Source organism: Scyliorhinus torazame, chromosome 12 (genome assembly GCF_047496885.1).
Source record: "Scyliorhinus torazame isolate Kashiwa2021f chromosome 12, sScyTor2.1, whole genome shotgun sequence".
Lineage (NCBI taxonomy): Eukaryota > Metazoa > Chordata > Chondrichthyes > Carcharhiniformes > Scyliorhinidae > Scyliorhinus > Scyliorhinus torazame.
In genome coordinates this window covers 90566325-90852504 of record NC_092718.1, presented here as the reverse complement: position 1 = coordinate 90852504, position 286180 = coordinate 90566325, and the positions used below count along the sequence as shown (strand labels likewise).

Sequence of the window (286180 nt, the reverse complement as noted above, 5' to 3'; positions counted from 1 at the left end):
AGGGTCAGTACTGAGGGAGTGCTGCACTGTCAGGGTCAGTACTCAGGGAGTGCTGCACTGTCAGAGGGTCAGTACGGAGGGAGTGCCACATTGTCAGAGGGTCAGTAATGAGGGGGTGCTGCATTGACAGAGGGTGAGTCCTGAGAGTTTGCTGCACTGTCAGAGGGTCAGTACTGAGGAAGTGCTGCACTGTCAGAAGGTTAGTACAGACGGAGCGCTGCATTGTTGGAGGGTCAAAACTGAGAAAGTGCTGCACTATCAGAGGGTCAGTACCGAGGGAGTACTTCACTGTCGGAGGGTCAGTACTGAGGAACCCTGCATCGTCTGAGGGTCAGTATTTAAGCAAGTGCTTTGCTGTTGGAGAGTCAATGCTGCGGGAACGCCGCACTGTTGGGGGTTAGTACTGAGGGAGTGCTGCACTACCAGAGGGTCAGTACTGAGGGGGTGCTGCACTGTCAGAGGGTCAGTACTGAGGGAGTGCTGCACTGCCAGAGGGTCAGGACTGAGGGAGTGCTGCACTCTCAGACTTCAATACTGTGGGAGTGCTGCACTGTCAGAGGGTCAGTACTGAGGGAGTGCTGCACTGTCAGAGGGTCAGTACTGAGGGAGTGCTGCACAGTCAGAGGGTCAGTACTGAGTGAGTGCTGCACTGTCAGAGGGTCAGTACTGAGGAAGTGCTGCACTGTCAGAGGGTCAGAACTGAGGGAGTGCCGCACTGTCAGAGGTTCAGTACTGAGGGGGTGCTGCAGTGACAGAGGGTCAGTACTGAGGAAGTGCTACACTGTCAGAGGGTCAGTACTGGGATAGTGCTGCACTGTCAGAGGCTCAGTATTGCTGCACTGTTGGAGGATTAGCACTGAGGCAGCATTGCACTGGCGGAGAGTCTGTTCTGTGGGAGTGCTGCACTGTCGGAGGGTCAGTACTGAGGGAGTGCTGCACTGTCAGAGGGTCGGTTCTGAGGGAGTGCTGCACTGTCAGAGGGTCGGTTCTGAGGGAGTGCTGCACTGTCAGAGGATCAGTACTGAGGGAGTGCTGCACTGTCAGGGTCAGTACTGAGGGAGTGCTGCACTGTCAGAGGGTCAGCACTGAGGGAGTGCTGCACTGTCAGAGGGTCAGTACTGAGGGAGTACTGCACTGTCAGAGGGTCAGCACTGAGGGAGTGCTGCACTGTCAGGGTCAGTACTGAGGGAGTGCTGCACTGTCAGAGGGTCAATACTGAGGGAGTGCTGTACTGTCAGAGTGTCAGTACTGAGGGAGTGCTGCACTGTCAGAGGGTCAGTACTGAGGGAGTGCTGCACTGTCAGGGTCAGTACTGAGGGAGTGCTGCACTGTCAGAGGGTCAATACTGAGGGAGTGCTGTACTGTCAGAGTGTCGGTACTGAGGGAGTGCTGCACTGTCAGAGGGTCAGTACTGAGAGTTTGCTGCACTGTCAGAAGGTTAGTACAGACGGAGCGCTGCATTGTTGGAGGGTCAAAACTGAGAAAGTGCTGCACCGTCAGAGGGTCAGTACCGAGGGAGTACTTCACTGTCGGAGGGTCAGTACTGAGGAACCCTGCATCGTCTGAGGGTCAGTATTTAAGCAAGTGCTTTGCTGTTGGAGAGTCAGTGCTGCGGGAGCGCCGCACTGTTGGAGGTTAGTACTGAGGGAGTGCTGCACTGTCAGAGGGTCAGTACTGAGGGAGTGCTGCACTGTCGGAGAGTCAGTACTGAGGGAGTGCTGCACTGTCAGAGGGTCAGTACTGAGGGAGTGCTGCACTGCCAGAGGGTCAGTACTGAGGGAGTACTGCACTCTCAGACTTCAATACTGTGGGAGTGCTGCTCTGTCAGAGGGTCAGTACTGAGGGAGTGCTGCACTGTCAGAGGGTCAGTACTGAGGGAGTGCTGCACTTTCAGAAGGTTAGTACAGACGGAGCGCTGCATTGTTGTAGGGTCAAAACTGAGAAAGTGCTGCACTATCAGAGGGTCAGTACCGAGGGAGTACTTCACTGTCGGAGGGTCAGTACTGAGGAACCCTGCATCGTCTGAGGGTCAGTATTTAAGCAAGTGCTTTGCTGTTGGACAGTCAGTGCTGCGGGAACGCCGCACTGTTGGAGGTTAGTACTGAGGGAGTGCTGCACTGTCAGAGGGTCAGTACTGAGGGAGTGCTGCACTGCCAGAGGGTCAGTACTGAGGGAGTGCTGCACTGTCAGAGGGTCAGTACTGAGGGAGTGCTGCACTGTCAGAGGGTCAGTACTGAGGAAGTGCTGCACTGTCAGAGCGTCAGTCCTGAGGGATTGTTGCACCGTCAGAGGGTCAGTACTGAGGGAGTGCTACACCGTCAGAGGTTCAGTACTGAGGAAGTGCTGCACTGTCAGGGTCAGTGCTGAGGGAGTGCTGCACTGTCTGAGGATCAGTACTGAGGGAATGCCGCACAGTCAGAGGGTCAGAACTGAGGGAGTGCTGCACTGTCAGAGTTTCAGTACTGAGGGGGTGCTGCAGTGACAGAGGGTCAGTACTGAGGGAGTGCTGCACTGTCAGAGGGTCAGGACTGAGGGAGTGCTGCACTGTCAGAGGGGCAGTACGGGGATAGTGCTGCATTGTCAGAGGCTCAGTATTGCTGCACCGTTGGAGGATTAGCACTGAGGCAGCATTGCACTGGCGGAGGGTCTGTTCTGTGGGAGTGCTGCACTGTCGGAGGGTCAGTACTGAGGGGGTGTTGCACTGTCAGGGGGTTAATAGTGATGGAGTGCTGCACTGTCAGTGGGTCGGTACTGAGGGAGTGCTGCACTGTCGGGGTCAATACTGAGGGAGTGCTGCACTGTCAGAGGGTTAGTAGTGAGGGAGTGTTGCACTGTCAGAGGATCAGTACTGAGGGAGTGCTGCACTGTCAGAGGGTCAGTACTGAGGGAGTGCCGCTCTGTCAGAGGGTCAGTACTAAGTGAGTGTTCCACTGTCAGAGGGTCAGTACTGAGGGAGAGCTGCACTGTCAGAGGGTCAGCACTGAGGGAGTGCAGCTCTGTCAGACAGTCAGCACTGAGGGAGTGCTGCACTGTCAGAGGGTCAGCACTGAGGGTGTGCTGCACTGTCAGAGGGTCAGTACTGAGGGAGTGCTGCACTGTCGAGGGTCAGTTCTGAAGGAGTGCAGCTCTGTCAGAGGGTCAGTACTGAGGGAGTGCAGCTCTGTCAGAGGGTCAGCACTGAGGGAGTGCTGCACTGTCAGAGGGTCAGTTCTGAAGGAGTGCAGCTCTGTCAGAGGGTCAGTACTGAGGGAGTGCAGCTCTGTCAGAGGGTCAGCACTGAGGGAGTGCTGCACTGTCAGAGGGTCAGCACTGAGGGTGTGCTGCACTGTCAGAGGGTCAGTACTGAGGGAGTGCTGCACTGTCGAGGGTCAGTACTGAGGGAATGCTACATTGTCGGAGGGGCAGTTCTGAAGGAGTGCCGCACTGTCGGAGGTTAGTACTTCGGGTTTACTGCTGTCAGAGGGTCAATTCTGAGGCAGTGCTGCATTGTCGGAGGATCTGTGAATAAGTATGGCACTGTTAGGGGGTCAGAACTGAGGTAGTGCTACACTCTGAGAGGGTCAGCACTGAGGGATGATGCATTGCCAGAGCGTCAATACTAAGGGAGAGCCAAGCTGTCTGAGGATCAGTACAGAGGGAGTGCTGCACTCTGCGAGGGTGACTTCAGAGGGAGCACTGCACTGTCAGAGGCTCAACATTGAGGGACATACATAGAACATAGAAAAATACAGCACAGAACAGGCCCTACGGCCCACGAGGTTGTGCCGAACCTTTGTCCTAGATTAATCATAGATTATCATTGAATTTACAGTGCAGAAGGAGGCCATTCGGCCCTTTGAGTCTGCACCGGCTCTTGGAAAGAGCACCCTACCCAAATTCAACACTTCCACCCAACACCAAGGGCAATTTGGACATTAAGGGCAATTTATCATTGGCCAATTCACCTAACCCGCACATCTTTGGACTGTGGGAGGAAACCGGAGCACCCGGAGGAAACCCACGCAGCCACGGGGAGGACGTGCAGACTCCGCACAGACAGTGACCCAAGCCGGAATCGAACCTGGGACCTGGAGCTGTGAAGCAATTGTGCTATCCACAATGCTACCGTGCTGCCCTTGAGAACAAATAAATCTACACTATCATTTTACTGTAATCCATGTACCTATCCAATAGCTGCTTGAAGGTCCCTAATGTTTCCGACTCAACTACTTCCACAGGCAGTGCATTCCATGCCCCCACTATTCTCTGGGTAAAGAACCTACCTCTGATATCCCTCCTATATCTTCCACCTTTCACCTTAAATTTATGTCCCCTTGTAATGGTTTGTTCCACCCGGGGAAAAAGTCTCTGACTGTCTACTCTATCTATTCCCCTGATCATCTTATAAACCTCTATCAAGTCGCCCCTCATCCTTCTCCGTTCTAATGAGAAAAGGCCTAGCACCCTCAACCTTTCCTCGTAAGACCTACTCTCCATTCCAGGCAACATCCTGGTAAATCTTCTTTGCACCTTTTCCAAAGCTTCCACATCCTTCCTAAAATGAGGCGACCAGAACTGTACACAGTACTCCAAATGTGGCCTTACCAAAGTTTTGTACAGCTGCATCATCACCTCACGGCTCTTAAATTCAATCCCTCTGTTAATGAACGCGAGCACACCATAGTGAAGCAATTGTGCTATCCACAATGCTACCGTGCTGCCCTTGAGAACAAATAAATCTACACTATCATTTTACTGTAATCCATGTACCTATCCAATAGCTGCTTGAAGGTCCCTAATGTTTCCGACTCAACTACTTCCACAGGCAGTGCATTCCATGCCCCCACTTCTTCACAGCTCTATCCACTTGAGTGGCAACTTTCAAAGATGTATGAACATAGACCCCAAGATCTCTCTGCTCCTCCACATTGCCAAGAACTCTACCGTTAACCCTGTATTCCGCATTCATATTTGTCCTTCCAAAATGGACAACCTCACACTTTTCAGGGTTAAACTCCATCTGCCACTTCTCAGCCCAGCTCTGCATCCTATCTATGTCTCTTTGCAGCCGACAACAGCCCTCCTTACTATCCACAACTCCACCAATCTTCGTATCGTCTGCAAATTTACTGACCCACCCTTCAACTCCCTCATCCAAGTCATTAATGAAAATCACAAACAGCAGAGGACCCAGAACTGATCCCTGCGGTACGCCACTGGGAACTGGGATCCAGGCTGAATATTTGCCATCCACCACCACTCTCTGACTTCTATCGGTTAGCCAGTTCGTTATCCAACTGGCCAAATTTCCCACTATCCCATGCCTCCTTACTTTCTGCATAAGCCTACCATGGGGAACTTTATCAAATGCCTTACTAAAATCCATGTACACTACATCCACTGCTTTACCTTCATCCACATGCTTGGTCACCTCCTCAAAGAATTCAATAAGATTTGTAAGGCAAGACCTACCCCTCACAAATCCGTGCTGACTATCCCTAATCAAGCAGTGTCTTTCCAGATGCTCAGAAATCCTATCCTTCAGTACCCTTTCCATTACTTTGCCTACCACCGAAGTAAGACTAACTGGCCTGTAATTCCCAGGGTTATCCCGAGTCCCTTTTTTGAACAGGGGCACGACATTCGCCACTCTCCAATCCCCTGGTACCACCCCTGTTGACAGTGAGGACGAAAAGATCATTGCCAACGGCTCTGCAATTTCATCTCTTGCTTCCCATAGAATCCTTGGATATATCCCGTCAGGCCCGGGGGACTTGTCTATCCTCAAGTTTTTCAAAATGCCCAACACATCTTCCTTCCTAACAAGTATTTCCTCGAGCTTACCAATCTGTTTCACACTGTCCTCTCCAACAATATCGCCCCTCTCATTTGTAAATACAGAAGAAAAGTACTCGTTCAAGACGTCTCCTATCTCTTCAGACTCAACACACAATCTCCCGCTACTGTCCTTGATCGGACCTACCCTCGCTCTAGTCATTCTCATATTTCTCACATATGTGTAAAAGGCCTTGGGGTTTTCCTTGATCCTACCCGCCAAAGATTATTCATGCCCTCTCTTAGCTCTCCTAATCCCTTTCTTCAGTTCCCTCCTGGCTATCTTGTATCCCTCCAATGCCCTGTCTGAACCTTGTTTCCTCAGCCTTACATAAGTCACCTTTTTCCTCTTAACAAGACATTCAACCTCTCTTGTCAACCATGGTTCCCTCACTCGACCATCTCTTCCCTGCCTGACAGGGACATACATATCAAGGACACGTAGCACCTGTTCCTTGAACAAGTTCCACATTTCACTTGTGTCCTTCCCTGCCAGCCTATGATCCCAACTTATGCACTTCAATTCTTGTCTGACAACATCGTATTTACCCTTCCCCCAATTGTAAACCTTGCCCTGTTGCACGTACCTAACCCCCTCCATTACTAAAGTGAAAGTCACAGAATTGTGGTCACTATCTCCAAAATGCTCCCCCACTAACAAATCTATCACTTGCCCTGGCTCATTACCCAGTACTAAATCCAATATTGCCCCTCCTCTGGTCGGACAATCTACATACTGTGTTAGAAAAGCTTCCTGGACACACTGCACAAACACCACCCCATCCAAACTATTTGATCTAAAGAGTTTCCACTCAATATTTGGGAAGTTAAAGTCGCCCATGGCTACTACCCTATGATTTCTGCACCTTTCCAAAATCTGTTTCCCAATCTGTTCCTCCACATCTCTGCTACTATTGGGGGGCCTATAGAAAACTCCTAACAAGGTGACTGCTCCTTTCCTATTTCTGACTTCAACCCATACTACCTCAATAGGGTGATACTCCTCGAACTGCCGTTCTGCAGCTGTTATACTATCTCTAATTAATAATGCCACCCCCCCACCTCTTTTACCACCCTCCCTAATCTTATTGAAACATCTATAACCAGGGACCTCCAACACCCATTTCTGCCCCTCTTCTATCCAAGTTTCCGTGATGGCCACCACATCGTAGTCCCAAGTACCGATCCATGCCTTAAGTTCACCCACCTTATTCCTGATGCTTCTTGCGTTGAAGTATACACACTTCAACCCATCTCCGTGCCTGCAAGTACTCTCCTTTGTCAGTGTTCCCTTCCCCACTGCCTCATTACACGCTTTGGCGTCCTGAATATCGCCTACCTTAGTTGCTGGACTACAAATCCGGTTCCCATTCCCCTGCCAAACTAGTTTAAACCCTCCCGAAGAGTACTAGAAAACCTCCCTCCCAGGATATTGGTGCCCCTCTGGTTCAGATGCAACCCGTCCTGCTTGTACAGGTCCCACCTTCCCCAGAATGCGCTCCAATTATCCAAATACCTGAAGCCCTCCCTCCTACACAATTCCTGCAGCCACGTGTTCAACTGCACTCTCTCCCTATTCCTAGCCTCGCGATCACATGGCACCGGCAACAAACCAGAGATGACAACTCTGTCTTTCCTGGCTTTTAACTTCCAGCCTAACTCCCTAAACTTGTTTATTACCTCCACACCCCTTTTCCTACCTATGTCGTTGGTACCAATGTGCACCATGACTTCTGGCTGCTCACCCTCCCGCTTAAGGATCCTGAAGACACGATCCGAGACATTCCTGGCTCTGGCACCCGGGAGGCAACATACCTTCCGGGAGTCTCGCTCGCGACCACAGAATCTCCTATCTATTCCCCTAACCATTGAATCTCCTACAACTATTGCTTTTCTATTCTCCCCCCTTCCCTTCTGAGCCCCAGAGCCAGACTCAGTGCCAGAGACCTGGCCGCTAGGGCCTTCCCCCGGTAGGTCATCACCCCCACCAGCATCCAAAACGGTATACTTGTTTTGAAGGGAGTACTGTACAGTCTGAATGTCAGTACTGAGGGATTGCTGCACTGTCAGGGGTCAGAACTGAGGGAATGCTGCACTGTCAGAGGGTCAGTACGGAGGGAGTGCTGCACTGTCAGAGGGTCAGTACGGAGGGAGTGCCACATTGTCAGAGGGTCAGTAATGAGGGGGTGCTGCATTGACAGAGGGTGAGTCCTGAGAGTTTGCTGCACTGTCAGAGGGTCAGTACTGAGGAAGTGCTGCACTGTCAGAAGGTTAGTACAGACGGAGCGCTGCATTGTTGGAGGGTCAAAACTGAGAAAGTGCTGCACTATCAGAGGGTCAGTACCGAGGGAGTACTTCACTGTCGGAGGGTCAGTACTGAGGAACCCTGCATCGTCTGAGGGTCAGTATTTAAGCAAGCGCTTTGCTGTTGGAGAGTCAATGCTGCGGGAACGCCGCACTGTTGGGGGTTAGTACTGAGGGAGTGCTGCACTACCAGAGGGTCAGTACTGAGGGGGTGCTGCACTCTCAGACTTCAATACTGTGGGAGTGCTGCACTGTTAGAGGTTAGTACTGAGGGAGTGCTGCACTGTCAGAGGGTCAGTACTGAGGGAGTGCTGCACTGCCAGAGGGTCAGGACTGAGGGAGTGCTGCACTCTCAGACTTCAATACTGTGGGAGTGTTGCACTGTCAGAGGGACAGTATTGAGGGTGTGCTGCACTGTCAGAGGGTCAGTACTGAGGAAGTGCTGCACTGTCAGAGGGTCAGTACTGAGGGAGTGCTGCACTGTCAGAGGGTCAGTACTGAGGGATTGTTGCACCGTCAGAGTGTCAGTACTGAGGGAGTGCTACACCGTCAGAGGATCAGTACTGAGGGAGTGCTGCACTGTCAGGGTCAGTACTGAGGGAGTGCTGCACTGTCAGAGGGTCAGTACTGAGGGAGTGCCGCACAGTCAGAGGGTCAGAACTGAGGGAGTGCTGCACTGACAGAGGTTCAGTACTGAGGGAGTGCTGCACTGTCAGAGGGTCAGTACGGAGGGAGTGCCATATTGTCAGAGGGTCAGTAATGAGGGGGTGCTGCATTGACAGAGGGTGAGTCCTGAGAGTTTGCTGCACTGTCAGAGGGTCAGTACTGAGGAAGTGCTGCACTGTCAGAAGGTTAGTACAGACGGAGCGCTGCATTGTCAGAGGTTCAGTACTGCGGGGGTGCTGCAGTGACAGAGGGTCAGTACTGAGGGAGTGCTGCACTCTCAGAGAGTCAGGACTGAGGGAGTGCTGCACTGTCAGAGGGTCAGTACGGGGATAGTGCTGCACTGTCAGAGGCTCAGTATTGCTGCACTGTTGGAGGATTAGCACTGAGGCAGCATTGCACTGGCGGAGGGTCTGTTCTGTGGGAGTGCTGCACTGTCGGAGGGTCAGTACTGAGGGGGTGTTGCACTGTCAAGGGGTTAATACTGAGGGAGTGCTGCACTGTCAGAGGGTCGGTACTGAGGGAGTGCTGCACTGTCAGAGGGTCAGTACTGAGGGAGTGTTGCACTGTCAGAGGGTCAGTACTGAGGGAGTGCTGCACTGTCAGAGGTTCAGTACTGAGGAAGTGCTGCACTGTCAGAGGGTCAGTACTGAGGGAGTGTTGCACTGTCAGAGGGTCAGTACTGAGGGAGTGCTGCACTGTCAGAGGTTCAGTACTGAGGAAGTGCTGCACTGTCAGAGGGTCAGTACTGAGGGAGTGTTGCACTGTCAGAGGGTCAGTACTGAGGGAGTGCTGCACTGTCAGAGGTTCAGTACTGAGGAAGTGCTGCACTGTCAGAGGGTCAGTACTGAGGGAGTGCTGCACTGTCAGAGGGTCAGAACTGAGGGAGTGCTGCACTGTCAGAGGTTCAGTACTGAGGGGGTGCTGCACTGTCAGAGGGTCAGTACTGAGGGGGTGCTGCAGTGACAGAGGGTCAGTACTGAGGGAGTGCTGCACTGTCAGAGGGTCAGTACGGGGATAGTGCTGCATCGTGAGAAGCTCAGTATTGCTGCACTGTTGGAGGATTAGCACTGAGGCAGCATTGCACTGGCGGAGGGTCTGTTCTGTGGGAGTGCTGCACTGTCGGAGGGTCAGTACTGAGGGGGTGTTGCACTGTCAACGGGTTAATACTGAGGGAGTGCTGCACTGTCAGAGGGTCGGTACTGAGGGAGTGCTGCACTGTCAGGGTCAATACTGAGGTAGTGCTGCACTGTCAGAGGTTCAGTACTGATGGAGTGCTGCTTGTCAGAGGGTCAGTATTGAGGGAGTGCTGCACTGTCAGAGGTTCAGTACTGAGGCAGTGTTGCACTGTCAGAGGGTCAATACTGAGGGAGTGCTGCACTGTCAGAGAGTCGGTACTATTGGAGTACTGCACTGTCAGAGGGTCAGTACTGAGGGAGTGCTGCACTGCCAGAGGGTCAGTACTGAGGGAGTGCTGCACTGTCAGAGGGTCAGTACTGAGGGAGTGCTGCACTGCCAGAGGGTCAGTACTGAGGGAGTGCTACACTGTCAGAGGGTCAGTACTGAGGGAGTGCTGCACTGTCAGAGGGTCAGTACTGAGAGAGCGCCGCACTGTCAGAGGGTCAGTACTGAGGGAGTGCGGCACTGTCAGAGGGTCAGTACTGAGGGAGCGCCGCACTGTCAGAGGGTCAGTACTAAGTGAGTGATCCACTGTCAGAGGGTCAGTACTGAGGGAGTGCTGCACTGTCAGAGGGTCAGTACTGAGGGAATGCTACATTGTCGGAGGGTCAGTTCTGAAGGAGTGCCGCACTGTCGGAGGTTAGTACTTCGGGTTTACTGCTGTCAGAGGGTCAATTCTGAGGCAGTGCTGCATGGTCGGAGGATCTGTGAATAAGTATGGCACTGTTAGTGGGTCAGAACTGAGGTAGTGCTACACTCTGAGAGGGTCAGCACTGAGGGATAATGCATTGCCAGAGCGTCAATACTAAGGGAGAGCCAAGCTGTCTGAGGATCAGTACAGAGGGAGTGCTGCACTCTGCGAGGGTGACTTCAGAGGGAGCACTGCACTGTCAGAGGGTCAACATTGAGGGAGTACTGTACCGTCTGAATGTCAGTACTGAGGGATTGCTGCACTGTCAGGGGTCAGAGCTGAGGGAATGCTGCACTGTCAGAGGGTCAGTACTGAGGGAGTGTTGCACTGTCAGGGGTCAGAGCTGAGGGAATGCTACACTGTCGGAAGCTCAGTTTTGAGGGCGCACTGCACTGTCATTGGGACAGTTCTGAGGGAGTGCTGCACTGTCATTGGGACAGTTCTGAGGGAGTGCTGCACTGTCAGACAGCCACTACTGAGGGAACGCAGCACTCTGGGAGGGTCAGTTTTGAGGGAGCCCTGCACGATTGGAGGGTCAGTATTGAGGAAGTGCTGCACTGTCGGATGGTCTGTACTGAGGTCGCACTTCAATGTCAGATGGTCTGTACTGAGAGCTTGCTGCACTGTCAGAGAGTCAGTACTGAGAGCTTGCTGCACTGTCAGAAGGTTAGTACAGAGGGAGCGCTGCATTGTTGGAGGGTCAGAACTGAGAAAGTGCTGCACTATAAGAGGGTCAGTACCGTGGGAGTACTTCACTGTCGGAGGGTCAGTATTTAAGCAAGTGCTTTGCTGTTGGAGAGTCAGTGCTGCGGGAACGCCGCACTGTTGGAGGTTAGTACTGAGGGAGTGCTGCACTGTCAGAGGGTCAGTACTGAGGGAGTGCTGCACTGTCAGAGGGTCAGTACTGAGGGAGTGCTGCACCATCGGAGGGTCAGTACTGAGGGAACGCTGCACTGTCAGAGGGTCAGTCCTGATGGTGCGCTGCACTGTCAGAGGGTCAGTACTGAGGGAGTGCTGCACCATCGGAGGGTCAGTACTGAGGGAGTGCTGCACTGTCAGAGGGTCAGTACTGAGGGAGTGCTGCACTGTCAGAGGGTCAGTACTGAGGGAGCGCTGTACTGTCAGAGGGTCAGTACTGAAGGAGTGCTGCACTGTCAGAGGGTCAATACTGAGGGAGGACTGCACTGTCAGAGGGCCAGTACTGAGAGAGTGCTGAATTGACATGGGGTCAGTACTGAGAGAGTGCTGCACTGTCAGAGGGCCAGTACTGAGAGAGTGCTGAACTGACATGGGATCAGTACTGAGGGAGTGCTGCACTGTCAGAAGGTCAGTACTGAAGGAGTGCTGCACTGTCAGATGGTCTGTACTGAGGGGGTGTTGCACTGTCAGAGAGTCAGTATAGAGGGAGTGCTGCACTGTCAGACGGTCAGTACTGAGGGAGTGCTGCACTGTCAGATGGTCTGTACTGAGGGGGTGCTGCACTGTCAGAGAGTCAGTACTGAGGGAGTCCTGCACTGTCAAAAGGTTAGTACAGAGGGAGCGCTGCACTGTTGGAGGGTCAGAACTGAGAAAGTGCTGCAGTGTCAGAGGGTCAGTACCGAGGGAGTACTTCACTGTCGGCGGGTCAGTACTGAGGAACCCTGCATCGTCGGTGGGTCAGTATTTAAGCAAGTGCTTTGCTGTTGGAAAGTCAGTGCTGCGGGAAAGCCGCACTGTTGGAGGTTAGTACTGAGGGAGTGCTGCACTGACAGAGGGTCAGTACTGAGGGAGTGCTGCACTGTCAGAGGGTCAGTACTGAGGGAGTGCTGTACTGTCAGAGGGTCAGTGCTGAGGGAGTGCTGCACTGTCAGAGGGACAGTACTGAGGGTGGGCTGCACTGTCAGAGGGTCAGTACTGAGGAAGTGCTGCACTGTCAGAAGGTCAGTACTGAGGGAGTGCTGCACAGTCAGAGGGTCAGTACTGAGGAAGTGCTGCACTGTCAGAGGGTCAGTACTGAGAGATTGCTGCACTGTCAGAGGGTCAGTACTGATGGAGTGCTGCACTGCCAGAGGGTCAGTACTGAGGGAGTGCTGCACTGTCAGAGGGTCAGTACTGAGGGAGTGCTGCACTGTCAGAGAGTCAGTACTGAGGGAGTGCTGCACTGTCGGAGGGACAGTACTGAGGGAGTGCGGCACTGTCAGAGGGTCAGTACTGAGGAAGTGCTGCACTGTCAGAGGGTCAGTACTGAGGGAGTGCTGCACTGTCAGAGGGTCAGTGTTGAGGGAGTGCTGCTCTGTCAGTGGGTCAGTACTGAGGGAGTGCTGCACTGTCAGAGGGTCAGCACTGAGGGAATGCTGCACTTTCAGAGGGTCAGTACTGAGGAAGTGCTGCACTGTCAGAGGGTCAGTACTGAGGGAGTGCTGCACTGTCAAGGTCAGTGCTGAGGGAGTGCTGCACTGTCAGAGGGACATTACTGAGGGTGTGCTGCACTGTCAGAGGGTCAGTACTGAGGATGTGCTGCACTGTCAGAGGGTCAGTACTGAGGGAGTGCTGCACTGTCAGAGGGTCAGTACTGAGGAAGTGCTGCACTGTCAGAGGGTCAGTACTGAAGGATTGCTGCACTGTCAGAGGGTCAGTACTGAGGGAGTGCTGCACTGTCTGAGGGTCAGTACTGAGTGAGTGCTGCACTGTCAGAGGGTCAGTACTGAGGGAGTGCTGCACTGTCAGAGGGACAGTACTGAGGGAGTGCTGCACTGTCAGAGGGTCAGTACTGAGGAAGTGCTGCACTGTCAGAGGGTCAGTACTGAGGGAATGCTGCACTGTCAGAGGGTCAGCACTGAGGGAATGCTGCACTGTCAGAGGGTCAGTACTGAGGAAGTGCTGCACTGTCAGAGGGTCAGTACTGAGTGATTGCTGCACTGTCAGAGGGTCAGTACTGAGGGAGTGCTGCACTGTCAGAGGGCCAGTACTGAGGAAGTGCTGCACTGTCAGAAGGTCAGTACTGAGGGATTGCTGCACTGTCGAGGGTCAGTACTGAGGGAATGCTACATTGTCGGAGGGTCAGTTCTGAAGGAGTTCCGCACTGTCAGGGTCAGTACTGAGGGAGTGCTGCAGTGTCAGAGGGTCAGAACTGAGGGAGTGCTGCACTGTCAGAGGTTCAGTACTGAGGGGGTGCTGCAGTGACAGAGGGTCAGTACTGAGGGAGCGCCGCACTGTCAGAGGGTCAGCACTGAGGGTGTGCTGCACTGTCAGAGGGTCAGTACTGAGGGAGTGCTGCACTGTCGAGGGTCAGTACTGAGGGAATGCTACATTGTCGGAGGGTCAGTTCTGAAGGAGTTCCGCACTGTCAGGGTCAGTACTGAGGGAGTGCTGCACTGTCAGAGGGTCAGAACTGAGGGAGTGCTGCACTGTCAGAGGTTCAGTACTCAGGGGGTGCTGCAGTGACAGAGGGTCAGTACTGAGGGAGTGCTGCACTGTCAGAGCGTCAGTACGGGGAGAGTGCTGCATTCTGAGAGGCTCAGTATTGCTGCACTGTTGGAGGATTAGCACTGAGGCAGCATTGCACTGGCGGAGTGTCTGTTCTGTGGGAGTGCTGCACTGTCGGAGGGTCAGTACTGAGGGGGTGTTGCACTGTCAAGGGGTTAATACTGAGGGAGTGCTGCACTGTCAGAGGGTCGGTACTGAGGGAGTGCTGCACTGTCAGGGTCAATACTGAGGGAGTGCTGCACTGTCAGAGGGTCAGTACTGAGGGAGTGTTGCACTGTCAGAGGGTCAATACTGAGGGAGTGCTGCACTGTCAGAGAGTCGGTACTATTGGAGTACTGCACTGTCAGAGGGTCAGTACTGAGGGAGTGCTGCACTGCCAGAGTGTCAGTAATGAGGGAGTGCTGCACTGTCAGAGGGTCAGTACTGAGGGAGTGCTGCACTGTCAGAGGGTCAGTACTGAGAGAGCGCCGCACTGTCAGATGGTCAGTACTGAGGGAGTGCTGCACTGTCAGAGGGTCAGTACTGAGGGAGCGCCGCACTGTCAGAGGGTCAGTACTAAGTGAGTGTTCCACTGTCAGAGGGTCAGTACTGAAGGAGTGCTGCACTGTCAGAGGGTCAATACTGAGGGAGTACTGCACTGTCAGAGGGCCAGAACTGAGAGAGTGCTGAATTGACATGGGGTCAGTACTGAGAGAGTGCTGCACTGTCAGAGGGCCAGTACTGAGAGAGTGCTGAACTGACATGGGATCAGTACTGAGGGAGTGCTGCACTGTCAGAAGGTCAGTACTGAGGGAGTGCTGCACTGTCAGATGGTCTGTACTGAGGGGGTGTTGCACTGTCAGAGAGTCAGTATAGAGGGAGTGCTGCACTGTCAGACGGTCAGTACTGAGGGAGTGCTGCACTGTCAGATGGTCTGTACTGAGGGGGTGCTGCACTGTCAGAGAGTCAGTACTGAGGGAGTCCTGCACTGTCAAAAGGTTAGTACAGAGGGAGCGCTGCACTGTTGGAGGGTCAGAACTGAGAAAGTGCTGCAGTGTCAGAGGGTCAGTACCGAGGGAGTACTTCACTGTCGGCGGGTCAGTACTGAGGAACCCTGCATCGTCGGTGGGTCAGTATTTAAGCAAGTGCTTTGCTGTTGGAAAGTCAGTGCTGCGGGAAAGCCGCACTGTTGGAGGTTAGTACTGAGGGAGTGCTGCACTGACAGAGGGTCAGTACTGAGGGAGTGCTGCACTGTCAGAGGGTCAGTACTGAGGGAGTGCTGTACTGTCAGAGGGTCAGTGCTGAGGGAGTGCTGCACTGTCAGAGGGACAGTACTGAGGGTGGGCTGCACTGTCAGAGGGTCAGTACTGAGGAAGTGCTGCACTGTCAGAAGGTCAGTACTGAGGGAGTGCTGCACAGTCAGAGGGTCAGTACTGAGGAAGTGCTGCACTGTCAGAGGGTCAGTACTGAGAGATTGCTGCACTGTCAGAGGGTCAGTACTGATGGAGTGCTGCACTGCCAGAGGGTCAGTACTGAGGGAGTGCTGCACTGTCAGAGGGTCAGTACTGAGGGAGTGCTGCACTGTCAGAGAGTCAGTACTGAGGGAGTGCTGCACTGTCGGAGGGACAGTACTGAGGGAGTGCGGCACTGTCAGAGGGTCAGTACTGAGGAAGTGCTGCACTGTCAGAGGGTCAGTACTGAGGGAGTGCTGCACTGTCAGAGGGTCAGTGTTGAGGGAGTGCTGCTCTGTCAGTGGGTCAGTACTGAGGGAGTGCTGCACTGTCAGAGGGTCAGCACTGAGGGAATGCTGCACTTTCAGAGGGTCAGTACTGAGGAAGTGCTGCACTGTCAGAGGGTCAGTACTGAGGGAGTGCTGCACTGTCAAGGTCAGTGCTGAGGGAGTGCTGCACTGTCAGAGGGACATTACTGAGGGTGTGCTGCACTGTCAGAGGGTCAGTACTGAGGATGTGCTGCACTGTCAGAGGGTCAGTACTGAGGGAGTGCTGCACTGTCAGAGGGTCAGTACTGAGGAAGTGCTGCACTGTCAGAGGGTCAGTACTGAAGGATTGCTGCACTGTCAGAGGGTCAGTACTGAGGGAGTGCTGCACTGTCTGAGGGTCAGTACTGAGTGAGTGCTGCACTGTCAGAGGGTCAGTACTGAGGGAGTGCTGCACTGTCAGAGGGACAGTACTGAGGGAGTGCTGCACTGTCAGAGGGTCAGTACTGAGGAAGTGCTGCACTGTCAGAGGGTCAGTACTGAGGGAATGCTGCACTGTCAGAGGGTCAGCACTGAGGGAATGCTGCACTGTCAGAGGGTCAGTACTGAGGAAGTGCTGCACTGTCAGAGGGTCAGTACTGAGTGATTGCTGCACTGTCAGAGGGTCAGTACTGAGGGAGTGCTGCACTGTCAGAGGGCCAGTACTGAGGAAGTGCTGCACTGTCAGAAGGTCAGTACTGAGGGATTGCTGCACTGTCGAGGGTCAGTACTGAGGGAATGCTACATTGTCGGAGGGTCAGTTCTGAAGGAGTTCCGCACTGTCAGGGTCAGTACTGAGGGAGTGCTGCAGTGTCAGAGGGTCAGAACTGAGGGAGTGCTGCACTGTCAGAGGTTCAGTACTGAGGGGGTGCTGCAGTGACAGAGGGTCAGTACTGAGGGAGCGCCGCACTGTCAGAGGGTCAGCACTGAGGGTGTGCTGCACTGTCAGAGGGTCAGTACTGAGGGAGTGCTGCACTGTCGAGGGTCAGTACTGAGGGAATGCTACATTGTCGGAGGGTCAGTTCTGAAGGAGTTCCGCACTGTCAGGGTCAGTACTGAGGGAGTGCTGCACTGTCAGAGGGTCAGAACTGAGGGAGTGCTGCACTGTCAGAGGTTCAGTACTCAGGGGGTGCTGCAGTGACAGAGGGTCAGTACTGAGGGAGTGCTGCACTGTCAGAGCGTCAGTACGGGGAGAGTGCTGCATTCTGAGAGGCTCAGTATTGCTGCACTGTTGGAGGATTAGCACTGAGGCAGCATTGCACTGGCGGAGTGTCTGTTCTGTGGGAGTGCTGCACTGTCGGAGGGTCAGTACTGAGGGGGTGTTGCACTGTCAAGGGGTTAATACTGAGGGAGTGCTGCACTGTCAGAGGGTCGGTACTGAGGGAGTGCTGCACTGTCAGGGTCAATACTGAGGGAGTGCTGCACTGTCAGAGGGTCAGTACTGAGGGAGTGTTGCACTGTCAGAGGGTCAATACTGAGGGAGTGCTGCACTGTCAGAGAGTCGGTACTATTGGAGTACTGCACTGTCAGAGGGTCAGTACTGAGGGAGTGCTGCACTGCCAGAGTGTCAGTAATGAGGGAGTGCTGCACTGTCAGAGGGTCAGTACTGAGGGAGTGCTGCACTGTCAGAGGGTCAGTACTGAGAGAGCGCCGCACTGTCAGATGGTCAGTACTGAGGGAGTGCTGCACTGTCAGAGGGTCAGTACTGAGGGAGCGCCGCACTGTCAGAGGGTCAGTACTAAGTGAGTGTTCCACTGTCAGAGGGTCAGTACTGAAGGAGTGCTGCACTGTCAGAGGGTCAATACTGAGGGAGTACTGCACTGTCAGAGGGCCAGAACTGAGAGAGTGCTGAATTGACATGGGGTCAGTACTGAGAGAGTGCTGCACTGTCAGAGGGCCAGTACTGAGAGAGTGCTGAACTGACATGGGATCAGTACTGAGGGAGTGCTGCACTGTCAGAAGGTCAGTACTGAGGGAGTGCTGCACTGTCAGATGGTCTGTACTGAGGGGGTGTTGCACTGTCAGAGAGTCAGTATAGAGGGAGTGCTGCACTGTCAGACGGTCAGTACTGAGGGAGTGCTGCACTGTCAGATGGTCTGTACTGAGGGGGTGCTGCACTGTCAGAGAGTCAGTACTGAGGGAGTCCTGCACTGTCAAAAGGTTAGTACAGAGGGAGCGCTGCACTGTTGGAGGGTCAGAACTGAGAAAGTGCTGCAGTGTCAGAGGGTCAGTACCGAGGGAGTACTTCACTGTCGGCGGGTCAGTACTGAGGAACCCTGCATCGTCGGTGGGTCAGTATTTAAGCAAGTGCTTTGCTGTTGGAAAGTCAGTGCTGCGGGAAAGCCGCACTGTTGGAGGTTAGTACTGAGGGAGTGCTGCACTGACAGAGGGTCAGTACTGAGGGAGTGCTGCACTGTCAGAGGGTCAGTACTGAGGGAGTGCTGTACTGTCAGAGGGTCAGTGCTGAGGGAGTGCTGCACTGTCAGAGGGACAGTACTGAGGGTGGGCTGCACTGTCAGAGGGTCAGTACTGAGGAAGTGCTGCACTGTCAGAGGGTCAGTACTGAGGGAGTGCTGCACAGTCAGAGGGTCAGTACTGAGGAAGTGCTGCACTGTCAGAGGGTCAGTACTGAGAGATTGCTGCACTGTCAGAGGGTCAGTACTGAGGGAGTGCTGCACTGCCAGAGGGTCAGTACTGAGGGAGTGCTGCACTGCCAGAGGGTCAGTACTGAGGGAGTGCTGCACTGTCAGAGAGTCAGTACTGAGGGAGTGCTGCACTGTCGGAGGGACAGTACTGAGGGAGTGCGGCACTGTCAGAGGGTCAGTACTGAGGAAGTGCTGCACTGTCAGAGGGTCAGTACTGAGGGAGTGCTGCACTGTCAGAGGGTCAGTGTTGAGGGAGTGCTGCTCTGTCAGTGGGTCAGTACTGAGGGAGTGCTGCACTGTCAGAGGGTCAGCACTGAGGGAATGCTGCACTTTCAGAGGGTCAGTACTGAGGAAGTGCTGCACTGTCAGAGGGTCAGTACTGAGGGAGTGCTGCACTGTCAGGGTCAGTGCTGAGGGAGTGCTGCACTGTCAGAGGGACAGTACTGAGGGTGTGCTGCACTGTCAGAGGGTCAGTACTGAGGATGTGCTGCACTGTCAGAGGGTCAGTACTGAGGGAGTGCTGCACTGTCAGAGGGTCAGTACTGAGGAAGTGCTGCACTGTCAGAGGGTCAGTACTGAAGGATTGCTGCACTGTCAGAGGGTCAGTACTGAGGGAGTGCTGCACTGTCTGAGGGTCAGTACTGAGTGAGTGCTGCACTGTCAGAGGGTCAGTACTGAGGGAGTGCTGCACTGTCAGAGGGTCAGTACGGGGATAGTGCTGCATCGTGAGAAGCTCAGTATTGCTGCACTGTTGGAGGATTAGCACTGAGGCAGCATTGCACTGGCGGAGGGTCTGTTCTATGGGAGTGCTGCACTGTCGGAGGGTCAGTACTGAGGGGGTGTTGCACTGTCAAGGGGTTAATACTGAGGGAGTGCTGCACTGTCAGAGGGTCGGTACTGAGGGAGTGCTGCACTGTCAGGGTCAATACTGAGGTAGTGCTGCACTGTCAGAGGTTCAGTACTGATGGAGTGCTGCTTGTCAGAGGGTCAGTATTGAGGGAGTGCTGCACTGTCAGAGGTTCAGTACTGAGGGAGTGTTGCACTGTCAGAGGGTCAATACTGAGGGAGTGCTGCACTGTCAGAGAGTCGGTACTATTGGAGTACTGCACTGTCAGAGGGTCAGTACTGAGGGAGTGCTGCACTGCCAGAGGGTCAGTACTGAGGGAGTGCTGCACTGTCAGAGGGTCAGTACTGAAGGATTGCTGCACTGTCAGAGGGTCAGTACTGAGGGAGTGCTGCACTGTCTGAGGGTCAGTACTGAGTGAGTGCTGCACTGTCAGAGGGTCAGTACTGAGGATGTGCTGCACTGTCAGAGGGTCAGTACTGAGGGAGTGCTGCACTGTCAGAGGGTCAGTACTGAGGAAGTGCTGCACTGTCAGAGGGTCAGTACTGAAGGATTGCTGCACTGTCAGAGGGTCAGTACTGAGGGAGTGCTGCACTGTCTGAGGGTCAGTACTGAGTGAGTGCTGCACTGTCAGAGGGTCAGTACTGAGGGAGTGCTGCACTGTCAGAGGGTCAGTACGGGGATAGTGCTGCATCGTGAGAAGCTCAGTATTGCTGCACTGTTGGAGGATTAGCACTGAGGCAGCATTGCACTGGCGGAGGGTCTGTTCTATGGGAGTGCTGCACTGTCGGAGGGTCAGTACTGAGGGGGTGTTGCACTGTCAAGGGGTTAATACTGAGGGAGTGCTGCACTGTCAGAGGGTCGGTACTGAGGGAGTGCTGCACTGTCAGGGTCAATACTGAGGTAGTGCTGCACTGTCAGAGGTTCAGTACTGATGGAGTGCTGCTTGTCAGAGGGTCAGTATTGAGGGAGTGCTGCACTGTCAGAGGTTCAGTACTGAGGGAGTGTTGCACTGTCAGAGGGTCAATACTGAGGGAGTGCTGCACTGTCAGAGAGTCGGTACTATTGGAGTACTGCACTGTCAGAGGGTCAGTACTGAGGGAGTGCTGCACTGCCAGAGGGTCAGTACTGAGGGAGTGCTGCACTGTCAGAGGGTCAGTACTGAGGGAGTGCTGCACTGTCAGTGGGTCAGTACTGAGAGAGCGCCGCACTGTCAGAGGGTCAGTACTGAGGGAGTGCTGCACTGTCAGAGGGTCAGTACTGAGGGAGCGCCGCACTGTCGGAGGGTCAGTACTAAGTGAGTGATCCACTGTCAGAGGGTCAGTACTGAGGGAGTGCTGCACTGTCAGACGGTCAGTACTGAGGGAATGCTACATTGTCGGAGGGTCAGTTCTGAAGGAGTGCCGCACTGTCGGAGGTTAGTACTTCGGGTTTACTGCTGTCAGAGGGTCAATTCTGAGGCAGTGCTGCATGGTCGGAGGATCTGTGAATAAGTATGGCACTGTTAGGGGGTCAGAACTGAGGTAGTGCTACACTCTGAGAGGGTCAGCACTGAGGGATGATGCATTGCCAGAGCGTCAATACTAAGGGAGAGCCAAGCTGTCTGAGGATCAGTACAGAGGGAGTGCTGCACTCTGCGAGGGTGACTTCAGAGGGAGCACTGCACTGTCAGAGGGTCAACATTGAGGGAGTACTGTACCGTCTGAATGTCAGTACTGAGGGATTGCTGCACTGTCAGGGGTCAGAGCTGTGGGAATGCTGCACTGTCAGAGGGTCAGTACTGAGGGAGTGTTGCACTGTCAGGGGTCAGAGCTGAGGGAATGCTACGCTGTCGGAAGGTCAGTTCTGAGGGCGCACTGCACTGTCATTGGGACAGTTCTGAGGGAGTGCTGCACTGTCATTGGGACAGTTCTGAGGGAGTGCTGCACTGTCAGACAGCCACTACTGAGGGAACGCAGCACTCTGGGAGGGTCAGTTTTGAGGGAGCCCTGCACGATTGGAGGGTCAGTATTGAGGAAGTGCTGCACTGTCGGATGGTCTGTACTGAGGTCGCACTTCAATGTCAGATGGTCTGTACTGAGAGCTTGCTGCACTGTCAGAGAGTCAGTACTGAGAGCTTGCTGCACTGTCAGAAGGTTAGTACAGAGGGAGCGCTGCATTGTTGGAGGGTCAGAACTGAGAAAGTGCTGCACTATAAGAGGGTCAGTACCGTGGGAGTACTTCACTGTCGGAGGGTCAGTATTTAAGCAAGTGCTTTGCTGTTGGAGAGTCAGTGCTGCGGGAACGCCGCACTGTTGGAGGTTAGTACTGAGGGAGTGCTGCACTGTCAGAGTGTCAGTAGTGAGGGAGTGCTGCACTGTCAGAGGGTCAGTACTGAGGGAGTGCTGCACCATCGGAGGGTCAGTACTGAGGGAGCGCTGCACTGTCAGAGGGTCAGTCCTGATGGTGCGCTGCACTGTCAGAGGGTCAGTACTGAGGGAGTGCTGCACCATCGGAGGGTCAGTACTGAGGGAGTGCTGCACTGTCAGAGGGTCAGTACTGAGGGAGTGCTGCACTGTCAGAGGGTCAGTACTGAGGGAGCGCTGTACTGTCAGAGGGTCAGTACTGAAGGAGTGCTGCACTGTCAGAGGGTCAATACTGAGGGAGTACTGCACTGTCAGAGGGCCAGTACTGAGAGAGTGCTGAATTGACATGGGGTCAGTACTGAGAGAGTGCTGCACTGTCAGAGGGCCAGTACTGAGAGAGTGCTGAACTGACATGGGATCAGTACTGAGGGAGTGCTGCACTGTCAGATGGTCTGTACTGAGGGGGTGTTGCACTGTCAGAGAGTCAGTATAGAGGGAGTGCTGCACTGTCAGACGGTCAGTACTGAGGGAGTGCTGCACTGTCAGATGGTCTGTACTGAGGGGGTGCTGCACTGTCAGAGAGTCAGTACTGAGGGAGTCCTGCACTGTCAAAAGGTTAGTACAGAGGGAGCGCTGCACTGTTGGAGGGTCAGAACTGAGAAAGTGCTGCAGTGTCAGAGGGTCAGTACCGAGGGAGTACTTCACTGTCGGCGGGTCAGTACTGAGGAACCCTGCATCGTCGGTGGGTCAGTATTTAAGCAAGTGCTTTGCTGTTGGAAAGTCAGTGCTGCGGGAAAGCCGCACTGTTGGAGGTTAGTACTGAGGGAGTGCTGCACTGACAGAGGGTCAGTACTGAGGGAGTGCTGCACTGTCAGAGGGTCAGTACTGAGGGAGTGCTGTACTGTCAGAGGGTCAGTGCTGAGGGAGTGCTGCACTGTCAGAGGGACAGTACTGAGGGTGGGCTGCACTGTCAGAGGGTCAGTACTGAGGAAGTGCTGCACTGTCAGAGGGTCAGTACTGAGGGAGTGCTGCACAGTCAGAGGGTCAGTACTGAGGAAGTGCTGCACTGTCAGAGGGTCAGTACTGAGAGATTGCTGCACTGTCAGAGGGTCAGTACTGATGGAGTGCTGCACTGCCAGAGGGTCAGTACTGAGGGAGTGCTGCACTGTCAGAGGGTCAGTACTGAGGGAGTGCTGCACTGTCAGAGAGTCAGTACTGAGGGAGTGCTGCACTGTCGGAGGGACAGTACTGAGGGAGTGCGGCACTGTCAGAGGGTCAGTACTGAGGAAGTGCTGCACTGTCAGAGGGTCAGTACTGAGGGAGTGCTGCACTGTCAGAGGGTCAGTGTTGAGGGAGTGCTGCTCTGTCAGTGGATCAGTACTGAGGGAGTGCTGCACTGTCAGAGGGTCAGCACTGAGGGAATGCTGCACTTTCAGAGGGTCAGTACTGAGGAAGTGCTGCACTGTCAGAGGGTCAGTACTGAGGGTGTGCTGCACTGTCAGAGGGTCAGTACTGAGGATGTGCTGCACTGTCGGAGGGTCAGTACTGAGGGAGTGCTGCACTGTCAGAGGGTCAGTACTGAGGAAGTGCTGCACTGTCAGAGGGTCAGTACTGAAGGATTGCTGCACTGTCAGAGGGTCAGTACTGAGGGAGTGCTGCACTGTCTGAGGGTCAGTACTGAGTGAGTGCTGCACTGTCAGAGGGTCAGTACTGAGGGAGTGCTGCACTGTCAGAGGGACAGTACTGAGGGAGTGCTGCACTGTCAGAGGGTCAGTACTGAGGAAGTGCTGCACTGTCAGAGGGTCAGTACTGAGGGAGTGCTGCACTGTCAGAGGGTCAGCACTGAGGGAATGCTGCACTGTCAGAGGGTCAGTACTGAGGAAGTGCTGCACTGTCAGAGGGTCAGTACTGAGTGATTGCTGCACTGTCAGAGGGTCAGTACTGAGGGAGTGCTGCACTGTCAGAGGGTCAGTACTGTGGGTGTGCTGCACTGTCAGAGGGCCAGTACTGAGGAAGTGCTGCACTGTCAGAAGGTCAGTACTGAGGGATTGCTGCACTGTCGAGGGTCAGTACTGAGGGAATGCTACATTGTCGGAGGGTCAGTTCTGAAGGAGTTCCGCACTGTCAGGGTCAGTACTGAGGGAGTGCTGCAGTGTCAGAGGGTCAGAACTGAGGGAGTGCTGCACTGTCAGACGTTCAGTACTGAGGGGGTGCTGCAGTGACAGAGGGTCAGTACTGAGGGAGCGCCGCACTGTCAGAGGGTCAGCACTGAGGGTGTGCTGCACTGTCAGAGGGTCAGTACTGAGGGAGTGCTGCACTGTCGAGGGTCAGTACTGAGGGAATGCTACATTGTCGGAGGGTCAGTTCTGAAGGAGTTCCGCACTGTCAGGGTCAGAACTGAGGGAGTACTGCACTGTCAGAGGGTCAGAACTGAGGGAGTGCTGCACTGTCAGAGGTTCAGTACTGAGGGGGTGCTGCAGTGACAGAGGGTCAGTACTGAGGGAGTGCTGCACTGTCAGAGCGTCAGTACGGGGATAGTGCTGCATTGTGAGAGGCTCAGTATTGCTGCACTGTTGGAGTATTAGCACTGAGGCAGCATTGCACTGGCGGAGTGTCTGTTCTGTGGGAGTGCTGCACTGTCGGAGGGTCAGTACTGAGGGGGTGTTGCACTGTCAAGGGGTTAATACTGAGGGAGTGCTGCACTGTCAGAGGGTCGGTACTGAGGGAGTGCTGCACTGTCAGGGTCAATACTGAGGGAGTGCTGCACTGTCAGAGGGTCAGTACTGAGGGAGTGTTGCACTGTCAGAGGGTCAATACTGAGGGAGTGCTGCACTGTCAGAGAGTCGGTACTATTGGAGTACTGCACTGTCAGAGGGTCAGTACTGAGGGAGTGCTGCACTGCCAGAGGGTCAGTACTGAGGGAGTGCTGCACTGTCAGAGGGTCAGTACTGAGGGATTGCTGCACTGTCAGAGGGTCAGTACTGAGAGAGCGCCGCACTGTCAGATGGTCAGTACTGAGGGAGCGCCGCACTGTCAGAGGGTCAATACTAAGTGAGTGTTCCACTGTCAGAGGGTCAGTACTGAGGGAGTGCTGCACACTCAGAGGGTCAGTACTGAGGGAATGCTACATTGTCGGAGGGTCAGTTCTGAAGGAGTGCCGCACTGTCGGAGGTTAGTACTTCGGGTTTACTGCTGTCAGAGGGTCAATTCTGAGGCAGTGCTGCATGGTCGGAGGATCTGTGAATAAGTATGGCACTGTTCGGGGGTCAGAACTGAGGTAGTGCTACACTCTGAGAGGGTCAGCACTGAGGGATGATGCATTGCCAGAGCGTCAATACTAAGGGAGAGCCAAGCTGTCTGAGGATCAGTACAGAGGGCGTGCTGCACTCTGCGAGGGTGACTTCAGAGGGAGCACTGCACTGTCAGAGGGTCAACATTGAGGGAGTACTGTACCGTCTGAATGTCAGTACTGAGGGATTGCTGCACTATCAGGGGTCAGAGCTGAGGGAATGCTGCACTGTCAGAGGGTCAGTACTGAGGGAGTGTTGCACTGTCAGGGGTCAGAGCTGAGGGAATGCTACACTGTCGGAAGGTCAGTTCTGAGGGCGCACTGCACTGTCATTGGGACAGTTCTGAGGGAGTGCTGCACTGTCATTGGGACAGTTCTGAGGGAGTGCTGCACTGTCAGACAGCCACTACTGAGGGAACGCAGCACTCTGGGAGGGTCAGTTTTGAGGGAGCCCTGCACGATTGCAGGGTCAGTATTGAGGAAGTGCTGCACTGTCGGATGGTCTGTACTGAGGTCGCACTTCAATGTCAGATGGTCTGTACTGAGAGCTTGCTGCACTGTCAGAGAGTCAGTACTGAGAGCTTGCTGCACTGTCAGAAGGTTAGTACAGAGGGAGCGCTGCATTGTTGGAGGGTCAGAACTGAGAAAGTGCTGCACTATAAGAGGGTCAGTACCGTGGGAGTACTTCACTGTCGGAGGGTCAGTATTTAAGCAAGAGCTTTGCTGTTGGAGAGTCAGTGCTGCGGGAACGCCGCACTGTTGGAGGTTAGTACTGAGGGAGTGCTGCACTGTCAGAGGGTCAGTACTGAGGGAGTGCTGCACTGTCAGAGGGTCAGTACTGAGGGAGTGCTGCACCATCGGAGGGTCAGTACTGAGGGAGCGCTGCACTGTCAGAGGGTCAGTCCTGATGGTGCGCTGCACTGTCAGAGGGTCAGTACTGAGGGAGTGCTGCACCATCGGAGGGTCAGTACTGAGGGAGTGCTGCACTGTCAGAGGGTCAGTACTGAGGGAGTGCTGCACTGTCAGAGGGTCAGTACTGAGGGAGCGCTGTACTGTCAGAGGGTCAGTACTGAAGGAGTGCTGCACTGTCAGAGGGTCAATACTGAGGGAGTACTGCACTGTCAGAGGGCCAGTACTGAGAGAGTGCTGAATTGACATGGGGTCAGTACTGAGAGAGTGCTGCACTGTCAGAGGGCCAGTACTGAGAGAGTGCTGAACTGACATGGGATCAGTACTGAGGGAGTGCTGCACTGTCAGAAGGTCAGTACTGAGGGAGTGCTGCACTGTCAGATGGTCTGTACTGAGGGGGTGTTGCACTGTCAGAGAGTCAGTACAGAGGGAGTGCTGCACTGTCAGATGGTCTGTACTGAGGGGGTGCTGCACTGTCAGAGAGTCAGTACTGAGGGAGTCCTGCACTGTCAAAAGGTTAGTACAGAGGGAGCGCTGCACTGTTGGAGGGTCAGAACTGAGAAAGTGCTGCAGTGTCAGAGGGTCAGTACCGAGGGAGTACTTCACTGTCGGCGGGTCAGTACTGAGGAACCCTGCATCGTCGGTGGGTCAGTATTTAAGCAAGTGCTTTGCTGTTGGAAAGTCAGTGCTGCGGGAAAGCCGCACTGTTGGAGGTTAGTACTGAGGGAGTGCTGCACTGACAGAGGATCAGTACTGAGGGAGTGCTGCACTGTCAGAGGGTCAGTACTGAGGGAGTGCTGCACTGTCAGAGGGACAGTACTGAGGGTGGGCTGCACTGTCAGAGGGTCAGTACTGAGGAAGTGCTGCACTGTCAGAGGGTCAGTACTGAGGGAGTGCTGCACAGTCAGAGGGTCAGTACTGAGGAAGTGCTGCACTGTCAGAGGGTCAGTACTGAGAGATTGCTGCACTGTCAGAGGGTCAGTACTGAGGGAGTGCTGCACTGTCAGAGGGTCAGTACTGAGGGAGTGCTGTACTGTCAGAGGGTCAGTGCTGAGGGAGTGCTGCACTGTCAGAGGGACAGTACTGAGGGTGGGCTGCACTGTCAGAGGGTCAGTACTGAGGAAGTGCTGCACTGTCAGAGGGTCAGTACTGAGGGAGTGCTGCACAGTCAGAGGGTCAGGACTGAGGAAGTGCTGCACTGTCAGAGGGTCAGTACTGAGAGATTGCTGCACTGTCAGAGGGTCAGTACTGATGGAGTGCTGCACTGCCAGAGGGTCAGTACTGAGGGAGTGCTGCACTGTCAGAGGGTCAGTACTGAGGGAGTGCTGCACTGTCAGAGAGTCAGTACTGAGGGAGTGCTGCACTGTCGGAGGGACAGTACTGAGGGAGTGCAGCACTGTCAGAGGGTCAGTACTGAGGAAGTGCTGCACTGTCAGAGGGTCAGTACTGAGGGAGTGCTGCACTGTCAGAGGGTCAGTGTTGAGGGAGTGCTGCTCTGTCAGTGGGTCAGTACTGAGGGAGTGCTGCACTGTCAGAGGGTCAGCACTGAGGGAATGCTGCACTTTCAGAGGGTCAGTACTGAGGAAGTGCTGCACTGTCAGAGGGTCAGTACTGAGGGAGTGCTGCACTGTCAGGGTCAGTGCTGAGGGAGTGCTGCACTGTCAGAGGGACAGTACTGAGGGTGTGCTGCACTGTCAGAGGGTCAGTACTGAGGGAGTGCTGCACTGTCAGAGGGTCAGTACTGAGGAAGTGCTGCACTGTCAGAGGGTCAGTACTGAAGGATTGCTGCACTGTCAGAGGGTCAGTACTGAGGGAGTGCTGCACTGTCTGAGGGTCAGTACTGAGTGAGTGCTGCACTGTCAGAGGGTCAGTACTGAGGGAGTGCTGCACTGTCAGAGGGTCAGTACTGAGGAAGTGCTGCACTGTCAGAGGGTCAGTACTGAGGGAGTGCTGCACTGTCAGAGGGTCAGCACTGAGGGAATGCTGCACTGTCAGAGGGTCAGTACTGAGGAAGTGCTGCACTGTCAGAGGGTCAGTACTGAGTGATTGCTGCACTGTCAGAGGGTCAGTACTGAGGGAGTGCTGCACTGTCAGAGGGTCAGTACTGTGGGAGTGCTGCACTGTCAGAGGGCCAGTACTGAGGAAGTGCTGCACTGTCAGAAGGTCAGTACTGAGGGATTGCTGCACTGTCGAGGGTCAGTACTGAGGGAATGCTACATTGTCGGAGGGTCAGTTCTGAAGGAGTTCCGCACTGTCAGGGTCAGTACTGAGGGAGTGCTGCAGTGTCAGAGGGTCAGAACTGAGGGAGTGCTGCACTGTCAGAGGTTCAGTACTGAGGGGGTGCTGCAGTGACAGAGGGTCAGTACTGAGGGAGCGCCGCACTGTCAGAGGGTCAGCACTGAGGGTGTGCTGCACTGTCAGAGGGTCAGTACTGAGGGAGTGCTGCACTGTCGAGGGTCAGTACTGAGGGAATGCTACATTGTCGGAGGGTCAGTTCTGAAGGAGTTCCGCACTGTCAGGGTCAGTACTGAGGGAGTGCTGCACTGTCAGAGGGTCAGAACTGAGGGAGTGCTGCACTGTCAGAGGTTCAGTACTGAGGGGGTGCTGCAGTGACAGAGGGTCAGTACTGAGGGAGTGCTGCACTGTCAGAGCGTCAGTACGGGGATAGTGCTGCATTGTGAGAGGCTCAGTATTGCTGCACTGTTGGAGGATTAGCACTGAGGCAGCATTGCACTGGCGGAGTGTCTGTTCTGTGGGAGTGCTGCACTCTCGGAGGGTCAGTACTGAGGGGGTGTTGCACTGTCAAGGGGTTAATACTGAGGGAGTGCTGCACTGTCAGAGGGTCGGTACTATTGGAGTACTGCACTGTCAGAGGGTCAGTACTGAGGGAGTGCTGCACTGCCAGAGGGTCAGTACTGAGGGAGTGCTGCACTGTCAGAGGGTCATATCTGAGGGAGTGCTGCACTGTCAGAGGGTCAGTACTGAGAGAGCGCCGCCCTGTCAGATGGTCAGTACTGAGGGAGTGCTGCACTGTCAGAGGGTCAGTACTGAGGGAGCGCCGCACTGTCAGAGGGTCAGTACTAAGTGAGTGTTCCACTGTCAGAGGGTCAGTACTGAGGGAGTGCTGCACACTCAGAGGGTCAGTACTGAGGGAATGCTACATTGTCGGAGGGTCAGTTCTGAAGGAGTGCCGCACTGTCGGAGGTTAGTACTTCGGGTTTACTGCTGTCAGAGGGTCAATTCTGAGGCAGTGCTGCATGGTCGGAGGATCTGTGAATAAGTATGGCACTGTTAGGGGGTCAGAACTGAGGTAGTGCTACACTCTGAGAGGGTCAGCACTGAGGGATGATGCATTGCCAGAGCGTCAATACTAAGGGAGAGCCAAGCTGTCTGAGGATCAGTACAGAGGGAGTGCTGCACTCTGCGAGGGTGACTTCAGAGGGAGCACTGCACTGTCAGAGGGTCAACATTGAGGGAGTACTGTACCGTCTGAATGTCAGTACTGAGGGATTGCTGCACTGTCAGGGGTCAGAGCTGAGGGAATGCTGCACTGTCAGAGGGTCAGTACTGAGGGAGTGTTGCACTGTCAGGGGTCAGAGCTGAGGGAATGCTACACTGTCGGAAGGTCAGTTCTGAGGGCGCACTGCACTGTCATTGGGACAGTTCTGAGGGAGTGCTGCACTGTCATTGGGACAGTTCTGAGGGAGTGCTGCACTGTCAGACAGCCACTACTGAGGGAACGCAGCACTCTGGGAGGGTCAGTTTTGAGGGAGCCCTGCACGATTGGAGGGTCAGTATTGAGGAAGTGCTGCACTGTCGGATGGTCTGTACTGAGGTCGCTCTTCAATGTCAGATGGTCTGTACTGAGAGCTTACTGCACTGTCAGAGAGTCAGTACTGAGAGCTTGCTGCACTGTCAGAAGGTTAGTACAGAGGGAGCGCTGCATTGTTGGAGGGTCAGAACTGAGAAAGTGCTGCACTATAAGAGGGTCAGTACTGAGGAACCCTGCATCGTCGGAGGGTCAGTATTTAAGCAAGTGCTTTGCTGTTGGAGAGTCAGTGCTGCGGGAACGCCGCACTGTTGGAGGTTAGTACTGAGGGAGTGCTGCACTGTCAGAGGGTCAGTACTGAGGGAGTGCTGCACTGTCAGAGGGTCAGTACTGAGGGAGTGCTGCACCATCGGAGGGTCAGTACTGAGGGAGTGCTGCACTGTCAGAGGATCAGTCCTGATGGTGCGCTGCACTGTCAGAGGGTCAGTACTGAGGGAGTGCTGCACCATCGGAGGGTCAGTACTGAGGGAGTGCTGCACTGTCAGAGGGTCAGTACTGAGGGAGTGCTGCACTGTCAGAGGGTCAGTACTGAGGGAGCGTTGTACTGTCAGAGGGTCAGTACTGAAGGAGTGCTGCACTGTCAGAGGGTCAATACTGAGGGAGTACTGCACTGTCAGAGGGCCAGTACTGAGAAAGTGCTGAATTGACATGGGGTCAGTACTGAGAGAGTGCTGCACTGTCAGAGGGCCAGTACTGAGAGAGTGCTGAACTGACATGGGATCAGTACTGAGGGAGTGCTGCACTGTCAGAGGGTCAGTACTGAGGGAGTGCTGCACTGTCAGATGGTCTGTACTGAGGGGGTGTTGCACTGTCAGAGAGTCAGTATAGAGGGAGTGCTGCACTGTCAGACGGTCAGTACTGAGGGAGTGCTGCACTGTCAGATGGTCTGTACTGAGGGGGTGCTGCACTGTCAGAGAGTCAGTACTGAGGGAGTCCTGCACTGTCAAAAGGTTAGTACAGAGGGAGCGCTGCACTGTTGGAGGGTCAGAACTGAGAAAGTGCTGCAGTGTCAGAGGGTCAGTACCGAGGGAGTACTTCACTGTCGGCGGGTCGGTACTGAGGAACCCTGCATCGTCGGTGGGTCAGTATTTAAGCAAGTGCTTTGCTGTTGGAAAGTCAGTGCTGCGGGAACGCCGCACTGTTGGAGGTTAGTACTGAGGGAGTGCTGCACTGACAGAGGGTCAGTACTGAGGGAGTGCTGCACTGTCAGAGGGTCAGTACTGAGGGAGTGCTGTACTGTCAGAGGGTCAGTGCTGAGGGAGTGCTGCACTGTCAGAGGGACAGTACTGAGGGTGTGCTGCACTGTCAGAGGGTCAGTACTGAGGAAGTGCTGCACTGTCAGAGGATCAGTACTGAGGGAGTGCTGCACAGTCAGAGGGTCAGTACTGAGGAAGTGCTGCACTGTCAGAGGGTCAGTACTGAGGGATTGCTGCACTGTCAGAGGGTCAGTACTGAGGGAGTGCTGCACTGCCAGAGGGTCAGTACTGAGGGAGTGCTGCACTGTCAGAGGGTCAGTACTGAGTGAGTGCTGCACTGTCAGAGAGTCAGTACTGAGGGAGTGCTGCACTGTCGGAGGGACAGTACTGAGGGAGTGCTGCACTGTCAGAGGGTCAGTACTGAGGAAGTGCTGCACTGTCAGAGGGTCAGTACTGAGGGAGTGCTGCACTGTCAGAGGGTCAGTGTTGAGGGAGTGCTGCTCTGTCAGTGGGTCAGTACTGAGGGAGTGCTGCACTGTCAGAGGGTCAGCACTGAGGGAATACTGCACTGTCAGAGGGTCAGTACCGAGGAAGTGCTGCACTGTCAGAGGGTCAGTACTGAGGGAGTGCTGCACTGTCAGGGTCAGTGCTGAGGGAGTGCTGCACTGTCAGAGGGACAGTACTGAGGGTGTGCTGCACTGTCAGAGGGTCAGTACTGAGGAAGTGCTGCACTGTCAGAGGGTCAGTACTGAAGGATTGCTGCACTGTCAGAGGGTCAGTACTGAGGGAGTGCTGCACTGTCTGAGGGTCAGTACTGAGTGAGTGCTGCACTGTCAGAGGGTCAGTACAGAGGGAGTGCTGCACTGTCAGAGGGACAGTACTGAGGGAGTGCTGCACTGTCAGAGGGTCAGTACTGAGGAAGTGCTGCACTCTCAGAGGGTCAGTACTGAGGGAGTGCTGCACTGTCAGAGGGTCAGCACTGAGGGAATGCTGCACTGTCAGAGGGTCAGTACTGAGGAAGTGCTGCACTGTCAGAGGGTCAGTACTGAGTGATTGCTGCACTGTCAGAGGGTCAGTACTGAGGGAGTGCTGCACTGTCAGAGGGTCAGTACTGTGGGAGTGCTGCACTGTCAGAGGGCCAGTACTGAGGAAGTGCTGCACTGTCAGAGGGTCAGTACTGAGGGATTGCTGCACTGTCAGGGGGTCAGTACTGAGGGAGTGCTGCACTGTCAGAGGGTCAGTACTGAGGGAGTGCTGCACTGTCAGAGGGTCAGTGTTGAGGGAGTGCTGCACTGTCAGTGGGTCAGTACTGAGGGAGTGCTGCACTGTCAGAGGGTCAGCACTGAGGGAATGCTGCACTGTCAGAGGGTCAGTACTGAGGAAGTGCTGCACTGTCAGAGGGTCAGTACTGAGGGAGTGCTGCACTGTCAGGGTCAGTACTGAGGGAGTGCTGCACTGTCGGAGGGTCAGTACTGAGGAAGTGCTGCACTGTCAGAGGATCAGTACTGAGTGAGTGCTGCACTGTCGGAGGGTCAGTACTGAGGGAGTGCTGCACTGCCAGAGGGTCAGTACTGAGGGAGTGCTGCACTGTCGGAGGGTCAGTACTGAGGGAGTGCTGCACTGTCAGAGGGTCAGTGCTGTTGGAGTGCTGCACTGTCAGAGGATCAGTACTGAGCGAGTCCTGCACTGTCCGAGAGTCAGTACTGAGCGAGTGCTGCACTGTCTGTGGGTCAATACTGAGCGAGTAATAATAATGATCGTCATTAGTATCACAAGTAGGCTTACATTAACACTACTATGAAGTTATTGTGAAAATCCCCTAGTCGCCACACTCCGGTTGCTGTTTGGATACACAGCGGGAGAATTCAGACTGTCCAATTCATCGAACAAGCGCGTCTTTCGGGACTTGTGTGAGGACTCCGGGGCATCTGGTGGAGACCCACGCATACATGGGGAGAACATGCAGACTCCGCTCAGACAGTGACACATGCCGGGAATCGAATCCGGTAATACTGAGGGAGACTGGCATTGTATTCCAGGTGTATCCATTTCATTGAAATTCCAATTTCAACCCATGTCCCCAAAGTATTAGACGGGGCATCTGAATTACAAATACACTGTCATCACCACTCTGCTTATCATCTTCCCCCAACTCCCAGGTCCCCTCCCAAAAGGAAAAAGCAGTGAAACGGGAAAAGTAGAATACTGGTCTGAACGATTCTTTTCTCCTGGGCTCCTCTTTCCCTTCTCCGAGTCCTGATAGGTGGTGGCCAGGAATATTAAATATCTACCCTTTCCCTCTGTCGTCTTTCCCATTACAACCCCATCAATGCAAGTCTTTCTGGGCTGCTGTGAATTTGGTAATCACAATTCTGTGGGGAGTTTTGAAAACTCACCAAGTTATTGGGATATTGTAACACCCCCTGCCTGAGCTGTTGGGAGTTTCGTAAGTCGCAACACCATTGGGGATTTGTCAGTACTTCCCAATAAATAAACCTGCAGCATTGTGTTGGGACACTGTACATCTGCAGGATTGTCAGTGTGTGTAACACACCACAAGACCCACAAGACAATGAGAGGGTGCATCTTCCTGTTGCTGCTCTGTGCTGGAGCCTCTTGGGGTGAGTTTGACACCTTCAACGCAGAGTTGTGTTAATGTTCAGGGACTGCAATGTGAAACTAAACCGAGTGTTCAGGGTCAGACATCCCCTGAACTGCTGCTTATTTTCACTGTACCCATTGGAACGGTAGCATTGTGGAAAGAACAACTGCTTCACAGATCCAGGGTCCCAGGTTCGATTCCGGCTTGGGTCACTGTCTGTGCGGAGTCTGCACATCCTCCCCGTGTGTGCGCGGGTTTCCTCCGGGTGCTCCGGTTTCCTCCCACAGTCCAAAGATGTGCAGGGTAGGTGCATTGGCCATGATAAATTGCCCCTTAGTGTCCAAAATTGCCCTTAGTGTTGGGTGGGGTTACTGGGTTATGGGGATAGAATGGAGGTGTTGACCTTGGATCGGGTGCTCTTTGCAAGAGCCAGTGCAGACTTGATGGGCCGAATGGCCTCCTTCTGCACTGTAAATTCTATGAAATCTATGAAAGCTTTCATCACAGGTCCTCTCACTCAGGATCATTAATTTTGTGCCTCGGGTTTGCTGTCTGTCAACCCTGCTCGCTCACGTTGTTTTTTGTTTTCTCTCAGTCCTTAACTTACTGGTGCTCTCATTCACTCTCTCTCTCTCTCCCTCCACCACTCACTCTGTCTCATTCACTCCCTCTGACTCTCACACCCTCATTCACTCCGTCGCACACACTCTCTCTCTCACACCCTCAATCACTCTGTCTCACACACTCTCCCTCAACTCTCTAACCCCCACTCACTGTGTCTCACACATTCACCCGCTCTCACTCTCTCGCCCACTCTGTGTCTCACACATTCACCCGCTCTCACTCTCTCGCCCACTCTGTGTCTCACACACTCACTCACTCTCTCCCTCTCCCACTCTGTGTCTCACACTCACCCGCTCTCACTCTCTCGCCCACTCTGTGTCTCACACACTCACTCACTCTCTCCCTCTCCCACTCTGTGTCTCACACTCACCCACTCTCACTCTCTTACCCACTCTGTGTCTCACTCACTCACTCACTCTCTCCCACTCTGTGTCTCACACACTCACCCGCTCCTACTCTCTTACCCACTCTGTGTCTCACACACTCACTCACTCTCTCCCTCTCCCACTCTGTGTCTCACACACTCACTCACTCTCTCCCTCTCCCACTCTGTGTCTCACACTCACCCGCTCTCACTCTCTTACCCACTCTGTGTCTCACTCACTCACTCACTCTCTCCCTCTCCCACTCTGTGTCTCACACACTCACCCGCTCCCACTCTCTTACCCACTCTGTGTCTCACACTCACTCACTCTCTCCCTCTCCCACTCTGTGTCTCACACACTCACTCACTCTCTCCCTCTCCCACTCTGTGTCTCACACTCACCCGCTCCCACTCTCTTACCCACTCTGTGTCTCACACACTCACTCACTCTCTCCCTCTCCCACTCTGTGTCTCACACACTCACTCACTCTCTCCCTCTCCCACTCTGTCTCTCACACACTCACCCGCTCTCACTCTCTTACCCACTCTGTGTCTCACTCACTCACTCTCTCCCTCTCCCACTCTGTCTCACACACTCACTCACTCTCTCCCTCTCCCACTCTGTGTCTCACACTCACCCGCTCCCACTCTCTCACCCACTCTGTGTCTCACACACTCACTCACTCTCTCCCTCTCCCACTCTGTGTCTCACACACTCACCCGCTCCCACTCTCTTACCCACTCTCTGTCTCACACTCACTCACTCACTCACTCTCTCCCACTCTGTGTCTCACACTCACCCTCTCTCACTCTCTCGCCCACTCTGTGTCTCACACACTCACTCACTCTCTCCCTCTCCCACTCTGTGCCTCACACTCACCCGCTCCCACTCTCTTACCCACTCTGTGTCTCACTCACTCACTCACTCTCTCCCGCTCTGTGTCTCACACTCACCCTCTCTCACTCTCTCGCCCACTCTGTGACTCACACACTCACACTCACTCGATCTCTCTCTCTGTCTCACACACTCACTCACTCTCTCCCTCTCCCACTCTGTGTCTCACACACTCACCCGCTCTCACTCTCTCGCCCACTCTGTGTCTCACACACTCACTCTCTCTCCCTCTCCCATTTGTGTCTCACACTCACCCGCTCTCACTCTCTCGCCCACTCTGTCTCTCACACACTCACTCACTCTCTCCCTCTCCCACTCACTGTCTCACACACTCACTCACTCTCTCCCTCTCCCACTCACTGTCTCGCACACTCACTCTCTCCCTCTCCCACTCTGTGTCTCACATTCACCCGCTCCCACTCTCTTACCCACTCTGTGTCTCACTCACTCACTCACTCTCTCCCTCTCCCACTCTGTGTCTCACACTCACCCGCTCCCACTCTCTTACCCACTCTGTGTCTCACTCACTCACTCTCTCTCCCTCTCCCACTCTCTGTCTCACACTCACTCACTCTCTCCCTCTCCCACTCTGTGTCTCACACTCACCCGCTCCCACTCTCTTACCCACTCTGTGTCTCACTCACTCACTCTCTCCCTCTCCCAATCTGTGTCTCACACACTCACCCGCTCCCACTCTCTTACCCACTCTGTGTCTCACACACTCACTCACTCTCTCCCTCTCCCACTCTGTGTCTCACACACTCACTCACTCTCTCCCTCTCCCACTCTGTGTCTCACACTCACCCGCTCCCACTCTCTTACCCACTCTGTGTCTCACTCACTCACTCACTCTCTCCCTCTCCCACTCTGTGTCTCACACACTCACTCACTCTCTCCCTCTCCAACTCTGTGTCTCACACTCACCCGCTCCCACTCTCTTACCCACTCTGTGTCTCACTCACTCACTCACTCTCTCCCACTCTGTGTCTCACACTCACCCTCTCTCACTCTCTCGCCCACTCTGTGTCTCACACACTCACTCACTCTCTCCCTCTCCCATTTGTGTCTCACACTCACCCGCTCCCACTCTCTCACCCACTCACTGTCTCACTCACTCACTCACTCTCTCCCTCTCCCACTCACTGTCTCACATACTCACTCACTCTCTCCCTCTCCCACTCACTGTCTCACACACTCACTCACTCTCTCCCTCTCCCACTCACTGTCTCACACCCTCACACTCACTCGATCTCTCTCTCTGTCTCACACACTCACTCACTCTCTCCCTCTCCCACTCTGTGTCTCACACACTCACCCGCTCTCACTCTCTCGCCCACTCTGTGTCTCACACACTCACTCTCTCTCCCTCTCCCATTTGTGTCTCACACTCACCCGCTCCCACTCTCTTACCCACTCTGTCTCTCACACACTCACTCACTCTCTCCCTCTCCCACTCAGTGTCTCACACACTCACTCACTCTCTCCCTCTCCCACTCACTGTCTCACACACTCACACTCACTCGCTCTCTCTCTCTGTCTCACACACTCACTCACTCTCTCCCTCTCCCACTCTGTGTCTCACACACTCACCCACTCTCACTCTCTCGCCCACTCTGTGTCTCACACACTCACTCTCTCTCCCTCTCCCATTTGTGTCTCACACTCACCCGCTCTCACTCTCTCGCCCACTCAGTGTCTCACACACTCACTCACTCTCTCCCTCTCCCACTCACTGTCTCACACACTCACTCACTCTCTCCCTCTCCCACTCACTGTCTCTCACACACACACTCACTCGATCTCTCTCTCTGTCTCACACATGCACACACTCTCCTACTCACTCTGTATCTTGCACACTCACTCACTCTCTCTCACTCTCCCACTATGTGTCTCACACACTCTTACTCACTGTCACCCTCTCTATCTCTCTCACTCACTCTCTCCCTCCCACTCACTGTGATTCATTCACTCTCACTCACGGTCGCTCTCACTCTCTCTCTCCACACACACGCTCTCTCACTCCCACTCACTCTGTATCACACTCACTCACTCTGTCTCTCACTCTCTCTCTCCCACTCTGTGTTTCACGCTCTCTTCCTCTCACACAATCACTCTCACTTTCTCTCTCTCCCTCTATCTTCCACTCCCTCTGTGTTTCACTCTCACTCCGTGTCTCACACACTCTCACTCACTGTCGTTCTCACTCTCTTCCACTTCCCAGTTTTTCTCTCTTCCAACCTCTTCCATCAGGCAGAAGATACACAAGTTTGAGAACACTCACCAATAGATTCAAAGACAGCTTCTTTCTCGCTGTTACCAGACTACTGAATGGCCCTCTTATGGATTGAACTGATCTTTGTAGGCTACCTCTCTACAGTTCTAGCACTATATTCTGGATGCTGCACCCAGTATCTTATGTTTAAGTAGTCACATTACAGGCGTCATTCTCCGACCCCCCGCTGGGTTGGAGAATCGCCGGGGGCTGCCGTGAATCCCGCCCCCGCCGGTTGCCGAAGTCTCCGGTACCGGATATTCGGCGGGGGTGGGAATCGGGCCGCGCCGGTTGGCGGGCCCCCCCGCTGGATTCTCCGGCCCGGATGGGCCGAAGTCCCGCCGATAAATTGCCTGTCCCGCCGGCGTGGATTAAACCACCTTTTGAACGGCGGGACAAGGCGGCGTGGGCGGGCTCCGGTGTCCTGGGGGGGGCACGGGGCGATCTGGCCCCGGGGGGTGCCCCCACGGTGGCCTGGCCCGCGATCGGGGCCCACCGATCCGCGGGCGGGCCTGTGCCATGGGGGCACTCTTTCCCTTCCGCCTCCGCCATGGTCTCCACCATGGCGGAGGCGGAAGAGACTCCCTCCACTGCGCATGCGCGGGAAACTTTCAGCGGCCGCTGATGCTCCCGCGCATGCGCCGCCCCGACATGTCATTCCCGCGCCAGCTGGCGGGGCAACAAAGGCCGTTTCCGCCAGCTGGCGGGGCGGAAATTCCTTCGGCGTCGGCCTAGCCCCTCAATGTTGGGGCTCGGCCCCCAAAGATGCGGAGCATTCCGCACCTTTGGGGCGGTGCGATGCCCGCCTGATTGGCGCTGTTTTGGGCGCCAGTTGGCGGACATTGCGCCGTTTCCGGAGAATTTCGCCCTACATATTTATAATACGTTTTATGTATTCATGTATGGAGTGATCTGCCTGGACTGTATGCAGAACAATACCTTTCACTGTACCTCGGTACACGTGACAATAAGTCAAATCAATCACTCACTGTATCTCACACACACACTCATTCTCTCGCTCTCTTCCACTCAGCAACTCACACTCTCTCTCTCTCACTTACTGTATCACACATTCTCACTCACTGTTATTCTCACTCACTCTTTCTTTCACATTCACACTCTCTCACTCACTCTCCTGCTCTCAGTCATTCTCTTGCTCACTCACTTTTTCACCCGCTCTCCCGCTTTCAAACTCCTACTCTCGATCTCATTCACTCACTCTCTCTCACCCACCATATCACATTCTCTCCCCATCTCTATCACATTCATCCTCTATGACCGTCTCTCTCACTCTTTCTCGCTATCTCTCATTATCTCCTCTTTCGCATTTATTCTCTCTCCCTCTCACCCTCTCTCTTATTCACTCACTCTCTCTCTCATACTTTGTCAGTCAATCCCTTTTGTTTCACACATAGAACGCGATTTAACGGCCCCTTCGCACTTGACTAGGTGTCCTGACGATGCCGTTGAATCTTACAAGATTTGCGATGCTCGAGACGTCTCGGAGATTAACCGAACTTCGCGAGGTATTGCAATCTAGATCTTGCTCTCACTGGGCGACATCCGATAAGCATATTTAAGTGCAGTAAGAAGTCTTACAACACCAGGTTAAAGTCCAACAGGTTTGTTTCGATGTCACTAGCTTTCGGAGCGCTGCTCCTTCCTCAGGTTCATTCCCCACTCACTCCCTCCTAAAAGCTCTGTAAATTCTTCTCACTGTTGTATTCGGCACTCTGGCTGAAGGCATTCTTGGTGGTTTTAATCACTGTGATAGCCCAGTCTCCGACTGCCCCGCCCCCAACCTCCCTTCATTGGTTACCTGACACGTTGATTGTTACCTTCCCTCCAGCCAATTGGAAGGGAGTTGACTCTTTGTTGCCTGATTGGATAGGAGAGTTCCAAACTTGTCCCTCTTTTGTGTGTTTACATCAGATGACACAGGAGAGACGGCCCAGAAACAGGCCATTCGGCCCATCCAGTCCATGGCAGTGTCTGTGCTCCATTCGAGCCTCTTCCCATCTTTTCTCACCTAAATTTCCCACGTAACTCGGCATTCCCATCTCCCTCATCTGCCTGTTCAACTTCCTCTAAAATACGTCGACACTATTTGCTGCTTAACTCCCCCCCGAAAAAGCCAGACTCTAAATTTTCAACAAGGCCGCTTGGACTCCACAAACTGTGGAAATATTTTTCCCAAACTTCCCCCATCACTTGTGCTTTTTATGTCGGAAACTTCAATCAATTCATTTCCCCACCCCGCCCCTGGGCCTCCCAGAATTGGAAAGATAAAAGACCATTCTTGGGATGAGGGGCTTATTTTATGAAGGTTGAACAGGTTGGGCCTATTGCAGTGTAGAAGAATGATGGGTTATCTTAATGAAGCCTATAAGATCCTGAGGGGCTTTAATGGGGTAGGTACCAGGAGGGCCTTTCCACTTGTGGGAGAGATGAGAACCAGGGGGACACGGTTTAAGAATAAGAGGTCTCCCATTTAAAACAGAGATGAGGAGAAATTGATTTCCCTCAAAGGGTCATTAATCTGTGGAATTCTCTTACCCAGAAAGCCTGGAGGCTGCGGGGTCATTAAATTTATTCAAGGCAGAATTGGAAAGGTTTTGGACAGATAAGGGAGTAAATGGTTATGGGAGGAGCAGGTGTGGGTCAAAGGGAAAGAAAGTTGAGGCCACGACCAGATCAGCCATGATCTTAGAGTGGTGGAGCAGGCTTGAATGCAGGCCTGAGGCTGAATGGCCTACTCCTGCTCCTAAGTCCTAAAGAAGACATTACAGTTTGTTCAATGCCCCCCTCAAGGTGATGTGTCATCCATTATTCATATGCCATCCTTCCCTGCATTGGTGGAGGATGGGCTTTGACAAATGACCTTTCTTTCTCTCTCTCCAGCTCTTGTCTGCAAGCAAGTCGCAGGGCGCATGAAACAAATCGACGCCAGCAATGGCCAGGTATTTGCGGTGGATTTTCATGGTAACGTCTTCACCAGAAGGGGTGAATTTTGGGCCAGAGTGCCAGGAAATCTTGGCCATGTCACCGTGGGTGCGGCTGGAGTCTGGGGCGTCGGCAGGGACCAGAAGGTTTACAAATTGGTTGATGGATCCTGGGCTATACTGACAGGTAAGCTTGTCTCTATCCACCTTGCTCAGAGCCACTCCTGCCAAGGAGATCCTTCCACTGCCCGCCACTTTGCTCTCAAGGAGAGATCTCTGTAGCTCTCCAACTCCGCTCGATATACTGGCATTCCCTTTGCTAAATGTCACCTTTCTCAAGTTCCTCTTTGTTCTTCCAATCTCAAGCACCTCTCCATTGGCCTTATCAGAAGTCCTGTGGCATGGTGGGTAGCACCCCCTACCTCTAGCACCCCCATCTCTGAACCTGACACTCCAGGTTTTCGTTCAACGTCAGGACTCGGTTGGCCACGGAAGGAGTCTTCGCCAATCCTTCCACTATTTTTTCACACGATTACCCAAAAGAAGAAAACAGTGTGTGAAGCTACACTGTAAAAAAATAAAAATGGGCCTTCTGGGCTGTGTATGGAACTTTTAGCTTACGTCTTAGCACCCACATTTCAAAACCCTCTATTTTTGTTCACAGATCTTTGCTTATTATCCAGTTTCCTGAGCTACAGAGGAAAATGGATGCAGAACGTTGCACTGCTGAGATTTTCCTTTCTCCGAGTTTCAGTTTCCTTGTTAACATACACATCCTCCTTCCAATATTACTTTTATCTACTCCCATCCTTCTGTCATCAGCAACGCATCAACAAACTCCTGTAGGCCAACTTCTCCACTTGTTCCAGTGTGGCAGCATCCACTTCAATCTGCACTCTAGTTTCTTCCAATGTATCCCTTCTGACTCTCATCATTTTTGTGGTGTCCGTACTCAATCCACATTCTAAATTTCTAGATTGCTCCCGATCTAGGATTGTCTGTCAGACCTCTTCTGATTCTGCGAGCGGAGGTGTGCAGTCAGTATACCACAAGTCTCTTTGGTCTCGCCTCCAATTTCCGATCCCGACCTCCCCCCACCCCCACCACCACCACCACACTGGAGGTGCAGCTAATTCTCGGAATATTTGTTCCCTCTCTTCACTGGAAACATGTCTGAATTCTCCGGCCATTGCGATTCTCTTTACCCGCCGGCAGCACACCCCCCGTCCATGGGTTTCAATGGGAAATCAAATTTACAAGCAGCGGGAGTAGAGAATTCCACCGCTATCAAATGGTACGCCACCAAGAAACACGCGGCTGACAATCCCGCCTAATAATTGACGGACATATGCTAAAGGATCTTGATTTCGGGCACGTGTTATTTCAGTGATTGAGCTGTGATTTTAAAGTTTTGTTCAAATCTCCCACTCCTTGTCATTTATCTAATTTTTGTTTCTCAAACCTTGCTGTGTGCAAGTTGGCTATTGCCTTTCCTACATTACAGCGGTGACTACATTTCAATGGTGCTTAATTGTCTCTCAACTAATGAATTCACTAATTAAATGCTTTGTGATATGTAAGGTGCTATATTAGTGCAAGCTTTTTCTCCCTTTCTTGAGCCAAAGCACAACACAGCCACCCAAGGACTTTCCAAAGTTTGGTCATTGTCCAAATCATAAAAATGTGAGCTGTAAATCACAACATCACTCATCCAAGCCATAATCTATATCGTGTAACTATCCTCCACTCACTGCGTTTTGCTAGAAAAAAATCCCTTTCTTTTATCAGGAAGCTTTGCTGTAATTTCAGTCGTGAGCTCTGTTTGTTGTAGTTCAGAGAGAATCTTTTTAAATAGATCCTGCAGACTGATGTAGTGTGATGATTAAGTAGGATCTGTAGACAGTTTGATATTGCGTGCTATTTAAGTAGACACTGTGGATTGTTTGCTGGATTGCACTGTTTCGATCGACTCTTTATTGTAAGAATGGACTGCTTGCTGTGAGTTCTACCCTCATCAACCCACTGATGTGGCACCATGGTGTTAATCGAATATAATCTTCTCATCCAAATGAGAACGACTTACCAGGGGTAAGCCATGGGGCACAGATCTCTGGCACAGAGTCTGTCCCTGTTGCTCAGAAGGGAAGGGGGGAGAGGAGTAGAGTATTAGTCATTGGAGACTCCATAGTTAGGGGGATAGATAGAAGATTCTGTGGGAACGAGAGAGACTCGCGGTTGGTGTGTTGCCTCCCAGGTGCCAGGGCCGTGATGTCTCGGATCGTGTTTTCGGGATCCTTAAGGGGGAGGGGGAGCAGCCCCAAGTCGTGGTCCACATAGGTACCAATGACATAGGTAGGAAAAGGGATAGGGATGTTGTAAGGCAGGAATTCAGGGAGCTCGGGTGGAAACTTAGATCTAGGACAAACAGAGTTATTATCTCTGGGTTGTTACCCGTGCCACGTGCGAGCGAGACGAGGAATAGGGAGAGAGAGGAGTTGAACATGTGGCTACAGGGATGGTGCAGGAGGGAGGGTTTCAGATTTCTGGATAATTGGGGCTCATTCTGGGGTCGGTGGGACCTCTACAAACGGGATGGTCTACACCTGGTCCGAGGGATACCAATATCTTTGGGGGGGAAATTTGCTAATTCTCTTTGGGAGGGTTTAAACTAGTTCAGCAGGGGATTGGGAACCTGAATTGTAGCTCCAGTATACAGGAGGTTGAGAGTAGTGAGGTCATGAGTAAGGTTTCAAAGTTGCAGGAGTGTACCGGCAGGCAGAAAGGTGGTTTAAAGTGTGTCTTCTTCAATGCCAGGAGCATCCGGAATAAGGTGGGTGAACTTATGGGTTGGTACCTGGGACTTCGATGTTGTGGCCATTTCGGAGACATGGATAGAGCAGGGACAAGAATGGTTGTGCAGGTGCCGGGGTTTAGATATTTCAGTAAGCTCAGGGAAGGTGGTAAAAGAGGAGGAGGGGCGGCATTGTTAGTCAAGGACAGTATTACTGTGGCAGAAAGGACGTTTGATGAGGATTCGTCTACTGAGGTAGTATGGGCTGAGGTTAGAAACAGGAAAGGAGAGGTCACCCTGTTAGGGGTTTTCTATAGGCCTCCGAAAAGTTCCAGAGATGTAGAGGAAAGGATTGCAAAGATTATTCTGGATAGGAGCGAAAGCAACAGGGTAGTTGTTATGGGGGACTTTAACTTTCCAAATATTGACTGGAAACGTTATAGTTCGAGTACTTTAGATGGATCCGTTTTTGTCCAATGTGTGCAGGAGGGTTTCCTGACACAGTATGTAGATAGGCTAATGAGAGGCAAGGCCATCTTGGATTTGGTACTGGGGAATGAACCAGGACAGGTGTTAGATTTGGAGGTAGGTGAGCACTTTGGTGATAGTGACCACAATTCGATTACGTTTACTTTAGTGATGGAAAGGGATAGGTATATACCGCAGGGCAAGAGTTATATCTGGGGGAAAGGCAATTATGATGCGATGAGGCAAGACTTAGGATGCATCGGATGGTGAGCAAAACTGCAGGGGATGGGCACAATGGAAATGTGGAGCTTGTTCAAGGAACAGCTACTGCGTGTCCTTGATAAGTATGTACCTGTCAGGCAGGGAGGAAGTGGTCGAGCGAGGGAACCGTGGTTTATTAAAGCAGTCGAAACACTTGTCAAGAGGAAGAAGGAGGCTTATGTAAAGATGAGACATGAAGGTTCAGTTAGGGCGCTCGAGAGTTACAAGTTAGCTAGGAAGGACCTAAAGAGAGAGCTAAGAAGAGCCAGGAGGGGACATGAGAAGTCTTTGGCAGGTAGAATCAAGGAAACCCTAAAGCTTTCTATAGATATGTCAGGAATAAAAGAATGACTAGGATAAGAGTAGGGCCAGTCAAGGACAAGTGTGGAGTCCGAGGAGATAGGAGAGGTGCTAAATGAATATTTTTCGTCAGTATTCACACAGGAAAAAGACAATGTTGTCGAGGAGAATACTGAGATTCAGGCTACTAGACTAGAAGGGCTTGAGGTTCATAAGGAGGAGGTATTAGCAATTCTGGAAAGTGTGAAAATAGATAAGTTCCCTGGGCCGGATGGGATTTATCCTAGGATTCTCTGGGAAGCTAGGGAGGAGATTGCTGAGCCTTTGGCTTTGATCTTTAAGTCATCTTTGTCTACAGGAATAGTGCCAGAAGACTAGAGGATAGCAAATGTTGTCCCCTTGTTCAAGAAGGGGAGTAGAGACAACCCCAGTAACTATAGACCAGTGAGCTTTACTTCTGTCTTGGAATGGTTTATAAGAGATAGGATGTATAATCATCTGGAAAGGAATAATTTGATTAGAGATAGTCAACACGGTTTTGTGAAGGGTAGGTCGTGCCTCACAAACCTTATTGAGTTCTTTGAGAAGGTGACCAAACAGGTGGATGAGGGTAAAGCAATTGATGTGGTGTATATGGATTTCAGTAAAGCGTTTGATAAGGTTCCCCACGGTCAGCTACTGCAGAAAATATGGAGGCTGGGGATTGAGGGTGATTTAGCAGTTTGGATCAGAAATTGGCTAGCTGGAAGTAGACAAAGGGTGGTGGTTGATGGGAAATGTTCAGACTGGAGTCCAGTTACTAGTGGTGTACCCCAAGGATCTGTTTTGGGGCCACTGCTGTTTGTCATTTCTTAAATTACCTGGAGGAGGGCGTAGAAGGATGGATGAGTAAATTTGCAGATGACACTAAAGTCGGTGGAGGTGTGGACAGTGCGGAAGGATGTTACAAGTTACAGAGAGACATAGATAAGCTGCAGCGCTGGGCTGAGAGGTGGCAAATGGAGTTTAATGCAGAAAAGTGTGAGGTGATTCATTTTGGAAGGACTAACAGGAAGACAGAGTACTGGGCTAATGGTAAGATTCTTGGCAGTGTGGATAAGCAGAGAGATCTCGGTGTCCATGTACATAGATCCCTGAAAGTTGCCACCCAGGTTGAGAGGGTTGTTAAGGCGTACGGTGTGTTAGCTTTTATTGGTAGAAGGATTGAGTTTCGGAGTCATGAGGTCATGTTGCAGCTGTACAAAACTCTGGTACGGCCGCATTTGGAGTATTGCGTGCAATTCTGGTCACTGCATTATAGGAAGGATGTGGAAGCATTGGAAAGGGTGCAGAGGAGATTTACCAGAATGTTGCCAGGTATGGAGGGAAGATCTTATGAGGAAAGGCTGAGGGACTTGAGGCTGTTTTTGTTAGAGAGAAGAAGGTTAAGAGGTGCCTTAATTGAGGCATACAAGATGATCAGAGGATTGGATAAGGTGAGCAGTGAGAGCCTTTTTCCTCGGATGGTGATGTCTAGCATGAGGGGACATAGCTTTAAATTGAGGGGAGATAGATATAGGACAGATGTCAGAGGTAGGTTAATGTTCTATGTCTATGTTCTATGTTCTAAATGTGCTTCCTCTTGACAGGAATGCTGAAGCAGATCGATGGTGGTGGGGATCAGATTATAGCTGGAGTTAACGGGGGGAACAATGTTTTTTGCTCCAACAAACGAGACACGGTCAGAGCAGCCAGATTTTTCACTCCAGTTTACAAGCATATCCGGGGTAAGATGAAGTACTACTCGTGCGGACCCAATACTTGCTGGGGTGTCAACCCTACCGGCTTTATCTACTGTCGATTGCACATCAAGCCGGTGTTCTGCATTGGGACACATTGGCTGAGGGTACCTGGTCGATTCCGGATGGTCGAGGTTGGATCAGATGGAACTGTCTTTGCAATTGACATCCACTGGAGGGTCTTTCGCAGGTACGGCACTCGGGTTGTGACTGAAACCGTTCGCACTGTTTCAAAAATAAACATGTGATAAGATATTTATTTCCCAGTTCATAGAATCATAGAAATGACAGAAGCTTTAGAGATTGGAAGAAGGCCAATCGATCCACTGTGTCCAGATGGGCTAGCAGGCTGATCTCCAATCTAACCCTATTTTCAAGTTCTTGATCTGTAGCTTTACTTATCAAACGCATTTCCAAGTGTCTTTTTAAGATATGTTGAGGGCTCCCGTCTCCATCACCCTCTCGGGGAGTGAGTTCCAGATCCCCACCACCCTCTTTCTGAAAGAATTGCCCTGGCGGACCTCCCAACCTCTTACCCAAAATTTATAACCCCTGGTTATGGATCCTTCAACCTTTTCCATTCTGACTAGACCTCCAATAATTTTACACTTTACTTTAAAGAAATATCCCATTTCAGCCTGTAAAAGAAAATGACCACCACCCTATCCAGTTTCCAATTCTCTTCCTGTAACTAGTGGTGCATTAAGGCAGTCTGTCTCCGCAGCTACTTAGCCCCGGAACAGGTCACCAGTCTGTCGCCAGAGGCTGAGTGCTTGAGGGGGGGTCACTTCATACCAGGAGGCTCTACGGCTCTTACTGACAGCCATTAGGGTGTTTGGAAGGATTTGCAACTCAACCTGTTTTGGTCACATTAAGAACACACCTTCCTTGGCCATCAAATCCTGGAAAGGAACTCGAACCATGAGCTTCTGCCTCAGGGACCCTAACCCACCTCACCACAAGGCCAGCCTATCCAAATATACCTCATAACTACCCTCATCAATCAACTCTGTACTCTCAGGAATGCAGTCACATTTTTCCTTTCGAAAGCGCTGTGACCAGACTGTACCCAGTGCTTCAACACAAGCCTAACTAGTGTCTTAGTTCGTAGGATCCCGAAAGTGCACAATGAGGCCATTCGGCCCATCAAGTCTGCACTGACCCTCTGAAAGAGCACCCTGACTTGGCCCGCCCACCCATCCTATCCTTGTAACCCCACGTAACCTTGGGCGGCACAGTAGCACAGTGGTTAGCACTATTGCTTCACAGCTCCAGGGTCCCAGGTTCAATTCCCGGCTTGGGTCACTGTCTGTGTGGAGTTTGCACGTTCCCCCCGTGTCTGCGTGGGTTTCCTCCGGGTGCTCCGGTTTCCTCCCACAAGTCTCGAAAGACGTGCTTGTTAGGTGAATTGGACATTCTGAATTCTCCCTCAGCGTACCCGAACAGGCGCGGGAATGTGGCAACTTGGGGCTTTTCACAGTAATTTAGTTTCAGTGTTAATGTGAGCCTACTTGTGGCACTAATAAAGATTATTATTATAATTTTAATATGGCCAATTTACCTAACCTGCACATCTTTGGACATTTAGAGGCAATCTAGCATGGCAACTCCACCTGACCTTGTGGAGTCTTGCTGTGTAAAGACTGGCCTCCACATTTCCCGACAGTATAACAGTAATCCCTGTCAAATTGTCAAGTTGTGAAGAGTCACCACGAGTGAAATGCAGCCTCTTACCTTTGCAACTTGTGGTCCGGACTGGCTGTGAGCCATGGCATGGGCAGCAGGCAAAGGAACCAATGGATTATTTGTGATTGTAAAATTCTTGTGCTACCTTTATTCCGCAGAGTTGGAATCAGTCCAGCAAGACCACAAGGGATAAGATGGGTCCTGTTTAACTTCGTAGGTAGAAGGTTCCGGCACGTGACCGCCGATCTGGGAACTCTGTGGCTGGTCGAAACCAATGGCCGCCTCATTCGCTGCCAATAGAATGTTGAGAGTGGCACCAATGTGGAGGAACTGCATTTGGCAGAATATTTCAGTCTGATTAAAGAGAAGTCCTCTCTAGCTATATGTGCCTCTGTATCTGCTGGATTTTGAATTAAATGCTGGCTTTAATCCTGTCCCAGTGAAAGTGATTTCAACAATGGTCGAAGTGATAAACAGCTGTTTCCAATACACTCTATCCATAATAGAATTCTCTGCCTCTATCCATGTAAACACGTCAGATTGTGATCACACTCGAACCACAAGGGGGGTTTTGAGTCGCTATCTTCTCCCATCACATGTCCCGGGACCTGTGTGAAGGGGGGTGGGGCAGGACGATCCAGATGGGTCAGCATTCTCAGAGTTTAGATGGTGATTGGTCGATTATTGACACCTTGATGTTTGATTCTGCCAATTGTTAATTCGTTAAGAGTTGGAGATGATTGCATTTTGTTCCATTCCTAATCCTGTGCTGTACCTGTCCTGGGAGTGTTTGATGGGGACAGTGTAGAGGGAGCTTTACTCTGTATCTAACCCCGTGCTGTATCTGTCCAGGGAGTGTTTGATGGGGACAGTGTAGAGGGAGTTTTACTCTGTATCTAACCCTGTGCTGCATCTGTCCTGGGAGTGTTTGATGGGGGAAGTATAGAGGGAGCTATACTCCGTATCTAACCCCATGCTGTACCTGCCCTGGGAGTGTTTTATAGCAACAGTGTAGAGGGAATTTTACTCTATCTCACCCCGTCCTGTACCTGTCCTGGGAGTGTTTGATGGGGGCAGTGCAGAGGGAGCTTTACTCTGTATCTAACCCTGTGCTGTACCTGCCCTGGAAGTGTTTGGTGGGGACAGTGTAGAGGGAGCTTTCCTCTGTATCTAACCCCGTGCTGTACCTGTCCTGGGTGTGTTTGATGGGGACAGTGTAGAGGGAGCTTTTCTCTGTATCTAACCCCGTGCTGTACCTGTCCTGGAAGTGTTTGGTGGGGACAGTGCAGAGGGAGCTTTCCTCTGTATCTAACCCCGTGCTGTATCTGTCCTGGGAATGTTTGATGGGGTCAGTGTAGAGGGAGCTTTACTCTGTATCTAACCCCGTGCTGTATCTGTCCTGGGAGTGTTTGATGGGGACAGTGTAGAGGGAGCTTTACTCCGTATCTAACCCCGTACTGTGTGTCCTGTCCTGGGAGTGTTTGATGGGGGCAGTATAGAGGAAGCTTTACTCTGTATCTAACCCCGTGCTGTACCTGTCCTGGACGGGTTTGATAGGGGCAGTGGAGAGGGAGCTTTACTGTGTGATGCGACCATCAATTCACACGAGACGATTAGTAGAAGTGAACAGTGGTTTTAATAAGCTAGATCTGTGTCTGCCGGTGACTGCTCTGTACTGAGTACCGCCTACAGGCTGCAGATTTATATACCACCCCCGAGGGGGCGGAGCCACAGGCGGAGCCCACAAGGGCTTCAACATAATACAACACAATACAGTGGTAAATTGTAGTAGCAATACGTTCACCACACTCTGTATCTAATCCAAGCAGAGTTGAGTAAAATGATGAAGTTCCATTTCCCTGCTGTAATTCACACTGATTTATATAAAAATCTCAAAAACAAAATGTTGGAACGAGTGAAATTCTGTTGACGTTTTATCCAACCTTCCACCTTCAAGAGAATTGCCTATGTGGAGAGATCAAAGAGAATGGGCCGATATTCACTGGAGTCCAGAAGGATGAGAGATGATCTTGTGGAATTGCATCAACACTGACTCGCATTCACAGGGGGCCGATGGTGTGAGATAGTTTCCCCGCCCTTCGTGGTTGGAGAGTCCTGAACTGGGGGTCACAGTGTCAGGGGTCACAATGTCAGTGTAAGTGATCGGCCATTTAGAGCTGGAGGTAAATCTGGAATTTTCTATCCCAGAAAGCCCCAATTGCTCAATCACTGAGTATACCCACACTGAGATCAATAGTTGTTTGGATACTATGAGAGGGGAAGTGGACTGGGCGGCATGTGGCACAGTGGTTAACACTGCCGTCTCACGGCGCTGAGGGCCCAGGTTCGAATCCCGTCCCTGGGTCACTGTCCGTGTGGAGTTTGCATATTCTCCTCGTTGTAGAGGGTGCCATCTCCGCTACTCCACTACTGGGCCGATATCTGGGGTTTGAATATCTGTGTGTGTCTCTCTCCAGCCGGCACTGAAACTTCAGAGGCCAGGGGATGTCGCACTGGGACACTTCCACTGAAGAGAGCACTGATTCAAGCCTGCCGTTTATTCCTAACCGACAGCCTGAGACTTATATCACACAGATCTCCGGACCCCTACCAATACCCAGGTGATTCTCTCTCTTGCCGGTGGTACAACACCCACCCGGTTCCTACTCCCCTAGAGTAGCTTTCCCAAGAGAGAGAATAGGACACTGCTGTTTATTTCCTAACCAGCAGTCTGTCCTGAGTGAATCGCTCAAGATGACCCTCGATTCTTGAACCCGGAATTAAGGTGAGGAGTATTTTTAACAATGACTTGGTCAGAGATCGCTGGTGAAGGATTGAAGAATTTAAACGACTCCAATTAGCATCAAATCAAGATTTATTGTAAAACCCAGGTCAAAATCATCAACAGAAGAAACACAATAGAATCTTATGCTCTAATACAACTAAGTCTATTCAAAAGGTAATATAGCGGACACAACGAAAATTCTTATGGTTACACAGGTTTTAGCAAAATCACAAGGCACAAAACAAGTTCCCTTCCCCAAAGCCTCAACCACTATTAAAATCAAGGGAGTTTCGCAAGCTGCTGCGGGTTACTTACGGTCACAGGCTGCAGAGGTCAAGTCAGGGGTGCAGAGGTCGGGCCAAGAACGAAGAGCCCCTGCTCGAAAACACAGCCCCTTTTATATAGTTATACCTGGCTTTGTTCTGTGATCGGCCAGCCCCTTTTGCATTGAAAAGGTAAGTTTTAAAGTTCCCGCTGGTCCCGCCCCTTTTGAGCCGGTCAGAGCTGTATGTTTCCGGGTATTCCTTGCAGGTCCGCTTCTTCCAGCTAGGCAGACCTGCGCGATTTGAATTTGGCGCTGGCTCCGCCCCCTTCTTTCAGTGAGTTTCTGCCGGCAGCTTCTGTCAAGCTTGGAGTACCTCCCCCAGGTCCGCCTCCAACTTGGTTTTTCTGCCGGTAGCTTCTGTCAAGCTTGGAGTACCTCCCCCAGGTCCGCCTCCAACTTGGTTTTTTTCAGACCTGCGCGATTTGAATTTGGCGCTGGCTCCGCCCCCCTCCTCCCAGTGAGTTTCTGCCGGTAGCTCCTGTCAAGATTGGAGTACCTCCCCCAGGTCCGCCTCCAACTTGGTTTTTCTCTACCGCTGATTTTCTAGGGGCTTTTCCAGCGCAATATGCTGGACTCAGACAGTCTGATTTCTAGTTTAACGAGGTTAGGCTCTTCTGTGGAGAATTTCAGTGTCTTCCAGCTGCTCCGGAGATGGCTGCTATTCTCACTTCGCTATGTTGATGGGGTGTTAATTGGATTCTGCTCTGGTGGAGGCCAGGTCATTTACATTTGCATGGGGCTATGACCATCCCATTGTCCTGCTTGCATGCAAGCCTCCTGTGTATTCCTGTGCCCCTTTGTCTGTGTTTTGATGTTATCTTGTTGTCTGGCTCCTTCTTCCTTGTAGCTCCTAGGGGGGTGTTTGTGAATATTTATGTATTTATGTCCCTACTCAGCTCAGCGGGCCAAGCCTGCTGGGAAAACTGGTTCTGTTCCCTTGGCTGGAAAGTCGGTTTACAGTCTCTGAGTTTCTCCAAAAGGGCCGAATTGCCCGAAAACCTTACAGATGCCCCTTCGATACGTCCCTACCTGCTTGGACCGTATCGACCCAGGTGAAGGGCAATTGTTTGCCTTTGTGTGGACCGAAGGTCCCCCCCCTCAGCAACATGCGAAATTACAATTCCCAAGACAGTTCCCTTAATCTAGGCTACCCCTGGTTTCAATGAAAGGGAAAGACAAGACCATATCTAATTTAAACACACAGTAACATATACACATTTCACCGGAACCCCAAACGTAAGGGTCCCGGTACATATATTACACTCAAATAACTGAAGACCCGCGCTGTACACAACTATTTACACTACGACTTTTCTTTTGTGGGCTGCACTCAGCGTCTCCCCGAGGACCCGATGAAGGCTCTTCATTTTCCTCCGTCGTCGGTACCTGCAGCTGAGGCAACATAAGTACAAAACTACGAACACCTGTAATACTACTAACAAGTGTGAGGCTATTCGGATCCAGGCTGGTATCACAATCCATGATCCCATGTTCCACCAGTCCGGGGCTTTGAGATCTGTAATTTCACGATCAATGTTTTGGGTTTTTTGCTCTAAGGAGAAAAAGTGTCTTTGTGAGACTTCCACAGCTTGTAATAATACCTTTAGGTCTTCCTTAACCGGGGGAATATCGTACCCAAAACGGGCCACATATTCTTGTATGTTAGTAATGTTTTCCCGTACCGAGAGGTGAACTGAGGAGGGTCGTGGAATGGGCAGTATCCGTTGCTGTGCCACCTGGACCTCTGCCTTGGGTTTAAAACAGAAGCTGCTGTGCAGTATCGGACACCACTGCTGTGGCCCATGTTGATACTGCTGGGCTCCAGTGGTGACACAGTATGTCCCACTTCCTATATACGCCACCTGGGGCTGGACATGGCTCGCTGCCATTGCCTCCATGGTGCAGTTAATAGGTTCTGCCCCAACAGTCCTGAACCCGCACTGGGGTCGCGCCTCAGTGCCCAGGTGCTGAGGGCACAGGATTACCTGCGCTCCCCGGCTCCGGCAGCCCGAGAGGTCAATGCCTGCCACAGCTCGCTCCCGCACTATGACATACGGCGGGACCTTTCCAAACCGAATGTGTACCCCCCCACGAATGACCCCCACATTCTCCACTCGGTACAGCGGCACCGGCTGTGCTGAACTACCCAAGATTGGGATTCTCACGATGACCCCCAAGATTGTGTGGTTTGACCTCCCACAATCGACCGGTACCGGGTACGCCTCTGAGGCTGCACGGAGCTGGCAAGGACTCAAAACCCTGTGGAATGGGTGCAGCGCTGCCAAGTGCCTGTTGCTAATCCACGAGGGGACCTGACCCTGTCTCAGGTCCTCCAGATTACTCCTCCCCTCTCCTAGCAACCAGGCACCATACAGCCCACACACTTCATTCTGGGCAGCCTGATCCGATGAATTTCGATCTTCTTTAATTAGCGCGTTAATGGCTTTTGCATGCCCTTCCAATTGCGCGATTATTTCTTTTAGATGTAGGGTCATTGCCACCTCCTCGTGCAAACCCGACCGCACTACTGTGTTCTCATCCTTCAATACCTTTCTCAGCTGGCCTTTTAGCTGATTGATTTGCAAGGCCAGCTCTACGGTATCCATGCTGTTGACAATGGATGTCCCCGTATTGAAGGCAGTGAACCCATCATTGACTAGCCCTCTACGTTGTCTACTGGAGTCCCCATTAAATTCCCCCGCCCTATTGTACAAATCCTCCACTTCCACGTCCCCAAAATCCAAATTGTGGAATTTCTGGAACATGTCCTTCAGCAGCGCCTGGTACAATAGTTCAGTCTTGCGAGGGCACCATTCTGGTAACTTCACCTCGGTTAGGTTTAGCACCACCGATGCCACCGCGTAATGTACCCCCTGGTATAATAGTTTCTTTGTTGGGACGAGCAGCAAACCATTTTCGGGCCCCCGGGTGGTGATTGGACAGTTGTGAGGGTCGATTGGTTGGGCTGTGGGTAGGGGCCTCTTTACCTGAACCAGCAGTTCGGTAGCTCTCACGGTTTCTTTCCCTCCGGGGGTTACACATCCCTTCCCATTCTGATCCCAATTTATCCCATGTCCGGTGTCTTGCCACCACCTTACAAAGGTGATTGATGCCCCTTGTGGACATGCCTTGGCTGACCCCCACAAACATAGATACATGCCCTGGTCGGAAGCCCACCACTTATCCCAGCAAACGGTGATCCTACCCGGTGACCCCGTGATGGTTCGGTAGGTGTTATTGTCCATTCGTTCCCAGTCCGAGGATCGATCCCTCATGTCCGGGCTCAGCTTCCTGAGCCACCACCATCTCCCCACAGGAACGTCCCCCTCACAGGTTAAACACACCCGCCTGCCCTCAGTCACCCTAACCCGGTCAGTCGCCACCTGTATCTCCTCGCAGAGTACCGAGGCCTCTCCATAGGTGAAGCTCTGGTGGCTGGAGTACCTGGTCGAGTTCGACCCCAGCCACCCAGGCCACCTCCCTAGGTGTGAGTAGCGGGCCTGTTCTATGGCCACCTGGTTTCCCTGTCCGGTAGTGACCAGGGGGGCTCTGCCGCCAGAACACCCATAGACAAAGGACTCTTCTGTCTCTCCTCTGCGGAGTTCTCCCGGTCCCACCATCGTCAGGATCAGCAAACTCCACATCGTCGGGTGCCCCATCTGTAAGACAAACAAAACACATCCTTGCCTCCACAGAACTACCTACCTTGAAGTGCATGGGTGCTATCCGGTGGCGGCAGCAGCTCCTGCTTTGAAGTTGCCGCAGCCTGTCTGGGGTTCTGTGTTTTACAGCCCGGCTGCACCAGGGTCCTAGTGCCTGGTGCTTCATCATTTTACCCTTGCACCAGGCGCTTCTGTGTCCCCACGATCCCAAATACCTCACACACAACTACACACTAATTTAAAACTAGCAGGGGGAAAGGAAAGGGAATATGTTATATACAATGCCACCCGTCTCCGGGTGGCCAAATTAAAACTGTGCCCCGTTACACTGGGGCATTACGCCTGTTTGGTCCAACGGCTCGGGCCAGACCGTCCCCTCCCGGGGGTTCGGGCTGCCCCTTGCCTCTCCTTTCCCAACAGGGTTCGGTGATCCCTCATCGCTCCCTTCTAGTCGGGTCCCCTTACTGCGGGACCGGGTGACAGGGAGATGTGATGGGGACCATCTTACCGGGGGCTTGGAGACCCGATTGCTCCTTCGTCCCCTGACTGGTTCCCAAACCCAAGGTGATACCTCCACTTCCTCCGCCTCCTTGGCCTCTATACTAAGGCAGGCTACCTGACCCACAGGGAAGGGCTTGGGAATCATCACTGTCCCTGGGTTGGGTGCTTGCAGCACTGTCGGTCTCTTTGGGACTGCCCCTTGGGGACAGTACCTTGTCACCGGTTGTGTGGTCGTGGGGTCAGGGACCTCCCCCACCGTCGTCAATTCTGCAGGCGGCTTCTCCACTATCACCCCCAGCCCCCCCCCCAACTTGCTCTTACCGGCCCTGGTGGGGTCGAAAAGTTTGCACTGATTCACGTGGAACCATTTAATCTTCCGGGGGAGCTGTACTGCGTAAACCATGGGGCTGGCCTTGTCCACTATACTGTACGGTCCCGCGTACAGTGGCTCAAAGGCTCCTACCCGTGCAAAATTCCGGACCATTACTTGGTCCCCTATGGCCCATTCCTGGGTAGTGTGGGGCTCGAGTAGCAGCTTGTTCCTCCGGTGCTGGGTCCCCATATTAAACGCTGCCTGCCAGTTAATTTCCTTTAGCTGCTCCATCAGCTTCTTAGCAAACTTGTCTCGATTTACCTCCCTAAGCTGCCCCTCCGTCAGGGAAGGTACCCTGACATGGATCGGGGTTCTCATGACTCTCCCTGTCATGAGCTCGTGCGGGGAGTACCCTGTGCTTCTGGACTGGCTTGCCCGGATCCCCATTAAAACTAAGGGTAAGATTTCTACCCACCGGTTGGGCGAGCTGCCTGTTTCTTTCCTGATCCTTTCCTTTATAGTCCTGTTTAACCTTTCCACAGGACCTGAGGATTGAGGGTTATAAGCCACATGCCATTTGGCCTTAATCCCCAGGACTTTCAGGGTCGCTTGCATCACTTGTCCCGTGAAGTGACTCCCCTGATCTGACTCCACAAACTGTGGGAGTCCCCACCTCGAGAATACCTCCCTGACCAGTATCCTGGCTGTGCCTGCTGCGGTGGCTGTTCGGCAGGGGAAGGCTTCCACCCACTTGGTGAAAATATCCACCAACACCAGACAGTACTTGTAACCCCCCGCCGCTGGGGGAAGGGGTCCAATATAGTCGATCTGTATCGACTGCCAGGGCCCCTCCACCCTGCGGATGTGCCCCAACGAGACCTTTCTCTTCTTGGGATCCGGGTTATTGGTAGCACACACCAGGCAGCTCGCACAAAAATCGCGAGCATCCTCCCGGAGGCTCGGCCACCATCCCACCCTCTCCACCCGTTGCCAGGTGGTCTCAGGGCCGGGATGTCCCGCTCCGGGGCTTTCATGGGCCATTTCGATAAATTCCCTATGATGCTGGGAAGGCACTATCCACTGGTCCCCCCTGAAGAGCATGCCCTCCTTCAGTGTGATGTCCTTTCCCCCATAGGGCCCCTCTATCCTTTCCTGTCTACCCATGGCCGTTATGACTTTCTTCAGCTCGGGGTCCTGTCCCTGGGCAGTGGCCAGATCTGGGGCCAAACTCGTCCCATCCCCCCTCTGGGGCTGTCTTGTAACGGCCGCTACTTGTCCCTCTTCGTACGGGTCCCACGCTATCCCATTCTTAGCCCCCTCTCGAGCCAGGCCGTCTGCTTTCTGGTTCCCCTCGCCCCGTGGCTCTGTTTTGGAGTGAGCTTTCACCTTGAGGATATACCTGTCCTCTCCCTGCCCAACTGCCGCCACGATTTTCTCGAGGAGGGGTTTTGTGGCCAGTGGTTTTCCATCCGAGGAGGTGTATCCTCGTCGGGACCAGATAGCCAGGTACTCCGTGCAGGAGTTGCATGTAAACATGCTATCTGAGCAGATGGTATACGGCGTGGGAAAACGGTCGGGGTGGGTCACCACATACATCACTGCAGCCAGCTCTGCCTGCTGGGCGCTGAGTGTATGGGGGAGTTTAAGGGCCAGGGCTATGTCGGCATCGGGGTCCCAGATCCCGCAGCCCGTGAGCCTGACGCCCTCCGCTACCGTACTGGACCCATCCACATAGATCTCCCTCCCTGTCGGGTGCAGCCCTGCCCTGAGTCCGAACCCTACCTCCCATACCCCTTCTACGGAACAGTGGTGTGGCTCCCCGGGGTATATCAGGTTGGCTGCGAGCTGTGGCTCATTCAGCCCTTTTACCTGAAGGGCCATTTGAGACAGCAGGAGGGTCCACCTGGTGATCCTGGCGCTGCTGACCGTGCCGTCCTTAATCCGGCCGTCCAGCAGCATCTGGGTCGGGGTGTGGTGTGTCAGGAGAGTGATGGGGCCCATCCTAACAAATACCTGCATTCGCTTTACCGCCCAGTGGGTGGCCAGCAGATGCCTCTCACAGTTGGAGTATGCCCGCTCCACGTCTGTGAGGACCCGAGAGGAGTACACCACCGGCCTCAATTTGCCATGTCGGGTCTGGAGGAGCACAGCACTCAGGCCATCGCTGCCTGCGGCCACCTCCAGGAAAAACTCCTCCCGGGGGTTAATGGCTCCCAGGGCTGGGGCTTTCTGCAAGTCCTGCTTGAGTTGGACGAACGCCGTCTCACATTTGCTGTCCCAGTCCCACTCCACCCCCTTGTGCAGCAGCCTAAGCAGAGGCGCTGCTGTGGTGGCATAGTCCTCAATGAAATCCCTGCAGTAGCCGGTGATTCCTAAAAAGGACCGTATCCCCTTTACATCTACGGGGACTGGGAGTTCCTGCACTGTTTGCCTCCTGGCGGTGTCAATCCCTCTCTCCCCAGCTCTCAGGGTTAACCCCAGGAACTTCACCTCTCCTAGCCCGATTTGTGCCTTTTTAGGGTTAACTTTCAGCCCTCCTTTGTGTAACATCCCCAACAGCTCGTCCACTAGGGGCCCATGCTCCTCCCTAGTACTGGTGAACAACAGGATGTCGTCCACATACTGCACCAGCTTGTGTGGCTCACTGAAACCCTTTAAGCATTCTGCCATACATTGATGGAAAATGCTCGGGCTGTTGTGGAATCCCTGCGGGAGACAGGTCCAGGTGTATTGTTGCCCCTTAAAAGTAAATGCAAACTTGTATTGGTCTTCCCTTCTGACCGGGACTGACCAAAATCCATTCGAAATATCCAGCACCGTAAAAATTGAGGCGGATGCTGGAATTTCTCCTAGCAAGTCTGCCACGGCCGCCACCGTTGGGGCGCAGGCTGGAATGTGTTTATTCAGGACTCTGTAGTCCACGGTGGCCCTCCAGGAGTTGTCCGGCTTCCTCACCGGCCAGAGCGGGGAGTTTACATGGGTGGCAATTGTCCTCAACACTCCTTGCCGCACCAGTGAGTTTAGGGCCACCTCCAAGTCTGCCTCTGCTTCCCGGGGGAAGCGGTACTGTTTCTGGGGCTGGGACATGGGGTCCCCATCTACCCTGACCTCTGTCCCAGTAACTCTCCCACAATCATGCTTGTGGGTGGCAAAAGCAGCCAGATTCTTGCGGACATACTCCCTGAACTCTTCCGGGGTATTCCTCTCCAGGGCTTCTAGATCGTACCCTTCCTTTGGCTGTACCACACACAAAGCTCCCTTCTCCTGGGCTCTGTCTATTACTCTCAATTCCCTTTCAGTCCCTTCCGTTGCTGCACCCCACAGGCAGTGATTTCTTAGGTCCACCAGGATCTGATGAGCCACTATGAAATCAGCTCCTAGGATCCCTTTTCCCTCCTGTTCCCATCTCATCAGGACGCATTTCCAGTGCGCCTGGAGTGCCCCTAACCTGATAGACAGGGGAACAGAGAAAAAGCCCATTTTTTCGTTCCCGGTAAAACCAATGAGGCTATAGGGTACCCCGCTAGACAGAGGGGATGCTCGGGGATTGTCCGTGTGGACTATAGTACTGGAAGCACCGGTGTCCAGTAGGTAACTCCCGACCGTATCCTGGACCTCCATTTTTACCCAGGGTCTCCCGCACGGGCCATATTCCAGTGGGCATAGAAAGGTGGGTGGCTGAGGGGCTAGTCATTCGGCGGCTTCCCTGGGTGCGGGGGCGGGCTGCCCCTGGCCCGTTGCCATAGCCACCTGTCCTGAGCCTTGCAAAAGGGCTAAGATCTTACTTATCTCGATGGTTCCCGGGGCAGCTGCTCCTGCCACCGGGGTCTGACTCTCTACTGCGGGAGCCCTCTCCTGTTTGTTGGGGTTTTTACATTCCCTCTTGAAATGCCCGGCCTTCCCACACCCGTAGCATACCGGTTTCTTGTCGGAGGTCCGGGTGCCCTCGTGCTTCCACTCTCTCTTAGGGGCTGCTGGCACGATTTCGTGCACTTTACCCTTAAGGGGCTTGTCCTCACCCCTCTCCCCATTGCGATAGGCGAGGGTAAGTTTCCTGAGGACCTCTTCCTCGTTAAGGGCCGGGGTCTGCGGGTCGAACCAGTGTTCGGCTTTTGCCCTAACGTTGGGGAGGCAATTGGCAACTAGGGTTTTCAGCCAGTGGGCGGTTCTTTCCCCTAGATTCCGTCTATCCGCGGGAACCCCGCATGCCTCCATATAGACAGTCCACAGTCTGTCTGCGAACATGGTGGGAGATTCCCCTGGTTGCTGTTTGGTTTCCCCCACCCTCATGAAAGGGCTCCCCAGATTCAAACCCATTGCCTCCAGAACAGCAGTCTGTGCTGCCGCCCAGGTGTCGGGTCTTCCCCCATTCCCAGAGGTCACTGTCCTGCATAGCTGGGCATCTAGGGTTATCAGGAGCATCTTTATTTGCTCCCCTTCGTCGCAGTCATTGATGTGGGCTGCCTGTTCTACCTCCATAAAATGCAGCGATGGGTCCCCCTTCTGAGTTAGTTTGGGAACGTGGGCCACCATCCCCCTGAGCGCGGATGCCCCATGAGGAACGATAATGTCGCCCTCAATCGGTCCCCTATTTGCCATCCCCGCCGGGGGACCATACCTCCTTTGCCTGACAGGGCACATCTGCCCTACCTGGGGTTCCTGCTCCTCCTCCCCACTGTCCAGCTCTCCTGCCTCGTTGGGTAGCCCCCCTGTCCCCGGGCTAGCTACCCATATAGGAGACGCCGCTACCTGGGGATACACTGCCGACCCCCCTTGGACTTGCCCCTTAACGTGCAGCCCGATCCCCCCCTGCCGACCCGGACACGATCCCGGTGCCTCAGGAGGCAGTCTATTCCCCTTGGCCTTTGGGGAATCATCCGCTGCGAGGAGCACCTTGCCCCTTGGGACCCCCCCTGGACCTACCAGGTGTATCTGTCCCCTGAACTTGGACAAGGTCTCCTCCAACTCCGTTATTCGTGCCTGGCACGGCCCATGGGCACAGTCCCCTACTTCCTCGCGAGCCACCCGGTACGCTGCCTGGATGTCCCGGAACTTCCCCTCCAGCTTCCTACACTGCTCTGTACTCCGAGCATAGAGTTCCTGGAGCCTCCGTTCCTTTTCTTTACCCTCCACTATCTGGCAGTGGAGATAGTCCTTCTCACATCTGTTAGACTCGCTTTCCTGTTTCATTTCTGCCACTTCCCCCCGCAGTCGTTCCGCTGCGCTAGCCTCCTGCTCTAACTCTTCGATCCTTTGCTCTGCGTTGACTACCTGCTGAGACAGGCAAACCAGCCAAACTGCCTTCTCCAAGTGCCTTTTGTGCGCCTTGCTTTCTGTCCATGCAGCCGCTGCCATTACCGGTTGCTCCGCATTGATCAATTCTGAGACCCAAGGTTTGGTGAGGTTGACCTTTTGCCACAAATATGAGGATATTCTCTCCTCCATTTTGCTTCGTTCCCTCACCCCCTCTGCCACGTCACATACTCCAAACCACCGGGCTCCTGCCGCGGTCGCCATTGTAGAGGGTGCCATCTCCGCTACTCCACTACTGGGCCGATATCTGGGGTTTGAATATCTGTGTGTGTCTCTCTCCAGCCGGCACTGAAACTTCAGAGGCCAGGGGATGTCGCACTGGGACACTTCCACTGAAGAGAGCACTGATTCAAGCCTGCCGTTTATTCCTAACCGACAGCCTGAGACTTATATCACACAGATCTCCGGACCCCTACCAATACCCAGGTGATTCTCTCTCTTGCCGGTGGTACAACACCCACCCGGTTCCTACTCCCCTAGAGTAGCTTTCCCAAGAGAGAGAATAGGACACTGCTGTTTATTTCCTAACCAGCAGTCTGTCCTGAGTGAATCGCTCAAGATGACCCTCGATTCTTGAACCCGGAATTAAGGTGAGGAGTATTTTTAACAATGACTTGGTCAGAGATCGCTGGTGAAGGATTGAAGAATTTAAACGACTCCAATTAGCATCAAATCAAGATTTATTGTAAAACCCAGGTCAAAATCATCAACAGAAGAAACACAATAGAATCTTATGCTCTAATACAACTAAGTCTATTCAAAAGGTAATATAGCGGACACAACGAAAATTCTTATGGTTACACAGGTTTTAGCAAAATCACAAGGCACAAAACAAGTTCCCTTCCCCAAAGCCTCAACCACTATTAAAATCAAGGGAGTTTCGCAAGCTGCTGCGGGTTACTTACGGTCACAGGCTGCAGAGGTCAAGTCAGGGGTGCAGAGGTCGGGCCAAGAACGAAGAGCCCCTGCTCGAAAACACAGCCCCTTTTATATAGTTATACCTGGCTTTGTTCTGTGATCGGCCAGCCCCTTTTGCATTGAAAAGGTAAGTTTTAAAGTTCCCGCTGGTCCCGCCCCTTTTGAGCCGGTCAGAGCTGTATGTTTCCGGGTATTCCTTGCAGGTCCGCTTCTTCCAGCTAGGCAGACCTGCGCGATTTGAATTTGGCGCTGGCTCCGCCCCCTTCTTTCAGTGAGTTTCTGCCGGCAGCTTCTGTCAAGCTTGGAGTACCTCCCCCAGGTCCGCCTCCAACTTGGTTTTTCTGCCGGTAGCTTCTGTCAAGCTTGGAGTACCTCCCCCAGGTCCGCCTCCAACTTGTTTTTTTTCAGACCTGCGCGATTTGAATTTGGCGCTGGCTCCGCCCCCCTCCTCCCAGTGAGTTTCTGCCGGTAGCTCCTGTCAAGATTGGAGTACCTCCCCCAGGTCCGCCTCCAACTTGGTTTTTCTCTACCGCTGATTTTCTAGGGGCTTTTCCAGCGCAATATGCTGGACTCAGACAGTCTGATTTCTAGTTTAACGAGGTTAGGCTCTTCTGTGGAGAATTTCAGTGTCTTCCAGCTGCTCCGGAGATGGCTGCTATTCTCACCTCGCTATGTTGATGGGGTGTTAATTGGATTCTGCTCTGGTGGAGGCCAGGTCATTTACATTTGCATGGGGCTATGACCATCCCATTGTCCTGCTTGCATGCAAGCCTCCTGTGTATTCCTGTGCCCCTTTGTCTGTGTTTTGATGTTATCTTGTTGTCTGGCTCCTTCTTCCTTGTAGCTCCTAGGGGGGTGTTTGTGAATATTTATGTATTTATGTCCCTACTCAGCTCAGCGGGCCAAGCCTGCTGGGAAAACTGGTTCTGTTCCCTTGGCTGGAAAGTCGGTTTACAGTCTCTGAGTTTCTCCAAAAGGGCCGAATTGCCCGAAAACCTTACATCGTGTCTGCGTGGGTCTCACCCCCACAACACATCGATGTGCAGGTTACGTGGATTGGCTACGCTAAATTGCCCCTTAATTGGGAAAAAAAATAATTGGCTCCTCTAAATTTATAAAAAAAACAGAAGTGAAGGGGACAGAGGGGGGAAGTTGAGGCAGGAGACCAGCCATGATCCTATTGAATCGGGGAGCAGATTTGAAGAGTCAGAAGGCCTCCAGCTCCTATTCCTGATATTCTTTTGTGTGAGAATGTCTCTCCACGCTGCCCACTCCCAATTGAGAGGGGGAAACCTGTCATAAACCAAGAGTTGAAGCAGCAACTCCATTGCATCTTCACTTCAATCAAACACACAAGAATGAGCCTTTCCCTAATTGGCACATCACAGAATTGAACACAGTGCAGAAGTGGCCCTTTGCCAATCGAGTCTGCAACGACGCTTGAAAAAAACATCTGATATACCTACCTAATCCCATTTGCCAGCATTTGGTCCATAGCCCTGAATGTTGACGTGACAAGTGCTCATTCAAGTTCTTTATATCGGATGTGAGACACCCAGCCTCTACCACCCTCTCGAGCAGTACATTCCAGACCATCCCCCCCCCCCTCCCCAGTTAAAAAAAGGTTTTCCTCAAATCCACCCTAAACCACACCTGCCCCTCCCTTGAACTTGTATGCTCTCTGTTAACTGACCCTTCAACTAAGGGAAACAGCTGTTCCCGATCAACCCTGTCCATGCTCCTCATAACAAGAGATTGACTGTCATTGACACCAGCAGAAGAGTGACAAAATCATAATATACAAATGGACCAGGACCAAACCTTGATTTATTACGGCACCTTTAATATTGCAAAGCACACCAAGGTGTTTTACAGGACCACTTATCAAACTAAATATAACCCCGCAAAGCCACATCTGGAGGTATGAGGGACAGATGATTGTGTAGTGGCTGGGGGAGGTTACAGAGATGGGGAGGGTTGTAGAGGCTGGAGGAGGTTACAGAGATGGGGAGGGTTGTAGGGGCTGGAGGAAGTTACAGATATAAGGAGGGTTCTAGGGGCTGAAGGAGGTTACAGAGATAGAGAACGTCGTAGCGGCTGGAGGAAGTTACAGAGATAGAGAGCATTGCAGGGGTGGGAGGAGGTTACAGAGATAGGGAGGGTTGTGGGAGATGGAGGGGATTACAGAGATGGGGAGGGTTTTAGGGGCTGGAAGAGGTTACTGAGATATGGAGTGTTCTCGGGGCTGGAGGAGGTTACAGAGATAGGGAAGGTTGTAGGGGATGGAGGAGGTTACAGAGATAGATCGGGCTGTAGGGGATGGAGGCGGTACAGGGATAGGGAGGGTTGTAGGAGCTGGAGGAGGTTACGGAGATGGGGCGGGTGTAGCATCTGCAGGAAGTTACAGAGAGGGAGGGGTGTAGAGGCTGTAGGTTATTACAGAGATAGGGAGGGTTGTAGGGGCTGGAGGACTTTACAGAGATATGGAGGTTTGTAGGGGCTGGAGGAGGCTACAGAGAGGGGAAGATTGTCGGGTTTGGAGGAGGTTACGAAGATAGGGAGGGTTGTAGGGGCTAGAGGATGTTACAGAGATGAGGGAGGTTTCTAGGGGCTGGAGGAGGCACAGATATAGGGAGGGTTGTAGGGGCTGGAAGAGGTGACCGAGATAAGGAAAATTGCAGGGGCTGGATGAGGCTACAAAGATGAGGGTTGTAGGGGTTGGAGGAGATGACAGAGATAGGGAGGTTTGCAAAGTGGGATGCGGGATGTGTGTGGTGATTGGTAACTGGATTCTATGAGTGACAGAGGATGATTGAAGAGTTGGATGCAGTGGCAATTAGTTTTGGATAATTCAAGGTTTTTCGAAGCTGAAGATTGGTGTTTTGTGTAGGAATTTGATGATGAATGAATGAATGAGGCAGAGCTCACCCTGGCACAGCCTGGCATGAGGTAAAGTCCACTTTCCCTTGAAGTGTGCCATGCTTCGGCTGGCTGAGTTCACTCAGAAATCTGAGGAAGTTCCTCCCTCTCTGCTGCCCTGGCGACTGATAATTTTAGGCACTTTCAGAGAGCCAACATCTGCTAATACCCTCAGCATCTCTCCACGGAACCGGACCCCGATGAAGGCGTAAAGGAGGGGGTTCAAGCAGGAGTGGACGAGCCCGAGGCTCTGAGTGACGGTGCGGCTGATGTCCAGGGTATTCAGCATGGCGCAATTGGCCCGGATGGCGTCCAGCGATTCGAGGGTGTCGACAAAGAGCACGGCGTTGTAGGGCAGCCAGCAGACTACGAAGACCACCACAATGGTGACGACCACCTTCAGGGACTTTTGCCTCTCAAACACATTACTGTGCCAAAGGGTCCTGAAGATCATGCAGTAGCAATACAACATGGCTGCCACTGGGAGGAAGAAGCCCATGGAGTGATGGAACAGGCGCAAAAATATCTTCCAGGCCTTCGCGCTCTCCACCCCAAATGAGTAAGTGCAGGCTTTCATCTCCAAATAGCTTGGCTCGTAAACGTCACGGAAGATGAGATCAACTAAAGCCAGGAGGAGACAGAAGACCCAGATGAGGAGGCAGATGCCGTGGATGTGAAGTGGCTTGCGTCTCCTGTACATGTGGATGGCGTGGACAATGGCCAGGTAACGGTCAAAGCTGATGCACACCAGGAAGAGGATGCTGCTGTACAGGTTGAGAGCGAAGACCCCACCGGTTATTTTGCACATGGCATTCCCAAAGACCCAACCGCTGACTGCCTCAACCATCCAAAAGGGGAGAGTGAAGACCAGGAGCAAGTCTGCGATGGCCAAGTGCAGGATGAAAGTGTCCGTGAGGGTCTTGCCTTGTTTGTGACGAGCGATGATGAAGATCAGCATCCCATTACCAAACACTCCCAGCAGAAAGACAATGGAGTAGATGATTGGGATAAAGAGGCTGTTGAATTGTCCTATCATTATGGGTTTGCAAGGTTGAGGGAACGGAAAGCCAGTTGGAAAATCGAAATAATCCTTTAAAAAAAGGAGACCACCATTATGTAACAACAATTGATTTGCACCCTTCATCGATTCAGAACAGCATATTAAATGTTTATCAGCTTTACAATGTTTTTAAGAAAATGGAACTCGTCCAACATTCACAATATTCCTGATACATGGCCAGTGAGATCAAAACTTGGGTACGATGCAGAGTAAAGCTCACTCAACACAATCCCAATTAAACACTCCCAGGACAGGTACAGAATGGGGTTATATACAGAGTAAGCTCCCTCTACACTGTCCCCATTAAACACTCCCAGGACAGGTACAGAATGGGTTTATATACAGAGTAAAGCTCCCTCTACACTTCCCCCATCAAACACTCCCAGGATAGGTACAGCACGGGGTTAGATACAGAGTAAAGCTCCTTCTACACTGTCCCCATCAAACACTCCCAGGACAGGTACAGCACGGGGTTACATACAGAGTAAAGCTCCGTCTACAGAGTAAAGCTCCGTCTATGCTGTCACCATTGTCATGTGAGAGTACCTTTAAAAAATAGGTGTTAAAGAAATGTACCTTTAAGAAATGGGTGTTTATCAGTGATGTCAGAGTGTGGGCGGAGCTGGGCTGTCTGTCAGCTTTTTACTTTCATTTTAGGCTGTTTTCTGCAGGGTGTGTTTTAGTTTCGTTTTCAGAGCTGGACAGTTATAGCCAGAAGGTGTATGAATCTCCCTCTGTAATCTAAAGACTGTAAACCGATCCTGGTGATTTCAAACTAATAACAGCAGTGACTTTAACCTGATGTGCTTCTGGTAAAAGGTGTTTTAAATCTTATGGATGTTAAAAGGAAAGCTTAAAGGATTACTTAGTGTTGTATTCTTTGGGGGTTGTATTTGAATTAATCGTTGCTAAGATGTTCACTGTATTGTTTAAAAAGGTTAACTTGAGTTCATAGAATAAACATTGTTTTGCTTTCAAAAATACTTTTCCAATCTGCTGTACCACACCTGTAGAGTGAGCCATGTGCTCCCCGTACAACAATCTATTAAAAGTTGTGGGTCAGGTGAACTCCATGATACATTTTAGGGTTCTCTAAACCCTGGCCCATAACAAATTGGGGGCTCGAGGGGGATAAAAGTCTATCTATTGGATTGGCTTAGTGAACTTAAAGAGAGTGAGGGGTGAGCATATTGTGGGTGCTTTTCAGGTGTGGTATTCCAGTTTAAGTAGGGAGCGCGTTGTGGACAATGGCTCTTTCAGAGGCTCTGAGGTTTTTGGGGGTGGAGACGGTCACACGCAGTACCTTATGGACAGAGACTAAAAGCAGATTGTTAGATTTGACAGAAACATTGCAGTTAACATTACCTGACAAAATGCGAAAAGATGAGGTCATTATGGTGGTGGCTAAGCATTTAAAGTTGCCTGACATACAGTTTGACTCATTGGAAATATTAAAAATTCAGTTACGAATTAAACAAATGGAACATGAGAAAGAATTAGAGCAGCTTGAATACGAAAGAGAGAGAGAGGAAAAAGAAAGAGAAAGAGAGAGAGAGGAAAAAGAAAGAGAAAGAGAAAGAGAGAGAGAGAAAAAAGAGAGAGAAGAAAGGAAAACAGAAAGAATAGCCCTCGCTGAACAAAAAGAAAGAGAAAGGGAGATGCAGATCAGGGGAAAAGATAAAGAGAGAGAGTTTGAACTTCAGAAAATGGCCATGAAACAGGACAGTCAGTTAAAATTGGCAGGCGTAAAGGGAAACTTACGGTTAGATGATACTGTTGAGGATAGTGAGAAAGAGCGACAAAGTCGAAGGCTTGGTGGGAATCTATTTAAATATGTCCAAGGTTTGACAAGAAGGAGGTGGAAGCCTTTTTCATTTCATTTGAAAAGGTGGCTAAACAAATGAAATGGCCACAGGACATGTGGGTATTACTGATTCAAACAAAGCTGGTAGGTAGGGCTCGTGAAGTGTTTGCATCACTACCGGAGGAGGTATCTGAGTTGTATGAGGAGGTGAAAAAATCCATCTTAGGTGCATATGAACTAGTGCCTGAAGCCAGCAGACAAAGGTTTAGAAATTTAAGGAAAGAATTTGGTCAAACAAACATGGAGTTTGAAAGGACCAAACAGAGTAATTTTGATGGGTGAATAAGGGCTTTGAAAGTAGACCAAACGTATGAAGCTCTCAGAGAAATTATACTTTTGGAGAAGTTTAAAAATTCAATTCCTAATGTAATGAGAACTCATGTGGAAGAGCAGAGGGTTAAAACTGCGAGGTTAGCAGCAGAAATGGCAGATGACTATGAATTAGTTATTAAATCAAACATTGGTTTCCGACATCAGTTTCAGCCGGTGAGGGATAGAAACTGGGGACATGAGAAATATTTAAGTGGTAAAGGTAAAGGTGATCTGATGGGAGATAATAAGGAGAGTGTACCTCAGATTAAAAAAGAAATCCAGGAGGGTGGAAGAGACATGAAAAGTTTCAAATGTTTTCACTGTAATAAACTAGGCCATGTGAAGTTCACAGTGTTGGTAGTTGAAGAAAAACATTGGGAAGGCTGACGTGGTAAAACAGGATAAGACAGTGGGGTTTGTTAAAGTGGTAAAGAAAAGCCCAAGTGAAGTGAAGGAGGTGCAAAAGATTGTACAGCCTGATCAAGAGGTGATTGATAAGAAGGTGCCAGATCTCTTTAAAGAATTTACTTGTGTGGGTAAAGTTTACTCATGTGTATCAGGAGGAGCAGGCAAAGAAGTCACAATTTTAAGAGATACAGGAGCTAGTCAATCTTTAATGGCAAGAGATGAGGAGTTATGTAGTTTGGGACGAATGTTGCCAGAAAAGTTGGTAATATGTGGAATTCAGGGTGAGAGGAGTAGTGTTCCATTATATAAGGTAAGGTTGGAAAGTCCAGTGAAGAGTGGTGAAGTGGTAGTAGGAGTAATAGAGAAACTATCTTGTCCAGGAATACAGTTTATCTTGGGTAATGATATAGCTGGATCGCAGGTGGGAGTGATGTCTACTGTGGTTGATAAGCCATTGGAAAATCAGACAACTGAAGTGTTGAAGGACGAATATCCTGGGATTTTTCCAGATGCTGTAGTAACAAGGTCGCAAAGTCACAGGTTAAGGCAAGAGGAGAAATCAAAGAGTGAAGATGAAGTTGAAGTGCAATTATCAGAAATGATTTTTGATCAGATGGTTGAAAAAGAACAAGAAAAGGTGGAGGATGAGGCGGATATTTTTAGTTCAGGAAAATTGGCAGAGTTACACCAAAAAGATATAGAAATAAAACGGATGCATCAGCAAGTATATACAGAAGAGGAATCTGAGTGTATACCAGAGTGTTATTACCGTAAAAGTGATGACTTGATGAGAAAATGGAGGCCTTTATGAAAATCACTTATTGTCACAAGTAGGCTTCAAATGAAGTTACTGTGAAAAGCCCCTAGTCGCCACATTCCGGCACCTGTTCGGGGAGGCTGGTACGGGAATTGAACTGTGCTGCTGGCCTGCCTTGGTCTGCTTTCAAAGCCAGCGATTTAGCCATGTGCTAAACAGCCCCTTTACATATGCAGGTGGATGAAAAGTGGGCAGAAGTTCATCAAGTAGTATTGCCGGTAGGGTATAGAAAGGAGGTGTTGTGAGTTGCACATGAGGTACCAGTTGGAGGTCATTTGGGAATAAGGAAAACTCAAGCTAAAATACAAAACATTTTTATTGGCCTGAACTACATAAAGATGTAGTTAAACTTTGTCAATCATGTCACACGTGTCAAGTGATAGGGAAACCTCAAGCAGTGATAAAACCAGCGTGCTTAATACCCATTCCAGCATTTGAGGAACCTTTTAAAAGGGTCCTAATTGATTGCGTAGGACCGCTTCCGAAAACAAAAAGTGGGAATCAATATCTTTTGATGATGATGAATGTGTCTACTAGGTTTCCAGAGGCCATTCCAGTACGTAATATTACAGCTAAAAGGATTGTGGAGGAGTTACTTAAATTCTTTACTATATGTGGACTACCCACAGAAATACAATCGGATCAAGGATCGAACTTTACCTCAAGGTTATTCAAAGAAGTTATGGATAGCTTAGGAATAAAGCAATTTAAATCAACTGCATATCATCCAGAATTGCAGGGAGCGTTAGAAAGGTGGCATCAGACATTAAAGACAATGTTGAGGGCTTATTGTCACGATTATCCAGAGGATTGGGATACAGGAATTCCATTCGTACTGTTTGCAATTAGGGATGCACCTAATGAGTCAACCAAATTTAGTCCTTTTGAACTAATTTTTGGTCATGAGGTAAGAGTACCACTTAAATTGATTAAGGAAAAATTGGTGAGTGAGAAATCAGAAATTACATTATTGGATTACGTGTCAAATTTTAGGGAACGATTAAATAGAGCAGGTGAATTGGCTAGACAACAGTTAAAAGTTGCACAAAATGTGATGAAACGGGTAGCGGAAAAGAAATCCAAAGTTCGTAGTTTTGCCAGTGGTGATAAAGTTTTAGTATTGTTACCAGTGGTAGGTGAACCTTTAAAAGCTAGGTTTTGTGGACCTTATCAGATTGAAAGGAAATTAAGTGAGGTGAATTATGTGGTAAAAACACCAGAAGACTCACCGAGTGTGTCATGTGAATATGCTTAAAAGGTACTTTGAAAGGGAAAGAGAGAAAAAGGAGGAGGTTTTAATGATTCTAACTCAGAGTGACGAACCAAATCCAGATGACTGTGAATTTGACATACCTCAAATTAAATTTGAAAATGAGGATGTTCTTAAAAATTGGGATAAATTGTTGAGTTACCTTCCAGAGGAAAAACGAACTGACCTGAAAGAGTTATTGATATCACATGGGCAAGTTTGTAGCGATAAATTGGGAAGTACTAAAATGGCTATACATGATGTAGATGTGGGAAATTCTGTTCCAATCAAACAATATCCATTAAGACTTAACCCTTACAATTGGCACAGGTTAACAAAGAGATTGAGAGTATGCTTAAAAATGGCATAATTGAAGTGGGTTGCAGGCAATGGAGCTCACCCATAGTGATGGTACCTAAACCAGACGGTACCCAACCAAATCCAGAGTGTGTGGACTATAGAAAGGTTTATGCAGTTACAAGAACGGACTCTTATCCTATCCCACTGAGGCACGATCAATTTGACTAAAGACGAAAGTTGAATCCAAACTGAGGCTTTATTGGTATCAGATGTGTGGCCTCCCACAGCAGCTGGTGAAATGGCTGCGAGGTGGAGGACACGCATATATATACCCCGCCTCCTGGGCAGAGCCAGCAGGCAGGGGCCACAGGCGAATCTGTAGTGCAGGTTCTACCGTACATCCTCAAATATAAGTACAACAGTGGTTTACCACATTCACCCCCTGTTAAAATTGCGTCCGGCGGGGGGGCGGGTGAATAACTAGAAACAATCATGATTTTAATATTTACAGAGCAAATCAAATGTCTCTAGGCGCCTGGTGGACCGGTCAGAGGTTCAGCCGGTCCGGGGCCTTGATGGTCCTTTGAGAGCGACGAAGTGGTGACGGCGATGTTGGTGCTGACCTGGTCGAAGGTGACTCCGGGAGCGTGCTGAAATCCTCTTCATCGACGGGCGTGGGCAGGGGGAGGACGGACGGTCCTGTGGGGTGGGGTGTTGTGAGCGACGGGGGAGGGGAGGGTGGCGCCGGGGGGCGACGGGGATGGTGCGGGGGTGGAACCTGCTGGTGCCAGGTCCCTGAGGGAGACAGTATCCTGGCGGCCGTCGGGGAACGCCACGTAGGCGTACTGGGGGTTTGCGTGGAGCAAGTGTACCCTCTCCACCAACGGGTCCGCCTTGTGGAGCCGCAAATGTTTACGGAGAAGCACGGTTCCTGGAGCTGTGAGCCAAGTCATGAGCGACACCCCAGATGTGGACTTCCTGGGGAAGGCAAAAAGACGTTCATGCGGTGTATTGTTAGTGGCAGTGCAGAGTAACGAGCGAATGGAGTGTAGTGCATCAGGGAGGGCCTCTTGCCAGCGGGAGGCCGGGAGATTTCTGGACTGTAGGGCCAGCTGGACGGCCCTCCATACCGCCCCATTCTCCCTTTCTACCTGTCCGTTTCCCCGGGGGTTGTAGCTTGCCTCTTGTAAGGTTTTCGGGCAATTCGACCTTTTTGGAACTGCCCAAGAATAAAAACTCAGAGACTGTAAACTGACTTTTCAGCCAAGAGAACAGAACCAGTTTTCCCAGCAGGCTTGGTCCGCTGAGCTGAGTAGGGACATAAGTACATAAGTATTTACAAACCCCCCCCTAGGAGCTACAAGGAAGAAGGAGCCAGACAACGAGATAAGATCAAAACACAGACCAAGGGGCACGGGAATACACAGGGGGCCTGCCTGCAAGCAGGACAATGGGATGGTCATAGCCCCATGCAAATGTAAATGACCTGGCCTCCACCAGAGCAGAATCCAATCAACACCCCATCAACATAGCAGCTATCTCCGGAGCAGATGGAAGTCTTTGAAAATCTTCAAGGGAGCTCAACCTCGTTATCTCAAAAAACAGACTGGAGGCGGACCTAGGGGAGGTACTCCCATCTCGACAGGTCTGACCGGCTCAAAGGGGGCGGGACCAGCGGGAACTTTAAATCTTACCTTTTTCAATGCAAAAGGGGCTGGCCGATCACAGGACAAAGCCAGGTAAAACAATATAAAAGGGGCTGTGTTTTCGATTGGGGGTCTCTTCGTTCTTGGCTCGACCTCTGCACCCCTGACTTGACCTCTGCAGCCTGTGACCGTAAGTACCCTGCAGCAGCTTGCGAAACTCCCTTGACTTTAATAGTGGTTGAGGCTTTGGGGAAGGGAACTTGTTTTGTGCCTTGTGATATTGCTAAAAACTGTGTAATCATAAGAATTTTCGTTGTGTCCGCTATATTACTTTTGAATAGACTTAGTTTGTATTAGAGCATAAGATTTTATTGTGTTTCTTCTGTTGATGATTTTGACCTGGGTTTTGCAATAAACCTTGATTTGATGATAATTGGAGTCGTTTAAATTCTTCAATCTTTCACCAGCGATCTCTGACCAAGTCATTGTTAAAATACTCCTCACCTTAATTCCGGGTTCAAGAATCGAGGCTCATCTTGAGCGATTCACTCAGGACAGACTGCTGGTTAGGAAATAAACAGCAGTGTCCTATTCTCTCTCTTGGGAAAGCTACTCTAGTGGAGTAGGAACCGGGTGGGTGTTGCACCACCGGCAAGAGAGAGAATCACCTGGGTATTGGTAGGGGTCTGGAGATCTGTGTGATATAAGTCTCAGGCTGTCGGTTAGGAATAAACGGCAGGCGTGAATCAGTGCTCTCTTCAGTGGAAGTGTCCCAGTGCGACATCCCCTGGCCTCTGAAGTTTCAGTGCCAGCTGGAGAGAGACACACACAGATATTCAAACCCCAGATATCGGCCCAGTAGTGGAGTAGCGGAGATGGCACCCTCTACAATGGCGAGTCAGGCAGGAGCCCGGTGGTTTGGAGTATGTGACTTGGCAGAGGGGGTGAGGGAACGAAGCAAAATGGAGGAGAGAATATCCTCGTATTTGTGGCAAAAGGTCAACCTCACCAAACCTTGGGTCTCAGAATTGATCAATGCGGAGCAACCGGTAATGGCAGCGGCTGCATGGACAGAAAGCAAGGCGCACAAAAGGCACTTGGAGAAGGCAGTTTGGCTGGTTTGCCTGTCCGAGCAGGTAGTCAAGACAGAGGATAGGGTCGAAGAGTTAGAGCAGGAGTTGAGAGAAGTGAGGGCCAGCGCAGGGGACAGCGCTAGCGCAGCGGAACGACTGCGGGAAGAAATGGCAGAAATGAAACAGGAAAGCGAGTCTAACCGGTGTGAGAAGGACTATCTCCACTGCCAGATAGTGGAGGGTAAAGAAAAGGAACGGAGGCTCCAGGAACTCTATGCTCGGAGTACAGAGCAGTGTAGGAAGCTGGAGGGGAAGTTCCGGGACATCCAGGCAGCGTACCGAGTGGCTCGCGAGGAAGTAGGGGACTGTGCCCATGGGCCGTGCCAGGCACGAATAACGGAGTTGGAGGAGGCCTTGTCCAAGGTCAGGGGACAGATACACCTGGTAGGTCCAGGGGGGTCCCCAAGGGGCAAGGTGCTCCTCGCAGCGGATGATTCCCCACAGGCCAAGGGGAATAGACCGCCTCCTGAGGCACCGGGATCGTGCCCGGGTCGGCAGGCGGGGAACGGACTGCACGTTCAGGGGCAAGTCCAAGGGGGGTCGGCAGGGTACCCCCAGCTGGAGGCGTGTCCGCCTGGTTTCGTATGTGGGTCCCCATGGGATGGGGACAGACCGCTGCCTGGGATGCCGGTGATGGGGCCGGGTCAGCAGGTAGGGTTTGGACCGCCCGGTCAGGGGCAGGTCCAAGGGGGGTCAGTGGTGTATCCCCAGATAGCGGCGTCTCCTATATGGGTAGCTAGCCCGGGGACAGGGGGGCTACCCAACGGGGCAGGAGAGCTGGACAGTGGGGAGGAGGAGCAGGAACCCCAGGTAGGGCAGATGTGCCCTGTCAGGCAACGAAGGTATGGTCCCCCGGCGGGGATGGCAAATAGGGGACCGGTTGAGGGCGACATTATCGTTCCTCATGGGGCATCCGAGCTCAGGGGGATGGTGGCCCACGTTCCCAGACTAACTCCAAAAGGGGATCCGTCGCTTCATTTTATGGAGGTGGAACAGGCAGCCAGCATCAATGACTGCGACGAAGGGGAGCAAATAAAGATGCTCCTGATGACCCTAGATGCACAGCTATGCAGGACAGTGACCTCTGGGAATGGGGGAAGACCTGACACATGGGCGGCAGCACAGACTGCTGTTCTGGAGGCGATGGGCTTAAATCTGGGGAGCCCTTTCATGAGGGTGGGGGAAACCAAGCAGCAACCAGGAGAATCTCCCACCATGTTCGCAGACAGACTGTGGACTGTCTATATGGAGGCATGCGGGGTTCCCGCGGATAGACGGAATTTAGGGGAAAGAACCGCCCACTGGCTGAAGACCCTAGTTGCCAACTGTCTCCCTAACGTTAGGGCAAAAGCCGAACACTGGTTCGACCCGCAGACCCCGGCCCTTAATGAGGAAGAGGTCCTTAGGAAACTTACCCTCGCATATCGTAATGGGGAGAGGGGTGAGGACAAGCCCCTTAAGGGTAGGGTGCATGAAATCGCGCCAGCAGCCCCTAAGAGAGAGTGGAAGCATGAGGAATACTTATGCTACGGGTGTGGGAAGGCCGGGCATTTCAAGAGGGAATGTAAAAACCCTAGCAAGGAGGAGAGGGCTCCCGCAGTAGAGAGTCAGACCCCGGCGGCAGGAGCAGCTGCCCCGGAAACCTTCGAGGTAAAGAAACTTTTAGCCTTTTTGCAGAGCCTAGCAGCTGGGTCGGGACAGGTGGCAATGGCAACGGGCCAGGGCTTGCCCGCACCCACACCACAAGAACCCGTATGACTACCCAGGGAGCAGCCTCAGGAAAAAGGGAGCGCAGGGGTAGTTCTAGCCCCAGACCCTGGTCCGGTCCAGGTGCAGGGTCCCATTCTGGAGGCTGCCTCAGCGGCTATTTGCAGTTTAAATCCCTTAAGGTGGGACCCATGCGAACGCCACATCAGTCAATTTAAATTGTTCCACCCCATAAGGGCAAGAAAGAGCAAGGTGGGGGGAAGACTGGGGGTGGTAGTGGAGAAACCCCCCGTAGAATTAACGACGGTGGGGAAGGTCCCTGACTCCACGATCACACAACCGGTGACAAGGTGCTGTCCCGAAGGGGCAGTCCCAAAGAGACCGACGGTGCTGCAAGCACCCAGCCCAGGGACAGTAACGATTCCCAAGCCCTTACCTGTGGGTCAGGTGGCCTGCCTTAGTATAGAGGCTAAGGAGGCGGAGGAAGTGGAGGTATCACCTTGGGTTTGGGAACCAGTCAGGGGACGAAGGAGCAATCGGGTCTCCAAGCCCCCGGTAAGATGGTCCCCATCACACCTCCCTGTCACCCGGTCCCGCAGTAAGGGGGCCCGAGTAGAAGGGAGCGATGAGGGATCACCGAACCCTGTTGGGAAAGGAGAGGCAAGGGGCAGCCCGAACCCCCGGGAGGGGACGGTCTGGCCCGAGCCGTTGGACCAAACAGGTGAACTGCCCCAGTTTAGCGGGGCACAGTTTTAATTTGGCCACCCGGAGACGGGTGGCATTGTATATAGCATTCCCCCCCTGTTAGTTCTAATTAGTGTGTAGTTGTGTGTGAAGTATTTAGGATCGTGGGAACACAGAAGCGCCTGGTGCAATGGTAAAATGATGAAGCACCAGGCACTAGGACCCTGGTGCAGCCGGGCTGTAAACACAGAATCACAGACAGGCTGCGGCAACTTCAAAGCGGGAGCTGCTGCTGCCGCCGGATAGCGGCAGGCACTAGGACCCTGGGGAGCCGGGCTGTAAACACAGAATCACAGACAGGCTGCGGCAACTTCAAAGCGGGAGCTGCTGCTGCCGCTGGATAGAACCCATGCACTTTAAGGTAGGTAGGGCTGTAGAGGCAAGGATGTGTTTTGTTTTTCTTACAGATGGGGCACCCGACGATGTGGAGTTTGCTGATCCTGGCGATGGTGGGACCGGGAGAACTCCGCAGAGGAGAGACAGAAGAGTCCTTTGTCTATGGGTGTTCTGGCGGCAGAGCCCCCTGGTCACTACCGGACAGGGAAACCAGGTGGCCATAGAGCAGGCCCGCTACTCACACCTGGGGAGGTGGCCGGGGTGGCTGGGGTCGAACTCGACCAGGTACTCCAGCCACCAGAGCTTCACCTATGGAGAGGCCTCGGTACTCTGCGAGGAGATACAGGTGGCGACTGACCGGGTTAGGGTGACTGAGGGCAGGCGGGTGTGTTTAACCTGTGAGGGGGACGTTCCTTTGGGGAGATGGTGGTGGCCCAGGAAGCTGAGGCTGGACATGAGGGATCGGTCCTCGGACTGGGAACGCCTGGACACCAACACCTAACGGACCATCACGGGGTCACCGGGTAGGATCACCGTTTGCTGGGATAAGTGGTGGGCTTCTGACCAGGGCATTTATTTGTGTTCATGGGGATCTACCAAGGCATGTCCACAAGGGGCATTAATCACTTTTGTAAGGTGGTGGCAGAACCCAGGGAACGGGATAAATTGACCGCAGTGGGGAGGGATGTGTAACGCCCAGGGAAGGGATGACTGTAGAAGCTACCGAACTGCTGGTTCAGGTAAAGCGACCCCTGCCCACAGCCCAACCGATCGACCCTCACAACTGTCCGATCACCACCAGGGGGGGGCCTGAGAATGGTTTAGTGTTTGCCCCCACAAAGGAAATGTTGTACAGGGGGTACATTATGCTGTCGCCTCAGTTGGACTAAACCTTTCAGCTGCAGGTATCGACGATGGAGGATAAATGAAGAGCCCTCAACGGGAAGAAGCGAAGTGCAGCCAAGAAAGGAGGATCCTTGGTGAAATAAACAGATGCAATTGTAAATAGTTGTATGGATTCGCGTGAAATGTGTACTTGATTGTGATATATGTACAGGGACCCTTACGTTTGGGGTCCCGGTGAAATGTGTACTTGATTGTGATATATGTACAGGGACCCTTACGTTTGGGGTTCCGGTGAAATGTGTATATGTTACTGTCTGCTTGAATTAAGTATGGTCTTGTCTTTCCCTCTCATTGAAATCAGGGGCAGCCTAGATTAAGGGAACTGTCTTGGGAATTGTAATTTCGCATGTTGTTGGGGGGGGGGCCTACGGTCCACACAAGAGGAAATGATTGCCCTTCACCTGTGTCGATACGGTCCAAGCAGGTAGGGACGTATCGAAGGGGCATCTGTAAGGTTTTCGGGCAATTCGACCTTTTTGGAACTGCCCAAGAATAAAAACTCAGAGACTGTAAACTGACTTTTCAGCCAAGAGAACAGAACCAGTTTTCCCAGCAGGCTTGGTCCGCTGAGCTGAGTAGGGACATAAGTACATAAGTATTTACAAACCCCCCCCCTAGGAGCTACAAGGAAGAAGGAGCCAGACAACGAGATAAGATCAAAACACAGACCAAGGGGCACGGGAATACACAGGGGGCCTGCCTGCAAGCAGGACAATGGGATGGTCATAGCCCCATGCAAATGTAAATGACCTGGCCTCCACCAGAGCAGAATCCAATCAACACCCCATCAACATAGCAGCTATCTCCGGAGCAGATGGAAGTCTTTGAAAATCTTCAAGGGAGCTCAACCTCGTTATCTCAAAAAACAGACTGGAGGCGGACCTAGGGGAGGTACTCCCATCTCGACAGGTCTGACCGGCTCAAAGGGGGCGGGACCAGCGGGAACTTTAAATCTTACCTTTTTCAATGCAAAAGGGGCTGGCCGATCACAGGACAAAGCCAGGTAAAACAATATAAAAGGGGCTGTGTTTTCGATTGGGGGTCTCTTCGTTCTTGGCTCGACCTCTGCACCCCTGACTTGACCTCTGCAGCCTGTGACCGTAAGTACCCTGCAGCAGCTTGCGAAACTCCCTTGACTTTAATAGTGGTTGAGGCTTTGGGGAAGGGAACTTGTTTTGTGCCTTGTGATATTGCTAAAAACTGTGTAATCATAAGAATTTTCGTTGTGTCCGCTATATTACTTTTGAATAGACTTAGTTTGTATTAGAGCATAAGATTTTATTGTGTTTCTTCTGTTGATGATTTTGACCTGGGTTTTGCAATAAACCTTGATTTGATGATAATTGGAGTCGTTTAAATTCTTCAATCTTTCACCAGCGATCTCTGACCAAGTCATTGTTAAAATACTCCTCACCTTAATTCCGGGTTCAAGAATCGAGGCTCATCTTGAGCGATTAACTCAGGACAGACTGCTGGTTAGGAAATAAACAGCAGTGTCCTATTCTCTCTCTTGGGAAAGCTACTCTAGTGGAGTAGGAACCGGGTGGGTGTTGCACCACCGGCAAGAGAGAGAATCACCTGGGTATTGGTAGGGGTCTGGAGATCTGTGTGATATAAGTCTCAGGCTGTCGGTTAGGAATAAACGGCAGGCGTGAATCAGTGCTCTCTTCAGTGGAAGTGTCCCAGTGCGACATCCCCTGGCCTCTGAAGTTTCAGTGCCAGCTGGAGAGAGACACACACAGATATTCAAACCCCAGATATCGGCCCAGTAGTGGAGTAGCGGAGATGGCACCCTCTACACTCTCTGCTGGAGGCGATACCCCTGCTGAGCAGGAACTGACGCAGCTCATCGCCCATGAATGAGGATCCCCTGTCACTGTGGATGTAGGCGGGGAAACCGAACAGAGTGAAGATTGAATTGAGGGCTTTAATGACGGTGGCAGACGTCATGTCGGGGCAAGGGATGACGAAGGGGAACCGGGAGTATTCGTCGATCACACTGGGGAAATATGTGTGACGATCGGTGGACGGGAGGGGGCCTTTGAAATCCACGCTGAGGCGTTCAAAGGGGCGGGAGGCCTTCACCAGGCGTGCACGGTCCGGCCGGCAGAAGTGCGGCTTGCATTCCGCAATCAGCTTTGATTTCCAAACTGGATTTACTTAAAGGTTACTGGCAGGTACCTTTATCCGAAAGGGTGAAGGAGATTTCAGCTTTTGTGACTCCAGATGGTATATGCCAATTCAAAGTTATGCCATTTGGCATGAAAAACGCCCCAGCAACATTTCAACGGTTAACAAATACAGTTGTTTCAGAATTACCCAACTGTGCGGTATACATCGACGATCTGGTAATTTTCAGCCAGGCATGGAAAGAACATTTAAAACGGATTTCAGTTGGAGGAAGAAGAACGAAAAAGAAAATGGATTATATTATTATACCTGTTTGCATGTGTTGTTTTTTGAAACGGAAAAGTATATTTACTGTGTGAATTTCGTAAAGAATGGTGAAAAGGTGAAAAATGAAACCATCTTGAAGTTGATGGTTTATTTCTTTTACTTGGGGGGAGGTGTCTTGTGAGAGTACCTTTAAGAAATGTGTGTTTAAGAAATGTACCTTTAAGAAATGGGTGTTTATCAGTGATGTCAGTGTGTGGGTGGAGCTGGGCTGTCTGTCAGCTTTCTACTTTCGTTTTAGGCTGTTTGCTGCAGGATGTGTTTTAGATTCGTTTTCAGAGCTGGATAGCTGCAGTCACAGCCAGAAGGTGTATGAATCTCTCTTTGTAATCTAAAGACTGCAAATCGATCCTGGTGATTTAAAACTAATAACAGTAGTGACTTTAACCTGATGTGCTTCTGGTAAAAGTTATTTTAAATCTTATGGATGTTAAAAGGAAAGTTTAAAGGATTACTTAGTGTTGTATTCTTTTGGGGTTGTATTTGAATTCATGGTTGCTAAGATGTTCACTGTATGTTTTACAAAGGTTAACTTGAGTTCATAGATTTGAATGGACAGGTAGAGCATGGGTTTAGACACAGAGTAAAGCTCCCTCTACACTGTCCTCATCAAACACTCCCAGGACCGACAGAGCATGATTTAGATACAGAGTAAATCTCCGGCTTCACTTTCCAATCAAACATTGCCAAGGCAGTTACATAATGGTGTTAAATAGAGTTTCGCTCCTGCTACACTTTCCCCATCAAACACTTCCAGGACACGTACAGCAAGGGGTTAGATACAGAGTAAATCTCCCTCTACAATGCCCCAACCAAACACTCCCAGGGCAGGTACAGCACGGGGTTACATACAGAGTAAAGCTCGCTCTACACTGTCCCCATCAAACACTCCCAGGGCAGGTACAGCACGGGGTTATGTATAGAGTAAAGCTCCCTCTCCACTGTTCCCATCAAACACTCCCGGAACAGTAACGGAACAGTGTTAAATAGAGTGCAGCTCCCTCTACACCCCATCAAACACTCCCAGGACAGGTACAGCACGGGTTACATACAGAGTAAAGCTCCCTCTACACTGTCCCCATCAAACACTCCCAGGACAGGTACAGCACGGGGTTAGATACAGAGTAAAGCTCCCTCTACACTGTCCCCATTAAAAACTCCCAGGACTGGTACAGCACAGGGTTAGATACACTGTCCCCATTAAATACTCCCAGGACAGGTACAGCACAGGGTTAGATACAGAGTAAAGCTCCCTCTACACTGTCCCCATTAAATACTCCCAGGACAGGTACAGCATGGGGTTAGATACAGAGTAAAGCTGCCTCTACACGGTCCCCATCAAATTCCCAGGACATATAAGTCACGGGGCAAGATACAGAGTAAAGCTCCCTCTGCATTATCCCCATCAAACACTCCCAGGACAGGTGGAGCACGGGGTTAGATACAGAGTAAAGCTCCCTCTACAATGCCCCAACCAAACACACCCAGGGCAGGTACAGCACGGGGATAAGTATAGAGTAAAGCTCCCTAAACACTGCCCCCATCAAACACTCCCAGGACAGCTACAGCACGGGGTTAGATGCAGAGTAAAGCTCCCACTACACTGTCCCCATCAAACACTCCCAGGACAGGTACAGCACAGGGTTAGATACAGAGTAAAGCTCCCACTACACTGTCCCCATCAAACACTCCCAGGACAGCTACAGCACGGGGTTAGATACAGAGTAAAGCACCCACTACACTGTCCCCATCAAACACTCCCAGGACAGCTACAGCACGGGGTTAGATACAGAGTAAAGCTCCCTCTACACTGTTCCCATCAAACACTCCCAGGACAGTTACAGCACGGGGTTAGATACAGAGTAAAGCTCCCTCTACACTGTTCCCATCAAACACTCCCAGGACAGGTACAGCACGGGGTTAGATACAGAGTAAAGCTCCCTCTACACTGTTCCCATCAAACACTCCCAGGGCAGGTACAGCACGGGGTTAGATACAGAGTAAAGCTCCCTCTAACTGTCGCCATCAAACACTCCCAGGACAGGTACAGCACGGGGTTAGATACAGAGTAAAGCTCCCTAAACACTGCCCCCATCAAACACTCCCAGGGCAGGTACAGCACGGGGTTAGATACAGAGTAAAGCTCCCTCTATACTTTCCATCAAACACTCCCAGGACAGGTACAGCACGGGGTTAGATACAGAGTAAAGCTCCCTCTATACTTTCCATCAAACACTCCCAGGGCAGGTACAGCACGGGGATAAGTATAGAGTAAAGCTCCCTAAACACTGCCCCCATCAAACTCTCCCAGGACAGCTACAGCACGGGGTTAGATGCAGAGTAAAGCTCCTTCTACACTGTCCCCATCAAACACTCCCAGGGCAGGTACAGCACAGGGTTATGTATAGAGTAAAGCTCCCTCTCCACTGTTCCCATCAAACACTCCCGGAACAGTAACGGAACAGTGTTAAATAGAGTGCAGCTCCCTCTACACCCCATCAAACACTCCCAGGACAGGTACAGCACGGGTTACATGCAGAGTAAAGCTCCCTCTACACTGTCCCCATCAAACACTCCCAGGACAGGCACAGCACGGGGTTAGATACAGAGTAAAGCTCCCTCTACACTGTCCCCATTAAAAACTCCCAGGACAGGTACAGCACAGGGTTAGATACACTGTCCCCATTAAATACTCCCAGGACAGGTAAAGCACAGGGTTAGATACAGAGTAAAGCTGCCTCTACACGGTCCCCATCAAATTCCCAGGACATATAAGTCACGGGGCAAGATACAGAGTGAAGCTCCCTCTGCATTATCCCCATCAAACACTCCCAGGACAGGTGGAGCACGGGGTTAGATACAGAGTAAAGCTCCCTCTACAATGCCCCATCAAACACTCCCAGGGCAGGTACAGCACGGGGTTACATACAGAGTAAAGCTCCCTCTACACTGTCCCCATCAAACACTCCCAGGGCAGGTACAGCACGGGGTTAGATACAGAGTAAAGCTCCCTCTACACTGACCCCATCAAACACTCCCAGGATAGGTTCAGCACGGGGATATGTATAGAGTAAAGCTCCCTAAACACTGCCCCCATCAAACTCTCCCAGGACAGGTACAGCACGGGGTTAGATGCAGTGTGAAGCTCCTTCTACACTGTCCTCATCAAACACTCCCAGCACAGGTACAGCACGGGGTTAGATGCAGAGTAAAGCTCAGTGTGCATCTTCTTGTGTTTTAAGTCACTGTAACAATCACTAGGCAGCACTCTCTTTTTTAAAAATAAATTTTGAGTATCAATTCATTTTTTTTTCAATTAAGGGGCAATTTAGCATGGCCAATCCACTTACCCTGCACATCTTTTGGGTTGTGGGGGCGAAACCCACACAAAGACGGGGAGAATGTGCAAACTCCACACGGACAGTGACCCAGAGCCGGAATTGAACCTGGGATCTCGGCGCCGTGAGGCAGCAGGGCGAGCGCTCTGCTCCACCGTGCTGCCCGCGGGGCAGCTCTCTCTTTAAAGCTGACAGTATTTGTATTATGACAAAGGAGTCAGATTGACATCAATAATTGTTTTATTACACATACATCGAAAGTATATTGCAGTGAAAATGAACATATCATATCTATACAGTGCCATTGATTACATTCTGCGAAGGATGTGACGGGCGAAGGTTAAATTAGCTTTATTCACATTGCTAAGTTCGAGGATCTGGGAGATGCACAGGAAAGGCAGTTTCAAGACAGAGGTTTTAGGCTAAAAATGTTTTCCACAAAAAAGTTAGAAATGTTCTGTTAATGAAGCTCTCTTTATGATTTGAAGTGTTTAAGTGCTGTACCCTAACAATCTAATTTGCAGCACCAGAGGAAGTCATTCAGCCCATCATGACCATACCTGCCCTCAGACAGTGCTATCCAACTTGTCCCACTCTCTCCCCCCACCCTCCCCCACTCTTGCCCCCATATATCCTTCCAAACTTTCCCATCTCCAATATTTATCCAATTTGAAAGTTCCTGTTGAATCTGCTTCCACCGCCCTTTCAGGCAGCACCTTCCAGATCACAACTTACTGTGTGAAATAGAAATTCTCCTAATCTCTCCCTGTCTCTTTGGTCGACTGGTGCAGGTTTCTCAGCAGGAAAGATGAGTACATTGGCGGGGGGTGGGGGGGGGGGGGGGCGGGGGCTGGATTGGGGGAAGGGGTGAAAAAGGCTGGATTGGGGGTGGGGGAGGGGGAGGGCAGCACAGTGGTGTAGCGGTTTGCACTGCCGTCTCACGCCGCCGAGAACCCAGGTTCAATCCCGGCCCCAGGTAACTGTCCGTGTGGAGTTTGCATATTCTCCCCGTGGCTGCGTGGGTCTCACCCCCGCAATTTGGCCACGCTAAATTGCCCCTTAGTTGGAAACAAACAATTGTGTGTTCTAATTTTAAAAAATGAAACAATAAAAAGTTTCAGGGGAGGGGGGAAGGAGGGCTGGATGGCCGGGGGGGGGGGAAGTAGGGCTGGATGGGGGGAGAGGGAGGACTGGATGGCGTGGGGGGGAGAAGGACTTCTGGATGGGGGGGAGAGGGATGGCGGGGGTGGTGGAGATGGAGGGCTGGATGGGGGGAGAGGGAGGACTGGATGGCAGGGGCGGGAGAAGGAGGGCTGGATGGGGGGGAGAGGGAGGGCTGGATGGTGGGGAGAAGGAGGGCTGGATGGGGGGAGAGGGAGGCCTGGATGGCAGGAGGGGGAGAAGGAGGGCTGGATGGGGGGGAGAAGGAGGGCTGGATGGGGGGGAGAAGGAGGGCTGGATGGGGGGGGGAGAGGGAGGACTAAATGGGGGGGGGAGAAGGAGGACGCAGTGGTGGAAAGAGGGATGGCTGGATGGGAGGGGAGAGGGAGGGCTGGATGTGGGGGGAGATGGCTGGATGGGGGGAGAGGGAGGGCTGGATGGGGGTAGAGAGAGGGCTGGATGGGGGGAGAGGGAGAGCTGGATGGAGGGAGGGAGGGCTGGATGGGGGGTAGAGGGAGAGCTGGATGGGGGCAGGGAGGGCTGGATGGGGGGAGAGGGAGGGCTGGATGGGGGGGCAGGGAGGGCTGGATGGGGGAGAGGGAGGGCTGGATGGGGGAGAGGGAGAGCTGGATGGGGGGAGAGGGAGGGCTGGATGTGGGAAAAGGCTGGATGTGGAGGAGTGGGAGGGCTGGATGGGGGGTGAGGGAGGGCTGGATAGGGGGAGAGAGAGGGCTGGATGGGGGGTAGAGGGAGGGCTGGATAGGGGGAGAGGGAGGGCTGGATAGGGGGGAGAGGGAGGGCTGGATAGGAGAGAGAGAGGGCTGGATGGGGGGGTGAGGGAGAACTGGATGGGGGGAGAGGGAGGGCTGCATAGGGGGGAGAGGGACGGCTGGATGTGGGGGGGGAGGGAGGGCTGAATGGGGGGCGGAGATGGAGGGCTGGATGTGGGGGGGAGATGGAGGGCTGGATGGGGGGGAGAGGGAGGGCTGGATGTGGGGGGAGAGGGAGGGCTGGATGGGGGGGAGAGGGAGGACTGGATGGGGGGAGAGGGAGGGCTGGATTGGGGGGGAGAGCGAGGGCTGGATGGGGGGGAGAGGGAGGGCTGGATGGGGGGGGAGAGAGGGGGCTGGATTGGGGGGGGAGACCGAGTGCTGGATGGGGGTGGGAGAGCGAGGGCTGGATGGGGGGAGGAAGAGGGAGGGCTGGGTGTGGGGGGAGAGGGAGGGCTGGATGGGGGAGGGAGAGGGAGGGCTGGATGGGGGGGAGAGCGCTGGATGTGGGGGTGAGAGTGAGGGCTGGATGTGGGGGGGTGAGGGCTGGATGTGGGGGGAAATGGAGGGCTGGATGGGGGGAGAGGGCTGGATGTGGGGGGGGGGAGATGGAGGGCTGGATGGGGGGAGAGGGCTGGATGTGGGGGGGGCAGGGAGTGCTGGATGTGGGGGCAGGGAGGGCTGGATGGGGGGGGAGAGGGAGGGCTGGATGGGGGGGGAGAGGGAGGGCTGGATCTGGGGGGGAGAGGGAGGGCTGGTTGTGGGGGGAGAGGGTGGGCTGGATGTGGGAGGGAGGGAGTGCTGGATGGGGGGGAGAGGGCTGGATGTGGGGGGGAGAGGGAGGGCTGGATGGGGGGGAGAGGGCTGGATGTGGGGGGGGCAGGGAGTGCTGGATGGGGGGGCAGGGGGGGCTGGATGGGGGGGGAGAGGGAGGGCTGGATGGGGAGAGAGGGAGGGCTGGATCGGGGGGGGAGAGGGAGGGCTGGTTGTGGGGGAAGAGGGAGGGCTGGATGTGGGGTGGGCAGGGAGTGCTGGATGGGGGGGCCAGGGAGGTCTGGATGGGGGGGAGAGGGAGGGCTGGAGGGGGGGGGAAGGGAGGGCTGGATGGGGGGGAGAGGCAGGGCTGAATGGGGGGGGGGAGAGGGAGGGCTGGAGGGGGGGAGAGGGAGGGCTGGAGGGGGAGGGAGAGGGAGGGCTGGATGGGGGGGAGAGGGAGTGCTGGATGGGGGGGGCCAGGGAGGTCTGGATGGGGGGGAGAGGGAGGGCTGGAGGGGAGGGGAGGGAGGGCTGGATGGGGGGGAGAGGCAGGGCTGAATGGGGGGGGAGTGGGAGGGCTGGAGGGGGGGGAGAGGGAGGGCTGGATGGGGGGAGAGGAAGGGCTGGTTGTGGGGGGGAGAGGGAGGGCTGGATGTGGGAGGGAGGGAGGGCTGGATGTGGGGGGGAGAGTGAGGGCTGGTTGTGGGGGGGAGAGTGAGGGCTGGGTGTGGGAGGGATGGAGTGCTGGATTGGGGAGATGGGGGCATTGTGGGAGATGCAAATCGGAGGGGGGGTGAGCACTGGGTAAGGAGGATGAACGTTGAACCCTATGAGGATGATTTGATGAAATATCTCTCGCTCCAAAGGATTTCTAGCGTTTTCCAAACGCCTTAAACGTTCCCCATCAGAGATACCAGCCCTGTGACACTGTGGACTCGTAATCCAAAGAGTCTCATTTTCTGGGGCCCAGGTTCAAATCCCACCATGGCCCCTGGTACAAATTCAATTTTCTGAATTAAAATCTAGGGATGGAATTTCCACAGCCCCACGCCAAATCGCGGCCGGCACCGAGGTGGAGAATCCAGTTTGACGCCGGAATCGGGCCCGGCGCTGGTTCGGCAATTCTCCGGGCACCGAAAATCTGCGTCACTGTGGGGTACGCCGCGCCGCTGGGGGCCATTGCCAGAGGCCCGCTGAGCAAACCTCCGCTCCTGACCGGCCGAGTTCCCGACGACGTGGAGCAATGCACCTAATGCCGGTCGGGAAGCTCGCGGGGCGGCTGCGGACTCAGTCCGTGGCCCTTCTAGACACGGGCGGGCGATCGGAGACCAGGGGGGCCTTATAGGCGGGCGGCGATTAAATGTGCGGGGTTTGAGGCTCGAGCACGCAGCCGATCAGGGGGTCTCTTTCTTCGGTGTGGCTCTGCGGACCGAGTCCGCCACGGAGCACGGTGCGGCCACTGGAGGTCGCCCCCCTGCGCATGCGCGGCCTCTGACCTGGAAGTGCAGGTGTCCACAGCAAAAGCTGCGAGATTCACTCCGGGTTCCTGTTAGCCCCCTGCAGTGCGATCAATTCATTGAACTTATCTGCAGGAACTTCTGGAGTAAAACTCCATCATTTTTACGCTGGCGTGGGGACATAGTCTCATTTTGGGAGAATCCAGCCTCTAGTCTCTGTCATGGTGACCATGGATTGTAAAAATAAAAGCTCCTCTCATTGGGACGTGGAGTGGCTCAGTGAATCGCTCTCTTGCGTCTGAGACAGAAAACCACCAAGCCAATCCCGCTCCAGGAATTATTGGCTGTGGGGGTAAAACCCCTGGCACTGGTGTCAGTCTCCACCCTGGATAAAATGGGAAGGGTTGGCAGTAGGGCGGGATTCAAGATGTAAAGCCGGACCCAGAAATTCAGGTATCCTGGTACCCTGTCCGGCCTACGTGTAGAGTTACTGCCTCTTAACTGCCCCTCTGGGACAACTGAGAAAGTCGCTCAGTTTGGGAAATTAGGGATGGGGCAACAGATGCTGACACCTACACCTCATGAGAAGAACAGAGAAGGAGAAAAGCAGATTTAATCAGTCATTCAATTAATATCCCTGAAGTACATGGTTTGCCAGATGGCTAATGCTTACTGAAAGTCATTGAAAATCACACGGGGGGAGCTTTTGTGTGGAGATGAGCACAAGTTCAGTATTTCTTCGCAACCACACTCCTCACCAAAGCCTTTGATTGGGAAATCAATTGTTGGCCAGGGGTCCATGGAGCTTGTAGACTCTCTACCATATCGTTGAGTAGGAGGTGGATGTTTCCGAATCCGAGATGGCGGAAGATGCCCGTTTACTTTTCCCGGGCCGGCGGTTGGTGACCAGATTCTTCTTCAAGCAACCGATGTCCAACAGCACCCTCGACACCTCATGGCGGAACCGGACCCCGATGAAGGCATAAAGGAGGGGGTTCAAGCAGGAGTGGACGAGCCCGAGGGCCTGGGTGATTGTGCGGCTGATGTCCAGGATGTTCAGCATGGCACAGTAGGTCGAGATGGCGCCCAGCGACTCAAGGGTGTCGACAAAAAGCACGGCGTTGTAGGGCAGCCAGCAGACCACAAAGACAACCACGATGGCGATTACCACCTTCAGGGTCTTCTGCCTCTCGAACATCTGGGCGTGACACAGTGTCTTGAAGATCATGCAGTAGCAATACAACATGGCCGCCATGGGGCCAAAGAAGCCAACGATGTGATGGGAAATACGGAGGGTCATTTTCCAGGTATTGGCGCTTTCTGGGTGAAATATGTAGGTGCAAACTGTCGAGTTGAGGTAGGTGGAGTTGTACTCTTCACGAAAGATGAGATCAACAAGCGCCAGGAGGAGACAAAAGACCCAGACGAGGAGGCAGGTGGCATGGATGTAGACAGGCTTGCGTCTCTTGTACATATGGATGGCATGGACGATGGCCAGGTAACGGTCGAAGCTGATGCACACCAGGAAGAGGATGCTGCTGTACAGGTTGAGAGCAAAGATGGCGCCAATCAGCTTGCACATGACATGGCCAAAGATCCAACCGTTCACCGCCTCCACTGCCCAGAAGGGGAGGGTGAAGACCAGGAGGAGATCGGCGATGGCCAAGTGCAGGATGAAAGTATCTGTGATGGTTCTCCGAGCTCTCTTGTAGCGGCCAAGGATGAGAATCACCAGTGCATTACCCAGAATGCCCAAGAGGAGGACGAAGGAGTACAGCACAGGCACAAAGACGCGGGCAAACCTTTCAACTACGATGGGCCTGCATGGTTTGGCGTTAAGCAAAGCAGTATCAAATTCTCCCTCATCATACTCGTAAGTCTTGAAAAAAAACAGAAAACAAATATTACTTCACGCATTGGGCCTTTGATTTAGCTTCATGCACTTCCTCCATTCCCTGAATGCCTTGCCTGCTATTTGAAGAGATGTGTGACTTTCTCTGGGGAAGTCCCTTCCTGTACCTTACTCAGGCCGGGTAGATTTTCTGCCGAACAGTGTGACAGACCAAAACTGTTCAGTTCTGAGGGAAGACAACACAGGCCAGGCCTTTATTCCCTTGATCCCAGAAGATTAAGTGGGTGATCTAACCGAGCTGCTTAAGATGATTAAAGGATTCAATAGGCTCTGTGGAGAAAAACCGTGGTCTTCTGGTGAGGGGGCGCCCAGAGCAAGGAGTCAGAATCTTCAAATTGGCCATTCCAGGGAGAAGGCGGAGCACTTTCTTTACACACATGGGAATTAAAATCAGGAAGGCTGGGAGTTTGAGGCTGGGAAGTGAATTGATCATTCTGCTGAGAAAGACCGATTTCCACCTGGCGAGAGGATTAAAGGTTACAGAACCAAAGTGGTGGATGGTCTTACGATTCAGATCAGACTAGACCAAACTAAAGGCTGGGATCGACTCACGATCTCAATGGGCCACAGTTCCCGTGTTACTAGGCTGTTGTCAGCAGGGTGTATGACTGTGTGGGAGGGAAATACTATAATTATGAGAATAATTGTGTCCCATTCCCACATATGCACACACACACATACTCCCTCACATAGACACACACACTTGCACATACACACACACATACTCCCTCACACACTCACACACATACACACACACATACTCCCTCACATATACACACACACTCGCACATACACACACACATACTCCCTCACACACTCACACACATACACACACACACACACACACACATACTCCCTCACATATACACACACACTCACACATACTCCCTCACACACTCACACACATATACACACACACTCACACACTCAACACATATACACACACACTCACATACTCCCTCACACACTCTCACACACACACACACTCATAAACACACATACAGAATCACAAACATTCACACGTCAACATGCACACACTTACACACACATTTAAACACACATTCACAGGCTCACAGAGCCACGCATCCATACACATAGTTACACACAGTCACACACAATCTCACACACATACACAACTTCACACATTCACACACACCTTTACACACACACATCTTCACACAAACTCACACACACTCATTCACAATCACTCACGCACAAACACAACTCACACACAAACACACACACATACTTTAAAAATTTTTTTTAGAGTACCCAATTATTTTTTTCCAATTAAGGGGCAATTTAGCGTGACCAATTCACCGAACCTGCACATGTTTGGATTGTGGGGGGTGAAACCCATGTAGACACGGGAAGAGTGTGCAAACCCGTACATACATACACAATCGCCCACACACAACACGCACTCAAACTCGCACACAAACATACACACGCAGGCACACACTCTCATGCACACACACATTCACACACACAAACACATTGACACACACATGAATTCACACACATCTTCACGCATTCACACACCTTCAAATGCTTACACATACTTTCACACAAACTCACACACACTTACTCACACACACCTGCACACACAGACACACATTTACACATAAACACTCGCTTACACACAGACAATCGCACACACAAACACACTCACTCACACAAAAGAGACACACACACACTCACCACATGCACTCTTTCACACACACATACACATTTACACACAGATTCACATAACCTATACATGCATTTACACACGCAATTACACATACTAACACATATGCCCACACACTCACATTCATACACACACACAATCACGCACACTCACACACAAGCTCACACAGACACACACACTTACACATACACAATCACACACACACTTACTCATACTCACTCACACACACTCACACACTCATCCTCACACACAGTCATCCTCACACACACACATTCACTAACACAGACTCACTCACACAAACACAAACATTCACACACACATGCACTCAGACACAGACACATTTACACACAATTGTGCACTCACACACACCTACATGCACACTCACAGTCCCTCCCACACACTCAACCCACACACACTCTCACACGCACAAACAGTCACGCACCCATACATATTCATACACACACAATCTCACACATGTACACACATGCACTCAGAGACACACGCAGATTCACACACGCTCATACAAACACCCTCACACACATTCATACACACATATTTACACACACTTATCCTCACACTTACACACACACTTACACACACACTAAGACACTCTCACACACCTTCACACACACTCACTCACACGCACATCCAAACACGCACACTCACACAAATGCTCAGACTCACATGCATTCACACACAGACGCAGACATTCAGAGACACTCACACATACATTCACACACATACACATGCTCACACACGAGCACCCTCACACACATTCACATACACCTTCACACACTCACACACACTGACACTCACACAAACACATACACACAATTTACACACACACACCCATTTCCCGTTCACTCACGGACACACAAACACTCATACACCCAAACACACATACACACACTCACACATACGCAGACACTCAGTCACACACACACTCCCTCATACCTATGCACACACTCACACATACAAACACATACTCAAATGCACACACATAACACATGACTTCATCAAGGGGAAGTCATGTCTGATATTGGGCGGGGGCGGGAATCGCGCCGCGTCGGTTGGCGGGCCCCCCCCCCCGGCGATTCTCCGGCCCGGATGGGCCGAAGTCCTGCTGCTGGAATGCCTGTCCCGCCGGCGTGGATTAAACCACCTCTCTTACCGGAGGGACAAGGCGGCGCGGGCGGGCTCCAGGGTCCTGGGGGTGGCGCGGGGCGATCTGGGGTGCCCCCACGGTGGCCTGGCCCGTGATCGGGGCCCACCGATCTGCGGGCGGGCCTGTGCCGTGGGGGCACTCTTTCCCTTCCGCCTTCGCCACGGTCTCCACCATGGCGGAGGCGGAAGAGACACCCTCCACTGCGCATGCGCGGGGATGCCGTGAGCGGCCGCTGACGCTCCCACGCATGCGCCGCCCGGCAAAGTCATTTCCGCGCTCAGCTGCCGGGGCACCAAAGGCCGTTCCCGCCAGCTGGTGGGGCGGAAATCAGTCCGGCTCCGGCCTAGCCACTCAAGGTTAGGGCTCGGCCGCTCAAGATGTGGAGGATTCCGCACCTTTGGGGCGGCGCGATGCCGGACTGATTCGCGCCGTTTTTGGCGCCGGTCAGCGGACATCGCGCCGATTGCAGAGAATTCCGCCCCTGTACTTTGAGGAGGTAAGAAGGAAGTTAGACAAAGGAAAACCAGTGGACATGATTTATTTAGATTTAGATTTCCAGAAGGCCTTTAACAAGGTGCCGCAAAGGAGACTGTTAAATAAGTTAAGAGCCCATGGTGTTAAGGCTTCGATCCTGGCATAGATAGAAGACTGGCTGACTGGCAGGAGGCAGAGACTGGGGATAAAGTGGTCTTTTTCAGGATGGCAGCCGGTGGCTAGTGGTGTGCTCAGGGGTCGGTGCTTTTCACAACATACAGTAATGGTCTGGAGGAAGGAACTGAAAGCACTGTTGCTAAGTTTGCAGATTATATAAAGATATGTAGAGGGACAGGTAATATTGAGGAAGCAGGGGGGGCTGCAGAACATAGAACATAGAACATTACAGCGCAGTACAGGCCCTTCGGCCCTCGATGTTGCGCCGACCTGTGAAACCACTCTAAAGCCCATTTACCCTATTCCCTTATTGTCCATATATCAATCCAATGACCATTTGAATGCCCTTCGTGTTGGCGAGTCCACTACTGTTGCAGGTAGGGCATTCCACGCCCTTACTACTCTCTGAGTAAAGAATCTACCTCTGACATCTGTCCTCTATCTATCTCCCCTCAATTTAAAGCTATGTCCCCTCATGCTAGACATCACCATCCGAGGAAAAAGGCTCTCACTGTTCACCTTATCCAATCCTCTGATCATCTTGTACGCCTCAATTAAGGCACCTCTTAACCTTCTTCTCTCTAACAAAAACAGCCTCAAGTCCCTCAGCCTTTCCTCATAAGATCTTCCCTCCATACCAGGCAACATTCTGGTAAATCTCCTCTGCACCCTTTCCAATGCTTCCACATCCTTCCTATAATGCAGTGACCAGAATTGCACGCAATACTCCAAATGCGGCCGTACCAGAGTTTTGTACAGCTGCAACATGACCTCATGGTTCCAAAACTCAATCCCTCTACCAATAAAAGCTAACACACCGTACGCCTTAACAACCCTCTCAACCTGAGTGGCAACTTTCAGGGATCTATGTGCATGGACACCGAGATCTCTCTGCTCATCCACACTGCCAAGAATCTTACATTAGCCCAGTACTCTGTCTTCCTTTTATTCCTTCCAAAATGAATTACCTCACACTTTTCTGCATTAAACACCATTTTCCACCTCTCAGCCCAGCGCTGCAGCTTATCTATGTCTCTCTGTAACTTGTAACATCCTTCTGCACTGTCCACAACTCCACCGACTTTAGTGTCATCTGCAAATTTACTCACCATCCTTCTACGCCCTCCTCCAGGTCATTTATTAAAAATGACAAACAGCAGTGGCCCCAAAACAGATCCTTGTGGTACACCACTAGTAACTGGACTCCAGCCTGAACATTTTCCATCAACCACCACCCTTTGACTTCTTCCAGCTAGCCAATTTCTGTTCCAAACTGCTAAATCACCCTGAATCCCATGCCTCCGTATTTTCTGTAGTAGCCGACCATGGGGAACTTTACTGAAATCCATATACACCACATCAACTGCTTTACCCTCATCCACCTGTTTGGTCACCTTCTCAAAGAAGTCAATAAGGTTTGTGAGGCACGACAAGACATCGTGGGGGCTGGTTTAGCACAGGGCTAAATCGCTGGCTTTGAAAGCAGACCAAGGCAGGCCAGCAGCACGGTTCAATTCCCGTACCAACCTCCCCGAACAGGTGCCGGAATGTGGCGACTAGGGGCTTTTCACTGTAACTTCATTTGAAGCCTACTTGCGACAATAAGCGATTTTCATTTCATTTTCATCTACCCTTCACAAAACCGTGTTGACTATCTCTAATCAAATCATTCCAGTCCAGATGATTAAACATCCTATCTCTTATAAACCTTTCCTAGATTTTGCCCCAAACAGAAGTAAGGCTCACTGATCTATAGTTACCTGGGTTGTCTCTACTCCCCTTCTTGAACAAGGGACAACATTTGCTATCCTCCAGTCTTCTGGCACTATTCATGTAGACAAAGATGACTTAAAGATCAAAGCCAAAGGCTCAGCAATCTCCTCCCTAGCTTCCCAGAGAATCCTAGGATAAATCCCATCCGGCCCAGGGGACTTATGTATTTTCACACTTTCCAGAATTGCTAACACCTCCTCCTTATGAACCTCAAGCCCTTCTAGTCTGGTAGCCTGAATCTCAGTATTCTCCTCGACAACATTGTCTTTTTCCTGTGTGAATACTGATGAAAAATATTCATTTAGCACCTCTCCTATCTCCTCGGACTCCACGCACAACTTCCCACTACTGTCCTTGACTGGCCCTACTCTTACCCTAGTCATTTGTTTATTCCTGACATATCTATAGAAAGCTTTAGGGTTATCCTTGATTCTACTTGCCAAAGATTTCTCATGTCCCCTCCTGGCTCTTCTTAGCTCTCTCTTTCAGTCCTTCCGAGCTAACTTGTAACTCTTGAGCGCCCTAACTGAACCTTCATGTTTCATCTTTACATAAGCCTCCTTCTTCCTCTTGACAAGTGTTTTGACTGCTTTAGCAAACCACGGTTCCCTTGCTCGACCACTTCCTCCCTGCCTGACAGGTACATACTTATCAAGGACACGCAGTAGCTGTTCCTTGAACAAGAAGGATTTGGACAGGCTAGGAGAGTGGGCAAATAAGTGGCAGATGAAATACAATGTGGAAAAGTGGGAAGTTATGCGCTTTGGAAGGAGGAATTTAGGCATACACAATTTTCTAAATTGGGAAATGCTTAGGAAATCAGAAGCACAAAGAGACTTGGGAGTCCTTGTTCACGATTCTCTTGAGATTCTCATGCAGGTTCAGTCGGCAGTTAAGAAGGCAAATGCAATGTTAGCATTCATGTCAAGAGGGCTAGAATACAATACCAGGGATGTACTTCTGAGTCTGTATAAGGCTCTGGTCAGACCCCATTTGAAGTAATGTGAGCAGTTTTGGGCCCCGTATCTAAGGAAGGATGTGCTGGCCTTGGAAAGGATCCAGAGGAGGTTCACAAGAATGATACCTGGAATGAAGAACTTGCCGTATGAGGAACGCTTGAGGGCTCTGGGTCTGTACTCATTGAAGTTTAGAAGGATGAGAGGGGATCTTATTGAAACTTACAGGATACTGCGAGGCCTGGACAGAGTGGACGTGGAGAGGAGTTTCCACTACTAGAAAAAACTAACCAGTGGGCACAATCTCAGACTAAAGGGATGATCCTTTAAAACAGAGATGAGGAGGAATTTCTTCAACCAGAGGGTGGTGAATCTGTGGAACTCTTTGCCGCAGAAGGCTGTGGAGGCCAAATCACTGAGTGTCTTTAAGACAGAGATAGATAGGTTTTTGATTCATAAGGGGATCAGGGGTTATGGGAAGAAGGCAGGAGAATGGGGATGAGGAAAATACCAGCCATGATTGAATGGCAGACCAGGCTCAATGGACCAAGTGGCAAAATTCTGCCCCTATATCTTATGGTCTTATGTTCACACATGCACACACACACTCTTACATACACACACTCACACAAACACACAGCACGCACTCAAATTCACACACATGCTCTTTCTTATGCACACACACTCACTCACACAAACACACTTATGCACACTCATTCACACACTCACTCACACACTCCCTCACACAGACTCACAGACTCACGCACACACCCAAACACACACATAAATATAATCACACACACACAAACAAACATACACATGCACTCAGAGACACTTACACACACACATTCACACATATGCACACATATTCGCACACTTGCTCACCAACACATGCACCCTCATACACACCTTCACACACACTTACACAAACACATTTACATACTCTCACACGCACACCCTCATCCACACACACTCCCTCATACGCACTCACAGACACACACCTACACTCATACTCCCTCACACACACTCACACGCACTAACATAAATGTGCCCATCATGAGAACTCGTGCCATTGGCAGGAGGCGGGGAAGCCAGAGCACAAGGAATGAATCAACATCACCTTTTTCTGAAATAATTTACAACTTCAGGATGTCTGATTTCCAAATGTGCCCAGTCTGTTTTTCTCTCCCCCAACCCAGACCCTGCAGCCTGTCGTGGACACTCACTGGAAACCAGTCCTGGGTCTGAGCAGTTTAGTATCTGGGGGACAAGCTAGTCTCTTTCCAACTGGATTTAGCAGAAATATTCCTGAATTCCAACCATCACATTTCCCCCGTCGGCACTGGCCTTTATATTGGGCAAACAGCATCCCTGGTGGTCAGTGAGTTTACGACACCCTCTTTCTACAGCTTATTTCAGGGAGTACAGCATCCAGGAAATTCATCGGCATTATTTGACACCAAGTCACAGAAGGAGAAATCAGGAAGATAACAAAAAGCCTGATCAGAGACCCACATCCAAAGGAACAGATTAAAGAGGGGGAGAGGCGGGGGCAGTGCAGGGCATGGAAAGTCAGGAGGTTAGAGTAAATCTTTACCAAACACTATTTAGTCTCGACTGGAGTATTGCATCCAGTTCAAGGGGCCACAATTTAGGAAGGAGGGGGATGGGGGGATTGCAGAGAACGATTAAGGACAATGTTTTCAGGGATGAGACACAAAAGCAAAGACCGTCGGATGCTGGAATCCTCAAACGAAAAACAGAAAATGCTGGAAAAACCTTTTGAGGATTTCTTGTTCTTATTCCGGGGGTGAGGGGCTTCAGTGACTCGGATCGATTGGAGAATCTGGGACTGTTTTCCTCAGGAGAAGGTGGAGAGGGAGATTTGATCAAGGTCTTCACAATCACGAGGCGGGGGATGGTCTGGATAGAGGGGATAGAGAGATAAACTGTACCCATTGGGGGAAGGATCGGGAAGCAGAGGGGACACAGATTTTAGGTGATTGGTGAAAAATGCAATGGGGGCACGAGGGGAAACTTAATCATCCAGAGAGTGGTTAGGATCAGGAACGCACTGCCCGAGAGTGTTGGGACGGCAGGTTCAATCGAGGATCTCCAAAGGGACTCTGTAATAAGTCCACGGAGGCAGACGTCCCGTCACCAGAATTCCTTTTATTCACAAACCCAACAGCTGAATAACCATGATCATTCAGTCTGCTGTCTACACCGGGAGTGCAGCGGATCTGGCTCTCCCTGTTATACACACAAAAAGGGGTTCCCTGATTAGGGAACTCATATTCTAATTGGCCAATCTCAAAGGCCTGGCCTAAGTCATTACATCCCCCCCCCCCCCCCGCCAAAGTCTGAGGAGCCCCCATGGTCCTCGTGACTCACGGGTCTCCTGCTTCGTTTTTGCGCCGGGTCCGGCTATTCCACTTCGGCCTCCGATGTAGGTATAACGGCTAGGCGCCCGTCTTTTCCGATGTGAGCGCCTAAGGGGCGGTTCACCCCTTTCCTCCGGCAGCTAGGGTACAACTGCGGCATCATCCATGGTGTCCATATCCGAGTCTGATGTCCTCACCACTGGTGTCGGAGGGGCGTGAATAGTTTGTCGGGGAGGACTCGCCACGGTCCTTGGTCTGCTGGTCTGAGTCAGCCCCGGGAGGGAAACTAATCTGAGGCCCGCACCTGGTCCAGGTGTTTCTTTATTACATGTTTCCCCACACGCATCTCATACGACACAGGTCCTGTCCTGGCCTCGACTGTTCCTGCTCCCCATGTGGGGCCATTTGCATAATTTCTGACCCATACATTTTCACCCGTGTTGAACTGCCTTTCTCGGCGAGTGTTGTCGTGGCCCCTGCATTGGGCCTCTTGGTGTCGCTCTATTCTGCCACCTAAATTTGGGAATAGTAGACTCAGCCAGGTTCGGAGTCGTCTGCCCATGAGTAGCTCCGCTGGTGCTATTCCCGTTGTGGCGTGTGGGGTTGTTCTGTCGTCAAATAGCCAGCGCGACAGTTTGGTATCCAATGATGCTGCTGACTGTTTCTTCAACCCGATTTTTAAGGTCTGGACAGCTCCCTCCGCCAAACCATTCGATGCCGGGTGGTATGGTGGAGTCCTTAATGTGCCGAATGCCATTCGACTTCATAAATTTTGTGAAGTCCTGGCTGGTGAAAACCGATCCATTATCCGAAACTAACACCTCCGGGATACCATGAGTTGCGAACGAGGTGCGGAGTTTTTCAATGGTAGTTGTTGAATTTGCAGAGTTCATTTTGTAGAAGTCTAGCCATTTGGAATGAGCTTCTACTATTATAAAAAACATTGAACACATAAACGGGCCTGCAAAATCGACATGAAGTCGCGACCATGGTCTACCTGGCCATTCCCATGGGTGCAGCGGTGGCACCTTCTGCCCTTGTTGGCATTCTTGGCACCGACCTACCAATGCCGCTATGTCTGTGTCCAGGCCCAGCCACCAGACATAGCTTTTGGCCAGCATCTTCATGTTTGAGACTCCAGGGTGCCCATGATGTAGTTTAGTCAGTATGGCTCGACGGCCTTGACTTGGAACTATTACTCAAGCCCCTCACAGCAGGATCCCGTCTTCCACGGTGATCTGCTCTGTTCTGCCCCAGTAAGAGTGGAATTCCGCCTGGACCGGTCTTTCCATCTCCCCAGGTAGCACCATGTGTTGTATTTTTGATAAAACCAGGTCCCTTTGGGTCCATAAACGAATGTTTTGTGCGGCCACAGGAAGGGTGTCCAGGAAATGTAACGTCATTACCGTTTCCTCTATTCTGGGTACTAATGGCGGGGCGCCCGGTAATGGGAGCCTGCTTAGTGCATCGGCGTTTGCCACCCAGGGTCCTGGCCGATGCTCCAGTTGATACTGGTACGCCGCCAGTAGTAGGGCCCAGCGTTGGATCCGGGCCGAAGCTTTTGGTGGTATTGCTTTGTCTTCTTTCAATAAACCCAGCAATGGCTGTGGTCTGTAATTAAAGTGAATTTCCGCCCGTACAAGTATTGGTGAAATTTCTTCACCGCAAAGATCACAGCCAGTCCTTCCTTTTCGATTTGGGCGTACTTTCGTTCTGCTGCTGGGAGCGTTGCTGTCCATTTTGCCCTATGTTTGCCAAAACTGCACCAACGCCATATGGAGACACGTCGCACGTGAGCACCAACTCTTTCCTGGGGTTGTAGTGTGCCAAGGCGTTCTCTGAGGAAAGCTGTTCTTTTATCTTCTTGAAATCGTCTTGGCGGGTGGACCACTCCCAGGCTTGCCCCTTTTTTAGTAATTGGTGTAGGGGGTCCAAGATGGAAGCTCTGTTCTGTATGAACTTTCCATAATATGTGACCAGTCCTAAAAAAGACCTTCACTTCGGGATTGCGGTGGGGGACGAAGCCTCTTTAATCGCCCTCACCCGATCCTCCAAAGGGTGTCGCCCTGATTTGTCAACCTTGTTCCCCAGATAGGTTACTTGAGGTGCGAGGAAAACACATTTCTCCCTCTTTAGGTGCACGCCTGCTGCTGAAAACCTCCTAAGGACTTCCTCCAGGTTTTGCAGGTGTTCTGCCTTTGTTTTTCCTGTAATGAGGACGTCGTCCAGGTAAATAGCGACTTGTGGTAGCCCTTGCAATATATTCTCCATTGTCCTCTGGAATATAGCACAAGCTGACGATATCCCGAAGGGTAATCTTGTATATTGAAAAAGGCTCTTCAGGGTGTTTATCGTTGAGAATTTTTGGGACTCTTCGCCAGCTTCAGCTGTAGATATGTGTGGCTTATATCCAGCTTTGAGAATAGGAGTCCTCCAGCCAACTATGCGTACAAATCCTCAATCCGGGGAATTGGGTATTCGTCCAGTTGTGAGTAACGATTAATCATTTGTTTGAAATCTCCACAAAGGCGAACCAAGCCTTCCAGCTTAAGGACAGGCACCACGTGTGCCACCCACTCTGCAAACTGGAGCAGTTTTATTATTCCCTCACGCTCTAATCGTTTTATTTCCATATCGACTTTCTGCCTTAATGCAAAAGGTACTGGTCGGGCGTTGTAGAATTTTAGGACTGCCTCTGGATCTACACGTAATGACGCCTTTGCTCCCTTTATTGCTCCGTTCCCTTCTCGGAAAACCTCTGGGTATTTGCACAGGAGTTTGCTCAGGCGGCCATTTTCCAACTGGAAAATGTTTACCCAATCCAGCTGGATCTCTTTTAGCCAGTTTTGTCCCAATAAGCTTGGCCCCACACCTTTTGCTACCATTAAAGGCAGCCTAACCAGTTGCTCTCCATAAGCCACGGTTACATGTGGTGTGCCCAACACTCTCAGTGGTTCCCCCGTGTACGTTCTCAGTTTTGCCGAGGTCCTGGTTAGGGATAAGGGTTGGAGTCCAGTACGAATTTTATTGAATACTGTTTCCCCTATCACTGATACGGCTGCTCCAGTGTCGACTTCCATCAGTGTGGGACATCTATTCAACCTTATGGATAATTTAATAGGTTTTGATTTCACCATCGTTACTCAATTTAGTTGTTCCTCGTCGGAGGTAGGTGGGGCTTCTAGGGTATGCATTCTCCTGTAACCCGGTCTACGTGACCTTCTCCAAGATGTTGGTTTTGGGCTTCTATTTCTCCTTTCTGGCTCCGAGCTCTGGCAACAACTACAATATTTTGCCGGGCGAAAGACTGCAGGGGCTGCCGTCTGTCTGGACCTAATTTTCCCTTGCTTGGGAGGGCTTCTGCGAGTGGGCCTGGTTAACTTAGTACCCGAGTCCTTCCTGAGAGTGGCTATGCAGTTGCATATCCCCCAGCGGTAGTCCCTTAACTCAGTTTCACTGGTACGGGCGTCTATCTCCATCGGAGTGCCCTGTAACTCATGCGCTCCGCTTGCCGCTTTTTCTAAGGACAAAGCCAGCTGCAATGCTTGTTCGCAATCCAGCTCGGCCTCTGCTAACAGATGTTTCTGTATTGCTAAATTATTTATTCCACATACCAAACGGTCTCGGAGTGTCTCATTAGCGTCAGGCCAAATTCGCAAGCCTCTGCGAATCGCCTTAATCTTGTTAAAAAGTTTGTAACTGATTCCCCAGTGTCTTGGAATGCTGAGTAAAACCGGTACCTTCGCAGGATCAGAGCTGGCTTAGGGTCATAGTACACTTTTACTAAGTCCGCCAATTCCTGGAAAGTTTTCGTGTCCGGTGCCTCCGGAAAAGTGAGGCTGTGCATAATGGCAAAGGCTGCTGGCCCACACATGGTCAGCCGAATGACCCGTTGCTTTTCATCCGGAATTATATCGTTTGCTCCAAGGAAGTACTTCATCCGCTCTACATATTAGGCCCAGTCTTCCACTGCTGTCCCCGGCGAGGGAGCTCCGCGCGGTCCTAGCGCCCGCGGCCCTGGCGCTCGCAGTCAAGGAACTCCGTGCGGTCCTAGCACCCGCGGCCCGGGCGCTCGCAATGCAGGAACTCTGCACGGTCCTAGCGCTCCCCAGACCCCCCAGCACACCATGTGCGACCCGCAGACGCCGCCATTTTGGGTCCCGACCACCACGAGGGGAGGAGGGGCGCCGCCATCTTGGACCGCCCCCGACCTGTACGACGCATGGGGGCGGCCATTTTGTCCACCCCCGATGCCATCTTGTGACCCCTCAGCCACGTGCGGTGTATGGGGGTGGCCATTTTGTCCATCCCCGACGCCATCTTGGACGGCAACAACGGACCCCACCCCACTACTACAACCACGGCTCGCTTCGGTTACACTCGATCAGGCTCGGCCCCGGACTCTCCAGACGACGACGACAACGGTCCTAATTAACGGCCACGAGACGCCATGCCTAGTCGACTCCGGGAGCACGGAAAGTTTTTATACATCCCGACACGGTAAGACGCTGTTCCTTAACTACCTTCCCCAGCGCACAAAAGATTTGCCTAGCTGCAGGATCCCACTCCGTACAGATCCAGGGATTCTGCATAGTTACCCTAACGGTACAGGGGAGGGAATTCAAAAACTACAAACTTAACGTCCTTCCCCAACTCTGTGCCCCCACCTTGCTGCGCTTAGATTTTCAATGTAACCTACAGAGCCTTACGTTTAAATTCGGCGGCCCCATACCCCCACTCACTATCTGCGGCCTCGCCACCCTCAAGGTGCAACCCCCGTCCTTGTTTGCGAACCTCACCCCGGATTGCAAACCCGTCGCCACTAGGAGCAGACGGTACAGCGCCCAGGACCGGACCTTCATTCGGTCCGAAGTCCAGCGGCTACTAAAGGAGGGCATAATCCAGGCCAGCAATAGTCCCTGGAGAGCGCAGGTGGTAGTAGTGAAGACAGGGGAGAAACAAAGGATGGTCATTGACTATAGCCAGACCATCAACAGGTATACACAACTAGACGCGTACCCTCTCCCCCGCATATCCGACATGGTCAATCGGATTGCCCAGTATAAAGTCTTCACCACCGTGGACCTCAAGTCCGCTTACCATCAGCTCCCCATCTGCCCAAGTGACCGCAAGTACACAGCCTTCGAGGCAGACGGGCGATTATACCATTTCCTACGGGTCCCTTTTGGCGTCACAAACGGGGTCTCGGTCTTCCAACGGGAGATGGACCGAATGGTTGATCAACATGGGTTACGGGCCACGTTCCCGTACCTCGACAATGTAACCATCTGCGGCCACAATCAGCAGGACCACGACGCCAACCTCCAAAAATTCCTCCAGACCGCTAAAGCCTTGAACCTCACGTACAACGAGGACAAGTGCGTTTTTAGCACCGATCGGCTAGCCATTCTGGGCTACATAGTGCGCAATGGGATAATAGGCACCGACCCCGAACGTATGCGCGCCCTCATGGAATTTCCCCTCCCGCACTGCCCAAAAGCCCTGAAACGCTGCCTGGGGTTCTTTTCGTACTACGCCCAGTGGGTCCCCAGTACGCAGACAAGGCCCGCCCCCTAATACAGACCATGACTATCCCGCTGTCGACAGAGGCTTGCCAGACTTTCAGCCGCATCAAAGCGGACATCGCAAAGGCCACGATGCGCGCCATCGACGAGTCCCTCCCCTTCCAGGTCGAGAGCGACGCCTCTGACGTAGCTCTAGCGGCTACCCTTAACCAAGCGGGCAGACTCGTGGCCTTCTTCTCCCGAACCCTCCACGCCTCAGAAATCCGCCACTCCTCAGTGGAAAAGGAAGCCCAAGCCATAGTGGAAGCTGTGCGACATTGGAGGCATTACCTAGCCGGCAGGAGATTCACTCTCCTCACTGACCAACGGTCGGTAGCCTTCATGTTCGATAATGCACAGCGGGGCAATATCAAGAACGACAAGATCTTGCAGTGGAGAATCGAACTCTCCACCTTCAACTATGAGATCTTGTACCGGCCCGGAAAGCTGAACGAGCCGTCCGATGCCCTATCCCGCGGCACATGCGCCAACGCACAAATTGACCGCCTCCAAGCCCTCCACGAGGACCTCTGCCACCCGGGGGTCACTCGGTTTTACCACTTCATCAAGTCCCGCAATCTCCCATACTCCTTAGAGGAGGTCCGTACAGTCACAAGGGACTGCCACGTCTGCGCAGAATGCAAACCGCATTTTTTCAGGCCAGATGGAGCGCACCTGATTAAGGCTTCCCGCCCCTTTGAACGCCTCAGTCTCGATTTCAAAGGGCCCCTCCCCTCCACCGACCGCAACGCGTATTTCCTTAATGTAGTGGACGAATACTCCCGCTTCCCTTTTGCCATTCCCTGCTCCGACATGACCGCGGCCACAGTCATTAAAGCCCTGAACAGCATCTTCACGCTGTTCGGTTACCCCGCATACGTCCACAGCGACAGGGGGTCCTCTTTCATGAGTGACGAGCTGCGCCAGTTCCTGCTCAGCAAGGGCATAGCTTCAAGCAGGACGACCAGCTACAACCCCCGGGGGAACGGGCAAGTAGAAAGGGAGAACAGCACGGTCTGGAAGGCCGTCCTACTGGCCCTACGGTCCAGGGATCTCCCAGTTTCACGGTGGTAGGAGGTCCTCCCGGACGCTCTCCATTCCATCCGGTCGTTATTATGTACAAGCACTAATCAAACGCCTCACGAGCGTCTCCTTGTCTTCCCTAGGAGGTCCTCCTCTGGAACGTCGCTGCCGACCTGGCTGGCAGCCCCAGGACCCATCCTGCTCCGAAAGCACGTGCGGGCACATAAGGCGGACCCGTTGGTCGAAAGGGTTCACCTCCTCCACGCAAACCCCCAGTATGCCTACGTGGTGTACCCCGACGGCCGACAGGACATGGTCTCCCTGCGGGATCTGGCGCCCGCCGGCACCACGCACACCCCCCCGACACCATCAACCCAACCGCCCCCCTTCCTGCCACCGCCGCACCCCGCGACCGCCCCCTTCCCAGGAGGATCAGTCCCCCTCCCCTTTGCGCCGACAGCTGAAACCGTGCGGCTCCAGGAGGCGACAACGCTGGTACAAGCACCACCACCACCGCCGGGGCCGAGGCGATCGACACGGACGACCAGACCGCCCGACCGACTCGTGGCGTCGATGTAAAACAAAGATGGACTGTCCAATGAACATTTTGTTTTTCCTATACCCTATGTAAATAGTTGTAACAGGACGATACTGTCCAATACTGTACTACCATGTAACTGTTCTATCCTCCCAGGACCAGCCCTGTAAACCCTTACCACCATACGAAGCATCACCCCGCCGGGTTCATTTTTGACAAGGGGTGAATGTGGTAGTATGTATTGGGGGTCATGTGGGACTGGAAGCCCTAATGTCATTGGCTGACAGATCCCGGGTCCTGGTTGGCCGTTGACCTCATACTCCGCCCTGAAGGCGAAGTATAAGAAGCCGGTGCCTTCCCCCGCAGGCCAGTTTACTATCGGGCTGCTGGGGAACAGACACGCTTAATAAAGCCTCATCGACTTCACTCTATTCGTCTCACGGAGTCTTTGTGCGCCACAAAAATATCATGAGCAGAAACAGAAAACAAAGAAAAAGGTTCATGGAATGCTGGCCTTTCAATCTCGAGACCTAGAATACCAGGGAGTAGAAATCACACTTCAGTTTACACAAAGACCCTGCCCATTGTCAAAGACCCCTCCCATAATCAAAGACCCGTCACATCCAGGATATTCTCTCTTCCAAACTCTTCCATCGATACAAAGTCTGAGAACACTCACTAACAGATTCAAAAACAGCTTCTTCCACACTGTTACCAGAGTCCTGGATGACCCCCTTATGGACTGACCTGATCTCTTCACACATGGGGCTGGATTCTCTGCTCCCCGACACCTAAATCGCATTGGGGGCGGAGAATCCGCATTGGCGTCAAAATTGGGAGCAGCGCCGGTTTTTGAATTACCCACCGCCTCAGGCCATTGGGTTACGTGTGCTCCATCCGGGAAGCTCGCGTTACAGCTGCGGACTCAGTCCGGTGCCACCACAGTCGGGGGGAGGGCCGATCAGCGAGCGGGGGGGGCTTCATTCGGGGCTGGGGACAATGTGGGACGGCAGTCCGGGGCACGCGAGCGACCGATGGGGGGTACTACTTCGACGGTCCGGGGCGTGCGAGGGGCCGATGGGGGGTACTACTTTGGCAGTCCGGGGCGCGCGAGCGACCGATGGGGGGTACTACTTCGGCGGTCCGGGGCGTGCGAGGGGCCGATGGGGGGTACTACTTTTGCGGTCCGGGGCGCGCGAGCGGCCGATGGGGGTACTACATTGGCAGTCCGGGGCGCGCGAGCGGCCGATGGGGGGTACTACTTTGGCGGTCCGGGGCACGCGAGCGACCGATGGGGGGTACTACATTGGCAGTCCGGGGCGCGCGAGCGGCCGATGGGGGGTACTACTTTGGCGGTCCGGGGCGTGCGAGCGGCCAATGAGGGGTACTACTTTGTCGGTCCGGGGCGTGCGAGCGGCCGATGGGGGGTACTACTTTTGCGGTCCGGGGCGCGCGAGCGGCCGATGGGGGGTACTACTTTGGCGGTCCGGGGCGTGCGAGCGGCCGATGGGGGGTACTACTTTGGCGGTCCGGGGCACGCGAGGGGCCGATGGGGTTACTACTTTTGCGGTCCGGGGCGCGCAAGCGGCCGATGGGGGGTACTACATTGGCAGTCCGGGGCGCGCGAGCGGCCGATGGGGGCTACTACTTTGCGGTCCGTGGCGCGCGAGCGGCCGATGGGGGATACTACTTTGGCGGTCCGGGGCGCGCGAGCGGCCGATGGGGGGTACTACTTTGGCGGTCCGGGGCGCGCGAGCGGCCGATGGGGGATACTACATTGGCGGTCCGGGGCGCGCGAGCGGCCGATGGGGGGTACTACTTTGCGGTCCGTGGCGCGCGAGCGGCCGATGGGGGATACTACTTTGGCGGTCCGGGGCGTGCGAGGGGCCGATGGGGGGTACTACTTTGGCGGTCCGGGGCGTGCGAGGGGCCGATGGGGGGTACTACTTTGGCGGTCCGGGGCGCGCGAGCGGCCGATGGGGGGTACTACTTTGCGGTCCGTGGCGCGCGAGCGGCCGATGGGGGATACTACTTTGGCGGTCCGGGGCGCGCGAGCGGCCGATGGGGGGTACTACTTTGGCGGTCCGGGGCGCGCGAGCGGCCGATGGGGGATACTACTTTGGCGGTCCGGGGCGTGCGAGCGGCCGATGGGGGGTACTACTTTGGCAGTCCGGGGCGCGCGAGCGGCCGATGGGGGGTACTACTTTGCGGTCCGTGGCGTGCGAGCGGCTGATGGGGGCTACTACTTTGGCGGTCCGGGGCGCGCGAGCGGCCGATGGGGGGTACTACTTTGGCGGTCCGGGGCGCGCGAGCGGCCGATGGGGGATACTAATTTGGCGGTCCGGGGTGCGCGAGCGGCCGATGGGGGGAACTACTTTGGCGGTCTGGGGCGTGCGAGCGGCCGATGTGGGGTAGTACTTTGGCGGTCCGGGGCGTGCGAGCGGCCGATGGGGGGTACTACTTTGGCGGTCCGGGGCGTGCGAGCGGCCGATGGGGGGTACTACTTTGGCGCTCCGGGGCGTGCGAGCGGCCGATGTGGAGTACTACTTTGGCGGTCCGGGGCGTGCGAGGGGCCGATGGGGGGTACTACTTTGGCGGTCCGGGGCGTGCGAGCGGCCGATGGGGGGTACTACTTTGGCGGTCCGGGGCGTGCGAGCGGCCGATGGGGTTACAACTTTGGCGGTCCGGGGCGTGCGAGGGGCCGATGGGGGGTACTACTTTGGCGGTCCGGGGCGTGCGAGCGGTTGATGGGGAGTACTACTTTGGCGGTCCGGGGCGCGCGAGCGGCCGATGGGGGGTACTACTTTGGCAGTCCGGGGCGCGCGAGCGGCCGATGGGGGGTACTACTTTGGCGATCCGGGGCATGCGAGCGGCCGATGGGGGGTACTACTTTGGCAGTCCGGGGCGTGCGAGCGGCCGATGGGGGGTACTACTTTGGCGGTCCGGGGCGCGCGAGCGGCCGATGGGGGGTACTACAGTGGCAGTCCGGGGCGCGCGAGCGGCCGATGGGGGGGTACTACTTTGGCGGTCCGGGGTGCGCGAGCGGCCGATGGGGTGTACTACTTTGGAGGACCAGGGCGTGTGAGGGGCCGATGGGGGTTACTACTTTGGAGGACCAGGGCGTGCGAGGGGCCGATGGGGGGTACTACTTTGGAGGACCAGGGCGTGTGAGGGGCCGATGGGGGGTACTACTTTGGAGGACCAGGGCGTGCGAGGGGCCGATGGGGGGTACTACTTTGGCAGTCCGGGGCGTGCGAGGGGCCGATGGGGAGTACTACTTTGGCGGTCCGGGGCGTGCGAGGGGCCGATGGGGGGTACTACTTTGGAGGTCCAGGGCGTGTGAGGGGCCGATGGGGGGTACTACTTTGGCAGTCCGGGGCGTGCGAGGGGCCGATGGGGAGTACTACTTTGGCTGTCCGGGGCGTGCGAGCGGCCGATGGGGGGTACTACTTTGGCGGTCCGGGGCGTGCGAGCAGCCGATGGGGGGCACTATTTTGGCGGTCCGGGGAGTGCGAGCCGCCGATGGGGGGTACTACTTTGGCGGTCCGGGGCGTGCGAGCAGCCGATGGGGGGTACTACTTTGGCGGTCCGGGCCGTGCGATGGGCCGATGGGGGGTACTACTTTGGCGGTCCGGGGCGTGCGAGGGGCCGATGGGGGTTACTACTTTGGCGGTCCGGGGCGCGCGAGCGGCCGATGGGGGGTACTACTTTGGCGGTCCGGGGTGTGCGAGGGGCCGATGGGGGGTACTACTTTGGCGGTCCGGGGCATGCGAGGGGCCGATGGGGGGTACTACTTTGGCGGTCCGGGGCGTGCGAGGGGCCGATGGGGGGTACTACTTTGGCGGTCCGGGGTGTGCGAGCGGCCGATGGGGGGTACAACTTTGGCGGTCCGGGGCGTGCGAGCGGCCGATGGGGGGTACTACTTTGGCGGTCCGGGGTGTGCGAGGGGCCGATCGGGGCTACTACTTTGACGGTCCGGGGCGTGTGAGCGGCCGATGGGGGGTACTACTTTGGCGGTCCAGGGCGTGTGAGGGGTCGATGGGGTGTACTACTTTGGCGGTCCGGGGCGTGCGAGCGGCCGATGGGGGGTACTACTTTGGCGGTCCGGGGCGTGCGAGCGGACGATGTGGGGTACTACTTTGGCGATCCGGGGCGTGCGAGCGGCCGATGGGGGGTACTACTTTGGCAGTCCGGGGCGTGCGAGCGGCCGATGGGGGGTACTACATTGGCGGTCCTGGGCGTGCGAGGGGTCGATGGGGGGTACTACTTTGGAGGTCCAGGGCGTGCGAGGGGCCGATGGGGGGTACTACTTTGGCGGTCCAGGGCGTGCGAGGGGCCGATGGGGGGTACTACTTTGGCGGTCCGGGGCGTGCGAGCGGCCGATGGGGAGTTCTACTTTGGCGGTCCGGGGCGTGCGAGCGGCCGATGGGGGGTACTACATTGGCGGTCCGGGGCGCGCGAGCGGCCGATGGGGGGTACTACTTTGGCGGTCCGGGGCGCGTGAGCGGCCGATGGGGGGTACTACTTTGGCGGTCCGGGGCGCGAGAGCGGCGATGGGGGGTACTACTTTGGCGGTCGGGGGAGTGCGAGCGGCCGATGGGGGGTACTACTTTGGGGGTCCAGGGCGTGCGAGGGGCCGATGAGGGGGTACTACTTTGGCGGTCCGGGGCATACGAGCGGCCGATGGGGGGTACTACTTTGGCGGTCCGTGGCGCGCGAGCTGCCGATGGGGGGTACTACTTTGGCAGTCCGGGGCGCGCGAACGGCCGATGGGGTGTACTACTTTGGCGGTCCGGGGAGTGCGAGTGGCCGATGGGTGGTACTACTTTGGCGGTCCGGGGCGCGCGAGCGGCCGATGGGGGGTACTACTTTGGCGGTCCGGGGCGCGCGAGCGGCCGATGGGGGCTACTACTTTGGTGGTCCGGGGAGTGCGAGCGGTCGATGGGGGGTACTACTTTGGCGGTCCGGGACGCGCGAGCGGCCGATGGGGGGTACTACTTTGGCGGTCCGTGGCGCGCGAGCTGCCGATGGGGGGTACTACTTTGGCAGTCCGGGGCGCGCGAACGGCCGATGGGGGGTACTACTTTGGCGGTCCGGGGAGTGCGAGCGGCCGATGGGTGGTACTACTTTGGCGGTCCGGGGCGCGCGAGCGGCCGATGGGGGGTACTACTTTGGCGGTCCGGGGCGCGCGAGCGGCCGATGGGGGCTACTACTTTGGTGGTCCGGGGAGTGCGAGCGGTCGATGGGGGGTACTACTTTGGCGGTCCGGGACGCGCGAGCGGCCGATGGGGGGTACTACTTTGGCGGTCCGGGGCGTGCGAGCGGCCGATGGGGGGTACTACTTTGGCGGTCCGGGGCGTGCGAGCGGCCGATGGGGGGTACTACTTTGGCGGTCTGGGGCGTGCGAGCGGCCGATGGGGGGTACTACTTTGGCGGTCCGGGGCGTGCGAGCGGCCGATGGGGGGTACTACTTTGGCGGTCTGGGGCGTGCGAGCGGCCGATGGGGGGTACTACTTTGGCGGTCCGGGGAGTGCGAGCGGCCGATTGGGGGTACTACTTTGGCGGTCCGGGGCGCGGGAGCGGCCGATGGGGGGTACTAATTTGGCGGTCCGGGGCGCGCGAGCGGCCGATGGGGGGTACTACTTTGGCGGTCCGGGGCGTGCGAGCGGCCGATGGGGGGTACTACTTTAGCGGTCCGGGGCGTTCGAGGGGCCGATGGGGGGTACTACTTTGGCGGTCCGGGGCGTGCGAGCGGCCGATGGGGGGTACTACTTTGGCGGTCCGGGGCGTGTGAGGGGCCGATGGGGGGTACTACTTTGGCGGTCCGGGGCGTGCGAGGGGCCGATGGGGGGTACTACTTTGGCGGTCCGGGGCGTGCGAGCGGCCGATGGGGGGTACTACTTTGGCGGTCCGGGGAGTGCGAGCGGCCGATGGGGGGTACTACTTTGGCGGTCCGGGGCGTGCGAGCGGCCGATGGGGGGTACTACTTTAGCGGTCCGGGGCGTTCGAGGGGCCGATGGGGGGTACTACTTTGGCGGTCCGGGGCGTGCGAGCGGCCGATGGGGGGTACTACTTTGGCGGTCCGGGGCGTGTGAGGGGCCGATGGGGGGTACTACTTTGGCGGTCCGGGGCGTGCGAGGGGCCGATGGGGGGTAGTACTTTGGCGGTCCGGGGCGTGCGAGCGGCCGATGGGGGGTACTACTTTGGCGGTCCGGGGAGTGCGAGCGGCCGATGGGGGGTACTACTTTGGCGGTCCGGGGCGTGCGAGCGGCCGATGGGGGGTATTACTTGGGCGGTCCGGGGCGTGCGAGGGGCCGATGGGGGGTACTACTTTGGCGGTCCGAGGCGTGCGAGCGGCCGATGGGGGGTACTACTTTGGCGGTCCGGGGCGTGCGAGCGGCCGATGGGGGGTACTACTTTGGCGGTCCGGGGCGTGCGAGGGGCCGATGGGGGGTACTACTTTGGCGGTCCGGGGCGTGCGAGCTGCCGATGGGGGGTACTAATTTGGCGGTCCGGGGCGCGCGAGCGGCCGATGGGGGGTACTACTTTGGCGGTCCGGGGCGTGCGAGCGGCCGATGGGGGGTACTACTTTAGCGGTCCGGGGCGTTCGAGGGGCCGATGGGGGGTACTACTTTGGCGGTCCGGGGCGTGCGAGCGGCCGATGGGGGGTACTACTTTGGCGGTCCGGGGCGTGTGAGGGGCCGATGGGGGGTACTACTTTGGCGGTCCGGGGCGTGCGAGGGGCCGATGGGGGGTACTACTTTGGCGGTCCGGGGCGTGCGAGCGGCCGATGGGGGGTACTACTTTGGCGGTCCGGGGAGTGCGAGCGGCCGATGGGGGGTACTACTTTGGCGGTCCGGGGCGTGCGAGCGGCCGATGGGGGGTATTACTTGGGCGGTCCGGGGCGTGCGAGGGGCCGATGGGGGGTACTACTTTGGCGGTCCGAGGCGTGCGAGCGGCCGATGGGGGGTACTACTTTGGCGGTCCGGGGCGTGCGAGCGGCCGATGGGGGGTACTACTTTGGCGGTCCGGGGCGTGCGAGGGGCCGATGGGGGGTACTACTTTGGCGGTCCGGGGCGTGCGAGCGGCCGATGGGGGGTACTACTTTGGCGGTCCGGGGCGTGCGAGGGGCCGATGGGGGGTACTACGTTGGCGGTCCGGGGCGCGCGAGCGGCCGATGGGGGGTACTACTTTGGCGGTCCGGGGCGTGCGATGGGCCGATGGGGGGTACTATTTTGGCGGTCCGGGGCGAGCGAGCGGCCGATGGGCGGTACTACTTTGGTGGTCAGGGGCGTGCGATGGGCCGATGGGGGGTACTATTTTGGCGGTCCGGGGCGAGCGAGCGGCCGATGGGGGGTACTACTTTGGCGGTCCAGGGCGTGCGAGGGGCCGATAGGCGTTACTACTTTGGCGGTCCGGGGCGTGCGAGCGGCCGATGGGGGGTACTACTTTGGCGGTCCGTGGCGCGCGAGCTGCCGATGGGGGGTGCTACTTTGGCAGTCCGGGGCGCGCGAACGGCCGATGGGGGGTACTACTTTGGCGGTCCGGGGAGTGCGAGCGGCCGATGGGTGGTACTACTTTGGCGGTCCGGGGCGCGCGAGCGGCCGATGGGGGGTACTACTTTGGCGGTCCGGGGTGCGCGAGCGGCCGATGGGGGCTACTACTTTGGTGGTCCGGGGAGTGCGAGCGGTCGATGGGGGGTACTACTTTGGCGGTCCGGGACGCGCGAGCGGCCGATGGGGGGTACTACTTTGGCGGTCCGTGGCGCGCGAGCTGCCGATGGGGGGTACTACTTTGGCAGTCCGGGGCGCGCGAACGGCCGATGGGGGGTATACTTTGGCGGTTCGGGGAGTGCGAGCGGCCGATGGGTGGTACTACTTTGGCGGTCCGGGGCGCGCGAGCGGCCGATGGGGGGTACTACTTTGGCGGTCCGGGGGCGCGCGAGCGGCTGATGGGGGCTACTACTTTGGTGGTCCGGGGAGTGCGAGCGGTCGATGGGGGGTACTACTTTGGCGGTCCGGGACGCGCGAGCGGCCGATGGGGGGTACTACTTTGGCGGTCCGGGGCGTGCGAGCGGCCGATGGGGGGTACTACTTTGGCGGTCCGGGGCGTGCGAGCGGCCGATGGGGGGTACTACTTTGGCGGTCTGGGGCGTGCGAGCGGCCGATGGGGGGTACTACTTTGGCGGTCCGGGGCGTGCGAGCGGCCGATGGGGGGTACTACTTTGGCGGTCTGGGGCGTGCGAGCGGCCGATGGGGGGTACTACTTTGGCGGTCCGGGGAGTGCGAGCGGCCGATTGGGGGTACTACTTTGGCGGTCCGGGGCGCGGGAGCGGCCGATGGGGGGTACTAATTTGGCGGTCCGGGGCGCGCGAGCGGCCGATGGGGGGTACTACTTTGGCGGTCCGGGGCGTGCGAGCGGCCGATGGTGGGTACTACTTTAGCGGTCCGGGGCGTTCGAGGGGCCGATGGGGGGTACTACTTTGGCGGTCCGGGGCGTGCGAGCGGCCGATGGGGGGTACTACTTTGGCGGTCCGGGGCGTGTGAGGGGCCGATGGGGGGTACTACTTTGGCGGTCCGGGGCGTGCGAGGGGCCGATGGGGGGTACTACTTTGGCGGTCCGGGGCGTGCGAGCGGCCGATGGGGGGTACTACTTTGGCGGTCCGGGGAGTGCGAGCGGCCGATGGGGGGTACTACTTTGGCGGTCCGGGGCGTGCGAGCGGCCGATGGGGGGTATTACTTGGGCGGTCCGGGGCGTGCGAGGGGCCGATGGGGGGTACTACTTTGGCGGTCCGAGGCGTGCGAGCGGCCGATGGGGGGTACTACTTTGGCGGTCCGGGGCGTGCGAGCGGCCGATGGGGGGTACTACTTTGGCGGTCCGGGGCGTGCGAGGGGCCGATGGGGGGTACTACTTTGGCGGTCCGGGGCGTGCGAGCGGCCGATGGGGGGTACTACTTTGGCGGTCCGGGGCGTGCGAGCGGCCGATGCGGGGTACTACTTTGGCGGTCCGAGGCGTGCGAGCGGCCGATGGGGGGTACTTCTTTGGCGGTCTGGGGCGTGCGAGCGGCCGATGGGGGGTACTACTTTGGCGGTCCGGGGCGTGCGAGCGGCCGATGGGGGGTACTACTTTGGCGGTCTGGGGCGTGCGAGCGGCCGATGGGGGGTACTACTTTGGCGGTCCGGGGAGTGCGAGCGGCCGATTGGGGGTACTACTTTGGCGGTCCGGGGCGCGGGAGCGGCCGATGGGGGGTACTAATTTGGCGGTCCGGGGCGCGCGAGCGGCCGATGGGGGGTACTACTTTGGCGGTCCGGGGCGTGCGAGCGGCCGATGGTGGGTACTACTTTAGCGGTCCGGGGCGTTCGAGGGGCCGATGGGGGGTACTACTTTGGCGGTCCGGGGCGTGCGAGCGGCCGATGGGGGGTACTACTTTGGCGGTACGGGGCGTGTGAGGGGCCGATGGGGGGTACTACTTTGGCGGTCCGGGGCGTGCGAGGGGCCGATGGGGGGTACTACTTTGGCGGTCCGGGGCGTGCGAGCGGCCGATGGGGGGTACTACTTTGGCGGTCCGGGGAGTGCGAGCGGCCGATGGGGGGTACTACTTTGGCGGTCCGGGGCGTGCGAGCGGCCGATGGGGGGTATTACTTGGGCGGTCCGGGGCGTGCGAGGGGCCGATGGGGGGTACTACTTTGGCGGTCCGAGGCGTGCGAGCGGCCGATGGGGGGTACTACTTTGGCGGTCCGGGGCGTGCGAGCGGCCGATGGGGGGTACTACTTTGGCGGTCCGGGGCGTGCGAGGGGCCGATGGGGGGTACTACTTTGGCGGTCCGGGGCGTGCGAGCGGCCGATGGGGGGTACTACTTTGGCGGTCCGGGGCGTGCGAGCGGCCGATGCGGGGTACTACTTTGGCGGTCCGGGGCGTGCGAGGGGCCGATGGGGGGTACTACGTTGGCGGTCCGGGGCGCGCGAGCGGCCGATGGGGGGTACTACTTTGGCGGTCCGGGGCGTGCGAGGGGCCGATGGGGGGTACTACTTTGGCGGTCCGGGGCGTGCGAGGGGCCGATGGGGGGTACTACTTTGGCGGTCCGGGGCGTGCGAGCGGCCGATGGGGGGTACTACTTTGGCGGTCCGGGGCGTGCGAGGGGCCGATGGGGGGTACTACTTTGGCGGTCCGGGGCGTGTGAGGGACGGTGGGGGGTACTACTTTGGCGGTCCGGGGCGTGCGAGGGGCCGATGGGGGGTACTACTTTGGAGGTCCAGGGCGTGTGAGGGGCCGATGGGGGGTACTACTTTGGCGGTCCAGGGCGTGCGAGGGGCCGATGGGGGGTACTACTTTGGCGGTCCGGGTCGTGCGAGGGGCCGATGGGGGGTACTACTTTGGCAGTCCGGGGCGTGCGAGCGGCCGATGGGGGGTACTACTTTGGCGGTCCGGGGCACGCGAGCAGCCGATGGGGGGTACTACTTTGGCGGTCCGGGGCGTGCAAGCGACCGATGGGGGGTACTACTTTGGCAGTCCAGGGCGTGCGAGGGGCCGATAGGGGTTACTACTTTGGCGGTCCGGGGCGTGCGAGCGGCCGATGGGCGGTACTACTTTGGCGGTCCGGGGCGTGTGAGGGACGGTGGGGGGTACGACTTTGGCGGTCCGGGGCGTGCGAGGGGCCGATGGGGGGTACTACTTTGGCGGTCCGGGGCGTGCGATGGGCCGATGGGGGGTACTATTTTGGCGATCCGGGGCGAGCGAGCGGCCGATGCGGGGTACTACTTTGGTGGTCAGGGGCGTGCGAGCGGCCGATGGGGGGTACTAATTTGGCGGTCCGGGGCGAGCGAGCGGCCGATGGGGGGTACTACTTTGGCGGTCCAGGGCGTGCGAGGGGCCGATAGGCGTTACTACTTTGGCGGTCCGGGGCGTGCGAGCGGCCGATGGGCGGTACTACTTTGGCGGTCCGGGGCGTGTGAGGGACGGTGGGGGGTACGACTTTGGCGGTCCGGGGCGTGCGAGGGGCCGATGGGGGGTACTACTTTGGCGGTCCGGGGCGTGCGAGGGGCCGATGGGGGGTACTACTTTGGCGGTCCGGGGCGTGCGAGCGGCCGATGGGGGGTACTACTTTGGCGGTCCGGGGAGTGCGAGCGGCCGATGGGGGGTACTACTTTGGCGGTCCGGGGCGTGCGAGCGGCCGATGGGGGGTATTACTTGGGCGGTCCGGGGCGTGCGAGGGGCCGATGGGGGGTACTACTTTGGCGGTCCGAGGCGTGCGAGCGGCCGATGGGGGGTACTACTTTGGCGGTCCGGGGCGTGCGAGCGGCCGATGGGGGGTACTACTTTGGCGGTCCGAGGCGTGCGAGCGGCCGATGGGGGGTACTACTTTGGCGGTCCGGGGCGTGCGAGGGGCCGATGGGGGGTACTACGTTGGCGGTCCGGGGCGCGCGAGCAGCCGATGGGGGGTACTACTTTGGTGGTCAGGGGCGTGCGATGGGCCTATGGGGGGTACTATATTGGCGGTCCGGGGCGAGCGAGCGGCCGATGGGGGGTACTACTTTGGCGGTCCGGGGCGTGCGAGGGGCAGATGGGGGGTACTACTTTGGCGGTCCGGGGCGTGCGAGCAGCCGATGGGGGGTACTACTTTGGTGGTCAGGGGCGTGCGATGGGCCGATGGGGGGTACTATTTTGGCGGTCCGGGGCGAGCGAGCGGCCGATGGGGGGTACTACTTTGGCGGTTCAGGGCGTGCGAGGGGCCGATGGGGGTTACTACTTTGGCGGTCCGGGGCGTGCGAGCGGCCGATGGGCGGTACTACTTTGGCGGTCCGGGGCGTGCGAGGGACGGTGGGGGGTACCACTTTGGCGGTCCGGGGCGTGCGAGGGGCCGATGGGGGGTACTACTTTGGCGGTCCGGGGTGTGCGAGGGGCCGATGGGGGGTACTACTTTGGCGGTCCGGGGCGTGCGAGGGGCCGATGGGGGGTACTACTTTGGCGGTCCGGGGCGTGCGAGGGGCCGATGGGGGGTACTACTTTGGCGGTCCGGGGCGTGCGAGCGGCCGATGGGGGGTACTACTTTGGCGGTCCGGGGCGTGCGAGGGGCCGATGGGGGGTACTACTTTGGCGGTCCGGGGCGTGCGAGGGGCCGATGGGGGGTACTACTTTGGCGGTCCGGGGCGTGCGAGGGGCCGATGGGGGGTACTACTTTGGCGGTCCGGGGCGTGCGAGCGGCCGATGGGGCGTACTACTTTGGCGGTCCGGGGCGTGCGAGCGGCCGATGGGGGGTACTACTTTGGCGGTCCGGGGCGTGCGAGGGGCCGATGGGGGGTACTACTTTGGCGGTCCGGACGTGCGAGGGGCCGATGGGGGGTACTACTTTGGCGGTCCGGGGCGCGCGAGCGGCCGATGGTGGGTACTACTTTGGCGGTCCGGACGTGCGAGCGGCCGATGGGGGGTACTACTTTGGCGGTCCGGACGTGCGAGCGGCCAATGGGGGGCACTACTTTGGCGGTCCGGCGCGTGCGAGGGGCCGATGGGGGGTACTACTTTGGCGGTCCGGGGGACGCGAGCGGCCGATGGTGGGTACTACTTTGGCGGTCCGGGGCGTGCGAGGGGCCGATGGGGGGTACTACTTTGGCGGTCCGGGGCGCGCGAGCGGCCGATGGGGGGTACTACTTTGGCGGTCCGGGGCGCGCGAGGGGCCGATGGGGGGTACTACTTTGGCGGTACGGGGCGTGCGAGCGGCCGATGGGGGGTACTACTTTGGCGGTCCGGGGCGCGCGAGCGGCCGATGGGGGGTACTAATTTGGCGGTCCGGGGCGTGCGAGGGGCCGATGGGGGGTTCTACTTTGGCGGTCCGGGGCGTGCGAGCGGCCGATGGGGGGTTCTACTTTGGCGGTCCGGGGCGTGCGAGCGGCCGATGGGGCGTACTAATTTGGCGGTCCGGGGCGCGCGAGCGGCCGATGGGGGGTACTACTTTGCGGTCCGGGGCGCGCGAGCGGCCGATGAGGGGGTACTAATTTGGCGGTCCGGGGCGTGCGAGGGGCCGATGGGGAGTACTACTTTGGCGGTCCGGGGAGTGCGAGCGGCCGATGGGGGGTACTACTTTGGCAGTCCGGGGCGCGCGAGCGGCCGATGGGGTGTACTACTTTGGCAGTCCTGGGCGTGCGAGGGGCCGATGGGGGGTACTACTTTGGCGGTCCGGGGCGTGCGAGCGGCCGATGGGGGGTACTACTTTGGCGGTCCGGGGAGTGCGAGCGGCCGATGGGGGGTACTACTTTGGCGGTCCGGGGAGTGCGAGGGGCCGATGGGGGGTACTACTTTGGAGGTCCGGGGGACACGAGCGGCCGATGGTGGGTACTACTTTGGCGGTCCGGGGCGTGCGAGGGGCCGATGGGGGGTACTACTTTGGCGGTCCGGGGCGTGCGAGGGGCCGATGGGGGGTACTACTTTGGCGGTCCGGGGCGTGCGAGGGGCCGATGGGGGGTACTACTTTGGCGGTCCGGGGCGTGCGAGGGGCCGATGGGCGGTACTACTTTGGCGGTCCGGGGCGTGCGAGGGGCCGATGGTGGGTACTAATTTGGCGGTCCGGGGGACGCGAGCGGCCGATGGTGGGTACTACTTTGGCGGTCCGGGGCGTGCGAGGGGCCGATGGGGGGTACTACTTTGGCGGTCCGGGGCGTGCGAGGGGCCGATGGGGGGTACTACTTTGGCGGTCCGGGGCGTGCGAGGGGCCGATGGGCGGTACTACTTTGGCGGTCCGGGGCGTGCGAGGGGCCGATGGTGGGTACTAATTTGGCGGTCCGGGGGACGCGAGCGGCCGATGGTGGGTACTACTTTGGCGGTCCGGGGCGTGCGAGGGGCCGATGGGGGGTACTACTTTGGCGGTCCGGGGCGTGCGAGGGGCCGATGGGCGGTACTACTTTGGCGGTCCGGGGCGTGCGAGCGGCCGATGGGGGGTACTACTTTGGCGGTCCGGGGCGTGCGAGCGGCCGATGGGGGGTACTACTTTGGCGGTCCGGACGCGCGAGGGGCCGATGGGGGGTACTACTTTGGCAGTCCGGGGCGTGCGAGCGGCCGATGGGGGGTACTACTTTGGCGGTCCGGGGCGCGCGAGCGGCCGATGGGGGGTACTACTTTGGCGGTCCGGGGCGCGCGAGCGGCCGATGGGGGGTACTATTTTGGCGGTCCGGGGCGTGCGATGGACCGATGGGGGGTACTACTTTGGCGGTCCAGGGCGTGCGAGGGGCCGATGAGGGGTACTACTTTGGCGGTCCGGGGCGTGCGAGGGGCCGATGGGGGGTACTACTTTGGCGGTCCGGGGCGTGCGAGGGGCCGATGGGGGGTACTACTTTGGCGGTCCGGGGCGTGCGAGGGGCCGATGTGGGGTACTACTTTGGCGGTCCGGGGCGTGCGAGGGGCCGATGGTGGGTACTAATTTGGCGGTCCGGGGCGTCGAGGGGCCGATGGGGGTACTACTTTGGCGGTCCGGGGCGTGCGAGTGGCCGATGGGGGTACTACTTTGGCGGTCCAGGGCGTGCGAGGGGCCGATGAGGGGTACTACTTTGGCGGTCCAGGGCGTGCGAGGGGCCGATGGGGGTACTACTTTGGCGGTCCGGGGGTCGCGAGCGGCCGATGGTGGGTACTACTTTGGCGGTCCGGGGCGTGCGAGGGGCCGATGGGGGTACTACTTTGGCGGTCCAGGGCGTGCGAGGGGCCGATGAGGGGGTACTACTTTGGCGGTCCAGGGCGTGCGAGGGGCCGATGGGGGGTACTACTTTGGCAGTCCGGGGCGTGCGAGCGGCCGATGGGGGGGGTACTACTTTGGCGGTCCAGGGCGTGCGAGGGGCCGATGAGGGGTACTACTTTGGCGGTCCGGGGCGTGCGAGCGGCCGATGGGGGGTACTACTTTGGCGGTCCGGGGCGTGCGAGCGGCCGATGGGGGGTACTACTTTGGCAGTCCGGGGCGCGCGAGCGGCCGATGGGGGGTACTACTTTGGCGGTCCGGGGCGTGCGAGCGGCCGATGGGGAGTACTACTTTGGCGGTCCGGGGCGTGCGAGCGGCCGATGGGGGGTACTACTTTGGCGGTCCGGGGCGTGCGAGCGGCCGATGGGGGGTACTACTTTGGCGGTCCGGACGCGCGAGGGGCCGATGGGGGGTACTACTTTGGCGGTCCGGGGCGTGCGAGCGGCCGATGGGGGGTACTACTTTGGCGGTCCGGGGCGCGCGAGGGGCCGATGGGGGGTACTACTTTGGCGGTCCGGGGCGTGCGAGCTGCCGATGGGTGGTACTACTTTGGCGGTCCGGGGCGCGCGAGCGGCCGATGGGGGGTACTACTTTGGCGGTCCGGGGCGCGAGAGCGGCCGATGGGGGGTACTACTCTGGCGGTCCTGGGCGCGCGAGCGGCGATGGGGGGTACTACTTTGGCTGTCCGGACGCGCGAGGGGCCGATGGGGGGTACTAATTTGGCGGTGCGAGGGGCCTATGGGGGGGTACTACTTTGGCGGTCCGGGGCGTGCGAGGGGCCGATGGGGGGTACTAATTTGGCGGTCCGGGGCGTGCGAGCGGCCGATGGGGGGTACTACTTTGGCGGTCCGGGGCGCGCGAGCGGCCGATGGGGGGTACTACTTTGGCGGTCCGGGGCGTGCGAGCGGCCGATGGGGGGTACTACTTTAGCGGTCCGGGGCGTGCGAGGGGCCGATGGGGGGTACTACTTTGGCGGTCCAGGGCGTGCGAGCGGCCAATGGGGCGTACTACTTTGGCGGTCCGGGGCGTGCGAGCGGCCGATGGGGGCTACTACTTTGGCGGTCCGGGGCGTGCGAGCGGCCGATGGGGGGTACTACTTTGGCGGTCCGGGGCGCGCGAGCGGCCGATGGGGGGTACTACTTTGGCGGTCCGGGGCGCGCGAGCGGCCGATGGGGGGTACTACTTTGGCGGTCCGGGGCGTGCGAGCGGCCGATGGGGGGTACTACTTTGGCGGTCCGGGGCGTGCGAGCGGCCGATGGGGGGTACTACTTTGGCGGTCCGGGGCGTGCGAGCGGCCGATGGGGGGTACTACTTTGGCGGTCCGGGGGCGCGCGAGCGGCCGATGGGGGGTACTACTTTGGCGGTCCGGGGGCGTGCGAGCGGCCGATGGGGCGTACTACTTTGGCGGTCCGGGGCGCGGCGAGCGGCCGATGGGGGGTACTACTTTGGCGGTCCTGGGCGTGCGAGCGGCCGATGGGGCGTACTACTTTGGCGGTCCGGGGCACGCGAGCGGCCGATGGGGGGTACTGCTTTGGCGGTCCGGGGCGTGCGAGCGGCCGATGGGGCGTACTACTTTGGCGGTCCTGGGCGTGCGAGCGGCCGATGGGGCGTACTACTTTGGCGGTCCTGGGCGTGCGAGCGGCCGATGGGGGGTACTACTTTGGCGGTCCGGGGCGTGCGAAGCGGCCGATGGGGCGTTCTACTTTGGCGGTCCGGGGCGTGCGAGCGGCCGATGGGGCGTACTACTTTGGCGGTCCGGGGCGTGCGAGCGGCCGATGGGGGGTACTACTTTGGCGGTCCGGGGCGTGCGAGGGGCCGATGGGGGGTACTACTTTGGCAGTCCGGGGCGTGCGAGCGGCCGATGGGGGGGTACTACTTTGGCGGTCCGGGGCGTGTGAGCGGCCGATGGGGGGTACTACTTTGGCGGTCCAGGGCGTGCGAGGGGCCGATGGGGGGTACTACTTTGGCAGTCCGGGGCGTGCGAGCGGCCGATGGGGGGTACTACTTTGGCGGTCCGGGGCGTGCGAGGGGCCGATGAGGGGGTACTACTTTGGCGGTCCGGGGAGTGCGAGCGGCCAATGGGGGGCACTACTTTGGCGGTCCGGGGCGTGCGAGGGGCCGATCGGGGGTACTACTTTGGCGGTCCGGGGAGTGCGAGCGGCCGATGGGGGGTACTACTTTGGCGGTCCGGGGCGTGCGAGCGGCCGATGGGGGGTACTAATTTGGCGGTCCGGGGCGCGCGAGCGGCCGATGGGGGGTACTACTTTGGCGGTCCGGGGCGCGCGAGCGGCCGATGGGGGGTACTACTTTGGCGGTCCGGGGCGCGCGAGCGGCCGATGGGGGGTACTACTTTGGCGGTCCAGGGCGCGCAAGCGGCCGATGGGGGGTACTAATTTGGCGGTCCGGGGCGCGCGAGCGGCCGATGGGGGGTACTACTTTGGCGGTCCGGGGCGCGCGAGCGGCCGATGGGGGGTACTACTTTGGCGGTCCGGGGCGCGCGAGCGGCCGATGGGGGGTACTACTTTGGCGGTCCGGGGCGAGCGATGGGCCGATGCGGGGTACTACTTTGGCGGTCCGGGGAGTGCGAGCGGCCGATGGGGGTTACTACTTTGGCGGTCCGGGGGACGCGAGGGGCCGATGGGGGTACTACTTTGGCGGTCCGGGGCGCGCGAGCGGCCGATGGGGGGGTACTACTTTGGCGGTCCGGGGAGTGCGAGCGGCCGATGGGGGGTACTACTTTGGCGGTCCGGGGGACGCGAGGGGCCGATGGGGGTACTACTTTGGCGGTCCGGGGGACGCGAGGGGCCGATGGGGGGTACTACTTTGGCGGTCCGGGGCGTGCGAGCGGCCGATGGGGGGTACTACTTTGGCGGTCCGGGGCGTGCGAGCGGCCGATGGGGGGTACTACTTTGGCGGTCCGGGGCGTGCGAGGGGCCGATGGGGGGTACTACTTTGGCGGTCCGGGGCGTGCGAGGAGCCGATGGGGGGTACCACTTTGCCGGTCCGGGGCGCGCGAGGGGCCGATGGGGGGTACTACTTTGGCGGTCCGGAGCGTGCGAGCGGCCGATGGGGGTACTACTTTGGCGGTCCGGGGCGTGCGAGCAGCCGATGGGGGGTACCACTTTGGCGGTCCGGGGCGTGCGAGCGGCCGATGGGGGGTACTACTTTGGCGGTCCGGGGCGTGCTAGCGGCCGATGGGGGGTACTACTTTGGCGGTCCGGGGCGTGCGAGCGGCCGATGGGGGGTACCACTTTGGCGGTCCGGGGCGTGCGAGCAGCCGATGGGGGGTACCACTTTGGCGGTCCGGGGCGTGCGAGCGGCCGATGGGGGATACCACTTTGGCGGTCCGGGGCGTGTGAGGGGCCGATGGGGGGTACTACTTTGGCGGTCCGGGGGACGCGAGGGGCCGATGGGGGTACTACTTTGGCGGTCCGGGGGACGCGAGGGGCCGATGGGGGGTACTACTTTGCCGGTCCGGGGCGTGCGAGCGGGCCGATGGGGGGTACTACTTTGGCGGTCCGGGGCGTGCGAGCGGCCGATGGGGGGTACTACTTTGGCGGTCCGGGGCGTGCGAGCAGCCGATGGGGGGTACCACTTTGGCGGTCCGGGGCGTGCGAGCGGCCGATGGGGGTACTACTTTGGCGGTCCGGGGGACGCGAGGGGCCGATGGGGGGTACTACTTTGGCAGTCCGGGGCGTGCGAGGGGGACGATGGGGGGTACTACTTTGGCGGTCCGGGGCACGCGAGCAGCCGATGGGGGGTACCACTTTGGCGGTCCGGGGCGTGCGAGCGGCCGATGGGGGGTACTACTTTGCCGGTCCGGGGTGTGCGAGCGGCCGATGGGGGGTACTACTTTGGCGGTCCGGGGGACGCGAGGGGCCGATGGGGGTTACTACTTTGCCGGTACGGGGCGTGCGAGCGGCCGATGGGGGGTACTACATTGGCGGTCCGGGGCGTGCGAGGGGCCGATGGGGGGTACTACTTTGGCGGTCCGGGGCATGCGAGGGGCCGATGGGGGATACTACTTTGGCGGTCCGGGGCATGCGAGGGGCCGATGTGGGGTACTACTTTGGAGGTCCAGGGCGTGTGAGGGGCCGATGGGGGGTACTACTTTGGCGGTCCGGGGCATGCGAGGGGCCGATGGTGGATACTACTTTGGCGGTCCGGGGCATGCGAGGGGCCGATGGGGGATACTACTTTGGCGGTCCGGGGCGTGCGAGCGGCCGATGGGGGGTACTACTTTGGCGGTCCGGGGCGTGCGAGCGGCCGATGGGTGGTACTACTTTGGCGGTCCGGGGCGTGCGAGCGGCCGATGGGGGGTACTACTTTTGCGGTCCGGGGCGTGCGAGGGGCCGATGGGGGGTACTACTTTGGCGGTCCGGGGCGTGCGAGCGGCCGATGGGGGGTACTACTTTGGCGGTCCGGGGCGGCGAGCGGCCGATGGGGGTTACTACTTTGGCGGTCCGGGGCGTGCGAGGGGCCGATGGGGGTTACTACTTTGGCGGTCCGGGGCGTGCGAGTGGCCGATGGGGAGTACTAGTTTGGCGTTCCGGGGAGTGCGAGCGGCCGATGGGGGTACTACTTTGGCGGTCCGGGGCGCGCGAGCGGCCGATGGGGGGTACTACTTTGGCGGTCGGGGGCGTGCGAGCGGCCGATGGGGGGGACTACTTTGGCAGTCCGGGGCGTGCGAGCGGCCGATGGGGGGTACTAATTTGGCGGTCCGGGGCGTGCGAGCGGCCGATGGGTGTACTACTTTGGCGGTCCGGTGCGTGCGAGGGGCCGATGGGGGGTACTACTTGGCAGTCCTACTTTGCAGTCCGGGGCCTTCGAGCGGCCGATGGGGGGTACTACTTTGGCGGTTCGGGGCCTTCGAGCGGCGATGGGGGGTACTACTTTGGCGGGTTCGGGGCGTGCGAGGGGCCGATGGGGGGTACTACTTTGGCAGTCCGGTGCGTGCGAGGGGCCGATGGGGGGGTACTACTTTGGCAGTCCGTGCGTGCGAGGGCCGATGGGGGGTACTACTTGCCCGGGGCCGAGCGGCGATGGGGGGTACTACTTGGCGGTTCGGGGCGTGCGAGGGGCGATGGGGGGTACTACTTTGGCAGTCCGGTGCGTGCGAGGGGCCGATGGGGGGTACTACTTTAGCGGTCCGGGGCGTGCGAGGGGCCGATGGGGGGTACTACTTTTGCGGTCCGGGGCGCGCGAGCGGCCGATGGGGGGTACTACTTTGGCGGTTCGGGGCGTGCGAGGGGCCGATGGGGGGTACTACTTTTGGCAGTCCGGGGCGCGCGAGCGGCAGATGGGGTTACTACTTTGGCGGTCCGGGGCGTGCGAGCGGCCGATGGGGGGTACTACTTTGGCAGTCCGGGGCGCGCGAGCGGCCGATGGGGGGTACTACTTTGGCAGTCCGGGGCGTGCGAGCGGCCGATGGGGGGTACTACTTTGGCAGTCCGGGGCGTCGCGAGCGGCCGATGGGGGGGTACTACTTTGGCGGACCGGGGGCGTGCGAGCGGGCCGATGAGGGGTTACTACTTTGGCAGTCCGGGGGCGTGCGAGCGGCCGATGGGGGGGTACTGCTTTGGCGGTCCGGGGGCGCGCGAGCGGCCGATGGGGGGTACTACTTGGCGGTCCGGGGCGTGCGAGCGGCCGATGAGGGTTACTACTTTGGCAGTCCGGGGCGTGCGAGCGGCCGATGGGGGGTACTACTTTGGCGGTCCGGGGCGCGCGAGCGGCCGATGGGGGTACTACTTTGGCGGTCCGGGGCGTGCGAGCGGCCGATGAGGGTTACTACTTTGGCAGTCCGGGGCGTGCGACGCGGCCGATGGGGGGTACTACTTTGGCAGTCCGGGGCGTGCGAGGGGCCGATGGGGGGTACTACTTTGGCGGTCCGGGGCGTGCGAGCGGCGATGAGGGTTACTACTTGGCAGTCCGGGGCGTGCGAGCGGCCGATGGGGGGTACTACTTTGGCAGTCCGGGGCGCGCGAGCGGCCGATGGGGGGTACTACTTTGGCGGTCCAGGGCGTGCGAGCGGCCGATGGGGGGTACTACTTTGGCGGTCCGAGGCGTGCGAGCGGCCGATGGGGGGTACTACTTTGGCGGTCCAGGGCGTGCGAGCGGCCGATGGGGGGTACTACTTTGGCGGTCCGGGGCGCGCGAGCGGCCGATGGGGGGTACTACTTTGGCGGTCCAGGGCGTGCGAGCGGCCGATGGGGGGTACTACTTTGGCGGTCCCGGGCGCGCGAGCGGCCGATGGGGGGTACTACTTTGGCGGTCCGGGGCGTGCGAGCGGCCGATGGGGCGTACTACTTTGGCGGTCCGGGGCGCGGGAGCGGCCGATGGGGGGTACTACTTTGGCGGTCCTGGGCGTGCGAGCGGCCGATGGGGCGTACTATGTTGGCGGTCCGGGGCACGCGAGCGGCCGATGGGGGGTACTGCTTTGGCGGTCCGGGGCGTGCGAGCGGCCGATGGGGCGTACTACTTTGGCGGTCCTGGGCGTGCGAGCGGCCGATGGGGCGTACTACTTTGGCGGTCCTGGGCGTGCGAGCGGCCGATGGGGGGTACTACTTTGGCGGTCCGGGGCGTGCGAGCGGCCGATGGGGCGTTCTACTTTGGCGGTCCGGGGCGTGCGAGCGGCCGATGGGGCGTACTACTTTGGCGGTCCGGGGCGTGCGAGCGGCCGATGGGGGGTACTACTTTGGCGGTCCGGGGCGTGCGAGGGGCCGATGGGGGGTACTACTTTGGCAGTCCGGGGCGTGCGAGCGGCCGATGGGGGGGTACTCCTTTGGCGGTCCGGGGCGTGTGAGCGGCCGATGGGGGGTACTACTTTGGCGGTCCAGGGCGTGCGAGGGGCCGATGGGGGGTACTACTTTGGCAGTCCGGGGCGTGCGAGCGGCCGATGGGGGGTACTACTTTGGCGGTCCGGGGCGTGCGAGGGGCCGATGAGGGGGTACTACTTTGGCGGTCCGGGGAGTACGAGCGGCCAATGGGGGGCACTACTTTGGCGGTCCGGGGCGTGCGAGGGGCCGATCGGGGGTACTACTTTGGCGGTCCGGGGAGTGCGAGCGGCCGATGGGGGGTACTACTTTGGCGGTCCGGGGCGTGCGAGCGGCCGATGGGGGGTACTAATTTGGCGGTCCGGGGCGCGCGAGCGGCCGATGGGGGGTACTACTTTGGCGGTCCGGGGCGCGCGAGCGGCCGATGGGGGGTACTACTTTGGCGGTCCGGGGCGCGCGAGCGGCCGATGGGGGGTACTACTTTGGCGGTCCAGGGCGCGCGAGCGGCCGATGGGGGGTACTAATTTGGCGGTTCGGGGCGCGCGAGCGGCCGATGGGGGGTACTACTTTGGCGGTCCGGGGCGCGCGAGCGGCCGATGGGGGGTACTACTTTGGCGGTCCGGGGCGCGCGAGCGGCCGATGGGGGGTACTACTTTGGCGGTCCGGGGCGAGCGATGGGCCGATGCGGGGTACTACTTTGGCGGTCCGGGGAGTGCGAGCGGCCAATGGGGGTTACTACTTTGGCGGTCCGGGGGACGCGAGGGGCCGATGGGGGTACTACTTTGGCGGTCCGGGGCGCGCGAGCGGCCGATGGGGGGTACTACTTTGGCGGTCCGGGGCGTGCGAGCGGCCGATGGGGGGTACTACTTTGGCGGTCCGGGGCGTGCGAGGGGCCGATGGGGGGTACTACTTTGGCGGTCTGGGGCGTGCGAGGAGCCGATGGGGGGTACTACTTTGCCGGTCCGGGGCGCGCGAGGGGCCGATGGGGGGTACTACTTTGGCGGTCCGGGGCGTGCGAGCGGCCGATGGGGGGTACTACTTTGGCGGTCCGGGGCGTGCGAGCAGCCGATGGGGGGTACCACTTTGGCGGTCCGGGGCGTGCGAGCGGCCGATGGGGGGTACTACTTTGGCGGTCCGGGGCGTGCGAGCGGCCGATGGGGGGTACTACTTTGGCGGTCCGGGGCGTGCGAGCGGCCGATGGGGGGTACCACTTTGGCGGTCCGGGGCGTGCGAGCAGCCGATGGGGGGTACCACTTTGGCGGTCCGGGGCGTGCGAGCGGCCGATGGGGGGTACCACTTTGGCGGTCCGGGGCGTGTGAGGGACCGATGGGGGGTACTACTTTGGCGGTCCGGTGGACGCGAGGGGCCGATGGGGGTACTACTTTGGCGGTCCGGGGGACGCGAGGGGCCGATGGGGGGTACTACTTTGCCGGTCCGGGGCGTGCGAGCGGCCGATGGGGGGTACTACTTTGGCGGTCCGGGGCGTGCGAGCGGCCGATGGGGGGTACTACTTTGGCGGTCCGGGGCGTGCGAGCAGCCGATGGGGGGTACCACTTTGGCGGTCCGGGGCGTGCGAGCGGCCGATGGGGGTACTACTTTGGCGGTCCGGGGGACGCGAGGGGCCGATGGGGGGTACTACTTTGGCAGTCCGGGGCGTGCGAGGGGACGATGGGGGGTACTACTTTGGCGGTCCGGGGCACGCGAGCAGCCGATGGGGGGTACCACTTTGGCGGTCCGGGGCGTGCGAGCGGCCGATGGGGGGTACTACTTTGCCGGTCCGGGGTGTGCGAGCGGCCGATGGGGGGTACTACTTTGGCGGTCCGGGGGACGCGAGGGGCCGATGGGGGTTACTACTTTGCCGGTACGGGGCGTGCGAGCGGCCGATGGGGGGTACTACATTGGCGGTCCGGGGCGTGCGAGGGCCCGATGGGGGGTACTACTTTGGCGGTCCGGGGCATGCGAGGGGCCGATGGGGGATACTACTTTGGCGGTCCGGGGCATGCGAGGGGCCGATGTGGGGTATTACTTTGGAGGTCCAGGGCGTGTGAGGGGCCGATGGGGGGTACTACTTTGGCGGTCCGGGGCATGCGAGGGGCCGATGGTGGATACTACTTTGGCGGTCCGGGGCATGCGAGGGGCCGATGGGGGATACTACTTTGGCGGTCCGGGGCGTGCGAGCGGCCGATGGGGGGTACTACTTTGGCGGTCCGGGGCGTGCGAGCGGCCGATGGGTGGTACTACTTTGGCGGTCCGGGGCGTGCGAGCGGCCGATGGGGGGTACTACTTTTGCGGTCCGGGGCGTGCGAGGGGCCGATGGGGGGTACTACTTTGGCGGTCCGGGGCGTGCGAGCGGCCGATGGGGGGTACTACTTTGGCGGTCCGGGGCGGCGAGCGGCCGATGGGGGTTACTACTTTGGCGGTCCGGGGCGTGCGAGGGGCCGATGGGGGTTACTACTTTGGCGGTCCGGGGCGTGCGAGGGGCCGATGGGGAGTACTAGTTTGGCGTTCCGGGGAGTGCGAGCGGCCGATGGGGGTACTACTTTGGCGGTCCGGGGCGCGCGAGCGGCCGATGGGGGGTACTACTTTGGCGGTCGGGGGCGTGCGAGCGGCCGATGGGGGGTACTACTTTGGCAGTCCGGGGCGTGCGAGCGGCCGATGGGGGGTACTAATTTGGCGGTCCGGGGCGTGCGAGCGGCCGATGGGTGTACTACTTTGGCGGTCTGGTGCGTGCGAGGGGCCGATGGGGGGTACTACTTTGGCAGTCCGGGGCCTTCGAGCGGCCGATGGGGGGTACTACTTTGGCGGTTCGGGGCCTTCGAGCGGCCGATGGGGGGTACTACTTTGGCGGTTCGGGGCGTGCGAGGGGCCGATGGGGGGTACTACTTTGGCAGTCCGGTGCGTGCGAGGGGCCGATGGGGGGTACTACTTTGGCAGTCCGGTGCGTGCGAGGGGCCGATGGGGGGTACTACTTTGGCAGTCCGGGGCGCGCGAGCGGCCGATGGGGGGTACTACTTTGGCGGTTCGGGGCGTGCGAGGGGCCGATGGGGGGTACTACTTTGGCAGTCCGGTGCGTGCGAGGGGCCGATGGGGGGTACTACTTTAGCGGTCCGGGGCGTGCGAGGGGCCGATGGGGGGTACTACTTTTGCGGTCCGGGGCGCGCGAGCGGCCGATGGGGGGTACTACTTTGGCGGTTCGGGGCGTGCGAGGGGCCGATGGGGGGTACTACTTTGGCAGTCCGGGGCGCGCGAGCGGCAGATGGGGTTACTACTTTGGCGGTCCGGGGCGTGCGAGCGGCCGATGGGGGGTACTACTTTGGCAGTCCGGGGCGCGCGAGCGGCCGATGGGGGGTACTACTTTGGCAGTCCTGGGCGTGCGAGCGGCCGATGGGGGGTACTACTTTGGCAGTCCGGGGCGTGCGAGCGGCCGATGGGGGGTACTACTTTGGCGGTCCGGGGCGTGCGAGCGGCCGATGAGGGTTACTACTTTGGCAGTCCGGGGCGTGCGAGCGGCCGATGGGGGGTACTACTTTGGCGGTCCGGGGCGCGCGAGCGGCCGATGGGGGGTACTACTTTGGCGGTCCGGGGCGTGCGAGCGGCCGATGAGGGTTACTACTTTGGCAGTCCGGGGCGTGCGAGCGGCCGATGGGGGGTACTACTTTGGCGGTCCGGGGCGCGCGAGCGGCCGATGGGGGGTACTACTTTGGCGGTCCGGGGCGTGCGAGCGGCCGATGAGGGTTACTACTTTGGCAGTCCGGGGCGTGCGAGCGGCCGATGGGGGGTACTACTTTGGCAGTCCGGGGCGTGCGAGGGGCCGATGGGGGGTACTACTTTGGCGGTCCGGGGCGTGCGAGCGGCCGATGAGGGTTACTACTTTGGCAGTCCGGGGCGTGCGAGCGGCCGATGGGGGGTACTACTTTGGCTGTCCGGGGCGCGCGAGCGGCCGATGGGGGGTACTACTTTGGCGGTCCAGGGCGTGCGAGCGGCCGATGGGGGGTACTACTTTGGCGGTCCGAGGCGTGCGAGCGGCCGATGGGGGGTACTACTTTGGCGGTCCAGGGCGTGCGAGCGGCCGATGGGGGGTACTACTTTGGCGGTCCGGGGCGCGCGAGCGGCCGATGGGGGGTACTACTTTGGCGGTCCAGGGCGTGCGAGCGGCCGATGGGGGGTACTACTTTGGCGGTCCGGGGCACGCGAGCGGCCGATGTGGGGTACTACTTTGGCGGTCCGGGGCGTGCGAGCGGCCGATGGGGGGTACTACTTTAGCGGTCCGGGGCGTGCGAGGGGCCGATGGGGGGTACTACTTTGGCGGTCCAGGGCGTGCGAGCGGCCAATGGGGCGTACTACTTTGGCGGTCCGGGGCGTGCGAGCGGCCGATGGGGGGTACTACTTTGGCGGTCCGGGGCGTGCGAGCGGCCGATGGGGGGTACTACTTTGGCGGTCCGGGGCGCGCGAGCGGCCGATGGGGGGTACTACTTTGGCGGTCCGGGGCGCGCGAGCGGCCGATGGGGGGTACTACTTTGGCGGTCCGGGGCGTGCGAGCGGCCGATGGGGGGTACTACTTTGGCGGTCCGGGGCGTGCGAGCGGCCGATGGGGGGTACTACTTTGGCGGTCCGGGGCGTGCGAGCGGCCGATGGGGGGTACTACTTTGGCGGTCCGGGGCGCGCGAGCGGCCGATGGGGGGTACTACTTTGGCGGTCCGGGGCGTGCGAGCGGCCGATGGGGCGTACTACTTTGGCGGTCCGGGGCGCGCGAGCGGCCGATGGGGGGTACTACTTTGGCGGTCCTGGGCGTGCGAGCGGCCGATGGGGCGTACTACTTTGGCGGTCCGGGGCACGCGAGCGGCCGATGGGGGGTACTGCTTTGGCGGTCCGGGGCGTGCGAGCGGCCGATGGGGCGTACTACTTTGGCGGTCCTGGGCGTGCGAGCGGCCGATGGGGCGTACTACTTTGGCGGTCCTGGGCGTGCGAGCGGCCGATGGGGGGTACTACTTTGGCGGTCCGGGGCGTGCGAGCGGCCGATGGGGCGTTCTACTTTGGCGGTCCGGGGCGTGCGAGCGGCCGATGGGGCGTACTACTTTGGCGGTCCGGGGCGTGCGAGCGGCCGATGGGGGGTACTACTTTGGCGGTCCGGGGCGTGCGAGGGGCCGATGGGGGGTACTACTTTGGCAGTCCGGGGCGTGCGAGCGGCCGATGGGGGGGTACTACTTTGGCGGTCCGGGGCGTGTGAGCGGCCGATGGGGGGTACTACTTTGGCGGTCCAGGGCGTGCGAGGGGCCGATGGGGGGTACTACTTTGGCAGTCCGGGGCGTGCGAGCGGCCGATGGGGGGTACTACTTTGGCGGTCCGGGGCGTGCGAGGGGCCGATGAGGGGGTACTACTTTGGCGGTCCGGGGAGTGCGAGCGGCCAATGGGGGGCACTACTTTGGCGGTCCGGGGCGTGAGAGGGGCCGATCGGGGGTACTACTTTGGCGGTCCGGGGCATGCGAGGGGCCGATGTGGGGTACTACTTTGGAGGTCCAGGGCGTGTGAGGGGCCGATGGGGGGTACTACTTTGGCGGTCCGGGGCATGCGAGGGGCCGATGGTGGATACTACTTTGGCGGTCCGGGGCATGCGAGGGGCCGATGGGGGATACTACTTTGGCGGTCCGGGGCGTGCGAGCGGCCGATGGGGGGTACTACTTTGGCGGTCCGGGGCGTGCGAGCGGCCGATGGGTGGTACTACTTTGGCGGTCCGGGGCGTGCGAGCGGCCGATGGGGGGTACTACTTTTGCGGTCCGGGGCGTGCGAGGGGCCGATGGGGGGTACTACTTTGGCGGTCCGGGGCGTGCGAGCGGCCGATGGGGGGTACTACTTTGGCGGTCCGGGGCGGCGAGCGGCCGATGGGGGTTACTACTTTGGCGGTCCGGGGCGTGCGAGGGGCCGATGGGGGTTACTACTTTGGCGGTCCGGGGCGTGCGAGGGGCCGATGGGGAGTACTAGTTTGGCGTTCCGGGGAGTGCGAGCGGCCGATGGGGGTACTACTTTGGCGGTCCGGGGCGCGCGAGCGGCCGATGGGGGGTACTACTTTGGCGGTCGGGGGCGTGCGAGCGGCCGATGTGGGGTACTACTTTGGCAGTCCGGGGCGTGCGAGCGGCCGATGGGGGGTACTAATTTGGCGGTCCGGGGCGTGCGAGCGGCCGATGGGTGTACTACTTTGGCGGTCCGGTGCGTGCGAGGGGCCGATGGGGGGTACTACTTTGGCAGTCCGGGGCCTTCGAGCGGCCGATGGGGGGTGCTACTTTGGCGGTTCGGGGCCTTCGAGCGGCCGATGGGGGGTACTACTTTGGCGGTTCGGGGCGTGCGAGGGGCCGATGGGGGGTACTACTTTGGCAGTCCGGTGCGTGCGAGGGGCCGATGGGGGGTACTACTTTGGCAGTCCGGTGCGTGCGAGGGGCCGATGGGGGGTACTACTTTGGCAGTCCGGGGCGCGCGAGCGGCCGATGGGGGGTACTACTTTGGCGGTTCGGGGCGTGCGAGGGGCCGATGGGGGGTACTACTTTGGCAGTCCGGTGCGTGCGAGGGGCCGATGGGGGGTACTACTTTAGCGGTCCGGGGCGTGCGAGGGGCCGATGGGGGGTACTACTTTTGCGGTCCGGGGCGCGCGAGCGGCCGATGGGGGGTACTACTTTGGCGGTTCGGGGCGTGCGAGGGGCCGATGGGGGGTACTACTTTGGCAGTCCGGGGCGCGCGAGCGGCAGATGGGGTTACTACTTTGGCGGTCCGGGGCGTGCGAGCGGCCGATGGGGGGTACTACTTTGGCAGTCCGGGGCGCGCGAGCGGCCGATGGGGGGTACTACTTTGGCAGTCCGGGGCGTGCGAGCGGCCGATGGGGGGGTACTACTTTGGCGGTCCGGGGCGTGCGAGCGGCCGATGAGGGTTACTACTTTGGCAGTCCGGGGCGTGCGAGCGTCCGATGGGGGGTACTACTTTGGCGGTCCGGGGCGCGCGAGCGGCCGATGGGGGGTACTACTTTGGCGGTCCGGGGCGTGCGAGCGGCCGATGAGGGTTACTACTTTGGCAGTCCGGGGCGTGCGAGCGGCCGATGGGGGGTACTACTTTGGCGGTCCGGGGCGCGCGAGCGGCCGATGGGGGGTACTACTTTGGCGGTCCGGGGCGTGCGAGCGGCCGATGAGGGTTACTACTTTGGCAGTCCGGGGCGTGCGAGCGGCCGATGGGGGGTACTACTTTGGCGGTCCGGGGCGCGCGAGCGGCCGATGGGGGGTACTACTTTGGCGGTCCGGGGCGTGCGAGCGGCCGATGAGGGTTACTACTTTGGCAGTCCGGGGCGCGCGAGCGGCCGATGGGGGGTACTACTTTGGCGGTCCGGGGCGCGCGAGCGGCCGATGGGGGGTACTACTTTGGCGGTCCGGGGCGTGCGAGCGGCCGATGAGGGTTACTACTTTGGCAGTCCGGGGCGTGCGAGCGGCCGATGGGGGGTACTACTTTGGCGGTCCGGGGCGCGCGAGCGGCCGATGGGGGGTACTACTTTGGCGGTCCGGGGCGTGCGAGCGGCCGATGAGGGTTACTACTTTGGCAGTCCGGGGCGTGCGAGCGGCCGATGGGGGGTACTACTTTGGCAGTCCGGGGCGTGCGAGGGGCCGATGGGGGGTACTACTTTGGCGGTCCGGGGCGTGCGAGCGGCCGATGAGGGTTACTACTTTGGCAGTCCGGGGCGTGCGAGCGGCCGATGGGGGGTACTACTTTGGCAGTCCGGGGCGCGCGAGCGGCCGATGGGGGGTACTACTTTGGCGGTCCAGGGCGTGCGAGCGGCCGATGGGGGGTACTACTTTGGCGGTCCGAGGCGTGCGAGCGGCCGATGGGGGGTACTACTTTGGCGGTCCAGGGCGTGCGAGCGGCCGATGGGGGGTACTACTTTGGCGGTCCGGGGCGCGCGAGCGGCCGATGGGGGGTACTACTTTGGCGGTCCAGGGCGTGCGAGCGGCCGATGGGGGGTACTACTTTGGCGGTCCGGGGCACGCGAGCGGCCGATGGGGGGTACTACTTTGGCGGTCCGGGGCGTGCGAGCGGCCGATGGGGGGTACTACTTTAGCGGTCCGGGGCGTGCGAGGGGCCGATGGGGGGTACTACTTTGGCGGTCCAGGGCGTGCGAGCGGCCAATGGGGCGTACTACTTTGGCGGTCCGGGGCGTGCGAGCGGCCGATGGGGGGTACTACTTTGGCGGTCCGGGGCGTGCGAGCGGCCGATGGGGGGTACTACTTTGGCGGTCCGGGGCGCGCGAGCGGCCGATGGGGGGTACTACTTTGGCGGTCCGGGGCGCGCGAGCGGCCGATGGGGGGTACTACTTTGGCGGTCCGGGGCGTGCGAGCGGCCGATGGGGGGTACTACTTTGGCGGTCCGGGGCGTGCGAGGGGCCGATGGGGGGTACTACTTTGGCAGTCCGGGGCGTGCGAGCGGCCGATGGGGGGGTACTACTTTGGCGGTCCGGGGCGTGTGAGCGGCCGATGGGGGGTACTACTTTGGCGGTCCAGGGCGTGCGAGGGGCCGATGGGGGGTACTATTTTGGCAGTCCGGGGCGTGCGAGCGGCCGATGGGGGGTACTACTTTGGCGGTCCGGGGCGTGCGAGGGGCCGATGAGGGGGTACTACTTTGGCGGTCCGGGGAGTGCGAGCGGCCAATGGGGGGCACTACTTTGGCGGTCCGGGGCGTGCGAGGGGCCGATGGGGGGTACTACTTTGGCGGTCCAGGGAGTGCGAGCGGCCGATGGGGGGTACTACTTTGGCGGTCCGGGGAGTGCGAGCGGCCAATGGGGGGCACTACTTTGGCGGTCCGTGGCGTGCGAGGGGCCGATGGGGGGTACTACTTTGGCGGTCCGGGGCGTGCGAGGGGCCGATGGGGGGTACTACTTTGGCGGTCCGGGGCGTGCGAGGGGCCGATGGGGGGTACTACTTTGGCGGTCCGGGGCGTGCGAGTGGCCGATGGGGGGTACTACTTTGGCGGTCCGGGGCGTGCGAGGGGCCGATGGGGGGTACAACTTTGGTGGTCCGGGGCGTGCGAGCGGCCGATGGGGGGTACTACTTTGGCAGTCCGGGTCGTGCGAGCGGCCGATGGGGGGTACTACTTTGGCGGTCCGGGGAGTGCGAGCGGCCAATGGGGGGTACTACTTTGGCGGTCCGGGGCGTGCGAGCGGCCGATGGGGGGTACTACTTTGGCGGTCCGGGGCGTGCGAGGGGCCGATGGGGGGTACTACTTTGGCGGTCCGGGGCGTGCGAGCGGCCGATGGGGGGTACTGCTTTGGTGGTCCGTGGCGCGCGAGCGGCCGATGGGGGGCACTACTTTGGCGGTCCGGGGCGTGCGAGCGGCCAATGGGGGGTACTACTTTGGCGGTCCGGGGCGTGCGAGGGGCCGATGGGGGGTACTACTTTGGCGGTCCGGGACGTGCGAGCGGCCGATGGGGGGTACCACTTTGGCGGTCCGGGGCGCGCGAGCGGCCGATGGGGGGTACTACTTCGGCGGTCCAGGGCGTGCGAGCGGTCGATGGGGGGTACTACTTTGGCGGTCCGGGGCGCGCGAGCGGCCGATGGGGGGTACTACTTTGGCAGTCCGGGGCGTGCGAGCGGCCGATGGGGGGTACTACTTTGGCGGTCCAGGGCGTGCGAGCGGCCGATGGGGGGTACTACTTTGGCGGTCCAGGGCGTGCGAGCGGCCGATGGGGGGTACTACTTTGGCGGTCCAGGGCGTGCGAGCGGCCGATGGGGGATACTACTTTGGCGGTCCGGGGCGTGCGAGCGGCCGATGGGGGGTACTCCTTTGGCGGTCCGGGGCGTGCGAGGGACCGATGGGGGGTACTACTTTGGCGGTCCGGGGCGTGCGAGCGGCCGATGGGGGATACTACTTTGGTGGTCCGGGGCGTGCGAGCGGCCGATGGGGGTACAACTTTGGCGGTCCGGGGCGTGCGAGCGGCCGATGTGGGGTACTACTTTGGCGGTCCGGGGCGTGCGAGGGACCGATGGGGGGTACTACTTTGGCGGTCCGGGGCGTGCGAGCGGCCGATGGGGGGTACTACTTTGGCGGTCCGGGGCGTGCGAGCGGCTGATGGGGGTACAACTTTGGCGGTCCGGGGCGTGCGAGCGGCCGATGGGGGGTACTACTTTGTCGGTCCGGGGCGTGCGAGGGGCCGATGGGGGGTATTACTTGGGCGGTCCGGGGCGTGCGAGGGACCGATGGGGGGTACTACTTTGGCGGTCCGGGGCGTGCGAGGGGCCGATGGGGGGTACTACTTTGGCGGTCCGGGAAGTGCGAGGGACCGATGGGGGGTACTACTTTGGCGGTCCGGGACGTGCGAGCGGCCGATGGGGGTTACTACTTTGGCGGTCCGGGGCGTGCGAGGGGCCGATGGGGGGTACTACTTTGGCGGTCCGTGGCGTGCGAGCGGCCGATGGGGGGTACTACTTTGGCGGTCCGGGGCTTGCGAGGGGCCGATGGGGGGTACCACTTTGTCGGTCCGGGGCTTGCGAGCGGCCGATGGGGGGTACTACTTTGGCGGTCCGGGGCGTGCGAGGGGCCGATGGGGGGTACTACTTTGGCGGTCCGTGGCGTGCGAGCGGCCGATGGGGGGTACTTCTTTGGCGGTCCGGGGCGTGCGAGGGGCCGATGGGGTGTACTACTTTGGCGGTCCGGGGCACGCGAGCGGCCGATGGGGGGTACTTCTTTGGCGGTCCGGGGAGTGCGAGCGGCCAATGGGGGGTACTACTTTGGCAGTCCGGGGCGTGCGAGCGGCCGATGGGGGGTACTACTTTGGCGGTCCGGGGAGTGCGAGCGGCCAATGGGGGGTACTACTTTGGCGGTCCGGGGAGTGCGAGCGGCCTATGGGGGGTACTACTTTGGCGGTCCGGGGCGTGCGAGCGGCCGATGGGGGGTACTACTTTGGCAGTCCGGGGCGTGCGAGCGGCCGATGGGGGGTACTACTTTGGCAGTCCGGGGCGTGCGAGCGGCCGATGGGGGGTACTACTTTGGCAGTCCGGGGCGTGCGAGGGGCCGATGGGGGGTACTACTTTGGCAGTCCGGGGCGTGCGCGCGGCCGATGGGGGGTACTACTTTGGCTGTCCGGGGCGTGCGAGCGGCCGATGGGGGGTACTACTTTGGCGGTCAATGGCGTGCGAGCGGCCGATGGGGGGTACTACTTTGGCGGCCCGGGGCGTGCGAGGGGCCGATGGGGGGTACTACTTTGGCGGTCCGGGGCGTGCGAGCCGCCGATGGGGGGTACTACTTTGGCGGTCCGGGGCGCGCGAGCGGCCGATGGGGGTTACTACTTTGGCGGTCCGGGGAGTGCGAGCGGCCGATGGGGGGTACTACTTTGGCGGCCCGGGGCGTGCGAGCGGCCGATGGGGGGTACTAATTTGGCGGTCCGGGGCGTGCGAGCGGCCGATGGGGGGTAGTACTTTGGCGGTCCGGGGCACGCGAGCGGCCGATGGGGGGTACTACTTTGGCGGTCCGGGGCACGCGAGCGGCTGATGGGGGGTACTACTTTGGCAGTCCGGGGCGTGCGAGCGGCCGATGGGGGGTACTACTTTGGCGGTCCGGGGCGTGCGAGGGGCCGATGGGGGGTACTACTTTGGCGGTCCGGGGCGTGCGAGGGGTCGATGGGGGGTCCTACTTTGGCGGTCCGGGGCACGCGAGCGGCCGATGGGGGGTACTACTTTGGCGGTGCGGGGCGTGCGAGGGGCCGATGGGGGGTACTACTTTGGCGGTCCAGGGCGTGCGAGGGGCCGATGGGGGGTACTACTTTGGCGGTCCGGGGCGTGCGAGGGGCCGATGGGGGTTACTACTTTGGCGATCCGTGGCGTGCGAGGGGCCGATGGGGTGTACTACTTTGGCGGTCCGGGGCGTGCGAGCGGCCGATGGGGGGTACTACTTTGGCGATCCGTGGCGTGCGAGGGGCCGATGGGGGGTACTACTTTGGCGGTCCGGGGAGTGCGAGCGTCCGATGGGGGGTACTACTTTGGCTGTCCGGGGCGTGCGAGGGGCCGATGGGGGGTACTACTTTGGCGGTCCGGGACGCGCGAGCGGCCGATGGGGGGTACTACTATGGCGGTCCGGGCCGTGCGATGGGCCGATGGGGGGTACTACTTTGGCGGTCCGGGGCGTGCGATGGGCCGATGGGGGCTACTACTTTGGCGGTCCGGGGCGTGCGATGGGCCGATGGGGGGTACTACTTTGGCGGTCCGGGGCGTGCGAACGGCCGATGGGGGCTACTACTTTGGCCGTCCGGGGCGTGCGAGCAGCCGATGGGGGGTACTACTTTGGCGGTCCGGGGCGTGCGAGCAGCCGATGGGGGTACTACTTTGGCGGTCCGGGGCGTGCGAGCGGCCGATGGGGGGTACTACTTTGGCGGTCCGGGGCGCGCGAGCGGCCGATAGGGGGTACTACTTTGGCGGTCCGGGGCGTGCGAGCAGCCGATAGGGGGTACTACTTTGGCGGTCCGGGGCGTGCGAGCGGCCGATGGGGGGTACTACTTTGGCGGTCCGGGGCGCGCGAGCGGCCGATGGGGGGTACTACTTTGGCGGTCCGGGGCGCGCGAGCGGCCGATGGGGGGTACTACTTTGGCGGTCCGGGGCGTGCGAGCGGCCGATGAGGGTTACTACTTTGGCAGTCCGGGGCGTGCGAGCGGCCGATGGGGGGTACTACTTTGGCAGTCCGGGGCGTGCGAGGGGCCGATGGGGGGTACTACTTTGGCGGTCCGGGGCGTGCGAGCGGCCGATGAGGGTTACTACTTTGGCAGTCCGGGGCGTGCGAGCGGCCGATGGGGGGTACTACTTTGGCAGTCCGGGGCGCGCGAGCGGCCGATGGGGGGTACTACTTTGGCGGTCCAGGGCGTGCGAGCGGCCGATGGGGGGTACTACTTTGGCGGTCCGAGGCGTGCGAGCAGCCGATGGGGGGTACTACTTTGGCTGTCCGGGGCGCGCGAGCGGCCGATGGGGGGTACTACTTTGGCGGTCCAGGGCGTGCGAGCGGCCGATGGGGGGTACTACTTTGGCGGTCCGGGGCACGCGAGCGGCCGATGGGGGGTACTACTTTGGCGGTCCGGGGCGTGCGAGCGGCCGATGGGGGGTACTACTTTAGCGGTCCGGGGCGTGCGAGGGGCCGATGGGGGGTACTACTTTGGCGGTCCAGGGCGTGCGAGCGGCCAATGGGGCGTACTACTTTGGCGGTCCGGGGCGTGCGAGCGGCCGATGGGGGGTACTACTTTGGCGGTCCGGGGCGTGCGAGCGGCCGATGGGGGGTACTACTTTGGCGGTCCGGGGCGCGCGAGCGGCCGATGGGGGGTACTACTTTGGCGGTCCGGGGCGCGCGAGCGGCCGATGGGGGGTACTACTTTGGCGGTCCGGGGCGTGCGAGGGGCCGATGGGGGGTACTACTTTGGCGGTCCGGGGCGTGCGAGCGGCCGATGGGGGGTACTACTTTGGCGGTCCGGGGCGTGCGAGCGGCCGATGGGGGGTACTACTTTGGCGGTCCGGGGCGCGCGAGCGGCCGATGGGGGGTACTACTTTGGCGGTCCGGGGCGTGCGAGCGGCCGATGGGGCGTACTACTTTGGCGGTCCGGGGCGCGCGAGCGGCCGATGGGGGGTACTACTTTGGCGGTCCTGGGCGTGCGAGCGGCCGATGGGGCGTACTACTTTGGCGGTCCGGGGCACGCGAGCGGCCGATGGGGGGTACTGCTTTGGCGGTCCGGGGCGTGCGAGCGGCCGATGGGGCGTACTACTTTGGCGGTCCTGGGCGTGCGAGCGGCCGATGGGGCGTACTACTTTGGCGGTCCTGGGCGTGCGAGCGGCCGATGGGGGGTACTACTTTGGCGGTCCGGGGCGTGCGAGCGGCCGATGGGGCGTTCTACTTTGGCGGTCCGGGGCGTGCGAGCGGCCGATGGGGCGTACTACTTTGGCGGTCCGGGGCGTGCGAGCGGCCGATGGGGGGTACTACTTTGGCGGTCCGGGGCGTGCGAGGGGCCGATGGGGGGTACTACTTTGGCAGTCCGGGGCGTGCGAGCGGCCGATGGGGGGGTACTACTTTGGCGGTCCGGGGCGTGTGAGCGGCCGATGGGGGGTACTACTTTGGCGGTCCAGGGCGTGCGAGGGGCCGATGGGGTGTACTACTTTGGCAGTCCGGGGCGTGCGAGCGGCCGATGAGGGGTACTACTTTGGCGGTCCGGGGCGTGCGAGGGGCCGATGAGGGGGTACTACTTTGGCGGTCCGGGGAGTGCGAGCGGCCAATGGGGGGCACTACTTTGGCGGTCCGGGGCGTGCGAGGGGCCGATCGGGGGTACTACTTTGGCGGTCCGGGGAGTGCGAGCGGCCGATGGGGGGTACTACTTTGGCGGTCCGGGGAGTGCGAGCGGCCAATGGGGGGCACTACTTTGGCGGTCCGGGGCGTGCGAGGGGCCGATGGGGGGTACTACTTTGGCGGTCCGGGGCGTGCGAGGGGCCGATGGGGGGTACTACTTTGGCGGTCCGGGGCGTGCGAGGGGCCGATGGGGGGTACTACTTTGGCGGTCCTGGGCGTGCGAGCGGCCGATGGGGCGTACTACTTTGGCGGTCCTGGGCGTGCGAGCGGCCGATGGGGGGTACTACTTTGGCGGTCCGGGGCGTGCGAGCGGCCGATGGGGCGTTCTACTTTGGCGGTCCGGGGCGTGCGAGCGGCCGATGGGGCGTACTACTTTGGCGGTCCGGGGCGTGCGAGCGGCCGATGGGGGGTACTACTTTGGCGGTCCGGGGCGTGCGAGGGGCCGATGGGGGGTACTACTTTGGCAGTCCGGGGCGTGCGAGCGGCCGATGGGGGGGTACTACTTTGGCGGTCCGGGGCGTGTGAGCGGCCGATGGGGGGTACTACTTTGGCGGTCCAGGGCGTGCGAGGGGCCGATGGGGGGTACTACTTTGGCAGTCCGGGGCGTGCGAGCGGCCGATGGGGGGTACTACTTTGGCGGTCCGGGGCGTGCGAGGGGCCGATGAGGGGGTACTACTTTGGCGGTCCGGGGAGTGCGAGCGGCCAATGGGGGGCACTACTTTGGCGGTCCGGGGCGTGCGAGCGGCCGATGGGGGGTACTACTTTGGCGGTCCGGGGCGTGCGAGGGGCCGACGGGGGGTACTACTTTGGCGGTCCGGGGCGTGCGAGTGGCCGATGGGGGGTACTACTTTGGCGGTCCGGGGCGTGCGAGGGGCCGATGGGGGGTACAACTTTGGTGGTCCGGGGCGTGCGAGCGGCCGATAGGGGGTACTACTTTGGCAGTCCGGGTCGTGCGAGCGGCCGATGGGGGGTACTACTTTGGCGGTCTGGGGAGTGCGAGGGGCCAATGGGGGGTACTACTTTGGCGGTCCGGGGCGTGCGAGCGGCCGATGGGGGGTACTACTTTGGCGGTCCGGGGCGTGCGAGGGGCCGATGGGGGGTACTACTTTGGCGGTCCGGGGCGTGCGAGCGGCCGATGGGGGGTACTGCTTTGGTGGTCCGTGGCGCGCGAGCGGCCGATGGGGGGTACTACTTTGGCGGTCCGGGGCGTGCGAGCGGCCAATGGGGGGTACTACTTTGGCGGTCCGGGGCGTGCGAGGGGCCGATGGGGGGTACTACTTTGGCGGTCCGGGACGTGCGAGCGGCCGATGGGGGGTACCACTTTGGCGGTCCGGGGCGCGCGAGCGGCCGATGGGGGGTACTACTTCGGCGGTCCAGGGCGTGCGAGCGGTCGATGGGGGGTACTACTTTGGCGGTCCGGGGCGCGCGAGCGGCCGATGGGGGGTACTACTTTGGCAGTCCGGGGCGTGCGAGCGGCCGATGAGGGGTACTACTTTGGCGGTCCAGGGCGTGCGAGCGGCCGATGGGGGGTACTACTTTGGCGGTCCAGGGCGTGCGAGCGGCCGATGGGGGGTACTACTTTGGCGGTCCAGGGCGTGCGAGCGGCCGATGGGGGATACTACTTTGGCGGTCCGGGGCGTGCGAGCGGCCGATGGGGGGTACTCCTTTGGCGGTCCGGGGCGTGCGAGGGACCGATGGGGGGTACTACTTTGGCGGTCCGGGGCGTGCGAGCGGCCGATGGGGGGTACTACTTTGGCGGTCCGGGGCGTGCGAGCGGCCGATGGGGGTACAACTTTGGCGGTCCGGGGCGTGCGAGCGGCCGATGTGGGGTACTACTTTGGCGGTCCGGGGCGTGCGAGGGACCGATGGGGGGTACTACTTTGGCGGTCCGGGGCGTGCGAGCGGCCGATGGGGGGTACTACTTTGGCGGTCCGGGGCGTGCGAGCGGCCGATGGGGGTACAACTTTGGCGGTCCGGGGCGTGCGAGCGGCCGATGGGGGGTACTACTTTGTCGGTCCGGGGCGTGCGAGGGGCCGATGGGGGGTACTACTTTGGCGGTCCGGGGCGTGCGAGGGACCGATGGGGGGTACTACTTTGGCGGTCCGGGACGTGCGAGCGGCCGATGGGGGGTACTACTTTGGCGGTCCGGGGCGTGCGAGGGGCCGATGGGGGGTACTACTTTGGCGGTCCGTGGCGTGCGAGCGGCCGATGGGGGGTACTACTTTGGCGGTCCGGGGCGTGCGAGGGGCCGATGGGGGGTACCACTTTGTCGGTCCGGGGCTTGCGAGCGGCCGATGGGGGGTACTACTTTGGCGGTCCGGGGCGTGCGAGGGGCCGATGGGGGGTACTACTTTGGCGGTCCGTGGCGTGCGAGCGGCCGATGGGGGGTACTTCTTTGGCAGTCCGGGGCGTGCGAGGGGCCGATGGGGTGTACTACTTTGGCGGTCCGGGGCACGCGAGCGGCCGATGGGGGGTACTTCTTTGGCGGTCCGGGGAGTGCGAGCGGCCAATGGGGGGTACTACTTTGGCAGTCCGGGGCGTGCGAGCGGCCGATGGGGGGTACTACTTTGGCGGTCCGGGGAGTGCGAGCGGCCAATGGGGGGTACTACTTTGGCGGTCCGGGGAGTGCGAGCGGCCTATGGGGGGTACTACTTTGGCGGTCCGGGGCGTGCGAGCGGCCGATGGGGGGTACTACTTTGGCAGTCCGGGGCGTGCGAGCGGCCGACGGGGGGTACTACTTTGGCAGTCCGGGGCGTGCGAGCGGCCGATGGGGGGTACTACTTTGGCAGTCCGGGGCGTGCGAGGGGCCGATGGGGGGTACTACTTTGGCAGTCCGGGGCGTGCGCGCGGCCGATGGGGGGTACTACTTTGGCTGTCCGGGGCGTGCGAGCGGCCGATGGGGGGTACTACTTTGGCGGTCAATGGCGTGCGAGCGGCCGATGGGGGGTACTACTTTGGCGGCCCGGGGCGTGCGAGGGGCCGATGGGGGGTACTACTTTGGCGGTCCGGGGCGTGCGAGCCGCCGATGGGGGGTACTACTTTGGCGGTCCGGGGCGCGCGAGCGGCCGATGGGGGTTACTACTTTGGCGGTCCGGGGAGTGCGAGCGGCCGATGGGGGGTACTACTTTGGCGGCCCGGTGCGTGCGAGCGGCCGATGGGGGGTACTAATTTGGCGGTCCGGGGCGTGCGAGCGGCCGATGGGGGGTAGTACTTTGGCGGTCCGGGGCACGCGAGCGGCCGATGGGGGGTACTACTTTGGCAGTCCGGGGCGTGCGAGCGGCCGATGGGGGGTACTACTTTGGCGGTCCGGGGCGTGCGAGGGGCCGATGGGGGGTACTACTTAGGCGGTCCGGGGCGTGCGAGGGGTCGATGGGGGGTCCTACTTTGGCGGTCCGGGGCACGCGAGCGGCCGATGGGGGGTACTACTTTGGCGGTGCGGGGCGTGCGAGGGGCCGATGGGGGGTACTACTTTGGCGGTCCAGGGCGTGCGAGGGGCCGATGGGGGGTACTACTTTGGCGGTCCGGGGCGTGCGAGGGGCCGATGGGGGTTACTTCTTTGGCGATCCGTGGCGTGCGAGGGGCCGATGGGGTGTACTACTTTGGCGGTCCGGGGCGTGCGAGCGGCCGATGGGGGGTACTACTTTGGCGGTCCTGGGCGTGCGAGCGGCCGATGGGGGGTACTACTTTGGCGGTCCGGGGCGTGCGAGCGGCCGATGGGGCGTTCTACTTTGGCGGTCCGGGGCGTGCGAGCGGCCGATGGGGCGTACTACTTTGGCGGTCCGGGGCGTGCGAGCGGCCGATGGGGGGTACTACTTTGGCGGTCCGGGGCGTGCGAGGGGCCGATGGGGGGTACTACTTTGGCAGTCCGGGGCGTGCGAGCGGCCGATGGGGGGGTACTACTTTGGCGGTCCGGGGCGTGTGAGCGGCCGATGGGGGGTACTACTTTGGCGGTCCAGGGCGTGCGAGGGGCCGATGGGGGGCACTACTTTGGCAGTCCGGGGCGTGCGAGCGGCCGATGGGGGGTACTACTTTGGCGGTCCGGGGCGTGCGAGGGGCCGATGAGGGGGTACTACTTTGGCGGTCCGGGGAGTGCGAGCGGCCAATGGGGGGCACTACTTTGGCGGTCCGGGGCGTGCGAGGGGCCGATGGGGGGTACTGCTTTGGCGGTCCGGGGAATGCGAGCGGCCGATGGGGCGTACTACTTTGGCGGTCCTGGGCGTGCGAGCGGCCGATGGGGCGTACTACTTTGGCGGTCCTGGGCGTGCGAGCGGCCGATGGGGGGTACTACTTTGGCGGTCCGGGGCGTGCGAGCGGCCGATGGGGCGTTCTACTTTGGCGGTCCGGGGCGTGCGAGCGGCCGATGGGGCGTACTACTTTGGCGGTCCGGGGCGTGCGAGCGGCCGATGGGGGGTACTACTTTGGCGGTCCGGGGCGTGCGAGGGGCCGATGGGGGGTACTACTTTGGCAGTCCGGGGCGTGCGAGCGGCCGATGGGGGGGTACTACTTTGGCGGTCCGGGGCGTGCGAGAGGCCGATGGGTGTACTACTTTGGCGGTCCGGTGCGTGCGAGGGGCCGATGGGGGGTACTACTTTGGCAGTCCGGGGCCTTCGAGCGGCCGATGGGGGGTACTACTTTGGCGGTTCGGGGCCTTCGAGCGGCCGATGGGGGGTACTACTTTGGCGGTTCGGGGCGTGCGAGGGGCCGATGGGGGGTACTACTTTGGCAGTCCGGTGCGTGCGAGGGGCCGATGGGGGGTACTACTTTGGCAGTCCGGTGCGTCCGAGGGGCCGATGGGGGGTACTACTTTGGCAGTCCGGGGCGCGCGAGCGGCCGATGGGGGGTACTACTTTGGCGGTTCGGGGCGTGCGAGGGGCCGATGGGGGGTACTACTTTGGCAGTCCGGTGCGTGCGAGGGGCCGATGGGGGGTACTACTTTAGCGGTCCGGGGCGTGCGAGGGGCCGATGGGGGGTACTACTTTTGCGGTCCGGGGCGCGCGAGCGGCCGATGGGGGGTACTACTTTGGCGGTTCGGGGCGTGCGAGGGGCCGATGGGGGGTACTACTTTGGCAGTCCGGGGCGCGCGAGCGGCAGATGGGGTTACTACTTTGGCGGTCCGGGGCGTGCGAGCGGCCGATGGGGGGTACTACTTTGGCAGTCCGGGGCGCGCGAGCGGCCGATGGGGGGTACTACTTTGGCAGTCCGAGGTGTGCGAGCGGCCGATGGGGGGTACTCCTTTGGCAGTCCGGGGCGTGCGAGCGGCCGATGGGGGGTACTACTTTGGCGGTCCGGGGCGTGCGAGCGGCCGATGAGGGTTACTACTTTGGCAGTCCGGGGCGTGCGAGCGGCCGATGGGGGGTACTACTTTGGCGGTCCGGGGCGCGCGAGCGGCCGATGGGGGGTACTACTTTGGCGGTCCGGGGCGTGCGAGCGGCCGATGAGGGTTACTACTTTGGCAGTCCGGGGCGTGCGAGCGGCCGATGAGGGGTACTACTTTGGCGGTCCGGGGCGCGCGAGCGGCCGATGGGGGGTACTACTTTGGCGGTCCGGGGCGTGCGAGCGGCCGATGGGGGGTACTACTTTGGCGGTCCGGGGCGTGCGAGCGGCCGATGGGGGGTACTACTTTGGCGGTCCAGGGCGCGCGAGCGGCCGATGGGGGGTACTACTTTGGCGGTCCGGGGCGCGCGAGCGGCCGATGGGGGGTACTACTTTGGCGGTCTGGGGCGTGCGAGCGGCCGATGGGGGGTACTACTTTGGCGGTCCGGGGCGTGCGAGCGGCCGATGGGGGGTACTACTTTGGCGGTCCGGGGCGTGCGAGCGGCCGATGGGGGGTACTACTTTGGCGGTCCGGGGCGCGCGAGCGGCCGATGGGGGGTACTACTTTGGCGGTCCGGGGCGTGCGAGCGGCCGATGGGGCGTACTACTTTGGCGGTCCGGGGCGCGCGAGCGGCCGATGGGGGGTACTACTTTGGCGGTCCGGGGCGTGCGAGGGGCCGATGGGGGGTACTACTTTGGCGGTCCGGGGCGTGCGAGGGGCCGATGGGGGGTACTACTTTGGCGGTCCAGGGCGTGCGAGGGGCCGATGGGGGGTACTACTTTGGCGGTCCTGGGCGTGCGAGCGGCCGATGGGGCGTACTACTTTGGCGGTCCTGGGCGTGCGAGCGGCCGATGGGGGGTACTACTTTGGCGGTCCGGGGCGTGCGAGCGGCCGATGGGGCGTTCTACTTTGGCAGTCCGGGGCGTGCGAGCGGCCGATGGGGCGTACTACTTTGGCGGTCCGGGGCGTGCGAGCGGCCGATGGGGGGTACTACTTTGGCGGTCCGGGGCGTGCGAGGGGCCGATGGGGGGTACTACTTTGGCAGTCCGGGGCGTGCGAGCGGCCGATGGGGGGGTACTACTTTGGCGGTCCGGGACGTGTGAGCGGCCGATGGGGGGTACTACTTTGGCGGTCCAGGGAGTGCGAGCGGCCAATGGGGGGCACTACTTTGGCGGTCCGGGGAGTGCGAGCGGCCAATGGGGGGCACTACTTTGGCGGTCCGGGGCGTGCGAGGGGCCGATGGGGGGTACTACTTTGGCGGTCCGGGGCGTGCGAGGGGCCGATGGGGGGTACTACTTTGGCGGTCCGGGGCGTGCGAGGGGCCGATGGGGGGTACTACTTTGGCGGTCCGGGGCGTGCGAGTGGCCGATGGGGGGTACTACTTTGGCGGTCCGGGGCGCGCGAGCGGCCGATGGGGGGTACTACTTCGGCGGTCCGGGGCGTGCGAGCGGCCGATGGGGGGTACTACTTTGGCGGTCCGGGGCGCGCGAGCGGCCGATGGGGGGTACTACTTTGGCGGTCCGGGGCGTGCGAGCGGCCGATGGGGCGTACTACTTTGGCGGTCCGGGGCGCGCGAGCGGCCGATGGGGGGTACTACTTTGGCGGTCCTGGGCGTGCGAGCGGCCGATGGGGCGTACTACTTTGGCGGTTCGGGGCACGCGAGCGGCCGATGGGGGGTACTGCTTTGGCGGTCCGGGGCGTGCGAGCGGCCGATGGGGCGTACTACTTTGGCGGTCCTGGGCGTGCGAGCGGCCGATGGGGCGTACTACTTTGGCTGTCCTGGGCGTGCGAGCGGCCGATGGGGGGTACTACTTTGGCGGTCCGGGGCGTGCGAGCGGCCGATGGGGCGTTCTACTTTGGCGGTCCGGGGCGTGCGAGCGGCCGATGGGGTGTACTACTTTGGCGGTCCGGGGCGTGCGAGCGGCCGATGGGGGGTACTACTTTGGCGGTCCGGGGCGTGCGAGGGGCCGATGGGGGGTACTACTTTGGCAGTCCGGGGCGTGCGAGCGGCCGATGGGGGGGTACTACTTTGGCGGTCCGGGGCGTGTGAGCGGCCGATGGGGGGTACTACTTTGGCGGTCCAGGGCGTGCGAGGGGCCGATGGGGGGTACTACTTTGGCAGTCCGGGGCGTGCGAGCGGCCGATGGGGGGTACTACTTTGGCGGTCCGGGGCGCGCGAGGGGCCGATGAGGGGGTACTACTTTGGCGGTCCGGGGAGTGCGAGCGGCCAATGGGGGGGCACTACTTTGGCGGTCCGGGGCGTGCGAGGGGCTGATCGGGGGTACTACTTTGGCGGTCCGGGGAGTGCGAGCGGCCGATGGGGGGTACTACTTTGGCGGTCCGGGGAGTGCGAGCGGCCAATGGGGGGCACTACTTTGGCGGTCCGGGGCGTGCGAGGGGCCGATGGGGGGTACTACTTTGGCGGTCCGGGGCGTGCGAGGGGCCGATGGGGGGTACTACTTTGGCGGTCCGGGGCGTGCGAGGGGCCGATGGGGGGTACTACTTTGGCGGTCCTGGGCGTGCGAGCGGCCGATGGGGCGTACTACTTTGGCGGTCCTGGGCGTGCGAGCGGCCGATGGGGGGTACTACTTTGGCGGTCCGGGGCGTGCGAGCGGCCGATGGGGCGTTCTACTTTGGCGGTCCGGGGCGTGCGAGCGGCCGATGGGGGGTACTACTTTGGCGGTCCGGGGCGTGCGAGCGGCCGATGGGGGGTACTACTTCGGCGGTCCGGGGCGTGCGAGCGGCCGATGGGGGGTACTACTTTGGCGGTCCGGGGCACGCGAGCGGCCGATGGGGGGTACTGCTTTGGCGGTCCGGGGCGTGCGAGCGGCCGATGGGGCGTACTACTTTGGCGGTCCTGGGCGTGCGAGCGGCCGATGGGGCGTACTACTTTGGCGGTCCTGGGCGTGCGAGCGGCCGATGGGGGGTACTACTTTGGCGGTCCGGGGCGTGCGAGCGGCCGATGGGGTGTACTACTTTGGCGGTCCGGGGCGTGCGAGCGGCCGATGGGGGGTACTACTTTGGCGGTCCGGGGCGTGCGAGGGGCCGATGGGGGGTACTACTTTGGCAGTCCGGGGCGTGCGAGCGGCCGATGGGGGGGTACTACTTTGGCGGTCCGGGGCGTGTGAGCGGCCGATGGGGGGTACTACTTTGGCGGTCCAGGGCGTGCGAGGGGCCGATGGGGGGTACTACTTTGGCAGTCCGGGGCGTGCGAGCGGCCGATGGGGGGTACTACTTTGGCGGTCCGGGGCGCGCGAGGGGCCGATGAGGGGGTACTACTTTGGCGGTCCGGGGAGTGCGAGCGGCCAATGGGGGGGCACTACTTTGGCGGTCCGGGGCGTGCGAGGGGCTGATCGGGGGTACTACTTTGGCGGTCCGGGGAGTGCGAGCGGCCGATGGGGGGTACTACTTTGGCGGTCCGGGGAGTGCGAGCGGCCAATGGGGGGCACTACTTTGGCGGTCCGGGGCGTGCGAGGGGCCGATGGGGGGTACTACTTTGGCGGTCCGGGGCGTGCGAGGGGCCGATGGGGGGTACTACTTTGGCGGTCCGGGGCGTGCGAGGGGCCGATGGGGGGTACTACTTTGGCGGTCCTGGGCGTGCGAGCGGCCGATGGGGCGTACTACTTTGGCGGTCCTGGGCGTGCGAGCGGCCGATGGGGGGTACTACTTTGGCGGTCCGGGGCGTGCGAGCGGCCGATGGGGCGTTCTACTTTGGCGGTCCGGGGCGTGCGAGCGGCCGATGGGGGGTACTACTTTGGCGGTCCGGGGCGTGCGAGCGGCCGATGGGGGGTACTACTTCGGCGGTCCGGGGCGTGCGAGCGGCCGATGGGGGGTACTACTTTGGCGGTCCGGGGCACGCGAGCGGCCGATGGGGGGTACTGCTTTGGCGGTCCGGGGCGTGCGAGCGGCCGATGGGGCGTACTACTTTGGCGGTCCTGGGCGTGCGAGCGGCCGATGGGGCGTACTACTTTGGCGGTCCTGGGCGTGCGAGCGGCCGATGGGGGGTACTACTTTGGCGGTCCGGGGCGTGCGAGCGGCCGATGGGGCGTTCTACTTTGGCGGTCCGGGGCGTGCGAGCGGCCGATGGGGCGTACTACTTTGGCGGTCCGGGGCGTGCGAGAGGCCGATGGGGGGTACTACTTTGGCGGTCCGGGGCGTGCGAGGGGCCGATGGGGGGTACTACTTTGGCAGTCCGGGGCGTGCGAGCGGCCGATGGGGGGGTACTACTTTGGCGGTCCGGGGCGTGTGAGCGGCCGATGGGGGGTACTACTTTGGCGGTCCTGGGCGTGCGAGCGGCCGATGGGGCGTACTACTTTGGCTGTCCTGGGCGTGCGAGCGGCCGATGGGGGGTACTACTTTGGCGGTCCGGGGCGTGCGAGCGGCCGATGGGGCGTTCTACTTTGGCGGTCCGGGGCGTGCGAGCGGCCGATGGGGTGTACTACTTTGGCGGTCCGGGGCGTGCGAGCGGCCGATGGGGGGTACTACTTTGGCGGTCCGGGGCGTGCGAGGGGCCGATGGGGGGTACTACTTTGGCAGTCCGGGGCGTGCGAGCGGCCGATGGGGGGGTACTACTTTGGCGGTCCGGGGCGTGTGAGCGGCCGATGGGGGGTACTACTTTGGCGGTCCAGGGCGTGCGAGGGGCCGATGGGGGGTACTACTTTGGCAGTCCGGGGCGTGCGAGCGGCCGATGGGGGGTACTACTTTGGCGGTCCGGGGCGCGCGAGGGGCCGATGAGGGGGTACTACTTTGGCGGTCCGGGGAGTGCGAGCGGCCAATGGGGGGGGCACTACTTTGGCGGTCCGGGGCGTGCGAGGGGCCGATCGGGGGTACTACTTTGGCGGTCCGGGGAGTGCGAGCGGCCGATGGGGGGTACTACTTTGGCGGTCCGGGGAGTGCGAGCGGCCAATGGGGGGCACTACTTTGGCGGTCCGGGGCGTGCGAGGGGCCGATGGGGGGTACTACTTTGGCGGTCCGGGGCGTGCGAGGGGCCGATGGGGGGTACTACTTTGGCGGTCCGGGGCGTGCGAGGGGCCGATGGGGGGTACTACTTTGGCGGTCCTGGGCGTGCGAGCGGCCGATGGGGCGTACTACTTTGGCGGTCCTGGGCGTGCGAGCGGCCGATGGGGGGTACTACTTTGGCGGTCCGGGGCGTGCGAGCGGCCGATGGGGCGTTCTACTTTGGCGGTCCGGGGCGTGCGAGCGGCCGATGGGGGGTACTACTTTGGCGGTCCGGGGCGTGCGAGCGGCCGATGGGGGGTACTACTTCGGCGGTCCGGGGCGTGCGAGCGGCCGATGGGGGGTACTACTTTGGCGGTCCGGGGCACGCGAGCGGCCGATGGGGGGTACTGCTTTGGCGGTCCGGGGCGTGCGAGCGGCCGATGGGGCGTACTACTTTGGCGGTCCTGGGCGTGCGAGCGGCCGATGGGGCGTACTACTTTGGCGGTCCTGGGCGTGCGAGCGGCCGATGGGGGGTACTACTTTGGCGGTCCGGGGCGTGCGAGCGGCCGATGGGGCGTTCTACTTTGGCGGTCCGGGGCGTGCGAGCGGCCGATGGGGCGTACTACTTTGGCGGTCCGGGGCGTGCGAGAGGCCGATGGGGGGTACTACTTTGGCGGTCCGGGGCGTGCGAGGGGCCGATGGGGGGTACTACTTTGGCAGTCCGGGGCGTGCGAGCGGCCGATGGGGGGGTACTACTTTGGCGGTCCGGGGCGTGTGAGCGGCCGATGGGGGGTACTACTTTGGCGGTCCAGGGCGTGCGAGGGGCCGATGGGGGGTACTACTTTGGCAGTCCGGGGCGTGCGAGCGGCCGATGGGGGGTACTACTTTGGCGGTCCGGGGCGTGCGAGGGGCCGATGAGGGGGTACTACTTTGGCGGTCCGGGGAGTGCGAGCGGCCAATGGGGGGCACTACTTTGGCGGTCCGGGGCGTGCGAGGGGCCGATCGGGGGTACTACTTTGGCGGTCCGGGGCGCGCGAGCGGCCGATGGGGGGTACTACTTTGGCGGTCCGGGGCGTGCGAGCGGCCGATGGGGGGTACTACTTTGGCGGTCCGGGGCGTGCGAGCGGCCGATGGGGGGTACTACTTTGGCGGTCCGGGGCGTGCGAGCGGCCGATGGGGGGTACTACTTTGGCGGTCCGGGGCGCGCGAGCGGCCGATGGGGGGTACTACTTTGGCGGTCCGGGGCGTGCGAGCGGCCGATGGGGCGTACTACTTTGGCGGTCCGGGGCGCGCGAGCGGCCGATGGGGGGTACTACTTTGGCGGTCCGGGGCGTGCGAGCGGCCGATGGGGCGTACTACTTTGGCGGTCCGGGGCGCGCGAGCGGCCGATGGGGGGTACTACTTTGGCGGTCCGGGGCGTGCGAGGGGCCGATGGGGGGTACTACTTTGGCGGTCCGGGGCGTGCGAGGGGCCGATGGGGGGTACTACTTTGGCGGTCCGGGGCGTGCGAGGGGCCGATGGGGGGTACTACTTTGGCGGTCCTGGGCGTGCGAGCGGCCGATGGGGCGTACTACTTTGGCGGTCCTGGGCGTGCGAGCGGCCGATGGGGGGTACTACTTTGGCGGTCCGGGGCGTGCGAGCGGCCGATGGGGCGTTCTACTTTGCCGGTCCGGGGCGTGCGAGCGGCCGATGGGGCGTACTACTTTGGCGGTCCGGGGCGTGCGAGCGGCCGATGGGGGGTACTACTTTGGCGGTCCGGGGCGTGCGAGGGGCCGATGGGGGGTACTACTTTGGCAGTCCGGGGCGTGCGAGCGGCCGATGGGGGGGTACTACTTTGGCGGTCCGGGGCGTGTGAGCGGCCGATGGGGGGTACTACTTTGGCGGTCCAGGGCGTGCGAGGGGCCGATGGGGGGTACTACTTTGGCAGTCCGGGGCGTGCGAGCGGCCGATGGGGGGTACTACTTTGGCGGTCCGGGGCGTGCGAGGGGCCGATGAGGGGGTACTACTTTGGCGGTCCGGGGAGTGCGAGCGGCCAATGGGGGGCACTACTTTGGCGGTCCGGGGCGTGCGAGGGGCCGATGGGTGGTACTACTTTGGCGGTCCGGGGAGTGCGAGCGGCCGATGGGGGGTACTACTTTGGCGGTCCGGGGAGTGCGAGCGGCCAATGGGGGGCACTACTTTGGCGGTCCGGGGCGTGCGAGGGGCCGATGGGGGGTACTACTTTGGCGGTCCGGGGCGTGCGAGGGGCCGATGGGGGGTACTACTTTGGCGGTCCGGGGCGTGCGAGGGGCCGATGGGGGGTACTACTTTGGCGGTCCGGGGCGTGCGAGTGGCCGATGGGGGGTACTACTTTGGCGGTCCGGGGCGCGCGAGCGGCCGATGGGGGGTACTACTTTGGCGGTCCGGGGCGCGCGAGCGGCCGATGCGGGGTACTACTTTGGCGGTCCGGGGCGTGCGAGCGGCCGATGGGGGGTACTACTTTGGCGGTCCGGGGCGTGCGAGCGGCCGATGGGGGGTACTACTTCGGCGGTCCGGGGGCGTGCGAGCGGCCGATGGGGGGTACTACTTTGGCGGTCCGGGGCGCGCGAGCGGCCGATGGGGGGTACTACTTTGGCGGTCCGGGGCGTGCGAGCGGCCGATGGGGCGTACTACTTTGGCGGTCCGGGGCGCGCGAGCGGCCGATGGAGGGTACTACTTTGGCGGTCCTGGGCGTGCGAGCGGCCGATGGGGCGTACTACTTTGGCGGTCCGGGGCACGCGAGCGGCCGATGGGGGGTACTGCTTTGGCGGTCCGGGGCGTGCGAGCGGCCGATGGGGCGTACTACTTTGGCGGTCCTGGGCGTGCGAGCGGCCGATGGGGCGTACTACTTTGGCGGTCCTGGGCGTGCGAGCGGCCGATGGGGGGTACTACTTTGGCGGTCCGGGGCGTGCGAGCGGCCGATGGGGCGTTCTACTTTGGCGGTCCGGGGCGTGCGAGCGGCCGATGGGGCGTACTACTTTGGCGGTCCGGGGCGTGCGAGCGGCCGATGGGGGGTACTACTTTGGCGGTCCGGGGCGTGCGAGGGGCCGATGGGGGGTACTACTTTGGCAGTCCGGGGCGTGCGAGCGGCCGATGGGGGGGTACTACTTTGGCGGTCCGGGGCGTGTGAGCGGCCGATGGGGGGTACTACTTTGGCGGTCCAGGGCGTGCGAGGGGCCGATGGGGGGTACTACTTTGGCAATCCGGGGCGTGCGAGCGGCCGATGGGGGGTACTACTTTGGCGGTCCGGGGCGTGCGAGGGGCCGATGAGGGGGTACTACTTTGGCGGTCCGGGGAGTGCGAGCGGCCAATGGGGGGCACTACTTTGGCGGTCCGGGGCGTGCGAGGGGCCGATCGGGGGTACTACTTTGGCGGTCCGGGGAGTGCGAGCGGCCGATGGGGGGTACTACTTTGGCGGTCCGGGGAGTGCGAGCGGCCAATGGGGGGCACTACTTTGGCGGTCCGGGGCGTGCGAGGGGCCGATGGGGGGTACTACTTTGGCGGTCCGGGGCGTGCGAGGGGCCGATGGGGGGTACTACTTTGGCGGTCCGGGGCGTGCGAGCGGCCGATGGGGGGTACTACTTCGGCGGTCCGGGGCGTGCGAGCGGCCGATGGGGGGTACTACTTTGGCGGTCCGGGGCGCGCGAGCGGCCGATGGGGGGTACTACTTTGGCGGTCCGGGGCGTGCGAGCGGCCGATGGGGCGTACTACTTTGGCGGTCCGGGGCGCGCGAGCGGCCGATGGGGGGTACTACTTTGGCGGTCCTGGGCGTGCGAGCGGCCGATGGGGCGTACTACTTTGGCGGTCCGGGGCACGCGAGCGGCCGATGGGGGGTACTGCTTTGGCGGTCCGGGGCGTGCGAGCGGCCGATGGGGCGTACTACTTTGGCGGTCCTGGGCGTGCGAGCGGCCGATGGGGCGTACTACTTTGGCGGTCCTGGGCGTGCGAGCGGCCGATGGGGGGTACTACTTTGGCGGTCCGGGGCGTGCGAGCGGCCGATGGGGCGTTCTACTTTGGCGGTCCGGGGCGTGCGAGCGGCCGATGGGGCGTACTACTTTGGCGGTCCGGGGCGTGCGAGCGGCTGATGGGGGGTACTACTTTGGCGGTCCGGGGCGTGCGAGGGGCCGATGGGGGGTACTACTTTGGCAGTCCGGGGCGTGCGAGCGGCCGATGGGGGGGTACTACTTTGGCGGTCCGGGGCGTGTGAGCGGCCGATGGGGGGTACTACTTTGGCGGTCCAGGGCGTGCGAGGGGCCGATGGGGGGTACTACTTTGGCAGTCCGGGGCGTGCGAGCGGCCGATGGGGGGTACTACTTTGGCGGTCCGGGGCGTGCGAGGGGCCGATGAGGGGGTACTACTTTGGCGGTCCGGGGAGTGCGAGCGGCCAATGGGGGGCACTACTTTGGCGGTCCGGGGCGTGCGAGGGGCCGATCGGGGGTACTACTTTGGCGGTCCGGGGAGTGCGAGCGGCCGATGGGGGGTACTACTTTGGCGGTCCGGGGAGTGCGAGCGGCCAATGGGGGGCACTACTTTGGCGGTCCGGGGCGTGCGAGGGGCCGATGGGGGGTACTACTTTGGCGGTCCGGGGCGTGCGAGGGGCCGATGGGGGGTACTACTTTGGCGGTCCGGGGCGTGCGAGGGGCCGATGGGGGGTACTACTTTGGCGGTCCTGGGCGTGCGAGCGGCCGATGGGGCGTACTACTTTGGCGGTCCTGGGCGTGCGAGCGGCCGATGGGGGGTACTACTTTGGCGGTCCGGGGCGTGCGAGCGGCCGATGGGGCGTTCTACTTTGGCGGTCCGGGGCGTGCGAGCGGCCGATGGGGCGTACTACTTTGGCGGTCCGGGGCGTGCGAGCGGCCGATGGGGGGTACTACTTTGGCGGTCCGGGGCGTGCGAGGGGCCGATGGGGGGTACTGCTTTGGCAGTCCGGGGCGTGCGAGCGGCCGATGGGGGGGTACTACTTTGGCGGTCCGGGGCGTGTGAGCGGCCGATGGGGGGTACTACTTTGGCGGTCCAGGGCGTGCGAGGGGCCGATGGGGGGTACTACTTTGGCAGTCCGGGGCGTGCGAGCGGCCGATGGGGGGTACTACTTTGGCGGTCCGGGGCGTGCGAGGGGCCGATGAGGGGGTACTACTTTGGCGGTCCGGGGAGTGCGAGCGGCCAATGGCAGGCACTACTTTGGCGGTCCGGGGCGTGCGAGGGGCCGATGGGTGGTACTACTTTGGCGGTCCGGGGAGTGCGAGCGGCCGATGGGGGGTACTACTTTGGCGGTCCGGGGAGTGCGAGCGGCCAATGGGGGGCACTACTTTGGCGGTCCGGGGCGTGCGAGGGGCCGATGGGGGGTACTACTTTGGCGGTCCGGGGCGTGCGAGGGGCCGATGGGGGGTACTACTTTGGCGGTCCGGGGCGTGCGAGGGGCCGATGGGGGGTACTGCTTTGGCGGTCCGGGGCGTGCGAGGGGCCGATGGGGGTACAACTTTGGTGGTCCGGGGCGTGCGAGCGGCCGATGGGGGGTACTACTTTGGCGGTCCGGGGCGTGCGAGCGGCCGATGGGGGGTACTACTTTGGCGGTCCGGGTCGTGCGAGGGGCCGATGGGGGGTACTACTTTGGCGGTCCGGGGCGTGCGAGTGGCCGATGGGGGGTACTACTTTGGCAGTCCGGGGCGTGCGAGGGGCCGATGGGGGGTACAACTTTGGTGGTCCGGGGCGTGCGAGCGGCCGATGGGGGGTACTACTTTGGCAGTCCGGGTCGTGCGAGCGGCCGATGGGGGGTACTACTTTGGCGGTCCGGGGAGTGCGAGCGGCCAATGGGGGGTACTACTTTGGCGGTCCGGGGCATGCGAGCGGCCGATGGGGGGTACTACTTTGGCGGTCCGGGGCGTGCGAGGGGCCGATGGGGGTACAACTTTGGTGGTCCGGGGCGTGCGAGCGGCCGATGGGGGGTACTACTTTGGCGGTCCGGGGCGTGCGAGCGGCCGATGGGGGGTACTACTTTGGCGGTCCGGGTCGTGCGAGGGGCCGATGGGGGGTACTACTTTGGCGGTCCGGGGCGTGCGAGTGGCCGATGGGGGGGTACTACTTTGGCAGTCCGGGGCGTGCGAGGGGCCGATGGGGGGTACAACTTTGGTGGTCCGGGGCGTGCGAGCGGCCGATGGGGGGTACTACTTTGGCAGTCCGGGTCGTGCGAGCGGCCGATGGGGGGTACTACTTTGGCGGTCCGGGGAGTGCGAGCGGCCAATGGGGGGTACTACTTTGGCGGTCCGGGGCATGCGAGCGGCCGATGGGGGGTACTACTTTGGCGGTCCGGGGCGTGCGAGGGGCCGATGGGGGGTACTACTTTGGCGGTCAGGGGCGTGCGAGCGGCCGATGGGGGGTACTGCTTTGGTGGTCCGTGGCGCGCGAGCGGCCGATGGGGGGTACTACTTTGGCGGTCCGGGGCGTGCGAGCGGCCAATGTGGGGTACTACTTTGGCGGTCCGGGGCGTGCGAGGGGCCGATGGGAAGTACTACTTTGGCGGTCCGGGACGTGCGAGCGGCCGATGGGGGGTACCACTTTGGCGGTCCGGGGCGCGCGAGCGGCCGATGGGGGGTACTACTTTGGCGGTCCAGGGCGTGCGAGCGGTCGATGGGGGGTACTACTTTGGCGGTCCGGGGCGCGCGAGCGGCCGATGGGGGGTACTACTTTGGCAGTCCGGGTCGTGCGAGCGGCCGATGGGGGGTACTACTTTGGCGGTCCAGGGCGTGCGAGCGGCCGATGGGGGGTACTACTTTGGCTGTCCAGGGCGTGCGAGCGGCCGATGGGGGGTACTACTTTGGCGGTCCAGGGCGTGCGAGCGGCCGATGGGGGATACTACTTTGGCGGTCCGGGGCGTGCGAGCGGCCGATTGGGGGTACTCCTTTGGCGGTCCGGGGCGTGCGATGGACCGATGGGGGGTACTACTTTGGCGGTCCGGGGCGTGCGAGCGGCCGATGGGGGGTACTACTTTGGCGGTCCGGGGCGTGCGAGCGGCCGATGGGGGTACAACTTTGGCGGTCCGGGGCGTGCGAGCGGCCGATGGGGGCTACTACTTTGGCGGTCCGGGGCGTGCGAGGGACCGATGGGGGGTACTACTTTGGCGGTCCGGGACGTGCGAGCGGCCGATGGGGGGTACTACTTTGGCGGTCCGGGGCGTGCGAGCGGCCGATGGGGGTACAACTTTGGCGGTCCGGGGCGTGCGAGCGGCCGATGGGGGGTACTACTTTGTCGGTCCGGGGCGTGCGAGGGGCCGATGGGGGGTACTACTTTGGCGGTCCGGGGCGTGCGAGGGACCGATGGGGGGTACTACTTTGGCGGTCCGGGACGTGCGAGCGGCCGATGGGGGGTACTACTTTGGCGGTCCGGGGCGTGCGAGGGGCCGATGGGGGGTACTACTTTGGCGGTCCGTGGCGTGCGAGCGGCCGATGGGGGGTACTACTTTGGCGGTCCTGGGCGTGCGAGGGGCCGATGGGGGGTACCACTTTGTCGGTCCGGGGCTTGCGAGCGGCCGATGGGGGGTACTACTTTGGCGGTCCGGGGCGTGCGAGGGGCCGATGGGGGGTACTTCTTTGGCGGTCCGGGGCGTGCGAGGGGCCGATGGGGTGTACTACTTTGGCGGTCCGGGGCGTGCGAGGGGCCGATGGGGGGTACTTCTTTGGCGGTCCGGGGCGTGCGAGGGGCCGATGGGGGGTACTACTTTGGCGGTCCGTGGCGTGCGAGCGGCCGATGGGGGGTACTTCTTTGGCGGTCCGGGGCGTGCGAGGGGCCGATGGGGTGTACTACTTTGGCGGTCCGGGGCACGCGAGCGGCCGATGGGGGGTACTTCTTTGGCGGTCCGGGGAGTGCGAGCGGCCAATGGGGGGTACTACTTTGGCAGTCCGGGGCGTGCGAGCGGCCGATGGGGGGTACTACTTTGGCGGTCCGGGGAGTGCAAGCGGCCAATGGGGGGTACTACTTTGGCGGTCCGGGGAGTGCGAGCGGCCAATGGGGGGTACTACTTTGGCGGTCCGGGGCGTGCGAGCGGCCGATGGGGGGTACTACTGTGGCAGTCCGGGGCGTGCGAGCGGCCGATGGGGGGTACTACTTTGGCAGTCCGGGGCGTGCGAGCGGCCGATGGGGGGTACTACTTTGGCAGTCCGGGGCGTACGAGGGGCCGATGGGGGGTACTACTTTGGCAGTCCGGGGCGTGCGCGCGGCCGATGGGGGGTACTACTTTGGCAGTCCGGGGCGTGCGAGCGGCCGATGGGGGGTACTACTTTGGCGGTCAATGGCGTGCGAGCGGCCGATGGGGGGTACTACTTTGGCGGCCCGGGGCGTGCGAGGGGCCGATGGGGGGTACTACTTTGGCGGTCCGGGGCGTGCGAGCCGCCGATGGGGGGTACTACTTTGGCGGTCCGGGGCGCGCGAGCGGCCGATGGGGGTTACTACTTTGGCGGTCCAGGGAGTGCGAGCGGCCGATGGGGGGTACTACTTTGGCGGCCCGGGGCGTGCGAGCGGCCGATGGGGGGTACTAATTTGGCGGTCCGGGGCGTGCGAGCGGCCGATGGGGGGTAGTACTTTGGCGGTCCGGGGCACGCGAGCGGCCGATGGGGGGTACTACTTTGGCGGTCCGGGGCACGCGAGCGGCCGATGGGGGGTACTACTTTGGCAGTCCGGGGCGTGCGAGCGGCCGATGGGGGGTACTACTTTGGCGGTCCGGGGCGTGCGAGGGGCCGATGGGGGGTACAACTTTGGCGGTCCGGGGCGTGCGAGGGGTCGATGGGGGGTCCTACTTTGGCGGTCCGGGGCACGCGAGCGGCCGATGGGGGGTACTACTTTGGCGGTGCGGGGCGTGCGAGGGGCCGATGGGGGGTACTACTTTGGCGGTCCAGGGCGTGCGAGGGGCCGATGGGGGGTACTACTTTGGCGGTCCGGGGCGTGCGAGGGCCCGATGGGGGTTACTACTTTGGCGATCCGTGGCGTGCGAGGGGCCGATGGGGTGTACTACTTTGGCGGTCCGGGGCGTGCGAGGGGCCGATGGGGGGTACTACTTTGGCGATCCGTGGCATGCGAGGGTCCGATGGGGGGTACTACTTTGGCGGTCCGGGGAGTGCGAGCGTCCGATGGGGGGTACTACTTTGGCTGTCCGGGGCGTGCGAGGGGCCGATGGGGGGTACTACTTTGGCGGTCCGGGACGCGCGAGCGGCCGATGGGGGGTACTACTATGGCGGTCCGGGCCGTGCGATGGGCCGATGGGGGGTACTACTTTGGCGGTCCGGGGCGTGCGATGGGCCGATGGGGGCTACTACTTTGGCGGTCCGGGGCGTGCGATGGGCCGATGGGGGGTACTACTTTGGCGGTCCGGGGCGTGCGAACGGCCGATGGGGGCTACTACTTTGGCCGTCCGGGGCGTGCGAGCAGCCGATGGGGGGTACTACTTTGGCGGTCCGGGGCGTGCGAGCAGCCTATGGGGGTACTACTTTGGCGGTCCGGGGCGTGCGAGCGGCCGATGGGGGGTACTACTTTGGCGGTCCGGGGCGCGCGAGCGGCCGATGGGGGGTACTACTTTGGCGGTCCGGGGCGTGCGAGCAGCCGATAGGGGGTACTACTTTGGCGGTCCGGGGCGTGCGAGCGGCCGATGGGGGGTACTACTTTGGCGGTCCGGGGCGCGCGAGCGGCCGATGGGGGGTACTACTTTGGCGGTCCGGGGAGTGCGAACGGCCGATGGGGGCTACTACTTTGGCCGTCCGGGGCGTGCGAGCAGCCGATGGGGGGTACTACTTTGGCGGTCCGGGGCGTGCGAGCAGCCGATGGGGGTACTACTTTGGCGGTCCGGGGCGTGCGAGCGGCCGATGGGGGGTACTACTTTGGCGGTCCGGGGCGCACGAGCGGCCGATGGGGGGTACTACTTTGGCGGTCCGGGGCGTGCGAGCAGCCGATAGGGGGTACTACTTTGGCGGTCCGGGGCGTGCGAGCGGCCGATGGGGGGTACTACTTTGGCGGTCCGGGGCGCGCGAGCGGCCGATGGGGGGTACTACTTTGGCGGTCCGGGGAGTGCGAGCGGCCGATGGGGGGTACTACTTTGGCGGTCCGGGGCGCGCGAGCGGCCGATTGGGGGTACTAATTTGGCGGTCCAGGGCGTGCGAGCGGCCGATGGGGGGTACTACTTTGGCGGTCCGGGGCACGCGAGCGGCCGATGGGGGGTACTACTTTGGCGGTCCGGGGCGTGCGAGCGGCCGATGGGGGGTACTACTTTAGCGGTCCGGGGCGTGCGAGGGGCCGATGGGGGGTACTACTTTGGCGGTCCAGGGCGTGCGAGCGGCCAATGGGGCGTACTACTTTGGCGGTCCGGGGCGTGCGAGCGGCCGATGGGGGGTACTACTTTGGCGGTCCGGGGCGTGCGAGCGGCCGATGGGGGGTACTACTTTGGCGGTCCGGGGCGCGCGAGCGGCCGATGGGGGGTACTACTTTGGCGGTCCGGGGCGCGCGAGCGGCCGATGGGGGGTACTACTTTGGCGGTCCGGGGTGTGCGAGCGGCCGATGGGGGGTACTACTTTGGCGGTCCGGGGCGTGCGAGCGGCCGATGGGGGGTACTACTTTGGCGGTCCGGGGCGTGCGAGCGGCCGATGGGGGGTACTACTTTGGCGGTCCGGGGCGCGCGAGCGGCCGATGGGGGGTACTACTTTGGCGGTCCGGGGCGTGCGAGTGGCCGATGGGGCGTACTACTTTGGCGGTCCGGGGCGCGCGAGCGGCCGATGGGGGTTACTACTTTGGCGGTCCTGGGCGTGCGAGCGGCCGATGGGGCGTACTACTTTGGCGGTCCGGGGCACGCGAGCGGCCGATGGGGGGTACTGCTTTGGCGGTCCGGGGCGTGCGAGCGGCCGATGGGGCGTACTACTTTGGCGGTCCTGGGCGTGCGAGCGGCCGATGGGGCGTACTACTTTGGCGGTCCTGGGCGTGCGAGCGGCCGATGGGGGGTACTACTTTGGCGGTCCGGGGCGTGCGAGCGGCCGATGGGGCGTTCTACTTTGGCGGTCCGGGGCGTGCGAGCGGCCGATGGGGCGTACTACTTTGGCTGTCCGGGGCGTGCGAGCGGCCGATGGGGGGTACTACTTTCGCGGTCCGGGGCGTGCGAGGGGCCGATGGGGGGTACTACTTTGGCAGTCCGGGGCGTGCGAGCGGCCGATGGGGGGGTACTACTTTGGCGGTCCGGGGCGTGTGAGCGGCCGATGGGGGGTACTAATTTGGCGGTCCAGGGCGTGCGAGGGGCCGATGGGGGGTACTACTTTGGCAGTCCGGGGCGTGCGAGCGGCCGATGGGGGGTACTACTTTGGCGGTCCGGGGCGCGCGAGCGGCCGATGGGGGGTACTACTTTGGCGGTCCGGGGCGTGCGAGCGGCCGATGGGGCGTACTACTTTGGCGGTCCGGGGCGCGCGAGCGGCCGATGGGGGGTACTACTTTGGCGGTCCTGGGAGTGCGAGCGGCCGATGGGGCGTACTACTTTGGCGGTCCGGGGCACGCAAGCGGCCGATGGGGGGTACTGCTTTGGCGGTCCGGGGCGTGCGAGCGGCCGATGGGGCGTACTACTTTGGCGGTCCTGGGCGTGCGAGCGGCCGATGGGGCGTACTACTTTGGCGGTCCTGGGCGTGCGAGCGGCCGATGGGGGGTACTACTTTGGCGGTCCGGGGCGTGCGAGCGGCCGATGGGGCGTTCTACTTTGGCGGTCCGGGGCGTGCGAGCGGCCGATGGGGCGTACTACTTTGGCGGTCCGGGGCGTGCGAGCGGCCGATGGGGGGTACTACTTTGGCGGTCCGGGGCGTGCGAGGGGCCGATGGGGGGTACTACTTTGGCAGTCCGGGGCGTGCGAGCGGCCGATGGGGGGGTACTACTTTGGCGGTCCGGGGCGTGTGAGCGGCCGATGGGGGGTACTACTTTGGCGGTCCAGGGCGTGCGAGGGGCCGATGGGGGGTACTACTTTGGCAGTCCGGGGCGTGCGAGCGGCCGATGGGGGGTACTACTTTGGCGGTCCGGGGCGTGCGAGGGGCCGATGAGGGGGTACTACTTTGGCGGTCCGGGGAGTGCGAGCGGCCAATGGGGGGCACTACTTTGGCGGTCCGGGGCGTGCGAGGGGCCAATCGGGGGTACTACTTTGGCGGTCCGGGGAGTGCGAGCGGCCGATGGGGGGTACTACTTTGGCGGTCCGGGGAGTGCGAGCGGCCAATGGGGGGCACTACTTTGGCGGTCCGGGGCGTGCGAGGGGCCGATGGGGGGTACTACTTTGGCGGTCCGGGGCGTGCGAGGGGCCGATGGGGGGTACTACTTTGGCGGTCCGGGGCGTGCGAGCGGCCGATGGGGGGTACTACTTCGGCGGTCCGGGGCGTGCGAGCGGCCGATGGGGGGTACTACTTTGGCGGTCCGGGGCGCGCGAGCGGCCGATGGGGGGTACTACTTTGGCGGTCCGGGGCGTGCGAGCGGCCGATGGGGCGTACTACTTTGGCGGTCCGGGGCGCGCGAGCGGCCGATGGGGGGTACTACTTTGGCGGTCCTGGGCGTGCGAGCGGCCGATGGGGCGTACTACTTTGGCGGTCCGGGGCACGCGAGCGGCCGATGGGGGGTACTGCTTTGGCGGTCCGGGGCGTGCGAGCGGCCGATGGGGCGTACTACTTTGGCGGTCCTGGGCGTGCGAGCGGCCGATGGGGCGTACTACTTTGGCGGTCCTGGGCGTGCGAGCGGCCGATGGGGGGTACTACTTTGGCGGTCCGGGGCGTGCGAGCGGCCGATGGGGCGTTCTACTTTGGCGGTCCGGGGCGTGCGAGCGGCCGATGGGGCGTACTACTTTGGCGGTCCGGGGCGTGCGAGCGGCCGATGGGGGGTACTACTTTGGCGGTCCGGGGCGTGCGAGGGGCCGATGGGGGGTACTACTTTGGCAGTCCGGGGCGTGCGAGCGGCCGATGGGGGGGTACTACTTTGGCGGTCCGGGGCGTGTGAGCGGCCGATGGGGGGTACTACTTTGGCGGTCCAGGGCGTGCGAGGGGCCGATGGGGGGTACTACTTTGGCAGTCCGGGGCGTGCGAGCGGCCGATGGGGGGTACTACTTTGGCGGTCCGGGGCGTGCGAGGGGCCGATGAGGGGGTACTACTTTGGCGGTCCGGGGAGTGCGAGCGGCCAATGGGGGGCACTACTTTGGCGGTCCGGGGCGTGCGAGGGGCCGATCGGGGGTACTACTTTGGCGGTCCGGGGAGTGCGAGCGGCCGATGGGGGGTACTACTTTGGCGGTCCGGGGAGTGCGAGCGGCCAATGGGGGGCACTACTTTGGCGGTCCGGGGCGTGCGAGGGGCCGATGGGGGGTACTACTTTGGCGGTCCGGGGCGTGCGAGGGGCCGATGGGGGGTACTACTTTGGCGGTCCGGGGCGTGCGAGGGGCCGATGGGGGGTACTACTTTGGCGGTCCTGGGCGTGCGAGCGGCCGATGGGGCGTACTACTTTGGCGGTCCTGGGCGTGCGAGCGGCCGATGGGGGGTACTACTTTGGCGGTCCGGGGCGTGCGAGCGGCCGATGGGGGGTACTGCTTTGGCGGTCCGGGGCGTGCGAGCGGCCGATGGGGCGTACTACTTTGGCGGTCCTGGGCGTGCGAGCGGCCGATGGGGCGTACTACTTTGGCGGTCCTGGGCGTGCGAGCGGCCGATGGGGGGTACTACTTTGGCGGTCCGGGGCGTGCGAGCGGCCGATGGGGCGTTCTACTTTGGCGGTCCGGGGCGTGCGAGCGGCCGATGGGGCGTACTACTTTGGCGGTCCGGGGCGTGCGAGCGGCCGATGGGGGGTACTACTTTGGCGGTCCGGGGCGTGCGAGGGGCCGATGGGGGGTACTACTTTGGCGGTCCGGGGCGTGCGAGCGGCCGATGGGGGGGTACTACTTTGGCGGTCCGGGGCGTGTGAGCGGCCGATGGGGGGTACTACTTTGGCGGTCCAGGGCGTGCGAGGGGCCGATGGGGGGTACTACTTTGGCAGTCCGGGGCGTGCGAGCGGCCGATGGGGGGTACTACTTTGGCGGTCCGGGGCGTGCGAGGGGCCGATGAGGGGGTACTACTTTGGCGGTCCGGGGAGTGCGAGCGGCCAATGGGGGGCACTACTTTGGCGGTCCGGGGCGTGCGAGGGGCCAATCGGGGGTACTACTTTGGCGGTCCGGGGAGTGCGAGCGGCCGATGGGGGGTACTACTTTGGCGGTCCGGGGAGTGCGAGCGGCCAATGGGGGGCACTACTTTGGCGGTCCGGGGCGTGCGAGGGGCCGATGGGGGGTACTACTTTGGCGGTCCGGGGCGTGCGAGGGGCCGATGGGGGGTACTACTTTGGCGGTCCGGGGCGTGCGAGCGGCCGATGGGGGGTACTACTTCGGCGGTCCGGGGCGTGCGAGCGGCCGATGGGGGGTACTACTTTGGCGGTCCGGGGCGCGCGAGCGGCCGATGGGGGGTACTACTTTGGCGGTCCGGGGCGTGCGAGCGGCCGATGGGGCGTACTACTTTGGCGGTCCGGGGCGCGCGAGCGGCCGATGGGGGGTACTACTTTGGCGGTCCTGGGCGTGCGAGCGGCCGATGGGGCGTACTACTTTGGCGGTCCGGGGCACGCGAGCGGCCGATGGGGGGTACTGCTTTGGCGGTCCGGGGCGTGCGAGCGGCCGATGGGGCGTACTACTTTGGCGGTCCTGGGCGTGCGAGCGGCCGATGGGGCGTACTACTTTGGCGGTCCTGGGCGTGCGAGCGGCCGATGGGGGGTACTACTTTGGCGGTCCGGGGCGTGCGAGCGGCCGATGGGGCGTTCTACTTTGGCGGTCCGGGGCGTGCGAGCGGCCGATGGGGCGTACTACTTTGGCGGTCCGGGGCGTGCGAGCGGCCGATGGGGGGTACTACTTTGGCGGTCCGGGGCGTGCGAGGGGCCGATGGGGGGTACTACTTTGGCAGTCCGGGGCGTGCGAGCGGCCGATGGGGGGGTACTACTTTGGCGGTCCGGGGCGTGTGAGCGGCCGATGGGGGGTACTACTTTGGCGGTCCAGGGCGTGCGAGGGGCCGATGGGGGGTACTACTTTGGCAGTCCGCGGCGTGCGAGCGGCCGATGGGGGGTACTACTTTGGCGGTCCGGGGCGTGCGAGGGGCCGATGAGGGGGTACTACTTTGGCGGTCCGGGGAGTGCGAGCGGCCAATGGGGGGCACTACTTTGGCGGTCCGGGGCGTGCGAGGGGCCGATCGGGGGTACTACTTTGGCGGTCCGGGGAGTGCGAGCGGCCGATTGGGGGTACTACTTTGGCGGTCCGGGGAGTGCGAGCGGCCAATGGGGGGCACTACTTTGGCGGTCCGGGGCGTGCGAGGGGCCGATGGGGGGTACTACTTTGGCGGTCCGGGGCGTGCGAGGGGCCGATGGGGGGTACTACTTTGGCGGTCCGGGGCGTGCGAGGGGCCGATGGGGGGTACTACTTTGGCGGTCCTGGGCGTGCGAGCGGCCGATGGGGCGTACTACTTTGGCGGTCCTGGGCGTGCGAGCGGCCGATGGGGGGTACTACTTTGGCGGTCCGGGGCGTGCGAGCGGCCGATGGGGCGTTCTACTTTGGCGGTCCGGGGCGTGCGAGCGGCCGATGGGGCGTACTACTTTGGCGGTCCGGGGCGTGCGAGCGGCCGATGGGGGGTACTACTTTGGCGGTCCGGGGCGTGCGAGGGGCCGATGGGGGGTACTACTTTGGCAGTCCGGGGCGTGCGAGCGGCCGATGGGGGGGTACTACTTTGGCGGTCCGGGGCCTGTGAGCGGCCGATGGGGGGTACTACTTTGGCGGTCCAGGGCGTGCGAGGGGCCGATGGGGGGTACTACTTTGGCAGTCCGGGGCGTGCGAGCGGCCGATGGGGGGTACTACTTTGGCGGTCCGGGGCGTGGGAGGGGCCGATGAGGGGGTACTACTTTGGCGGTCCGGGGAGTGCGAGCGGCCAATGGGGGGCACTACTTTGGCGGTCCGGGGCGTGCGAGGGGCCGATGGGTGGTACTACTTTGGCGGTCCGGGGAGTGCGAGCGGCCGATGGGGGGTACTACTTTGGCGGTCCGGGGAGTGCGAGCGGCCAATGGGGGGCACTACTTTGGCGGTCCGGGGCGTGCGAGGGGCCGATGGGGGGTACTACTTTGGCGGTCCGGGGCGTGCGAGGGGCCGATGGGGGGTACTACTTTGGCGGTCCGGGGCGTGCGAGGGGCCGATGGGGGGTACTGCTTTGGCGGTCCGGGGCGTGCGAGTGGCCGATGGGGGGTACTACTTTGGCGGTCCGGGGCGTGCGAGGGGCCGATGGGGGGTACAACTTTGGTGGTCCGGGGCGTGCGAGCGGCCGATGGGGGGTACTACTTTGGCGGTCCGGGGCGTGCGAGCGGCCGATGGGGGGTACTACTTTGGCGGTCCGGGTCGTGCGAGGGGCCGATGGGGGGTACTACTTTGGCGGTCCGGGGCGTGCGAGTGGCCGATGGGGGGTACTACTTTGGCAGTCCGGGGCGTGCGAGGGGCCGATGGGGGGTACAACTTTGGTCGTCCGGGGAGTGCGAGCGGCCAATGGGGGGCACTACTTTGGCGGTCCGGGGCGTGCGAGGGGCCGATCGGGGGTACTACTTTGGCGGTCCGGGGAGTGCGAGCGGCCGATGGAGGGTACTACTTTGGCGGTCCGGGGAGTGCGAGCGGCCAATGGGGGGCACTACTTTGGCGGTCCGGGGCGTGCGAGGGGCCGATGGGGGGTACTACTTTGGCGGTCCGGGGCGTGCGAGGGGCCGATGGGGGGTACTACTTTGGCGGTCCGGGGCGTGCGAGGGGCCGATGGGGGGTACTACTTTGGCGGTCCTGGGCGTGCGAGCGGCCGATGGGGCGTACTACTTTGGCGGTCCTGGGCGTGCGAGCGGCCGATGGGGGGTACTACTTTGGCGGTCCGGGGCGTGCGAGCGGCCGATGGGGCGTTCTACTTTGGCGGTCCGGGACGTGCGAGCGGCCGATGGGGGGTACCACTTTGGCGGTCCGGGGCGCGCGAGCGGCCGATGGGGGGTACTACTTTGGCGGTCCAGGGCGTGCGAGCGGTCGATGGGGGGTACTACTTTGGCGGTCCGGGGCGCGCGAGCGGCCGATGGGGGGTACTACTTTGGCGGTCCGGGGCGTGCGAGCGGCCGATGGTGGGTACTACTTTGGCGGTCCAGGGCGTGCGAGCGGCCGATGGGGGGTACTACTTTGGCTGTCCAGGGCGTGCGAGCGGCCGATGGGGGGTACTACTTTGGCGGTCCAGGGCGTGCGAGCGGCCGATGGGGGATACTACTTTGGCGGTCCGGGGCGTGCGAGCGGCCGATGGGGGGTACTCCTTTGGCGGTCCGGGGCGTGCGAGGGACCGATGGGGGGTACTACTTTGGCGGTCCGGGGCGTGCGAGGGACCGATGGGGGGTACTACTTTGGCGGTCCGGGGCGTGCGAGCGGCCGATGGGGGGTACTCCTTTGGCGGTCCGGGGCGTGCGAGGGACCGATGGGGGGTACTACTTTGGCGGTCCGGGGCGTGCGAGCGGCCGATGGGGGGTACTACTTTGGCGGTCCGGGGCGTGCGAGCGGCCGATGGGGGTACAACTTTGGCGGTCCGGGGCGTGCGAGCGGCCGATGGGGGGTACTACTTTGTCGGTCCGGGGCGTGCGAGGGGCCGATGGGGGGTACTACTTTGGCAGTCCGGGGCGCGCGAGCGGCCGATGGGGGGTACTCCTTTGGCGGTCCGGGGCGTGCGAGGGACCGATGGGGGGTACTACTTTGGCGGTCCGGGGCGTGCGAGGGGCCGATGGGGGGTACTACTTTGGCAGTCCGGGGCGCGCGAGGGGCCGATGGGGGGTACTACTTTGGCAGTCCGGGGCGTGCGAGGGGCCGATGGGGGGTACTAATTTGGCAGTCCGGGGCGCGCGAGCGGCCGATGGGGGGTACTCCTTTGGCGGTCCGGGGCGTGCGAGGGACCGATGGGGGGTACTACTTTGGCGGTCCGGGGCGTGCGAGCGGCCGATGGGGGGTACTACTTTGGCGGTCCGGGGCGTGCGAGCGGCCGATGGGGGTACAACTTTGGCGGTCCGGGGCGTGCGAGCGGCCGATGGGGGGTACTACTTTGTCGGTCCGGGGCGTGCGAGGGGCCGATGGGGGGTACTACTTTGGCGGTCCGGGGCGTGCGAGGGACCGATGGGGGGTACTACTTTGGCGGTCCGGGACGTGCGAGCGGCCGATGGGGGGTACTACTTTGGCGGTCCGGGGCGTGCGAGGGGCCGATGGGGGGTACTACTTTGGCGGTCCGTGGCGTGCGAGCGGCCGATGGGGGGTACTACTTTGGCGGTCCTGGGCGTGCGAGGGGCCGATGGGGGGTACCACTTTGTCGGTCCGGGGCTTGCGAGCGGCTGATGGGGGGTACTACTTTGGCGGTCCGGGGCGTGCGAGGGGCCGATGGGGGGTACTTCTTTGGCGGTCCGGGGCGTGCGAGGGGCCGATGGGGTGTACTACTTTGGCGGTCCGGGGCGTGCGAGGGGCCGATGGGGGGTACTTCTTTGGCGGTCCGGGGCGTGCGAGGGGCCGATGGGGGGTACTACTTTGGCGGTCCGTGGCGTGCGAGCGGCCGATGGGGGGTACTTCTTTGGCGGTCCGGGGCGTGCGAGGGGCCGATGGGGTGTACTACTTTGGCGGTCCGGGGCACGCGAGCGGCCGATGGGGGGTACTTCTTTGGCGGTCCGGGGAGTGCGAGCGGCCAATGGGGGGTACTACTTTGGCAGTCCGGGGCGTGCGAGCGGCCGATGGGGGTTACTACTTTGGCGGTCCGGGGAGTGCGAGCGGCCAATGGGGGGTACTACTTTGGCGGTCCGGGGAGTCCGAGCGGCCAATGGGGGGTACTACTTTGGCGGTCCGGGGCGTGCGAGCGGCCGATGGGGGGTACTACTTTGGCAGTCCGGGGCGTGCGAGCGGCCGATGGGGGATACTACATTGGCAGTCCGGGGCGTGCGAGCGGCCGATGGGGGGTACTACTTTGGCAGTCCGGGGCGTACGAGGGGCCGATGGGGGGTACTACTTTGGCAGTCCGGGGCGTGCGCGCGGCCGATGGGGGGTACTACTTTGGCAGTCCGGGGCGTGCGAGCGGCCGATGGGGGGTACTACTTTGGCGGTCAATGGCGTGCGAGCGGCCGATGGGGGGTACTACTTTGGCGGCCCGGGGCGTGCGAGGGGCCGATGGGGGGTACTACTTTGGCGGTCCGGGGCGTGCGAGCCGCCGATGGGGGGTACTACTTTGGCGGTCCGGGGCGCGCGAGCGGCCGATGGGGGTTACTACTTTGGCGGTCCGGGGAGTGCGAGCGGCCGATGGGGGGTACTACTTTGGCGGCCCGGGGCGTGCGAGCGGCCGATGGGGGGTACTAATTTGGCGGTCCGGGGCGTGCGAGCGGCCGATGGGGGGTACTACTTTGGCGGTCCGGGGCACGCGAGCGGCCGATGGGGGGTACTACTTTGGCAGTCCGGGGCGTGCGAGCGGCCGATGGGGGGTACTACTTTGGCGGTCCGGGGCGTGCGAGGGGCCGATGGGGGGTACTACTTTGGCGGTCCGGGGCGTGCGAGGGGTCGATGGGGGGTCCTACTTTGGCGGTCCGGGGCACGCGAGCGGCCGATGGGGGGTACTACTTTGGCGGTGCGGGGCGTGCGAGGGGCCGATGGGGGGTACTACTTTGGCGGTCCAGGGCGTGCGAGGGGCCGATGGGGGGTACTACTTTGGCGGTCCGGGGCGTGCGAGGGGCCGATGGGGGTTACTACTTTGGCGATCCGTGGCGTGCGAGGGGCCGATGGGGTGTACTACTTTGGCGGTCCGGGGCGTGCGAGGGGCCGATGGGGGGTACTACTTTGGCGATCCGTGGCATGCGAGGGGCCGATGGGGGGTACTACTTTGGCGGTCCGGGGAGTGCGAGCGTCCGATGGGGGGTACTACTTTGGCGGTCCGGGCCGTGCGATGGGCCGATGGGGGGTACTACTTTGGCGGTCCGGGGCGTGCGATGGGCCGATGGGGGCTACTACTTTGGCGGTCCGGGGCGTGCGATGGGCCGATGGGGGGTACTACTTTGGCGGTCCGGGGCGTGCGAACGGCCGATGGGGGCTACTACTTTGGCCGTCCGGGGCGTGCGAGCAGCCGATGGGGGGTACTACTTTGGCGGTCCGGGGCGTGCGAGCAGCCGATGGGGGTACTACTTTGGCGGTCCGGGGCTTGCGAGCGGCCGATGGGGGGTACTACTTTGGCGGTCCGGGGCGCGCGAGCGGCCGATGGGGGGTACTACTTTGGCGGTCCGGGGCGTGCGAGCAGCCGACAGGGGGTACTACTTTGGCGGTCCGGGGCGTGCGAGCGGCCGATGGGGGGTACTACTTTGGCGGTCCGGGGCGCGCGAGCGGCCGATGGGGGGTACTACTTTGGCGGTCCGGGGAGTGCGAACGGCCGATGGGGGCTACTACTTTGGCCGTCCGGGGCGTGCGAGCAGCCGATGGGGGGTACTACTTTGGCGGTCCGGGGCGTGCGAGCAGCCGATGGGGGTACTACTTTGGCGGTCCGGGGCGTGCGAGCGGCCGATGGGGGGTACTACTTTGGCGGTCCGGGGCGCGCGAGCGGCCGATGGGGGGTACTACTTTGGCGGTCCGGGGCGTGCGAGCAGCCGATAGGGGGTACTACTTTGGCGGTCCGGTGCGTGCGAGCGGCCGATGGGGGGTACTACTTTGGCGGTCCGGGGCGCGCGAGCGGCCGATGGGGGGTACTACTTTGGCGGTCCGGGGAGTGCGAGCGGCCGATGGGGGGTACTACTTTGGCGGTCCGGGGCGCGCGAGCGGCCGATGGGGGGTACTACTTTGGCGGTCCAGGGCGTGCGAGCGGCCGATGGGGGGTACTACTTTGGCGGTCCGGGGCACGCGAGCGGCCGATGGGGGGTACTACTTTGGCGGTCCGGGGCGTGCGAGCGGCCGATGGGGGGTACTACTTTAGCGGTCCGGGGCGTGCGAGGGGCCGATGGGGGGTACTACTTTGGCGGTCCAGGGCGTGCGAGCGGCCAATGGGGCGTACTACTTTGGCGGTCCGGGGCGTGCGAGCGGCCGATGGGGGGTACTACTTTGGCGGTCCGGGGCGTGCGAGCGGCCGATGGGGGGTACTACTTTGGCGGTCCGGGGCGCGCGAGCGGCCGATGGGGGGTACTACTTTGGCGGTCCGGGGCGCGCGAGCGGCCGATGGGGGGTACTACTTTGGCGGTCCGGGGCGTGCGAGCGGCCGATGGGGGGTACTACTTTGGCGGTCCGGGGCGTGCGAGCGGCCGATGGGGGGTACTACTTTGGCGGTCCGCGGCGTGCGAGCGGCCGATGGGGGGTACTACTTTGGCGGTCCGGGGCGCGCGAGCGGCCGATGGGGGGTACTACTTTGGCGGTCCGGGGCGTGCGAGCGGCCGATGGGGCGTACTACTTTGGCGGTCCGGGGCGCGCGAGCGGCCGATGGGGGGTACTACTTTGGCGGTCCTGGGCGTGCGAGCGGCCGATGGGGCGTACTACTTTGGCGGTCCGGGGCACGCGAGCGGCCGATGGGGGGTACTGCTTTGGCGGTCCGGGGCGTGCGAGCGGCCGATGGGGCGTACTACTTTGGCGGTCCTGGGCGTGCGAGCGGCCGATGGGGCGTACTACTTTGGCGGTCCTGGGCGTGCGAGCGGCCGATGGGGGGTACTACTTTGGCGGTCCGGGGCGTGCGAGCGGCCGATGGGGCGTTCTACTTTGGCGGTCCGGGGCGTGCGAGCGGCCGATGGGGCGTACTACTTTGGCTGTCCGGGGCGTGCGAGCGGCCGATGGGTGGTACTACTTTGGCGGTCCGGGGCGTGCGAGGGGCCGATGGGGGGTACTACTTTGGCAGTCCGGGGCGTGCGAGCGGCCGATGGGGGGGTACTACTTTGGCGGTCCGGGGCGTGTGAGCGGCCGATGGGGGGTACTAATTTGGCGGTCCAGGGCGTGCGAGGGGCCGATGGGGGGTACTACTTTGGCAGTCCGGGGCGTGCGAGCGGCCAATGGGGGGTACTACTTTGGCGGTCCGGGGAGTCCGAGCGGCCAATGGGGGGTACTACTTTGGCGGTCCGGGGCGTGCGAGGGGCCGATGAGGGGGTACTACTTTGGCGGTCCGGGGAGTGCGAGCGGCCAATGGGGGGCACTACTTTGGCGGTCCGGGGCGTGCGAGGGGCCGATCGGGGGTACTACTTTGGCGGTCCGGGGAGTGCGAGCGGCCGATGGGGGGTACTACTTTGGCGGTCCGGGGAGTGCGAGCGGCCAATGGGGGGCACTACTTTGGCGGTCCGGGGCGTGCGAGGGGCCGATGGGGGGTACTACTTTGGCGGTCCGGGGCGTGCGAGGGGCCGATGGGAGGTACTACTTTGGCGGTCCGGGGCGTGCGAGGGGCCGATGGGGGGTACTACTTTGGCGGTCCTGGGCGTGCGAGCGGCCGATGGGGCGTACTACTTTGGCGGTCCTGGGCGTGCGAGCGGCCGATGGGGGGTACTACTTTGGCGGTCCGGGGCGTGCGAGCGGCCGATGGGGCGTTCTACTTTGGCGGTCCGGGGCGTGCGAGCGGCCGATGGGGCGTACTACTTTGGCGGTCCGGGGCGTGCGAGCGGCCGATGGGGGGTACTACTTTGGCGGTCCGGGGCGTGCGAGGGGCCGATGGGGGGTACTACTTTGGCAGTCCGGGGCGTGCGAGCGGCCGATGGGGGGGTACTACTTTGGCGGTCCGGGGCGTGTGAGCGGCCGATGGGGGGTACTACTTTGGCGGTCCAGGGCGTGCGAGGGGCCGATGGGGGGTACTACTTTGGCAGTCCGGGGCGTGCGAGCGGCCGATGGGGGGTACTACTTTGGCGGTCCGGGGCGTGCGAGGGGCCGATGGGGGGTACTACTTTGGCGGTCCGGGGCGCGCGAGCGGCCGATGGGGGGTACTACTTTGGCGGTCCGCGGCGTGCGAGCGGCCGATGGGGGGTACTACTTTGGCGGTCCGGGGCGCGCGAGCGGCCGATGGGGGGTACTACTTTGGCGGTCCGGGGCGTGCGAGCGGCCGATGGGGCGTACTACTTTGGCGGTCCGGGGCGCGCGAGCGGCCGATGGGGGGTACTACTTTGGCGGTCCTGGGCGTGCGAGCGGCCGATGGGGCGTACTACTTTGGCGGTCCGGGGCACGCGAGCGGCCGATGGGGGGTGCTGCTTTGGCGGTCCGGGGCGTGCGAGCGGCCGATGGGGCGTACTACTTTGGCGGTCCTGGGCGTGCGAGCGGCCGATGGGGCGTACTACTTTGGCGGTCCTGGGCGTGCGAGCGGCCGATGGGGGGTACTACTTTGGCGGTCCGGGGCGTGCGAGCGGCCGATGGGGCGTTCTACTTTGGCGGTCCGGGGCGTGCGAGCGGCCGATGGGGCGTACTACTTTGGCTGTCCGGGGCGTGCGAGCGGCCGATGGGGGGTACTACTTTGGCGGTCCGGGGCGTGCGAGGGGCCGATGGGGGGTACTACTTTGGCAGTCCGGGGCGTGCGAGCGGCCGATGGGGGGGTACTACTTTGGCGGTCCGGGGCGTGTGAGCGGCCGATGGGGGGTACTAATTTGGCGGTCCAGGGCGTGCGAGGGGCCGATGGGGGGTACTACTTTGGCAGTCCGGGGCGTGCGAGCGGCCAATGGGGGGTACTACTTTGGCGGTCCGGGGAGTCCGAGCGGCCAATGGGGGGTACTACTTTGGCGGTCCGGGGCGTGCGAGGGGCCGATGAGGGGGTACTACTTTGGCGGTCCGGGGAGTGCGAGCGGCCAATGGGGGGCACTACTTTGGCGGTCCGGGGCGTGCGAGGGGCCGATCGGGGGTACTACTTTGGCGGTCCGGGGAGTGCGAGCGGCCGATGGGGGGTACTACTTTGGCGGTCCGGGGAGTGCGAGCGGCCAATGGGGGGCACTACTTTGGCGGTCCGGGGCGTGCGAGGGGCCGATGGGGGGTACTACTTTGGCGGTCCGGGGCGTGCGAGGGGCCGATGGGAGGTACTACTTTGGCGGTCCGGGGCGTGCGAGGGGCCGATGGGGGGTACTACTTTGGCGGTCCTGGGCGTGCGAGCGGCCGATGGGGCGTACTACTTTGGCGGTCCTGGGCGTGCGAGCGGCCGATGGGGGGTACTACTTTGGCGGTCCGGGGCGTGCGAGCGGCCGATGGGGCGTTCTACTTTGGCGGTCCGGGGCGTGCGAGCGGCCGATGGGGCGTACTACTTTGGCGGTCCGGGGCGTGCGAGCGGCCGATGGGGGGTACTACTTTGGCGGTCCGGGGCGTGCGAGGGGCCGATGGGGGGTACTACTTTGGCAGTCCGGGGCGTGCGAGCGGCCGATGGGGGGGTACTACTTTGGCGGTCCGGGGCGTGTGAGCGGCCGATGGGGGGTACTACTTTGGCGGTCCAGGGCGTGCGAGGGGCCGATGGGGGGTACTACTTTGGCAGTCCGGGGCGTGCGAGCGGCCGATGGGGGGTACTACTTTGGCGGTCCGGGGCGTGCGAGGGGCCGATGAGGGGGTACTACTTTGGCGGTCCGGGGAGTGCGAGCGGCCGATGGGGGGTACTACTTTGGCGGTCCGGGGAGTGCGAGCGGCCAATGGGGGGCACTACTTTGGCGGTCCGGGGCGTGCGAGGGGCCGATGGGGGGTACTACTTTGGCGGTCCGGGGCGTGCGAGGGGCCGATGGGGGGTACTACTTTGGCGGTCCGGGGCGTGCGAGGGGCCGATGGGGGGTACTACTTTGGCGGTCCGGGGCGTGCGAGTGGCCGATGGGGGGTACTGCTTTGGCGGTCCGGGGCGTGCGAGGGGCCGATGGGGGGTACAACTTTGGTGGTCCGGGGCGTGCGAGCGGCCGATGGGGGGTACTACTTTGGCGGTCCGGGGCGTGCGAGCGGCCGATGGGGGGTACTACTTTGGCGGTCCGGGGCGTGCGAGGGGCCGATGGGGGGTACTACTTTGGCGGTCCGGGGCGTGCGAGTGGCCGATGGGGGGTACTACTTTGGCGGTCCGGGGCGTGCGAGGGGCCGATGGGGGGTACAACTTTGGTGGTCCGGGGCGTGCGAGCGGCCGATGGGGGGTACTACTTTGGCAGTCCGGGTCGTGCGAGCGGCCGATGGGGGGTACTACTTTGGCGGTCCGGGGAGTGCGAGCGGCCAATGGGGGGTACTACTTTGGCGGTCCGGGGCGTGCGAGCGGCCGATGGGGGGTACTACTTTGGCGGTCCGGGGCGTGCGAGGGGCCGATGGGGGGTACTACTTTGGCGGTCCGGGGCGTGCGAGCGGCCGATGGGGGGTACTGCTTTGGTGGTCCGTGGCGCGCGAGCGGCCGATGGGGGGTACTACTTTGGCGGTCCGGGGCGTGCGAGCGGCCAATGGGGGGTACTACTTTGGCGGTCCGGGGCGTGCGAGGGGCCGATGGGGGGTACTACTTTGGCGGTCCGGGACGTGCGAGCGGCCGATGGGGGGTACCACTTTGGCGGTCCGGGGCGCGCGAGCGGCCGATGGGGGGTACTACTTTGGCGGTCCAGGGCGTGCGAGCGGTCGATGGGGGGTACTACTTTGGCGGTCCGGGGCGCGCGAGCGGCCGATGGGGGGTACTACTTTGGCAGTCCGGGGCGTGCGAGCGGCCGATGGGGGGTACTACTTTGGCGGTCCAGGGCGTGCGAGCGGCCGATGGGGGGTACTACTTTGGCGGTCCAGGGCGTGCGAGCGGCCGATGGGGGATACTACTTTGGCGGTCCGGGGCGTGCGAGCGGCCGATGGGGGGTACTCCTTTGGCGGTCCGGGGCGTGCGAGGGACCGATGGGGGGTACTACTTTGGCGGTCCGGGGCGTGCGAGCGGCCGATGGGGGGTACTACTTTGGCGGTCCGGGGCGTGCGAGCGGCCGATGGGGGTACAACTTTGGCGGTCCGGGGCGTGCGAGCGGCCGATGGGGGGTACTACTTTGGCGGTCCGGGGCGTGCGAGGGACCGATGGGGGGTACTACTTTGGCGGTCCGGGGCGTGCGAGCGGCCGATGGGGGGTACTACTTTGGCGGTCCGGGGCGTGCGAGCGGCCGATGGGGGTACAACTTTGGCGGTCCGGGGCGTGCGAGCGGCCGATGGGGGGTACTACTTTGTCGGTCCGGGGCGTGCGAGGGGCCGATGGGGGGTACTACTTTGGCGGTCCGGGGCGTGCGAGGGACCGATGGGGGGTACTACTTTGGCGGTCCGGGACGTGCGAGCGGCCGATGGGGGGTACTACTTTGGCGGTCCGGGGCGTGCGAGGGGCCGATGGGGGGTACTACTTTGGCGGTCCGTGGCGTGCGAGCGGCCGATGGGGGGTACTACTTTGGCGGTCCGGGGCGTGCGAGGGGCCGATGGGGGGTACCACTTTGTCGGTCCGGGGCTTGCGAGCGGCCGATGGGGGGTACTACTTTGGCGGTCCGGGGCGTGCGAGGGGCCGATGGGGGGTACTACTTTGGCGGTCCGTGGCGTGCGAGCGGCCGATGGGGGGTACTACTTTGGCGGTCCGGGGAGTGCGAGCGGCCAATGGGGGGTACTACTTTGGCAGTCCGGGGCGTGCGAGCGGCCGATGGGGGGTACTACTTTGGCGGTCCGGGGAGTGCGAGCGGCCAATGGTGGGTACTACTTTGGCGGTCCGGGGAGTGCGAGCGGCCAATGGGGGGTACTACTTTGGCGGTCCGGGGCATGCGAGCGGCCGATGGGGGGTACTACTTTGGCAGTCCGGGGCGTGCGAGCGGCCGATGGGGGGTACTACTTTGGCAGTCCGGGGCGTGCGAGCGGCCGATGGGGGGTACTACTTTGGCAGTCCGGGGCGTGCGAGGGGCCGATGGGGGGTACTACTTTGGCAGTCCGGGGCGTGCGCGCGGCCGATGGGGGGTACTACTTTGGCAGTCCGGGGCGTGCGAGCGGCCGATGGGGGGTACTACTTTGGCGGACAATGGCGTGCGAGCGGCCGATGGGGGGTACTACTTTGGCGGCCCGGGGCGTGCGAGGGGCCGATGGGGGGTACTACTTTGGCGGTCCGGGGCGTGCGAGCCGCCGATGGGGGGTACTACTTTGGCGGTCCGGGGCGCGCGAGCGGCCGATGGGGGTTACTACTTTGGCGGTCCGGGGCGTGCGAGGGGCCGATGGGGGGTACTACTTTGGCGGTCCGGGGCGTGCGAGGGGCCGATGGGGGGTACTACTTTGGCGGTCATGGGCGTGCGAGGGGCCGATGGGGGGTACTACTTTGGCGGTCCGGGGCGCGCGAGGGGCCGATGGGGGGTACTACTTTGGCGGTCCGGGGCGTGCGAGCGGCCGATGGGGGGTACTACTTTGGCGGTCCAGGTCCATTTGGCTGAGTCCACCATGGACCACGGCCGCCGTCATGCTCATGCCGGCCTCTGAACCGGACGTGCTGGGAACCGTATCGGCAGCAAGAGCTGCCAGCCCTCTGCTGGCTCCCTGATAGCCCCCAGCAAGACGGGGAATCGGTGGCCTTTTGACGTCAGTTTTCCTGCCGTAAAAGACCACAGTTTTCACGCCGGCGTGGGGGACTTAGTCTCCAAAACGGAAAATCCAGCCCATCTTCTCTACCGTGTAACACTACACATTCGTACGCTCCACCCAATGTCTATGTATTTTCATTGTGTATTTATCATATTGCTTATGCTTTTCATCGATGGAACGATCTGCCTGGACTGTACGCAGAACAATACTTTTACGATACCTCAGTACACAAGGCAATGAAAACCCCGTGCTGTACCTGTCCTGGGAGCGTTTGGTGGGGACAATGTCGAGGGAGCTTTACTCTGTATCTAACCCCGTGCTGTACCTGTCCTGGGAGTGTTTGATAGGGACGGTGTCGAGGGAGCTTTACTCTGTATCTAACCCCGTGCTGTACCTGTCCTGGGAGTGTTTGATGGGGACAATGTCGAGGGAGCTTTATTCTGTATCTAACCCCGTGCTGTACCTGTCCTGGGAGTGTTTGATGGGGACAATGTCGAGGGAGCTTTACTCTGTATCTAACCCCGTGCTGTGCCTGTCCTGGGAGTGTTTGATGGGGACAATGTCGAGGGAGCTTTACTCTGTATCTAACCCCGTGCTGTACCTGTCCTGGGAGTGTTTGACGGGGACAATGTCGAGGGAGCTTTACTCTGTATCTAACCCTGTGCTGTACCTGTCCTGGGAGTGTTTGATGGGGACAATGTCGAGGGAGCTTTACTCTGTATCTAACCCCGTGCTGTACCTGTCCTGGGAGTGTTTGATGGGGACAATGTCGAGGGAGCTTTACTCTGTATCTAACCCCGTGCTGTACCTGTCCTGGGAGTGTTTGATGGGGACAGTGTAGAGGAAGCTTTACTCTGTATCTAACTCGGTGATGTACCTGTCCTGGGAGTGTTTGATGGGGACAATGTAGAGGGAGCGTTGCTCTGTATCTAACCCCGTGCTGTACCTGTCCTGGGAGTGTTTGATGGGGACAATGTAGAGGGAGCTTTACTCTGTATCTAACCCCATGCTGTACCTGTCCTGGGAGTGTTTGATGGGGACAGTGTAGAGGAAGCTTTACTCTGCATCTAACCCCGTGCTGTACCTGTCCTGGGGGTGTTTGATGGGGACAGTGTAGAGGAAGCTTTACTCTGTATCTAATCCCGTGCTGTAGCTGTACTGGGAGCTGACACCAGCATCAATCACTATCAGGAATTTGGAAAATAATGCGGAGAAGCAGTAAATTAAGTAACTTCACCCTGACTTGTTGAGTCTTCCAGTCTTTATGAAAAAGTGGAAGTGAGGGGATGGAATTGCGTCGCTGAAATTCATATTTGTAGTTGCGTTTGGTCAGAAATTTGATGATGGAAGATAAATGGATCTGACACAAACCCCACTTGCATCATGAGCAGCATCTGCCATCACACGTCACTGTCTGTTCTCATGTTGGGCAATATCTTCAATGTTCCTGTCTTCACTTTGTGAGGGGCTGGCGAGTGCAGCTCTGCCTCTACAGCGAACCCACTGGAACCAACAGTGCAGGAAGAGAAAGCCGCCCTTCAAACCCCTTCCTGGGGGAGCCATGGGATATTGGGTTCCAGGTTGGGGGTGGTGCGAGTGAGGCCAAATGTTGAAGGCGCCATCCCCAAAACAATGAGTCATACATAGCAACGGCTTTGATCTGCAAACAGTTGCTCAATATCTGGCTTTGTCAAGGCTTTGGGGAGGGTGTGGAGGAGATTTACTAGAACATTCTCTGGGATGAGGGATTTCAGTTAATGCAGAGAGACTGGGAAAAGCTGGGATTGATCTCCATAGAGCAGAGAAGGTTAAGGGAGAGATTGAATCGAGGCGTTCAAAATCATGAAAGAGATTCAATAAGAGCTTTCAAAAGGGGAAAGATTTGCAAGACTGTGGGGGAAAGAGCAAGGGGAGAGAGAGAGAGCGATGTTGCTCCTTGGAACAGTGGCCATGTTAATGCTCGGCTGAGTGAGATTGGGAACTCACTCTTTGTTATAAGGAAACATCTGCTGAATCCACACTGACTCTCAGACTGGCAGTTGTGGCTCATTGGGGCTGTTCACACTGTTCAGGGGGGTTATGTGTGCGAGTCCAGGACCCCCAACTCCAGTCACCGAGTGCTTAACACTTGTCACAGCACTAAGGGAGTGCTGCACTGTCACTAGGGGTCAATGTTTACCCCTCACAAAGTAGCAAGTTATCTGCCCATTAGCACATTGCTGTTTGTGGGAGCTTGCAATGCACAAATTATTTGCTGTGTGTGTTTGTGAGTGTGTGTATGTGATTGTGTGTGAATATGTGTGTGTATGAGGGTATGTATGAATGTGTGTGAGTATTTGTGTGTGAATATGTGTGAGAGTGAATGTATGTATTTGTGAGTGTGGATGTGTTCATGAGTGAGCATGAATGTGTGTATGAGAGTGAGTGTGAATGTGAATGATTTGTCTTTGTGAATGTGTTTGTGAGTGAGTGTATATGAGTGTATGTATGAATGTGTGAGTGTGAATGTTTGTGTGTTTGAGTGTGTTTGTGAGTGTGTGTGTGTGTACAAGTGTGTGTGTGAGTGAGTGAGTGTGAATGTGTGCGTGTGAGTACATGTGAGTGTGTGTCTGTGTGTATGAGTGTGTTTGTGTGTGAGCATATTTATGAGTGAGAGTGTGAATGTGTGTTTGTGAATGAGTGTGTGAGTTATGAGTGAGTGTGCATTTGTGAGTGTATATTTGTGTGTGTGTTTGTGATTGAGTTTGTGTGTGTGAACGTGTATGATGGAGTGTCAGTGTGTTCTTGAGATTGTCTTTGGAGATAAAGTGATGTGAAACCTTCACGTTGAGGGCTGCAGACTATTGAGTAAAGCCCACTTCTGCGTTTCTGTGGTTTCAGAGCTGACCAGATGTTGCCATGTCAGTGAGATCTGGCAAATTTAGCACTCCCTGACCGTAACAACACACAATGGATCATGTTCCCTTTGCCATTGTCAATGAGGCTGCCTGCTCAAGTTACACCTGAATCCATCAGAGCACTATTTGTCTTAAACCACTGAATCTTACAGCCCGGAATAAGCCCATTCAGCCCATTGTGCTTTGTGCTGGCTCTTTGAAAGATCTCTCCAATTAGCCGACACTCTTCCCCCTGCTCTTTCCCTCATACTCCTGCAAATTCTTCCCCTTATTTATCCAGTTCCCCCTTTTGAAAGTTCCCATTGAATCTGCTTCCACCGCCCTTTCAGGCAGCACCTTCCAGATCACAACAACTCGCTGTGTAAATAAAAATTCTCCTCATCTCCCCCCACTTCTGGTTCCTTTACCGATTCTCTTCAATCTGAGATCCCTTGGTTACCCACCCTCCTGCCAACTAGAAACACTTTCACCTCATATACTCTCTTCAAACCCCCCTTATGATTTTGAATGTCTTCATTCAACCTCCCCTTTAACCTTCTCAGCTCCAGTGAGAACAATCCCAGCTTCTCCCAGTCTCTCCGCACAAACTCTATTCCAAACAAAGATCGAGTCTTGCCCGTTTTTTCAATATCCCCGTTTTTATATAACAGGTCCCGTTCAAAAAAGATCTAGGCTGCCGCTCCCGCTGCTGCCCTGAGGGAGGGTTGCCCCACCAGCGGTGTGGTCTTTCATTAAAGCAAGGAGCCACTCCTCCCCACCATCGCAGATAGGCTCCACGGTCACCAGCTCTCCAACATCGCTTCACGGCAGATGCTCTGGGTTATTACAGCGTTGCCACTTGTGGGATCCCGCTGCCCCCCAACGGCCTGCTGCATTCCCTCCGTGGTACCACACTTCAAAAAAAGAGAAGCGCCTCATTGGCTGTGATGCACCTTTGGGGGTCAACCCACAGTGGAGAGAGGCTGTGTGTAGATTTATTTCTCTCCAACATTGGAAATGTGGGAGACACATTGCCGGGCCGACGGGGTGACGCCACAATAGGGTCGGTGAAGCCACATGGTTCAGGCACCATGTAGCTTGGCGAGTGCTGCACTCACTCACGCTCAGAGCAGTTGAGGGGGTTCGATGTGTCTGAAGTGAGCAGGGCCGTGACTCACGGTAAGGGAAGGGAATTTCTCTGACGGAAGCCGGCTGTGTGTGTGTTGGGGGGGGGGGGGGGGGTGCCAGGTCCTGTAGAGGCTGTGAAACTGTTAAACACAAAGAGCTCCTTGTACCAGGGAGGCAATCATATCGCTTGGCTCGTAATCCAGTGACCGGGGTGAATGCTCTGGACTTGGGGATTCAAATCCTACACAGGCAGCCAGTGAAATCTGGAATTGAGTGTGAGTCTCAGTAAGGGTGACCATGGAACCATCATCCATTGTTGCTAACAGCTCATCTGGTTCACAAATATCATTTAGGAGAATGGAGTCTGGCCTACATGTGGCTCCAGACTCCATAACAATGTGGTTTGCATTGCTGGGTCCTCTGAAATCATAGAAGAATCCCTACAGTTGCAGAAGGAGGCCAATCAGCCCATTGGGTCCTCACCAACCCGCTGAAAGAGCACCCTACCTAGGCCCACTCCCCCACCCTAGGCCCACTCCCCAACACTAAGGGGCAATTGTAGCACAGCCAGTGCACCTAACCTGCACATCTTTGGACTGTGGGAGGAAACTGGAGCACCCGGAGGAAACGTACGAAACATGGGGAGAAAGTGCAAACTCCACACAGACAGTCACCCAAGGCCGGAATCGAACCTGGGTCCCTGGCACCATGAGACAGCAGTTCTAATCAAGTGGCCAAGTGAACCACTCAGTTCGAGGGGCAATTAGGGTTGGGCAGCTAATTCTGGCCCAGCCAGCAACACACATCACAGGACAGAATAAAGTAATGGAAAAATCAAAGCCGTTTAGCAATGTGGAAAATCATAGCCTGCTCCTTTTTTTGTGCTGATACAGTAAACAGCCTGCATCCCATTGCTCCAAAGGATTCTGTTCATGACCATTACTCCCCACAATCGCTTTATTGCAGAGATATGGGCAGAGTAAAATCTTGCCCTTGGCCTGCTCTAGCCCGGTGTAGGGAATTTCCAGTTATCTGACATGCTCCGAGAATGGGAGAGTGGACATATGCTCCGTAATGCCGGTCAACCACGCCACAAGGCGAACTCTGCTCTTTCATCCAATCAGGCGGCTGTTGAGGTCTGGCAAGAGGCGCGGGGAGCGGCACACAGAAATCCGGTTCAGTAGCCGAAGGGAGCTGGGTGTTATTGAGGAGAGGGAGGCTGGAACCGGAGCAAGGGTTTGCCATCGATAACGATGGCACAGTGAGTCTGACATTGCCAATCTTTTGAAAACAAGAATTCTGGTTAATCAACAATTGCCGGTTTATGTTATCTCGGGGATAACAGGAATTTTGCTGTCTTGCAATAGGGAGCAAGAGAAAGAACACTCCTTCATTAATTCACTGGGTAGTGTTTTGCCAGAGGGTTCTTTTATGGTTTCAGCAGCTATTGTGTAGCCTGAATCAACTACTGTGCATCAGGGATATAGGTTCCATTTACACAGGTGACTGAATCTGAATTTCTACCTCAGTCCCTTAAACACAGAGACAGAAGCTGCCAGACCCGCTGAGCTTATCCAGAGTTCTTCTGTTTTTATTTCAGGTTTCCAGCATTTGCAGCATTTTGTTTGATGGTATCTCAGAAATACCTTGCATTGGTGCATGCTGGGGACAGGCAATCTGACAAACTATCAGTAGAAGCAGAGATGTCAGATGTAATGGTTGGGATGAAGACTGGGAGGATGATAGGCTGTCTGCACTTAGAGTCAATAAATCACTTGGTCCGGATGGCTTACATCCCAAGTTGCTGAAAGAAAAGGGAGATTTAAAAAATGGATTTTCCAATCTCCCCCAGATACGGAACGAGTACTGAAGGATTGGAAGCCGTCCGTGCCCAAATGTAGCAAAACCTGGACAATATCCAGGCTTGGTCTGACAAGTGGCAAGCTACATTCGCGCCATACAAGTGCCAGGCAATGACCATCTCCTACATTAGAGGATCTAACCATCGCCCCTTGTCATTCAATGGCTTTACCATCGCTGAATCCCCCACAATCAACATCCTGGGGGTTACCATCGATCAGAAACTGAACTGGACTAGCCATATTAATACTGTGGCTACCAGAGCAGGTCAAAGGCTAGGAATTCTATGGCGAGTAATTCGCCTTCTGACGCCCCCAAAGCCTATCCACTATCTACAAGGCCGAAGTCCAGAGTGTAATTGAATACTCTCCACTTGCCTGAATGAGTGCAGCCCCAACAACACTCAAGAAGCTCAATACCATCCAGGACAAAGCCGCTTGATTGCTCCTCCTTTACACAAACATTCAATCCCTCCACCACCGACGAACAGTGGCAGCCTTGTGCACAATCGTACAAAATGTACTACAGTAATTCACCAAGGTTCCTTAGGAAGCACCTTCCAAACCCTGGCCACTGCCATCTAGAAGGACAAGAGCAGTAGATACCTGGAAACCTCACCACCTGGATGATACCGTTCAAGTCACTCACTATCCTGACTTGGAAATATATTGCCATTCCTTCACTGTCACTGGGGCAACATTCCGGAACTCTCTCCCTAATAGCACAGAGGCTGTACCTGCACCTGATGGACTGCAGCGTTTCAAGAAGGCAACTCACCACCACCTTCTGGAGGGCAACTAGGGATGGGCAATAAATGCTGGCCTAACCAACAACACCCACATCCCATAAATGAATTTTCTGAACATAGAAAATATGACAACCTTATTCAGCAAAGCCGGAAGGGCATTCCAAGTAACTATAATACAGTCAGTTTAACATCGGGATGGCATGACGGGGCAGTGCTGTGGCACAGTGGTTAGCACTGCTGTCTCACAGCACTAGGCACCCGGGTGCGATTCTAGCCTTGCATGACTGTGTGGAGTTTGAACTTTGTCCCCGTGTCTGCATGGGTTTCCTCCGGGTGCTCCGGTTTCCTCCCACAATCCAAAGACCTGCATCTTAGGTGGGGCTACAGGGAAAGCTGAGGAGAATGGGCCTAAGTAGGGCGCTCTTTTAGAGGGTTGGTGCAGACTCAATGGGACAAATGGCCTCCTTCTGCATTGTAGGGATTCTATGGATTCTATCGACTTTAAAAGCAATAATTTGAGGGGAAAATCAGCAATAATTTGGAAGGGTTTGAGTTAATTAAGGTTTCTAACCTGACTGAATTTATTGAGGAAGCAACAGAAAAGGTTGATTAAGAAGTGGATGTTGTCTCCATTAAATTTCAGAAAGTATTTGATAAAGTACCACATGAAAGGCTGGTTTACAAAATCAAAGCTCTTAAAATAGGACAGTCAGTCAGTGTTGGCTTGGATACAAACCGGCCTTGTGGACAGGAAACATTGTCGTTTTGGCCTTGTCGTTTTGGACAGAAAGGTGGTGGATAAGATTTAGGGCAGGACCACTCCTTTCTTTCTTTCACGACACAGAAATGGCTTCTTTCTTGGAAACAAAGTAGAACTTCAAAATTGACCAATGACATCAAACTTGGAGCAACGGCAAAGGAAGAGTATGATGTGATAAAAGCAAATGACTGCGGATGCTGGAACTTTAAAACAAAAACAGGAAAATGTCAGAAAATGTCAGTCGGTCTGACAGCATCTCCGGAGAGAGTAACGGGGCCAGCGTTCCGAGTCCGGATGACCATTCATTAGAGAATGATATGAGTTGCCTGCAATGTGACATATAGGCAGGACATATTGAGAGAGCGGTTAGCAACACATTTTGGCTCTTGGGTTTCAGAAATAGAAGCATTGAGCACAAAAGCAAGGAATTTATGTTGACTCTTTATAAAACTCTGGTTAGTCCACAGCTGGAGGATTGTGTCCAGTTCTTATCATCTCACTTGGGGAGGGGTGTGAAGGTTCTGGAAGGGCATTTACCAGAAAGTGTCCAGGGATGTGGGGCTTTTTAACTACAAGGTTCAGGTTGGAGAACGTGGGGTTAGAATCATAGAATCCCTACAGTGCAGCAGAAGGCTGCTCGGCCCATCTAGTCTGAACCCACCCTCGGAAAGAGCACCCTAACCTAGATCCACTACCCCGACCTACCCCAGTAACCCCACCTACTCTGCACATCTTTGGATTGTGGGAGGAAACCGGAGCACCCGGAGGAAACCCACGCAGACACGGGGAGAATGTGCAAACTCCACACAAACAGTGACCCAGCGGGGAATTGAACCTGGGACCCTGGCACTGTGAAGCCACAGTGCTATCCACTTGTGCTACCGTGCTGCTCATGCCCCTACAACCTTCCCTATCTCTGTAACTTCCTCCAGTACCTACAACCTTCCTTATATATGTAACCTCCTCCAGCCCCTACAACTCTCCCCATCTCTGTAACCTCCTCCAGCCCCCACAACTCTCCCTATCTCTGTAACCTCCTCCAGCCCCTACAACCCTCCCTATCTCTGTCACCACCTCCACCCTGTCATGTGAGAGTACCTTTAAGAAATGGGTGTTTATAAATGGGTGTGTATATAAATATCTGTAGTGAGAGTACCTTTAAGAAATGGGTGTTTATTACTGCAGTGATGTCAGAGAGTGGGTGGAGCTTTGCTGTCTGTCAGCATTTTACTTTTGGTTTTGAGCAGGCTGAAGGGTGTGTTTTAGTTTTGTTTTCAGTGTTGGAGCTGAAGCCAGACCAAGCAGGTGGACTGCTGTTCTCTCTGCCATCAAAAGACTATCTCTTGATCATTTGGTGAATTCAGAATTATAAATGTTTCAATAGTGACTTTGACCTGATGTGCTTCTGTTAAAGGTTTTGTTTTTAAGTCGTATGGATGTTAAAAGGAAAGCTTAAAGGATTACTTAGTGTTGTATTCTTTGGGGTTTGTATTTGAATTAATGGTTGCTAAGATGTTCACTGTATGTTTTAAAAACATTAACTTGAGTTCATAGAATAAACATTGTTTTGCTTTAAAAACTACTTTTCCATTTCTGCTGTACCACACCTGTAGAGTGGGCCGTGTGCTCCCCATACCACAATCTATTAAAAGTTGTGGTTCAGGTGAACTCCATGATACACTTTGGGGTCCTCTAAACCCTGGTCCATAACAACCCATTCGACCCTCTCTATTTCTGTAACTTCCTCTGGTACCTACAACCTTCCTTATCTCTGTCATCTCCCTCAATCCCTACAACCCCCCTATCTTTGTCACCTCCTTCTGCCTCTACAACACTCTCTATCTCTGTAACGTACCTCCAGCCCCTACAAAAATACCTATGTCTGTCACCATCTCCAGCCGCTACACCCCTCCCTATCTCAGTCACTTCCTCCTGCCCTTACAACCTTCCCTCTCTCTGTAAACTCCTCCAGACCCTATAACTCTCCCTAGATATGTCACCTCCTCCAGCCGCTACAACCCTCCCGATCTCTGTAATCTCCTACAGTCTCTACAACCCTCCCTATCTCTGTCACCTCCACCAGCCTCTACAACCCTCCCTATCTCTGTCACTTCCACCAGCCTCGACAACCCTCCCTATCTCTCTAACCTCCTCCAGCCCTTACAACTCCTCCAGACCCTACAACTCTCCCTAGATATGTCACTTTCGCCAGCCCCAACAACCCTCCCTATCTCTGTAACCTCCTACAGCCTCTACAACCTCCCTATCACTGTCACCTCCTCCAGCCTCTACAACCCCCGCTATCTCTGTAACCTCCTCCAGCCCTTACAACCCTTCCCATCTCTGTAACCTCCTCCTCCCACAACTCTCCAAGATCAATGCGCTCCTCCAATTCCGGTCTCTTGAGTATTCCCCATTTTTCCTCGCTCCACCATTGGCGGCCGTGGCTTCAGCTGCCTGGGTGCACTGAGCTCTGGAATTCCCTCCCTAAACATCTGCGCCTCTCTCACTCTCTCCCTTAAAACCAGCCTCTTGGACTGAGCTTTTGGGAATTAAACACTTAATATTGTTTAAACTGAAGTTGTTTGGTCTCAATTTTTCTTAGACAATTGCTTCTGGCTCTGAAATGTTTCTGCTTGTGGCTTACCATCTCTCTGCCCCTAGCAGGACTCTTATGACTAATGTGGTGCAGTGGGTAGATGCTATCGACACGCTTCAAAGAAATTCAGTGGAAACAATGTAAAGTTCAGCATGTAAACAGAATGCTATTAGCGCTTAATGTGCATAGTCACTGACTTCCTCTGCAGTTTATAACTTTTTCTTAATTTTAATTTTTCCAATTAAGGGACAATGTAGCATCACCAATTCACCTATCCTGCACATCTTTGGACTGTGGGGGTGAGACCCACGCAAACATGGGGAGAATATGCAAACTCCACACTGACAGTGACCCGGCGCCAGGATTGAACCCTGGTCCTTGGTGCCGTGAGGCAGCAGGGCAAACTACTGCACCACTGTGACATCAGTGAAAATACAGGACAATTCCCCAGGTCGCCCACTGTGGAATTTGCACATTCTCCCCGTGACTGCGTGGGTTTCACCCCCACAACCAAAGATGAGCAGGTTAGGTGGATTGGTCATGCTAAATTGGCCCTTAATTGGAAAAATTAAAATGAAGTAAAAGTTATAAACAGCAGAAGAACTCAGTGACTTCTTCATTGGGAAAATAATAATAATAATCTTTATTGTCACAAGTAGGCTTACATTAACACTGCAATGAAGCTACTGTGAAAAGCCCCGAGTCGCCACATTCCGGCGCCTGTTCTGGTACACTGAGGGAGAATTCAGAATGTCCAATTCACCTAACAGCACGTCTTTCAGGACTTGTGGGAGGAAACCGGAGCGCCCGGAGGAAGCCCACGCAGACACGGGGAGAATGTGCAGACTCCACACAGAGTGACCCAAGCCGGGAATCGAACCTGGACCCTGGTGTTGTGAAGCCATAGTGCTAACCACTGTGCTACCGTGCTGCCCATTGGGTACTCTAAATTTATATTAGAGAAAAGATAATACAGGAAAATTGAAATGTGGCTGGGAGGAAGTAACAATAGGATACAGGCCAGTTGTTCGAATTTGAATTTCCAGAACTTCAAAATAGCCCAAATCTCTGAAAAACTTTTGACACAATGTCTGAAGCAACGAAGGGCCAGGAAGGAACTTACATTTATATAGTGCCTTTCATAATCGCAGGGTGTCTCTTGGCACTCTACAGCCAATGCAGCAAGATCCCACAAACAGTAAATTGACAATGATCATCTGTTTTTTTCCCAGTGGTGTTAAGCTGAGGCTAAATATTGGCCCCACGACATGGTGAGGGGGGGAAGGGTGCGTGGTGAGAACTTGCTTGTTTTCGGGATGCCGGTTGCCAGGATCGCTCCCATCAATCGGAAATGGGGTCCAAGGTCAAATGTCTCATCCGATTGATAGCGCCGTGGTATCAGCCTTCGATCAGTGTTTCCGTGTGGAGCGGCCCAGCATCACGGCATCGCGAACAGCACCACACAGGAACTCCTCTGGCAACCTGTGTGCGAGTAGTGTTTCGGTGCTGGGGTACAGGAGGTCTTGTGACGCGGTGCGGTAGCGTCTGTGCCTCTGAACCATGAGACTGAACCGGGTTCGAGTCCCACCCCAGGGCTTGGTGGCCAAGGAAGGTGCGTTCATACCGCGGCCAAACAGACTCAGTGTGTCAACCTGCAAAATCCTTCCAAACACGTCAAGATTATTGGTAAGAGCGGGAGAGATCCCTGGTCGGACAAGAAAGTTGAAGCTGCCAGTCACTATCCATAACACCTGGCTGCAACATATACAAATGCATGTTGCCAAGCAACATGGGGACAGTGATGTAGTGGTAACTGGACCTGTAGGCTAGAGGCCCAAGAGAATTGTTGGGGAGGTAGCACCTTGGCATTTGGTGGAATTCAAACTCAATCAATCTGGAATGTAAGGCTAGTCTCATTAGCAGTGACCATCGATTGTTATAAAAGCCTGTCTGGCTCACTTTAGAGTTACATTCACGCCTCACAAGTGTCAGGCAATGACCATCTGCTGCAAGAGAGGATCTAACCACCGCACCTTGACATTCAATGGAATTGCCATTGCTGAATTCCCCACAATCAACATCCTGGGAGTTACCATTGACCAGAAACTGAACTCGAATAACCACATTAATACTGTGGCTGCCAGGGCAGGTCAAAGGCCAGGAATCAAACGGCGAGTAACTCATCTCCTGACCCCCCCAAAGCCTGTCCACCATCTACAAGGCAGAAGTCCAGAGTGTAATTGAATACTCTCCACTTGCCTGGATGAGTGCAGCCCCAACAACACTCAAGAAGCTCAACACCATCCAGAACAAAGCAGCCCCGCTTGATTGCTCCCCCTTCCATGAACATTCAAACCACCGACAAACAGTGGCAGCATGTGTACCATCTACAAGATGCACTGCAGTAACTCACCAAGTTTCTTAGGCAGCACCTTCCAAACCCACGACCACTACCATCTAGAAGGACAAGAGCAGCAGATTGCTGGGAACCCCACCACCTGGATGTTCCTCTCCAAGTCACTCACCATCCTGACTTTGCAATCTATCGCCGTTCCTTCACTGTCACTGGAGCAACATCCTGGAACTTCCTCACTAACAGCACAGTGGGTGTACCTACACCTCAAGGGCTGCAGCAGTTCAAGGAGCCAACTCACCACCCCCTTTTGCAGGGCAGCTAGGGATGGGCAATAAATGCTGGCCTAACCAGCGATGCCCACATCCCGTAAATGAATAAAAAACCTTTAGAGGGGGAAGTCAGCTTTCGGTATCTGGTCTGGCATACATGTGACTCCAGACCCACTGAAATGTGGTTGACTCCTAACGGGCCCTCTGGAATGACCCAGCAAGCCACTCAGTTCAAGAGCAATTAAGGATGGACAACAAACGCTGGCCTTCAAGACAAGGATGCCCAGATCACATGATTAAAACTTCACCTTCCCAGGTGAGCTGTAATGCCCCAACCCCATCGCTACAGTACAAAGGTGCTTTTTGATTCTGCCAGCTCTATCAAGTCGGCACTTCATCGCCTACTGGACTCAGTGCTGAGTTTGACAGCTTTAGACCGTAATTGTCACACCCTCTGACAAACAACAGCTAATGTTGTTTGCCATTCACACTTCTTGTTCCTTTACCACTTCTTGTCACAGACTGTGGTAAACCACTGTGTTCTTATATTAAGGGTTGTACGGTAGAACCTGCACTACAGGTTCACCTGGGGCCCCTGCATGCTAGCTCAGCCCAGGAGCCGGGTTATAAATATGCGTGGCCTTCAGCTAGCAGCCATTTCGTCAGCTGCTGTGGGAGGCCACACATCAGATACTAATAAAGCCTCAGTTTGAATTCAACTTCGTCTCCAGCCAAATTGATCGTGCCTCAATTTATTAGTATCAGATTCAGAAGATGGACCTCCAGATTAAACCAGATCGACTGCAGCTGGATCCACACTCAAGCGACGCCAGAAAGGACTTCCAGCACTGGCTAGCTTGTTTTGAAGCGTATATCAACGCGGCGCCGACTCCTGTTCCAGAGGCTCAGAAGATTCAAATCTTGTACTCCAGACTCAGCTCCAAAGTCTTCCCGCTGATCCAGGATGCGCCCAATTACGCTGACGCTATGACTCAACTCAAAGAGAGTTATGAGCAGAAGACGAACACGCTCTTCGCCAGACACGAGCTCGCAACGCGTACTCAACTACCTGGTGAGTCAATCGAGGACTTCTGGAGGGCCCTGGTCCCACTAGTTCGGGACTGTGACTGCCAGGATGTTACAGCTAAGGAGCACTCAGATCTCCTTATGAGGGACGCTTTTGTAACTGGGATTGGGTCTGATGTTATCAGGCAGCGGCTCCTAGAAGGGGCCACGAGCGACCTCGCAGAGACTAAAACACTAGCGCTTTCCATGACGGTCGCCCTGCGCAATGTACAGTCCTACGCCCCCAACCGCGCGGCCCACTCCTCCTACGCTTCATGGGCCACACAGGCAGCCGCCCCAGCGGGGGCGCTACCCACTCAATACGCCCGCCCTATGCGCCAGCCAGTGATCTCCGGGGGGCCCGATGCTATTTTGCGGCCAACAAAGACAGCCCCGCCAATGCTGCCCGGCCCACGCTGCCCTTTGTCAGGCCTGCGGGAAGAAGGGCCCACTACGCAGTGGTGTGCCAGGCCCGCTCAGCGGCAGCGGTCGCCCCCACCCCACCCCCGGGTCACAGACAATGGGCGCCGCTATCCTCCCCTCCTCCCCCGGCCATGTGCGAGCAATGGGCGCCGCCATCTTCTCCCCCGCACAACACGTGCGTTTCATGGGCGCCGCCATCTTGCACCACACCCGCAATGTGCAGTCCATGGGCGCCGCCATTTTGTGACCCCCAGGACCTCCGGGCGCCTCCATCTTGTCCACCCCGCAGCACACGGAGACCAACGGCGTTCCAGGACCCCGACACTGCGGCCGCCTCACTACCCGACGATCAACCACGACTCGCATCCATGGTATCGACCAGTCCAGACCACACACTCTGGCCAATGCATCCACCAGCGTGAAAGTCAACGGCCACGTGACCTCCTGCCTACTGGACTCCGGGAGCACCGAGAGCTTTGTACATCAAAATACGGTATGGCGCTGTTCCCTTAAAGTACACCCTACCAAGCAAAGTATCTCCCTGGCCTTCGGATCCCGTCGCGTAGCGATCCGGGGGTACTGCACGGTCACGCTCACAGTCCAAGGCGTAGAGTTCCATGGTTTTCGCCTCTACGTCCTCCCTAACCTCTGCGCTGCACTTATCCTTGGCCTGGATTTTCAGTGCAACCTCCAGAGCCTGACCTTTAAATTCGGTGGACCTTTCCAACCCCTCACTGTGTGTGGCCTCGCGACCCTAAAGGTCGATCCTCCTTCCCTCTTTGCCAATCTAACTCCAGATTGCAACCCCGTCGCCACCAGGAGCAGACGGTACAGCACCCAGGATAAGGCCTTCATCAGGTCCGAGGTCCAGCGGTTGCTTCAGGAGGGAGACAACAAGGCCAGCAACAGCCCCTGGAGAGCTCAAGTGGTAGTGGTTAAGGCTGGGGAGAAAAATCGAATGGTCGTGGACTACAGCCAGACCATCAACAGGTGCACGCAGCTCGACGCGTACCCCCTCCCTCGCATATCTGACATGGTTAACCAGATTGCACAGTACCGGGTCTTCTCAACGGTGGACCTGAAATCCGCTTACCACCAGCTCCCCATCCGCAAATCGGACCGGCCATACACCGCCTTCGAGGCAGACGGCCAGCTATATCACTTCCTTAGGGTCCCCTTCGGCGTCACCAATGGGGTTTCGGTCTTCCAAAGGGAGATGGACCGAATGGTCCACCGGTACGGCTTGCGGGCCACGTTTCCGTACCTAGACAATGTGACCATCTGCGGCCATGATCAGCTGGACCACGACGCCAACCTCGGTAAATTTCTCCACACCGCCACTCTCCTCAACCTCACGTATAACAAGGAGAAGTGTGTGTTCCGTACAAACGGCACGGCAGCATTGTGGATAGCACAATTGCTTCACAGCTCCAGGGTCCCAGGTTCGATTCCAGCTTGGGTCACTGCCTGTGCGGAGTCTGCACATCCTCCCCGTGTGTACGTGGGTTTCCTCCGGGTGCTCCGGTTTCCTCCCACTGTCCAAAGATGTGCGTGCAGGTTAGGTGGATTGGCCATGATAAATTGCCCTTAATGTCCAAAATTGCCCTTCATGTTGGGTGGGGTTACTGGGTTATGGGGATAGGGTGGAGGTGTTGACCTTGGGTAGGGTGCTCTTCCAAGAGCTGGTGCAGACTCGATGGGCCGAATGGCCTCCTTTTGCACTGTAAATTCTATGAAAAAACCGCTTAGCCATCCTCGGCTACGTAGTCCAGAACGGGGTTCTGGGGCCCTATCCCGACCGCATGCACCCCCTCATGGAGCTTCCCCTCCCTCACTGCCCCAAGGCCCTCAAACGTTGCCTGGGGTTCTTCTCGTATTATGCTCAGTGGGTCCCAAACTATGCGGACAAGGCCCGCCCACTTATACAGTCCACTCATTTCCCCCTGACGGCCGAGGCCCAACAGGCCTTCGCCCGGATCAGAGCTGATATTGCCAAAGCTGGAATGCATGCTGTAGACGAAACACTTCCTTTCCAAGTAGAAAGCGACGCATCGGATGTCGCCCTTGCCGTCACCCTCAACCAGGCAGGCAGGCCCGTGGCATTCTTTTCCCGCACCCTCCATGCCTCTGAAATTCGGCACTCATCCGTCGAAATGGAGGCCTAGGCTATTGTTGAGGCTGTGCGACATTGGAGGCATTACCTGGCCAGCAGGAGATTTACTCTCCTCACTGACCAACGGTCGGTTGCCTTCAGGTTCAACAACACACAGCGGGGCAAGATCAAAAATGACAAAATCTTGCGGTGGAGAATCGAGCTCTCCACCTATAACTACGAGATTAAGCATCGCCCTGGCAAACTCAACGAGCCCCCAGGCGCCCTATCCCGAGGTACATGTGCCAGCACACAGGTAGACTGACTCCGGACCCTGCACGACAGCCGTTGACACCCAGGGGTCACTCAGTTGTACCGCTTCATTAAGGCCCGAAATTTGCCCTACTCCGTCGAGGAAGTAAGGACGATCACCATGGACTGCCAGGTCTGTGCGGAGTGCAAACCGCACTTCTACCGGCCGGACCACGCGCACCTGGTGAAGGCCTCCCGCCCCTTTGAACGCCTCAGCGTGGATTTCAAAGGCCCCCTCCCCTCCTCCGACCGACACACATATTTCCTCAGTGTGATCGATGAATACTCCCATTTTCCCTTCGCCATCCCTTGCCCCGACATGACGTCTGCCACCATCATTAAAGCCCTTAATTCTATCTTCACTCTGTTCGGCTTCCCCGCCTACATCCACAGTGACAGGGGATCCTCATTCATGAGTCATGAGCTACGCCAGTTCCTGTTCAGCAGGGGTAACGCCTCCAGCAGAACGACGAGCTACAACCCCCGGGGAAATGGACAGGTAGAAAGGGAGAATGGGACGGCATGGAGGGCCGTCCAGCTGGCCCTACAGTCCAGGAATCTCCCGGCCTCCCGCTGACAAGAGGTCCTCCCTGATGCACTACATTTGATTCGCTCATTACTCTGCACTGCTATTAACAGTACACCGCAAGAACGTCTTTTTGCCTTCCCCAGGAAGCCCACATCCGGGGTATCACTCCCAACTTGGCTTACAGCTCCAGGAACCGTTCTTCTCCGTAAACATGTGCGGCTCCACAAGGCGGACCCGTTGGTGGAAAGGGTGCACCTGGTCCACGCAAACCCCCAGTACGCCTACGTGGCATTCCCCGACGGCCGCCAGGATACCGTCTCCCTCCGGTCCCTGGCACCAGCAGGTTCCACCCCCACACCACCCCCATCGCCCGCGGCGCCAACCTCCCCTCCCCCGCCGCCCCCATCACCCCCCCTAGAACTGTCCGTTCTCCCCCTGCCCACCCCCGTTGATGAAGAGGATTTCGGCACGCTCCCGGAGTCAACTTCAACCACGACAGCACCAACATCGCCGTCACCACTTCGTCAATCCCAGAGGACGATCAAGGCGCCGGACCGGCTGAACCTCTGACCGGCCCACCGGATGACCAGAGACATTTTTTTTCACTGTTCTGTAAATATTAAAGATTGCGAATTGTATATAGTTATCCACCGCCCCCGCCGGACTCAATCTTAACAGGGGGTGAATGTGGTCAACCACTGTGTTCTTATATTAAGGGTTGTACGGTAGAACCTGCACTACAGGTTCACCTGAGCCCCTGCATGCTAGCTCCGCCCAGGAGCCGGGTTATAAATATGCGTGGCCTTCAGCTAGCAGCCATTTCGTCAGCTGCTGTAGGAGGCCACACTTCAGATACTAATAAAGCCTCAGTTTGAATTCAACTTCGTCTCCAGCCAAATTGATCATGCCTCACAGATCACCCATTGTGTCCTTCGTCCCCTTCTCCTGATCTCTTGTCTCTGCTCTCACTTATAAAAAAAAACATATTTCAAAAGTTAACAAATTAAATGTCTGATGTTTAGCAGGTCTGACAGGTCACAGACCTGAAACAGTAATTCTTGTTCCTCTCCCCACTGATGCTGACTGTTTTTATATCGGACTTTTCCTTTGTAATTGACCTCAAGCCAGGACTTAGTTTCATACTTGACACTGGCGTGCCCAATTCTGTCAACAATGCTCAGCTGGCTTCTCTCTCTCTCTCTCTCTCTCTCTCAAAAATAGATGGATTCATTTTAGCTCAATTGCAGCAATCAAACTGGGAGCTGGCACGAGAGATTTTGAAAGCACTGTCAGCTCAATGACACATTTGAGGACACATCTGTTCCTGTAACTTTGCAACAGCCCAAATTTAACTGAGTGAAGGACGATGTTATCACTCTGTGGCAGATCAGTAAAAGAGGACATCTGTGCATCTATCTATAGATTTACAACGAGCAAGAATTACTATTATCCCTTCCCCACAATCTCTGTCTCTGAGCCAGAGGTTGCCTTGATGGCCAAGGAAGGTATGTTTATAACGCAGCCAAAACAAGTTGAGTTACAGCCTGAAAAATCCTTCCAACACCAGCTAATGGCTGGCTGGAAGAGCAGGAGAGAATACGGGTCAGTGGAAAGAAAGTTGAAGTCTCCGCTGAAGCTCCAGACTACAACATACATTGAAAAGTGCCACATCAACTCAAATTCAACTTTGCTGTGGCATATTGCAGTGCACTAAAAGGACATTCGTCCCAACCCAAAATCCTTCTGTTCCTTTTCCATCAGATGCATCAATTGTGTTCACCTCAAACACTTGTTGTGGAAGTGGAGTGCGGGTAGAGGAGGCTAATCCCAGAGAGAGCCAATACAGCCACTTAAATAGGAAACAAGGTGACTGGATCTTGCACAAGGAATGTTGGATGCCACAGGTCCTGTTGTCTAAAAGGGCAGGTTCCTTTCAACTGCACATATGACAGCCCCTACAACCCTCCCTATCTCTGTAACCTCCTCCAGGCACGACAACCCTCCCTATCTCTGTAACCTCCTCCAGCCCCTACAACCCTCCCTATCTCTGGAACTTCCTCCAGGCACGACAACCCTCCCTATCTCTGTAATCTCCTCTCACACCTACAATCCTCCCTATCCCTGTAACCTCCTCCAGTCCCTGCAACCCTCTCTATCCCTGTAATCACCTCTGGTCCCTACAACTCCCCCCGCCTATCTCTGTGACCTGCTCCCATCTCTATATAACCCTCCCTGTAACCTCATCCAGTCCCATACAATTCTCCCTATGTCTGTAACTCCCTCCAGCCTCAACTTTCCCTATCTCCAAAACCTCATCCAGTCACCTATAACCCTTCCTATCTCTGAAACCTCCTCCAGCCCCTACAATCCTCCCTATCTCTACAACCTCCTCCAGCCTCATCCAACTCTCCCTATGTCTGTAACCTCCCGCTACCCCTACAATCCTATCTTGTGTGCGATGTGGGAGTTCAGGGACATTTCCACTGTCCCTGGCTCCTTCATGTGCAAGAAGTGTGTCCAGATGCAGCTCCTGTTAGACCGCTTGACGGCTCTGGAGCTCCGGATGGACTCACTTTGGCGCTTCTGCGGTGCTGAGGGAGTGGTGGATAGCACGTTTAGCAAGTTGGTCACACCGCAGATAAAGAGTACTCCGCGAGATAGGAAATGGGTGACCACCAGACAGAGGAAGCGTAGGTAGGCAGTGCAGGGATCCCCTGCGGTCATCTCCCTGCAAAACAGGTATACCTTTTTTGATACTGTTGAGGGAGATGGCTCACCAGGGGAAGCCAGCAGTAGCCAGGTTCATGGCACCGTGGCTGGCTCTGCTGCGCAGGAGGGCATAGACATAGTACACAGAACACACAGTGCAGAAAGGGGCCATTCGGCCCATCGAGTCTGCATGGACCCACTTGAGCCCTCACTTCCAATAACCCAATAACCCCTCCTAACCTTTTTGGTCACTAAGAGCAATTTATCATGGCCAATCCACCTAACCTGCACGTCTTTGGACTGTGAGAGGAAACCGGAGCACCCGGAAGAAACTCATGCAGACACAGGGAGAACGTGCAGACTCCACACAGACAGTGACCCAGCGGGGAATCGAACCTGGGACGCTGGCGCTGTGAAGCCACAGTGCTATCCACTTGCATTGCCGTGCTGCCCTAAGGGCAGGAAAAAGAATGGCAGGGCTACAGTGATAGGGGATTCGATAGTAAGGGGAGTAGACAGGCATTTCTGCGGATGTAAGTGAGACTCCAGGAAGGAATGTTCTCTCCCGCGTGCAAGGGTAAGGATGTCTCAGAGCGGCTGCAGGACATTCTAAAGGGGGAGGGTGAACAGCTGTCGTGGTGCACATAGGCATCAACGATATAGGTAAAAAATAGGAAGAGGTCCTACATGCTGAATTTAGGGAGATAGGAAATAAATTTAAAAATAGGAACTCAAAGGTAGTAATCTCAGGATTGCTACCAGTGCCACACACTAGTCAGAGTAGGAATGACATGATAGGCAGGATGAATGCATGGCTTGAGAGATGTTGCAGGAGAGCGGGATTCAGATTTTTGGGACATTGGAACCGGTTCTGAGTGGTGGGACCATTACAAATCGGATGGTCTATATTTGGGCAGGACTGGAATCAATGTCCTATGGGGGTTGTTTGCTAGCGCTGTTGGGGAGGGTTTAAACTAATGTGGCAGGGGGATGGGAACCAATGCAGAAAGACAGAGGGTAGTAAAGAGGGGACAGAAACAAAAGCTAGCAAGGAGAAAAGTGGAAGGCAGAGAAAGAGATTGAACTACCTAATATGGCAGGAAGATGGGAACCAGAGCAGGGTCAGCGGGAGAAATAACTGAGGGAGAATTACAGACTAAGGCCAGTAAGATTAGGAGGAAGAGCAGGCAGGGAGTGGTTGGTCAATGGAGCAGGGCTGGTGGGCTGAAGTGCTTTAGTTTCAATGCAAGGAGTATTTCAGGTAAGACAGATGAACTTAAAGCTTGGATTAGTACGTGGAATTATGATGTTGTTGCTATTGCAGAAACTTGGTTGAAAGAGAGACAGGATTGGCAACTAAACATTCCAGGATTTAGATACTTCAGGCAGGATAGAGGGGATTGCAAAAGGGGTGGGGGAGTTGCATTATTCGTTAAGGATAATATCACAGCTGTGCTGAGGGAGGACACCTTGGAGGGTTCAGGCATCGAGGCAATATGGGTAGAGCTCAGGAATAGGAAGGGTGCTGTCACAATGTTGGGGGTTTACTACAGATAGAGGAGCAGATGTGCAGACAGATCTTGGAAAGATGCATAAACAATAGGGTTGTTGTGGTGGGTGATTTTAACTTTCCCTATATTGACTGGGACACACTTACTGCTAGAGGCTTGGATGGAGCAGAATTTGTAAGGAGTGTCCAGGAGGGTTTCTTGAAACAATATGTAAATAGCCCATTTCGGGAAGGGGCCACATTAGACCTGGTGCTGGGAAATGGGGGAAGGCTAATTACAACAGCATGAGGAAGGATCTGGAGAGTTGACTTGGGCAAGGCTGTTTGAGGGACAATCAACATCCGGCATGTGGGAGGCTTTCAAATGTCAGTTGATTAGAATTCAGGACCGGATGTACCTGTGAGGACGAAAGATAAGGGTGGCAAGTATAGGGTAGCCGAGATAACGAGGGAAATTATGAATATTGTCAAAAAGATAAAGGAAGCATTCGTAAGGTCTAAAAGGCTAAGGACGGATGAAGCCCTTGAAAAACATAAAGCAAGTAGGAAGGAACTTAAAATAGGAGTTAGGAAGGCTAACAGGGGTCATGGAATGTCATTGGCTGAGGGTGGAGCCATGCCCGAAAGTGGCAATCCTCGGGGTTTCAGACCAGCCAGATCTATTCATGGGGAGGAGGGCGGGCACCCTTGCCTTTGCCTCCCTGATCGCCCACCGTAGAATCCTGTTCGGCTGGCGGTCAGCAGCACCACCCAAAGCTGCAGACTGGCTGTCCGACCTCTCGGAATCTCTCCAAATGGGGAAAATCAAATTCACCATCCGAGGGTCAGACGACGGCTTCCACAGAACGTGGGAGCCATTCACCCAATTGTTCCGGGACCTGTTTGTAGCCAACAAACAAACAGAAGAATAGCCAGGTAGCCAAGAACCAGGGGACAGTAGCCAAAGCATGAGGGGGGAGAGATAGACCGGGAGAGGGGAGGGCGGGGACTGCTAAATCTAAGAGGAAGGAAAGGTGAATCACAGGGGGAGGGGGGTGGGGAGGGGGGGGAAGAGACAGGGAACAATAGAGGAGAGCCAGGGAGGTGGGGGGGGGGGGGGGGGGGGGGAAGGAGGCGGGGGGGGGGGGGGGGGGGAAGAGACAGGGAACAATAGAGGAGAGCCAGGGAGGTGGGCGGGGGGGGAGGGGGGGGCAAGGAAACGTAAACAAACTTGGCATCCACAGGAACAGAGAACAAGGAGAATACAGGCAGAAGACGAAGGGCCGGCTGAAGCGGAGGTGAGCACGAGGCGACAACGGCAGCGACATCCGTCCAGGAGAAGCAAGGGACAACACCAGTACCAGACCCATTCGAGTATTCCCTCCGGAACTGTCTCTCCGGCACCCAAATGTATATCTACCCCCACCCCCCACAAACAGATGCCTACTTATGTGTGTAAATAATTGATTTTGTATTTGTCTCGTGTTGTTACCTTTTTTCTTTTTCTTTTTTTTTCTCTTTGTGATTTGTGTGTGTGTGCCCTTCTCTTCTTCTAAATATATATATATCTGATCCTGTGTACATAACGGCAAATATACTTTGTTCAAAAACCCAATAAAAAATTTTTATTAAAAAAATAATAAAATGTCAAGGAAAATCCTAAGGCGTTTTAAACGTTTGTGAACAGCAAGCGGGTAGCCAGAGAAAGGATTGGTCCATTCAAGGATATTGGAGGGAATCTATGTATGGAACCAGAGGAAATTGGAGAGTTACTCAATGAATATTTTGCCTCAGTATTCACCAAGGAGCAGGACTTGGAGGATGATTGTGTAGATATTCTGAGTCATGTTGATATTAATAAAGAGGAGGTGTTGGGCATCTTAAAAAGCTTTAAAGTAGGTAAGTCCCCAGGGCCCGATGGGATCTACCCCAGAATACTGAGGGAGCCAAGGGAGGAAATTGTTGGGGCCTTGACATTAATCTTTGTATCCTCAATAGCTACAGGTGACGTTCCAGAGGACTGGAGAGTAGCCAATGTTGTTCCATTGTTTAAGAAGGGCAGCAGGGATAATCAAGGAAATTATAGGCCGGTGAGCCTTACGTCAGTGGTTGGGAAATTATTGGAAACGATTCTTAGAGATAGGATTGACTCGATTTGGAAACAAATGGACTTATTAGTGATGGACAGTGTGGTTTTGTGAAGGGGAGGTCGTGTCTCACTAATTTGATCAGGTTTTTCGAGGAAGTGACAAAGATTATAGATGAGGGAAAGGCAGTAGATGTTGTATACATGGATTTTAGTAAAGCCTACCATAGATTATCATAGAATTTACAGTGCAGAATTTGGCCATTCAGCCCATCGAGTCTGCACCGGCTCTTGGAAACACCTCCACACTATCCCCATAACCCAGTAACCCCACCCAACACTAAGGGCAATTTTGGGCACTAAGGGCAATTTATCATGGCCAATCCACCTAACCTGCACGTCTTTGGACTGTGGGAGGAAACCGGAGCACCCGGACGAAACCCACGCACACACGGGGAGAACATGCAAACTCAACACAAACAGTGACCCAGCGGGGAATCGAACCTGGGACCCTGCCGCTGTGAAGCCACAGTGCTATCCACTTGTGCTACCGTGCTGCTCATGCCCCTCCAACTCTCCCTATCTCTGTAACTTCCTCCAGTACCTACAACCTTCCTTATATATGTAACCTCCTCCAGCCCCTACAACTCTCCCTATCGCTGTAACCTCCTCCCTACAATCCTCCCTATCTCCATAACCTCCTCCAGACCCGACAAACCCTCCCTATCTCTGTAACCTGGGACCCTGGAGCTGTGAAGCAATTGTGCTATCCACAATGCTACCGTGCTGCCCTACGATAAGGTACCTCATGGTAGACTGGTGCAAAAGGTGAAGTCACATGGAATCAGAGGAGAGCTGGAAAGATGGATACAGAACTGGCTTGGGCACAGACGACAGAGGGTAGCAGTAGAAGGATGCTTCTCTGAATGGAAGGCTATGACTAGCGGCGTTCCACAGGGATCAGTTCTGGGGCCTTTGTTGTTCGTGGTGTATATAAATGATTTGGAAGAAATTGTAGCTGGTCTGATTAGTAAGTTCGCAGACGACGCAAAAATTGGTGGAGTTGTGGATAGTGAAGAGGATTGTCAGAGGATACAGCAGGATTTCAATTGGTTCGAGTCTTGGGCAGAGAAATAGCAGATGGAATTTAATCCGGACAAGTGTGAGGTAATGCACTTTGGAAGGTCGAATGCATGTAGAAATTACACAATAAATGGTAGAATTCTCGTGAGTATTGACAGGCAGAGAGACCTGGGTGTGCATGTCCACCGATCATTGAAAGTAGCAATGCATGTGGATAAGGTGGTCAAGAAGGCATACGGCATGCTGGCCTTCATCGGTTGGGGCACTGAATATAAAAATTGACAAGTAATGTTGCAGCTATACAGGACCTTAGTTAGGCCTCATTTGGAATATTGTGTACAACTCTGGTCATCACACTACCAAAAGGATGTGGATGCTTTGGAGGGGGTACAGAAGCGCTTTACTAGGATGCTGCCTGGTACGGGAAGGCATTAGCTTTGAGGAGAGGTTAGATAAACTCAATCTATTCTCACTGGAATGAAGGATGTTTAGAGGTGACCTGATAGAGGTCTACAAGATTATGAGTGGCATGGACGGAGTGGACAGTCAGATGCTCTTTCCTATGGTAGAAGAGTCAAGTACTAGTGGACTGTGGTGAACCACTGTATTAGGGGATGTAAGGTAGGACCTGCACTACAGGTTCGCCGGTAGCTCCTGCCGGCTGGCTCCGCCCAGGGAGAACTGTATAAATATGCATGACCTCCAGTGCCCTGCCATTTCGCCAGCTGCAGCAGGAGGCCACGCATCTGACTGCAATAAAGCCACAGTTGTACCCAATCTGCGTCTTTGTGCAATTGATTGCGCATCAATTTATTGCAGTCAGATGCGTGGCCTCCTGCTGCAGCTGGCGAAATGCGGATCCAGCTGCAGGCGATCGGGTTTGATTCTGATATCCATTCTGTGGAAAAATCTGACTGCAATAAATTGATGCGCAATCAATTGCACAAAGCCACAGGATTCCTTTCGACGTCACAAATGAGGTCTCGGTCTTCCAAAGGGAGGTGGATCGAATGGTCGACCAGTACGGTCTGCGGGCCATCTTTCCGTACTTAGATAATGTCACCATCTGCGGCCATTACCAGCAGGACCACGATGCCAACCTCGATAAATTCCTCCGCACCGCCACTCTTCTCAACCTGACCTATAACAAAGAGAAGTGTGTGTTCAGCACGACCCGGTTAGCCATTCTCAGCTATGTGGTCCAAAACGGACTTCTCGGGCCCGACCCCGACCGCATGCGCCCCCTCATGGAGCTTCCCCTCCCCCACTGCCCCAAGGCCCTCAAACGCTGCCTGGGGTTCTCTTCCTACTATGCCCAGTGGGTCCCAAACTATGCGGACAAGGCCCGCCCACTCATTCAGTCCACCCAATTCCCCCTCGCGACCGAGGCACAACACGCTTTCGCCCGCATCAGAGCAGACATCGCCAAGGCTGGGATGCGCACAGTGGACGAGTCGCTGCCTTTTCAGTAGAAAGCGATGCTTCAGACGTCGCCCTTGCCGCCACTCTAAACCAGGCAGGCAGACCCGTGGCATTCTTTTCCCGCACCCTTCATGCCTCTGAAATTCGACACTCATCCGTCGAAAAGAAGGCTCAAGCTATCGTTGAAGCTGTGCGGCATTGGAGGCATTACCTGGCCGGTAAGAGATTCACTCTCCTCACTGACCAACGGTTGGTAGCCTTCATGTTCAATAACACAGCGGGTCAAGATCAAATATGATAAAATCTTGCGGTGGAGAATCGAGCTCTCCACCTATAATTACGAGATCTTGTATCGCCCCGGTAAACTCAACGAGCCCTCAGATGCCCTCTCCCGAGGTACATGTGCCAGCGCACAAGTGGACCAACTCCGGGCCCTACATGACAGCCTTTGTCACCCGGGAGTCACTCGATTGTACCATCTGGTCAAAGTTCGCAATCTGCCCTACTCCGCCGAGGAAGTAAGGTCAGTCACCAGGGACTGCCAGGTCTGTGCGGAGTGCAAGCCGCACTTCTACCGGCCGGACCGTGCGCACCTGGTGAAGGCTTCCTGCCCCTTTGAACGCCTCAGCGTGGATTTCAAAGGGCCCCTCCCCTCCACCGACCGTAACACGTACATTCTCAGTGTGGTCGATGAGTACTCCAGATTCCCCTTCGCCATCCCATGCCCCGATATGACGTCTGCCTCCGTCATTAAAGCCTTCAACACCATCTTCGCTCTGTTCGGTTTCCCCGCTTACATCCACAGTGACAGGGGATCCTCATTCATGAGCGATGAGCTGCATCAGTTCCTGCTCAGCATGGGTATAGCCTCCAGCAGGACGACCAGCTACAACCCCCGGGGAAACGGGCAAGTAGAATGGGCCAGTTTGGAGGGCCATCCAGCTGGCCCTATGGTCCAGGAACCTCCCAGCCTCTCGCTGGCAGGAGGTCCTCCCTGACGCTCTACATTCCATCCGGTCACTCTTGTGCACCGCCACTAATAACACACCCCATGAACGTGTTTTTACCTTCCCCAGGAAGTCCACATCCGGGGTGTCGCTCCCGACTTGGCTCGCAGCTCCAGGACTGGTCCTTCTCCATAGGCACGTCCGACTCCACAAGCCGGACCCCTTGGTGGACAGGGTTCACCTGCTCCACGCCAACCCTCAATATGCCTACGTTGAGTTCCCTGATGGCCGCCAAGATACTGTTTCACTCAGGGACCTGGAACCGCCAGGCTCCACCCCAACACACTCCCCCACCCATGTGCCCCCCCCCCCCCCCACCGCGCCGCCAACACTGACCCCACCAGACCACCCCCCCCCCCCCCCCCCCTTTCCGCACAAGAGGACGAAGAGGACTTTGGCACACTCCCGGAGTTCCCGATGACTGGCCAGCATCAGCACCGCCACCACCGCCGTCGGTGCCACCTCCACACCACCAGCACCGACTTCGCCGCCACCGTTACGCCGCTCCCAACGAAGCACCAAAGCACCGGATCGGCTGAACCTTTGACGGACTCCGGACCGTCAACATGGACTTTCTTTTTTTCATCTTAACACTGTACATAATTCCACTCATTGTATATAGTTTCACATCACCCCCGCCGGACTCATTTTTAACAGGGGGTGAATGTGGTGATCCACTGTATTAGGTGACGTAAGGTAGGACCTGCACTACAGGTTCGCCGGTAGCCCCTGCCGACTGACTCTGCCCACGGAGAACTGTATAAATATGCATGACCTCCGGTGCCCTGCCATTTCGCCAGCTGCAGCAGGAGGCCACGCATCTGACTGTAATAAAGCCACAGTTGTACCCAATCTGCGTCTTTGTGCAATTGATTGCGCATCAGGGACATAGGTGTAAAGTGCGTGGGGAAAAGTTTATAACAGATGTGCGAGACAAGTTTTTTTACACAGAGCGTGATAAATATATGGAACGCTCTGCCTGGGGAGGTCTGGGAGCAGGTACGATAGCGGCATTTATAGGCATCTAGACAAATATATGAATAGGGTGGGAATGGAAGGATATGGACTCCATTAGTGCAGACGGTTTTAGTTTAGGCAGGTACCATGGTCGGCGCAGGCTTGGAGGGCCGAAGGGCCTGTTCCTGTGCTGTATTGTTCTTTGTTCTGTAACTTCCTGCTGTCCCCTACAACCCTCCCTGTCTCTGTAACTTCCTACAACTCTCCTATCTGTGTAACCTCATCTAGGCTCCTACAACCCTTCCATCTCTGTAATATCCTCCAACCTCATACAACTCTCACTCTGCCTGTAATACCTTGCAATCCCTTCACTATCTCTGTAACCTCCTCCAGCTTCAGCAACTTTCCCTATCTCTGTAACCTTCTCCAGTTCCTACAACACTCCCTATCTCTTAACCTCCGCCAGCCCCAACAACTCTCCCTATCGATGTAACCTCCTCCAGCCCCAACACTCTCCCTATCTCTGTGACCTCCTCCAGCCCCTACAACACTCCTTATCTCTGTAACCACCACCAGCCCCAAGAACTCTCCCTATTTCTGGATTCCCCTCCAGCCCCTACATCACTCCCTATCTCTGTAACCTCCTCCAGCCCCAACAACTCTCCCTATCTCTGTAACCTCCTGCAGCCCCACAACCCTCTGAGATCTCCAATTCCAGCCTCTTTAGTATCCCCCAAGTCCCATCGCCGCACCATTGCCGGCAGTGCCTTCAGCTTCCAGGGAGTCCTGAGCTCTGGAATTCCATCCTTAAACCTCTCCACCTGTATAGAATCATAGAATCATAGAATTTACAGTGCAGAAGGAGGCCATTTGGCCCATTGAACCTGCATCGGTCCTTGGAAAGAGCATCTTACCTGAGCACACACCTGCCCCCTATCCCCGTAATCCAATAATCCCACCTCACCTTTTTGGACACTAACGGCAATTTAGCATGGCCAATCCACCCAACCTGCAAATCTTTGGACTGTGGGAGGAAACCGGAGTACCCAGAGGAAACCCGCGCACACACAGGGAGAACGTGCAGACCCCGCACAGAGAGTGACCCAAGCTGGGAATCGAACCTGGGACCCTGAAGCTGTGAAGCGACAATGCTAACCACTGTGCTACCGTGTCGCCCCCTCTCTCTTCCTATAACACACACCTTAAAAGAAACCTCTTTGATGGAACGTTTGATCATCTGCCCCTCCTATCTCCTTATGTGACTCGGGGTCAGAATTTGCCCAATGTACACTCATGTAAAGCTCCTTGGAATGTTTTACTATGATGAGGTTATATACCTTGAAGGGTTTGGAGAGAATAAATAAGGAGAAAGTGTTTCCAGTGGCAGGAGGCTTGGTAACCAGAGGAACACAGATTGAAGAGAATCGGTAGAAGAACCCGGGGTGGTGGGGGGCGGTTTCACACAGCGAGTTGTCGTGATCTGGAAGGTGCTCCTGAAAGGCCGGTGGAAGCAGATTCAACAGGAACTTTCAAAAGGGGGAACTGGATAAATACTGGAAGGGGAAAAAAATTGCAGGAATATGGAGGAAAGAGCAGGGGGAGAAAGTGGGGACTAATTGGAGAGATTTCTCAATGAGCCAGCACAGTCTCCAAAGGGAAGAATGGCCTCTTTTTGTGGAGTCGGATTCTGTGATTCTATAAAATGTGCACAAAATGTTTGCTTGCTGATGCCCACCGCAGTAACTTAGAGGCATCGTTTCCTCATAAACCAATACTGTCCTGTTCAATGTATTATTATGAGGAGATTCTGAGCTGCTCATTTCTAAAAGGCAACATTAAATCAACAAAATGTGGGAGTCGATTTTTGAAATATTAATAACTCTGGTCACATTGTTTTGGTAAGTTTGGCTGATCAATTTCTCCAAGAAAAGCTGAGTTAATAAGGAGCTTTAGAAATATTAATAAGTCAGAAATATTATTTAAAGAAGAAAAATGAAAGATAAAGTTTCTTACATCTGTTGTCTCCGTCCATGGTTGCTCGGAAGTATTGTCCATTACTTTAGCTGCTGTTCTCTGAAATGTGCTGCGATCAGTGACAGAAATTGAATGTGAATGCAGATCTGTTTTATTTAAAACTGCCTCTGACTTCCTGACCACAGGAAACAAATGACTCACTGACGAGATTGATTTGAAAATAAAAGACAGGCTATTTCCCTGCTGACGGGCCGCAATCAAGAAATTTCATTTGATGAGCTCCTGACGGCAAATTGTCTGAAATTGTCAGATTACAACTGTTAGGCTACCTTAACAGTGAAATGAAGAAATCTTTATCACGAGTGAGCACAGAGCGAGATTCAAAGCTGCAGGATCTCTCGAAGTTGTAGTTACAATAACACACATTTATACACAGTGTGGTAATACCAGGTATTCCGGTACCTGAGAGGTGGATGACCATTGGCTAGACCCAGGAGTCTACCATTGGCTGATGTACATAGCTCCGCCCTGAGAGGCGGAGTATAAGAACCGATGCCGTCCCAGCAGCCTTCACTTTCTGTATCGAAGCTGCTGGGGAACAGTTCTAGCAGATTAAAGCCGATTAGTTATAACTCACCTTGTCTCGAGAGTAATTGATTGCGCATCAATTTAATCTGCTGCAACTTCAGTTGAAAGGATGGATCTCCATATCAAACCGGAGTGCCTTCAGCTCAGCCCCCACGCGGACAACTCTGCTGCTATCTTCAAACATTGGCTGGCGTGCTTTAAGGGCTACCTCGACACGGCAGCCGACACCCCCACGGAAAGACAAAAGATGTACGTTCTCCACTCGCGGGTCAGCCCTGGGATCTACCCTCTGATCAAGGAGGCGGAGAATTATGCTGCAGCGATCGAGCTGCTAGAAGGACATTATATCCGCCCTGTGAACCAGGTCTACGCTCGTCACCTGCTGGCGACTAGGAGGCAAAGCCCCGAGGAAACGTTGGAAGACTTCTACCGGGCGCTGCTGGTGCTGGGCCGAAACTGTGGCTGCCCGCCAGTTTCGGGGAACGAGCACATGGAACTTTTGATCAGCGCTGCTTTCGTGGCAGGTATGACCTCCCCGATATCCGCCGAAGGCTCCTAGAAATGGACACTCTGGGACTTACTGAGGCACGGGCCCTGACGGGGTCCATGGACGTTGCGTATAAAAACGCGCTGGCGTTTGCTCCCGGACGCGCGGCGGCCCCCTGGGCTGCGTGGCACCCCATTGCGGCAGCCCCTCAGACCTTTCCCCTGACCTAGCGAACCTGCGCAGCGAGATGGCCCGCTAGCGCCGCCAGACACCGCTGTTTCTTCTGCGGGCAGGCGAATCAACCCCGCCCGCGCTGGCCGGCCCGCACCGCCACCTGCAAAGGGTGCGGCAAGAAGGACCACTATGTCGGGGTCTGCCAGACCCGCGCCGTGGCCGCGGTCTCCAGCGACTATCGGCAGCCCCCCTTTCAGGCCCCGGCCGTCCAGCGCCCACCGCCACCCCCTATCCTCAGGCCGTATGCGACACGCGGGCGTGGCCATTTTGCACCCCGGCCACCACGCTGGATGGATGGGCGCCGCCATTTTGTCCGTTGCCGCCGCCATCTTCTTCATCCCCGGACTCCACGTGCGACCCATGGCTGACGCCATCTTGGATGGGGCCCCCAGCACAGCCGACTACACGCTGCCCGACCAGAACTCTCCATTACTGCACCTGGCCTCAGTACTCTGGACCAGAGTCGGCCCCGGACGCTTGCGAAAGCTACAACAACGATCTCCATCAACTTGATCGACTCTGGGAGCACGGAAAGCTTTGATCACCCCAACACGGTAAGGCGCTGTTCTCTTGTCACCCATCCCGTAAACCAAAGGATCTGCCTGGCCTCCGGGTCACACGTGGTGGAGATAAAGGGGTTCTGCCTAGCGAACCTCACTATCCAAGGCAGGGAATTCCACAATTTCCGTCTGTACGTCCTGCCGCACCTCTGCGCAGCCACCCTCCTTGGGCTGGATTTCCAGTGCCATCTGCAAAGACTGACTTTTAAATTTGGCGGCCCTATACCCACCTTACTGTCTGCGGCCTTGTGACCCTGAAGGTCGATCCGCCTTCCCTGTTTGCGAACCTCATCCCGGATTGCACACCCGTCGCCACCAGGAGCAGACGGTACAGTGCCCAGGACCGGTCCTTTATCAGGTCGGAGGTCCAAAGTTTGCTGAGGGAAAGGGTCATCGAAGCGAGCAACAGCCCCTGGAGAGCTCAAGTAGTGGTGGTAAAGACCGGGGAGAAACATAGGATGGTCATTGACTACAGCCAGACCATCAACAGGTTTACGCAGCTGTACGCGTACCCTCTCCCCCGTATAGCCGACCTGGTGAACAGGATTGCGCAATACAAGGTTTTCTACACGGTGGATCTCAAGTCTACCTACCACCAGCTACCCCTCCGTAATGGTGACCGCCAGTACACTGCCTTCGAAGCAGATGGGCGGCTCTATCACTTTTTAAGGGTTCCCTTCGGTGTCACGAACGGGGTCTCGGTCTTCCAACGAGAGATGGACCGAATGGTTGACCGGTACGGCTTACGCGCAACCTTCCCGTATCTTGATAACGTCACCATCTGCGGCCATGACCAGCAGGACCTCGACACCAACCTCCGAAAATTTCTCCAGACCGCGAATATCCTTAATCTGACCTACAATAAGGAGAAATGCGTGTTTAGCACCGACCGTCTAGCCATTCTAGGCTACGTAGTGCGAAGTGGAGTCATAGGCCCCGACCCTGAGCGCATGCGCCCCCTCATGGAGTTCCCCCTCCCTCACTGCCCCAAGGCCCTAAAGCGCTGCCTCGGCTTCTTCAGCTATTATGCACAATGGGTCCCCAATTACGCAGACAAGGCTCGACCCGTGATCCAGTCCACAACCTTCCCCCTGTCGACGGCAGCCCGCCAGGCCTTCTGCCGTATCAAAGCAGACATCGCTAAAGCCACGATGCGCGCCATCGACGAGTCCCTCCCCTTCCAGGTCAAGAGCAATGCGTCCGACGTAGCTCCGGCGGCCACCCTCAACCAAGCGGGCAGGCCCGTGACTTCCTGCTCCCGCACTCTCCATGCTTCCGAAATTCGCCACTCCTCGGTCAAAAAGGAGGCCCAGGCCATAGTAGAAGCTGTGCGTCACTGGAGGCATTACCTGGCCAGCAGGAGATTCACTCTCCTCACGGACCAACGGTCGGTTGCCTTCATGTTCGATAATGCGCAGCGGGACAAGATTAAGAACGACAAGATCTTGCGGTGGAGGATAGAACTCTCCACCTACAATTACGAGATCTTGTACCGTCCGGGGAAGCTGAACGAGCCTCCTGATGCCCTGTCCCGCGGCACTTGTGCCACCGCACAAGTGGACCGCCTCCGATCCCTCCACGAGGACCTCTGCCACCCGGGGGTCACTCTTTTCTTTCATTTTATCAAGACCTGCAACCTGCCCTACTCCATCGAGGAGGTCAGGTCCGTCACCAGGGACTGCCAAATCTGCGCGGAGTGCAAACCGCACTTCTACCGGCCAGAGAGGGCGCATCTGGTAAAGGCTTCCCGTCCCTTTGAACACCTCAGTCTGGACTTCAAAGGCCACCTCCCCTCCACCAACCGCAACACGTACTTCCTGAACGTGATTGACGAGTACTCCCGGTTCCCATTCACCATCCCCTGCCCAGACATGACCACAACCACCGTCATCAAGGCCCTCCAGGGTATCTTTATACTGTTCGAATTCCCCGCATACATTCACAGTGATAGGAGGTCCTCCTTTATGAGCGACACATTGCGTCAATTCGTGCTCAGTAAAGGCATTGCCTCGAGCAGGACGACCAGTTACAACCCCCGGGGAAACGGGAGGTTGAGAGGGAGAACGGCACGGTCTGGAAGACCGCCCTGCTGGCCCTACGGTCTAGGAATCTCCCAGTCTCCCGCTGGCAGGAAGTCCTCCCAGTGGCCTTTCACTCCATCCAGTCGCTGCTCTGTACGACCACAAATCAGACACCTCATGAACGTCTCCTTGTTTTCCCCAGGAAGTCTTCCTCCGGGACCTCGCTCCCAACCTGGCTAGCGACACCCGGACCCATCCTGCTTCGGAAACATGTGAGGGCGCACAAGTCGGACCCGTTGGTCGAGAGGGTCCACCTGCTGCACGCCAACCCCCAGCACGCCTATGTAGCGTTCCCTGATGGCCGCCAAGACACGGTCTCCCTTCGGGACCTGGCGCCCGCCGGAGCCCCACGCGCACCCGCACCAGTGCCCCCACCCCCACCCTCCCCGCAGCACCTGACCGGAGGGTCAGTACTCCCGCCGTCCCTGCCTAGGCCCGAACAAGCACCGACACCCCCTACAGGCGCCCCTCCCCCTGCCCACTTTTCGCCCCAACAACGCCGCCTAGGGGTGACAAAGATGCCAGGGAGGGCGACACCACGTTCCCGGAGTCTTAACCGCTGGGACCCCTATCAGGATCACCGCCGAAGCCCAGACGCTCCAGAAGGACGACCAGGCCACCCGATCGACTGATTGCTGCACCATGAACACTTTGCTATTACCCTCGACATCACGGCACCTCCATACCTGGTCCTACCATGCGAAAGGCGACATTGACGCTGGCCATCACCCCGCGGGGCTCTTTTTTTAACAGGGGGGTGAATGTGGTAATACCAGGTATTACGGTACCTGAGAGGTGGATGACCATTGGCTAGACCTAGGAGTCTACCATTGGCTGATGTACATAGCTCCGCCCTGAGAGGCGGGGTATAAGAACCAATGCCGTCCCAGCAGCCTTCACTTTCTGTATCGAAGCTGCTGGGGAACAGTTCTAGCAGATTAAAGCCTATTAGTTATGACTCACCTTGTCTCGAGTGTAATTGATTGCGCATCACACAGTACAGAGCCATGCGCCAAAGCATGATTGACTGGCTCACGGTCGTTACATGCCCACCCCTAACTGTAAACATGCACTGTCATGTTTTTGCTGATGAGCAGACTGGTAAAGCAGAAAATAGCTCGGGCTTATCAGCTACATATCTGCACAACAGCGTATGTGTAGGTTAGCAGTGGCTAAACACAGTGAGAGAGACAGCTTTTGAAAATGTAACTCCCTCGATTGATTGATTGATTGATTGATATTTATTGTCACATATACCAAAGTACAGTGAAAAGTATTTTTCTGTGGCCAAGGGAACGTACACAGTACGTACATAGTGGACAAAAGAATAATCAACAGAGAACATTGACAGTGGTGCATCAACAAAATAGTGATTGGTTACAATGCGGAACAAGGCCTAACAAGAGCAGCATAGGGCACTGTGAATAGTGTTCTTACAGGCAACAAATCAGTCCAAGGGAGAGTCGTTGAGGAGTCTAGTAACTGTGGGGAAGAAGCTGTTCCTATGTCTAGATGTGCGGCTCTTCAGACTTTTGTATCTTCTGCCTGATGGAAGGGTCTGGAAGAGGGCAAAGCCTGGGTGTGAGGGGTCTCTGACAATGCTGTCTGCCTTTCTGAGGCAGCGGGAGGTGTAGACAGATTCAATGGGAGGAACACAAGCTTGTGTGATGCGTTGGGCTGAGCTCACCACAGTGCAGTTTCTTGCAATCTTGGAAAGAGCAGTTGCCATTCCAGGCTGTAATGCAGCCGGATAGGATGCTCTCTGTCGCACATCTGTAGAAATATATGAGAGTCGATGCAGACATGCCAAATTTCTTTAGCTTCCATAGGAAGTAGAGACGTTGTTGGGCCTTCTTGACTGTTGCATCAACGTGAGTGGACCAGGACAGACTGTTGGTGATGGTGACCTTCAGGAACGTAAAGCTATCAACCATCTCCACATCGGAGCCATTAACGTAGATGATGCACGATCAATTGCACAGAGACGAGAGTTGAATACAACTGAGGCTTTATTACTCTAAGATGTGTGGCCTCCCACAGCAGCTGGCGAAATGGCTGCTGCATAGGGAGCACACATATTTATACTCTGCCTACTGGGCCTACTGTAGTACAGGGCCTTACCACACATCTCCTAATATATACAACAGTGGTGATTACCACATTCACCCCCTGTTAAAATTGAGTCCGGCGGGGGTGGTGGAGAACGGTATACAGAGCAAGTTTAACATACAGAAGCGATAAAAAAATATTTCTTTCTGAAGTCCAGCACAAGGTGGTTTGATAGTCCCGAACTAATTATAGATTTGCCGGTCCGGGGCCTTGATGTGGCGTTGGGAGCGACGAAGTGGTGGCGGTGATTCCGGTGTTGGTCTGGTCCTCGGTGACTCCGGAAGCGTGCCGAAATCCTCTTCAACCTCGGGCGTGGGCAGGGGGAGGACGGATGGTCCCGGGGGGGTTGCTGCTAGGTGCGCTGGGGAAGGGGGGGTGGAGCCGGGCCGGATGGGTGTGTGTGTATGGAACCTGCTGGTGCCAGGTCCCTGAGGGAGACAGTATCCTGGTGGCCGTCGGGTTACGCTACGTAGGCATACTGGGGGTTAGCGTGGAGTAACTGCACCGTTTCAACCAACGGGTCCGCCTTGTGGAGTCAGACGTGCTTACGGAGGAGTACGGGTCCTGGAGCTGCGAGCCAATTCGGGAGCGACACCCCGGATGTGGATTTCCTGGGGAAGGCAAAGGGACGTTCATGGGGTGTGTTGTTAGTGGCGGTGCACAGCAGTGACCGAATGGAGTAGAGTGCATCAGGGAGGACCTCCTGCCAGCGGGAGGCCAGGAGATTTCTGGACCGTAGGGCCAGCTGGACGGCCCTCCAGATCGTCCCGTTCTCCCTCTCCACCTGCCCGTTTCCCCGGGGGTTATAGCTGGTCGTCCTGCTGGAGGCGATACTCCTGCTGAGCAGGAACTGACGCAGCTCATCACTCATGAATGAGGATCCCCTGTCGCTGTGGATGTAGGTGGGGAAGCCGAACAGCGAGAAGATTGTGTTGAGGGCTTTGATGACGGTGGCAGACGTCATATCGGGGCATGGGATGGCGAAGGGAAATCTGGAGTATTTATTGACCACACTGAGGAAATACGTGTTATGGTCGGTGGACGGGAGGGGCCCTTTGAAATCTACGCTGAGGCGTTCAAAGGGGCGGGAGGCCTTCACCAGGCGCGCGCGGTCCGCCCGGTAGAAGTGCGATTTGCACTCCGCACAGACCTGGCAGTCCCTGGAATTGCCCTGACTTCCTCGACGGAGTCGGGCAGGTAGGTTGTGGACCTTTATAAAATGGTACAACCGTGTGACTCCCGGGTGACAAAGGCTGTCGTGCAGGGTCCGGAGACGGTCCACCCGTGCGCTGGCACATGTACCTCGGGATAAGGCATCGGGGGGCTCGTTGAGCTTACCAGGGCGATACATAATCTCGTAGTTGTAGGTGGAGAGTTCGATCCTCCACCTCAACCTTCCCGTAACAGCCTCCCCGTACAGGCGCCGGAATGTGGCGACTAGGGACTTTTCACAGTAACTTCATTTGAAGCCTACTTGTGACAATAAACGATTTTCATTTCATTTTCATTTCAAGATTTTGTCATTTTTGATCTTGCCCCGCTGTGTGTTATTGAACATGAAGGCTACCGACCGTTGGCCAGTGAGGAGAGTGAATCTCCTGCCGGCCAGGTAATGCCTCCAATGCCGCACAGCTTCAACGATGGCTTGGGCCTCTTTTTCGACGGATGAGTGCCGAAATTTGAGGCATGAAGGGTGCGGGAAAAGAATGCCACGGGTCTGCCTGCCTGATTGAGGGTGGCGGCTAGGGCGACGTCTGATGCGTCGCTCTCTACTTGAAAGGGCAGCGTCTCGTCCACTGCGTGCATCGCGGCCTTGGCGATATCAGGTCTAATACGGTTGAAGTTGACCCTCGGCCATCAGGGGGAAAAAGAAGGACTGGATGAGTGGGCGAGCCTTGTCCGCGTAGTTTGGGACCCACTGGGCGTAGTATGAGAAGAACCCCAGGCAGCGTTTGAGGGCCTTGGGGCAGTGGGGAAGGGGGAGCTCCATGAGGGGGCGCATGCGGTCGGGATCAGGCCCCAGAACTCCGTTCTGGACCACGTAACCGAGGATGGCTAAGCGGTTTGTGCTGAACACGCACTTCTCCTTGTTATAGGTGAGGTTTAGGAGAGTGGCGGTGTGGAGAAATTTGGCAAGGTTGGCACCGTGGTCCTGCTGATCGTGGCCGCAGATGGTGACATTGTCTAGGTACGGGAAAGTGGCCCTCAACACGTACCGGTCAACCATTCGGTCCATCTCCCTTTGGAAGACCGAGACCCCGTTGGTGACGCCAAAGGGAACCCTAAGAAAATGGTAGAGGCGGCCATCTGCCTCGAAGGCAGTGAATGGACGGTCCGCCTTACGGATGGGGAGCTGGTGGTAGGCGGATTTTAGGTCGACAGTTGAGAAGACCCGGTACTGTGCAATCTGATTGACCATATCAGATATGCGTGGGAGGGGATACGCGTCGAGCTGCGTGTACCTGTTGATGGTCTGGCTGTAGTCCACGACCATTCGGTGTTTCTCCCCAGTTTTAACTGCTACCACTTGGGCTCTCCAGGGGCTGGTGCTGGCCTCGATGATGCCTTCCCGAAGCAGCCACTGGACCTCGGACCTGATGAAGGTCCTGTCCTGGGCGTTGTACTGTCTTCTCCTGGTGGTGACGGGTTTGCAATCCGGGGTTAGTTTTGCGAATAGGGAAGGTGGGTCGACCTTTAGGGTCACGAGGCCGCACACAGTAAGGGGTGGTAGGGGCCCGCCGAATTTCAAGGTTAGGCTCTGGAGGTTACACTGGAAGTTCAGGCTGAGTAGCAGGGCAGCGCTGAGGTTGGGGAGAACGTAGAGGCGGAAGCCGCTGAATTCTACTCCCTGGACCATGAATGTGACCGTACAGTATCCCCAGATCGACACGGAGTGGGATCCGGAGACCAGGGAGATTTTTTGATTGTTGGAGTGTACCGCAAGGGAGCAGCGCCTTACCGTATCCGGGTGGATGAAGCTTTCGGTGCTCCCGGAGTCCAGCAGACAGGGGATCTCGTGCCCATTGATCTTCACGCTTGTCGAGGCAGTGGCTAGATTGTGCGGGCGAGATTGGTCACTCGTGACCTAGGCGAGTCGTGACTGGTCGTCGCTGGTGTCGAACGATGGGGTGCCCGGGGGGCACGGGTCCTGGAACAATGGTGGTGCCCATGTGCCATGGGGAAGACAAGATGGCGGCGCCTGGTGATCTTGGGGTGGACAAGATGGCGGCGTCCATGGGCCGCACGTGGTCCGAGAAGGGGAAGATGGCGGCGCCCACTGGCCGCGTGTGGTCTGAGGGGAAGACGATGGCGGCGTCCACTGGCCGCGCGTGGTCCGGGAGGTGAAGATGGTGGCTCCCATTGTCCGTACGCGAGGGGGGTCGGGGCAATAGCGGCGACTGAGCGGGCCTGGAACACCGCAGCGAAGTGCCCCTTCTTGCCACAGGCTTTGCAAAGGGCAGTGCGGGCCGGGCAGCATTGGTGGGGGTGTTTCTGTTGCCCGCAGAAGTAACCTCGGGGGGCCCCGGGGTTGGCTGGCTGGCACGTGGCACAGGCGTATTGGCTGGGTGAGGCACCCAGTGGGGCGGCCGTCTGCGGAGTCCACAATGTGTAGGAGGGGTGGGCCTCGCGGCTGGGGGTGTAGGCCTGAATATTGCGCCAGGCGACCGTCATCGATAGCGCCAGTTTTTTTGTTGCTGCGAGGTCAAGCGTGGCCTCCTCTAAAAGTCACTGGCGTATGAGGTCTGACCCTATCCCCGTAACGAAGGCGTCCCGCATGAGGAGGTTTGACTGTTCCGTGGCCGTGACGGCCTGACAGTCACAGTCTCTGACCAGGGGAATTAAGGCATGCTAGAAATCTTCTACGGACTCACCAAGGAGTTGACTGCGAGTAGAGAGTACGTGTCTGGCGAAGAGTGTTTGGCTGCTGGGTGTAATTCTCTTTCAGTAGCTTCGGCGTAGTTCAGCGCGTCCTGGATAAGAGGGAAGACGTTGGAGCTCAGCCGCGAGTAGAGTACCTGGATCTTCTGAGCTTCCGGGATTGGGTCTGGTGCAGACCTGATGTAAGCTTCGAAACAGGCTAGCCAATGTTCAAAGTCCTTTTTGGCGTCGCTTGATTGCGGCTCCAGCTGCAGGTGATCCGGCTTGATGCGGAGGTCCATCTTCTGAACATCTTACAGTAATAAATTGATGCACGATCAATTGCACAGAGACGAGAGTTGAATGCAAGTTTGTTTGAGGCTATATTACTCTAAGATGTGTGGCCTCCTACAGAAGCTGGCGAAATGGCTGCTGTATCGGGAGCACACATACTTATACTCCGCCTACTGGGCGGAGCCAGCAAGCAGGGAATACCCCCGTACCTGTAGTACGGAGTCTTACCACACATCTTCTAATATGTCCAACTGTGGTGATTACCACAGGAGACAGGGGTGTGTGTCGTGCTGCGCTTCCTGAAGTTGATGATCAGTTCCTTGGTCTTTCCAGCATTTAGAGAGAGGTTGTTTTCGGTACACCATGCAACCAAGTGATCTATCTCCCTTCTGTAGTCTGATTCGTCGTTGTTTGAGATACAACCCACCACAGTCGTATCATCTGCAATAGTGGGTATCGGTGTGTCCATGGCTGTTGTGGCGGGTGGCACTGATGTATTGGCTGACTGGTCAAAGCGGGCATGGAACTTGTTCAGTTCATCGGGGAGGGATTCGAAACAAACTTGTTGGACTTTAACTTGGTGTTGTAAGACTTCTTACTGTGTTGGTGAGGGAGTCAAAGATCCAGCTGCATACGGAGGGGCCAAGTCCAAGTTTGCAGAGTTTGGTTATTAGCCTTATCGGGTTCATGGGTTTAATGCGGAGCTGTAGTCTATGAACAGCAGTCTCACGTAGGTGTCCTTGTTGTCGAGGTGTTCAAGTGTTGATTGTAGAGCCAGAGAGATAGCATCTGCTGTGGATCGGTTGCCACGGTCGGCAAACTACAATGGATCAAGACCGTCTAGGAGGCTGGTATTGATCCGTCTCATGACTAGCCGCTCAAAGCATTTCATGATTGACGCACTAAGCGTCAAGAACCACAAAGACATGTGAGACTTTAACCAAGGCTTTAATACACTACATAGGAAGCTTACCCGACACAGACGACCCCAGACAAATGGGTCAGGTCTCAGAAGCCATGTCTTATACCTAACTCCCGGGGGAGTGGCCAAGGCGGAGCTCTCCGTGGTCAGGTCAGGTTACAGTCAGGTGACCGAACCTCTACAGAGCTACAGTACAATACACAGTACAATACACAGGATTACAGGGCCACGTTACACACAACTATTATATAACTATGTACAATGCTAGGGAAGTACAGTGGTGTATCACCACATTCACCCCTTGTTTAGAAGGAAGTCCGGGGTGAAAATATGGAGTAGCAAACACAGTGAACAAACAGGGAGTAACGAACAGAGCCCATCAGGAGGTTCCGTGTCGTCAGAGGTCGAGACGAACGATGGGTTTGGTCGATCTCTTTGAACGTCGGAGCTGCGGCGCTGAGGTAGTGTCCGGCGGTATCCGTGCAGTCGGTGGTGCTGGGTCGCGAGGCGGCATGACGTCCCCCACCGCGTCGGCTGGCTCGAGACGAAACTGCGGGATGACAGCGGCTGGCACGGAGTAGTAACAGGCCGAGGGATCAACGGGAGCAGAGAGGGAGCGGGGTGGAGGTTGCGGGGCGGGGGCAGCAGGGGCCCCAGAGGGGGCCAGGTCCTTGATGGAGTCGGTCTCCTCACGCCCGTCGGGGTACGCTATGTACGCGTACTGTGGGTTGGCGGGGAGGAGACGGACTCTCTCCACCAGGGGCTCCGCCTTAGAGGTCCGCACGTGCTTGCGGAGCAGGACGTCTCCAGGGGACAGGAGCCAGGACGAAAGCGATGTCACGGATTCCGATCTCCTGGAGAAGAGAAACAGCCGCTCATGAGGGGTAGCATTCGTTGCAGTACACAACAGGGACCGGATGGAGTGGAGTGCGGCAGGGAGGGCCTCCTGCCAACGGGAGACTGGTAGGCCCTTGGACTTGAGGGCTAGCAGCACGGCCTTCCAAACTGTCGCGTTCTCCCTCTCCACCTGTCCGTTCCCCCGGGGGTTGTAACTGGTCGTCCTGCTCGAGGCAACGCCCCTGGCGAGCAGGTACCGACGCAGCTCCTCACTCATGAAGGAGGAGCCCCGGTCACTGTGAACGTAATTGGGACAACCGAACAGCATGAAGAGGTCGTGCAACGCTTTGGTGACGGTGGCGGAGGTCGTGTCGGGGCAGGGAATGGCGAAGGGGAACCGCGAGTACTCGTCGATGACATTGAGGAAGTACGTGTTGCGGTTGTGGGTGGGGAGGGGCCCTTTGAAGTCAATGCTGAGACGTTCAAAGGGGCGGGTAGCCTTGATTAGGTGCGCCTTGTCTGGCTTGTAGAATTGCGGCTTGCACTCCGCACAGACTTGGCAGTTCCTAGTCACGGCCTTGACCTCCTCGACTGAGAAGGGCAGGTTGTGGCCTTTGATGTAGTGGTAGAACCGCCTGACGCCCGGGTGACAGAGGTCATTATGTAGTGCCCGCAGTCGGTCATCCTGTGCGTTGGCACAAGTACTACGGGACAGGGCATCAGGAGGATCATTGAGCTTACCTGGCCGGTATAAGATAGTATAATTGTAGGTGGAGAGTTCGATCCTCCACCGTAATATCTTATCATTTTTGATTTTACCTCCTTGTTTGTTGTCGAACATGAACGCAACTGATCGTTGGTCAGTAACGAGAGTAATTGGCTTTCCGGCCAGGTAGTGCCTCCAGTGCCGGATGGCTTCCACTATGGCCTGTGCCTCCTTCTCAACAGAGGAGTGGCGGATCTCGGGGCCTTGGAGTGTGCGGGAAAAGAAGGCGATGGGCCTGCCCGCCTGGTTGAGGGTGGCACCCAGGGCAAAGTCGGAAGCATCGCTCTCGACTTGGAATGGTGCAGACTCGTCTACCGCATGCATGGCGGCTTTGGCGATAGCGGTTTTTAGGAGGTGGAGGGCCTGGCAGGCCTCAGGCGGGAGGGGGCATGAGGGGGAACGGAGGAGGGGTCGGGCCTTGTCAGCGTACACGGGCACCCACTGGGCATAGTAGGCAAAGAACCCGAGGCATCGCCTCAGTTCTTTGGGGCAGGTGTGAATGGGGAGTTCGAGAAGGGGGCGCAGACGGTCGGGATCGGGGCCGATGACACCGTTCTCCACCACGTAGCCGAGTATGGCGAGGCGGGTGGTGCCGAAAACACATTTTGCCTCGTTGTACGTGAGATTGAGGCGTTTGGCAGTTTGGAGGAATTTAGTGAGGTTGATGTCATGGTCCTGCTGGTTGTGGCCGCAGATGGTGACGTTGTCCAGGTACGGGAAGGTAGCCCGCAGTCTGTTCTGGTCCACCATTCGGTCCATCTCCTGTTGGAAGACCGAGACTCCATTGGTGACGCCAAAGGGTACCCTAAGAAAGTGGTAGAGGCGGCCGTCCGCCTCGAAGGCCGTGAAGTTACGGTCCTCCGGGCGGATAGGGAGCTGGTGGTAGGCGGATTTCAAGTCTATGTTGGAGAACACCCGGTACTGGGCAATCTGGTTGACCATGTCAGATATGCGGGGGATGGGATACGCATCAAGCAGCGTGTACCGGTTGATGGTCTGACTGTAGTCAATGACCATGCGGTGTTTCTCGCTAGACTTGACTACCACCACTTGGGCTCGCCAGGGGCTGGTGCTGTGAGCAATGATCTTTTCCGAGAGAAGGCGCTTAATCTCCGCTCGAATGAATTGGCGGTCCCCGAAACTGTAACGCCGACTTTTAGTAGCCACGGGCTTGCAGCCGGGGGTGAGATTAGCAAGCAGTGAAGTGGGGGGATCCTGAGTGTGGAGAGACTACAGGTGGGACCTGGGGGGGGGGATCAGGGAAGAACTGGGGGTTGGAGACCGTGAGGGGGGGGAGGGGGCCGTTAAAATGCAAGGTGAGGCTGCGCAGATGGCATTGGAAGTCCAGGCCGAGGATCGCGGCGGCGCAGAGGTGAGGAAGGACCATGAATTTGGAATCCTGGAACACCGCGCCGTTCACTGAGAGGGCGACGACGCAGAAGCCCGAAACCTCGGCAGACTGGGAGTTGGAGGCCATGGAAATATGCCTGCGCGTGGGTAGTACCTTGAGGGAGCAGCGGCGCATGGTGTCCGGGTGGAGGAAGCTCTCCGTGCTGCCGCTGTCGAAGAGGCAGGTAACAGTGAAACAATTTACCTGGTCCTCCATGGTGGATCTGGCGAGCTGATGTGGTCGGTCCTGGTCGAGGACGATGGATGCGATGGTGGAGCTGTTGGAGAAGGGTGCCTGATCCGGGGAGCGGCCTGCGGAAGAAGGTGGCGGCGCCCAGGCATCGTAGGCTGCTGTTGGAGGCCAGGTTGCTGTCGTTGGCTGCATCTCAGTTGTTTGCAGCATTTCGGTCGGGTGCACAGCACCGGAAGTGACGATCGGCGGTGGACCGGAAGTGACGATCGCCGGTGGACCGGAAGTGACGATCGGCGGTGGACCGGAAGTGACGATCGGCGGTGGACCGGAAGTGTCGATCGGCGGTGGACCGGAAGTGACGTACGGCGGACCGGAAGTGAAGGAAGCCGGGCCGGGGATAGTCAAAGATGGCCGCGCCCATGCGTCGCACGTGTCGAATAGCGAGCCGGGAACGGAGGATGGCGGCACCCAGGAGTAGCAGGCCGGGGTGTTGGGCCCCAAGGCAGCGGTGGAGTGGCAGACGTTTGCAAAATGGCCTTTCTTGCCACAGGCTGAACAGGTAGCATCTCTAGCAGGGCAGTGTTTCCTAGGGTGTTTTGCCTGGCCACAAAAGTAACACTGGGGCCCAGGCGTTCTTTTTACTGCTGGTGTGGCTGGGTAGGCCGTGACTTGCAGGGGTTGTTGCTGGGTGGGCGGCAGGGAGGTAGCGGCCACGTAGGGAACGTGGGCAGGCGCATAGGAAGTTTGGGCAGGCGTGTAGGATGCATTATTGTCATAGGCTGCCTGTTGGGCCTCTGCCATAGTGACTTCCGTGTCCAGAGTCAGGGTAGTTTGTGCCAGTAGGAGTTGGCGAATTGGGACGGAAGCGATGCCGGCTACAAAGGCATCGAGCGCCAGAGCCTCAGTGTTCTGCTCAGCGGAGACTGCTGGCGCGTTGCAGATGAACGCGAGGGCACGGAGGGCCCGAACGAACACGGATAGGGGTTCACCCGGCTGCTGGTGCCGGGAGGCGAGGCGGTGGCGGGCGTAAATAGAATTAACAGTTCGTGCATACCGGCTTTTGAGCTTCACGATGGCATCGGCGTAGGTGATTGTTCCCGTGATGAGGTCGAAAAGCCCGTAGTCGAGCCGTGAGCACAGGAGGTTGAGTCGGTCAGCGTCCGTTTTGGCGAAGGCGGAGGATGCTTCCAGGTAGGCCTCGAAACACCGGAGCCAGCAGTTGAAAAGGTGATTCGCGCGTGGAGCGTGAGGGTCGAGCGAGAGCTTGTCGGGTTTCAGAGCAGCCTCCATTATAGCTAGTGTATTAAATTGATGCACTAAGCGTCAAGAACCACAAAGACATGTGAGACTTTAACCAAGGCTTTAATACACTTCATAGGAAGCTTACCCGACACAGCCGACCCCAGACAAAATGGGTCAGGTCTCAGAAGCGGGGTCTTATACCTACTCCCGGGGGAGTGGCCAAGGCGTAGCTCTCCGTGGCCAGGTCAGGTTACATACAGGTGACCGAACCTCTACAGAGCTACAGTACAATACACAGTACAATACACAGGATTACAGGGCCACATTACACACAACTATTATATAACTATGTACAATGCTAGGGAAGTACAGTGGTGTATCCCCACAATGATAAAAGACATCAGCAGGGCCACCAATCAGTAGTCATTGAGGCATGCTACCTTGTTCTTCTTTGGTACTGGTATTATGGAGGTCTTCTTGAAGCAGGTAGGGAACTCAGAGCGGAGAAGTGAGGTGTTGAAGATATCTGCGAATACACTCGCCAGCTGGTCAGCGCAGGCTCTGAATGCTCGCCCAGGGAACTGTCGGGGCCCGTCGCTTTCCGCGAGTTTACTTTCAAGAAGGCAGCTCTTACCTCCGAGGCTGTAATAGTGGGTATGGGTGTGTCCAAGGCTGTTGTGGCGGGTGGCACTGATGTATTGACTAACTGTTCAAAGCAGGCATAGATCTTGTTCAGTTCATCGGGGAGGGATGCTCCAGCCCCAGAGATTCCGCCTTGTTCTTACAGGCAAATATGTTGACCAAGTTTTGCCTGTAAGAACAAGAGGGAAGTAATAGTCGGAGAAATAATCCCTCCCAGCTACACCATCTCTCCAGCTACGCATTCATCTGACTTATCCTCCTATTCCTGGGGCTGGGTTCTCTGTTTTCGGGACTATGTCCCCGCGCCGTCGTGAAAACTGTGGTCTTTTACACCAGGAAAACTGGCATCAAAAGGTCACAGAATCACTGCTTTGCAGAGGGCGAGCAGGCGGTTATCGTGGAGCTCGCAGTTCCAGCTGCTGATACGGCCCCCCGCACTTCCGGGTCTCCAGCTGCCGTGCCGTGCTCCATGGCGGACTCAGCCCGCAGACCTGGACAGCGGAAATAGTTCCTCCAATCAGCCGCTCTCCCGACCCGGACCGCCCGCACGAAAACCCCCCAGTCCCGAATGAGGCCCCCTCTGCCCACCAATCGGCCCGCCTCCGACTGTGAGGGCAGTGCAGTCGACGTTGTCTACATGGACTTTAGCAAGGACTTTGACAAGGTACCGCATGGTAGGTTGTTGCAAAAGGTTAAATCTCACAGAATCCAGGGTGAGGTAGCCAATTATATACAAAATTGGCTTGGCGACTGATAGATCACAGATTATCATAGAATTTACAGCGCAAAAGGAGGCCATTCGGCCCATCAAGTCTGCACCGGCTCTTGGAAAGAGCACCCTACCCAAGGTCAACATCTCCATTCTATCCCCATAACCCAGTAACCCCACCCAACACTAAGGGCAATTTTGGACACTAAGGGCAATTTATCATGGCCAATCCACCTAACCTGCACATCTTTGGACTGTAGGAGGAAACCGGAGCACCCGGAGGAAACCCTCGCACACATGGGGAGGATGTGCAGACTCCACACAGACAGTGACCCAAGCCAAAATCGAACCTGGGACCCTGGAGCTGTGAAGCAATTGTGCTATCCACAATGCTACCGGGCTGCCCTAATCTACCATATCCACCATACGGTTTCAAAGCAGCACTTTGCGATTACTGGAACTCAGTAGAAATTTAAGTTAAAACTTCTCAGGTGCAAATAGGAATTGTTTTATTTGTCTTCTATTGATTTCAATTTTCAAAAAGAAAACACAATTCGCAGACAATTTGAAGCTTTCAAAGAATCACAGATACAATAACTTCAGAAGTCAAAGTCTGAAAATGAAATATGAATACAGGGAGACAGTGAATAGTTCAGATCAAAGTATTGATGATTCATGAAAAAGAGAGAGAGAAAGAAATCTAGCTAATGATCCAGCTCCAGCTTCAGCTAAAAATGGCCGAATGAAACTTCACAGCTGTACTGTTTCATATCTGTCTTTCGCCATCTAATTACACCCCAATATAATCCTAATTGGTTTGGGTTAGACTCAAACACATCTGATTTGACGGCAAGCCGTCCATCTTTAATATGCAACATTAGTTCTAATTGTTTTGTGTCTGCACACTTGTGTATGTTAAGGAATGCGATATTGTGCTGTTATCAGGACCAGTTCAAGATGGCCTTTTGCTGACTTAGCTGTTATAACAATAGAGCCTTCATGTTATTTTGTCGTTGCCATGCTGTTGCTATAGAGTATGCCCTGTCCTTGGACACTGTCTTGAAAAATGTATTCATTAGTTCAGTTAAAGTATTTGTTTTAATCTCTACTGCTTCTGCATGTATCAGATTATTTTGTGCAGTAAAGTGAATTATGCTGTGTTATGCTGTTTTGTAAGCTGTATGTTTTGAGTTGACCTGGGGTTATGAGAGTGTTGAAATCCTTAATTTAAAATGGGTAAAACTGGGGCTTAATATTTATCTTAAATAGCTATCTTTTACCTATTAGGTGTGTTAGGAAATAGTTGACTTCTACAGTCCCCGCTTTTGATAAATCAAAAGATTAAATGAGATATATCAGAATAAGATAAAATACATCATTAATGCCATAGGATAGGTAGAAGCACAAAGAGTAACTCATTCATATTGTCATTGCAGTTTTAACAATAGAGTAAACAACACTTAACATTGCAGCAATTAATAAATTAATCAAATTTGATACTACTGATTCAGTATTAATATATATTAATAATACAGTCAAATAATTGATTGATCTGTAACATTTCAACAATAGTATTTAATCTCAAATTCATCCAATGGGGGTGCAGTTGGGTTAGTTTGAATCATTCTGACAGTTGGTCCCCTGCGTTTAGTGAATAGTTCTTTGATGCACTTAGCACAATGGTATGTTATGTAAATGATGAATACAGCTACACAGGAGAATAGGATTATTCTTATTGTGGACATTCCAGTGCGTCCAAGCCACCCGCAAATTTTATCCCAGAGAGAAAACTTGGGGTGGATCAAGTTTTTTGATTTCTTTTTGGATATGTAATGCCAAATCTTTAACTTCTTTTGAGTTATCTGGAATGAAAATGCAACATTCTGCACCAATCACGGCGCAGGTGCCACCTTTTTCAGCTAGCACATCGTCAAGTGCCATTCGATTTTGTAATGCCACGGTTCGAATTGCTCGCATTTCGTTAGAAATTTTATCTGGGGCAGTGGCGCTGTAATCGGCTACTTTTTGTACGATGGTTGTTATTTTATTCAATTCATTCTCCATCCTTATTTCCCAATAGAAAGGAATGATTCTAGCATAAATTGTATCTCTTAAGGTAATGGGACGTTTATTTCTTCGAGCAGCTGCTTCTGAAACATGAGGGAGATTAGTCACATGACGAATGGCGGGTACAATGTATCCTAAATAGCAAGATCCTGACCAGGATCTTGGGAGCCAGGGATATGCTTTGTCATCAGAAATAAAATAAGTTCCATTATAAGCAGAATATAAGTAAATATATTCTAAGAACCATTGGTCTGAGAATGTTTTATTATTTTTGAGGATAGGTATGCCTGTTATCCTTGAGGACCACAGAATTCTTTGTAAGAGATCATTTGTACATTTATAAGCTGTGTTAACATCTACATAATTAGCGCAAACACTATTACCCATTTGTATCCCTTTAGGGTTCTTCCTGATGAGGCAAATTGATCCTTTTTGTTCAATATTAGTTGGAAGTCTAATATATTGAGGATTTTTGTTAGGGTTATATTTAAGTTGGTGCCATCCTGAAAAGGTGTTTAGTGGATAGCCTGCAGATTTCCATAAATTCATAGATTTTTGGATGTGAATCTGGAACCTTCCTTTCCCACATGAATATGCTCCAGAACGGACCACTACAGAGTGAGGGACACTTTGATAGATGTACTATTCTGCCGTTTCTGAAGCATTAAAGGGAATAGTTAGAAGGGGAATACCCTCCCCTGAGTTACTAGGGGTTGCAATGCATACCCAACAATTGGAAATATTAAAGTTTTTAGCATATATCGTAGATGTGTAAAGGAATGTGTTCTTATTCAGTTCTGATACAACGTTCACAAAGCCAATCAAATAACTGAAAATTAAAATTGCGGCAAACATTTTACTTGTATGCGCGCTTCACGTGTGATGCGTGAATCCAACTTTTCTTTCCTTTTAACTTCACAGCGGATTGGGTGGTGAGATGGATTATGAAAAGACCTTCCCACTTCAATCCTAAGGTTTCCTTTTGCAGCTTTTTGACATACACTTCTTCACCGGGCACCAGGTCGTGCCCACCTTCTGGAGGATCTCCCCATTCAGCTAACACCTGTTGAGAGGCAGAACTAACATCATTTGTTAGATTTTGACAGCAAAGCATCACTCATGAAATGACAGTCTGCTTTCCGCAAGTCAATAGTTCCTAGCAGAGACATTGGTCTACCTGTGATGATTTCAAAAGGACTCAGGCCTGTTGTTCTGTTTGGTGTAGCTCTAATATTGCATAATTCTATTGGCAAAGTTTGGACCCAATTCATGCCTTCCTGGCTGTATTCAGACAGTCTTTCTTTCAAAGTTCGATTCATACGTTCCACTTGTCCTGATGATTGTGGATGGTAAGGACAGTGTAAATTCCAGTCAATGTTTAGTAGTCTACAGACTTCCTTACAAACAGCACCTGTGAAGTGGGATCCATTGTCTGAGTCAATGCTAGCTGGTACTCCCCATCTGGGGATAAAGTCTTTGCATAGCACTTTGGCTGTATGGGCAGCTGTCCCTCTTCTAGCTGGAGCAGCCTCCACCCATCTGGAGAATTTATCCACTATTACAAAGACGTTCTCTGTATGATAATTCAAAAAACTACTAGACCCCACCCTTGATGATTCTCTCCATTTTTCTCTACATGCACTTTTGGAACAGAAAAATGATGGATTATATATTTCACTAAGAGTGGGAGGTATTCATATTGATTTCTTATTTGACACTGGAGCTGAACTTACCTGTTACTGAACAGAATGCTGCTCTCTTTCCCCTAACTGCAGGAAAAATTAAAGTTTTTGCTGCAGGAAGCGACTCTGTCATTCTTCAGAAGACTAAACCACTGCTTTTAGAATTTGGACCACATCAACTGATGGCATCAATATGGGTAGGTCCGGTAACACAAGGACTTCTAGGTATGGACATCTTATCACAACTAAATTCTTCACTTAATTTCGATAATGGAAAAATCACCTGGTCCATTAGACACATCAAAAAAGATGAAATACAAAATCATCCAATTTGGGCAATTGTTTTGTGAAAATATAGGTTGGGAGCTTCCAAAACTGCTGTCCATCTCGCTGATGTAACTTGTGATGCTCTGTTCATGGACAGGAGAGAATGGACTGAGTGTGGACATTTAATGGTTAACTTTTGGTCTAGAACAAGGCCTGATGTCATCATTACAGCTCGACATGTGGCTTCCATGGCTCGTAAACAACTGCCAAATGCTAGTGCCACATTGTCAAGTTTAAGGGAATAGTACCCAACTGGTCTTAACTGATCACCATGTTCTTGGGCTAGTACTGCAGTCATGTAACCATCTCTTTCATGAACAAACATGGTCAAAGGTGTTCCATTGTTTGGAATACCTAAGGCTGGTGCTGAACACAAGACCTTTTTCACATTCAGAAATGATTGTTTTTGTTCAGAATTGAGTTTAACTTGATCTCTTGATTTTCTGTACCCTTTTAAAAGATCATTTAATGGCTGACATAACTGAGTATAAGAATCAATCCAATTTCTGTTAAAATTACAGAGTCCCACGAAAGATCTGACTTCCTGTATAGTTGAGGGTTCTTTAGCTGCTTTGATGGCAGCTGTTCTGTTCTGAGTAAGTTCCCTTTTGTCTTTGGAAATTTTCTGACCCAAGTAAACAACTTCCTCCTGGGCAATTTGTGCTTTGGCAAAGCTAGCTTTGTGACCATTAGCACTGAGGTGGCTCAAGACCACCCGTAAGTCCTTTTCATGATCATCTTTATTGATGGAGGCTATCAGAACATCATCTACATACTGGATAATGGTGGAAGGCAGATCAGACAGTTTCCTGAGGTGATTCTGCAGAGCCATGTGTGGTGATGTGCATCACTGTAAATACATGTAAGCTAGACAGACACTAAAGGGAGCACCAGAAACATCACACACACACACTCAACCAATAGATAAGTTACATGGGAGGCGACCAATGGACATTCACGATACACAAGGTGGTGACATGACCACAGGGGGGCATTACACCAACCCATACATAAAAGACACCACACACATGATCAGCCCCCTTCGGCCAGTGGAGACAGTCAGTGAGGAGAGGCACAGGGTTGATTCATTATCACACCCACCACGTGGAAGACAGCAGCTGGTTAGTCAGTTTAGGTAGCTACAATAGGATTAGCAGTAGTGTCGAACTCAAGTTATAAAAGTGTACATAGTGTAAATAAATGAGTTGAAGTTATTTACACGTCTCGACCTTCCTTGACAAATGCAACACAAGGAAGCCGCTTATGTTACAAAGGAAACATAACAAAACATGGTACCAGTAGTGAACTGCTTCAATCCAGATAGCCATACCTCAGCGTACGGTGACAACCAGCAATACCCAGGCAAGATGTACGACCTTCTGGTTCCGCAGCCGCTCCAGTGCCACGGCGATCTCCGCGAAAACTGGCAGCGATTCCGGCAAACGTTTGAACTCTTCCTGGTGGCAGCCGAACTTAAAGACCTGGCCGATGATGAAAAAAATAGAGTTTCTCCTCACCATCGCCGGTGCAAGAGCAGAAGAAATCTTGTAAAAATTCAAGTTCTCCAAGGGGCAAAACAGGTATGACGGCCAGGCAGTCCTGGACAAATTCGGCAAATACTGTGAGGAAGACACACTCCAATCGGCAAGGAAAGGTAAGAAAAGCGCCAGTACTCACCTCGAGGCCGAAATCCCGGACCAGAGAGCGATTTGTTGGGTCGAGGTCGGCGGCCTTCTTACTAAAGGGATTACACTAGCGCAGTTGCGCAAGAAGTGCGCAGAACCGGAAGGTTCGTTTGCGCATGCGCGAGACGCCGTGCAAGCGCAATCAAGAAAACAGCCATCGGTAAAGGAACAGCGATCTGTGCATGCGCAATCGCTTCCTACATGCTACGCCTACGTCCTACGCGCGTCATGACGTCAGAGGCCCCAGACCGCACCAATTTAAAGGGGAAACGTCCCAAATCCAATTTAAAGGGGAAACGTCCCAAATCAAAGAAAAAATCTTTTAAAGCTGTAAAACAAACTTCCTTCACCTGGAATGACAGCACAATGCCTCAAATTGAACCAGGAAATGAATTTAACCTCCGAAGAACCCTGCAACAAGCAGTTACCTACGCACAAACCGATGATTCCGACCTCGAATACTTCGATACCGATCTTTACATTTTTTCCGGACCTCGCGAGCCCAATGACAGCTCCATGGTCCGAGACGACTACGACCCGGACGAACCTTTCGGGTTGCACAGTGGCGACCCCCGCATTGAATCCGATGCACATGCGGATATATTTTTCGGATTTGAGGATCTTCAACCCAGCAGATATGACGTCCCAACTCATCAGTGCAGGATGATGCTGCAGCCTGAAATTAAGAGACAGAAAGCGTTTCAAGCCCACAGAGAACGGCCTACTGCCACACAGAGCGTGGTCCACGCCCCGCTCAGGGTTCCCTACCCTACGAAAGAAGACATGCAAGACTCCACACCGCAGCCCTTGCAGGAACAAGATGTGACTCCAGTGTCACAAGACTCCACAGCAAGCTCGTGGACAGACTCCACAATTGCAGAAACGCAAGACTCCAAAGCGCAGTCCTTGCAGGAACAAGACTATGAGGGTCTAGCAACCTCCTCTGACCAACTAGCGGCAGACGATGCAAGTCTGCCATGCTCACGTAAACAGCAAGAAGGCTATAACAGTCTACCACGCTCCACTGCACAGCAGGATGACCATGATGGTCTATCATGCTACAATGAAGGGCACAGCGCTGATGACTGTTCAAGCCCAAATGAAGACAAGCCAAAGGAATCGCCTCTTCCAAGCCCGAAGAAAAAAGGTTTATGCGCTGACCTTCAGGATCATCCTAGCCGAAGAGATATTAATAATGCTGCACAGTCACAGAAGGATGCTGAGGACTTGCTAAAGAAATTGCTTGTATGTCTAACTTGCAAGAAGCAGACTGAAAATTGCCATTGCTTTAGTACGGATCGAAAAAATGGACAAGACATTGATCCTCATTTAATGGAAATAACACAACCTGAATCATATCTACAGCAGGGACAACTGTCTCCCTTCAACACAAAACCGCAAAGTCCCAACTACAGAGACCAGCAGTTAGTCAGTATTGACTCTTCAACCCCTGATGGGAATATTAATCGCATTGAACCTCTGCACACTCCACTGATAAATGAGCAGAACATTGGAGCAAGAATCCTGAGGACATCGACATCGAGTAGCCAGATAAAGCACTTAAAACCCGCAGCAGTTTCAAGTGAACCAATTGTGCTTTCCAGTGATGGTGAAGATGCAGATAAGGTCGACCCGATTATCCATTGTACCACATTAACTCCAGAGATTAAGCATTTATGTCTGGGGAGTAGAATGTGAGCAATTGAGAACAGTAAAAGAGAGACTGTGACTGTGCCAGTCCCAGCAAAATCAGAGCCAGAGACTATGAAGGCATATACATTAGAAAAGGATGCATATGAAGTAACTGAGAAGAAAATTGAAATGGACTGTTCTTTGGAAACTAGTACAATGACGAAAGAAACAGTGGATCTAACATTTGATGCATATGGGAGAAATTGAGGGAAATGAACAAGGTTCTGTAATGTCTGGGGGCAGATTTAAAATTCCAAAGAAGAAAAGCCCAAATGAAGGACAACGGCAAGACAATGACAGTCCACCCACATTGTTTGCACCACCAGATGAAAACTCTGACAATTTACCCAACCCTAGTGAACAGCAAGCAGCTACTGAGGATCTACCCACGGTATGTGAAACGAGTGACGACAGCATCCCACTTCCCATGCAAAAGGTGCAAAGTGACAGACCTCAGCTAGTGCGTACAGAGGCACTCGACGATCACGGTGAGACCACTGGTGACTCCGATGACACCACACTACTTCCACCCTCAATTGCTCGAACCTCTCCACTAGTCGATGCATTCCTGCATGTTCCGACTCCAGACGTGCAGCTTCAAGAACACTCAGCTGACTCCAGTGAACCTGCTAAGACTCCGGACGGGGAGCATCAACAAAAAACAGACCAGACTCCAGATGGGGAGCAACCAAACGCCGACTCTGATTCACATAAGCCAGACTTTACTCCAGACAGGCAGTGTCGCAACCTCAGTGATGGCACGCTCAGGGTGACAGCAGATGCCACAACGACAGGAGATGGATCACGTGACAATCACACTGGGTCAGCAGTAACAAGCAGCAGCTACAGTCCAAGAGGAATACACCAATTTTCACCACAGCTATGTCCACACATTTGGTCCACACCGACAGTGCGGCCAATGACAGCTCATGCTGGACAAACCCAGTATTCAAGTCTGCAGCAGCCAGCAGTCTATGCAGCATATTCTCAAACAGGCCAGCACTACGGATTGCCCACTAATGGAATCAAGACCGAAGAAGGACTACCGCCAGCGCAATCTGCACTGCAGACTGGATGCCTTAGTCACTGCCCAGGATTTGCTGCACCACAGCCTGGCCAGACAGCATATTCCTATCAGATGCAAGGTTCTAGTTTCACACCATCACCAGACATTGATGCGAGCAGCAATTCTGTCTCCAAAGCGACATGCTTCAACGCTTCTCAGCAGAATCACCCTTCCACCACAGCATGTGGCCAGAACCAGTATGCACAGTCTCATCCGACTTCAACATCTGGCACATCCATGACCTCGAATGATACTGTTCATGGTACCTCTTCAATGTCAACGACCTATCAACTACAAGATGCCACCCGACAGCACCACCACAAACATAAAAAGAAAAAAAGAAAAAGACTCCAAAGCGGACAGCGCAGTGATTCGACCACTTCTTGGTTCCTGTTGATGGCGTTCATAACCAAGAGAGACATTTGACCATGATGATTGATGGTTTATGGACTCACATGAATGATGTGTAGAGGATGTAGAGGAAAGGTGTAGAGGAAAAGGGGAGGATGTGGTGATATGCATCACTGTAAATACATGTAAGCTAGACAGACACTAGAGGGAGCACCAGAAACATCACACACACACACTCAACCAATAGATAAGTTACATGGGGCAGCACGGTAGCATTGTGGGGCAGCACGGTAGCATTTTGGATAGCACAATTGCTTCACAGCTCCAGGGTCCCAGGTTCGATTCCGGCTTGGGTCACTGTCTGTGCGGAGTCTGCACATCCTCCCCGTGTGTGCGTGGGTTTCCTCCGGGTGCTCCGGTTTCCTCCCACAGTCCAAAGATGTGCAGGTTAGGTGGATTGGCCATGATAAATTGCCCTTAGTGTCCAAAATTGCTCTTAGTGTTGAGTTGGGTTACTGGGTTATAGGGAGAGGGTGGAGGTGTTGACCTTGGGTGGGGTGCTCTTTCCAAGAGCCGGTGAAGACTCGATGGGCCGAATGGCCTCCTTCTGCACTGTAAATTCTATGATTTGGACTTATTGTTTAATCATCATTCCCATGCCTTCTCTACCTGTTCTTTGTTCAGTTTTTCTTAAAGTGTACAGAAAATATGAACATATAAAAAGGGGAGGATGTGGGGATGTGCATCACTGTAAATACATGTAAGCTAGACAGACACTAGAGGGAGCACCAGAAACATCACACACACACACTCAACCAATAGATAAGTTACATGGGAGGCGACCAATGGACATTCACGATACACAAGGAGGTGACACGACCACAGGGGGGCATTACACCAGCCCATACATAAAGGACACCACACACATGATCAGCCCCCTTCGGCCAGTGGAGACAGTTAGTGAGGAGAGGCACAGGGTTGATTCATTATCACACCCACCACGTGGAAGACAGCAACTGGTTAGTCAGTTTAGGTAGCTACAATAGGATTAGCAGTAGTGTCGAACTCAAGTTATAAAAGTGTACATAGTGTAAATAAATGAGTTGAAGTTATTTACACGTCTCGACCTTCCTTGACAAATGCAACACAAGGAAGCCGCTTATGTTACAAAGGAAACATAACAAAACACCATGTGGTAAACAGTTGGGCTATTGTGAAAACCTTGTGGCAGTCTAGTCCATGTGGACTGTTGCTGATTGACTGTAAAAGCAAACCATGGTTGTACTTGTTTAGCTAGTCGTAGTGACCAGAAGCTATTTGCCATATCAATGACTGAAAACCCATTGAAGGTCAGGAGTTAAAGAGTTAAAGATTGTAGATGGATCTGCCACTAAAGGAGCATCTGACAATGAATTGATTTCCTTTCTGTAGTCAATAGTGAAGCACCATGTGCCATTAGCCTTTTTTACAGGCCAGACAGGGCTGTTTGATGAATGCGCACTAAAATACCCCTTTCTTCAAGTTGTTCTATTATAGGTAGAATGCCTTGAATTGAAGTTTTATTAATAGGGTATTGTTTGGTACAAGGTGGAGCAGATCCCATAAAAGTGACTGGTTCCATTTTCAAAAGACCACTATCATTTTTGTCAATTGCCCAAATTGGATGATTTTGTATTTCATCTTTTTTGATGTTTCTAATGGACCAGGTGATTTTTCCATTATCGAAATTAAGTGAAGAATTTAGTTGTGATAGGGAGCGAAATTCTCCGTAATCGGCGCGATGTCTGCCGACCGGCGCCAAAAACGGCGCAAATCAGTGCGGAATCCTCAGCATCTTGAGCGGCCGAGCCCTAACCTGATTTCCGCCCCGCCAGCTGGCGGGAAAGGCCTTTGGTGCGGAAATGACATCTCCGGGCGGCGCATGTGCGGGAGCTTTAGCGGCCGCTCACGGCATCCCCGCGCATGCGCAGTGGAGAGGGTCTCTTCTGCCTACGCCATGGTGGTGACCATGGCGAAGGCGGAAGGAAAAGAGTGCCCCCACGGCACAGGCCCGCCCGCGGATTGGTGGGCCCCAATCGCGGGCCAGGCCACCGTGGGGGCACCCCCCGGGGCCAGATCGCCCCGCGCTCCCCCCCCCAGGACCCTGGATCCCGCCCGCGCCGCCTTGTCCCGCCGGTAAGAGAGGTGGTTTAATCCACGCCAGTGGGACAGGCATTCCAGCAGCGGGACTTCGGCCCATCCGGGCCGGAGAATCGCCGGGGGGGGGGGGACCCACCAACCGGTGCCGCGCGATTCCCGCCCCCGCCGAATCTCCGGTGCCGGAGAATTCGGCAACCAGCGGGGGCGGGATTCACGCCAGCCCCCAGCGATTCTCCGACCCGGCGGGGAGTCGGAGAATCCCGCCCAGGATGTCCATATCTAGAAGTGCTTGTGTTACTGGACCTACCCATATTGATGCCATCAGTTGATGTGCTCCAAATTCTAAAAGCAGTGGTTTAGTCTTCCGAAGAGTGACAGAGTCTCCTCCTGCCTGACTTGCCAAGTTGATAGAAATACCACGCGGTTTCAAAGCAGCACTTTGCGATTACTGGAACTCAGTAGAAATTTCAGTAAAAACTTTTCAGGTGCAAATAGGAATTGTTTTATTTGTCTTCTATTGATTACAAGTGAGAGTCATTTAAAAGGCAATTCGCAGACAATTTGAAGCTTTCAAAGAATCACAGAAATGATCTTCTTGCTTAGACAAACAGCTCGCAATAACTTCAGAAGTCAAATTCTGAAAATGAAATATGAATCCAGGGAGACAGTGAATAGTTCAGATCAAAGTATAGATGATTCAAGAAAAAGAGAGAGAGAAATCTAGCTAATGATCCAGCTCCAGCTCCAGCTCCAAATGGCCGAATGAAACCTCACAGCTGTACTGTTTCATATCTGTCTTTCGCCATCCAATTACACCCCAATATAATCCTAATTGGTTTGGGTTAGACTCAAACACATCTGATTTGACGGCAAGCCGTCCATCTTTAATATGCAACATTAGTTCTAATTGTTTCGTGTCTGCACACTTGTGTATGTTAAGGAATGCGATGTTGTGCTGTTATCAGGACCAGTTTGAACTGGTCTTTTGCTGACTTAGCTGTTATAACAATAGAGCCTTCATGTTACTTTGTCGTTGCCATGCTGTTGCTATGGAGCCTGCCCTGTCCTTGGACACTGTCTTGAAAAATGTATTCATTAGTTCAGTGAAAGCGTTTGTTTTAATCTCTACTGCTTCTGCATGTATCAGATTATTTTGTGTAGTAAAGTGAATTATGCTGTGTTATGCTGTTTTGTAAGCTGTATGTTTTGAGTTGACCTGAGGCTATGAGAGTGTTGAAATCCTTAATTTAAAATGGGTAAAACTGGGGCTTAATATTTATCTTAAATAGCTATCTTTTACCTATTAGGTGTGTTCGGAAATAGTTCACTTCTACAGTGACCGAAGCCAAAGGATGGTTGTCGAGGGTTGTTTTTCAAACTGGAGGCCTGTGACCAGCGGTGTGCCTCAGGGATCGGTGCTGGGTAGACCATTATTTGTTATATATATAAATGATTTGGATGAGAATGTAGGAGGCATGGTTAGTAAGTTTGCAGATGACACCCAGATTGGTTGCATCGTGGATAATAAAGAAGGTTATATAAGAATGCAACAGGATCTTGATTGTAGGAATCTACCGTGCGGTTTAAATGTAGCCTCGTATACACTTCAAAACTCAGTAGAATTTAAGTTACACTCCTCAGATGCGAAATAAAAATCTTTATCGTGTCTATTGATTATAATTGAGAGACTAAGATCTTCTTGTGGTTACAAATCAAGTGTTCTCAATAAGCCCTTGCCAGCAAAAGACTTTAAGAGAAATAATTGGCTTAATGGTTTACAACAGATTTAACTTTCAAAATACAGTATCGGTTCTTTGCTTAAAGCAAAACAGCTTGCGTGAACTTCAAGAGTTAGAGTGGAAATATGAAAATACGAAAATAAGGATAGCGAGTAGTTAGGTAAAAAGGTACAGAGTGATCCTGGATGGAAAATGGCTTCCCGAACCTCTATTTTTAAGGGAAATGTTATGTCTAACTCCATCTGTCCCTACCCCTGCAATGTGCTGATTGGCTTGGATGGGTCTCAAATGCATTTGGTTGGATGGTTAGCTGTCAATCATCAATGTGCAACATTATCTTGCTGAACTTTTAAAATTAATATAAATGTTGCATGTGGAATTCTTAAATGTGTGTTGGAATGCAAACTCTGCTCTTATTACTAAACTGGTATGTGCTGAACTCTGCGATTCTGTTCATTTGAACAATGGTAGAGCTCAGATGAACTCTCATGTCAATTTGACCTTCGGTATAATGTTGCATAAGCTTTAGCTAGCTTTTTTAGATGTTTCAAATTCTATACTTTGCCACTGCAAATTCTGCAAGCTGGGTGTTTTTGTAATCTAAGTTATGCTTGAAGTTATATGATGAATTCCAGTTTAAAATGGATTTTAAACTTGGCTTCAGTATTTCAATTAAAATGGCTAAATCAATGACCCTTTTACCTATCAGAAATAGCCAGTTCCCTTCAGTGAGGTAGCCAATTGGATACAAAATTGGCTTGGCGACTAAAGCCAAAGGGTGGTTGTGGAGGGTTGTTTTTCAAACTGGAGGCCTGTGACCAGTGGTGTGCCTCAGGGATCGGTGCAGTGTCCACTGTTATTTGTTATATATATATAAATGATTTGGATGAGAATGTAGGAGGCATGATTAGTAAGTTTGCTGATGACACCAAGATTGGTGGCATAGTGGATAATGAAGAAGGTTATATAAGATTGCAACAGGATCTTGACCAGTTGGGCCAGTGGGCCGACGAATGGCAGATGGAGTTTAATTTGGATAAATATGTGGTGATACATTTTGATAGATCAAAATGTTAATGCTAGGGAGTTAGGGAGAGTTATAGAACAAAGAGACCTAGGGGTACAGGTTCATAGATCCTTGAAGGTAGATTCGCAGGTGAACAGGGTGGTGAAGAAGACATTCAGCATGCTAGGTTTTATTGGTCAGAATATTGAATACAGGAGTTGGGACGTCTTGTTGAAGTTGTACGAGACATTGGTAAGACCACACATGGAATACTGTGTTCAGTTCTGGTCACCCTATTATAGGAAGGATATTATTAAACTAGAAAGAGTGCAGAAGAGATTTACGAGGATGCTATCAGGACTTGATCGTCTGAGCTATAAGGAGAGGCTGGATAGGCTGGGACTTTTTTCCCTGGAGCGTAGGAGGCTTAGGGGCGATCTTATAGAGGTCTATAAAATAATGAGGGGCATAGATAAGGTAGATAGTCAACATCTTTTCCCAAAGATGAAAAGATAGAGGAGTCTCGAACTAGAGGGCATAGGTTTAAGGGGAGAGTTACAAAAGAGACCAGAGGGGAAATGTTTTCACACAGAGGGTGGTGAGTATCTGGAATGAGCTGCCAGAGGCAGTGGTAGAGGCGGGTACAATTTTCTCCTTTAAAGAACAGTTAGACAGTTACATAGGCAGGGTGGGTATAGAGGGATATGGGCCAAATGCGGGCAAGTAGGACTAGCTTAATGATAGGAACTGGGTGGCATGGACAAGCTGGGCCAAAGGGCCTGTTTCCAAGCTGTAAACATCTATGACGCCTCTGACTCTATCTCCAAAACGATATAGATGGATTGGTGGAGTGGGTGATAAAGTGGCAGATGGAATTTAAAACAGAGAAGTGTGAGGTCATGCATTTAGGGAGGTAAAACAGTTGTAGGGAGTACACAATAAATAGGAATATACTAAGAGGGGCAGATGAAGTGAGAGAACTTGGCTTGCAGGTACACAGGTCCCTCAAGGCAGCAGTTCAAGTAGGCAAGGTTGTTAAGAAAGCTGTTGAAATGCTCTCCTTCACTGGCAGAGGTATAGGATATAAAAATAAGAATGTGATGTTAGAATTGTGTAAAACACTGGTGAGGCCACAACTGAAATATTGTCTGCAGTTCTGGTTGCCACATTACAGGAAGGACGTTATTGCTCTGGAGAGAGTGCAGAGGAGGTTTACAAGAATGTTGCCAGGGCTAAAAAAGTGTGACAACGAGGAGAGATTGGATAGGTTGGGGTTATATTCCTTGGAACAAAGATGGCTGAGGTGTGACATAATTGAGGTGTACAGAATTATGAGGGGATGAGATAGGGTGGACAAGATAAAGTTGTTTCCCTTGGTGGAGAATTCTAGAACCAGGGGACATAGATTCAAGATAGATGGCAGAAAGTGCAGAGGGGATATGAATAAGAGCTTTTTTACACAGAGCGTAGTGGGAGTCTGGAATTCACTGCCCGAGTTGGTGGTGGAGGCAGAGAGCCTGAACTCTTTTAAAAGGTGCCTGGATCTGCACCTTCAGTCTCTAAGCAACAGGGCTATGGACTGGGTGCAGGAAGGTGGGGTTAGAAAGGGAACCAGGGTGTCCTCGGGCTGGCATGGCCAAGATAGACTGAATTCTGTGCTGTAACTTTTCCATGATGCAGTCCTTTATGCCTTCTCCGCCATTGAATAAGATCATGACTAATCAACAAACTACTACATCCACTTTCCTGCCTTCTCTCCGTAACCCTTAATATCCCGACTGATTGAAAACCTATCCATCTCAGCCCTAAAAATGTTCAAGGACTCGGCCGCCACAGCTTCCCGGGGTAAAGAATTCTAAATAATCACTGCTCTATGAAAGAAGAAATTCTTCCTCAAATCCGTCTTCAATGAGCATCTCCTTATTCTGCGACGATGCCCTCTGGTCCTACACTCTCCCATGAGTGGAAATCCCCTCCCAACATTTACCCTGTCTGACCCCTAAGAATCTCACATGTTTCAATCATATCACCTCTCGTTCTTCTGAATTCTAAGGAGTCCAGACCCAACCTGTTTAATCTTTTCTCATACAGCAGTTCCTCCAGGCCCAGGATCATTCCAGTAAACATCTTCAAGACTATTGAACTGTCAGTGGGGCCTTTTTTTAGCGCTTCTCGACTTCTGATCCTCATTTGACTTGTCATCCCATTAAGGGCGGAAAGCATCCCCGTCAGAATTCTCCCTGCCAATTGGAAGTCTCCCCTGGTCAACGAGTCGGAGCCCTGAAGGATAGAATGCAGTCGGGAAGCAGCACAGGGTCAGAGGTGCCTGGACCACTCGAAGGGGCTTCTTCAAGTGCTCTTGCTGCCATTCATTGATCTTAAGGTATTAGGTGTACACACAATATAATGTTGTGGTTCGATACTGCACTTGTTTGTGGTCATAAGCAACATGCAAGCAGCCCTTTTACCACACAACCATGTCATCGCATCCTACACACTAACCCATCTGCGGCCAACCCTAGAGATTCAATTTTATACCTGATGCACTATCAATTACGACGAGACGAGAGTAGAATGTAATCGAGGCTTTATTACACAGAGATGTGTGGCCTCCTACAGCAGCTTATCAAATGGCTGCTGTTCGGAGAGCACACACATTCATACTCCGCCTACTGGGTGGGGCCAGCAGGCAGGGATCTACCCTGTACCCATAGTACAGGGGCCTTACCGTAATACCCATATAAACAATATAATACAACAGTGGTGACTACCACATTTACCCCGTTAAAAATGAGTCCAGTGGGGGTGGTGGAAAACTATACACATACAGATTGGTTTTAAAATTACAGAGAAGGTTTCAAATTTAGACGATCGGGCGCCTTGATCTGTCGTTGAGAGCGTCACAGTGCTGGTGGCGATTCAGGCGTCGGCTTGGTCTTCGGTGACTCCGGGAGCGTGTCGAAATCCTCTTCATCCCCGGGTGGGAGCAAGGGGAGAACAGATTGTCCTGGAGCGGGGGCTGCAATGGGGTGCGCCGGGGGAGGGGAGGGTGGCGCCAGGGCAGGGGGGGGGGGGGGGGACCCAGCTGGTGCCAGATCCCTGAGGGAGACTATGTCTTGGCGGCCATCAGGGTACGCTACGTAGACGTACTGCGGGTTTGCATGGAGTAGCTGTACCCTCTCAACCAACGGGTCCACCTTGTGGAGCCGCACGTGGTTGCGGAGGAGAACAGGTCCTGGAGCTGCCAGCCACGTTGGGAGCGAAACCCCGGAGGTGGACTTCCCGGGGAAGGCAAAGAGACGTTCATGGGGGGTTTCATTAGTCGCGGTGCACAGGAGCGACCGAATGGAGTGCAGGGCGTCGGGGAGGACCTCCTGCCAGCGGGAGGCCAGGAGATTTCTGGACCATAGGGCCGGCTGGACGGGCCTGCAGACTGTCCCATTCTCCCGCTCCATCTACCCGTTTTCCTGGGATTGTAGCTGGTCGTCCTGCTCGAGGCAATGCCCTGTTGAGCAGGTCCTGACGCAGCTCAACGCTCATAAATGAGGATCCCCGGTCGCTGTGGACGTAGGCGGGGAAACCGAACAGAGCGAAGATGGGGTTGAGGGCTTTGACGACGGTGGCAGACATCATATCGGGGCATGGGATGGCGCAGGGGAATCGGGAATACTCTTCGACCACATTAAGAAAGTAAATGTTGCGGTCGGTGGAGGGGAGGGGCCCTTTGAAGTCCACGCTGAGGCGTTCAAAGGGGCGGGAGGCCTTCACCAGGCGCGCACGGTCTGGCCGGTAGAAGTGCGGTTTGCACTCCGCGCAGACCTGGCAGTCTCTGGTGATAGCCCTGATTTCCTCGATAGAGTAGGGCAGATTGCGGCCTCAATGAAGTGGTAAAAGCGGGTGACTCCCGGGTGACAGAGATCGTCGTGCAGGGTCCGGAGTTGGTCCACTTGTGCGCTGGCACATGTACCTCGGGACAGGGCATCGGGGGGCTCGTTGAGCTTACCGGGGCGATACAAAATCTCGTAATTAAAGGTGGAGAGCTCGATCCGCAACCGCAAGATCTTATCATTTTTGATCTTACCCCACTGTGTGTTATTAAACATGAAGGCAACTGACCGTTGGTCAGTGAGGAGAGTGAATCTCCTGCCGGCAGGTAATGCCTCCAGTGCCGAACAGCTTCAGCGATCGCTTGGGCCTCCTTTTCGACGGAGGAGTGCCAAATTTCGGAGGCATGGAGGGTGCGGGAAAAGAATGCCATGAGCCTGCCTGCCTGGTTGAGGGTGGCAGCCAGAGCAACGTCTGATGCATCGCTCTCGAATTGGAAGGGGAGCGCCTCGTCGACCGCGTGCATCGCGGCCTTGGCGATGTCGGCCTTGATACGGTTGAAGGCCTGGTGAGCCTCGACCGTCAGTGGGAAAGCGGTGATTGAATGAGTGGGCGGGCCTTGTCCGCATAGTTTGGGACCCACTGGGCGTAATACGAAAAGAACCCCAGGCATCATTTGAGAGCCTTGGGGCAGTAAGGGAGGGAGAGTTCCATGAGGGGGCGCATGCGATCGGGGTCGAGCCCTAGAACTCGGTTCTGAACCACATTGCTGAGGATGGCTAATCGGTTTGTGCTGAACTCATACTTCTCCTTGTTCTAAGTTAGGTTGAGGAGTGTGGCGGTGTGGAGAAATTTGGAAAGGTTAGCATCGTGGTCCTGCTGGTCACGGCCGCAGATGGTGACGTTATCCAGGTACGGGAAAGTGGCCCGCAGTCCGTTCCGGTCAACCATTCGGTCCATCTCCCGTTGGAAGACCGAGACCCCGTTGGTGATGCCAAGGGGAACCCTAATGAAATGGCAAGGTGGCCGTCTGCTTCAAACGCAATGTATTGACAGTCCGCCTTACGGATGGGGAGCTGGTGGTAGGCAGATTTCGGGTCCACTGTCGAGAAGACCCGGTACTGTGCAATCTGATTGACCATATCAGATATGCGTGGGAGGGGGTACGCGTCGAGGTGCGTGTACCGATTGATGGTCTGACTGTAGTCAATGACCATCCTGTTTTTCACCCCGGTTTTCACCACTACCACTTGGGCTCTCCAGGGGCTGTTGCTGGCCTCGATGATACCTTCCCGCAGCAGCCGCTGGACCTCAGACTTGATGAAGGTCCTGTCCTGGGCGCTGTACCGTCTGCTCCTGGTGGCGATGGGTTTGCAATCCGGGGTGAGGTTTGCAAACAGGGAAGGCGGGTCGACCTTAAGGGTCACGAGGCCGCAAACAGTGAGGGGTGGTAGGGGTGGTTAGGCTCTGGAGGTTACACTGGAAGTCCAGGCCGAGTCGCAAGGCAGCGCAGAGGTTGGGGAGGACGTAGAGCCGGAAGTCACTGAACTCTACGCCCTGGATGGTGAGGGTAGCGATGCAGTACCCCCGGATCGCCACGGAGTGGGATCCGGAGGCCAGGGAGATTCTCGGGTTAATGGGGTGTAACACGAGGGAGCAGCGCCTTACCGTATCGGGGTGGATGAAGGTCTCAGTGCTCCCGGAGTCCAGAAGGCAGGATAAATCGTGCCCGTCGACCTTTACCTTTGTCGAAGCGGTCGTGAGGTTGTGCGGTCAAGGCTGGTCGATCGTGACCGAGGCGAGATGCGGCTGGTCATCGGCGGTTGCAGGCGATGAGCGGCCCGCTGACGGCATGGGTCCAGAGGCGGGTAAGATGGTGGCGCCCACGGGCCGCACGTGTCCTGGGACAGGCAAGATGGCGGTGCCCATTGGTTCTGAGACAAACAAGATGGCGGCGCCCACCGGTCGCACGTGTTGTGAGTGGAGCAACATGGCGGCGCCCACGGGCCGCACATGGTCTGAGGAGAGGAAGATGGCGGCGCCCACTGGTCGCATGTGGGGGGTGCCGGGACAATAGCGGCGATTGAGCGGGCCTGGCACACTGCAGAGAAATGTTCCTTCTTGCCACAGGCCTTGCAGGGCGTGCTCTGCACCGGGCAGCGCAGCCTGGGGTGTTTTGTCTGTCCGCAGAAGTCGCACTTGGGTCCCCCGGGGTTGGTTGGCTGCCGCGAGGCGCAGGCGTGGCGTTTGCTGAGGGCGGTCGCTCATGGGGTCCACGATGGGGTGGCCGCTGGCGGGGTCCATAATGCACAGGGGGGTGGGGGGGCCATGCGGTCGGGGGCATAAGCCTTATGTTGCGTGAGGTGACTGTGAGCGAGAGCGCTAGTTTCTTGATCGCCGCGAGGTCAAGCGTGGCTCCTTCTAAGAGGCGCTGGCGAATGTAGTCAGACCCTATGCCCGTAACGAACGCATCTCTCATTAGCAGGTTCGAATGTTTAGTGTACAGTCTCTCACCAGGGCGAGCAGGGCACACCAGAAATCTTCCACAGACTCACCGGGTAGTTGGTTGCCGTGTGGATAGGAGGTGCCTGGCGTAGATCTTGTTGGTCTGCTGAGCGTAATTCTCCTTCAGTTGCGCCATGGCCTCTGCGTAGGTCGGCGCGTCCTGGATGTGGGGGAAAACATTGGAGCTCAGCCGCGTGTACAGAATCTGGAGCTTCTGTGCTTCTGAGATTAGGTCTGGCGCAAACCCGATGTATGCTTCAAAGCAAGCTAGCCAATGTTGGAAGTCCTTTTTGGCGTTGTCTGCTTGAGGGATGCAGCTGCAGGCGATCCGGCTTGATGTGGAGGTCCATCTCTGAAAAATCTCAGTGTAATAAATTGATGCACGATCAATTACGCAAAGACAAGAGTAGGATGTAATCGAGGCTTTATTACACTGAGATATGTGGCCTCCTACAGCAGCTTATCAAATGGCTGCTGTTCGGAGAGCACACACATTTATACTCTGCCTACTGGGCGGAGCCAGCAGGCAGGGATCTACCCCCGTACCTGTAGTACAGGGGCCTTACCGTAATACCCATATATACAATATAATACAACCGTGGTGACTACCACAATACCCACTGCTTAGCAACTTGAGATTTTTCCAAGAGAAAATTGAAGTGACTCCCTTTCTTGGCGCAAGTTGGTTGTATTATCAGTAGCTTTCTTCTTCCTCGTTCCAAATTCTTAAACTGCTGATCACCTCACGTGCATCTTCTTCTTCTTCTCCTTATCCTTAGGCAGTCCCTGAGGGTGGAGGACGACTTGCTTCCAGAATAAAAATGAGTTCAGTGTTTACTGAGGACCCCAACAGGCAACCTACAATTGCTATTTCCTGTGTACAGTCTGTGTCAGGGTGGGATAGATGGTGGTTGGAGGAGTGGGTGGGTGGGTGGGGTACCTGGGATGCCACACCCTCCTTTCGACGTCAACGCTCGCCTTCAGTTTGCTCTCGGCGCTGAAACTTGAGGTGTTCAGCCCCTTCCCGGAGGCCTTTCCTCCACTTTGAGCGGTCTTGGGCCAGGGAGTCCCAGGTGTCGGAGGGGACATTGCCTTTCCCAAGGAGGATTTGAGGGTGCCCTTGTGCCTTTGATATCCAATTCCATATGACTGATTAGATCTCGACCCATGGGCCATGGGCAGACACATCCTTTAAATGGGGAATCAGCTGATTTTATCCTGGCTTTGACATTGCCATTAATGTGGAACCCGAATGGGAGAGAGGTCCCGAACATACGGTAGGGTAGGAATTAACGATAGATTTATTATGATGTATCACAGCTATGAAAGACTATGGACTGGATTCTGCGTTTTGGAGACTAAGGGCGGGATTCTCCGATTGCCGACGCCGAAATCGCATTCAACGATTGTCCGGAGAATCTGTTTTTAAGCCAAAATCCGGGGCGGCGCCGTTTTTCAAAAGCTCCGCCGCCTCGAAAATGGCATCATTGCTGAGTATGCCGCACGTCGTTGGGAAGGCGACCCTCCCCCCCCCCCCGATACTCCGCCCCCGATGGGCCGACTTCCCAATGGCGTGGGTCGCATGTGCTCACAGTTTTCGGGGACATCGCGTGAGCGCCGCCGCAGTCGGGGGGGGAGGTGCCGTTCCGTTGGCCGAGCGGGATTTCGGCGGGGGCTGGGGGGACTGACTGGTGTGGGCTGGTCCAGGGGTGGCGAGGGGGGTTACAGGGGGGCACTGTCTGGCAGGCCAGGTCTGCGCGCGGCCTGCGCCATGTTGTACGGCACGACCGTTGCAGTTGCCGCCGTGCACATGTGCGGCCACAGACCCGGCAATTCTTCGACCATGTCTGCAGGTAAAACCACCGTGGCGAGGGTGCGAGTCCCCCACCGTACAGAGAATCGGTGAGGGAGGGGTGCCGACTTTTTGATCGTAAGACTAGACATATGCTCCGGACATAGCCTCAAAATCGGAGAATCCTGTAGTGATCTGTACATCTATACATACATCTGCACATACACCAGGGACTACAGACAGATGTAACAGCCACAGCATCACTAGAAGGCAGCATCAGAGACGGGTATAAAGGGTCCAACCCAAGGGAGGATCTGCCTCTTTCAGAAGCACAGGGCTGGTGATCAGCAGCAGACAGAGACAGCTCAGCATAGGCAGTTTACCTTAGCTTCACTGATCATACCTCCTGACTGTATTACATCTAGTTACATTCTAGTTAAGCTCTGGAAACAGAACAAACCCATTGAATAAAGTATTTGTGTTAACTGGAAGTTTACAATCTTTATTCAGACTTAGAGAATAACATATGATACCAGGAGTGATTTCAGAAAGCTAGCTAGACACCAGCAAGAGAAGAAAAACTTAAACCGGATATTCGACCGTGGAAGACTTCACAGCAAATGGATCCTCGACGACTAACTGATTCGATGGAACTTGTTGGAACTCCATGGCAGCTGGAAACAACCGGTAATTTAAATTATAACTGGAAAATGTTTGAACTGCTCTTCCAAATATTTATCACAGCTAATGATTTAAGCACTGCCTCTGACGTAAAGAAAATAGCCCTACTACTCTCAACAGGAGGGCATGAAGCTATAGAAATCTACAATTGCTTTATTTACTTAGAAGGTGAGGACAACACCAAAGTAGATGTTATACTAAAAAATTTGTTGAACGCTGTAACAGTCAGTCCGGTGAGATGCTGGAAAGATTTAATTCTTGTCAGAGAAACGGAGGGCCTATCTCTGATTTTATTACAAATCTCAAGTTAATACCACAAGGCTGTGATTATGCTGATTTGAGAGACACTGTGCTAATGCATCAATTCATTTCTGGCCTATCTGATAAAGATTTGAGGGAAGAACTTACACAAAATAAGTATCTAACTCTAGAAATCGCTATACAACAAAATGAAATTGTGAAGATTCTGACTCCAGAAATGGAGCACAAAGAGATCACAGATGATTCAAATGAACCAGAAATGACTCCAAAAGCAGGGCACCTAGAAATCAATGATGATTCAAGTGAACCAGAAATGACCCTAGAAGAGGAGTACCAAGTAAGCAAAGAAGAGGAACCTAATCCACCACAAATGACTGATGTCACCAACATCAATGCAACATGAGATCATTCTCACAATTCTCAAGAAGAAACGCTCAATGTAGCAGATACCACAAAGGACACTGACACCAATAACTGTGACAATGACTCAAATCATCCACATGGCACACATTGAGCGCAACAAGAACAACAAAAACCACAAGAAGCACAGCAGAAACAAGAACAACAACAAAAACAACATGCAGCGCAACAAGATCGACAAAAGCAACAAGAAGCATCCCAGAATCAACAAGCATGACAAGAAAAAGAACAAGAATAAAAGCGAAAACACCGAAACAGAATCAACAAGCGTGACAAAAAGAACAACAAGAACGACAACAACAAGAACGCCAACGAAAACAACCAAGCCAGAAACGACAAAAACAACAAGAACGACAACGAAAACAACAAAGACAGAAGCGACAGAAACAACAATGAATCTGATCTGACGGTGATCAGGCGGGAGGCACCGCGGTCCTACATTGTCAAATCGTCAGCGGGAGTACTTTTTCGCCGTAACCGCCGGGATCTATTAGAGATTCGACCTACAACGCCAGTATTTCCCACACGGGACTTGACCGAGTCCATTTGTCCACAGGACGTTCCTCGCCACACAACGCCAGACAGTACTCTTGAGGACATCAAACCATCATCCCCACCACCACCATTAAGACGCTCCAGCAGAAGCCGTAAGGCACCTGATTGGTTAGATTTGGAACGACACTTCAACACGCGAACAAGACGAATATGGACATTTCTCACGATGGACTCACAACACAGTTAATTGTTTCTGTATTACTTTATCATTTTCACAGTGCGCAGATTTGCTTATTCTCACCACTTGTTATGTACAGTTTTCTTGAGGCCAATCTAGAAAACATGTCAAATAAAAGGGATGCAGTGATCTGTACATCTGTACATACATCTGCACATACACCAGGGACTGCAGCACAGATGTAACAGCCACAGCATCACGAGAGGGAGCATCAGAGACGGGTATAAAGGGTCCAGCCCAGGGGAGGATCCGCCTCTTTCAGAAGCACAGGGCTTCTCTGTCTGCTGTCTCTGTCTGCTGGTGAGCAGCAGCAGACAGAGACAGCTCAGCATAGGCAGCTTACCTTAGCTTCACTGGTTATACCTCTTGACTGTATTATATCTAGTTGAGCTCCGGAAACAGAACAAAACCATTGAATAAAGTATTTGTGTTAACTGGAAGTTTACAATCTTTATTCAGACTTAGAGAATAACATAAATCCAACCCTACATGTTGACGGCAACAGAGAATTTGTGAACTTTCGCAACAGAAAAACCGTCGCCAGGCCTGGGCCGGTCCAGCGACTGTTGAGGGGCGAGCACCGGAGCCGTGAGGAACACAATCAATTGTAATGAAAAACGGTGCGGGATTCACCGGCTCCGTGATTGACTTTCAGGAAGCTGACAAGCTGCAGCCACATATAACCAATTCTGCCCCCACACACACCATCCCAACCAAGAAGAGGGCAGTAAGGAGAGCGGCACCAAGGTTCACGGACGCAGAGCTCGAGTCCCTCTTGGACGCCGTGGAGGAGAGGTGATTGACCCTGTACCTGGCCCGGGAAGGAGGCTGCCCGTCACCGACGCTCGTTGTGCCTGGGCGCAGGTGGCAGAGGCAGTCATCACCGTGGGCAACACAATCCGGACCGGCCAGCAGTGCCGGAAAAAACTGCATAACCTCCTGGAGCAGCCAGGTGAGTAGGCAGCAGTGTGCCCCTGGCACTCACCCCCCACACACCCGTAACCCACGCCCTCCCCCCTCCCGGAGGATGGACAAACCCCCACATGCCAGCACCCATGCCAGCCACCATGGCCGGTTGCCCTGGCCACTGAGGCCACCAGCTACCCACCCCCTGGGCGGTATGCATCGGCTGGTTTAACACTATTGCTATCTCTGTCTGCGTCCCATCCCAGGAGGACGCACACAACCGCCGGGAGCAGGAGAAGACAGGAGGGGGACTATCAGACCTGCGGCCCCTCACCATGGCAGAGCAAAGGGTCCTGGATGTGGCTGGCGGCCTGGAGGAAAGGGAGGTTGCTGAGATGGAATTCGGCCGTGGGTGAGGAAGTGAGACCCCGCTGAGTTGCGGTTCCCTGAGACACGTGAATCAAGCCCCCCCCCAACACCACCCCCACACCACCCTCACCCCAACACCATCCTCACCCCCCACACCACCCTCACCCCCGTCCACACCCTCACCTGACTACATCACTCCCACACCACCCTCACCCCCATCCACACCTTACGCCACCCCCACACCACCAGCCCCACGCTCACGCCCACCCCATTAACACCTGGCCTGCAGTCTCATCATGCATCTTATATCTTCCAGGACCTGTTGGAGATGGGGTGACCAGTCAGTGCCACAGCCAAAGCCCCCTGCCCCCCCCCCCACCCCCACCCCCGCCCCCTCACCCCCATGAGCCGAGGAGCGATGGGAGTAACTCGAACACCAGCTCTCCACCCGAGACGCAGGACACCCCGGAGCTGAGGGTGACACTGATTTCCCGTCACAGCTGCCTCCAACACAATCCCCCATCCGAAAAACACTCACCTCGGTTGGGCCTGTTAGTGGAGAGGCTCCTGGAGCACTATCTGATGCGCACCACACAGCAGGTGGAGGTAGGAGCAGCCTAGGGGACGGATGGTCGGAGGGCCGGCCGAGCCCAGGAACCTGCTGCCGTCCAGACGGGTCTCGAGCTTCTGGAACAAACTATAATGGAGATGCAGTCGCAGAGCCAGGGGCTACATGAGGGGTCGTTGGCGAGCATCCAGTACCTGCAGGTACAGTTAGAGGAGTCCAACCGCGTGCAGCAGCAGGAGGTGGTGCCGACCATGCGTGTCACCCAGGCCAACTGGCGTCCGCAGTGCAGGTATTGGGGTGATGGTTTTGGCTATGGATCAGCAAATCCAAGGCCTGGGGCTGATCGAAGCCCAGGACAGTGCTCCCCTCTCACAGGCAGCCTCGGACTCCTCCCCACTCCTGTTCCTGGTGCATATGGAGGGCAGCGGGGAGAACAGGGTGCCACCATGCCACCTGGGACACCCGAGCAGCGGCCAGGCCCATCCAGGCCCGGTTGTCCCAGAAGACGACCGCCAACGGGGACCCAGGCCGCAGGGCATGAATCATAGCAGGCCACCTCCACTCCTGCTGTACCATCTGGGCAACCACCTAGGCGTAGCATTAGGGCCAGAAAAGTAGACACCAGTTACGTGTCAGATGTTGTCATTTGATGCGGAGCACCGGAGCTTATCACAGAGCAGGTTGTCATCATCCTCCATCCCATGGAACTGACCCGCTGTTACTGACAACCCAGGCCCTCACCTCGTTGTGCGGCAGGTCTGCATCACGGGGGGGGGGTGGCGGGGATGGGAAGTGAGGAGGTGTGGGGTTGGGATGCATTCCTCCTCCTCCAGCACAGCGCTTCTCTGCTGCGCGATGTGCTGGAGGATGCACCCTCTCGGCATCATACTGGAGGGTCCCTCCAGAGTGGTCCAGGAGGCCGAAGCACCGCTCGATCACACCACTGGTTGTGTATAGGCGTCGTTGTAGCAGGTCTCCACGTTGATCTGTGGCCACCGGATAGATGTCATCAGCCATGACCGCAGTGGGTACCTCCTGTCACCCAGGAGCCAACCCCTCAGCCGGGGGAGCGTATCGAACATGTCAGGGATCATCGAGTGCGCCAGGTTGAAGGCATCATGCACACTGCCCGGGTATCGGGCACAGACGTGTATGATGTGCAGCTGATGGTCATATATCAGCTGCACTTCATCAAGTGTAACCCCTTTTGGTTTGTGTTGAGTGGCCTGTTATCTGCAGGTGCTTGTAGGGGGACATGCATCCTATCGATCAGCCCCTGGACCCGGGACATCCCAGCGATGAACCCCGCTGCCCGGGCATCCTGGTGGGCTCGGTCCACGTTGAAGTAGATGTATTGATCCGCCTGGGTATATCGGGCCTCCGTGACGGCGTGGATGCACCTGTGCACCGAGGTCTGTGAGATCCTAGACAGGTCCCCACTCGGCCCCTGGAAGGACCCTGTGGTGTAAAAGCTCAGGTGGGGGCACCCATATGGCCGTTGTCACTGTGCAGAACCAAGGGCCAAGGCGGGTGGTCAGTGGGTGCGCAGCAAGGTGGTCGCCCTAAAGGCGGTCTGTGCCTCGGCACCGTTCCAAATCCGTGGGGGGTCACCCCGGCCACTTGGCCTGCTCACCCTGACTCCCCCTCTCTACCTGTCCGTTTTCCCAGGGGTTGTAACTAGTCGTCCTGCTCGAGGCGATGCCCTTGCTGAGCAGGAATTGACGCAGTTCGACCCTCACAAAGGAGGGCCCCCCTACCACTGTGTATGTAGGCGGGGAAACCGAACAGTGTAAAGATACTGTGAAGGGCTTTTATGACGGTGGCTGCGGTCATGTCGGGGCAGGGAATGGCGAATGGGAACCGGGAGTACTCATCAATCACGAGGGGCCCTTTGAATTCCATACTGAGGCATTCAAAGGGACGGGAAGCCTTTATCAGGTGCGCTTTCTCTGGCCTGTAGAAGTGCGATTTGCACTCCGCGCAGATTTGGCAATTCCTGGTGGCGGTCCTGACCTCCTCGATGGAGTAGGGCAGCTTGCGGGTCTCAATGAAATGGAAGAATCGAGTGACCCCCGGGTGGCAGAGGTCCTCATGGAGGGCCCAGAGTTGGTCCACTTGTGCGTTGGCACATGTGCCGCGGGATAGGGCATCAGGAGGTTCGTTTAGCTTCCTGGGACGATACAAGATCTCATAGTTGTAGATGGAGAGCTCGATCCTCCACCGTAAGATCTTATCGTTCTTTATCTTGCCCCACTGTGCATTATCGAACATGAAAGCAACCGACCATTGATCAGTGAGGAGAGTGAATCTCCTGCCGGCCAGATAATGCCTCCAGTGCCACACAGCTTCTACTATGGCCTGGGCCTCCTTTTCAACTGAGGAATGGCGGATTTCTGAAGCATGGAGGGCACTTGAGAAGAAGGCCACGGGCCTGCCTGCTTGGTTGAGGGTGGCCGCCAGAGCTACGTCGGATGCGTCGCTCTCGACTTGGAAGGGGAGGGATTCATCAATTGCATGCATCGTGGCCTTTGCGATGTCCGCTTTGATGCGGCTGAAGGCCTGGAGAGTCTCTGCCGACAGGGGAAAAACTGTGGATTGAATTAGTGGGTGGGCCTTGTCCGCATAGTTGGGGACCCACTGGGCATAATACGAAAAAAATCCCAGGCAGCGTTTCAAGGCCTTGGAGCAGTGGGGTAGGGGGAACTCCATGAGGGGGCGCATGCGTTCGGGATCTGGGCCTATAATTCCATCATGCACTACGTAGCCGAGGATGGCTAGACGGTCGGTGCTGAACACGCATTTATCCTTGTTATATGGTAGATTAAGGATTTTTGCGGTATGGAGACATTTTCGGAGGTTGGTGTCGTGGTCCTGTTGGTCGTGGCCGCAGATGGTGACGTTATCGAGGTACAGAAATGCGGCCCGCAAACCGTACCGTTCAACCATTTGGTCCATCTCCTGTTGGAAGACCGAGACTCCATTTGTGCCACTTTAGGAAGTGGTAGAGCCGCTCATCTACTTTGAATGCAGTGTATTTGCGGTCGCTAGGGCGGATGGGGAGCTGGTGGTAGGCGGACTTTAGATCCACCGTGGAAAAGACCTTGTATTGTGCAATCTGATTGACCAGATCAGAGATGCGGGGGAGATGGTACGCATCGAGCTGCGCATACCTGTTGATGGTCTGACTATAATCGATGACCATCCTATGCTGCTCCCCGTTCTTTACAACCACTACTTGAGCTCTCCAGGGACTGTTGCTAGTCTCAATAATACCTTTCTCCAGTAACTACTGGACTTCCAACCTAATAAAGGTCCTGTCCTGGGCACTGTACCGTCTGCTCCTGGTGGCGATGGGTTTGCAATCCGGGGTGAGGTTCACAAACAGGGAAGGCGGATCGACTTTGAGGGTCGCGAGGCTGCAGACAGTGAGGGGGGGGTATAGGGCCGCCGAATTTAAAAGTTAAATTCTGGAGGTTACATTGGAAGTCTAACCCTAGGAGCGTGGCAGCGCAGAGATGAGAAAGGACGTAGAGCCGGTAATTTTTAAACTCCCTTCCCTGGACCGTGAGGTTCGCTATGCAGAACCCTTTGATCTCTACAGAGTGAGGCCCGGAGGCCAGGGAGATTTTTTGGTTAACTGGGTGGATGGGAAGAGAATAGCGCCTTACCGTATTGGAGTGTATGAAGCTCTCTGTGCTCCTGGAGTTGATCAGGCAGGATGTTTTATGCCCGTTGATGAGCACGGTCGTCGTCGCAGTCGAGAGCGTTCGGGGCCGACACTGCTCCAGGGTCACCGAGGCAAGTCGTGGCAAAAGTTGGATGTTATCCTCGGGCGGTGTGTGGTCATCCGAATCGGGGTCCTGAGAGTCCAGCCAAGATGGCGGCACCCACTGGTCGTACATGGCTGGAGGTGTACAAGATGGTGGCACCCATCCGTCGCACTTGGCACCCGGAGAACAAGATGGCGGTGCCCGGAGGCCGCACGTGGCTCTGGAGAAGGAAGATGGCGGCGCCCACTGGCCGCACGTGGCTCATGGAGAGAGTTGTGGTAGCGGTCCCGGTTCACCCCCGGAGACCGCGGCGACCGCCCGGGCCTGGCATACTGCCATGAAAGGGCCCTTTTTGCCGCACCCTTTGCAGATGGATGAGCGGGTCGGGCAGCGCTGCTAGGGGTGCTTGGCTTGCCCGCAAAAATAGCAGCAGCGCCCCCCGGGGCTGCCTGGCAGTCTCGCAGTACAAGCTTGTGGGGGGATGGGGGAATGCTTCGGAGTCGACCGCGGGGGGGGTTCCATGCTGCCCTGCCGCGGTCAGGGACGTAAGCGCGGGCGTTTCGGGAGGCCACCTCCAGGAAGCTAGAAAGAGCCCATGCCTCCTTGAGGCCTAGTGTCTCTTTCTCCAGCAATCGCTGGCGGATTTGGAAGGACAGAATACCTGCAACGAATGCGTCCCAGATCAAAAGTTCTGTGTGGTCGCTGGCCGAGTCTTGCGCGCAGTCACAGTTCCTCCCTAACACCAGGAGCGCACAGTAGAACTCCTCCAGCGATTCCCTGGGGATTTGTCGCCTCATCGCTAGCAGATGTCGGGTGTAGACCTGGTTTACTGGGCGAATATAGTGTCCTTGCAGCAGAGTCAATGCCTCTAAATCGTCCGCATCCTCGATGAGGGTGTAGATCTCAGGGCTCACCCTCGAGTGGAGAACTTGCAGTTTCAGGTCATCCATAGGTTCAGTCGTGGCTGTCCTGAGGTATCCTTTGAAGCACGCCAGCCAGTGTTTGAAGGTTGCCGCTGGGTTTGCCGCGTGGGGGCTGAGCTGCAGACACTCCGGCTTGATTCGGAGCTCCATTCTTTAAAGTCTAGTCCAATAAATTGATGCTCGATCAATAACTCCAGAAGTGAGATTGGAGACAATTGAAGGCTTTATTGGACTAGATGTTTCCCCCAGCAGCGCAGGTACAGAATGCAGCAGCTAGGGAGACACAGACTCTTATACTCCGCCTTACTGGGCGGAACCAGCAGGCAGGCTTCACCAATGATATTGCTGTCTCAGGTACCTCCCACACCAATGGTCTTACAGCATCAACCTGGGTACCGTAATACCCCTAATACCAACTATCACTCTGTGACCGGCAAGGATCCATAAAGTGGAAGGCTGGTACTACTTCCGCGGGTCAGCGGTCTTGTGGAGACGGGCAGGTGGCTCAATGGCGTGTGGGATCCAAGTGCCTGGGCGGAGTTCCAGTGTGTATTCGTATGCAGCCAGGAGCAATGCCCATCGTTGGACCCTGGCATATGCAATTGGGGGAAATCACTCGATCCTCCTTGAACAGCCCAAGTAACGGTTTGTGGTCTGTATAGACCATAAATGTGTGGCAGTAGATATACTGGTAGAATTTCCGGACACCAGATATCACTGCCAGGCCCGCCTTCTCAATTGAGGCATAGTTCCCCCAAGCGACGGCCAGTGTGCGCAATGCGAAAGCTATCGGTCGCTCTGACCCATTGGGCATCCGGTGTGTGAGAATGGCTCCTATGCCATATGTTGCACATCAGGAGAAGCGGCTTTGCTGGGAAGAAGTGCATCAGCAAATCTGCCCAAAGAACTGATTCTGGGCGATCCCCACAATTATCATTTCGTATTGGGAATAGTCTACTCACGTTGTATGTGTTTGACTGGGACTGCAGGCTTGAGGGGCAGAGTGGCCTTACTCCTACTCCTGATTCATATGTTTGGTGGGCGGCATGGTGGCACAGCTGTTAGCACTGCTGCCTCACAAAGCCAGGGACCCGGATTCAAGTCCAAACTTGGGTGATATTCTCCCCGTGTCTGCATGGGTTTTCTACGAGTGCTCCGGTTTCCTCACACAGTAAAAACATGTGCAGGTTTTGTGGATTGGCCATGCTAAAATTGCCCCTTTGTGTCCACGGATGTATAGGTTAGGTGGGGTTACAGGGATAGGGCAGGGGAGTGACCTAGATCGACCATTCTTTCAGCAGGTCGGTGCAAACTTACTGGATTCATTAATGACTGTTGCATATTGTTTTACCCTCGTTCAGATCTCCCCCCTCAACAGGAAGCTTCTTTGCTCCATCGACCCTATTAAACCCTTTCAAATTTCTTATGTATCAGCCAACATTTCAGGTTTTGCTTTTTTAGAATAGAACCATAACCTGTTCAATCTTTTCTAATCATTATAACATCTCATGGAACATAAGATCATCCTCTACATTCTTTTTGAAGTATGGAGACCAGAACTGTGCACAATGCTCCAAGTGTGGTCTAAACAAGGGACATGGAGACTGGAACTATGCACAGTGCTCCAGGTGTGGTCTAACCAAGGGACATGGAGACTGGAACTATGCACAGTGCTCCAGGTGTGGTCTAACCAAGGGACATGGAGACTGGAACTATGCACAGTGCTCCAGGTGTGGTCTAACCAAGGGACATGGAGACTGGAACTATGCACAGTGCTCCAGGTGTGGTCTAACCAAGGGACATGGAGATCAGAATTGTGCACGGTGCTCCAAATGTGGTATTACCGAGGTAAAAGGAGATCAGAACTGTGCACAGTGCTCCCAGTGTGCTCTAACCAAGGGACATGGAGACTGGAACTATGCACAGTGCTCCAGGTGTGGTCTAACCAAGGGACATGGAGACTGGAACAGTGCACAGTGCTCCAGGTGTGGCTTCACCAAGGGATATGGAGATCAGAACTGTACAAGGTGCTCCAAGTGTGGTATTACCGAGATAAAAGGAGTCCAAGGGATATGGAGACTGGAACAGTGCACAGTGCTCCCAGTGTGTTCTAACCAAGGGATATGGAGACTGGAACAGTGCACAGTGCTCCGCGTGTGTTCTAACCAAGGGATATGGAGACTGGAACAGTGCACAGTGCTCCAGGTGTGTTCTAACCAAGGGATATGGAGACTGGAACAGTGCACGGTGCTCCGCGTGTGTTCTAACCAAGGGATATGGAGACTGGAACAGTGCACAGTGCTCCACGTGTGTTCTAACCAAGGGATATGGAGACTGGAACAGTGCACAGTGCTCCACGTGTGTTCTAACCAAGGGATATGGAGACTGGAACAGTGCACAGTGCTCCAGGTGTGGTCTAACCAAGGGATATGGAGACTGGAACAGTGCACAGTGCTCCACGTGTGTTCTAACCAAGGGATGTGGAGACTGGATCAGTGCACAGTGCTCCAGGTGTGGTCTAACCGAGATATATGGATATCAGAACTGTGCACTGTGATCCAAATGTGGTCTAGCTAATGGTTAGGAAGACCAGAATTATGCACAGTGCTCCAGGTATAGTCTAACTGAGGTACATGGTGACCTGAACTGCAGGCAGGTCTCCAGGTGTGGTCTTACCAAGGAATATGGGGACCAGAACTATGCACAGTGCTCCAAAGGTGTTCTAACCAAAGTTTAGGTGACCGGACCTGTGCTCAGAACGCCAAATGTGATCTAACCAAAGTATTGAAGACTGGGGGCTGGATTGTCCGATTCCTGACTCCAAAATCGCATTCAGCGACGGGGCAGAGGATCCCCGATGACGGCGAAATCGGGGGCAGCGCGCTTTTGGGATGTTCCGCCCCCGACTAGCCGAGTTCCCAGCGGCGTGGATCACATGTGGTCTCACCCATTGAGAACTCAGCGTGGCGCTGCAGACTCAGTCTAGCGCCGCCACAGTCGGGGGAGGGCCGATCCGCGGGCAGCAGTAGACATATTCGGGGCTGGGGACACTGTGGTGGGGCAGTCCGCGGCGTGCGAGTTGGCCGAAGGGAGGGTGTGTTTCGCGGCTACGGACCCGGCAATTCCCCAGGCCGTATCGGCAGCTGGAGCCGGGTGCTCTACGCTGCTTTCCCTGCTAGGCCCCAGCAAAACGGGGAATCGGTGGCCATTTTGCGCCAGTTTTCCTGGTGCCACCGTTATCACGCCGGCGTGGGGACATAGTCTCCAAATCGGAGAATCCAGCCCTGGAACTCTGCACTGCACTGCAAATATGGCGGGCGAGATTCTCTGTTCGCCGAAGCCGATTTTGTAATCGCCGATCTTGCGGAGAATCCCGTTTTACGATGGAATCGGGGGCGGATGATCCATCTCCTCCAAACCTGCATCATTGAGGAGCACGCCGCATGCCGTTGGGATGGTCTCAGGACGTTACCTGAAGGCCCTGCCCTGATGCTCGGCCCCAGGTGGGCCGAGAACCCGACCGCGCGGTTGACTCATGGTCGCACCGGTCGGGAACCCGGTGTGGCGGACTGTATCCAGAGTCGGCAACAGTCAGGCGCGAGCCATGCTGACGGCCCGGGGGGGGGGGCTTCAGCGAGGGCTGGGGGACTGGTGGGGAGTGGCCCGGGAATGGCGAGGGAGGTTTCCAGGGGGTCACTACCTGGCAGGCTGGGTCCGCGCATGGCCGGTGCCATGTTGTACGGGACGACGGCTACAGGTCGTCGCTGTGCTCATGCGTAGCCACGGACCCAGCAATTCTTCAGGCGTTTATATCGGGAAGGCCGTGAGTTTTATGTGGCGCGGCTGCTAGCCCCTCACCGGTCACAGGGTTGGTGCTAGGGCCGCGCTTATTTTTCCCACATCAAACGCCGCGGATCCTGCGGACATAGCCCCAAAATCGGAGAATGCATCCTGGTATATTTGGGAAAAAGTTTAGAGGGATCCAAAAGTGATCTGAACTAGGTATATAGGAATAGCACAGTGCTCTAAGCATGGTCTAACCAAGGGATATGTACCCAAAACTAAACACTGTGCACCAGGTGTGGTCCAATCAAAGTATATGGGGACCAGAACTGTGCACAGTGCTCCAAGTAAGATCTAAACATAATATATGAAGACCGGATGTGTAAACAGTGCTTTTTTATGTGTGGTCTAAAAAAACATTTGAGGAGCAGAACTGTGCAAAGTGATCCAAATAAGGTCTAGCCGATGGTTATGAAGGACATAACTATGCACAATGGTCCAGGTGTAGTCTAACCAAGGTATATGGGTATCAGAACTGTGCACAACATTTCCTATGTGGTCTAACCGAGGTTAATGGAGAACAAAACAATTCACATTGCTCCAGGTATGGTCTAACCAAGGTATATGCAGACCAGAACTGTGCACAGTGCTCCAAGAAGATGATCAAGGAATAGGAAGGCTTGTTGGTTATTTTTCCAGAAAACTAAATGCTCGTCAAAAGATGTATTTGACCATCGAAAAGGAAATGTTGAGTTTGGTATTGGCGTTGCAACACTTTGACATTTACGTTGCTAACCATTCACCAGACACAATTGTTTTACAAAAATTATAAATTCAAGTTTCTGGAGAAGTTTAGAGATCGTAATGCAAGACTGTTTAGATGAAGTTTTTTGCTGCAATCATGAAAATTATAATGTCTGTGTCCCGGGGGTGATTCACGAGGACTGTGTCCCGGGGGTGATTCACGAGGACTGTGTCCCAGGGGTGATTCACGAGCACTGTGTCCCCGGGGTGATTCACGAGGACTGTGTCCCGGGGGTGATTCACGAGGACTGTATCCCGGGGGTGATTCACGAGGACTGTGTCCCGGGGGTGATTCACGAGGACTGTGTCCCCGGGGTGATTCACGAGGACTGTGTCCCGGGGGTGATTGACGAGGACTGTGTCCCGGGGGTGATTCATGAAGACTGTGTCCCGGGGGTGATTCACGAGGACTCTGTCCCCGGGGTGATTCACGAGGACTGTGTCCCGGGGGTGATTCACGAGGACTGTGTCCCGGGGGTGATTCACGAGGACCAGACGGGATTTGTGAAGGGTAGGCAGTTGAACACCAATGTGCGGAGGCTCCTCAATGTAATGACGATGCCTGCAGTGGAGGGGGAAGTGGAGGTAGTGGCGGCTATGGACGCAGAGAAGGCCTTCGATAGGGTGGAGTGGGAGTATCTTTGGGAAGTGCTGAGGAGGTTTGGGTTCCGGGAGGGGTTCATCAGTTGGGTTAGGCTACTTTATGAAGCCCCGGTGGCGAGTGTGGCCACGAACCAGCGGAGGTCGGAATACTTTCGGCTGTACCAGGGGTCGAGGCAGGGGTGTCCCCTATCCCCCTTGTTGTTTGCATTGGCAATTGAGCCTTAGGCCATGGCACTGAGGGAGTCCAGGAACTGGAGGGGACTGGTTCGGGGGGGAGAGGAACACCGGGTGTCGCTGTATGCCGATGACCTGTTGTTGTATGTGGCAGACCCAGTGGAGGGGATGCCGGAGGTTATGCAGATCCTCAGGGAGTTCGGGGACTTTTCCGGATATAAGCTTAACGTAGGGAAGAGTGAGCTCTTTGTGATGAAATTGTTTGAAATGTTCAGGGGACCAGGGAAGGGAGATAGATGAGCTTCCGCTGAAGAGGGCGGAAAGGAGCTTTCGGTAGGTGGCTAGGAGTTATTTCTTGAAAAATAACGTGGCAAAGAAATGAGGACAGAAATCTTGCTCTTTACAAAACATTTCAAGTTGCTGAGGACAGCCACAATTTCTAAGCATAATAGGTAACAAGCGTTGTTTTACAGACGATGTTTGTACAATTTCTAAAATAGTCTTAGTCTTTATTTGCCCTTGATTCATACATGATAAATTTAAATAGTCATTAGGTGCTTTTGTCATGAAGGTTTCTTTTGTCAAAAAGTCATTCTTTGAAAAGAATTCGACTAAAAGTTTTAACTTCTCAGCACTTTTTGATGTTGGTAAATTTACCTCTGCTATGGAGCCATCATCATATGGGGTGTTGTCCAAGTCATCATTCATTGTCTGTTTCCAGAATCCATTGTCAATCATTTGCTCAATAGGTGGTATCTTATTCGCTCTGACAGCATGATACGTCTTGTTTGTTCCATTAACTGCAATAGTCCCAGGGACTTTCTTTTGCAAGTAATTAGTCACAAATGACATTACGTTAATGTTCCTTTGATACGTTCGTCCAATTGGATGTTTGTATTCAAGACACTTCAAACTTTTATTCTTTAGTTGGGTGCCTTGATCAGAATTGCTGAACATTTCAAACAATTTCATCACTCAGCATTATTACTGTCCATTTGATCGCAGATCAAGCGACAATGAACACCATTAGTAGACATTTCAGTCTGCAAAACCCATCCCGATGTAAAGATACTTCTTGTAGCTTGCGAGTATAACCATTGAAGCATCTTTCCATGAGCAAACTGCAATACTGGACCGTTAACCTGCATTTCAGGTTCAGTAATTATACCAACACAATGTTCCAAGCACTTAGTCCAGCAGGAACTCTGCTGCATTTGACTCATAATTTTTGTAAGAAATTCAATGGAATGTAGTTGAACTACAAAGGCTCTTGTGAAGACATTACTTACTGGTGGATTATCTTCTTTATTCCTTGCTTTTGATGGATTTGCAAAGCCTTCTTTTCTTCACAGAAGTCGTAATAGCTACAATTATAGTGATGGTGAGTTGAATTGCAGCAGTAGTTAATGCTATGAACAGTTCTGCACCAAGCATTGTGAATTATGGAGGGAAAACCGTGCTCATTTATATGATATAAGTAGGTGGACTATTTGCTAACATTGTGATTGGTTGACATATGTAGGACAGTATATGCGTCATTGGCTTAAATATTTAACCTTGAACTTAAACATTGTGGGCCGAAGGGCCTGTTCTGTGCTGTATTTTTCGATGTTTTTCTATGTTTTTTTCTATGTTTAAACGAAAGATAACGGTTATCTGGTTAATTGAATATTAACTATGTACTCAAACAATCAATTAGATAAGTGGGAGGTTTTATTTGACATGGCCCTGATTGGTCCACATATGTAGGTCATTGAAATTGTATGGTTGCCAGCCCGCCACCTGATAAGGGGAAGACCAGGACCTATCTCTCACCACCACCACCCTGTCAATTATTGAAGAAGGTGTGACTAAGCGTCATGTCCGGTGTTGACTAGACATCATGGGCAAAATTCTCCCCCAACGGCGCGATGTCCGCCGACTGGCGCCAAAAACGGCGCCAATCAGACGGGCATCGCGCCGGCCCAAAGGTGCGGAATGCTCCGCATCTTTGGGGGCCGAGCCCCGACATTGAGGGGCTAGGCCGACGCCGGAGGGATTTCCGCCCCGCCAGCTGGCGGAAATGGCGTTTGTTGCCCCGCCAGCTGGCGCAGAAATGCGGCGCATGCGCGGGAGCGTCAGCGGCCACTGACAGATTCCCGCGCATGCGCAGTGGGGAGAGTCACTTCCGCCTCCGCCATGGTGGAGGCCGTGGCGGAGGCGGAAGGGAAAGAGTGCCCCCATGGCACAGGCCCGCCCGCGGATCGGTGGGCCCCGATCGCAGGCCAGGCCACCGTGGGGGCACCCCCCGGGGTCAGATCGCCCCGCGCCCCCCCCCCCCCCCCCCAGGACCCCGGAGCCCGCCCACGCCGCCTGGTCCCGCCGGTAAATACCAGGTTTAATTTACGCCGACGGGACAGGCAATTTCTGGGCGGGACTTCGGCCCATGCGGGCCGGAGAATTGAGCGGGGGGTCCCGCCAACCGGCGCGGCCCGATTCCCGCCCCGCCCAATCTCCGGTACCGGAGACTTCGGCGGGGGCGGGATTCACGGTGGGCAACGGCCATTCTCCGACCCGGCGGGGGGTCGGAGAATGACGCCCCATATCCGGTCCAATGTACAATTCCCACATTACATCTCATCCGGTTCCCACGATACGTCACTTCCAGCTCATATTGATGACGTAGGGTTGGCATGTCTCAAAGTAGGGTTGACACACTGCCATGTAGGGTTGGCACACCACCAATGTTTTGATGATAAACATACGACACTGACAAGGTTGGCAATGCCAAGGTGCACAGGTGCCAGCAGGAGTGCAAGGGTGCCACCCTGCCCAAAGCCTGACCATCCAGGAGTCTCTAATGATCTCGGAGACCCTGCAACCCCAGCCCCCCCCCCACTCCGCCCCCCGCCAGGTTACACCTGGTCGACGTTTTGGAAACCAGTGCTAAATGGCGCATGCCAATGTCTCCCAGACGTGACTGTTAATTCCAAGGCCTGGGTAATGCGGCACAGACATATTCAAATGAGCCTAATGGCACACTTAAAAATGTTCATCTATATCTCGCCCTTGTTGTTACATCTTGCAAGATGTTTCAAGCATTGCGAATCTCTCGAGTTTTAACGGCCTGACTGCACCGAACACAACTAGACCATTAAATTGCACCCAAGGTCTATGAAGACAGCAAATGTTAACAGTGCTCCAACTGTTGTCTAATGAAGGTTTATAGAGGCCAGAACTGTGCACAATGCTGCAAGTGATATGGAGACCAGAACTCTGCAAAGTAACTCTGGAGACCAGGTATGATATAAACAAGGGATATGGAGACTTAAATTGTGCACAAGGCTCAAAGTGTGGTCGAACCAAGGGATATGGAGACCAGTACAGTGCTCAGTACTTTGTATGTTGTCCAACCAATGTATGTGGAGACCAGAATTGCACAATGCTCCAGGTGTGGTCAAACCAAGGGGTATGGAGAACAGAACTGTGCACAGGACCCCAAGAGAGATCACAACTAGGTATAACGAGTCCAGAACTGCACAGTGCTCCAAGTGCTTTATAAACAAGGTATATGGAGATCAGAATTGTGCACAGTACTCTAAGGGTCGTATAAACAAGGTCTATGGAGATCAAAACTGTGCACAGTACTCCAAGTGTGGTATAAACAAGGTCTATGGAGATCAGAATTGTGCACAGTACTCTAAGTGTGGTATAAACAAGGTATATGGAGATCAGAATTGTGCACAGTACTCTAAGTGTGGTATAAACAAGGTCTATGGAGATTGGATTGTGCACAATACTCTAAGGGTGGTATAAACAAGGTCTATGGAGATCAGATTGTGCACAGTACTCTAAGTGTGGTATAAACAAGGTCTATGGAGATCAGAATTGTGCACAGTACTCTAAGTGTGGTATAAACACGGTATTTGGAGATCAGATTGTGCACAGTACACCAAGTGTGGTATAAACAAGGGGCGAAATTCTCCGTTATCGGCGGAAAGTCCGCCGATCGGCGCAAAAAACGGCGCAAATCCGACTTGCGTCACGTCGGAAAAATGGGTCGAAAGTCTCCGGCCCGAAATGGGCTAGAAGCGACGTAACTGGATCCGCGCTTGCGCAGTGGGTCACGCCGTGCAGCGTCATGCGCGCCGCACGGCGTGACGGCTCATAAGGCCGCGCTGCTCCCCCCCACCCGACCGGAACACCCGACCGCAACACCCGACTGGATGGCTGGCCGCCGCTCGGCCCCGAGGTTCGAGTCTCGGGATGTGGAGGCGCTCCTGGACGCGGTGGAGCAGAGGAGGGACGCCCTGTATCCCGGGCACGGCCGCAGAGTTGCCCCACGCACAGCCGGCGTCTGTGGAGGGAAGTGGCAGAGGCCGTCACCGCTGTGGCCCTGACACCACGGACAGGCACCCAGTGCCACAAGAAGGTGAACGACCTCGTCAGAGCATGCAGGGTGAGCCTCCCCATATCCCCCCTCCCCCATATCCCCCATATCCCCCCTCCCCCATATCCCCCATATCCCCCCTCCCCCATATCCCCCATATCCCCCCTCCCCCATATCCCCCCTCCCCCATATCCCCCTCCCCCATATCCCCCTCCCCATAACCCCATATCCCCCCTCCGCATGTCCCCCCTCCCCATATCCCCCCTCCCCCATATCCCCCTCCCCATATCCCCCCTCCCCCATATCCCCCCTCCCCCATATCCCCCATATCCCCCTCCCCATATCACCCCTCCCCATATCCCCCTCCCCCATATCCCCCCTCCCCTATATCCCCCCTCCCCCATATCCCCATTTCCCCCCTCCCCCATATCCCCCCTTCCCCATATCCCCCCTCCCCCACATCCCCCATATCCCCATATCCCCCCTCCCCCATATCCCCATATCCCCCCTCCCCATATCCCCCCTCCCCCATATCCCCCCTCCCCCATATCCCCCATATCCCCCTCCCCCATATCACCCCTCCCCATATCCCCCTCCCCCATATCCCCCCTCCCCCATATCCCCCCTCCCCCATATCCCCATTTCCCCCCTCCCCCATATCCCCCCTTCCCCATATCCCCCCTCCCCCACATCCCCATATCCCCCCTCCCCATATCCCCCATATCCCCCTCCCCCATATCCCCCATATCCCCCCATATCCCCCTCCCCCATATCCCCCATATCCCCCCTCCCCATATCCCCCCTCCCCCATATCCCCATATCCCCCCTCCCCATATCCCCCCTCCATATCCCCCCTCCCCCATACCCCCCTCCCCCATATGCCCCCCTCCCCATATCACCCCTCCCCATATCCCCCCTCCCCATATCCCCCCTCCCCCATATCCCCCTCCCCCATACCCCCCTCCCCCAGATCCCCCATCCCCCATATCCCCCATATCCCCCCTCCCCATATCCCCCCTCCTCCATATCCCCCCCATATCCCCCATATCCCCCCTCCCCCATATCCCCCTCCCCCATATCCCCCCTCCCCCATATCACCTCTCCCCCATACCCCCCTCCCCCATATCCCCCCTCCCCCATACCCCCCATATCCCCCCTCCCCCATATCCCCCATATCCCCCCTCCCCCATGTAGCGCACAAAGACTCCATGAGACGAAAAGAGTGAAGTCGATGAGGCTTTATTAAGCGTGTCTGTTCCCCAGCAGCCCGATAGTAAACTGGCCTGCGGGGGAAGGCACCGGCTTCTTATACTTCGCCTTCAGGGCGGAGTATGAGGTCAACGGCCAACCAGGACCCGGGATCTGTCAGCCAATGACATTAGGGCTTCCAGTCCCACATGACCCCCAATACATACTACCACACCCCATATCCCCCCTCTCCCATATCCCCCATATCCCCATATCCCCCTCCCCATATCCCCCCTCCATATCCCCCCTCCCCCATATCCCCCCTCCCCCATATGCCCCCCTCACCATATCCCCCTCCCCATATCCCCCCTCCCCATATCCCCCCTCCCCCATATCCCCCTCCCCCATATCCCCCATATCCCCAAGTGAATCCAGCCCTAACCTTAACCTCTGCAATGCACGCGCAACCGATGGCGTGCATTCATATACCTGCCTAACAGTGTTGCCTTTTACCCCTGCCACCCCCCCCCTCCACAGGAGAAGCGCGCACACAACAATAGGGAGCATGTGAGGACTGGAGGAGGCCCCGCTGATGAGAGGCCACTGACCGAACACGAGGAAAGGGCCCTGGAACTGACTGGCGGACCTGAGGACCGGGAGGTTGCTGATGCAGAGGTCGAGGGCATACTAGAAAGTGAGCCACCGACAGCCCGTCGCCATATCCCCCCTCCCCTATATCCCCCTCCCCCATATCACCTGATCACTGCCTGATGTCTAACCATGCATGCTTCATTGTGTATCGCAGGACCAAACGTCCAGGCACCCATCCCCGCAGATGCAGACCGCCCGCAGGATGCCCCTCGGAGGCCACGGGAGACGGAGAGACCCGGACCCTCCAGCATGCGACGCCCGCAGGATGCCCCTCGGAGACCACGGGAGACGGAGAGAACCGGACCCTCCAGCATGCGATGCCCGCAGGATGCCCCTCGCACACCACGGGAGACGGAGAGACCCGAACCCTCCGGCATGCAACGCCCGCAGGATGCCCCTCGGAGACCACGGGAGACGGAGAGACCCAGACCCTCCAGCATGCAACGCCCGCAGGATACCCCTCGGAGGCCACAGGAGACGGAGAGACCTGGAGCAACAGGGAGACGACACCCCCATCACGTGCGGGAGCGACCACCCAGCGATGAGAGGGGCAGCCACAGGCCCCCGTCACATCCGAGCCAGGACACCACTACCCAGGACACCACTACCCAGGACACCACTACCCAGGACACCACTACCCGGGACAGCACTGCCCAGGACACCCCTACCCGGGACAGCACTGCCCAGGACACCCCTACCCGGGACAGCACTACCCAGGAAGACGAAATACCGGACAGTGACTCAGAGTGGATGGGTGGAGACGAACCCCCACCCCAAAGTGCCATGCACTCAGAGTGGGACGAAGAGCACGACACAACGCCACTGCTGTCACCAACACCCTCCACCATCGTAGAAACACTCACCTCGGTTGGGCACTTTAGTGATGAGGCGTCTGCTACACTCACTGGTGCGCACAACACAGCCGTCCCGGTACAGCAGGTGGAGGTAGGAGCAGCAGAGGGGCCGGGCGGTCGGAGGGCAGCCCAGCCCAAGCGAACATCTGCCGCCCAGATGGATCCCGGGTTCCTGGAGTTACCACACCCACACATAGATCCGATGCAACCACCGACCCGGAGACGAGCGAAGAGGGTGACGGCCGGCTTGCGGCGGCTGCAGTCGCAGGTGGAGGAGTCCACCCGCGTCCAGGAGCTGGGAGTGGTGCCGGTCATGCGTGCCACCCAGGCTGACACCGCACGGGTGGCGTCCGCGGTGGAGGCAATGGGTGCGACGGTGTCAGACATGGGCAACGGTTTGCGAGGCCTGGGGCTTTCCGTGCAGGCGGCATCTGTGGCCCAGGACATGGCTGCCCTCTCACAGGAGGCCATGAGCCAGTGCCAGCGCCAGATGGCAGAGGCGCTCAACGCCATAGCCCAGTCTCTGCAGGCCATGGCCCAGTCTCTGCAGGCCATGGCCCAGTCTCAGCAGGCCATGGCCCAGTCTCTGCAGGCCATCGCTGAGGGCATCGGCGCCAGTGGCATTGTGCGAGCCGGCGTCGCACTGTCACAGACAGGGTTTGCCAACCCCCTGGGCTCCATGGCTGCAAACCTGCAGACCCCTGTCGATACCAGCACGGGCCTCCAGGACTGGCAGCGCCAGATGTCGGGGGGGCATCGGATGGCCAGTCCGTTCGCATCCCACACCCATGTAGAGGCCTGGGGGCCATCGGGCACCCCGAGGGAGGAGGAGGTGGTGTGGTCCGACCCGGCTCCCACCAGTAGGGGAGGTCCCGGTACACCGCGACACCTCGGACTCCCCCCCTCCCATCCCAGGTGCATCGGGTGGGCAAGGGGCAGGACAGGCTGGCAGCTCGCCATCCCAGTCGCCCGGGCCGCAGCCTGGCCCATCTAGGCCAGGACGCCCCAGGAAACGGACGCCAAAGGGATCCAGTGTCAGAGGGCAGGAATCACAGGAGTCCACCTCCAGTTCTGCTGTACCGTCTGGGGAACCACGTAGACGTAGTCAAAGGGCCCGTAAGGCCAAACAATTAGACACTGAGTAAGTTGGCACGGGTGCAGGGCACAGATGAGTTTTAGGGGCTAGGGCACGTGCATGAACTCCTTTGGTTATTAAAGTCAATGTTACACCTACAGAAGCTGCCTTTGTGCTCTGTCCAAAGCGTGCGGGGGGTGTCATGTACGTTGAGCGCAAGTGTGTGTGTGAGGGGTGGTCTTACCTCAGCCCCAGGTGAGTCTGCCCCCTTCCCCCTGGGCCGCCATCAACATCCCCCGGGCAGAGGACGGGACCGTGCATTGCAGTGTCACAGCCGCATGCAGGGATGGTCCAGGTGGATGGTGTTACTGTGGCCATGGGTCAGACATAGTCCAACGATGTAGAGCCAGCCATGGCGGAGGCGGAGGAGACTCCCTCCACTGCGCATGCGTGGGAAACTGTCAGCGGCCGCTGACGCTCCCGCGCATGCGCCGCCCGGGGATGTCATTTCCCCGCCAGCTGGCGGGGCAATAAAAGGCCGTTTCCGCCAGCTGGCAGGGCGGAAATTCCTCTGGCGTCGACCTAGCCCCTCAATGTTGGGGCTCGGCCCCCAAAGATGCGGAGCATTCCGCACCTTTGGGGCGGCGCGATGCCCGTCTGATTGGCGCCGTTTTGGGCGCCAGTCGGCGGACATCGCGCCGTTTCCGGAGAATTTCGCCCCAGATTGTTCACAGTACTCTATGTGTGGTATTATCAAGGTCTATGGAGATCAGAACTGTGCACAGTACTCTGAGGGTGGTATAAACACGGTATATGGAGATCAGAACTGTGCACAGTACTCTGAGGGTGGTATAAACACGGTATATGGAGATCAGAACTGTGCACAGTACTCTGAGGGTGGTATAAACAAGGTATATGGAGATCAGAACTGTGCACAGTCCTCTATGTGTAGTATAAACAAGGTATATGGAGATCAGAACTGTGCACAGTACTCTGAGGGTGGTATAAACAAGGTATATGGAGATCAGATTGTGCACAGTACTCTGAGGGTGGTATAAACAAGGTATATGGAGATCAGAACTGTGCACAGTACTCTATGTGTAGTATAAACAAGGTATATGGAGATCAGAACTGTGCACAGTACTCTGAGGGTGGTATAAACAAGGTATATGGAGATCAGATTGTGCACAGTACTCTATGTGTAGTATAAACAAGGTCTATGGAGATCAGAAATGTGCACAGTACTCCAAGGGTGGTATAAACAAGGTATGTGGAGATCAGAATTGTGCACAGTACTCTAAGTGTGGTATAAACAAGGTCTATGGAGATCAGAATTGTGCACAGTACTCTAAGTGTGGTATAAACAAGGTCTATGGAGATCAGAATTGTGCACAGTACTCTAAGTGTGGTATAAACAAGGTCTATGGAGATCAGAAATGTGCACAGTACTCTACGTGTGGTATAAACAAAGTATTTTGAAACCTTAATTATGCACAGTGCTCCAAGTGTGGTCTAACCAAAGGTTAGGAAGACAAAGGTAGAACTGTACACAGTACACCAGGTGTGGTCTCACCAAGATATATGGAGATTAGAACTGTGCACAATGCACCAAATGTGGCCTGAACGAGGTAAATGAATGCCAGAACTGTATACAGTGCCCCAGGTGTGATCTAACAAGGTATATTGAAACCAGAATGGTGCACAGTGCTCGGAATATTGTCTAACTAATGTTTATGGAGATCTGAACGGTACACAGTACTCCAAGTGTGGTCTAACCAAGGTGTACAGAGACCAGAACTGCACTCAGTGATCCAAGTGTGGTCTAACCAAGGGATATGGAGACCAGAACTGTGCACAATACCCCAAGTGTGATCTGAGATACATGGAAACTGTGGCTCCAAGTGTGGTCGAACCAAGGTGCTGTACAGGTTGAACATAGCCTCTCTGCTTTTCAATTCTGAAATGAAATGAAAAATGAAAATCGCTTATTGTCTGTGCTTCCAGAGGTGAACTCTAGTGTTTGGAAATTCAACAAGGAAGCCGTGCATTCCTCTCGCACCTTTAATGACCTTCCAATCTCCTTCATGAAATGGCTTTAAAGTTGGGTCACTGCTCTAATGTTGGAAAAGCTGCAGCCAATTTGTGCACAGCAAGATCCCACAACAGCGATGTGATAATGACCCACATCCTCTTCCCCCGCCCCTCCCCAGCCCCGCTCTTCTTCCAGATAGTGACCGTGGGATGTTTTATACCCTCTCGAGTTTAATGTTTTGTTCAACATTGTGCTATCCACAATGCTACCGTGCTGCCCTTAACGCAGATAATCAGGTAATTGGAGGGAGTGACTGGCCCTTTAAACAGCTCACAAGCCTCCAATCAAAAAACATCTGCAGGCTGAAGACTGGTGAGGGGTCACAAGGTGGTGAACATTGATGCACGATCAATTGCACAAAGACGAGAGTTGAATACAACTGAGATTTATTACACAAAGATGTGTGGCCTCCGACAGCAGCTGGCGAAATGGCTGCTGTATGGGGAGCACACATATTTATACTCTGCCTACTGGGGGGAGCCAGCAGGCAGGGACTACCCCCATACCTGTAGTACAGGGCCTTACCACACATCTCCTAATATATACAACAGTGGTGATTACCACATTCACCCCCTGTTAAAATTGAGTCCGGCGGGGGTGGCAGAGAATTATGTACAGAACAAGTTTTAATATACCGAGACAAAAAAATGTTGGAGTCCAGTAAATGGCGCTTTACCAGTCCCGAACCAATTACAGGTTTAGCCGGTCTGGCGCCTTGATTTACGTTGGGAGCGACGCAGTAGTGGCGGCGATTCCGGTGCCGGTCTGGTCCTTGGGGACTCCGGGAGCGTGCCGAAATCCACCTCATCCTCGGGCGTGGGCAGGGGGAGGAATGATGGTCCTTGATGTGGCGTTGGGAGCGACGCAGTGATGGCAGCGATTCCGATGTTGGTCTGGTCCTTGGGGACTCCGGGAGCGTGCCAAAATCCTCCTCAACCTCGGGTGTGGGCAGGGGAAGGACTGATGGTCCCGGGGGGGGGTTGCTGCTGGGTGCGCCGGGGGAGGGGCCAAACAGAGCGAAGATTGTGTTGAGGGCTTTGCTGACGGTGGCAGATGTCATGTCGGGGCATGGGATGGCGAAGGGGAATCTGGAGTACTCATCAACCACACTGAGGAAATACAGTCAGTGGAGGGGAGGGGCCCTTTGAAATCCATGCTGAGGCGTTCAAAGGGGCGGGAGGCCTTCACCAGGCATGCGCGGTCTGGCTGGTAGAAGTGCAGTTTGCACTCTGCACAGACCTGGCAGTCTCTGGTGATTGCCCATACTTCGTCGATGGGGTAGGGCACGTTGCGAGCCTTGATGAAGTGGTACAAACGTGTGACTCCCGGGTGACAAAGGTTGTCGGGCAGAGTCCGGAGATGGTCCACTTGTGCGCTGGCACATGTACCTTGGGATAGGGCATCGGCGGGCTCGTTGAGCTTACCGGGGCAATACAAAATCTCGTAGTTGTAGGTGGAGAGCTCGATCCCCCACCGCAAGATTTTATCGTTTTTGATCTTGCCCCGCTGTGTGTTGTTAAACATGAAGGCTACTGACCGTTGGTCAGTGAGGAAAGTGAATCTCCTGCCAGCCAGGTAATCCTTCCAGTGCCGCACAACTGCAACGATGGCTTGGGCCTCTTTTTCGACGGAGGAGTGTCGAATTTCGGAGGCATGAAGGGTTTGTGAAAACAATGCCACGGGCCTGCCTGCCTGGTTGAGGGTGGCGGCTAGAGCGACACCTGATGCGTCGCTCTCCTCTTGAAAGGGTAACGTCTCGTCGACTGCGTGCATCGCGGCCTTGGCGATGGCGGCCCAATGCGGTTGAAGGCTTGTTGAGCCTCGGTCGTCAGGGGGAAAAGAGTGGATTGGATGAGTGGGCGGGCCTTGACCACATAGTTTGGGACCCACTGGGCGTAGTATGAAAAGAGCCCCAGGCAGCGTTTGAGGGCCCTGGGGCAGTGGGGAAGGGGGAGTTCCATGAGGGGGCGCATGCGGTCGGGATCGGGCCGCAGAACTCCGTTCTGCACCACGTAACCGAGGATGGCTAAGCGGTTCGTGCTGAATACGCACTTCTCTTCGTTATAGGTGAGGTTTAGGAGAGTGGCGGTGTGGAGAAATTTGGCAAGGTTGGCATCGTGGTCCTGCTGGTCATGGCCGCAGATGGTGACATTGTCTAGGTACGGGAAAGTGGCCTGCAGCCCGTACCGGTCAACCATTCAGTCCATCTCCCGTTGGAAGATCGAGACCCCGTTGGTGACGCTGAAGGGAACCCTAAGAAAATGTTGAGGCGGCCATCTGCCTCGAAGGCAGTGTATGGGCGGTCCACCTTGCTGATAAGGAGCTGGTGGTAGGTGGATTTTAGGTCTACAGTTGAGAAGACTCGGTACTGTGCAATCTGATTGACCATATCAGATATGCGTGGGAGGGGGTACACGTCGAGCTGCGTGTACCGATTGATGGTCTGGCTGTAGTCGACGACCATTCTGTGTTTCTCCCCAGTTTTGACCACTACCACTTGGGCTCTCCAGGGGCTGTTGCTGGCCTCGATGATGCCTTCCCGAAGCAGTCGCTGGACTTTGGACCTGATAAAGGTCCTGTCCTGGGCGCTGTACCGTCTGCTCCTGGTGGCGACGGGTTTGCAATCCGGGGTTAGGTTTGCGAATAGGGAAGGTGGGTCGACCTTTAGGGTCACGAGGCCGCACACAGTAAGGGGTGGTAGGGGCCCGCCGAATTTCAATGTTAGGCTCTGGAGGTTACACTGGAAGTCCAGGCCGAGTAGCAGGGCAGCGCAGAGGTTGCAGAGGACGTAGAGGCGGAAGCCGCTGAATTCTACGCCCTGGACTGTGAGTGTGACTATACAGAACCCCCGGATCGCCATGGAGTGGGAGCTGGAGGCCAGGGAGATTCTCTGATTGGCGGGGTGTACCGCGAGGGAGCAGCACCTTACCGTATCGGGATGGATGAAGCTTCCAGTGCTCCTGGAGTCCAGCAGACAGGAAATCTCGTACCCATCGATCGTCACGCTTGTCGAGGCGGTGGCTAGATTGTGCGGGCGAGACTGGTCAATAGTGACCGAGGCAAGTCGCGACTGGTCATCACTGGTGTCGGACGATGGGGTGCCTGGGGGGCACGGGTCCTGGTACGATGGTGGCACCCATGTGCCGTGGGGGAGACAAGATGGCGGCGCCTGAAGATCCTGAGGTGGACAAGGTGGCGGTGCCCACAGGCCGCAGGTGGCGGGTGTTTAGAAAGATGGCGGTGCCCATGGGTCGCACGTGGTCCGAGGGGGGGAAGATGGCGGCGCCCACTGGCCGCGCGTGGTCCGAGGAGGGGAAGATGGCAGCGCCCACTGAGCATACGCGGGGAGGGGTCTGGGCGATCGCGGCGACTGAGCGGGTCTGGCACACCGCGGCGAAGTGCCCCTTCTTGCCGCAGGCCTTGCAAAGTGCGCTGCTGGCCGGGCAGCGTTGGTGGGGGGGTTTTTGCTGCCCACTGAAGTAACATCTGGGGCCCCCGGGGTTGGCTAGCTGGCGCATGGCACAAGCGTAGGATTGGCTGAGTCGCTGGCGGATGTACTCTGACCCTATCCCCGTGACGAAAGCATCCCGCATGAGGAGGTTCGAATGTTCCGTGGCCATGACGGCCTGAATGTCGCAGTCTCTGACCAGGGGAATTAAAGCACGCCAGAAATCTTCTACGGACTCACCAGGGAGCTGACTACGAGTGGAGAGTACGTGTCTGGTGAAGAGCGTGTTCGTCGCTGGGCGTAATTCCCTTTCAGTAGCGCCATGGCTTCGTCGTAGGTCGGCGCGTCCTGGATAAGCGGAAAAATATTGGCGCAGAGCTGCGAGTAGAGGATTGGGTCTGGTGCAGACCTGGGGCGAAATTCTCCAACCCCCCGCCGGCACCGGAGATTCGGCGGGGGCGGGAATCGCGCCGCGCCGGTTGGCGGGCCCCCCCACACGATTCTCCGGCCCGGATGGGCCGAGGTCCCGCCGGTAAAATGCCTGTCCCGCCGGCGTAAATTGAACCACCTACCATACTGGCGGGACAAGGCGGCGCGGGCGGGCGCCGGGGTCCTGGGGGGGGCACGGGGCGATCTGGCCCCGGGGGGTGCCCACCGGTCCGCGGGCGGGCCTGTGCATTGGGGGCACTCTTTCCCTTCCGCCTCCGTCACGGTCTCCACCATGGCGGAGGCGGAAGAGACTCCCTCCACTGCGCATGCGCGGGAATGCTGTCAGCTGCCGCTGACGCTCCCGCGCATGCGCCGCCCGGAGATGTCATTTCCGCGCCAGCTGGTGGGGCACTGAAGGCCTTTTCCACCAGCTGGCGGGGTGAAATTCCTCCGGCGCCGGCCTAGCCCCTCAATATTGGGGCTCGGCCCCCAAAGATGCGGAACATTCCGCACCTTTGGGGCGGCGCGATGCCCGACTGATTTGCGCTGCTCTGGGCGCCAGTCGGCGGACATCGCGCCGTTTCCGGAGAATTTCACCCCTGATGTAAGCTTCAAAACAATGTTCAAAGTCCTTTTTGGCATTGCTTGATTGCAGATCCAGCTGCAGGCGATCCGGCTTGATGCGGGGGTCCATCTTCTGAAAGCTTTAGTGTAATAAATTGATGCACAATCAATTGCACAGAGACGAGAGTTGAATACAACTGAGGCCTTATTACACTAAGATGTGTGGCCTCCTACAGCAGCTGGCAAAATGGCTGCTGTATGGGGAGCACACATATTTATACTCCGCCTACTGGGCGGAGCCCGCAGGCAGACTACCCCCGTACCTGTAGTACAGGGCCTTACCACACATCTCCTAATATATACAACAGTGGTGATTACCACAAACAGGTTGTGGGGCAGGACTGGGGAATGGTGAGGGGGTCACAAGGTGGTGAACAGGTTTGGGGCAGGACTTGGAAATCTAACCACATTCCCGCCATGACAGAGAGAGACAGAGAGAAAGAGACACAGTGGAACTAAAGGAATACACCTCACCCATCCCTGTTTCAACATTAACAATGTCTGCACAGGGAAGGCAAAACAGGAAGTGGGAGCCAAGCGTCAGAGTGCAGCCGCAGTACTCGTTCTCGGGTACAATTGCACGGGAAACGTCTAAGGGAACTGACTCAGCTGGTGAAAGCACTTCTGCTGACTTCCAGCGAACGTAACAGCAACGTCTGATATCAATTAACAATGGTCACACTTACTGTCCCAGCTCTGCATCACATGTCAGAACCTCTATCTCCCTCTCCCACACACTCACACTTCCTCACTCTTTCACACTCACTCTCCCTCTCTCACACACTCTCTCTCCCTCTCTCACACACTCTCTCCCTCCCTCTCTCCCTCTCTCACATCCACTCTCTCCCTCTCCCTCTCTCACACACTCTCTCTCCCTCTCTCACACACTCGCTCCCTCCCTCTCTCACAGACACTCTCTCACACACTCTCTCTCCCTCTCTCTCAGACACTCTCTACCTCTCTCTCACACTCTCTCCCTCTCACTCCCTCACCCTTTCACAATCTCTCTCCGATACACGATCAATTGAACAAAGACTAGAGTTGGATACAACTGAGGCTTTATTGCTCTAAGATGTGTGGCCTCCCACAGCAGCTGGCGAAATGGCTGCTGAATGGAGGACACGCATATTTATACTCCGTCTACTGGGCGGAGCCAGCAGGCAGGGCCTACCGGCGAACCTGTAGTACAGGTCCTACCTTACATCACCTAATAAAGGTGCAACAGTGGTTTACCACATTTACCACTTGTTAAAATTGAGTCCGGCCGGGGTGGTAGAGAACTATATACAGCAATGAATCTATATTTACAATATTTGAGCAGAACAAAAATGTCTTTTGAAGTCCCACGGACCAGTTAGAGGTTTACCGGTCCGGGGCCTTGATGTGCCGCTGGGAGCGACGTAGTGGTGGCGGCGATGTCGATGCTGGCCCGATGTTCGGTGACTCTGGGAGCGTGCCGAAATCCTCTTCATCCTCAGGCGTGGGCAGGGGAAGGGGATGGTCCTGGTGGGGTTAATGCTGGGAGAGCAGGGGGAGGGGGGGGGGGGGGGGGCGCCAGGCCGGAGGGGTGTGTGTGTGTGGGGAACCTGCTGGTGCCAGGTCCCTGAGGGAGACAGTATCTTGGCGGCTGTCGGGGTACGCCACGTAGGCATACTGGGGGTTTGCATGGAACAATTGCACCCCCTCCACCAACGGGTCCGGCTTGTGGAGTCGGACATGCCTACGGAGCAGGACTGGTCCTGGAGCTGCGAGCCAAGTCGGGAGCGACATCCCGGATGTGGATTTCCTGGGGAAGGCAAAAAGACGTTCATGGGGTGTGTCGTTAGTGGCGGTGCACAGCAGTGACCGAATGGAGTGGAGTGCATCAGGGAGGACCTCCTGCCAGCAGGAGGCCGTGAGATTTCTGGACCGTAGGGCCAGTTGGACGGCCCTCCATATGGTCCCGTTCTCACTCTCCACCTGCCCATTTCCCCGGGGGTTATAGCTGGTCGTCCTGCTGGAGACGATACCCCTGCTGAGCAGGAACTGACGCAGCTCATCGCCCATGAATGAGGATCCCCTGTCACTGTGGATGTAGGCGGGGAAACCGAACAGAGCAAAGATAGTGTTTAGGGCTTTGATGAGGGTGGCAGACATCATATCAGGGCAAGAGATGGCGAAGGGGAATCTGGAGTACTCATTGACCACACTAAGAATATACGTGTTTCGGTCGGTGGAGGGGAGGGGCCCTTTGACATCCACGCTGAGGCTTTCAAAGGGGCAGGAGGCCTTCACCAAGCACGCACGGTCCGGCTGGTAGAAGTGCGGCTTGCACTCCGCACAGACCTGGCAGTCCCTGGTGATTGTCCTGACTTCCTCAACGGAGTAGGGCAGATTGCGCGCCTTGACAAGATGGTACAACCGTGTGATTCCCGGTGACAAAGGTAGTCGTGCAGGGCCTGGAGTCGATCTATTTGTGCGATGGCACATGTACCTCGGGATAGGGCATCTGGGGGCTCGTTGAGTTTGCCGGGGTGATACAAAATCTCGTAATTATAGGTGGAGAGCTCGATCCTCCACCTCAAGATTTTATCGTTTTTGATCTTGCCCCGCTCTGTGTTATTGAACGTGAAGGCTACCGACCATTGGCCAGTGAGGAGGGTAAATCTCCTGCCGGCCAGGTAATGCCTCCAATGCCGCACAGTCTCAACAATAGTTTGGGCCTCTTTTTCGACGGATAAGTGCTGAATTTCTGAGGCATGAAGTGTGCGGGAGAAGAATGCCACGGGTCTGCCTGCCTGAGTGAGGGTGGCGGCTAGGGCGCCGTCCGATGCGTCGCTCTCTACTTGAAAGGGCAGTGTCTCGTCTACTGCGTGCATCCCAGCCTTGGCGATATCGGCTCTGATACGGGCAAAGGCCTGTTGTGCCTCGGCCGCCAGGGGAAAGTGTGTGGACTGTATGAGTGGGTGGGCCTTGTCCGCATAGTTTGGGACCCACTGGGCGTAGTACGAGAAGAACCCCAGGCAGCGTTTGAGGGCCTTGGGGCAGTGGGGAAGGGGGAGCTCCATGAGGGGGCGCATGCGTCGGGATCGGGCCCCAGAACTCCGTTCTGGACCACATAAGAACATAAGAACTAGGAGCAGGAGTAGGCCATCTGACCCCTCGAGCCTGCTCCGCCATTCAATGAGATCATGGCTGATCTTTTGTGGACTCAGCTCCACTTTCCGGCCCAAACACCATAACCCTTAATCCCTTTATTCTTCAAAAAACTATCTCTCTTTTTCTTTAAAACATTTAATGAAGGAGCCTCTACTGCTTCACTGGGCAAGGAATTCCATAGATTCACAACCCTTTGGGTGAAGAAGTTCCTCCTAAACTCAGTCCTAAATCTACTCCCCCTTATTTTGAGGTTATGCCTCCTAGTTCTGCTTTCACCCGCCAGTGGAAACAACCTGCCCGCATCTATCCTATCTATTCCCTTCATAATATTATATGTTTCTATAAGATCCTCCCTTATCCTTCTAAATTCCAACAAGTACAGTCCCAATCTACTCAACCTCTCCTCGTAATCCAACCCCTTCAGCTCTGGGATTAACCTAGTGAATCTCCTCTGCACACCCTCCAGTGCCAGTACGTCCTTTCTCAAGTAAGGAGACCAAAACTGAACACAATACTCCAGGTGTGGCCTCACTAACACCTTATACAATTGCAGCATAACCTCCCTCGTCTTAAACTCCATTCCTCTAGCAATGAAGGACAAAATTCCATTCGCCTTTTTAATCACCTGTTGCACCTGTAAACCAACTTTTTGCGACTCATGCACTAGCACACCCAGGTCTCACTGCACAGCAGCATGTTTTAATATTTTATCATTTAAATAATAATCCGTTTTGCTGTTATTATTACCAAAATGGATAACCTCACATTTGTCAACATTGTATTCCATCTGCCAGACCCTAGCCCATTCACTGAGCCTATCCAAATCCCTCTGCAGACTTCCAGTATCCTCTGCACTTTTTGCTTTACCACTCACCTTAGTGTCATCTGCAAACGTGGACACATTGCCCTTGGTCCCCAACTCCAAATCATCTAGTAAATTGTGAACAATTGTGGGCCCAACACTGATCCCTGAGGGACACCATTAGCTACTGATTGCCAACCAGAGAAACACCCATTAATCCCCACTCTTTGCTTTCTATTAATTAACCAATCCTCTATCCATGCTTAATGCCATGCATCTTTATCTTATGCAGCAACCTTTTGTGTGGCACCTTGTCAAAGGCTTTCTGGAAATCCAGATATACCACATCCATTGGCTCCCCGTTATCTACCGCAGTGGTAATGTCCTCAAAAAATTCCACTAAATTAGTTAGGCACGACCTGCCCTTTATGAACCCATGCTGCGTCTGCCCAATGGGACAATTTCCATCCAGATGCCTCGCTATTTCTTCCTTGATGATAGATTCCAGCATCTTCCCTACTACCGAAGTTAAGTTCACTGGCCTAAAATTACCCGCTTTCTGCCTACCTCCTTTTTTAAACAGTGGTGTCACGTTTGCAAATTTTCAATTCGCCGGGACCACCCCAGAGTCTAGTGAATTTTGGTAAATTATCACGAGTGCATTTGCAATTTCCCTAGCCATCTCTTTTAGCACTCTGGGATGCATTCCATCAGGGCCAGGAGACTTGTCTACCTTTAGCCTCATTAGCTTGCCCATCACTATCTCCTTAGTCATAATAATCCTCTCAACGTCCTCACCTGTCATAGCCTCATTTCTATCAGTCACTGGCATGTTATTTATGTCTTCCACTGTGAAGACCGACCCAAAAAAACCTGTTCAGTTCCTCAGCCATTTCCTCATCTCCCATTATTAAATCTCCCTTCTCATCCTCTAAAGGACCAATATTTACCTCTTTTTTGTTTTATATATTTGTAGAAACTTTTACTATCTGTTTTTATATTCTGAGCAAGTTTACTCTCATAATCTATCTTACTCTTCTTTATAGCTTTTTTAGTTGCTTTCTGTTGCCCCCTAAAGATTTCCCAGTCCTCTAGTCTCCCACTAATATTTGCCACTTTGTATGCTTTTTCCTTCAATTTGAGACTCTCCCTTATTTCCTTAGATATTCATGGTCGATTTTCCCTCTTTCTACCGTCCTTCCTTTTTGTTGGTATAAACCTTTGCTGAGCACTGTGAAAAATCCCTTAGAAAGTATGGCTAAGTGGTTTGTGCTAAACACGCACGTCTCCTTGTTGTAGGTGAGGTTGAGGAGAGTGGCGGTGTGGAGAAATTTGGCAAGGTTGGCATCATGGTCCTGCTGGTCATGGCCGCAGATGGTGACGTTGTCCAGGTACGGGAAGGTGGCCCGCAAACCGTACCGGTCGATCATTCGGTCCAACTCCCTTTGGAAGACCGAGACCCCGTTAGTGACGCCGAAGGGAACCCTGAGGAAGTGATAGAGACGACCGTCCGCCTCGAAAGCAGTGTATGGACGGTCCGATTTACGAATGGGGAGCTGTGTGGTAGGCGAATTTGAGGTCTACCGTTGAGAAGACCCGGTACTGTGCAATCTGATTGACCATATTAGATATGCGTGGGAGGGGGTACGCGTCGAGCTGCGTGTCCCGATTGATGGTCTGGCTGTAGCTCACAACCATTCTGTGTTTCTCCCCAGTTTTAATGACTCCAACTTGGGCTTCCAGGGGCTGTTGCTGGCCTCGATGATGCCTTCCCGCAGCAGCCGCTGGACCTCGGACCTGATGAACATCGTGTCTGGGTGCTGTACCGTCTGCTCCTGGTGGCAACGGGTTTGCAATCCGGGGTTAGATTTGCAAAGGGAGAAGGAGAATCGACCTTAAGGGTCGCGAGGCCGCGCACAGTGAGGGCTAGTAGGGGCCCGCTGAATTTGTGGGTTAGGCTCTGGAGATTGTACTGGAAGTCCAGGGCTAGTAGTAGAGCAGCGCAGAGGTTAGGGAGGATGTAGAGGCGGAAGCCGCTGAATTCTACGCCCTGGACCGTAAGTGTGACCGTACAGTACCCTCGGATCGTGACGGAATAGGATCCGGAGGCCAGGGAGATTCTTTGGCTGGTGGGGTGTACCGCGAGGTAGCAGCGCCTTACCGTATCCGGGTGTATGAAGCTTTCGGTGCTCCCGGAGTCCAGCAGGCAAGAGGTCACGTGGCCGTTGATTTTCACGCTGGTCGATGCGGTGGCCAGGTTGTGTGGACGAGACTGGTCGATCGTCACTGAGGCGAGTCGTGGTCGGTCGTCGCTTTTGTCAGATGATGGGGAGTCTGGGGGGCCCAATGCCTGGAATGCTGTCGGTGTCCATGTCCCGTGGGGGAGACAAGATGGCGGCGCCTGGAGATCCTGCGGAGGACAAAATGGCGGCGCCCAAGGGTCGCACGTGGACTGAGGGAGAGAAGAGGGTGGCGCCCACTGGCCGCACGTGATCCGGGGAGATGAAGATGGCGGCACCCATTGTGTGTAGACTAGGGGGGTGCGGGCGATAGCGGCCTCTGCGCGGGTCTGGCGCACCGCGGCGAAGTGCCCCTTTTTGCCGCAAGCCTTGCAAAGGGCCGTGTGGGCCGGGCAGCGTTGGCGAGGGTGTTTCTGCTGGCCGCAGAAGTAACATCGGGGACCCCCGGGGTGTGCGGGTTGGCGCGCAGCGCAGGCGTACTGGCTGGGTAAGGCCCCCGCTGGGGCGGCCGTCTGTGGGGTCCACGATGCGGAGGAGAGGTGGGCCGCGCGGCTGGGGGGTAGGCCTGAATGTTGTGTGAGGCGACCGTCATAGAGAGCGCTAGCTTCTTTGTCTCAGCTAGATCGAGCGTGGCCCCTTCTAACAGTCTTTGGCATATGAGGTCCAACCCAATCCCCGTAAAGAACGCGCCCCGCACAAGGAGGTTCGAATGTTCGGTGGCCGGAACGGCCTGACAGTCACAGTCGCGGATGAGTGGGATTAGGACCCGCCAGAAGTCTTCTATGGACTCACCAGGGAGTTGAGAGCGAGTGGCGAGTACGCGCCTGCCGAAGAGCATGTTCGTCTTCTGTGCGTAGTTTTCTTTGAGAAGCGCCATGCCGTCGGCGTAGTTCGGGGCGCCCTGGATCAGCGGAAACACGTTGGAGCTCAAACTTGAGTACAGGATCTGTATCTTCTGAGCCTCCGGAACAGGGGTGGTCACTGAGCTGATGTACGCCTCGAAGCAAGCTAGCCAGTGATTAAAGTCCTTTTTGGCATCGCTTGATTGCGGATGCAGCTGCAGGCGACCTGGCTCGATACGCAGGTCCACCTTTTAGAAAATCTTAGAGCAATAAATTGATGCACGATCAATTGAACAAAGACTAGAGTTGGATACAACTGAGGCTTTATTGCTCAAGATGTGTGGCCTCCCACAGCAGCTGGCGAAATGGCTGCTGAATAGAGGACACGCATATTTATACTCCGCATACAGGGCGGAGCCAGCAGGCAGGGACATCCGGCGAACCTGTAGTATAGGTCCTAACTTACATCACCTAATAAAGGTGGAACAGTGGTTTACCACACTCTCCCTCACTTTTTCATACTCTCTCTCCCTCTCTCACACACCCTCTCCCTCTCACACACTCACTCCCCTCTCACACACCCTCTCCCTCGCTCCCTCCCTCTCTCACACAATCTCTCCCTCTCTCACACACACTCTCTCCCTCTCTCACACACACTCTCTCAATCTCTCTCACCCTCTCTCCTCACTCTTTCACACTCTCACTCTCTCGCCACTCTCTTACACACTCTCTCCCTCTCTCACACACTCTTTCCCTCTCTCTCACACACTCTATCCCTCACTCTTTCACACTCTCTCTCCCTCTCTCTTTCACACACTCTCTCCCTCTCGCACACACCCTCTCCCTCTCACACACTCTCTCCCCTCTCACACACTCTCTCCCTCTCTCACACACTCTCTCCCCCTCTCTCACACACTCTCCCTCTCTCTGTCACACACTCTCTCCCTCTCTCTCCCTCTCTCACACACTCTCTCCTTCGCCCACTCTCTCCCTCTCTCTCTCCTTCTCTCACACTCTCTCACACACTCTCTCCCCCTCTCTCACACACTCACTCCCTCTCTCACACACTCTGTCCCACTCTCCCTCTCACACACTCTCTCCGTCTCACACACTCCCTCCCTCTCTCACACACTCTCTCCCTCTCTCTCTCACACACTCTCTCCCTCGCTCTCTCCCTCTCACACACTCTCTCTCCTGTTGTGTTGGGTGCTCTGGATCCGTGGAACACATACAGGTCACCAACACTTGAAATAGTGCAACACTATTTTATTGAGTCATTAACTGTTTACGATACTCTGACTGTGGGTTAACACGATACTAGCTTTAACTAAAGACGTTTGCCTTGTCCTAACCAGTCGATGCACTCAGCACGTGGTGAATGTCTGTGCTGCAGGCTGTGAGCTCTGTCCTACAAGCAAGCTGCAGCTCGAATGAGCGGGAACTCTGATGCCCCCTGTCTATATAGTGAGTGTGCTCTAACTGGTGAATGGCTGCGGTGTTGAGTGTGTTGATTGGTCTTGCTGTGTGTCCATCAGTGTGTGTGTCTGCACCATGATATACTGGTGTATATTATGACATCTCCCTCTCTCACACACTCTCTTCCCTCTCACACACACGCCCTCCCTCTCTCACACTCTCCCTCTCTCACACACTCTCTACCTCTCTCTCTCCCTCTCACACACTCTCTCCCTCTTTCACACACTCTCTTCCCTCTCACACACACCCTCCCTCTCTCACACTCTCCCTCTTTCATCCTCTCTCACACGCACTCCCTCACTCACATACTCTCTTCCCTCTCACACACTCCCTCCCTCCCTCTCTCACACACTCTCTCCCTCTCTCTCTCTCCTTCTCTCTCTCCCTCTCTCACACACTCTCTCCCTCCCTCTCCCACACTCTCACTCTCCCTCTCTTACACACATTCTCGCCCTCTCTCACACACTCTGTCCCACTCTCACAGACACTCTCTCCCTCTCTCACACACGCTCTCTCCCTCTTTCTCCCTCTCTCACACTCTCACACTCGCCCTCTCTCACACTCTCTCCCTCTCGCACACACACTCTCTGCCTCTCTCTCCCTCTCTCACACACACGCCCTCCCACTCTCACACTCTCCCTCTCTCACACACTCTCTACCTCTTTCACACACTCTCTTCCCTCTCACACGCACCCTCCCTCTCTCACACTCTCCCTCTCTCACACACTCTCTCCCTCTCTCACACACTCTCTTCTCTCTCACACACTCCCACCCTCTTTCACACTCTCACACTCTCCCTCTCTCATACTCTCACACATTCTCTCCCTCTCTCCCTCCCTCTCTCACACACACTTTCCCTCGCACTCTCCCTCTCACACACTCTCTCTCCCTCTCTCATACACACTCTCTGCCTCTCTCTCCCTCTCTCACACACACGCCCTCCCTCTCTCACACTCTCCCTCTCTCACACACTCTCAACCTCTCTCTCTCCCTCTCACACACTCTCTCCTTCTTTCACACACTCTCTTCCCTCTCACACACACCCTCCCTCTCTCACACTCTCCCTCTCTCAAATACTCTCTCCCTCTCTCACACACTCTTTTCTCTCTCCCACACTCCCTCCCACTTTCACACTCTCACACTCTCCCTCTCTCATACTCTCACACACTCTCTCCCTCTCTCCGTCCCTCACTCGCACACTCTCCCCCTCTCTCCCTCCCTCTCTCACACACACTTTCCCTCGCACTCTCCATCTCACACACTCTCTCTCCCTCTCTCACACACTTTCTCCCTCTCTCTCTCTCACACTCACTCTCCCTCTCTCACACACTCTCTCCTTCTCCTCTCTCTCTCCCTCTCTCTCCCTCTCTCACACACACTCTTTCCCTCTCTCTCACACACTCTATCTCTCACTCTTTCACACTCTCTCTCCCTCTCTCTTTCACACACTCTCTCCCTCTCGCACACACCCTCTCCCTCCAACACACTCTCTCCCCTCTCACACACTCTCTCCCTCTCTCACACACTCTCTCCCTCTCTCTCACACACTCTCCCTCTCTCTGTCACACACTCTCTCCCTCTCTCTCCCACTCTCACACACTCTCTCCTTCGCCCTCTCTCTCCCTCTCTCTCCTTCTCTCACACTCTCTCCCTCTCTCACACACTCTCTCCCCCTCTCTCACACACTCACTCCCTCTCTCACACACTCACTCCCACTCTCCCTCTCACACACTCTCTCCGTCTCACACACTCCCTCCCTCTCTCACACACTCTCTCCCTCTCTCTCTCACACACTCTCTCCCTCGCTCTCTCCCTCTCACACACTCTCTCTCCTGTTGTGTTGGGTGCTCTGGATCCGTGGAACACATACAGGTCACCAACACTTGAAATAGTGCAACACTATTTTATAGAGTAATTAACTGTTTAAGGTACTCTGACTGTGGGTTAACACGATACTAGCTTTAACTAAAGACCTTTGCCTTGTCCTAACCAGTCGATGCACTCAGCACATGGTGAATGTCTGTGCTGCAGGCTGTGAGCTCTGTCCTACAAGCAAGCTGCAGCTCGAATGAGCGGGAACTCTGA

The 286180-nt window shown here is 56.7% G+C and overlaps 3 protein-coding genes across 3 annotated transcripts; 1 reads left to right on the top strand and 2 right to left on the bottom strand.

The window, feature by feature from the left end:
- Nucleotides 1-33407: 33407 nt before the first annotated feature.
- LOC140386545 (fish-egg lectin-like) lies at nucleotides 33408-48320 on the top strand. The gene is made up of 4 exons (XM_072468966.1): nucleotides 33408-33529; nucleotides 40567-40794; nucleotides 46056-46395; nucleotides 48050-48320. Exons 1-4 carry the CDS (start codon nucleotides 33481-33483, stop codon nucleotides 48189-48191), a joined length of 759 nt encoding a protein of 252 aa, XP_072325067.1. The 5' UTR covers nucleotides 33408-33480; the 3' UTR covers nucleotides 48192-48320.
- Nucleotides 48321-63568: 15248 nt separating this feature from the next.
- LOC140387213 (C-X-C chemokine receptor type 3-like) lies at nucleotides 63569-65711 on the bottom strand. The gene has a single exon (XM_072470193.1). The coding sequence runs from the start codon at nucleotides 65661-65663 to the stop codon at nucleotides 64710-64712; it is 954 nt and encodes a 317-aa protein (XP_072326294.1). The 5' UTR covers nucleotides 65664-65711; the 3' UTR covers nucleotides 63569-64709.
- A 20545-nt stretch (nucleotides 65712-86256) lies between these two features.
- LOC140387212 (C-X-C chemokine receptor type 3-like) lies at nucleotides 86257-208203 on the bottom strand. The gene is made up of 2 exons (XM_072470192.1): nucleotides 208125-208203; nucleotides 86257-88924 (listed from the first exon to the last, which is right to left on the bottom strand). The coding sequence occupies exons 1-2, from the start codon at nucleotides 208164-208166 to the stop codon at nucleotides 87863-87865; spliced, it is 1104 nt and encodes a 367-aa protein (XP_072326293.1). The 5' UTR covers nucleotides 208167-208203; the 3' UTR covers nucleotides 86257-87862.
- Between the last annotated feature and the right edge of the window lie 77977 nt (nucleotides 208204-286180).

Coding starts and splice junctions, on each gene's coding strand:
- LOC140386545 (XM_072468966.1), top strand. CDS start 33,481: ATGAGAGGGTGCATCTTCCTGTTGCTGCTCTGTGCTGGAGCCTCTTGG. Junction 40,795..46,055: donor ATCCTGGGCTATACTGACAG/GTAAGCTTGTCT, acceptor TCCTCTTGACAG/GAATGCTGAAGCAGATCGAT. Junction 46,396..48,049: donor CACTGGAGGGTCTTTCGCAG/GTACGGCACTCG, acceptor TTTATTCCGCAG/AGTTGGAATCAGTCCAGCAA.
- LOC140387212 (XM_072470192.1), bottom strand. CDS start 208,166: ATGGACAATACTTCCGAGCAACCATGGACGGAGACAACAGAT. Junction 88,925..208,124: donor CATGGACGGAGACAACAGAT/GTAAGAAACTTT, acceptor TTTTTTTTCAAG/ACTTACGAGTATGATGAGGG.
- LOC140387213 (XM_072470193.1), bottom strand. CDS start 65,663: ATGATAGGACAATTCAACAGCCTCTTTATCCCAATCATCTACTCCATT.